Source organism: Lethenteron reissneri, chromosome 33, assembly GCF_015708825.2.
Source record: "Lethenteron reissneri isolate LAM-NWPU_2019-01 chromosome 33, ASM1570882v1, whole genome shotgun sequence".
NCBI lineage: Eukaryota > Metazoa > Chordata > Hyperoartia > Petromyzontiformes > Petromyzontidae > Lethenteron > Lethenteron reissneri.
In genome coordinates this window covers 13,791,479-14,079,836 of record NC_083811.1, presented here as the reverse complement: position 1 = coordinate 14,079,836, position 288,358 = coordinate 13,791,479, and the positions used below count along the sequence as shown (strand labels likewise).

Sequence of the window (288,358 nt, the reverse complement as noted above, 5' to 3'; positions counted from 1 at the left end):
AGTGATAAAGACGACCCAGTGATGAAGACGACCCAGTGATGAAGACGACCCAGTGATGAAGACGACTCAGTGATGAAGACGACTCAGTGATGAAGACGACAGAGTGATGAAGACGACTCAGTGATGAAGACGACTCAGTGATGAAGACGACCCAGTGATGAAGACGACTCAGTGATGAAGACGACTCAGTGATAAAGACGACCCAGTGATGAAGACGACCCAGTGATGAAGACGACCCAGTGATGAAGACGACTCAGTGATGAAGACGACTCAGTGATGAAGACGACAGAGTGATGAAGACGACTCAGTGATGAAGACGACTCAGTGATGAAGACGACCCAGTGATGAAGACGACCCAGTGATGAAGACGACCAGAGTGATGAAGACGACAGCAGTGATGAAGACGACGCAGTGATGAAGACGACCCAGTGATGAAGACGACCCAGTGATGAAGACGACCAGAGTGATGAAGACGACCAGAGTGATGAAGACGACCCAGTGATGAAGACGACCCAGTGATGAAGACGACCCAGTGATGAAGACGACAGAGTGATGAAGACGACCCAGTGATGAAGACGACAGACTGATGAAGACGACAGACTGATGAAGACGACCCAGTGATGAAGACGACTCAGTGATGAAGACGACCCAGTGATGAAGACGACCCAGTGATGAAGACGACCCAGTGATGAAGACGACAGAGTGATGAAGACGACGCAGTGATAAAGACGACCCAGTGATGAAGACGACCCAGTGATGAAGACGACCCAGTGATGAAGACGACCCAGTGATGAAGACGACCCAGTGATGAAGACGACCCAGTGATGAAGACGACATAGTGATGAAGACGACCCAGTGATGAAGACGACCCAGTGATGAAGACGACCCAGTGATGAAGACGACAGAGTGATGAAGACGACCCAGTGATGAAGACGACAGACTGATGAAGACGACAGACTGATGAAGACGACCCAGTGATGAAGACGACCCAGTGATGATGACGACAGAGTGATGAAGACGACCCAGTGATGAAGACGTCCAACCACTGGGCAACGCCGTGGGCGCAACGCGATGACTGCGGCAGCGACCAAATCGCCGCTTTGTAACGATGTGGAGCGCTTTGGGGAGCGACGATCAGCAATGCAACTTTGCGTCCGCGTCAAATGCAAACACCAATGTTTTAGTGGTAATAACGTCCACTCACCTGCATGTATAACGGTGTCATACTAAATGCATCATCATCCCTATTATTATTGGTTAATCGCACATGATGGGATGCAATGTCTGTCTCCTGCCGAATGTCCACGGGACACCGTGCACACACAATAGGCGCAGCACCTGTTTCGTAAGTTGTTTTCAATACGAGTGCTTATCCATGGCGAATGGGTAGAATCGAAGGTCGGCTCGACCACACAGATACAGCACCAGACGCCCGTGATTACGAGAAGGTTCACTTCAGTTCACGACATAATTATGATGCTGAACCTTATGCATGTACTGTGCAGTAAATGTATGAAATTAAACGGTAAAAATCTGTAATGTGTTCACTTAAACAGCACAAGAGAGTCACAAAATCAAAACCTGTTCAGCAACCCAGCACATTAGTGACACATTCGTATGAACATACGAGTATAGATCACAGCTCCGAATGTATTCGCACGAGGCTCCGTAGTACACTAACAGTCGAAATGGAACTACATTCACAGTTCCATGAGGGTATCGAGCCAGTGTGAAATTCGCGACAAATTATTCACGCAGTCGATTTTTGACAATACAAATCACTGACAATTTCCATAAGGACCTCATAAATTTACTGTGACATGATTGGAACAGCAGATGGTTAGGTATGTGATGCCCGCTTGGAATTACTCTCAAAAGGCAAACATTAAAATCTGTATATTAAATTGCCAACAGAAATAAATTGCCAGTGTGCATTTAGAATGTCAACAGAAGGCATGTTTTCAGTGCTGTTAAAATGTGGTTGGAATCTGAGATGCTATATCTAAATTGTGATTACTCTACAGATATATATTTCAGTGCAGTGCTGGTGTGTTGAATTCCGAATATGTACCTGTATTCATATACTTTTTTATTGTTTTAAATGTTTGACATGTCGCAAAAAAAATTAACATCCACATATTCAACAATGATATCACGACAGCATTTGAACCAAAAAAATCGTGTTCACGTCAAGTCTAAAATAATTTTGTGCTAAAAAATAATCAAATATGGGTTTTAATTAGTGTCTGGTGAGTAGTGAGTGTCTGTCGGGGTCAGGTGAGTTGTCTCTGGTGAGTGTCACCAGCCATAGGAAATACTGAGGTTCGTAGTGATGCGAGCCAAGATGTGTAAATTTCACCACCGATGCAATGCAGCTCACTCTCTGCAGGGGCACCTGAGTTGTTTTTTGCATATGCTCAAGTGGTACATGCCCTGCCCTGACATCAATATGTTGAATGGTTATTTTGACAACTGCGTACATTAACTAGTTCCACACTAATAATACACAAAACGTCACCCCCCCCCCCTCCCCGTCTGAAATATATCACAATGTAATCTTTGAATGATTAATGCCAAGATGCAATGTTATAGTTTGTATTACATCCCATGTTGGACCTTAACATATGTTGTTCATTCTTGTGATATGAATTGACACCGAACTCAAATTTCGTGGGCGTGGGCAGGACACGTCCTTGGAAGGAACGATGGCTGATAGTGAGACACATTCCTCCTGCGGAGGGAGCTGGTAGGAACGTTGGGTTGCTCGGTCAATGGCCTGCAGGGTCAACGGCGGCGTGGTGTATTCAGCAAATATGGCCGACTGTGAGGGCGGGCACAAGCCGGCGTGAGTAGGTTACACGTTGAGTTTTATAAGGGCACCACGGGGTGACCAGCCCCTCCCTACCCAGCCCCTCCCCACCCTCCCCTCTCCACCCAGCCCCACCCTCCCCACCCAGCCCCTCCCTACCCTCCCCTCTCCACCAAGCCCCACCCCTCCCATTTTTTGATGCACGACGGACGGACACAATAATCCCCTGTGGGCTGGTGGAACCAGGTGGTTCCTACCAGTACAATACTGACGGTGAACAATTGAGTGGCAGCAGAGGAGTGGGATGCATCCGTGAGAACGTCAACCGTGGAGACATATATCTGAGAGACAGCGACGACCTTGTTGAATCCATCCAGCATTGGATTGAACATGGCTGGTGGTGATGATCATCTTAACTGTATATCCTTAATGATATTGCTCCCTGTCATTTTCATGAAAACTTAACATATAATAGCTTTTTATCAGGCATCATGAAAATATTTCCCTTTTTATGGCGACCAAATAGTTTGGAGAAAAAAAATGTTCATCCTCTGTAAATGTTATGAATGAATGGATTAGTGTCCTTCAGCAGTTCCATCCGCCCTCTGTGTTAAATTTCACATCATATTCTACATGTGGAGTGCAGTTGTGTAGCGCACACTGCACATCGAACACAAACCCGTCGACCTGAGTTCAATTCAGTGGCGAGTGATATCCGAATCGGTGCTGGGGCACTGCCTCTCACCAACACGCAGTGACCAGAGCGGTGAAGTATGGTCAAACAAAACACCCCGTTAACCGATAAAACGTGTGCAGTTCTTCATCTAGCAGTGGACTGACACAGTGCTGAATATAAAATGTCATAATCGGTGTTCTTCAATGCAAGGCCCCGTGGGCCACTAGCGGCTCCTGTTAGCCTTTAGTGTGGCCCATAACATGCGGCTCCAGACATCAATACACAAAGAGTGAAAACATAATCATCATCGCCAGCGTGCTGCTGTCAAACCCCCCAATGGTTTCAAATGTGTTGCAGCCCTCCTCACACTGATGATGTCTCGTCGGCGAAGGTGGACACCCTCCGCAGTAAACACGAGAGTGAAGAACGCCGATTTGCATTCCGCCACTGATATTTGTAATCGGATTTGTGTGCGGGTTCTGTGGACTGTTGCAAACGATGTCCCTGCCGCGTTGGCCCCTGCGCCTCGGTGGTAAGTAATGGGGTCTTCTTCTCTCTCTCTCTCTCCATTGAGCCGTCGCTGTTGTTGACTTTCCACGAATAAACTCGTCGCATATTCTTTGCAAGATTGTCGGAGTCCAAACTCATGAGCTTCCGATTTTTAACGGAGCGGAATATTACAGAGCCATCTGGCCAAATGTATGGCTGAAGTGAGAACACAAATGTAATTGTTTTTAGACAAAAAAATATAGGAATGTCTCTTGTTTATTTCCATTTTTTTCTTTAAATGTATTAACATTTTCCTTGCACCGCTGTATCCTGTCTGTTGTGTTATCTCCCACTTCCCTCTCTGAAAAGCAACATCGTCTCATTGAGATATCTACCCTCTTCTCAATGAAATATTGCACGAGTCAAAATTATTTCGGGATACATCGCACAATAAGGACCCGTTTCTGTGTCGCTGCAGCTGAACGTGGGTGTTCTTTACAGATGCTTAAATTGCTAAGTTACGCGAAAGTGTTTTCTCCTTTGTGGCACCGCTGCACCATTACGAATGGTTAAATGGCACATTCAAGAATGGTGGTGACTGATGCTATTCAAAGCAAGTGCCTTTCGCGATCGTGATGCGCTCGCTACTGACGGTGTGAACTTGGCAGTCGGCTGCCTCGTTCCTCCTCCAATCTGCCCCTGACCATGAATAACGGACGCCCTTTAAATCACAGCGAACATGGCACGCCTAATTAATGCATGTTACGGGGACCAAGTAACCATTGTGGGAGTGTGACCAGCGGTATGTCCACGCGTATGGGAACTGAACCAGACAAATAGCTTTGGTCGCAGCTCACATTTAAGTCGCCCTCCGCTTAGGGCACAAAGGAAACTTTCACCATACAACCCGCCACCATGGAAATATGACACAAAAGTCTGCCTTTAGAGCAACACGTGAATGGACTGCTTTAACAAATAGGAATAAATCTCCAGTCTAATCCCGCGCACAACAGATGGGGTCACGGGGAACCTGAACCTTGCCATTGTGCGAGCTGACAGCTTGACTCCCTAAACAAACGCCGAGCCCTGAGAGGCACCGGGCGAACTCTCCGTGAGAAAGGCGACGGCCCTCGCCGAGACGAGCGAGGCGCGTTGCGACGTTTAACCCGAACGATTCAATTTTGTTCGCAGATTTTTTTTTAAGTCGCAGCGATTGCATTGCCATGCCCACCCCCCCGCCGCCGCCGCCCCCCTTTTTTTCAGCCCAGGTCTTGGACAAGGGCCCTTTCTGTTGCCAGTCAGGAACAATGGCAGTCGTGGTGGTTTTGCACTTGTCCAGCAGCAGCGGGAGGGCTCACAAAAGGTGGGAATAATGGCTCGTCGGGTCCTCAACAGGACACACACTAACAATTTGTTCTGTTTGTTCGGCTCGCTGGAGGGCCGCGCATTCCTCCACGGGACCTGCGCCACTTGCCTTGCCGCGCAGCTGCGACGGGAGAGGGGAATGCCAATAACTCACCGTTACCTTGTGACTTTGTACTGTGCATGTACCTATAATAGCACCGTAATGTTATACGATATCCTTAAAACCAATAGGGTTCTACAAAAACAACATGTTACTGCTGAATACGTTACTGCATAAAGTAAAAGATGTGTGATTATTCTAAATCATATTCTGGTGTAACAGGGTGCAAATTATAAAAAAAGTATCCACATATGTAGTAATCTTGACTTAAAGCTTTCGTGACACATTAATTAATATGCTTTGGGTATTTCGGTAAAGTCACGTAGAACAAAAAAAATTACAAAAAACTACGACGTTTCGATCGCTACACAAGCAATCGTCATCAGGAGGATTGCTTGTGTTGCAATTGAAACGTTGTAGTTGTTTGTTATCTTTTTTTGTTCTACGTGACTTTACCGAAAGACCCAAAGAATATTGTTGGTAATGTATATAATTGAATTCAAACAAGGGTCATTTATGATTATAGTTGGTGTTAGGTCACGTAGTAGTTTCGTGCAAAGTTCTTATCATTAACCCTTGACCACCCGACAATATTTTCACATTTACGTATATATTATTATTATTCATACGTGTCGATGTAGTGACCAAATTTTGACCAATGAAGTTCCATCAACGGTGGTGTGTAGACTTCATTACTGAACTGAACATCAACCCATGACGGTTCGCAAATCGAGTTCGTAATCTGATGAAAAGTGGAACGCCACCAGCGAGGTCTTTGTTGAGCACGACTTAATCTCCACACTAACACATACAAACGGTCTCTTTCTAAACGTGACACTCTTGTTGGATGGTGGAAGGTTAATTGAGATGACTTTTGGCATAAAACTACCACGTGGCCGAACGCAGAAATAAATATGGATCATTGTATGGGCTACGGGAACCTGCATTTTTAGTTAAGAGTAATGCTAAAATTTACATTTGTACGGGCAATATATTATCGATTTCTTATCAACATTTCATAAAAAATTAATCTAAAGCAATTAAATTACCCATGGCAATGTAGAAATCACAATACCGCTGCAAAGTATGTAGCTGGTGAATGCACCCTTACGCTGGATCACATGTGATTGAGGCAGTTATCATGAAACGTATGCAGTACTGTCCCGTAGTTTCATTTCTTGCCTCCACGTTGTGATTAAACTCACGGTACTAGTGATATACTCCATGTCGTGAAGTGGTGCATTAACAGCGATGGTGTAGCATTTTGGTTCAGATGTCAGCTCATATCTCCGATTTAAAATTATGGGGAAATAAAATACCATAATCACTGCCGCACACCATTCCCCAGATTTCCATATTAAAGGTGAATTAATCGAATGAGAGCATGTGATTGAATAAAGTTAAACGATTTCTCATGTTCAACAACTATGTGAGTAAACTTGTGCCAGACATTCAGCCAGACAAACTTGGTCCCTCTAAACCCTAACTCTTTGTAGGTACAATGGCGTGTCTGTTGAGTACCGCTTTGTTAGCCTATAATAGTGACCTCGTGGGCCGTTGTGAATTCGCATTTTTCTTTTATTTTATTATTGTGGAGCAATGCATTACTTCCTGTTCTCACACATTTTTTGTTTTCAAAGTGTCAGTCTTCAGTTCCCATTAGCTGGTGGGCCACAGACGAGGTCAAGAATGAGAGCAACTCCCTTGAGCGGTGCGACGACGATGATGATCAAAAGCGTTATTATCATGCCAGCACCGGAGGGGCAATGAACGGCAGCCACTGACTGAGACCGACGGCGATGAGAGTCTTCTCACCATAACGTGATTCCCTCTCCTTTCTGCTATTCAATCAAGGAGCAAGCCAAATGGCCATGGGCTTTGTTTGGATAGTCCGTTTTTTTTTTAAAGAGAGGGTTTTTTTTAAAGATATATAACAGGATTAAGATACATGTACAATACTATTTAATGCATATAAATTGTAATTTGTCACCAAAGTCAAAGGAGTCTTTGCGCAAATTAAAAATATGGGAGGTGAACATTCTATTGCTTAAGCTGAAGTCTGAAGTGTAAATTGCACACAACGATGGTTTAATCCATTAAAATCTAAATAAACCATTAACAATTCAAACTGTATTCCACAAGCCAATATTTGAGTTGTTATTAGGCCTACTATGTCATATGATTACTTTTATTTATTCTGGTATACCATTTAAAGGCCATGTGGAAAATAGACTTTTTTTCTGGTGATTTTGCATATTGAGTGCAACAATGGACACTGTGACGCTACTGTATATCGGCACATGCCCAACTCTTCCCACTTTCGAAAATACAGAGTAGCTCACGTTTGTGCACATTACATTGCACTTGACTCCACTGTGCAATTCAAAGGTGGTTTATGCGGGGGTATTACGCACATGTATAACATTTTGGAATAATAACTTATATTTTAACCTAATTTTTGGTCTCTCATTTGCACTATATTTTTTTCTCCAAGACATTTCTTCACCCCCTCTGCCTTCACTTTTAAAATGTAAAATGTTCATCCCATTTCAAATCTTCCCCCCTTTAACAAAAAAAGACAATCTGAATTGCTTTCTTTCACTTAACTGTCCACCTGACCACGAAGCAAATGACGTTATTTCCCTGACCCCGTGGCAATCTGGGTTTCGATGCGGACGCTCGACAGAGGCGACCCTTCTCCGCGTCATAAACGACCTCGTGATTTCTTCTGACCGCAGCTTCACGTCCCTCCGGGTATTGCTCGAAATTGTCCGCTGCCTTCGACGATATCGATCACACCACGTTGCCACGCCACCAGCAGCGAGGCTTAGAAATCATGGGGTCTCTCCTCACCTATTGAGCCGATCCTTTTCCGAGACCATACAGCGCTTGGTTTCCTTCCACCATCCACTACTTAATGGATATTACTCAGGGGGCCATGCTTGGTCCGCTTTTGTTTTCTATTCAAATCCTGCCTTTGGGCAGAGGTTTCTACTGTTTTGGTGTTGACTACCATTTTAATGCAAACGATACCGAAGGTGGTAGAAAAAACAGAGGAGATGAGAGAGAAAAGGCTGGTGTGCTTCGGTAATGTGGAGAGACAACAGGGACATTATGTGGGTCAGAAGGTGCAAGTGATGCAAGTGGAGCGAACGAGATCAATGGGAAGGCAGAAGTAGAGGTGGTGGGGGGGGGGGCGATGTGGTGCGAGCAGACATGGTGGCCTTAGGAGCGGACAGAGAAGTGGCGCAAGACAGGGCAGCATGGAGAAGGTTTGGCAAGAATAGCGGGCCCCACATGAGTGAGACAAACGCGTGGAAGAAGACGAAGATACCCAGATGTATATCCGATTGGATCCTGCAAACTCCATTGACCACATCAACTCGGACTATTGCCTATCCAGAGATGTATCTCCTCGAAATGTCTCCAGTTGAAACCTGGAAAAAACAGAGATTGAACGTGCCACCTGTTAAACTGTTTACCTCCTAAATTCCAATACTTGTCTTGCAGAACGAGTCCGCAATCCCAGTGTTCTTACACTCCATGTGTCACGTATCTACTGCACGTGGTCAGGTGGGGGCGCCGCGGTGGCGAGATGTTAACTACCTCGTCTGGTATTCAGGAGGTCGTGAGTTAGATCCCCACCCTGACGCTGTATATTTGGAGTTTGCATGTCTCTCTCCCATGAATATTTTTTTCCAGGTCCTCCAATTTTTCCCTCCTACATTTAGAAAGTATTTGGCTGCTATGTATTTCCACGTGATAAGTAACTGCGTTGAGCTATCATTTGTGGCCAGCTGCGAGACCCAGCTCGCATCCGCCAGTGTTTGTCTCCCACAGATGCCAAGACTCGAGTTCACGCTTTTCTAACATCTCGATTGGACGATTGCACCTCGTTATTTGTCGGACTTCCAACTACTTTGTTACACAGACTTCCAGACTCCTTACGGAATCCCGGCGTCGCAAACACATTGCTCCTGTCCTGAGGTCCCTCTACTGGCTGCTCATGAAATTAAGAATCGGCTACAATATCGCTGTGATTGTCTTTAAAGTTATTCATCCGTTTACTCCTGTTCACCTTAATGACCTCGTCTCCCTATACGCTCCTACTCGACTTCTTCGTTCCAGTGCTGACCTCTTGAAGCCGCGGTTTTATCACCAACTCCATTGGAGGTTGCTCGTTTTTTTTCTGTTGTGGCCCCTGGGGTTCTGGAATTCCCTGCCTTGGGATGTTGATTCCCTGGCTGTATTTACGTCATGGTCTGAAGATGCAGTTGCTTCCCATGCATTCAAGTGAGTCATCGCTCCTTGTGCTACCATCCCATCGTTTGATTTGTCAAATTATCCTGTTGCATATTCGTTGGGTCTTTCGGTAAAGCCACGTAGATAGAAAAATAAATAAAAAATCTAAATCACGACGTTTCGATCGCAACACAAGAAATCGTCTTGTGTTCACCTGAAGACGATTGCTTGTGTGATTTATATTTTTATATTTTTTATTTTTTTTATATCTACGTGGCTTTACCGAAAACCCCAGCGAATATGAATTCATGCAATCACCAAAGCTTTAAGTCAACATTATCTTGTTGCTTTTACAAGAACGCTCTTTTAGTTCTAAGAAAAGTAATGTGCGGCGTCTTGAGCTACGGAGGCATTTCGATGCCGTATGAATTTAAATTACATTGCATTGTAACTGTAGGATGGAAAAAAATCACTTCTGTTTTCTCATAAAATGCTACTTAAAGTGATTACCAAAAACAAAGCAATCCAATTAATCGCAGAACAATAAAAATGTAAATAGCTGGGAAAAATGTTTAAAAGTTAAGCAGAATTCTGTAGCTTTCTACATGTAAATTTAGTAGGAGGAAATATACTGTGATGTAACACTCTTAAAATAAGAATTATTACATTTGATATTGAGTCCGATCGTACAAATTGCATCTCACAATCATTGACCAATCACAGACATACTTAATTAGGAGCTTTCGTAATTGCAGGAATTACTCTTTGGTTCTTTCGGTAATGTCACGTATAAAGATAAAATAATAAATTAAATACTAGCATACGACGTTTCGATTGCAACACAAGCAATCATCATCAGGTATAAATAAAATAGAAACACAAATCTAGTATACTTAGAAATGTAATGTAATACAACAGAGAGTCGGATAATATAACAGTCAACACCCTACCTGGTTGATTACGTTCTTCCTGTCGATATGTCTCTGGTTCTGTGTTTTATCTCTCTCTCAAATTTAGCATTCTCAGGAAGAACGTAATCAACCAGGTAGGGTGTTGACTGTTATGTTATCCGACTCTCTGTTGTATTAAATTACATTTCTAAGCATACTAGATTTGTGTTTCTATTTCATTTATACCTGATGATGATTGCTTGTGTTGCAATCGAAACGTCGTATGCTAGTATTTAATTTATTATTTTGTCTTTATACGTGACATTACCGAAAGAACCAAAGAGCAATCACAGACAAACTGGAGGTTGGCCAGGGGGAAGCTGGTACCAACAATTGGCGAACCACTGTGATTTTCTAAAGATTAAGATGTTATCAGCCAATTAACGAGTGTTAATACCCGTGGGAGGAAACTATGGAACCTGGAGAAACCTCGCACGTGTAAGGGGGAAACACTGTATCCCATACAGAAGGGACATGGAGATTCGTCTACATTCGCTTTACAGGGACTCCTCTGCTTACGAACATTCGACTTACACACTTTGACAGATACGAACAAACCTGTTTGTGTGTCCAGTTGCCTGTTCGGACCGAAAGTCGTAAGTTCAACCACCACGCAATAGATGGCGGTGGTGGCATCTACATCTGCAGAACGTGAAGAACCAGTGCAATATACATCTGCAGGAGATTATATAACTTTGAAAGGCAGACCTCGTGTTTAGTATATATGCCGTACACCTTGCTTGGAATCGACAGGAGTAAAGTTGGATTTACGACCAGACCTCTGGAATCTAACTAGTTGGTAAGTCGAGGAGTCCCACGTGAAGGGTAGTATCGCAAACATGTGTGCGCTGATCCGCTGAACCCTCGCAGCCTCCACAGCGCTGAATTACAGGCGTGCGTAGTCACCACGGCCGTATCAATCGAAGTGAATGTAACAGAATGAAATTGCTGTTACAATCAGTGGTAGACTGGAATTACTGGTGAAGTGAATTGCTTGTGGAATTATGGCAAATGTATTCGCAGAGCATGATTCTGCTGTGTGTTGCGAACAAAATTGCATTTACAGGAGTGTCACTGTGAGAGTGACTTGTTTTTAAATGACATCGGATATTTCATGAAGAGAACAGGTCTCCGGAAGTCTGCAGTACTAGTTGAAGTCTCACAAAATTGTATTAGATTGGGTATCGTCGTATCTGATGTTTAACTGAAATATGTAGTTTGATCGTGTATAAATGAGGACGTTAACAGTTATCTTTACATGGTATAACGTGATGATATACTCTAATCATCTTGCTATGTGCTTGTAAAACTTTTCTTTATTTTCACAATCTAGTTGCGGGTGTTTTATATGATATCATACGCAGGAAGTCACTCACAAATTTCGCGTTTGCCGGTTGTCAATGCATTTGTTTCTTATTTGCCGGTAAAAGGCCCTTTGACCTCAGATGGTCTTTGTCAATGGCGACCCGGCCACAATGACTAATACGGCAGCACGCGTGTTACAAGCATGTTACAAGCATGTTACATTGGTAGGGGAAGGTTTACAAGGGTCGCATAGAAAATCAGGTAAGTTATAAATATATATGTAAAATACGAACAAACAATAATAATACAAAATAAACAATGGAAATCTATTAAGCAATCCAAAATAACTTTGTGAACGACGCTTGTGAGAGGAACTCACGTATGGCATTTAAAGTGGCATTTATAACAGCAGGAATTCGAATTGCATTTCCTACTTGCAATACTCAGCAGCCTTTCCAAAAATGCCATTTTCAAATACAAGTCACGAATAGCTTTACTAATGGCATTCACAAGTGTGGCAGTAGTAGCCATAAAGCAATGGCTTCAATACAGATAAAAATGGTAGTGATGGAAATAATTAGATTTAGTGACCAATTCATTCCAGAATGTAGGCACCCATAATTGAGAGGGTCCTTAACCTATTTTGAGTTCTACATTTTGGAATGGACAACAACGCGATCAGAGGCCGATCTTAAACCTCTCTGGTTTGCTTAAGGAGCCAGTAAGTTCAATAGATTTAGATTTGACTTATTTTAAAACGAATAAAGCCCAATGTATATTTCCCCTTGCCTCCACAGAGTTCAAATTAGCTGTTAGATATAGGTTGCAGTGATGTGTCCTGTAGGGGGCGTTCAGGGCAAAGCTCAAAGCACAGTTTGTTGATGACAGTTTCAGACGCCGACCTGTTGGCTACTCAGTTTAACTACGTAGGCTTTCGCGACCAATGTTATTCATAATCAACGTTTTTGGGTTTAGATCGCGTTATTTATAAATGTGTCATAACCCTCCACCACCCGACACGGCCAATCAGTAAAAAAGTGTCACGTTGACAAAAGACAAATAGTTCACTGCTTTAGCCCACCGGTGTGTTGAAGCCACAACATTTACAATTTGAGTACGACGTTTCGCTGGTAATTGCATCCAGCATCATCGGGCATGGTGAGGCTCTGCTGTGTCTACCGGCCTTATATAGAGCAGCAGCAGGGTGACGTCATCATTAACTGTTGGCTACTATTGAATAATCAAAGAGTGGAAGGATGGAGGTTGCTTCAATCAGATCCAAACGAATTTGTTTTGGGAAGCAATGTTTTGTTTCTGTAGCGTTAACCAAGTTAGCATTGTAATGTTTTGGTGAAAAAGAGTAAGGGATGTTCTCGTGTGACTAAGCTGAAATGAGCGTTATTTTGGTAACTCATGACAATTTGTGGTTCTGAGCCCACTGCTTCATTAGGGTAGGAGTCTCTCTACAGGACAGCCACCTTTCAGTCAGTGTCAAGTGGTTCCATGTTATTAAACCTAGAGCAGGGGTTGGCAACCTGCGGCTCTGGAGCTGCGTGCAGCTCTTCAAGGACCGCAGTATGGCTCTTGAAATGAAAAAAAAAATCTTCTTGTTATATTGGTTTCCGACCCCTGACCATGGGCGTCCAGTTTACCATGGGCGTCTAGTTACCATGTGCGTCTAGTTACCATGTGCGTCCAGTTTACCATGAAATCCAGTCTACCCTGTGCGTCCAGTTTACCATGGAAGTCCAGTTTACCATGGAAGTTCAGTTCACCGTGGAAGCCCATACTGTTTGGTTCTTTCGGTAAAGTTACGTAGGTATAAAATAAAATAAATCAGGACGTTTCGATCGCAACACAAGCGATCTTCCTCAGGCGGAAAACATATTATCTAGCAGGGGAACTGCTGAACCAGCGAGAGAGCAGCTACATCAAGGTTATATATGTGGCGATGGGCAAGCAAGCGGGGTCTGAGCTGGAGAGGAATTCCATCCACGGACGTAAGCACGTCAGTTGTGTTAATGGGGGAGATTAGGGAGAGAGAGATTAGGGAGCGAAATTAGCATAAATGGGCTCTCCGTCTCCGCATAAGAGTATCATGCCCGCATATGCGCACAACAGCAGTGGTAATGAGAGATTAGCACCATGAGAGTGCAATCCAAAGGACGTGAGCATGAGAGTGCAATCCAAAGGACATGTGAGCATGAGAGTGCAATACAAAGGACATGTGAGAGATCTAAGAGAGAGGCATAGGCAGGTAGGATGGAAACATCGCAGTCAGTTAATACTTTATCTGGTTAATAACATCTTTCCAATGATGGCTCGGTTTGTACCCATCTTCTCTGTTGAAGTTGTGTCTGTGTTTATATATCTGGATGGCTTCATGAACAAATCTCTGAAGGTAGGTTTGCAGAGTCTTGAAACAATCTATTTCGTGTGAGCCCACAGCGTTAAAACAATGATCAGCAACGGCAGAGGTATTGGTCCTACCGTGTTTCAGATCTGCCTTGTGTTCACGAACGGAGTCATGTTTGCATTGACCGCCAAAAGGCGCACTTTTGGCGTCATCTGGTTCAACACCATGTGAGACTAGGCTCTAAGAAAAGCTGTCTCGGGTGTGGACCAATCAATTTCAAGGACAGTGTATACATTATCAGAGTTGTCTTTTTTGTTTGCATTCCGACCGCAGGTATTGTGGTCAATGCAAACATGACTCCTTGTAAAAAAGATGTCAGTTTTGTTGCCAGATAAAAGGGTAAAAACCAGTTTACCACGGCAGCCCAGTTTATCGTAGAAGTCCAGTTTACCATGGAAGTCCAGTTTATCGTAGAAGTCCAGTTTACCATGGAAGTCCAGTTTATCGTAGAAGTCCAGTTTACCATGGAAGTCCAGTTTATCGTAGAAGTCCAGTTTACCATGGTAGTCCAGTTTATCATAGAAGTCCAGTTTACCATGGAAGTCCAGTTTATCGTAGAAGTCCAGTTTACCATGGAAGTCCAGTTTATCATAGAAGTCCAGTTTACCATGGAAGTCCAGTTTATCATAGAAGTCCAGTTTACCATGGAAGTCCAGTTTATCGTAGAAGTCCAGTTTACCATGGAAGTCCAGTTTACCATGGGAATCGTGTGTAACGTGAAAGTCCAGTTTACCATGGGAGTCCAGTTTCACATGCGCATGGGTCGGCAACCTGCAGCTCCGGAGCCGCATGCAGGTCATTGACGACTGTTCCGTGACGTTTAATTTCTTAGCACCGTCTCGTTTTCACCACGTGCGCTGTGGCTCTTAAACTATTGAGGTTTTTTTTTGACCGAATTAGAAAAAAATGGTTCTTGTTGCTGTCTTTGGTTGAGTCGCCTTGGTATCACTCTTCTATTGCCGCTATCATGGTTGCCGTTCCCACGAAGTTCACTCATTGATTCCTCCAGCCATGTTGAGGACTCGGTGTGTCAGACTCCTTCACAACGTGTTCAGCCACCACGCTGCAGATTCAAACACATCCTTTCTGAGTGTTTGCTCGCATGGCTTTGGGTTTCAAGCTCACCGTCTTTTTTCCCAAGTTCCTGTATAACCTTGCTCAATTCAAGAACGGAATTGAAATTTATTTCGTGTTACCTGTCACAACTGTAATTAGTGTTGCTGGCCAATTGGCGTGTTTGGGCCCTTTTGGTGGGGGGGGGGGGGGCTTAGAGCAGCAATCGCGCTAAATCCCCTCTCGCCTGGGATTGGAAGTCACGGCACGGCGAGACGACATACGGGGGGGCCCCTCTGCAGCGTCAGCGCCGACCAGCTGCAACAAGATATGACCTGCAAAAGGGTGCTCATGAAACATTTCGAACAGCTTGTTAAGTGTAGGCATGCCATTGCCAAATATTTACATATATATAAATCGTTGAATCATTTATGTACATATATATTTACAAAAAATAATAATGGCATTCATGTGCATATTCTTTGGTTCGTTCGGTAAAGTCACGTAGATAGAAAAATAAAAATAAAATTAAAGTGAATACAAATAAAGTAATACAAATAAAAAAACAAATATTTGTGTGCTACGGTAACTGAAAAATAAACAGACTGTCGTGGCTTTGTGCAATGCCCTTGGTTCTTAAAAAATGTCTTCTGCGCCCATCATGGTTCAGAGAAAAACTGTCTAAGCAACGAATGTAGCAGACACAACGTTAAGTAGTTTTACTTGTGTTTCATATATATACACAGTATATTAAGTATAAGCATATCCACACACTTTAGTATTTATATATGAAAAATAATGCAAGGGGTTGGTGCCTTAGGGGCATTTAACATTAATTTCGCGACTAATTTTTCCAAAATTACCACACAACGTGTGCCTTTCAGAAGAAAAAAAAACCCTGTGATTTAATTGCAATAGGAGGATCAGTTCCTGTACTTTGTTTTGGTTATATTTAGCGCAGGCTCTGGCAAGCTACGTGTACTGGCTATGATTACCGGCGAAAGAATGAAGGCTATATAGTCTTGCAGCCTGCCACTCCCAATTGGTGACTTTATTAGGCTCGGCCGAAACTGATCCTCTGTGTCTGCACACACATCCTTCATTAATTAAGTGATGAGCATTGCTGTTTCCAATCCTGGAACTACTTCAAAACCATTCAAACATTCCTTACCAGAAATTGATTCAAGATATGCCAACACTTAAAAACTGTTTCCTCACTACAGCAATGTGCATGCATTGTTAATAGGCGGGGTACTCGTTCCACATAATGTCAGATGCGTTACGCTTTTCGCAGTGAATGACAATGGTTAAAACTAATTCATGAAAAAAAAACCTCTTGCAATGTTAAAATAAAGCAGCTGTACAAGAGGGAAGAAGGGAACGAGATATTCCATTTAATTACGCATGGCTGAATTGGAACAAGGCAATTATTTCCAGATTTCAACTAAAATAAGTAATAACATGAATAAGAAAAAATCATCATCATATTGTCCACATCTTGTATAAACACAAACGTCGTTTTAGTTCAAATCTAACCTATCAACTGCATCAATGTTATCACTATTAAACTGGTTATAATGCAATGTAATCAGCCTCGAAATCAACATGTTGTGAGTTCAAATCCTGGTTGGGCGTCTGAGTGAGCCCATCATCCCTCATAAAATAGGTACGACTTTGTGGGGAAATCAACAGTGGCTGTCGTGTTGAGAGATGCGTGTGTCCCCGCCAGAGTAATGTGGAATGTCCTACACTGGCTCAGGGTTGTCAATGAGAGGTGAGCACTGCCTCAATGAGCACGTGAGCAGGAAACCACGTGCTCACTGTGTTTTATACAGCACCACGACGTCTGTGCCTAACCGCTTGCAATCATTGTTGAATGCAAGTCTCATTGTATTTGTCTACCCACAGATATATATCCGAAAAATATGATGGGCTTAAAACGTCAAGATCATATCTAATAGTGTAATTTGACATATTTAATAGTGTAATATATTACAATCAAGTGTGATGAATAATTATTTGAAGCTGGATTAATGCTAATCGTATATTAAGGTGCTCATAAGAAAATAGCAATTGATTACATCTAATGAATAATACATGACATGGTGTACGAATAGCCTATTGCTGCCATTCTCTAACCTTTCGCTTAATTGCTAATTGGTGTTAAATTCACCTGAACTCTGCTACATTGTTGGATTCAAACACCGTATCGTATTAACGATTTGTTAAAGGTAATCTCATCGATATGTTAAACGAATGTGGGGAGCGGTGGCGTTGCGGTTAGCACACTACCCTTTGAACCAAGCTACCTAAGTTAGATTCCCTGCCATGGCTACCATGAATGGCGAGTGATATCCAACCAACTCTTGGCCTCCTCTTTCACCAAGCCACTCTGTGCAGACTGATGAAGTATGGTTTCACAACCCTCATGCAGTCATGGCATTACCTTTATCCAACAGTGGATTGATAAGGGGCTATAGTGTCGTTCTTGTTATCTAAATGCACAACGAATGTGTACATATATTATATATCAGAGGTTCTGGAATGAAGAATATATTTTTTTCTCACGAGGATTTGCACAATCATAAATGTCAAGCAAATTAATACTTTACACACGCAAGTTCATTTTCCAAAGAGTGTCTTTACGCTAAGTTGTTGAACTCCGTCAGTGTTGAGGCAGCGTAACTCAAGTCCGTTTCTGTTTAGACACCGATGCCTCTGGCGCAGTGAAACTGCCCAGCAGGGATGAATGAGACGTGGCCGTGTTTACCCTTCCGTCTGTTTTGTAAACACGCCTGCAGTAACTCGGACTCCATTTGGTCATGGGAATGGTGATGCACAGAACGTTGGGGCACCACCTGAAGTGCCGCTCTTGGGTGATTGTTTTGCCACTAGAATGGCTTCTTGCTCCTCTGCCCGAAGCCACACACGTAGACACACGGCAAGCACTCCTTGGCACAGTCCTCAGGCTGCTTCGTAGCAGTGTTCTTTCAAAATTATGTTGCCACATGCGTTTCTCGAGTTACTTTTTCATAATCAAGAACGGCATCTCATGATGAATAATGAAAAAAAGTAGCGTGTGCCTCAAGAATAATGTTTTAATCAGGGGGCACGGGCTGCTATGTCGTGATTATTAAACGTGGCCATTGACACAAACGTGAACATAACTGAAGAGGAAGCGTGCAGAGAGACGAGTGCTCGGAATTACGTTGAAATGCAGACAGTGGATTAGAGAAAACGCGATGGTTAATGATATAACTAAAACTGTCAAGAACAGGGGGCTTGGGCAGGAGAGGTCGCTGGAGGGGTGCAGGAGGTTGGCCGAGCATGATGACGAAGTCGCAGACGTGGATCGGATCGCGTCTCAAAGGGCATCCGCAGAGGAGATGGAGCAATGAAAATCAGCTCATGTGCAGGTGCTGGATAGATTGTTACATTGCAGGCCGTAAGAGATGGCAGCAACTTAGGGAGCCCTTCAGCCACAAGTGGTTTGACCATGGCTGATTACTTACGATTAAATGTCTTTCCAATATTTCTATTTCATGTTGAGCAGCTATTCAGAGTGTGGTCTTTTGGAAGGAGTGCTTGTTATTGCTTGGCAAAGACATCCTTATAATGGAATATTGACGGAAATATTTTGTGTAAAAGTATGACCATCAATGGTTTATGCCCAATTTTCCATTCGGCATTACATTTTCAACCTTGAACCAAATCATTCTGTTAATGCTTGTGGATATTATAATTGCGCCAATTTTCTTGAGAAGATTACATTGGTTGTTATTGTTTTTGTTTGTTTATTAAGAAAATATGAAAACGTCACCATCGCAATTAAACATTTTTTTAAATGTCCCATTTGTAAAGTTTAGCAAAAAACATAGTTTGGTAAAACATTCTATCCTTACCCTCACCATAGCGTTTTATTGTACACAGTGAATCACTTATTGGTGATCATGACTGTCGATGATTCAGAGGCTGACAATGCAGACAGCCATAGTGGCTACTTTAAATGTTTTTCATCATTACACATCACATTTCTTAGAAGAAGAATCTAACGTTTTACATTTTTGGATTCAGATTTTAATGATTTTCATGCTTGTCTTGCACGACGTTTTGTACTGGATTTTATTGTTATTCATTATTGTTGTTACATTTATTTACGTAATAGAGTCCCACTGAGTCTCAATACTCAGAGAAAAACCCTATAGATAAGGGGGAGAACATACAACTCCCTCCACCGAAAGGCACCTGAGCCAGGAATCAAACCCAGGACCTTCTTGTCGTGAGGCACACGTGTTACTAATTTCTACAAGTCTTTACCACTAGTACCACTTGTGCCTCTGACTTACCTGTGCGTTTTCCTTAATCCATGTGTCCCTCTCTTGTTTTTCTTAGTATAACTCCGCGCGTGCATCTCTCCCAATGCTTGTTTGATAGTTTTACAGCTTTCGCTCCATATTCCTTGTCGGTGTCGATGTTTGTGATTCGTGTGATATAGCTGACGTACGATACGACTGATAAACATTATTCCTCAGGCGACGCTTCTCATGATCAAGTTCACGTTGCTAAAAAGGCTCCGTCTGGGTTTTCGCCTAGGATTTATATAGGCTAAGGAAAAGCATTAGACTCCATCGTAAATTGGTGTAGTCCAAGACCAAGCTATAACAAAAAGGCCTGGATAAAAGTAAATATAATAATAGATAATAAAAAACCAATAGCAAAATTGAACAGCCAAACTGAGATTACACGAAGAAAGTATAAAAAAATAATTTTAAAAGGGAACTCAGTCAAGTTGACAAGATTTTGATAAAGCTTTTCACAGCAACATCACATAGCTCTGACCAAAATTGGTTTGGAGAATTACAGGCATAATTATTCATGGACAAAATACTAACCATCTCAGATTTGCTGATGGAATAATCACTGTAATGTCCAGGAAATGTTGGGATAACTTAATATAGAAGGTTGCAAAGTTGGGCTCAGAATAAATATGAGCTAAACAAGTCGCACATCACAAGTTTGCTAAACAATCTAACTTTTGGACATTCGCTGTTGGCGAACGTCTATGAAGGCCAGCATGGCACACAAACAAACTGAAGGCAGCCCAATAGGTGCTCCCTTATCTGCGGTTGTGGCCAACATTTTCATGGAAAAATTTGAGACGGACGCCATCCTGGCATCCACTCTACGCCCGTCCTTGTGGAAGAGGTACGTGGATGACACGTTCGTCATCTGGCCACATGGCCGACCGGCTCTGAAACAATTCCTTAACCACATAAATTCCATACACCCAACAATAAAATTAACCATGGAGGTAGTAAAGGATGGCATGCTACCTTTCTTGGATGTCTTAATCAAAAAGAGACCAGATGGCTCATTGAGCCATACTGACGCCTACCTAAAACCTGATTCCCACCATCATCCATCCCAGAAGAATTCCCTCATCAAAACGCGACACCACAGAGCTCAATGTATCTCCGACCATGAACACCTGACTAGTGAACTCAATCACGTACACCAGGCTCTTAAGGTGAATGGATATTCTGACTACACAACCCGCAAAGCCATCACCCCAACCGTGAGGAAGGAGCCATCTGAAGATCCAATCAAAACCATCACCTTGCCTTACATAGCAGGGATAACCAAAACGATTTAAAAAATCTTGAACAAACACAAGATCCAGGTCCGATTTAACACAGTGCATGAAATTCATGATCTGATCCCATCTGTGAAGGATTCCTGACATGCAATATCCCGGTGTCTACAAACTAAGCTGTATCTGCGGCAGCAGTAACATTGGGGAAACTAAACGGCATGTCTCCGTCCGTGTTCGTGAACATATGGCAGATCTTAAACATGGCAGGACCAATACTTCTGCCGTGGCTGATCATTACTTTAATGCGGCTGGCTCACGTGAAATGTATTTATCTAAGACGATGGTACTTTGCAAGCCGACTGTCTATCAACAAAGATTCATCCACGAAACCATCCATATATACAGACAGACACAATTTCAACCGAGACGACGGTTTTAAACTCAGCAATCATTGTAAAGATGTCATCAACCACTTTTGGTCATGACTTAATTTGTGTTTTCTTGTCAACCTCTACCGTCAGCAGTATGTATGGGTGTAGCGAGGTGCAATGCCCCCCCCCAATCTCTACCACCCCTCTCCCCCTATCCCGAACCCCCCCTCTCTCTCCCCTTTATCTCTACCCCCTTCCTCCCCCCATTGTCTCCTCCTACACTGGCTCTGGCTGACTGGCTGCCCTGCCCGTGCTGTTTGCGCTGTGCAGCTCTCCTCCTCTCGTCCCCGACCACTCACTTTGGAAACCCTTATAAGCAGTTGCATTTGGAGGCTTGACTCCACTTTTCTCTCCGCCTGATGAAGACTGCGTGTGTTGTGATAGAAACGTCGTGGGTTTTTTGCTTTTATTATTTTCAATTTATTATTTTTATTTAAAATGTGTTTTCATTATTATTTTCTATCTACGTGACTTTACCGAAAGAACCAAGAATATGAATACACGAAAGGGTGTTGTGGCTAGCACCACTCCTGACTGCCTTTGTCTTGCCAGTGGTGATCGGAGGGATGAAATGCACAGTGGTATGTGTATAGCTCGAAGAGCTATTGAAAGTGGATTGGAACTAAAATAAAAAAGAGGTGAAAGAGAGCAGGAAGGCTAAACTCGATGATGAAAAGCACCACAGCAATGCGACTAAAGAAGAACGGGAATGCGTGTTACCTGCTATCACACTTAGCAATGAAGGATATGTCACTAAATGTGAAAAGTGCGCAAAGAAGCGTGAAAAATGTGTCCTTGTAATGACGTAGATTTTAAAAAACTATGCAAATTAGGAGACATAAGTAGGTTGGTAGATACATCATTAAAACTACCGAATTAATGGAAGTAAAGTGGGTTTGGCAGGACCGCTATATCAGGAAGCATTCTATTCTATGTTGGATTTGTAAAGCGCCTTTCACTAAGGATGATGAACGATGGGCAAGAATAATTCCGGAGTGCCAGCCAAAGGATAGAATTCATCTGAGAGGAGGATGTGACGAGGAGATGGAGCGATAAATTAAGCCTCTCGTGTGCAGACATTGGTGGATTATTGCATCGCTCGCAGGATCGTGAGAGATGGTGATGGCTTGGGGAGGCCTTCAGATTGATCTTGGCTCATGATGATGATTCTAATTATATTACAAGATATACAAAAGGGCCCCACCCTTTTGCAAATCTTGTAATATGTAAACTTTAAAAAAGTCGCATACCAAATTCGCCTTTTGAGGACATAACACAACGTGCAACGACAAGCAATAGAGCAAATTTAATACTCGTAATACATTACACTGCAAACATGATTGAAGGCAGAGACGGACACACGAAATGGAGCTCTTCTGTAAATGTAGCCACAAAAATGCGTATTTATTTTGCAGACTCAGAAGGGACTTAGTGGCTTGGACACATAATCCCTCATTGCCTCATTCCACGCTGACAGAAGAGTTTCACACTGCGGGGTGTAGAACATTAGTTATTAGCTCTCAGAGTGCAGCGGGGGATTTCCCAGGCACTTCTATTCCTCCTCCTGCAGCTGCACACAACGCCGCGGTGCTTGCAAAGCCACGCTCTTTGCTATTCTACGGAGCTCTTATTCTTGAAGAAACGTAAATAAACTCGTAATGATATTACCTCTCTGGTTGAGCTCAATTGGCCAGGCAAATAGCACACGCTTCAGTCGAATACATCCCCCAGGCTCATTTTAAAGGGGGTGCTGTTAATTTTCGTTATTTTTCCCAAGCCTAATTAGGTTGAAGAAAAAAAATAAGGATCACCAAATTCCAAGGCAGCATCACCGATGTGCATTTGCTGTTTCATTTAAAAATGTTAATACAACTCCTCCTGCCTGTACGTAATTTAGTCGATGAATCTTATTAAAGTGGACACAAAGTGTGATAGTTATAAAGAACCCCACCTATTCACATTATATCTTGCAGAACATTCCAGGCATTACCACGTGTTATACCTGGTCATGTATACGACATATATTGAAACATGTCGCACAGGGCATGCTGTTTCCTGCTCTGCGTAATTAAACATAAATAAGCCAAAAGGGGCAATATTACTCTGTGTAAAGAAACGTTCTCAGTAAGATACAATTCAGACTGCTCTCAGATAATATAAAAACAGATCTCACTGCAATGTATATTTAGCTCGATGTTCACACGCATTCTCTCGTGAAATAACTTGTGTTGCACGATGCAGATTTTTACAAAGTTAATCAATTAATAAAATAAACCTGTAGTTGAATAGTTTCCCCTCTACGTGCAGCTGCATCTCTTGAGAGTAGACAAATGGCCACATCTATTGGCTGCCCGAAGTCACTGATTGTATTCCACATAATCATGACATGGCCGACTACTGTTGACTTCCCACAAAATAGCATTCAATTAGCGAGATGTTAACTACCTCGCCTGGTATACAAGAGGTCGTGGGTTCAATCTCGACCCTGACACTTGCTGTATATTTGGAGTTTGCATGTTCTCTCTCCCTGTGGTCGTGTGAATTTGTCTCTGGGACCCCTGGTTTTCCCCTCCACATTTAGAAACATGCGTTTAGAGTGTTTGGCTGCTAGAAATATCCACATGATAGGCCACTTCGTTGAGCTATCATTTGTGGCCAGGTCACATCTGAAAAAGCTATATAGCTCAGTGGGCCTTATCTGGTAAAATACAATTTTTAGTTTTTATAGTAGGGATAAGTATAGATGTCATGCTGAAGACAAATGTTTTTTTTTATAGTTCCAGTGCACTACTACAAACTACGACTAAACCTTGATGGAATGGATCCATAAAATTCGATCATAATGTCATAAAATTCGAACAGAATGTTACGTGAATGAGTCGTGGAAATAAAGTCGTGGAAATGTGATTGGTGTAATTTGTATTAAAATCGTGAGAGCCTGCAGAGAATAATTATTGTGGTTGCTATTATTTCTCGCCATCTCTCATTAACAATCTCTCATTATCTAACATGGTGATTAAGCTATTATCACCTTTTCACATCATTGACTGAATATTAACATTGACGAAATTGCTAGGAAAATGAAATAAATTACGTGAAAATGCCGGCTTAAGAAAAAAAAGAGCCTAAAACTGAAATAAAACTGAAAACCCGTTTTAATAAACTGAATGGAAAATATAACTGGGAAGATAGAGTGAATCTCCAATCACAACACTGGCATGTTCGAATTTCGTGGCATGAATCTCAGCTAATAGATTCATCAGCATTTTCAGAAACGTGGCAATCATCCCACTAGACTGGAGAGAACTTCCCACCATGTCTCCTCGTACCGCCAGGCTCCAGGGAAGAGGTTCTCAAGTGGAACACTTCTCTATATGAATCGGTTAAGCCTCATTAGCAAAATACAAATTTTATTGTTACATTTATAACCTTAAACTCAACCCCAGTACTATGGGTTGGCGGGTGGCTAAAGACCGCTACTAATATTCTGCCCGTGGTCGATTTTATTACTGCGGTGTCCTTCAGAAGGACTCAAACATCCGTATCTTCCAACACGTATAGTCTTGGGACTTGTGGAGATGCAGCTCCATTCCACTGCTTGAAGTATTCCGAACCCGGTCTTCTTTCGTTTTCCTCTCTTTCGTTTTCCTTCAGTCACTAAAACTAATTTTCATGAGTTATCTCACATTGATTTCGACAAGTAAAAAAAAATATCATTTCAATCACACACACACATCATGTGCTTGCTGTATGGATGGAGCTGAGGACAACCTGAGTGACATGGGTTACTGCGATATAATTCGATGATATAAATAATGCATGTGCGATACAGTGAGTGGCCTATGAGCACATCGCCCAGAAGTCAGCTGATGTCGATAGTTCTCAGAAGCTGAGCTGAATTGAGCCTGGATACGCATTTGGAGAGGTAACCGCCGTGCATGTCAGATTGTCGTAGGGAGCTGTGGGGCTGCGCCTACATGTTGGATCAGCAGAAGGCAGTGCTGAAAATTCCATTATTGTGCTGTACTTCAATTCTCCCCACTGCTATGCTCCCGACCTTCACCAGCATAGTGAAGTACTTTCAAAAGAGTGGGGAGGTCCTTATCCAGCAGTGGATTGAAAAAAGCCCGTACTTTTACTGGTTACGCAATGGGTGAACATATTCCAGAGATTATCTTCGCTGTGCATGTTAAATTCGCCTCTAAAAGCCCTTGCGCTGTGCTGCCTACTGAAAGTCTGAAGGTTGCAAAAAAAAAACACGCGTATTTGGGTAACGATGATTAATCACAGTGCATGGTGTTATAATTGAGTTTACGCCACACATGAGCAACTTCAGATATTTCTTATATTTACCTCTTTGGAGCCGATTCGCAGGACATTAAATGGACAGGTTAATTAACTGTGCAAATTTTGGGAAAATTAAGAGCTGTTTAGCCTGTTTGGCAGCAACAGTCTCGGTACTCCAGAGAGTGCCACGATGAAAGTTCAAGATAAATATCGTAAACACTGACGGCAGCAGCGGAAGAGGCACTTTGGTCAGAACCAGCGATGGTTTCCCGGCCAAATCCAAACACGCATAACTCTCAAATGAAGTGTCCCCCTGAGGTATGCTGATTTGCAACTTAATGCACTTTCCGTTCAACTGTTGACGTTTATGTTGTACATTTCCCCAGCCACGTTAAACTATAATAGATACAAATGCCTATTAATATTACGAGTGGATATGAATGTGGCATTTTATATAAAACTAGCGGGAAGTACCCGGCATTGCCCGGGGGAAACATATTTCAAAACTTTTCTTAAAAACATAACGTATACGTACACAAATACGAAGCTATTGTGAAAGCCCAGCGTTCCGTTTATATGTCCAACAAAATTATAAGAGGCGTACAGAATTCCAAAAAGTTAAAACTAAAGTGGGGGGTAAATAGTTGATCTAAAGGTTTCCGAAAATTGTCGACTCCCCCGTCAAAAAGTATTTTTACCCCCCGCATTGGCATATATACCTACACACCCGGCATGCAATAGATAAGTATATACTGGCTCTACAGTAGTATCTACTGACTCTACAGTAGTATCTACTGGCTCTACAGTAGTATCTACTGGCTCTACAGTAATATCTACTGACACTGCAGTAGTATCTACTGACTCTACAGTAGGATCTACTGACTCTATAGTAGTATCTACTGACACTACAGTAGTATCTACTGACTCTATAGTAGTATCTACCGACTCTACAGTAGTATCTATTGACTCTACAGTAGTATCTACTGGCTCTACAGTAGTATCTATTGACACTACAGTAGTATCTACTGGCTCTACAGTAATATCTACTGACACTACAGTAGTATCTACTGACACTACAGTAGTATCTACTGACTATAGTAGTATCTACTGACTCTACAGTAGTATCTATTGACTCTACAGTAGTATCTACTGACACTACAGTAGTATCTACTGACACTACAGTAGTATCTGGTGACTCTACAGTATTATCTACTGACTCTACAGTAGTATCTACTGACCACAGTAGGATCTATTGACTCTACAGTAGTATCTACTGACTCTATAGTAGTATCTACTGACTCTACAGTAGTATCTACTGACTCTACAGGAGTATCTACTGACACTACAGTAGTATCTACTGACACTACAGTAGTATATACTGACACTACAGTAGTATCTACTGACTCTATAGTAGTATCTACTGACACTACAGTAGTATCTACTAACACTACAGTAGTATCTACTGACTCTACAGTAGTATCTACTGACTCTATAGTATCATCTACTGGCTCTACAGTAGTATCTACTGACACTACAGTAGTATCTACTGACACTACAGTAGTATCTACTGACACTAAAGTAGTATCTACTGGCTCTACAGTAGTATCTACTGACTCTACAGTAGTATCTACTGACTCTACAGTTGTATCTACTGACTCTACAGTTGTATCTACTGACTCTATAGTAGCATTTACTGACTCTACAGTAGTATCTACTGACTCTATAGTAGTATCTACTGACTCTACAGTAGTATTTACTGACTCTACAGTAGTATCTACTCACTCTACAGTTGTATCTACTGACTCTACAGTAGTATCTACTGGCTCTACAGTAGTATCTACTGACTCCATAGTAGTATCTAATGACTCTACAATAGTATCGACTGACACTACAGTAGTATCTACTGACTCTACAGTAGTATCTACTGACACTACAGTAGTATCTACTGACTCTACAGTAGTATCTACTGGCTCTACAGTAGTTTCTAATGACTCTACAGTAGTATCTACTGACACTACAGTAGTATCTACTGACTCTACAGTAGTATCTACTGGCTCTACAGTAGTTTCTAATGACTCTACAGTAGTATCTACTGACACTACAGTAGTATCTACTGACTCTACAGTAGTATCTACTGGCTCTACAGTAGTTTCTAATAACTCTACAGTAGTATCTACTGACACTACAGTAGTATCTACTGACACTAAAGTAGTATCTACTGGCTCTACAGTAGTATCTACTGACTCTACAGTAGTATCTACTGACTCTACAGTTGTATCTACTGACTCTACAGTTGTATCTACTGACTCTATAGTAGCATTTACTGACTCTACAGTAGTATCTACTGACTCTATAGTAGTATCTACTGACTCTACAGTAGTATTTACTGACTCTACAGTAGTATCTACTCACTCTACAGTTGTATCTACTGACTCTACAGTAGTATCTACTGGCTCTACAGTAGTATCTACTGACTCCATAGTAGTATCTGGTGACTCTACAGTAGTATCTACTGACTCTACAGTAGTATCTACTGACTACAGTAGGATCTACTGACTCTACAGTAGTATCTACTGACACTACAGCAGTATCTACTGACTCTACAGTAGTATCTACTGACTCTACAGTAGTATCTACTGACTCTATAGTAGTATCTACTGACTCTACAGTAGTATTTACTGACTCTACAGTAGTATCTACTGACTCTACAGTTGTATCTACTGACTCTACAGTAATATCTACTGGCTCTACAGTAGTATCTACTAACTCCATATTAGTATATAATGACTCTACAGTAGTATCGACTTGCACTACAGTAGTATCTACTGACTCGACAGTAGTATCTACTGGCTCTACAGTATTTCAATTTAAAGCTTTCGTGACTGCAGGGATTCATCTTCTTGGTTATTTCGGTAAAGTCACGTAGAAGGGAAATAATAAAATAATAAAAATAAAACATAATAAAATAATTCTCACGATGTTTCGGCTACAACGCAAGCAGTCGTCCTCAGGTCAAGAATGAAACACCACCAAGCTTGGAGCGTATATTTAAGCTGGGTTGGAGGGGGAAGAAGAGCGCCTTGACAAAATAATTTGCATATCAAGAGGAATTTAGCATATTTATGGAAAATGCATAGGAGGTGGGCGGGGGGTTTCAAAGTCATATTATGCCCGTGCATTATGCAGGATTAGCAGCATCAAAGGGAGGGGATAGGGGTAGCATTAACAAAGGGAAGGAATGTTAATAGTATGTAGCTGCAGTTACTAAACAACCACGTAAAAAACTAAAGTATAAACTACATAGTATCATCAGTATACTAAATATACTCTCCAATAAGCTGAGCTACTAACAGTAAGTAATACATTACAATTTATAGTCGCAAAAAATATAATATGCTTCCAGCTAAACTTTTTTCCCTTACATCACACCGGTCTACCCCGTACTATATGCTACCAAAGACAACCCCAACATTAAATTACATACTGTATTACTATACACACTCTATACCTCCGACTATAATATTACCCTAAGTATTATTCTACGCACCAAGTCATCAATGATTTCTATGGTGTCAGGTACAGGTACCTTGGTGAACAGAAAGACTATATCGAAGCTGACAAGCAAATCATCTGGATACAGTGAAATGTCCTTGATTCGAGAAACCAAGTGAGCTGAATGAAGTGCTCCTGATGTGGTCTTGCCCGTGAATGGATTTAGGGTCTCAGACAGAAATCGGGCCAGTTTGTAGGTAGGTGAGATTATGGTAGAAACGATGGGACAGAGTGGAGTATCTTTTTTATGGATTTTTGGAAGACCATAAATTCTGGGTGGTCTAGCAGCCAAAGGTTTTCGAGAGAGCTGCTTGGTCGATTCGATTAGAAAAGTCGAATTAGTGATGATAATGTTGTTTTTTGTAGCCAGGCGGTTGGTAGGATCTTTGTTGATTTTAGTAGAACTGCCATCATTAAGAAGGTCCTGGATATTGTTGTTGTATGTGGTTTTATCCATGATGACCATGGCATTGCTCTTGTTGGCTGAAAGGATGACAATGGCATCTTTCTTTTTCAATTGAGTGAGTTCAGAGCGCTCGTCCCTGCTGATTCTTAGCGTTTTTGAGGATGGCGGTGATTTCACATCTTGCCACGTCTGCTTGGATGTGACCTAAACCTTTGAGGGCTACGTAAACCTGGGCAATGATATCATCCACTGGGATGTGTTTGGGGGTGACTGCAAAGTTCAGCCCTCTAGCTAGTACCGATATTAGGCTGTAATAAATTGGCTTGTTACTCTGATTTATGACATTCTTGTTAACATCTAACTCCCCCTAATCTCCCTGCCTAATCTCTCCCATCAACATAGTGCTAATCTCCCATTAACACTGCTGTTGTGTGCATATGCGGGGATGATACTCTGATGTGGCGACGGAAGCTAATTTCATGCTATTGTCTCTCCCTAATCTCTCTCTCCCTAATCTCCCCCATTAACATAACTGACGTGCTTTGATCCAGGGATAGAATTCCTTTCCAGCTCAGACCCCGCTTGCTTGCCCATCGCCACGTAAATTCCAAAGAACACAGGATGAGATGTTACTATCCTTTGTGCAAGCACTTCCAAGAGTTCATGAACAGTGAGTCCTGGTGAAATTTGGGGAGCACATCGTCAGTAGTGAACCTTTGGTTCCTAGGGTGTTTCGGCCTTTCATACTATACACCCTCCCCAAAGGCGGCCAGCGACAGGGTGATCAATCCTACGCTTGCGCCCCATTCCCAATTAGTCATAGGAGTTGCCTTGTTGTTGATAGCCAACATCCCATGGGACTATGCATGGCAGGGGTGTCCTCCTCCCTGAGTCAAGCATTGTTGACTGCATACCTCCCGGCCCTCTCACTTTGGGGCCCAGCTGGGGTCTTTCCTCTTCATCCAGAGCCACTGACTGCTGCCTTCTGCTGCCTCCGATACAGCTCTGATTGCCGAACGCTGGCTCTGGCCCTTAATTCCCAGGTCTCTAAGCAGTCTGGTTGTAGATGTTGCCACAAAACCTCTGCAGCCCACCTCCACTGGTCGGACTTCTGTGTTCCAGCCATGATGCCGTGCTTCGGCAGCTAGATCGGCATAGCGCAGATGTTTTCGCTCATAAGCCTCATCTACTGAGTCCTCCCAGGGTACTGTGAGCTCAATGATGAAGACCTTCTTTTGAGCGAACGGGACCAGAGCACCATGTCAGGTCTTAGGGTGGTGGTTGCGATCTCCGGAGGAAACACAAGTTGCCGGCCAATGTCAGCTAGCATATTCCAGTCGCGGGCCAAGCGCAGCTGGTCTCGCTCTATTGGTGTAGATCCGCTCTTCGGTGGTTTAGCCCCTTCGCGGACAAAGGTCGTCCGTAAGGGGTGTAATGCTGCTGGGGGTGGTAGGGAGTTGGTGGCAGCTCGCTTGTCCTCCAGGGCGGACGCAAGGTTTGTAAGGACTTGGTTGTGACGCCAAGTGTAGCGTCCTTGGGTGAGGCTTGTTTTACACCCTGTGAGAATGTGCCTGAGGTTGGCTGGCATGGAACAGAGGGCACAGTCCGGATCTTCACCATACCATTGGTGAAGATTAACTGGTGTTGGAAGGACGTCATATGTTGCTCTGATGGAAAAGCTCAAACGCCTCGCTTCCATGACCCACAGATCCTTCCAGCTGATCTTCCTCTTCTCCACACTGTCCCATCGAGTCCACTGTCCCTGTTTGGCAAGAGAGACTGCCTTGGCCCACCTTGCAGCCTCCTCCTGATGGCGTACTTCCTGCACTACCATCTTCCGCCACTCTGGTGCAGTGGCCTTACTCCAAGCAGCACGGCTAGTTAGCCCAAGGCCTCCTCTCCCTTGCTGAACATGACCCACAATGTCAGCATGTCTGAGGGCTGCTGTTGCCTCCTGGACTGCTTTTCCTGGCCTCCATTTGCGCCCAGTTGCCAAGGTCGGCGCGTTTTTGCTCACCACTGGGTCTCGAGATTCATTCAGTGTCATCTGGAGCCTGGTTTTTGCACACTTGAATTCCTCGGTTAGACTGGTGAGGGGCAGCTTGAGGACACCATCTCCATAGAGGCCTATGGTGGTAAGGCATCGTGGAACTCCGAGCCACTTCTTTAAGTAGCTCGTGACTCCTCTTTCCATCTTCTCCACTGTTGAGATTGGAACCTCATACACTGCTAGGGGCCACAACACCCGGGGTAGGAGACCAAACTGCAGACACCAGGCCTTTAACTTTCCAGGTAGCTGGGTGTTGTCGATGGACTGTAGGCTACTACTGATGTCTTTGCGCAGCTGTTGCACCTGGTCTTTGTCCTTCAGGCTTGCATCATACCACCTTCCAAGGCTTTTTACCGGCTGCTCAGACACTGTTGGGATTTGGTCATCTCCGATGAAGAATTTCAGGTCACAGAGTACTCCCTTCACAATCGAGATGCTGCGTGACTTGGATGGTTTAATCTTCATACGGGCCCAGCTGATGTTCTCCTCGAGTTTTCTGAGCAGTCTCTTGGTGCATGGGACAGTGGTGGTCAATATTGTAATGTCGTCCATGTAGGCTCTGAGTGGAGGGAGGCGAAAACCAGAGTCGACTCGCTGTCCACCAGCAACCCATTTTGAGGATCTGATGATAACCTCCATTGCCATTATGAATGCCAATGGAGAAATGGTACATCCCGCCATTATACCTACATTCAGGCATTGCCATGAGGTGGTGAACTCTGAGGTGGTGAAGCAGAACTGCAGATCCTGAAAGTACGACTTCACCAGGGTTGTGATGGTGTCCGGTATGTGGAAAAATCTGAAGGCAGACCACAGGAGTTCATGGGGCACAGAGCCAAATGCATTGGCGAGGTCGAGGAAGACTACATGGAGGTCTCTTTTCTCCACCTTGGCCATTTGTATCTGGTGCCAGATCATGCTGGAATGTTCCAAGCAGCCAGAAAACCCTGATATTCCTGCCTTCTGTACAGATGTATCGACGTACGCATTCCTTTGCAGGTACTCAGCCATCCTTTGGGCAATGACCCTAAAGAAGATTTTACCCTCGACATTCAGTAAGGAGAATGGGCGGAATTGGCTGATGTTCACTGCATCCTTCTCCTTAGGGATCAGGACCCCGCCTGCCCTACGCCACACTTTGGGTATTATCTTCTTTTGCCAAGCTGTTCTCATAAGCCTCCAGAGGAACCTCAGGACGTCTGGTGCGTTCTTATACACTTTGTACGGGACTCCATTTGGCCCCGGGGCTGATGCCGTTCTTGCCCTTCGAACTGTCTTTTCCACCTCTTTCCATGTCGGAGGGCTGGTCTCAATATGATGTTTCCGGGGGTTCAATGGGTGGGATATCTGATGGGATGGCCAGATGTTCATGTCGCTTTGAGTCAAAGTTTGTTGTTCTCAGGTGCTCTTCTAGGTCTTTCTTTGTTGTTTTTAGAACTCCACTTTTTTCCTTCGTGAAGAGACTTTTAAGGAACTTGAAGGGATCTTTATAGAATCGAGTTCTAGTTTGTTCTTTCTTCCTTCTGCGCTTCCGTAGGTTTTCTGCTCTACGGAGGGATGCCAACCGGGTTTTGATGTCAGCCTGAAGTGCCTCTATGCCCTCCTTTTCCACTTCCGAGGCTTTCTTCCACTGTTTCTTAAGCTGTCTCCTTTCTTGAACGAGGCGCTTGATTTCTTGTTGCCTCCTGGAAACTGGTGGGGTTGGAACCCTGTTGTTTGGCAGTCTCCTGCCGCGAGTAGAGGACTGTCCACCCCTCATGTTGGCAGGAGCCAGTGCCAGTCCACCCAGACCTCCTGAATACCACAGAGATGCAGGCAGTACTGGTCCAGCTCCCGACAGAGGAGTGGCAGCCTCTCCTCTGCAGTGAGCATTCGAACATTCCACATGGCCACACGTAGTGTTTTTTTGTTGTTTCTGGAGGAGCCCCGAGATAAGGATTCAGTCTCCTGGCTCCGCCAAATTGGGTTTGGCCAGGAGACATCATAGATGCCTGTCCCCCCGGGGTCTCCGGCACAAGCTTATGAATTAGATATTTAAACGTGGTTCTAGTGGTAATTAATTGAAGGTGGAGGGGTTACCGCCCTTCACCACAAGGAGGTTGGGGGTTGTTTTTGCCTGGAATAAAGTTGCATCCACACAGACAGAAAAAAAATTACTTTCATAGGTAAGATTAAAATAAAAATAATATTCTTTGGGTCTTTCGATAAAGTCACGTAGATAGGTTCAAATTAATACAAACAAAATAAACAAAAACTATGATGTTTCGATCACAACACAAGCGATCGTCATCAGGAGAAAGAAGGACAAGATTCCTGAGATGCAATATTCCGGCGTCTACAAACTAAGCTGTATCTATGGCAGCAGTTACATTGGGGAAACTAAACGACATGTCTCGGACCGTATTCGTGAACATAAGTCAGATCTGAAACACGGCAGGACCAATACTTCTGCCATGGCTGATCATTACTTTAATGCGGCTGTCTCACTTAAAATTTATTTCTCTGAGACGATGGTACTTTTCAAGCCGACTGGCTATCAACAAAGATTTGTTCATTAAGCTATCCATGTCTACAGATACAGACGCAATTTCAACCGAGATGACGGTTTTAAACTCAGAAATCATTGGAAAGATAACATCAACCACTTTGGGTCATGACTTTATTTGTGTTTTATTGTCAACCTCTACTATCAGCAGTGTGGATGTGTGTAGCGAGGTGCAATGCCCCTCCCCCCATCTCTACCCCCCTCTCCCCCCTATCTCTGCCCCCCTCTCTCTCCCCCTGTCTCTGCCCCCTTCGTCCCCCCATTGTCTGCTCCTACATTAGTGCTGTCTGACTGGCTGCCCCGCCCATGCTGTTTGCACTGCACAAGCTCACCTCCTCCCAGCTCCCCTTTGCTTTTCTCCTGTATTCGTGTGCTGCCTGCGCAGCTCTCGTCCCCCGCCCACTCACTTTGGAACCTTATCAGCAGCTACATTTGGAGGCTTGCCCCCTTTTTTCTCTCTGCCTAATGAAGACCGCTTGTGTTGGGATCGAAACGTCGTGGGTTTTTTGCTTTTATTTTTATTATATATATATTTTACTATTTTTATTGTTTTTTATTGTGGTTTTTTGCTTTTATTATTTTCTATTTATTATGTTAATTTTGTGTTATTTTAATTAACATTTTTTATTATTATTTTATTTTTTAATATTCTTTGGGTCTTTGGTAAAGCCACGTAGAAAAAAAATCAAAATATCACATTTTTTTTTCTATCTACGTGACTTTACCTAACGAACCAATATACTGCTCCACGCAGATTGAGAAATCATCTTCATTTGATTTAACCCCTTTCAAGGACAACGTAAGAAGGCTCAGTATCAATTAAGCCACTTTTCATAGTATACATTCTTGCGTATTGCAGTATGTTGAGGAGCTAAATGCCAATGTTGAGGTCTGCTAGCCACAACGAGAGGGCTTCAGAACAGAGAGTCCATTTAATTGTTTCTGTCCTTCTATTAAAGGGGTACAGACCACAGTGCTTGTTTTACTTAAACACAACTAATTCCATCATCTGGGCAAAATACACTCGGTTCATTCGAACTTTCAATAACAGATTGAGAAGGATGTGGTTACGTATTACGCAATATATCTGAAAGAACAATTTAATTGCCCAACATCAAACTGGTGAATGTCAGAACCATTTTTTTTTTTAATCAAAAAGCGATTGAGCACAGTCCTAATCGCCCAACACATTAAAGTGGCCAGCAACGAATCGCTCTATCGAAGGCGTAATAGGTAAGCATTCATACGCCAGGGTCAGTAAAAAAATATGTATTTGTGCATTGGGCTTGGTAATGATTTAAAATTGGTGTAATTGAAAGCAAGCAATAGATACATTTTGAATGGTTTCTCAGACTGTGGCACCTACAACGCAGTAACGTTTTATTTTCATATAATTTGAATGAAAGAAAGCCAAGGTAAAATGGGTCGTGTACGTTTTGATCACTGTATAATGATCGCACCTTGTGTAGTGTCACTTGCTAATTATTTCATGTTGGTTTACAGTTATTCGCACACGTTTATGTTCACCTGAATAGCAATCCCAGTGCGAATAGGGCATTAATGAACAGATTTAACTACTTCACATGAGCTGTGATCAACAAGCTAACAAAATGGAGTTATTAATTTAGTATATGAAGCTGTAATTATAAACAGTTTTTTTTTATATTACCAGGTAAGGCCCACTGAGCTCTCTAGCTCTTTTTGTGAAGCGGCCAGGGCCCAAATGACAGCTTAACTAAGTGGCTTATCACGTGGGAATTTAAAGCAGGCAAATCCTCCAAACGTATTTTTAAAAAAATTACATGCATTTAAATTCAACACAACGATTAAAATATCAAGAAGAGCTTTAATGACTGGAAGCTAACATTTGACTAATTGGCAGTTAGTGGATACGTAATTTTCCAATTTGCTACAGTAGTTTGGGCAGGATGTTTGGGAATAAAATGTTCTACAGACGACTGTACGATTATTGTCGGCTCGTTCACGATGAAGCGAGCACGTCTCAACTTGCCATGACGACTGTTGATGAAAATTTACAGCAGCAAAACACAAATCTGGTCACTTAGCGCCAGCGAATAGATTTTCTCCGTGCAGATATGGTCATCGATGAATTTGAATCAAACAAAGATTTCATATAATTTCTTCAGGAAGGGCTCAAGTGCGAGAAGTTGCCATGTATCTTTCAAAATAATCGAAAGTGCATCATGCCTAGGTCACTATGGCCTGAATTAGACATACTACAACGTAAAAACACATGCCGTGACACAAAGCATACGTTGAGTTATGCGATTGTGCCCATGGAACCCAAACCGTAGACCATATAATAACCACTGTATTCTGCACTCCTTCAATGGAAGAAGAATAGTAAAACTACACGAACTCTCTTGAGCATATTGTCACATGAAATAATATCACAGCACAGTTATTAATATTAACATTAGAAAAACTGCAATATATATTCATAAGATGTATGTGATATTAATAAATGAATGTCAAACTTTTTTGCATGATGAGTAATAATGTCCAATGTCAATGAATAATTTCATGAATGCAAATGATATTCTAAGCACATGCAAGAAAGGATACCAGTTACCTTGATTTCTGAACATTGTGAATTGAATGTAATTCATATTAATGACTTATGACAATTTAGTTATAGTGTTTAAGTAATATTATTTTGCATTAAACTATCTGGAGTTTTCCCCCAAATTGCTCATGAAAACAATGCACTGTCTCATCGCTTTGTCACCTGACAGTACAGGCAGAGTACGCGTGCTCATGTTTTGACCATTTTCATCATTACAGGAAATTAGTTGCATTCTGGGTGATCGGAGCATAGGTGACACTTAAGTAGATCTAACAAAAACCATGCATGACATTTATTAACCGTGCTTACGAATTATTCACGTTTTTCAATATTGTGTGGGCTTCCAAGTGATATTGTCCAGCCTCATAGCTGGTTATTACTCATAATCTACAGAGAAGGTTGCAGTCTTGGCAGATCACGTTACTGGCAGGTCATTCCACGCATCCTTTTGCACATTACTCATTTGGCAGATTAAAAACATTACCGAAGGGATGGCAACTTTAATTTGCAAGTAATTAGTAACGTTGAAAAACAAGACGACAAACTATTTTTTTTCTTTAACTAGTAAAACGTGTTGTCAACAATACTATTTTCACTTTATGTAAACAAAGGGTTCTATAACCATTGGTTACCAAGGTCCCCCTTTCGAGATCTGTATCTGCCATGTTTCAGTCCCCTACAGGGTGTGTGTGCGTTTGCAATTGAGAATGTATAATAATAACATAATGTTGCATTGATTCATGAAACGAAAACTCATTTCTAAAAAGATTGAAAACAAATATATTAAGAACTGGCTTTTTGCGTTTAGTTTGTCGTCCGATTAGCACGGTTGGCTACGTACAGTGAAAAAGAGGTTCAACATACATAACAGATTTGGAGTGGGGGGGGGGTTTGACCACGTAATGACCTGGCTTAAACGTATTATAAGATCATCCACCACCAGACATCACATCGCCAACCAGGTGAAACTGCCGCGTGCTTAACCAATCGTGTAACACGCCAACGAGTTTTTGTTTCAGGCTCACCGGAAGATTTCAGAACCGATTATCACAACCGAAATATGTCCATTAGATGCACGACGTTTCGCTTGCAACTACGCCAGGCATCTGCGGAACAAGAGCCAGGTAGTTATTCGAATGTAAAAAAAAAACTGGAATAATCGCGTCACCTGACCGGGCCTCTGAAATAGGTGTCATGACATGGCAATGGCAACCGATCAGATTTCAACTCAATATTAACAATTATAAAGATTTTATGATATCAGTTACTTGGATGTTACGGCTGTCTCCAGAAGAGTAGTTTATGATCATGACAGACGAGCAATACAGTTTACATGTTCTGCCCTGTAACTATTCTGGTCATACCGCGGCATGTGAGCGAACATTTGAGAAAACCTCAATGATGATGGTGATGCCTCCCTACAGACTCCCCTCGTTGTGACCTCGTGTATAGGTGGTGAGAGGGTATGCATGGGGTGATGCGTGCATTCTGCTCCAACTCTCACCACTAATGTATTATAAACGGCTGAACATCTGACAATGGCGTTGCATGTTATACCAATTTTTTTTTACTTAAACCCGCAATGATGGGTTTAATTCGTTATCAGCTCACGTATTTTCTCTCAAACGTTGTTGGCAATTAGGGGACATTATTACGAGTTTAAGTAGTCGATCAGTTTCACGTCGTAGGCACACATTGTTCACTATTATTATTGCTTGTGAGTTGCTCAGCCACTTGCTACAAAGCTGTGTTTGTTGTTCCGCGTGGCTCTGACGTGGCGGAGGGACTACTTTGAGCTGCGTAGTAACACAGCGTGACTGTGCGGCGTCATTGATTGTGTATGCCTCCGCCATTCGCATCTCCTCGCATGGCAATGCGAGAAAATAAACCCTCTGTCAATAATGACGTGCCTATGAAACTATAGGCACCTATTACGTATCTTATTTCATTGTTCACATGTCCGTTGCATTGCACTCTCATGCATTTGGATTGCACTCTCATGCTCACATGTCTTTTGGATTGCACTCTCATACTCAGAGGCCCGTTGGATTACACCCGTTGAGTTGCACTCCCTCGTCGAGGAGGCTACTCTACTTATCCTTATTTTCTACAGTTACATGCTAATTTCTCACATTAACATCACTAGCCCCGGCCACTTCTTTATGACTCTTGAGCTTTTTAAAACAGTCTGCCTCAGCAGCAGACCATGCTTTCCCACCTGATGATGGACGCTTGTGTTGCGCCCGAAACGTCGTTATTTCATTGTATTTTATACCTACGTGACTTTACCGAAAGAACCAAAGAGTATGAATTCCTGCAGTGACCAAATCTTCAAATCAAGATTATATATATTTTATTTGCGTGCAACTATATCTTGTACTTGCTTTTCTCTATTATGTAGCGTTATTATTATTCCACGTTAAATCGTATAATTTGTGATTTGTTATGACTTTACATATGGAGTATTGGAGCACTGGAACGTATCTCCTGTATTGTAGTAAATTATTATGGGAAATAGCTGATTGGTTAACGTCGCATCGGTTTAAGTTGTGTTTCCCAGGAACGTAACTGTTCATTCCGAGTAATCATTTAGGATTACTAACGTCTCACATTTTTCACGGAATGCAAACTGCTTGTTATTAACATTTAGTGACTTGTTTACCCTGTTCTGTGTTTTGAAAGCCTTTCGTTTTTTTGCGTACTGTTTGCTGTTGTAACTTGCTGACCCACCCATATTGGGCAGCTCTGACAAACAGCTGCATAGCTCATCAGAATCCTCCTGCAGTCTCAATAAAGATTCTGATTCTGACATTCCCACGCACCTGATGACGCACAATAATACACGTTAAGTAAACGGTAACTGGCTGGGACAGCCAATAAGCAACACACGGAGAGAACACAGCCAGAGTCGAATGAGCAAAGTGACAATAAAGAATGTGACGAGAAACGGATGAGGTTTCACGGTTGTGGCTAATGCAGCTGCTATGGCTACACTTGGGTAACCAATCCAGACCACCGCAGCACCTCTGGCTGATGGGAGGTGTTTTTGTTATGAGACCCGTTATCACATTTACAAAATGTTGTGCCACCCAATGAGGAGGTTAAGAGAGCCATCAAGCACTGCGAGGATGAGTGATAGAGTAGTTGTGGGTTCCTGATATAGAAATTGCGTTGGCAGCCTATGATAAAAAAAAATCACTCTTTGAATACCATAAAATAGCTTTCAGCGCAACTCCTATTATGACGATTTATATGTATGTTGAACTTCTTTCGCACTGCACGTTGCCAACCGTGCAAATCGGAGGTGCGGGGGAAGTTGCGTTTACAACACAGTGAAACCTATCTAGCAAGATAAGAGGAGTTATACATACCCTGGTTTAAAGACATTCACAGACTTGGGTAGGAGCCGGTAGTTACCAGCAAGGAGAGCTGATGTGTTGACAACAGAGGTCGCAACCGGGTACCCGATACCCGTACCCTACCCGATACCCGGCTACCCGTACCCAGCCGGGTACGGGTACAGGTAGCCGTTTGCGACCCTGATGCGGCTGGGTACGGGTACGGGTAGGCCGTGAGTCACTGGTGAGTAACCGTTTGTCACTCATTTCGGGTAGGGTATGGGTACGGGTAGGGAACGGGTACCCGTACCCGGCCGGGTACGGGTACCCATTTGCGACCCTGGTGCGGCCGGGTACGGGTACGGGTAAGGAATCAAAACCCGTTTGCGACCTCTGGTTGACAGACAGCTGATAGAGTTCAACTGTTGAGTGCAAACGGGTTCACGCTGCAGGTTCAGCTATTTAGTATGTAGCGATCCATAGACACATCGATTAAAAGCAATGCATGCATCCAATCATGAGCGTAAGAATATATTATTTGCAATTAGGTTACAATTTCAGATAATTATTGTATGCTGTACAATTTAGGATTCCACCATTCAGCTTTCAGGAAGCTCAATACCTCACAAGCATTGTGTCTGGACTGAGAATATCAGGTGCAGTCACCTTCTCCACAACTTGAAAATAGAAGTACCAAAATGCAACTGTGGCACACGACAACAAACAGTGGAACATATTGTGAACTCATAACTGCTCTGAGTCTATGGATCTCTGTGAAAGTCTCAGGATCTCTATGGATCTATGGGTCTCTGTACAAGTATATGGGTCTCTGTTTGAGTCGATGGGTCTCTCTCTAGGTCTATTGCTCTTTGTGTGTATATGTATCTCTGCGCAAGTCTCTGTGTGAGTTTTTGGGTCTGTGTGTGTGTCTATGGGTCTTTCCGTGAATCTGTGGTTCTCTGTGTGGGTATATGGATAGCTGTGTAAGTCTGTGGGTCTCTGTATGAGTCTATGGGTTTCTCCGCGAGTTTATGGGTCTCTTTGCGAGTGTATGGGTATCTGCGAATGTACAGGTCTCTGCGAGTCTATGGATCTCTGTGCTAGTCTAATAGTCTCTGTGCAAGTCTCATGATCTCTGTGTGAGTATTTGGGTCTCTGTGTGAGTCTATGGGTCTCTGTGTGAGTCTATAGGTATCTGTGTGATTTCGTGTTCACTTTGAGCATTCCCAGAGGACACGAGTGATTCACAGTCGCTGTGCCCAGAAGCCAGCAGCTGTATTCACAATCTCGATATTCATTGAAAGCCTGCTATTCAATTCATATCCGTACTAAAATGAAGAAATACATATGCTTATGTTACATTTAAGTTAATGGAGCCAGAAAAACTGTACAAAGAAGGCTGAAATAAATATTAATCCATAAAGACAATGCAGTGAAAGTGGAAAAGAGATCTTGAATCAAAGCTTTCGTGACTGCAGGAATTCATATTCTTGGATCTTTCGGTAAAGTCACGTAGATAGGTTCAAAGAAAATAACAAAAAATAACAAAAAACTACGACGTTTCGATCGCAACACAAGCAATCGTCATCAGGAGAAAAAATAGCGGGAAAGCTGCTGAGGCAGGATGTTTTAAAGGTTTGAAATGGGTGTAGACCAAGGGTCATAAGCGAAGTGGATGGGGAGAAGTGAGAAATTTGCATGTGAATGTAAGATCGGAGTGCTGAGCTGCCTCCACGAAGCCAAAGCTGCAGAGGCGGCCATTGTATTGTGAGAGATTAGCATGTCAATGTAAGTTCGCAGAGCCACTGCCACATCGAGGAAAACGAGCAACGGTGGCTGTGTTAGTGAGACATTTAACCTGTTAATGTAAAGCCATTTAACCTGTTAATGTAAAACCAGAGAGTCGAAAATAACTATTAACATCGGAAGGTAGGATGGAGACATCACAGCCAGTTATACTAAAACTGGTTAATAACGTACTTCCAATGATTCCTCAGTTTGAACCCATCTTCTCAGTTGAAATTGTGTCTGTGTCTATATATATGGATGGCTTCATGAACGAATCTTTGTTGATAGCCAGTGGGCTTGCAAAGTACCTTCGCCTTAAAGAAATCTATTTCGCGTGAGCCAACCACATTAAAACAATGATCAGCCACGGCCGAGGAATTGTGTTTCAGATCTGCCTTATGTTCACGAACACAGTCCAAGACATGTCGCATAGTTTCCCCAATGTATCTACTGCCGCCGACATGCATGTCAGGGATCACATCCTTTACAGACGGGATCAGATCACTAATTTTATGTACTGTGTTAAATCGAACCTGTATTTTGTGTTTGCTCATGATTTTGGAAATCTTTTTAGTGACCCCTGCTATGTATTGCAAGGTGATGGTTTTGATTGGGTCCTCAGATGGTTCTTTCCCAATGGTTGGGGTGATAGCTTTACGCATTGTGTGGTCTGAATATGCATTCATCTTGAGGGCTTGGTGTATGTGTAGTGGGTTTTATGGAAGTCGGAGACGAATCTTGGAGGCAACACTATTATTCAATTCAAACACTGCAATACAGCCCAGTCTTTACACAGGGCAACGGCCCTTCTAACTACTGCCAGGGGAGGTCCTGCCTCCAGGCTAGTGTGCCCTATCACGGGACTACGGTTCTGAGTCCTCCGGCTATGAGTGGCCTAGGGGAGGCTGCACTGACCCAACCCAGCCGAGGTGCGGGTCCCGACCACTGGCCCACTCGGACCCGGCCCTTACAAGGACGTTGGGCCGGGGGTTCCCAGGGTCTCACTACTGGCCCACCGAGTCCCGGCCCTTATAAGGACAGCGGGGCTAGGGGTCCCAGGATACTAGCTAGCTGATCTTCTAGCTTCTGTCTTTGACTGGCCCCGGACCCTTCCCAGGGTCCGGCTTTTATACACAGCACCGGTGCTTCAGCCCCTGGCCCCGCCTACCTTCCAGAGAGTTCCAGGGGGGGCTCCGAGGGATCCCAGGACACCTCGCAGCCCCCTCCTGCTTTGGGACTAAGGATATAGTGACTGCCCCTGCTGGACCCTGACTGCCCCTGCAGGTAAGTGTACACAGCCCATTGACATCGCTACATACGTGTTCCAGTTCACTCGCTAGATGATGATGGCCGGAAATACATAAAGAAGAGGCACTCCTTCATCCTATCTTCGCTACCATTGACTCACCCACCTACAAACTGGCCCGATTTATGTCTGAGACCTTATAACCATTCACTGGTAAGACTATCTCAGCTGTACTCAACTCAGCTCACTTGGTGTCTTTAAGTAAGGACATCTCACTATCTCCAGGTGATTTGCTCGTTAGTTTCGATGTTGTCTCTTTGTTTTACCAAAGTTCCTGTGATTGACACCATTGCAATCATTGAAGATTTGGTCCAAAAAATACTGAATGCTGATGTACCGGCCCTGGTTAGACACTGCCTCACCAACACTTACTTCACCTGGAATAGAACATTCTACAAACAAGTTGAAGGTACCCCAATGGGTTCTCCCTTATCTCCAGTTATAGCCAATGTTTTCATGGAAATGTTTGAGACAGATGCCATCCAGGCATCCACTCCATATCCATATTTGTAGAAGAGCTACGTAGATGACACGTTTGTCATCTGGCCACATGGCTGACCAGCTTTGAACCAATTCCTCAACCACATCAATGTCATACACCCAGCCATCAAATTCACCATGGAGGTGGAAAAGGATGGCAAATTACCATTCTTGGATGTTTTAATTGAAAAAAGACCAGATGGCTCAATGGGACACTCTGTCTACAGGAAAGCCATCCATACGGATGCCTCCCTAAAACCTGACTCCCGCCACCATCCATCCCAGAATAATTCCCTCACCAAAACTCGACATCATAGAGCTCGATGTATTTCCGACCGTCATCACCTAGCCAGTGAACTGGAACACGTACACCAAGCTCTCAAATGAATGGATTTTCAGATCACACAACCCGCAAAACTATCACCTCTACCATTGAAAAATAACCATCTGAGGACCCAATCAAAACCATCACCTTACATATATAGCAGGGTCCACTAAAAAAAATTCAAAAATCATGAGCAGACACAATATCCAGGTTCGATTTAACACAGTACGTACAATTCGTGATCTTATCCCATCTGTGAAGGATGTGATCCCTGACATGCAATACCCCAGCGTCTACAAACTAAGCTGTGTCTGCGGCAGTAGTTACATTGGGGAAACTAAGTGACATGTCTCGAGAAACATGGAAAAACCAATACCTCAGCCGTGGCTGATCAATGTTTAATGCGGTGGGCTCACGCGAAATTGATTTCTCTAAGACGAAGGTACTTTGCAAGCCCACTGGCTATCAACAAAGATTCGTTCATGAAGCCATCTATATATATATAGACACAGACACAATTTCAGCCGAGAAGATGGATACAAACTCAGCAATCATTGGAAGGATGTTATTAACCAGTTTAAGTCATAACTGGTTGTGATGTTTCCATCCTACCTTCCGATGTTAATAGTTATTTTCGACTCTCTGGTTTTACATTAACAGGTTAAATGTCTTTACATGAAGAGGTTAAATGTCTCACTAACACAGCCACCATTGCTCGTTTTCCTCGATGTGGTGGCGGCTCTGCGATCTTACATTAACATGCTAATCTCTCACAATACAATGACCACCTTGGCAGCTTCGTCGTCGTGGAGGTAGCTCTCCGATCTTACATTCACATGCAAATTTCTCACTTCTCCCCACCCACTTCGCTTATGACCCTTGGGCTATACCCATTGCAAACCTTTAAAACATCCTGCCTCAGCAGCTTTCCTGCTATTTTTTCTCCTGATGACGATTGCTTGTGTTGCGATCGAAACGTCGTAGTTTTTTGTTATTTTTTGTTATTTTCTTTGAACCTATCTACGTGACTTTACCGAAAGACCCAATAATATGAAAAAGAGATCATTATTTTTTTGCAAATCTAGACCCAAAATCAAGGCAATTTATCACGTCAACTGGGTGGTTGGGGACTAAAGGGTACAATATATTCCTGCCTGGTAGATATATATTCATTTCGTAAAATTATTAGACATGTGATATATCTATTAAATAGGATTTTAACACTACACAATTCAGTAAATTTTAGTAAACAAAAGTTCACAACATGCTGGATTGTAGTATAGTTTAAGGATAACGTTTTCATTGATTATACGACCAGAAATCGTATTGTGGAGTAGAAATCTAACGGAATGTTATCGATAGGCACTGCGTTAAAACATCTCTAGTGCACTGGCAAACATTTTAGAGTAGATATCCATCATTACTAATTCACACCAAGATTATTACTTTGCACACGTGTTTACTTTGAATTCTGGATGTGAATACACGTTGTGGTTACACATATATATTATTAGATAATGCTAGGCTCCAGGAAAGTATACATTCATATTTTTTATCAGAACATCCCTTTTGTTTTTTTTATTAATTTCCCCTCCTTGATACATTTAGAAAAAAAAGCCTTTAAAATACCGACAATGATTTCCTCCATGACAGGTTTTTTGGATTAGATCGCATAAATATAAATGTGTCATTAAACCCGCCACCACCCGACACAACCAATAAGTAAGGTTTGTCACGTCAACGGAACATGCCAATTCGTTACTTGTATAGCACACCAGTGTGTTAGATAGCAAATCCACAACATTTAGAATCTGAATACGACGTTTTACCAGTAATTACAACTAGCTTCATCGGGCGACAGCCAGATTTTTGCCTTTTTGAGAAGACGGAAAAGTAGACCATACAAAATGTCCAACACATGGAACATTACGCAGTACACTACCTTGCTTTCATAATTTTTTTGTTTCGCAATGCGTCTTGCACGTTGTAATTGTCAAAGCCAATCAAATCTGACGCTGCACTATCACCAAAGCCGTCCCGTGAACGCAGTTCTCAGCTCCCTTGTACGACGGCGCTGGCGAATTACATAACACATACGGACAAACTGGTACGAAACCAACCAGACGGGTGGGACAGACATGCACTGCGCAGCCAATGGTGAGGTAAACTCAATTTAAACCGAGTCTAGGGTCCACAGAGACATAGTTCTTTTGAATGGAATAAATGGGGATAATGCCCAGAAGAGATAATGGGTTGAAGGACACACAACTCATGAAAAACAAACAAGTGTGGGAAAACCTTATATATATTGCAGTGTATATTAAGACATTCTAATTCAATATGACTATAATACTTTAACATGCAATTACACAATTAATTTGAATAATACGTAAGTCATAAGGATACACAGATGTTGGTTGCAATGCAAAAAGAGCTATGCACGATTAATAGGGAACGGAGGCAATTGTGGCCGGATGCATGTTATCCTTTTCAAACAATTGCAACGTCGCCCGATTGCTTCGACGGGCACCGTGTAAAGACAATGTCACTCAGCAAACTTTTTTTTTATTCTAGATTCATATTGCATTTGAGAATTTTGTAAAACTGCATTAAGATTCTAAGAAGAGAAACGTGCGTCAAAACAATGAAGATATGTCACTTACTCACACACAGGATTTCCTCATTTGCTGCACTGGTATTCAATGGTTTATTTGCATTGTGGTATACGTGACCAAAGGAAAGCAGAATGCTTTGGTGGTCCAGACAGATTGCTCCCAAATGTGGCATTTTCGGCCTTGCCGCACCCTCCCCCCTTTCCCCCCATTTGGTAAAGCGACTCCGCTCGCGCACCCTCTCGCGCGATTAGCAGCAGCCTTCACGGTGGCCCACTTCCTGCGTCAAAGGCGTTTGCAGCCAAGGGGAAAATGAGCGAAAGCCCTCTCACAGTGGTGCCCCCCGCCCCACACACGCGCGCGCGGCCGTCTTTGCAGCAGGCGGTCGCTCTCTGTGTCCTCCGCACGGGCCACTTGATGGAATGCGCGGTTTCGCCAAGTCCCCAAGCGTGGCACGGTAAATGGGCCTCGTGCACAAAAAAATACCCTCCCAGGGTAAACTCCGGAGGGCTTTATTGATAAATAACGAGGCCATTTATATATAAAATGAAAAAACAAGCATGTCGAGAGCCTTTGACTCAACGTCGCTTATTCGTAATGACGAATACCAAAATGGCACGTACACACATTTATAATTTGCATGCGTTACTGTGCCGTGGTCATTTACAGCCATTTGTCTATTCACTGCTGGATAAAACGCTTGCTCTAAACAAGGGGAAGGCAACCTTTCAAAGAAGAACAAGAGCCATAATTTTTGATTTTGTATTTGACCAAAAAGTCATTCGAGAGTCACATCACACGCAGAGCTACTTGCCCACAAACACAGCAGCAGGTATTCAGCAGATGACAAATTCTGACTTAAATAAACAAAATAGGTGATGGAACAAACTGCGTCTATCCCCCCCCCCCCCTCCTTAGTTATTATTTGACAACCCATGCCATAGTTAATCTTTACTTTAATTACCTTTACGATTTACGTTTTTTTTAAACGGCTGCATGCAAATGGACAGCCAAAGAGCCTCAGGGGGGAAGCAAAAGGGCCACCGCATGTGGCTCTGGAGCCACAGGTTGCCGACGCCTGCTCTACACCGTGTTGGTAAGTTTCAAATATGCGTACAAAAACCACATCGCCTCCGTGCATTATTCAAACACCATCAAAGTTTTCCCAAAGAAGTGCATTGTGGTCCTGTTGTCTTAGGTCACCATCAAAGTAAATTTGAACAAAGTGATCGAGAGGCAGCAGTGATACGAGAGTTCAAATCCCAAATGGGAAATTACTCAATCTGTTGTCCTTCAAGGTTCAATAATATATTGGAGAGCCACGATGACGAGATCTTAACTTGCCTCACCTGGTATGCAGGAGGCTGTGGGTTCGACCCCAACCCACACGCCTGTATATTTTGAGTTTGCATGTTTATCTCCCCGTCGTTACGTGGATTATTCTCCGAGTCCTCTGGTTATTCCCTCCACATTTAGAAACACGCTTTTAGAGTATTTGGCTGCTATACATTTCCTACATTTCCGCGTGATAAGCCACTTCGTTGAGCTATCATTTGTGGACAGGTCGCTTCTGAAAAAGAGCTATACAGCTCAGTGCGCCTTACCTGGTAAAATAAAAAAAGTTTTTAAATACAGTCTGTTCTCCTATAACACGTGTTGTTTTCATAACACGAATTCGATATAACGCGATGCATGTATTCGGGAACACATTTTGTATAACGCGGATGCGAATTGAATATAACGCGATTGAGTAAACAAAACTACGTCACGCGAGTAGGATTAAGTGGTCGTATGGCTTGCCTTGGCCTAGTATCACACACGGCGGGATGCTGCTGGATGCTTCGAGATGCCAACCATGCGCCTCAATCTTTGTTCAGCCTGTATATGCATCTCACGTGTTATCCCGGACTCTGCTTTACACTATGTTATATATTATTTATTATAACGCAATTTTTCCGTAACGCAGCGTTCTTCAGGAACGCAACTAGCCGTGTTATAGAGAGCATACTGTTGTTTAGTTTAATACGAGTATCATTTTGTATAAATTCTAAAGCGTACATCCACAGGAAAGTGGAATTTCTACCACCGGCCCAGGGCTCTAAACAAGACGAGAACTCTGCTCCCACGCTTGTGTGGTGGAGCACTTGGCTGAGAGCAGCCTTCGAAGATGGCCGCCATCCCACAGTCGTGAGAGAGGGGAAGGCAGTTTGGCTGTGACTCTTTGACCGTTGAGTGTAAATCACAGCCCTCTTTATTATTATTATTATTGTGAAACGAGGAAGAAACCTCATGTCTATTCATGTTTTTTGTAACAGTGTCCAAAGTGCGTTTTTGTCCTTAGAACTATGTAATGAGCAAATAACGGCGTTACGTTTCAAACGGGATAACGTCGCATGGCACGTGACGTGCGATGGCTCGAGGTGAGGTCACGCGCAATGACGTCGTCCGGATGAGAGCGGAGGGGGGGGGGTATGCATCTTGACTGGCAAGGTGAATCCTTTTAGCACTGGTTTTTTGCCACCAACTTTGAGCAATTCTCTGATCAATGTGGCCAGTTTTCTCTCGGATAAGTCTAAAAAAATCACGTAAACTTAATACTAGAATTTAATTCACATTGAATCATGTCTATCACGGTTGGAGGGATCTAATGGGTTCATACTCACAAACCGTAGTTTTAAAGTGTTAACAAGAGACGCATCCTGCACCTCACAGAAACACTGACATCATTTTGTAGCGTCGGTGTCAGGCATTGTATATAGCATTATGCACACTTACCTTTAGTAGCACACATGTGTCCATAGGGGGTGGTAACCCGGGATAGGCAGGACGAGCCAGGCCGTTGGGACACTTGGCTCTCCCAACCCCAAGAGAGGGGTTGGGGGGGATATTCCAGAGCCCCTTAGAGAGTTCCAGAAGGGGGGCGTGCCAGGGGCGGAGAGACCCTGGACAAGTTCGGCAGTCTTCGTCAAGCTGAAGAAAGAAGACCAGCTAGGCTAGGACCCTGGGAACCCCGAGACCCGCCGTCCTTCTAAGGGCTGGGACCGAGTGGGCCAGTGGTCAGGATCCGAGGACCTTGGCTGGGTCGGGTCAGATAGCCTCCCCCTAGGTCCCCTTAGCCGGAGGAACGTGAGTGTAGTCCCAGTGATTCGGACACGCTAGCCTGGAGGCTATGCCTCCTTGGGCATCAGGTAGAGGGGCCGCTACCCGTCTGTGTTAGGGACCCGTGTATCCCGCAGTTATATTGAATAAACGTGTTGCCTCAAGCGTTCCATTTCCGGTCTCTGTGGAACCTACTACAATTTAAAAACAAAACGCGACTCAAGTGTCAAAAATAAGTTGCATTCTTAATGCTTAAAATTTTGAACACCTCGCTTATATTTCACATATGTGTGTTGCGTTAATAAGGAGAGAAAACTATTTGCCCACAATCACTTTCTGAAGCATTTTCCGGAGAGTTTAGATGAATATATTGAAAATTTGACTTCATTTGTACGTTCTTGTGAGAAGCAAAGCAGGTCTCTGAAATTATAGTCCCATTAGCACCATGTCACTCATTTTAATCGTTAACAAGACTAATGGGCAACTCAATTACAAAGGTTGTGGAAGCCAACCTCCTTTTGTGAGCAAATTGGATTTTTTAAAATGTTTTCTGTCCTTATTAACATGTATTTACACTGACGCATTCTATGAAAAGGCAAATAAATGTCAAATACAATTATTTTTTACTTTTAATTGCCTCGGGGCCACAGTAGATATCCGATAATTCGTGAAGCAGGTGACTGTCGCACATAAGCTCATTTGTGCATGTGAAGTACTCATACAATCTACAAACCATAAACCTATCATCCCAAATTATGTATACAGTATTTGACATTTGGGGCTGGAGGAGTTGTAGTGGCAAGATGTTAACTTCCCTGCCTGGTATACATAAGGACATGAGTTCGATCCCGACCCTGATGCCTGTATTATTTGGAGTTTACATGTTCTCCCCGTTGTTGTGTGAAGTTTTCTCTGGGTCCTCCGGTTTTTCCGTATAACATTTTGAATCAACATCACGCGTTCAGAGAATGTGGCTGCTATACATTTACACGTGGTAAGCTACTTCGTTGAGCTATCATTTGTGGCTAGGTCGTGAAAAGTGCTATACAGCTCAGTGGGCCTTACCTGGTCAAATACAAAAATAGTTTTAAGTAGTAGTGCAGTGATGATCATATTACAGTTTGATTCCACATGGCTAATATCAATGGTAAGTGATATCTGAACCAGTCAAGTCCCCAGCATCCCCATTACCAACCCATACGAACCAGCAAGGAGAAGTATTATTTGCCAGGCTATCCAGAAAAAAAGCTTTCGATGTCGTTTTTTACAGCTTGGCAAATGAGAAACGCTCTTAAAAGCTGCTCTTTCAGGATAGCCATGGCGAGCACTGCTCGTTCCTCCTTTGTCTTACCAGTAATCTCAGACCAAGTTGGCGGAGACTATTAACAGAGAATAATCATCTACACAATCGGAGATGACGAATCGATAATTATCACACATTTTTACCAGCACTTTTATAAGCAGGAGCAGAACCTCAGCTGGATGGATAGATAACACTGCCTGAAGGTACCTCTTAACGTGGAAGGAGTCGAAGCATCGCGAATGAGAAGGGAACAGCACTCGGCCGTGACCATCCCCAAAGAGCAGAGCCCTCAGGAGCATTTCTCCGAAGAGAGTTGGGCTGTGTTGGGCTCCAGAGCCGGAGTGGAGCCGGAGCTCGAGCCTCTGGAGCTGGGGCCACTGGATCCAGGGTCACCACAGCGACATTGGGGAACCTCCCTGCGGACCCTATAACTTTCAGAGGACCGTGACAATAATTTGACAGCATGCCACTAATTACGGGAGTTTTAAGTCACATGACTGCATTAATCCCGCACCTCCAAATAGCACGTGTGGCTACGTACGGCGCGAAAGAAGTTCAACATGCATACAATGCGCAAATATTTAACGAATTATAGGAGCAGCTCGTCACGTGACGAGCGACTCCATAAATCTGCGAACAGAGTCCCGGTGGGGTCAACATGGATCACAGTTTGACAAAACCGTGAGGAGAGTAACCTGTAATGACGAGCCTCCGACAGGGGAATGGCATTGATAATGATGAGACAGGAGATACTGTATGCAACATAGATATTTGAGTTGGTATGAATAATGTTTACCCCATCAACGTGAAGAAGCTCCTCAAGTTGCGATGGTTTAATAACATACCATCGCCTGTATAATTTAAAGAACTTTGATTCACCATGCCACTCATTCCGAATGCTGGTTAGGCACACACTGCACCGTTTTGTGCCAGCACATTCTATGTTGCATTACCATCCCTGCAGTGTTCCCTAATTAAAATTTATTTTGAAACGCTTCGTGTCATGAACACCGACAAAAATGCTTCGGGCAAACCTTTTTTTTCTTTCTCTTTTTCAAAACCTGAGAAGAACATTCGCAATTTCAATCGAAAGAAAAGAGCAGCTTAAGAATGCAGAAGAAGAGCTTTTTGGGGCGAGGCCCGCACCAGAGGCAATGGTTTCCCGCCAAGGCTCAATGCAGAGAGAGAGGGACACCTACCGCACCTTCCACAGTGTAAGCCTCTCCTCGCTCTCACGCAGGATTGCCACCTGTGGGCCATGGGCCGCGCCGCGTGTGATGCTATGTTTATCCGCCGAGCTGCGTAGCAACAGCACATTGCACCCAGGCTTGTGTTGGGTTTTTTTGTTGTTGTCGTCGTTCATATGTTGTGCAAGTTAATTTATGAGTGGAATCAAAACAATCTGGCGGAACAAGAAACAGTAGTCGTGGCGCTACTTGAATTAAAAAAATTATTAAACTTGTGTTCACTCCCGTCTCTGTATATACTCGTCATATAACAATAATGAGTGCGGCGATGGTTTTGTTACAGTGTTAGAATATTCGGTGATGATAACGCTTGAGTTTTCATGAGACAGTTGAATGTTGTGGGTTCGATTCCAACCCTGACGTCTGCTGCTGTATATTTGGAGTTTGCGGTGTCTCTCTCCCCGTGGTCGCGTGGATTTTTCTCCGGGTCCTCCCGTTTTTCCCTCCACGATTAGAAACATGTGCTTACATTATTTGGCTGCTATAAATTTCCACGTGATAAGCCACTTCGTTGAGCTTTCAGTTGTGGCCATGTCGCTTCTGAAAAAGAGTTATATAGCTCAGAGAACCATAGCTGGTCAAATAAAAACTGTTTTTTTTTCGTAGAATATTATTTCGATGTGAAGTTAATTGTGGTGGTAAATATTGATACAATTGTGATTTTGAGAATTATTATGACAAAAGCGATTATGTGATCCTTATAATGACAGTTATGAGGATTATGTTGATAATGATACTATTAAAATTGATTATGCTGTTCATAATAACAATTGATGGTTATCATTTGTGGCTGATAATGGCAACTATGATGGGAAATATATTATTTCCTCTTCCCACAATTCCAATTCAAAACACCTAGATACTTCACATAAGTCACTACTGCGGCAGACATTCCACACATCCCACTGGAACTTAGCTCATTGATAAATACAATAAAACTCTGTTTTACACGTCGGCTTTTGGGTTAAATCGTGTAAATATAAAAATGTCGTTAAACCCGCCACCACCCGACACAGCCAATTAGTAAGGGTTGCAAATTCGTTACTAGCACAGCACACCGGTGTGTTGGAGAGTAAACCCACAACATTTACAATTCGAGTAGGACGTTTTTTGCCAGTAATTACAACCAGCCTCATCAGGCGACATGCAGAGTTGTGGAGAAATCCTCCTGTTTCGCTCCTAAATAGAGGGGTAGATGTGATCTTGTGACTTGCAAGCCAATGAGGTGTACAGGCCGGCGGGGGGGGCGGGGGGGGTTATTGAATGCATTTAAATTATCATGCATATAATTACCGGTTGGGTTATTCATAGGGTATTTAAACTTAAATTATGCTTGAACATTATGCATGCACACCATTGCCAGTACATCCTGCCGTTTTTTTGTTGCAAGATATCGCAATACCATAGCTGTAATTGTCTGCTCACAGTCAATCACCATCGATGTATAGTGACCTTCATAGGCGTGCAGTTAAACAGTGCATTACTTGATCATTCACTTCCAAGCAGCACTAAGCCTGTAGTTACCAGGACGGTTTTTTTTTACTCTCCCTGAAGTTAACACAATTAGTATTATTTGGAGCTGGGATGTGGAGTCAACTTTCTAAATTAATCAACTAAAAATTATGATTGATCACTTTTTGGGGGGGGGGGGGGTCACCTTCACATCCAACCTCTCCGAAGGCAGGTAACCCCCTTACGAGCCACGCCCAGTGGGCTGCAGCTGATAATGCCGGTGACGTCACCAAGCCCCGCCCATCACCTGCCATCCAGGAACAACACAGGCGAGACTTTGCATCCAGCCTTTTTGTCATATTGTGCAATCAGAATAAATGATTCCTTAAAAGATTTTAGCCTGGCACTAGCAGTGTCATTGTTAAATCCACTGCAAGTGTAGACACAAATTGAGTGAGAACCGGATGTCATGTTACACCAGTGACGTATCACGTTGTTTCCATCTTCATCGGGTTCGCCCATAACAGCGATTGCATGCAGCTATTTAGGGAATTTAAACATGAAAGAAAGGGGAGATTACAGGGAAATTAAGGGGAGCGGAGGGTAGAGAGGTCATGTGTGTGGTCAGGGCTGATTTGAGGGCGAGGGGGCAAACAGGGAGGAGCAGTTCCGGTGAGTGGGGGGGAACAAGACCAATAATTATACTAAACGAGACAATTATGACAGTTTAGTTTGGGCGCAGTGAGTTGAAGCGAAATGGGGACCACATCTGATGAAACATTGGGGATCTTCCAGCTGGTTTATTATACCCAGAATTGTTCTACACATGTCGATCAGAAAACGTGTTTAGCATTAATGAAACAAAACGTTATCAGGCTAAACTCAGGGCACTTGATGCGTTTTTCAAAAATGAATTGTCATTATCGGGGCTGCTGTCAAGAAGGTTCTTTGAGAGGCTACTTAAACTAAACGACACGTTTTATTTTACCAAGGAAGGCCCACTGAGCTCTTCAGTTTTTTTTAAGACGAGACCTGGCCATAAATGATAGCTCAACTAAGTGGCTTCTCATCATGTGGACATGTATAGCAACCAAATCATCTGAACGCGCGTTGAGTCTAAATGTGGAGGGGAAAATCGGAGGACCCGAAGAAAAATCCACCTGGCCACGGGGAGAGAGAAACATGCAAACTCCAAATATACAGCAGGCGTCAGGATCGGGATCGAACCCACGACGTCCTGCATACCAGGCGAGGGAGATAACATCTCGCCACCATGGCACACCACGTAATTCCCAATAAACGTGTCTCCATCGTTGGTTTCACTCTAGTGGCATTAAAATCATTGTAATATTGAAGGCTTTTTCCCATGGAATTCCTGAACATCTGAGGTAGAGCATAACACATGTTCATAGGTTTGAGTTAATGATGGAGATCAATAAGGATTCCGACGTACCCATATATTTCTCTCTACCATGATTTGTGAGGTAGGTACGATGAAGCAACAGGAACTGGTTTAGTCGGGATGGTGCTGATCTACATTTATAATATACAACAGACCATGCTGTATTGAATTCCAGTCTTTGTCCGACATCTGGCGTCCCAGCAGATTGATATTCTTTAAACATTGGACACAAATCTGGGTGGGAAACTCACAATTATTCGTGCGGGCCTTGGGCCTGGCATGGGAACGAACCTGAGCCACGAGGCCAGAGGTCCACCCTCCCCTGCCGCCCTTACGGGATGATCTACGCTGAATCTCCAAGTTGATAACCCTCATCCTTCCAAACAAATGATCTCATCCGCTCCATACACATGCATTCAAAGCCCAGGAGCTCATTTCATTTTGCTCCGTTAAAGTTTATCTCTATGACCCTTATGGTAAGAGAACCATTACTCGTGACTCAAAATGCCTCTCTTTTAGCACTAACGTTGGCCTGCCTATACTTCCAAAGTGGCTTGTCTAGTCTGTCAAATACCAGACAACATTAGGGGCCGTCCATAAATGACGTCACGCGATTTTGACCGATTTTTGACCCCCCTCCCCCCCTCGTCACACGGCGTCACAAAAAGTCAAACCCCCCTGAAATATGACGTCACAAAGCTCTGCCCCCCCCCCCCTCAAAAACCATATTTCCATTTTGAAAATAAAACATTTTTCAAATCACTTTAAACTATTGTCATTGTAGTGCTTATTTAATGTGGCGCTGCACTCTGATGTTGTAGGACAAAACATGTATTAAAAAGTAGGCGCTGGAAAGCTTAAATTATATTCAACGTCTAACAGAATATTATGTTGAAGTTCTCTTATAATTACAAAATATTAAAAGTAATTATAACTATAAAAAAATACTTGAAACTTTGCAGTAGAACGAAGCAAAATGGAGGGTACGATTATAACAATCACATTCATTCCACAGAATGAAAAGCCCTGGTAGAATCATTAGAATCAAACAACAATCATTGAAAAAAATTACAAAATGTATATTTCTCCATTCTCCCATGGAGAAGCAAAATGCTCCTTCATGGAATAAATAAAAGGAGACCTTAGTAAATTAAAAATTAAATAGTTAATAATGAAAATTAATCAAAATTAGTGTTATAACAATTCTATTTAATTAATATTTATTTAAAGTTGCGCATTTTGATGTGACGTTACATTTCTCAAACCCCCCCCTCCCCCCCCTCGTCACACATCGTCACAAATGTCTGACCCCCCTCCCCCCCTCGGTGCGTCACGTCATTTATGGACGGCCCTTTACTACATAGTCAAATGGTATGTTGTTTTCTACTTAAATCCATTGCATTGTGCGATATGTGCAGGAGCAATGCTTATTATTATCATCATCATCATCCTTGAAGGAACTGAGAATTTTATGGATTTGGGCGTTAATGGTGCCAGGATTCGTACCACCCAGACGGACACAGGAGGAGGGTGAGATCTGTATGGGCTGTAGCAGGCTTTCACTCTCGATGCTGCCTCTGTAATACATATATGAAAGTACGATCATTACTTTATTATTCACAGTGGATAAGATATTCGTTAGAAGAAAGAAATAGTTTCATCCGCAGCTTATTGAGGACCACGGGATACCCCCCAAAGTCTAACTTTATCATAAAGGCAACAGAGCCGTAGGGAGTCGTTCCCAGGTTCACAGTCACAACTGCTCTTTGCGGTCACACTGATTCATGCCGCTCTTCCTTTTGGCGCTCTGCCAGATGGCTCCCGGCAAAGTATCTGATTGTCTCCCAAAAGCCCTCGACTCCCGCTGTTCCCTCTCTAAGCTCCGACCTAATTGGCTACTCCCTAATGTCACTTAACGTGCACATCCACAGTCCGCACAAATGTATATAAATGCGTGCAATGATGCCACGAAATCCATCAACCTAATATAGCCCGCACTGCATCATTATTCAATGTAAAAACAAAAGATCATCACCATCATTAAAATATGCGAGTGACCGTACATTACTGTAACAAGACAAGCCCAAATGTAAATCTCCTCGCGGGGATTATTATCATAGCTCAGGTTCGCGAGAGGTGACTGAGGCTTGGGGAGGCTTCCATGCAGCAGGGAAAGAACAATACCCGCTGCTGCTGATGATGATGATGGAGTCAAGACAACACAAACTAAACAATGTTATTTATGGTCTTGCCCCAGCCAATGTTGACACTCTTGTATCCTTCTATCGCCCTTATCACCCTCTACGTTCTCAATCGTTGTCGTCTCTCTTTTTTTACGATCAGAGGAAACAAGAAGATGCTCGGTGTAGTTGGCACTTTGCTTCGTTCATCATTTCGGTTTTTTTTTAAACGAAAGATTTCACGAAAGATTTTACGCTCTTCTCTCCTCCTTCTTACCCCTTCCCTCTCTCTCTATGTCTATGTTTTCCCCAGTTTTTTATTTAATATTTGTAAATCTCTCTGCCCCTCCTCCTTGTGCTCAATCGACGCGTTCGCTCTCTCTCTCTCTTCTCGCCCCCCTTCACTCAAACAAACATTAAGCAGCCACCTTTGCTCACTAGTTTCTGCTTCTCCCTCAAAATTAACTTTTTTTCCATGGCTTATCTTACGACCACCTAATCTCCCCCTTCTAACTCTCCACATCATCACTTATAACCCCTAATTTCCCTCTTCTACCCACTACCGTTCCTACTCCCTCTGTACAATCTCTCCCTATGGCTACCACTCATTCCCCAGCCATCCAATCCATTCATCATTATTTCCTCTCGCCAATTTGTCTTGCACTTAATTCACGCATCACAGGTTCGTCCATTAGTTGTACGCGACCACGGGGAGAGTGAGACATGCGAACTCCAAATATACATCAACAGGCCTGAGGGTCGGGATCAAACCCACGATGTCCTGCATACCAGGCGAGGGAGATAACATCTCGCCAACGTGACGCCCCATATTACAAAGGTGTGTATAAGACCATCAAAGTCCGTGAATCACGCGAGGTGACCACATCGCACGTCTGTCACCCACGCTTCGGGAGTACGGGCATGGTCATGGTCTGGGAGGTCCTCTGTGTGACGGCAAGAGGGCCTGCCCCCAGCAGGTGACCCATGATGCTTCCCCGTGCGGGTCACGGCCACTACTGTCATTGCGCAACCTTCCCCAACGTTTCTCGTCATGGACTCTGTTAGAATTTCACGATGATGAATGTAATCAGGGCATGGCCGTCATGATGGCTGCTGCCGATAGCTTGTTTCAGCACATGGCCTCCATAACTCGGCTGCCCACACCGATGAGTCCGTGCTCTGGGAGCCGAGTCCTTCACAATTCTCACCACGATTGCATGTACTGCATTTAGAAATGATAGGGTGTTCTTTTCAAACCTTCCGTTTTGTTAGAGCAGTTCAATTGTTCTACGGAAACTTTGCAAACAAACTTTTGTAATCATTACAACATTACCACAAATAAAAAAAAGTAACTTAGCTTTTGTGTTAGATGCAAGCATGAATACTTAATTGCGGCCCTTACCCAAGTGAGTGTGTGTGCAATGAGAATGTATAGAAACGTCTGACCTCCTGTCCCCAGCTGCCCCGTTTAAGTGTGGTGACTGATGGGCACCGGCTTAGGGTTGCAACCTTTTCCACAGACCGAACCGCGGACATAGCCCTGTTGGCCTGGGTCTATCGAATCCGTGCAGTATCCTCAAATAAGTTCTGCACAGTCAACGATACCAAATCCTTGTAGAAATCGATTCGTGCCACCCGATACAGATGACAATTCCCGGATAGGTGGCAACTCTGCTCCGGCTAGAAGGGACGAGGCCACTCTGCTCAGCACGGCTATGACAGGAGCCAGGCCCCAGCGTGGTGGTTCTGGTCCGCATTGTAACTGGTCGTGGAAACGTGGGACAGAGGAACAAGGCTACGCCCTTCACGTGGGGTTGTGACTCTGTCGAGCTTAGCCAGTCAGGAGTCAGGCACGCATTTAAAGTGCTGTAAGATATTGCCCGAAGATGGACACCACCGGGCAAAGGTAAACCTGGGAGACCCAAGGCCACATGGCGCAAGACCGTGAAAGACGAGCTGACAGCGATCGACCTCTCTTGGGGCGAGGCTCAGCACGTTGCCAAGGACAGGAAGAAGTGGAGGGAACTCATCGCGGCCTCATGTCCCGCAGGGGATGAAGAGGATTAACTTGACTAAGATATGTGGGACTGACGGCCACCATTGGGTATCTCGCGTTTCAGCGTGATTACCTTGAACGTTTCTGGCATGAGCCAAGAACTGTGCGCAACTCTTTGATCGATCGAGCAGTTGGCTGACAGTGTCATATGTGGCTGCATTCAGAAACGCCCCAAAAAATGTATAAGTTTAAGTTGTGGTGTAATTGAATCTCTCGTTGTATTAAGTTCATTGTTCGCAAGCGAAACCATGTTGCCGATTTAATGCAATTGCAGGGAGTTGATTTAACGTAGACTGGGCAGTGGCTGTAGGGTACATCTGGGACCGTGGGAGAGAGATCTGGACATACCGAGTTCTCTGAGTGATGCGTCGGTCTGTTTGATGGCCACCGATATACGCCGCTGGGCCACCCGATCAGACCACGAAATGATGCCCCAATGTCAACAGGATATGAGCTGATATCTTTCACAAGGAACACGGGTGTCGATTTCAAGTAAACCTCTTGTGTAAAAAGCAGCAGCTGTCTATCATAATCGCGTATTATTAACGTATGGTGAAAATCTCGCGTGCCCCAGCCAAAATTGCACCCAGCTTATAATTGTGGGAGACAGATGTTCAGCCACTAGGCGGCACTAGACACCTGCATTTGCTTAACAAAGCATATCGGCACATTGAAAAATGTATGTGTGGATGACTTTTTTTCGTGACAAAAAGGGGGTTCTTCAGGAACTGCTGGTGGTGTTTGCATAATTCTGGACAGTTCTTTTTTTGATACGTTTGTCTGTGTTGTTTGGTAAAGTTATACACACACCAATTCAAGAGGACAGGGTATCCCACAAAGGTCTCCCCACAATGGGCGCCGCGGTGGCGAGATGTTAACTCCCTCGCCTGGTATACATGAGGTCCGTGAGTTCGATCCCGACCCTGACGCTTGCTGCATATTTGGAGATTGCATGTCTCTCTCCCCGTGGTCGCGTGAATTGTTCTCCTTGTCGTCCGGTTTTCCCCTCCACATTCAGAAACAACACGCATTTAGAGTATTTGGGTGCTATACATTTCCACACTATAAGCCACTTCGTTGGGGTATCATTTATGGCAAGGTCGCTTCTGAAAAAGAGCTATAGAGCTCAGTGAGCCTTACCTGGTAAAATGAAAAAACAGCGTTTAGTTTAGAATTAAGCTCTAATTGCCCCAGTCGAATTAACCATTGATAGATACGCTCGTCAATGCTACATTGACGAACGCACGTGTCTTGGATTTCAATGAACGGGGACGACCTGTAGGCCTATTTTGAGTTGCACTTTCAACTGTAATTAATCCGCAAGCCACTTGCACATGCACAACGCCTGTATCGGGAACAGTGTTTGAACTTTGACCGTGCCTCTGCACATTTTGTTTTGGAGTTGTGCGATGACGTGGCGCGTGATTCGATGTGAATTTTTTGAAGGGGCTAATTTAATCGCAGCTGTAGCATCGTAGAAACAAGGATATGTGATGTAAATATAGTCACAGGACTGTATACAAACTCGACGAACACAGACAACGATCCCCAGTATAGCCTTCATCAAACTGTTGGGGCAAATGCTCTTAGTGAGCACCTATGAAGGCCAATACAGCACACCAGGGAGTGGGTGGCCAGAAGAACGCCCGGCCGTCTTTGTCTCCCTAGTGGGGATCGAGGGCTTGTCCAACCACTCCCCATATGCACTTGACACACACACACACAAAGGCACTGGCGGTGTCGTTTCAAGGTCTAATTGGTGCATTAAAACCACCGGGCGAGTAACCTTTAAAATGTCACTCGTGCGGGCCGCATTCGGCGCGGCGTAATGTGGTTAAGAGGCCGCCTAATGGAAGCGCGAATGTTCACTCCGCAGATGCAAGGCACCGACTGGGGCTGCAGCTGCGAGCACTTGGGTTTCTTGGACGGATGAAATAAAAGACGCGTCGTCACAGGGGCCTATATAAAACAAACGAAAACGTTCGAGACTCCTTAGATTCATAACGTTGTTCTCTCTCTCCCCTCTCTCTCATTTGCCGAATCGCTGTGTCCGCTGCTGTGGTTATTTATTTGTAACCTCGCCTCTTCATTCGCATGCAGCGTGTAGCAGCAGCAAGCGGGCCGTGCTGCCCGTGCCGCGTAACACGCCGTGATGATGAACCATGGGCAAATTCGGCCTTTCCCGACATCTGCGTGCGCGCGAGCATCCATCAGTGGTCGCGCTCAGTCGTCCTCGCCGCCGCGTGACCTGGCTTGGTGAGGCACTTCGAATCGGACAGCCCGGGACAGCCCGGAGAACGCGCGGAGGGCAGGCATTCGCAATGTTAAAAAATGTTTGTCCTGCTGAAAAGTTCACGATGTCACCGTGGCAAAAGCCGCTTGCTGTCACCTTCACAACCACCAACCAATCATCGCCAACGCGTTCTGCCCCACGGCCAGAATCCGTAACGACCTCCAAAGGGTCTGCCCTGACAATTTGTCACTATCTGGCCTTTCTAGGTCTTCGTTCTTGATCCCTGGATATCGTGAAGACGACTCCCACGACTTTTACTGTTGAAGCAACGCACATATATGTAACGTGTAGAAATAGTCGCGTGCGTTCGGTATTTTCGTGGGTGTTTGGTGGGTAACGGGCATCACCGTGTATTTATTCACCAGTAGTATAGTGATACAGTGGTTGGTAATGGTACACATATTCCATGGATGCCGGTAGAGTCACACTATATTATTTTCTGTGTTAACAACGTGGCTCATTTAATTATCTCTCTATACACAGGTATATACGTTACTTGAATCCTGTAACGAGTGGTGGAACCCACGATATGCGTACATGTCCTGTGTTTTCGATAATAAAAACAACGACGACGTAGCCTCGCGCCCAACTCTTGAGACCATCTCAAGGTGTTGAGAGACAGCGGTGGTCGCGGCAGCGTGCGGAATTGCCAAGTCGAATGGTGACACTTTTTTATTTTCAGAATACATTTTCCTCGACGCTAGGAGGGTGCTGGGTTGCAGAGCCGTGTTCTGCCAAATGTATGTGTGTTAATCGTCTTTCGCACCGTATGTAGCCAACCGTGCTAATTGTCGGTGCGGGGGGAAGAAAAACAAACTAAACACAAAAATCAGTTCTAGAGAAATGAGTTTTCAATTTAGACTTGAAAGTGCATTGCTCCAGTGGCTTCCCAATATCAGAAGGAAGAGCGTTCCAGACGGCCGCAGAAGCGCATCTGAAATCGCGCGATGTGGTGACCGTCTTTGTTGCATGGCCAGCTAAAATGATGTCCACGTGGCCCGCCCCAGTTCACGCTTCTCTAGCGATACATCACCGCTACATTGGCCCCCCACACACGAACTTTACTGACCCCCTCCCCCCTCCATTCGAGAGGAACTGGAGCCGGACTAGCATGGGATTTGGAGAACAGGTGGTGGTTTAATACACAACGCCGTACTGCAATACAGCACTCTATTAATACAAATGTGTAGTGTAGCTTATTTTATTATAATATGAATGACTAACTCGACAGTGGCTGTACAATATAGAAGGCGAATTGTACTCTTTGTACTTTCATATATTACAAGCAATGTGCACGTCCTCAGTACGTAACCGTCCGACCAGCTAGGCAGCTAGCAAAACTTGTAGTTTTTTTTTATTATAATCTAATACGACTGGAAGTATACATCATATTCTTGGTTATTTCGGTAAAGTCACGTAGAAGAGAAACAATATCATCATGCTTGGCATTTGCAGTGTTCGTGTTTTACATTTATTTTGTCAATCCACTGCTGGATGACTTAAGGCCTTGCCGTTCCAAGTTCGTCATGGATGGTTCCTTCATTCGTTCGTTTCTCAAGGTGTTGTCTAAAAATGTTCCATGCGCCAGCCTACCAATGGTGATGCTAAATAAGGAGTGTATTTGCTTGAACGATCACACGCTTAAAGGTCGGGGGAGAAAATACCCCGAGGATATGGAATAGGGCAGATGAAAAAGCAACAGCAGACCATCATGACCTATAACACTAAACACACCACCGTGTTCGAAGCCTGTAATCAATTCTTAGAAAGTGAAATATGAAATTATTGTAATAAAAACAACAGGTCACCGGTAACCCCCCCCCATGTATCATGTAGTGAAAAATACATCGAGTAGATGTCCTGTACAAAATGTGTACGAGATGCCACAAGCATACTCCTTAGCCCCAAAAGTTTGACTTTGGAAATGAGTCAACCAGCACAAAGGAGACGTAATATATCACACGAAAGCATTCTCCTAACTCTCCAGCACGAACCGATACACATAACTTTTTTTCCATGGCAGGAGTGTTATTGTTTTTTTTCTCAGAACCGCAGACTCAACCGTGACATCAACAGGATCTCTGCACCAGCCAAAAAAACATCTCCCACCCGATGGGAATCTGCATCGGTTGCCTTTACATGTGAAGAACCTCGGGTAAAAACTAAGAAGATTAGAGCAGCTTTACTCCTTCCATACGAGAACCAGGGATCCATTTGTGGCTAATGCTGTATTTACCCCTCATCAAAACAATTGATTTGTCGACTAACACCACTCGCCTGTTAACGCCGCATGCAATATCTTGCTGGGTACGTTGTATTAGTCTATGGGGCCAGCGAATTCCACGAATTATAGCCTCATAGACTGTTGGCTGATAGCGTTGTTAGCGAGCACCTGTTAAGACCGGCATGGCCAGAATCACGCCCGGCTGTCTTTATCTCCCCAGGATGGATGTTCCCACACCGCGCAATGCATTCATTTTCAGGCTGAATCGACGAAGGGAAGACGTTCATAATCACTCGCCACTGATGTTAGCCGTGGCCTGGACTCAAACCCACGTGGCATGCGTAGCGGGGTAACCACTGTGCTAGCGCACAATAACATCCATTATCCTGCTGCCGCAGCGACCTTACACTGCCCCATTGAAAACCAAACGGTATTGCTTCCTTCGCTTCGAGTGTAATTAATACCCAACGTTTGTATTCACGAGTGCATATCTCCCAATGCGATAAGACGTGCAAGCAGTTGGAAACTAAAATGTATAATACAAGTCCCCTCTGTCTGTGCAAGCCCAATGACGATTATCTGAACCGGTCCTGGGCTTCCCCTAGATCGACTCAGCCTCAAATGAGTACCTGGTACGGTGTAAACATCGCCACTTGGGAGACAAAGGCGGCCGGGCGTGGTGTGGGCCACCTACCCCCTCGTGTGCCGTGCCGGCATAATAGGTGCTCGCTAACAGCACTTGCCCCAACAGTCTGTTCAGGCGATACGGGGGATCTTCGTGTAGAGAGTATGTGTATACATTCAAATTCACGGAGTTGTGCAAGTGTTCAGTTGGACTGAGAGTCCCGGGAAGCGAGCGTTGAGAGTTGTTAGCATAGCCTACACACAAATACACTTGCTAAACATACAACCCCTCTCTACAGGAGTAGTAGAATGTTCTGATTAACCGCGGGGGGGGGGGGGGGGTGTGGAAAGTCGTGTCGCCAAACACGTAATGCCCAAACGCGCCCAAAGTTGTAAAACGGCAATCACACTTGCAAGCTCGATCTCCATCTTCGTGGCACACCGCTTGTCCGATTCGCGACCCTGGGAGTTGAGAGGGCCCCGTGGGGGTGCTGACGGCTGTCTGCTGCTGCCGTGCTGCGCGGGGACGACCAATGGGAGGGTGCGAGGTGGTGGTGTGGTGGCTGCTGGATCGGCAACTGAGCGGCACGGAGGAGTTTCGTCTGTCCGAGTTTTTGTAATCAGTGCGAGTATTTCATTTTCCTACACTTAAATTTCGATTTAAAGCTTTCGTGACTGCAGGGATTCATCTTCTTGGTTCTTTCGGTAAAGTCATCACGTAGAAGGGAAGTAATAAAATAATAAAAATAAAATATTATTTTATTATATTATTATATTATTATTTTATTGTGTTTTATTTTTATTCTTTTATTACTTCCCTTCTACGTGACTTTACCGAAAGAACCAAGAAGATGATTTCCTACACTTCTTAAAATACCACGACCACATCTGCGACTCTGTCGCTGCACGCCGGTTGCGAAGCACCGCAGTCAGGCATTGCGTTGCTTTTTCTTTTCTTTTTGTAAACGGAAATAATAAACTTTGCGTGTAGTTCGTGGATGTGCACATATGGTCTCCGTGTGAAGGAGGTTGCGGTTGACGGAGTGGCTGGTTGAGAAGAGGCTCGCTTAAGAGACGCTGAACTTCGCGGCTCAGGCAACAACAGCAGCAACAACAGCAGCAGCAGCCCCGATTAAGATCGCACACCTTGGCACTCTGACAAATCAAACCTTCAAAGTTAAAAATACGTTGAGTTCGTGTTCCCCCAATCCCCCGCTGCATTAATGAAGTAAAAGATTAATAGACGCGCGAGTTACTCGAGACTGCTTAAATGGAACAACAACACCAGCAACAACAAAACAACATTTCGAAATCGTTCAGCCTTCGCAGGTGGCGACGATTCCATCGTTTCAGGCGCTCTCCTCGACACCCCCTGCCCTTTGCGCAAAGCAGAGCTCGCTCAAGAATTCGCAAGCAGCGAGACACCTCGCTGCTTGCGAAGTGGATTGTGTCGCGTTCGCATTGCGTGTATTCCAACTTGCCGAGAATGCAGGTTTTCGTGGAAGTCCAATTCGAAATCGGAATCTCTATTTATACCGGAGGAATCCGATGAGCTGCAAAGCTCTTTTTTTGCAGATGTTCAGTAGGGGCGGGTCAGAATGTTACAAAACAACAAACAAACAATACAAAACAAACCACGATAGGAGTGCAAAGTATAGAAAGAGGTAAGTAAATCACTAAAACATAACTATGTTTATTTTACCAGGTGATAAAGCCCACTGAGCTCGTCGCTTCTCATTCAGAAGTGCTCTGGCCACAAATGATAGGTCAACAAAGTGGCTCATCACGTGGAATAATGCGTCGTACGTACGAACACATCTACGGATTGTGTTCGTTAAAGCGCGTGCTAGAAACAAACAACAACACGAATTGCGATCGGCTGATGCGTCGAGGCTGTAACACTGCGTCAACAAGTGGTTGTGCAACTGTCAGGTGTTCCCGTTTCTTATCATGAATCTGAACATCTGTGTTACATTCAAGTCTAATACCAATCATTGCGTTGTATAATCATAGTCACGTGATTATCTTCAACGGCCCTAATACCACGCTTACTTGTGAAGCGTAATTAATCGACGCGAGGCACATTTCGCCGACGCAAACGCAGCGGCAGAATGATTAATTAATGCTACTGCCCGAACACGTCAAACAATAAGCCTCCCTGTCTATTGTTCGTTCTTCCCTTAAACTCACTTCCCCTTGATTACCCAAAGTCCTCTTCCCCTTCCCTTCCCCACCATTAACTCCATCCCTCTTTCCCGCTTCTCTAACCCATTCGTCACACTCATTATTATCAACCACTCATTGTCACTCTCATCAGCGTTTATTTCACGCATCGTCATCATCACATTCACCATCCTCATCAACTCATCATGTCATATCATCACAGAGTACCGCTGGACAAATTGCTAACTCTCCATTCAGCACCTTGAATCAGGCGCGATATAAATTAAATTAGGATTGCGATTGAAGTCGACGTGATGCCAAGAACAATCCCGTGATGTTTGCCTGTCGTGAGTGGCCCTGTGGGACGATCCATCCACGCGGGGAGCGAGGTCACACGACGTGCCCAACTCTTCTCCGTGCGCCGCTAGAGCCACGCACGACCAGTCGCCGTCAAGCCGTGCGGCTCTGCCCGCCGCATTGCTGACGACTGGAATCCAGCCGTCTGGCGCTCCCCTCTACTCCCTCCTTCCTCTGTGGTGGAGTTCCCTTCTCTTCTATGTATACATTCTTTTTGATGCAGGTATTTAAAAAAAAACGCGGACGTTCCAGTATAAGCACCTCGTTCGAGACCAGGGGACGGCAACCTACGGCTCTTTAAGGAACTGCTTCGCGACGTTATTCACATTGCATTGCGGCTCTTGAAATATTGAGTTTTGTTTTTTTACCGAATTATAAAAAAAATGTTTCTTCTTGTTATTCTGGTTGCCGGCCCCTGTTCGAGAATCCGAACATAACGCCTCCTGGCCTTGACCCTCCTCGCAGACACTGGTGGGAACATCGGCAGGCCGATGTGCACATCTCCTTCATACATGCAAACATCAAAGACAAGCCACGGTTCAGTACTGTAGTGCGCAACCCAAACTACGGACCGTGCAGTAAACCACTGTCGTCAGAAGCTTATTCAACCTGAACGACACGAACTATCTCTCTCTCTCCTGAAGCCGTCGTGGCAAGCAGAACTCGATATTGGAATTTATCTCACGAACAAATTTCTGCCACCATGCCCGAGAAAACAATATACGCAGTGAACTCATTTTTATATGGAGCCTCGGTCACCGCCCGCTGTGTCCACGTGTACGCATTCAGGAGCCATTACATCGTTCATCGACAGCCCATGCTCACGACGTCTGCTTTTGTCATTGCCACTCAACGTGTTCACCCGTTTCCTGCTCGTGCCTCGCAGCGTTCATTGGTGAGCTGGGGGGGGGAGGGGGTGGTTAATGCGAGAACTCAAAACGCATCATAACCCCACGCCGAACGGCAACGATGGGCCTCCATGAGTCATGTAATGTTGCTTGAAGGAAATTAAATCTAATTACGAGGATTCAATACGTTGCATGAACAATACGTTCGCTGCAAGAAAAGAAAATGACCACACATTTGACGCATTCCCTTCCAGGGCACGTGCACGACTCTTCTCGGCAGGTGCGGCACCATGCCGCGTTGAATCAGCTCGTGCGCACGCGTTAGTGGAGCATTGCATCGCGCACTCATTGAGAGATGGCGGCGGCTTAGCGACGAATGCAGTGGATTGTTGATGATGACGACGACGACAACGACGTACTGCGGACGTGGTCACGCGCGCGCTCAAGTGCCACTTTTTAAACGGATTTGTTCATGGCACCCGGCTCCGTGCAGGCAACTCCTCGTGTGCGCCGCGAACCATCTGCGCTTCTAGCTTCAGTGGCGGCGCCAGTCGTGTTGTTGCAGAGGGGGGGGGGGGGGGATCGTATCTGGGGCGACAAACGGAGCGAAATAGTTGCTGAAGTGAGACGCGGCGGCCACGGCGGCGGTTGTGGCGGTGGTGGCGACGGTGGTGGCGGTTGTGGTGGCGGTGGCTGTGGTGGTGGTGGTGGTTGTGGCGATGTTGGTGGGGGTGGTGGCGGTGGTGACGGTGGCGGTGGTGGTGGCGGCGGCGGCGGTGGTAGCGGTGGTGGTGGTGGCGGTAGTGGTGGCGAGTTTCCCGCCCCTTAACGCACCACTCCCGAGACGACAAATCAACACGTCCACGGAGCCAGATTGCTCTTGCAGATTAAATCAACTAAAATTTTGCTCTGCGTGTGAATGTGCAGCGGGGGTCTAACACTTGGAAGATTGTGGTTTTGTTCTTTCGATCGGACGAATATTTAAGCAGCATTCATTAACACCACCAACTCGGTTTCTTTAAATATTGCCAACAAATCCACGTCCGTTGTGACCTCTCCACCAAACCGTCAGCGCATTCGGTAATTATCGGGTTTTTTCCCCTCTGACTCCAGGATATCTGCCATTAAGTTTTAAAAATAGTCGGTAGTTTACATGACGCGCGGTGCCTGCCATTTTCGCCCAAACAATAATCCCCATTCATTATGAAAGATTAGGGCTACGTGTAAAATTTTTAGTTTTGACTGGAAGTCCCCTCCGACTCGGCGATAGGATCAAAAGCTGTCAACAATTCGTATTCACCTCCAAACATACACCCGGCAGAGCCATCTCTGTCGCCTTGGATGATAAACTCAGATAATTATCGCGGGTCGCGTGTACATGCAAGTCTACGTACACGTGCAGAGTCTATAGTGGTGGTGGTGCACAGGGGAGTCTATAGTGGTGGTGGTGGTGCTCAGGGGAGTCTATAGTGGTGGTGGTGCACAAGGGAGTCTATAGTGGTGGTGGTGGTGCTCAGGGGAGTCTATAGTAGTGGTGGTGGTGCACATGGGAGTCTATAGTGGTGGTGCCCAGGGGAGTCTATAGTAGTGGTGGTGGTGGTGCCCAGGGGAGTCTATAGTAGTGGTGGTGGTGGTGCACAGGGGAGTCTATAGTGGTGGTGGTGGTGGTGCACAGGGGAGTCTATAGTGGTGGTGGTGGTGGTGCACAGGGGAGTCTATAGTGGTGGTGGTGGTGGTGCACATGGGAGTCTATAGTGGTGGTGCCCAGGGGAGTCTATAGTGGTGGTGGTGGTGGTGCACATGGGAGTCTACAGTGGTGGTGCACAGGGGAGTCTATAGTGGTGGTGGTGGTGCACAGGGGAGTCTATAGTGGTGGTGGTGGTGGTGCACATGGGAGTCTATAGTGGTGGTGGTGGTGCCCAGGGGAGTCTATAGTGGTGGTGCACAGGGGAGTCTATAGTAGTGGTGGTGGTGGTGCCCAGGGGAGTCTATAGTAGTGGTGGTGGTGGTGCACAGGGGAGTCTATAGTGGTGGTGGTGCCCAGGGGAGTCTATAGTAGTGGTGGTGGTGGTGCCCAGGGGAGTCTATAGTAGTGGTGGTGGTGGTGCACAGGGGAGTCTATAGTGGTGGTGGTGGTGGTACACAGGGGAGTCTATAGTGGTGGTGGTGGTGCACATGGGAGTCTATAGTGGTGGTGCCCAGGGGAGTCTATAGTAGTGGTGGTGGTGGTGCCCAGGGGAGTCTATAGTGGTGGTGGTGGTGGTGCACAGGGGAGTCTACAGTGGTGGTGCACATGGGAGTCTATAGTGGTGGTGCACAGGGGAGTCTATAGTGGTGGTGGTGGTGCACAGGGGAGTCTATAGTGGTGGTGCCCAGGGGAGTCTATAGTAGTGGTGGTGGTGGTGGTGCACAGGGGAGTCTATAGTAGTGGTGGTGGTGGTGGTGCACAGGGGAGTCTACAGTGGTGGTGGTGCTCTCCTGGTCTCTGCGTGCGCGAGAGCGGTTCGTGGGCTTGAGTTGGTGCGCGGATTTCATTTCGTACGCTACACACAAGCCACAATTACATTTACGTATAGCTTCATGATACAATACCCTCCCCCTCTCCGCCTAGAATCACTGCACCATATTGAATTAAATGATGACATCACCCTGCTGCTGCTCTATTTCAGACCGGGAGCAACAGGGAAGCTTCACCATTCTTGCCCGATGAAGCTGATTGTAATTACCAGCGAAACGTCGTACTACTCAAATTGTAAATGATGTCGATTCGCTCTTCAACACACCGGTGAATTATTTGTCCTTTTGTAAACGTGACACATTGTTTACTGTTTGGCCGTGTCGGGTGGTGGAGGGTTACGACACATACATAAATAACGCGATCTAACCCAAAATACTTTATTATGAATAATATTTGTCGCGAAAGCCTACGTTGTTAAACTGACATATAGCTTATATGTAACATTCAAATATGCACCGGTCGAGAGGATATGTTATTTTCCATCCAGCGGGTTTTTCAAGTGTCGTCTGTTCAAGAAGTTGACAACCAGGCTAGAATATTTGGGTTGTCCAAGCAACGAGTGAAACTTTAACTTTTCACGCGCACGTGTCACTCCGTGATCGCACACCGCGTGGGATCTTTCGTGGCCGTCTGTGTGTGTGTGTATGAGTATATATATACACTCACGTGCACACGTGCGTACGTGCGTTACTCGTGTGTACGTGCGTGGGGAGCGGTGGCGCAACGGTTGACGCGCTGCGCTACGGACTCGTGCGACCCGAGTTCGATTCTCGCTCACGGCCAACACCGGTGGCGATTATCTGAACCGGTCCTGGGCCTCCCCTAGGTCGACTCAGCCTCAAATAAGTACCTGGTGCGGCGTGTAAACAGCGTACTACGGGAGACAAAGGCGGCCGGGCGTGGTGCTGGTCATCCGCAGCCCCTCGTGTGCTGTGCCGGCCTTCATAGGTGCTACTCGCTAACAGCACTTGCCCCAACAGTCTGTGAAATACATGACGGCATCTTTGTCTTTGTCAAATGGACACACGGGGAGCCGCGGTGCAGTTTTGTTGCATTGCGCTACGAAGCTGGCGACCCGAGTTCGATTCCCGCACACGGCCAACAAACACCAACAGTCTGTAAAGGCTATACGGGGGATCTTTGTCTCTGTTTTTTTTTGTGTATGTAGGTGCGTGATATGGGCTTTTCGTTCACTTGCTTACGTGTACATTACTTACGGTATTCCTTGTACTCCGTCGTATGGCGTTTGGGAACGAACAAAAAGCAGCATTTTATTATTGTATTATTTCCCTTCTACGTGACTTTACCAAAAGAACCAAGAATATGAATATAAAAAGCAGCGTGCTACAATTAATTGTTATTTTATATTCCGAAGCTGAATAGAGTCCGCTTGTTCCACGGCGGCGGTGCCGTTAACGCGTTAACGCGTTAACGCGTGCCGTGTTGTGCACGCGTGCCGTGTTGTGCACGCGTGCCGTGTTGTGCAGGCGTGCCGTGTTGCGCACGCGTGTTGCACAGGCGCATTGCGTGTGCGCGTGTCTCTCTCTCTCTCTCTGGAGGCACGATCCAACACACCAGGCGAAGCCACGACCCCTTGTTGCCGCTTGTATCTCGAGGCCGCACGCAGGACACTTGTGTGCTCGTGAACAATACTTGCCCCAACACTCTCTTTAGACTGTACAGGGGATCTTTGTTTTTTTGTGGGGAGCGGTAGTGCAGTGGTTAGCGCGCTGCGCTACGAACCCGGCGAGCCGAGTTCCATTCCCGCTCACGACCAATAACAGTGGCGAATACTCGAACCGATCCTGGGGCTCCCCTAGGTCGACTCAGCCTTATTAAACGAGAGCCTGGTTGCGGGCGCGTTAACATCACCCGTCCCCTCGTGTGTGCCGTGACGTGCTTTATGGGTGCTGGTAAACAGCAAAGAATCTATAGATTTGAAGTTTTTCGTGACTACAGGGAATCCACACTGTGGTTCTTTTCGGCAAAGTCACGTGGCTTTACAATTAATTGTAGCACGCTGCAAGAACCAAAGAGTGTGGGAGTCTGCCAAAGGCTCCTACGGGCGGGATCTCTGTCGCTGTGTGCGTGTGAAAGAGAGAGAGATGCGTCTCTTCTGAGTGCCGGAAAGAAGAAGATGAAGAAGCAGAGAGAATGGCACATCGGCACATCGGCCCCCGCGGCATCCCGCGTGCTTGCGAGTGTCGGAGCGCGAGAGCCAATGGAGAGCAGCCTTGCACCGCGCCGATCTGCCCGCGTGTGTGTGCGGGGTGTGTGTGTGTATATATAGGGGCGTGGGGCCAATCGTGCGACGATGCGCAATGTTCCACTTTGCGCTCCTATAAAGTAAAGTGCAGGGCGAGCGGCGAACACGAGTCTCAGCTGTAAGCACGCTGCTGCTGCGTGTGTACACCACACGTGCGTGTGTGTGTAGGGCACACGTGTGCGCGTGTGTGTGTGTAGGGCACACGTGTGCGCGCGTGTGTGTGTAGGGCACACGGCCATAGGTACACGAGTGGACGCGCTTCATTCTTGACGCCCGACGTAATCTCCCTCCCTCTCGCGCGTGTGTCAACCAGCGACTCGGTTTACCCAGTGCGACTCCGCGTCTCGAGCGCACAACACGCGTGCGACACGTCGCTTCTTCTCGCAAGCTGCCTCTCTCTCTCTCTCTCCCACCGAGAGGCGCGGGTTGTTAGCAACAGGTAACAAACTCGCCGACAGCCACAGCCAAGGGCAAGCAGCTGGAGAGGCAGATACATAGAGAGACACATACGCAACGGAGAGCCATGCCAGTCTCGCCGCGGAAGCCGGTGATGTCCCTGCTGCTGCTGCTGCTGCTGGTGCTGTGTGGGACGAGCTGCGGGGCTCGCCCGGGTGAAGGGGGCCGCTGCCCCCCGCGATGCCGCTGCCAGGAGGAGCCCCGCGTCCTCAGAGTCGACTGCTCCGAGCTGGGGCTCACGTGCCTCCCCGCGGGCATCAGCCCGCTCACCACCTTCCTGTGAGTACGCGGTCCCCTCTGCGCCCCTGGCTCGCTCAGTCTGCGCCTCTCTCCGTCTCTGCCCCTCTCCGTGTGTGTCTCTGTGTGTCTCTGTCTGCCCCTCTGGGTGTGTCTCTGTCTGCTGCAGTGTATCTCTGTCTGCCCCTGTGTCTGTATGTCTTCCCCCTGTGACAGTCTCTGTCTGCCCCTGCATCTTTCTGTCTCCGTCTCTCTATCTCTGCCTTGTGTTTCGTGTGGTGTCCTTCCCCCGCACCTCCGATTAGCACGGTTGGCTACGTACGGTGCGAAAGAAGTTCAACATTCATACATCGCTATGTCTCTGCATTGCCAGCTGCGATGGGAAATGCGCGCAATAGCCGGCAGCCCCGTGTGAGGGCCCACACGAGGGGACCGCGTGATCAGTGCCTCTATATCAGAATCTGAATATTTATGTATACTGACGAATCCGATTAGCTATAAAGCTCTTTAACATAGATATCCAGTCGGGGCGAGTCAGAACTTGAAAGCAACAATACAAAAACCCGATCGGTGTACAAATTATAGGAAAGGTAAACACAAATCCGAGACCCTCTTGAAGATTGGGTGGACGATTCGGTAAATGATGTTCACTGACAGTATCATAACGAAACCAAACGTGATCGATCACCTTTTATGGATGTACAACTTTTCCTGTTGACGTATGTGCCACATTCGCTTTGGTGAATTATAATAAAGATAGAAATCGATTCTCTCGTATGTGTTCTGTAAGTAAAGGTGAGTTTTATGGAAATCAATTGACTTCACGTTGGCAATTCCATGGCGATTGCTGACGATTCACGAAGGATAACAGCGGATACTGCTCACAACTAAGCGCTGATTGCCATCACGCGTGTGTTTCCAAGGCGGGTTTCACAAAGTAAAGATCAGCCGCCTTTACAGAGATGAGTGGCGGTCACGTGCGGCATTGTAATTCGCGCTGTTAATTGTTGATTGACTTATTCACCAAGTCTTACACCCACCCATGGGCTTCGATGAATCTGCACATGCAATTGATTCAATTGCCACAACATTGAGTTGATGGCGGCGAATGTAAGCGCATGCTTATAGATCATCAAAAGCTACTGTGTAGGCTCCCACTAACTACAGATCAAGTATCCAATAACTCCTGTATATGGCAGGCATGATAGAGCACTCGAGTCGATATAACACGGGCATACAACAAACGTAGTCAATAAACTGTCATAAGCGTGGCTTAGCGCTGTGAAGATAACCGGGTTGTGTAATAAATCGGGCGTTGAGAGAACAATCCATTGACATTTCACTCGGGGCTGTGTTCACTGGGGGCAGTGTAATCCAGGGCGTAGTAGTCATTAAGAGAGGGGGGCCTAAAGCCATAAACCTGGCGATTGATTGCTGCGCTCCGTGCCCGTGCACAGAGAGCAGCGCAGCAAGCCACGCGTTTGCATCGGGGCAATGGTGACCTATGGATCACGATCGTTGACTCCGTGAGCCCTGGGTGCCAACTTGGCGTCGTGCCACTGCCTTCGGTGTGGTGGACAGGTGGCTGCGTGGGACTCGCAGGGGGACGCCAGTTGCAATGGGGCCGGTAGCACCGTGCGTATTTACTGCACGGCGCACTTTTGCGGCCAAATATGACCACGGGGGACAGGGCGCGTTGGCGTTGTGCGGTGCGCCTCGACAGCAGGAGCGCTCGTAGGGATCATCACGTTATCGTTGCAAATGGTCGCACGTTCAGACGCCATGTAGGTGTGAGCAGAACACATTGGGAAAATGGTACAACTGGAACACGAAAGAGAGGCAATAATCATCATCCAGTGATCGATACACTGCTGGGAGAAGGCCTCCGTAATGCGTCCGCTCGTGTCTCGTGGAGCTGCGCTCTGTTCATCCCAGCAATTGGGGAGAATGGAACAGCGCCATGGAACTCACGGCGACTCGTGACATTGACACGCGGTGACTTTGCCGTGAATGACGGTCCGGGTGAGAGGGGAGGAGGGCTCTGGAAAGAACGCGCGCGGCGCGGGCAGTGACATCGTACCCCCATCCCCCCCACACACGCGCGCGGGCAGGGGGGGGGTGTACCCCTCTGCCCCCCTGCCCCCCCTGCCCCCCCTCCCGCACGCGCGTGGGACAGAGATGGGGGGGGGGGCATACCCCCACAACGCGACCGGCGCTGTGGCCCCGAGCCGTGAGGCGCTGCGGGGTTGGGGAGCCGCTCTGTGATGGGCCGATAGGAGAGAGAGAGAGAGCGAGTGAGCGAGCGAGGGGGAGAGACGTCCTGGGGACCGCTGGCGGCGAGAGGAGCTCGCCCTTGACTCTGCGAGGTTCCATCCCTGTTCCTCGTTCTTCTCTAAATGTCAACAACATTTCGAGCGCACTCTGTACAATCGTTGGTCAAAACGGGACAATTCGTGTTTTTTGTTTTGTTTACAAAATTACCGTAAAATTTGTACGAAACAATCTACATTTGAGGCTTTCGTGATTGCAGGAATCCAAACTCTTTGGTTCTTTCGGTAAAGTCACGTAGGTATCAAATAAAATAAATCACGACGTTTCGATTGCAACACAAGCAATCATCATCAGGTGGGAAAACCACAGCAAGATTTTTTTTTGCTGAAGTGGGAACAGCAATAAATAAGGGTGCCCATAAGATTACTAACCGAGTCAGAATATGTACTTATACTGGATGAATCCGATGAGCTATACAACTCGTTGTCACACATGTACAGAACTTGCTTATAATTAGATAAAGAATACAACTAAAACAAAGACCGTTTGGGTCAATAGTAAAGTTTGTGATATAATTATTCTCAGGAAGAAAAAAATATACAATTCGGGCCGGACTTCACTGACATTTGGACAAGTGTGTAATGGATAGAGGAAGTGTGCGTGAATGAAGGTCATGGATTCAGCAGCGCTAGCGAAATAGGCCAAGCGGGAATCTAATTAAAGCGTTGGCTGGGGAAGGGTGCCGGGGACTTTCCTAGGGACGCATTGCAGAGTGTGCAGGCACCAAGGTGAGCCAGTGGATGTGAAATCATTTATTTATTAAGTTCTGCGCATTACACACCGCTGCCACACACGCACGTATTATTACCAGGGACGACTCGTATTACCGTAGGAATACAAGCCAGCAGGACGGGTCCAATAGCACGTTTATACCGCAGTTAAACAGCCCTAAAGGCAGATGAACTCTGCAGAGGCGTGCGTGACGTGGGCATTTGGCCCGGAGGACCTGCATCTGTCCATGCGTATGATGCCCTTTGAAACCGTTTTGTTGCAAACAAGCTGCCACGACAAAGGAAGTCGTAATAGATTTTAGGCTTTCTTACGACCAAGCCCAAGACGTCAAAGTGTCCACATGTTGTGGTTGTCAGTTATGCGGAAAGGTAAGGGTTATGTCAGAGATCACAGTCGATGGGGAACAGGTTATAGAGCACTGCCTGGCCACCCCCTTTGCATGATATTTGCATACTGTAAGTACAAGGTGAGACACACACCAAGTGATGAGCTTTGGGCTCAAAGGGTGTGGACGCTAAATCCACAATTGTATTGAATATGAAACCTGAATGCAGCATCAGTGGCGGGTATGCATAAACACACTTCAATGCACACATAGGTGCATCACATCGGCCTGATTATGTTACGCGTCAACAACAACTGCCCTCATTCCACACTAATTAGCAGTGACTTCACCACATCGCTTGTACCCGGCTGGGTGCACTTTGAGGCTACGTGAATCATGGAAAGCTCGCGGCTGACAGGAGGTCACGGGACAGACCCCAGGTGTTATGGGTTGACTGACGGAGATGACTGGCAGATGCAACACCTATGTTCCCTACTGTGCCAACTTGCAACGTTCCGCCCGGCGTTCTGCACATTGTTGTGAGCGTCGCTCCTCTGCCCACCGTTGTTGCTGGAGAGGACGACTTCCTCCAACTGTTGAGTAGCGTCCTTCACGAACCTCCTCTACAGAGGCAGATCTTGACACCTCTGGCACCAATCACTGGCAAGTCCACTCAGCTCCACATCCTCCTGTACCGCATGTGATGTGTGCACACACGCACACACATCACGAGGTGGGGTAACTGACCGACTGGGTTGGGATACGTTGGCAATGCCACATTTTTGGCCGTGTGTACACTCGCTCACGTGTCGAACCGCTTCGCGCACGGGCACGCAACAACGCACGCAATGCACTCATTAGCACGCACGTTGGAAGTGACGCACACGCAGACGAATACACTCGCGCGCAATGCCACGCATACACGCGCACACGTTCACGGATACAAGCCACATGGTAGTACAGCAGTTGAGCGCGCTGTGATCTGAACACGTAAACCCAAGTTCGATTCCCGCTCAAGGCCAGCACAAGTTACGATTAACTGAACCGGTCCTGGGCCTCCCGTAGGTCGACTCAGCCTCAAACGAGTGCATGGTGTGGTGTGTAAACATCACCACTAGGGAGACAAAGGCGGCCGGGGCGTGGTGCTGGACACCCACCCCCTCGTGTCCCGTGCCGGCCTTCATAGGTGTTCGCGAACAGCACTTGCCCCAACAGTCTGTTCAGGCTATACGGAGGTTCTTTGTCTGTGTGCACCCAGTTTTGATGAGACACCACACCAAGTACAATCTATTCATTTTTAGCTTCTCCTTGGGTTGCCCACTACGATACATATTTGCACAATCTAAATTCTTAATTGTAAGCCCTGTGCTATATCTGCAGCCCACTCTTTCTGTGCCCTATGTCTCCTGCAGAGCATCATGAGAAAGGATGCATTTTTTGTTATCTTTTGTCTTTGCATCCACGCATTTTTGCAACTTGATGAATATTCTCATGGACGAGAGAGGATGATTATATCTTGCTACGAAACATAACTTGGGCAAAGGTGGAATTCCTTCCATTGAAATCTTGAGAAATGAATTACATTTTATTTAAATATCCCCATCAATGCATCGAGTTGAATTTACATACCAGTGATACAAACAACACTTTTATTTAATTATTTATTTGAGGGTGCTTTTGCACGTTGTTCTAAATGCATTACGAAAGAATATGTTGCGAAGCGTAAACTTCCTTGCGAAAATAAATATTGATCGTTCCTATTACAACGCGAAATCGTTGCCACGTGGTGCAATGCAGCTGAATGCAAACACCGTTGGCCACAATTATATCCGTGACATATTTGTGACACCATTATGAGCTGGAGGCTGATTGCGTTGGAAAGAGACGCACTCTATATCACACAACCTATACCAGTATGCGGTTTGTGATGAATAACATGCAGACTTGTTGTATGCCTACCCTATTTATGATTAGTACGGATCTACCGATAACAATCATTAAAACATTTAATGTTTAGTTTAATATATCGTCGTCGGCCATGCGGATTGCATCTCGCAATCGCCGAGCAGGAACCGCAGAAAATAATTGGAAGGCTGCCAGGCGGGCAGTCAGCGCTACCAACAATTGCTCAGCACTTCTCTTCGTATTTAGACGCTTTCAGACAATTAGTGGATGTTTATGCACAGTGCAGTATTACGTTTCACATCCCACACTCGTAATAATGATTTTCAATTCGGGATATTGTGCCGCACGAGGCAAGCAGTCTGGGGGTTCTTGGGCCCGAGCGAGGAGCTGCGATAAGGTCAGAGACCTGCGGCACTTTAAGCGAGAGCGCGTCGCTGTTACTTCCGTGGCTTCACAGATGAAAAATTATTGACACAAATTTTCCATTAACACCACGCGCATGCCTCCCTGAGCCTTTTTTTATTGCAGCCACGTGCGTTGCCATTAGTGACACCAACCCTCTGGGTAGTTTCATTAATACCGCACGTGCCTCTTACCAACAATGCCCATGCGAGCCGCTATGCAATTGATTTCGCTATCACAGCGGGAAACAATAGATCCCATTTTTTTTACGAGGAGCCCTTGAAGGTCAACACGTGCCTTTCTCCAGTGCCTCCGTTACAGGCTACATCGTGTCGCTCCATAAAGAGTGGATCCCCTACGGTTATACTTGCGAGCCAGCACACTGGGTACTCGCCATCACTGATCTCGGGGATGTCTGTAGGACTTTCTCCTTTTGTTTTGGGGCGGGGGGGCTTTATGTGTGTGTATGAGCTTAAATGAGGAGCGGTAGTGCAGTGGTTAGCGCTACGTTGCACTACGAACCTGGCGACTCGAGTTCGATTCCCGCTCACGGCCAATACCAGTGACGATTATCTGAACCGGTCATGGGCCTCCCCTAGGTCGATTCAGTCTCAAATGAGTGCTTGGTGCGGTGTGTAACCATCGCCACTGGGGATAAAAAGGCGGCCGGGCGTGCATGCTGGCCACCCACCCCCTCGTGTGCTGTATCAGCCTTCATAGGTGCTCACTAACAGCACTTGCCCCACGTAAAAACACATTTACGGGGGATCTTTGTCTTTGTGAGTTTAAATCACGGTCAGGTCAACCATTGCCCTTGGGGGTCAATAGAATAAGCACCAATTTGTGGGAGGTCAAAGGTGGTTGTTCAATGAACACACTGGCTCCCGCCATAGGAATGTGGAATTGTATACTGCTTGTGCTGGCATGTTATCAGAAATGAGCATCACCCAGGTAAATTTTTTGGCGTTTTAATCCACCTCACATGTTCTGATAACGATGCCTTCACAAGCCTTCTCTGCCACACTCTTAACGTGCATGGCAAAGTACGAAATAAATTGTGACTCACTCTTTGCTCGGTTCATTATTGATTGCAATTATAATTTCTAACAATTAATCACGCCGCCATACATCGTGATGTTAAATCACTCCCTTACCGTTCAATGCCGAAGGTTGGTAATTGCCTTGGCCAACAATGATATAATTTTATAATCGAATCACGTGAGGGAGCAATTGTTGTGAAATCTTTGACATCAATAGCCACAATATTTTCCTCTTGTGAACAATGAAATTAAATAAATAAATGTTTTCCAACGATATTTTTTCTTCCATGCGACAATACTCGCAGTGTACTCAGTTTTTAATAAGCGCTCATTATGTAGGATATTACAATTAAAAAGCTTCATTACACAATCATAGCATTTAAAATACGTAGAAACACATTTACAATAAACGTGGACACCGAAAGTACACTCTTGGTTGCTTACAGGATTAGATAATTTGTTCAAGCCAATGTAACCATAAGATATTGCTATTTAAACCCAAATTCGTGAACTCATTTAACTATGTTTCAGTGTTCCGTCTGCAGTGGTAGAATTCTAAATGGAGACGGATGAGTAACACAACACACCGTCGCAATAGAGATTAAATAATGTTATGCTCAAGACGGTGAACATGAGGGCATAAGAAAGGTGGGGGGAAGTTGGGGGTTTGGAGGGGGGCTGGAGGGATTGGGTGGTTGGGGTGCACAATGTAGTGGAATTCAGTGAGGCTCATGGCCACGGCAATGTCCTGCTCGCTAAAGGTCCTTGCTATTGCCTGGGGGTGTGAGCACTAATCCATATTTTATTGGCATTGCTTAGCACCGCATGCGCCCACCTATCACGTGCTTTGTCATCTCTCTTGCCCCAAACACTCTACGAGGCTAATGATGCCATAATAGGAGTTGGTCGTCTACGCATAATGATGTCATCGCCACAGACTTTTGAAAATCTCGATTAAAAACGCATTTCTTTACAACAGCTTTTTTGTGTTTAGTTTGTTGTCCTTCCCCCGCACCTCCGATTAGCACGGTTGGCTGTGTACGGTGTGAAAGAAGTTCAACATACATGCATGCATAAATTAAACTAGCCATCGTAACAAATTGCAATTTGAGAGTGCTTCTAAAGGCAGAGGATCCGAATGCTTCCACTGAACACATTTACCATTGCAGAATGCATAATTGCAGAATCCAGATACAGTCTGTTCTCCTTTAACGCGGTAGTTGCGTTAACACGTGAGATGCGTATGCAGGCTGAACAAAGACTGAAGATTGAGGTGCGTGGGTATTATCGAGAAGCATCCAGCAGCATCCCGCCTTGTGTGATGCTACACCGAGGAAGCCGTGCAACCGCTTATTGCTACTCACGCGATGTCGTTCTTATCACTCAATCGCGTTACATCCAATTCGTATTCTTAGTTTTTTTTCGGTAAAGTCACGTAGGTAAAACATCAAAATTAATAAAAAATAAAATAAAACAAAAATCACGACGTTTCGGAGGGAACACAAGTCTCCGTCATCCTTTGCCTCCGAAACGTCGTGATTTTTGTTTTATTTTATTTTTATTAATTTTGATGTTTTACCTACGTGACTTTACCGAAAAAACCTAAGAATATGAATTCTTGCAGTCACGAAAGCTTCAAATCTAGAATACATCCAATTCGCATCCGCGTTATAAAAAACTGCGTTCCCTAATACATTCATTGCATTATATCCAATTCGCATTATGAACGCAACACGCGGCGTTATCGGAGAACAATACAGCCTGCTGGTATTCTCACTCAACTCTGAACGGTAACCCCTTTGCTCGCACCTTCCTTTGCATCCACTCGCTCGCCCATCGACTCGTGCACGAACGATCCATCGTTTTGAAGAAAAAAACCTGATCCTTGCCACTCACGGATGTCGCCCCCCACCTGCGTTCCCTCCCACGCGCTCTACGTTCAGCTTCACTGCTTTCTGTCTCAACCTCCCATCGATTGCTGTAGGAGATTAGTCCTATGCACCTCCGAACATGTTTTAATGACTTTCCCTTGGCTCTATCTATTTGTTCTCACTACGAAGGGTTCGAGAATACATGACGCATACATTGTTACATTTCATGAAATTGGCTGATCCTTTCCATTTATCTTGCTACCTTGTCGTGTTGTTAAATGTGTTGCCACACCACGATGTTGAGCACGGAGACATTGAAGTCCCAATTTCAGTCGTGCTGGAATGGTTGAAACACACCGTTTAATTAATTTGCCCCATTGCTGGTTATTGATACATGTTCAGGTTTTCATTGCCATGTTTTCAGGATAAAACTGACAGACCATTGGATTTTTGTCCAAATGAGAATCAGGCGTTTTGACCAGTGTGGTGAATCCAGCGGTGACTGCGAATATTCACACGACGTTAGCTCGATGGTACTTTGTTCCAACTGCATCGTCACTGTGACTACTGCAGTCTGGCATGGGGGCACTACCACCGCTGTTTATTAAAAACACAAGATAAGCGAGCATTGGGGTGTTGTATATACACGGTGAGTGAGTATTATACACAATGTCTGTGCGTGCCTCTGGCTTACAGAGCAGTACATTTTCTGTTGGTTTATAACTTTTCCTGATTGCTCATGCCGCAGGGATGGTGCCAGTGAGTCTCGAGAAAATGGCTTCTTGTGCAAATCAAATGTTTGCATGTACGTACTTTTGCTGTGTTTTTGTGCTTCTGATGTTTAAATATTCTTTGTAAAAACATCTGTAACGTGATTAGCATCATGCATGGAGACAAGTGCATGGCTGCACTTTGAATCAAAGCAGACCGCAAGTGACACGATGTAGGATTTCGGTGACAGGCTGGGCCCTGTTGGCACAGCGCATTTGGGGGCATCGCTTGCGAAACTGACAGTTGACGGGTGAAAAACTCTGGCCTCTGAAGCCGTTTTACGTAGAGTATCGCACTGCACCTCATAAGAAAGCTACGGCACACGCGGCAACATTGGGAGAAAGCGATTCGTTAATGATGCAGGGACAGAATCCGTGGGCTCGCAGAAGTGTTGACCGCCCAACGCTTGCGTATACACCTGCAAGCGCTCCGCATTGCGCCGACAGCCATTATAAATAGGGCTTCAACTCGTGACAAAACACGCACTCATTTTGAGTTATGGCCTGTGCTGTGAAGTGCGAGTGCAGGACAGAGTGTTTAGCACAAACGACCTCCGGGATCACCACATGGGATGCCCCCGCAGCCCACTGAGTGATGTAGCTATTGTTCAGAGGCGACCTGGCCACAAATGATAGCTCAACGTTATGGGTTACCATCATGTGAAAATTGATAGCCAAAGCCAAATACTGTGAATGCACGTTGATTCTAAATGTGGAGGGAAAGACGGAAGGTTCCAGAGGAAAAATCCACGTGACCACGGGGAGAGAGAGAACATGCAAACTATAAATATACAACAGCAGGCGTCAGGGTCGGGATCAAACCCACGATGTCCTGCACACCAGGCGAGGGAGTCAACAGCTCGCCCCTTCGTGACTCGTCTGGGTTGGGAGTAAGTTGTCGTGCCCCAACCCTTGAGCCCGCGACTTTACTCACGGCGCCTGCAGCCAGTGAACACATTCAGAGAGGGCCTCGCGCGGTTCGGATGATCCAAGTGCGACGGCACAAAACGGCCGTGTTTGATGCACGGCGTAAGCTTCGCGTGGCATGAAAGAAAAAAAACTAAACAATTTACGAAGCCTCTTTGTCAGGGTTGCACAAATATCCCAAACCCAAGGCCATTGCCTCAAATGTCACCAATTATATATGGGTTTTTTTCCGTTTTGGGCAGCGCTATTGACAATCGTATTGAGTTTTTGTTAAAAGATAATGATGTACGTGAGGGATGTGTGGAGTGATTGAAACCCGCTGCAACCTTCCTAACAGCCCCTCCCCCCTCTCCCTCCAAAAACACCTCAAGCAATTATTTGTAAAAATTCAGGGTTGTGATTTTCTTCAAAAATCTTGTTTTTTCACATTGCAGGCAATGGCAGCGCTACTCGTGTCTCCAAGGGGTGATGCGAATTGATTGCGTGCAATGTATATAAATCGTACAAACATCCATACCGGTGCACCTGGTTTGATGCATGTATCGCGAGTTTGAGAATGTATGTTCATCGATTTATGGATAATAAATTATGTCTATTTGTGCTGCGCCACGCAGTATTTGCTCATCTCGTAGAGCGAGAACAACTCAGAGGTGAGAAGAGCCACAGACCAGCGGAAAGGTAGAAGCCAGGCAGTAATGCGGTGCCAATAATTTGCCAAGCTCTGCGGTTCTCGATATGGAGGTGTTCTCGGGCAATTAACGAGTGTTTATGTTTTGGAGGAAAGTGGAGCAACTGGAGAAAACCCAGCATTTCACACCATTACATGCATTACACCTGCATTTGCCCTTCTCTGCCCCATGTTTCCGACTCAATTACATCATAGGGAAAATTTGGCGACGGTTTAATATCTGTGAGGTTTTGTAAACATAACCATGTGGACACTTTATGCTAACATAGCCAAATTAAAAAGAAAGGTAACATGGATATGGAAATAAGACTTAAATAAAGACCCCTTGGCTTCAGACGATTGGCCACCCAGTTATACCTTTTGGATGTTTACAGTGAATACACTGATCATCTAATTTTTGCTTAATTTTCATAACACTATAATTGCTAAAATGTTACTGAAGTAGGCAATTGTAACATTACACACCAATTGTGCACTGGTACACAAATATGAAGATATTTAACATAATTTCAATTGAAACTGCAACTGATTCCTTCCGTAACATTTTATTTTCTTAGCCAAAGACAACGACCCCCAAGCAGCCTGAACAGACTGTTGGGGAAAATGCTGTTAGCAAGCGCCTATGAAGGCCAGCACAGCAAACGACGGGGTGGGTAGCCAGCACAGCATACCCAGCAAGCCTTTGTCTCCCTAGTGGTGGTGTTTACACGCCACACCAGATACTCAATTAAGGCTGAGTCGACCTAGGGGAAATCCAGGCACAATTCAGTTAATCGTCAATGGTGGTGTCCGTGAGCAGGGACTCGACCTCGGGTTGCCGGGTTAGTAGTGCAGGGCATTGATGGCTATACAACCGCTCCACCCATAAAAAAAAAACTGTTCATGTAAACCATACACGTCTGCACTCATCACAGCCATAATATGCCTTACTATCTCTTCCCATACACATGTTTACCTATGCTTGCGACTTCACGTTTACCAAAGCAGGAAAGCAATAACTGCCCCCCATACAAACGTTATGATATGGATGCGTACACACACATTGGTGCAGGTCCATATTCTCATTATCATTCGATTGAAAAATATGTTGTGATACTCGTAAAATAACGGCTCATTCTAAAGATAATTGGTTGACACATGCTATATTTCCTTTCGCCCTTGTCAAGTGCAAATATATAGCAAATATAACTTTCCAATTGAAACATTTGTGCCAATTGTTTTTAATAAAATGATGGCATGTTTCATCAGTGGCCTGGTCAGCACCCGTCTTTTTGTTTAAGCAAGAAAACCATCCACTGGTTTAAAAGTTATGATTCTCATCAGCAAAGTCACGGAGGTTAAACAAACGTTGCCGTATTGTCAGACGTGTCTGGCAAAAGGCACCCATTGAACCAACAGCTAAAATAATCCCCTGAGACGCATCCACACGTGTACGTGTGCGAATGTATATCAGACAGATTAGGGCTGCGATTCGCTGCCAAGATTTAAACCTTGGCATCACTGCCGCCACTCCTGCGTTCTGCAGAGCATACTTGGGCGCGGTGCATTGGACCCACTGGCACGGCGTGCAAGTGGTCTGAGCGGAATGGGGGGGGGGGGGGGGGTTTCTGCCATCAGGATTTTCCGGCATGAAATATACCTACGTGACTTTACCGAAAGAACCAAAGAGTATGGATTCCTGCAGTCACGAAAGCTTCAAATCAAGATTGTACCACCCTATTCATTATTATAATCCACACTCACGTAGTACTAAATGCCACATTGACGTCGGTACCTAATTATGTTAAGTGTTTGCAGCACAGCTGGTGATATAACAACGGTGCTTTTCCAAATGACGATCACGGCGATTTAACGGGAGACGGACTAGCATGTTACACGTCCTCACATTTCTCTATGGGGTCAATCGGGTGGCTTTGCTTGCTTATCTATTTCATTTTTAAAGTGACTCGATCCGGATTCACCCTGGGATTGCACTTAAGCACAGCAACATGTGTATCGTGATTCTCAACACCGTCCCAGATCACACGCTATGCCAATATCTCGTCATAATCATGACAACTTGGGTTCTGCAAGTGTGCACGTGCACATGTGTGTGCATGTGCACATGAGTGTGCGTGTGTTTCGGTAAAGTGTGCGTGCTCCCGCCTCTTTGCAGGACGTTTGGTGAACATGGAAGAGTAGGCCAAATACCCTCCTAAAGGGGCTCTCAAGAGCTTACCAGATTAAAGAAATTTCCTCCAACAGTGGCACAAGCAAGTACATTGCAGGGCTTCACCTTTTGGCCAAGATTTGACGGACCCATGACTCCAGCTATATCAGAATGTACCGTTTAGATATAGGATTAATTTGGATGAAATATTGGTTTCAGAGGGAGACGTTGATAATGTTACAGCGAGGCAATACCAGAGGTGGGACAAAGTCATTGTTATGCAAGTCCAAGTCGAGTCTGAAGTCTTCAAATTCATGACTCGAGTCTGACTCGAGTCTGAAGTCATCAAATTCATGACTCGAGTCTGACTCGAGTCCAAGTCACATGACTCGAGTCCACACCTCAGAGGTGGGACAAAGTCATTGTTATGCAAGTCCAAGTCGAGTCTGAAGTCATCAAATTCATGACTCGAGTCTGACTCGAGTCCAAGTCACATGACTCGAGTCCACACCTCAGAGGTGGGACAAAGTCATTGTTATGCAAGTCCAAGTCGAGTCTGAAGTCATCAAATTCATGACTCGAGTCTGACTCGAGTCCAAGTCACATGACTCGAGTCCACACCTCAGAGGTGGGACAAAGTCATTGTTATGCAAGTCCAAGTCGAGTCTGAAGTCATCAAATTCATGACTCGAGTCTGACTCGAGTCCAAGTCACATGACTCGAGTCCACACCTCAGAGGTGGGACAAAGTCATTGTTATGCAAGTCCAAGTCGAGTCTGAAGTCATCAAATTCATGACTCGAGTCTGACTCGAGTCCAAGTCACATGACTCGAGTCCACACCTCAGAGGTGGGACAAAGTCATTGTTATGCAAGTCCAAGTCGAGTCTGAAGTCATCAAATTCATGACTCGAGTCTGACTCGAGTCCAAGTCACATGACTCGAGTCCACACCTCAGAGGTGGGACAAAGTCATTGTTATGCAAGTCCAAGTCGAGTCTGAAGTCATCAAATTCATGACTCGAGTCTGACTCGAGTCCAAGTCACATGACTCGAGTCCACACCTCTGGGCAATACAGTGTAGTAATTCTTACACATCATAATGGTAGATAACACAGAAACTAAAATATATATTTTTCAGATAAGACATGAGAACATTTAAAGATGGATCCAATGATGAAAGCTATTCATTGCTGTTTGAGACTTGAGAAAGCTCACAGAAAAAAAATAAGCATGCATCTGGCATGTAGTGAGGTGGAGAGGGTGGTGCTTTACTGGAGGGAGTAGCAGGGAAATTGTGAGGATGAAAAGCAAAATAATACGTTGGCCTTACTTTCATTGTACATTGAAGTACATATTTAACATATTTATGCAAATAAAATAAACGAGACGAGGACTGCTCATCAATGGAATTTCCTACATCACAAATACATATTGTATATTAGTTTCAACACAGTGTACAAGACTGGTTTTGAGTACGTAACTATATTTCATTTCATTTTAAGAAAGACTGGTCCAATAGTTTTTTTTTCTACTTTATGAAAAGAAATCTGCTTAAAATTGTGCAAAGAAATTTACGTCCTTCAAATGATTGCCATATAATGAAATATACTTGCACCATGGTGTTCCAGTTTCACCAAATAATATAGTTAATCAAGAAATCGTTATTGAATTATGTGGTGATTAAATGTGGACCAATGAAATAAAGAGGTGTGACTATGAGCAGCTTGGAGTGATTTTGTAAAATTAAATTTGACAATTAAAAGTAGCATGCCAATGTTCCTAAAGACACGATTTTCGCTCGGTGCACGCTACCTGTCACGACATGTTGATTGGAGACATGGAACTCTGACGACAGTGAATTCGTAATAATAGATAGAAGAGTATAGAAAGACTTGCGGAGAGACAATTGCTGGGAATCACACCGAGAGACAGAAAAAAGAACACGTGGATCAAACAAACAAAAAAGCATCGTGTTGAACTCTTATCGCTGTAAGGGAATGAACGCCGGTGTGGCCGAGACTAAAACACGGAGTGGTAACCAAGGGAGGCAACCTATCTGAGAGGATGACCCCTCAAGAGATTGATTAACGAGGTCAGCTGATGTGCAGGAATGAGATGGATTGTGCCATTGCAGGACTGTTGATGGATGGCAGTGATGGTGGGGGTGGGGGAGTCATTCCGCAATGGATAGAAAAGGCGGATTATTATTGCGATGATCAAGAAGAGATGGCACATCAGTTGGATGGAGATAATCAAACAAACAAAGATCTTTCCTGCTCGCAGTATTTTCCTCGCTTGCTTTTGTGGGCTTGTGAATGGCTCTTGGGTTCAGGGCTATCTCTTTAAGATCAATAATCACGGCAAATGTGGCTTTACAATTTCTATACATTCCACTAAATATATACATCACACTGAAATCCACAAAGTGTGCCACGTAAAAAACGCATTACGTACATTTTACCTCCAACTATTGCCCAAGCCTATACATTACCTGCATTACGTGTACATTTTTAGATATTATCATAGAAACTGTGAAAATATAACACTACATTTTTTATATTGCTGTGGTAATGTAGTTTACAAAAACATATTAATGATGTTACTTTTCATGTAAAATAGAAAGTACTAACATAAATTCGTCAACAATGTTGAAGGCAAATTCTTAGATTATACCCTGTGACTGCATGAACAACACGTGTGCATCACCATGACCCGAAATATCACAGTTCACAGTCCCCTAATGCGGAATACGTTTCACCTCATCCTCTATCACCTCAAAACTCCTTCCGCTTATCCCTCATATTGGTCATATACCACAACACTCTCTGGCCCCTATCTTCCCCAGACTGAATTTTATTTGCCCCACATCTCACCTCACATCCTCCAAAAATTATATTTTAAACATACCTGGCGGATTTTGGATGTACGTTTTGCCACGGTGCACAGACGTTGGTTGCTGATATTGCTTGCAAGCAGGTTTCTAATTCAGTTTTCAGTCCATTCGCACGTTGCGTGCCTTGCATGTTTTGACCCAATTTGCCGGCCTCTATTTCCATTGCGAATTTCCTGGCAGAAACAAAGGCTCGGTAGCCTTGTGATTAGTGTGCTTGCCACTAAGTTAGTTCTTGTTGAGGATTGATAGGTTATGTTTCTGCTGCTGATGCCGCTGCGGCCCAGTAATCTGTTCAGCAGTAAAACGTGGCACATGTGTAGAGCCACGGGCTTTGCATTATACACATAGGGCACACCATGACCCCAGTTTTGTGCAGTTTTAAAATAGTTTGCATGCAATCCTTTATTGTATGCAGTGAAAGCCCCATTGCGTTAATACGTCTCCATCGAAAGTGACACCTACCCAAGAATACATTTAGAAAGCAAAGTAGATTAGGGTGCAAAAATTAAGTTAAATAATAAACCGTGCAGCTAGAATCCAACCTCCTCAATGGAGTGTGTATTTACACGATGGTGATAACACTCATATTCAGAGTTTTACTTGAGGACACAAACTGAATCATGAGAAGTTTAATATTTTTAAATCCTTTATATTAAGTTCGCGTGCTTGCTTGCTTGCGTGCTTGCTTGCTTGCTTGCTTAGGACCGTGCACATCTTTCGGTCGTTTTTTAACCCACTTCCCGTGATCCAATCGAGCTGACATTTTCCACACAGACTCGTTGTGCCTGACAATTATTGTTCGTGAAAAAAAAATTCCCAAAATGTTACACTTTTTAGGCAAAAATTTTTTATTTTGCATATATTCAAATAGAACGCATTTATGGCTTTGGCTGAACGTCAGAGTGTAAGAGCCCAGAGCGTAACCCCTCCACAGGCCGTGGTGGAGTAGCGCAGTTGGTAGCGCCCTCGCTTCCCATGCCAAAGGTCGCGGGATCGATCCCCGCGTCCTCCACAGGCGAATATATTTTTAAATCCTTTATATTAAGTTCGCTTGCTTGCTTAGGACCGTGCAAATCTTTCGGTTTTTTTTTAACCCACTTCCCGTGATCCAATCGAGCTGACATTTTCCACACACACTCGTTGTGTGTGACAATTAATTTTCGTGAAATTTTTTTTCCAAAATTTTACACTGTTTAGGGAAAACAAATTAAATATTTAATTACCAATTGCTTAATACTGGCAGACAATCATCTGACCCATAGATTGCAGCCATCTCAAGCCAGAGGACGAGAGAACTCTAGCCGCCACGCATATAAAGGATTTAGAGTGAAAAACTTTGTTTTTACGGGTTTACTTGTTAATGAGTGGGCCTGCCAGCGAGATTACGTTTAGTAAGCAAACATGATTTCCCATCTGGATACTTTAAAAACACAATCATTTGCGATTTTAGCAGAGCGAAAGTCTCAAGTGGTAAAATTGTTTGAATCCGAATTGTGACAACTAGTAACACTGCAATATGTGCTCTATGATAACCCTGCAGGTTATCCAATTTCCCCTTACTCATTGTATTTTGACGTGATTAATGGGATCCGATGTTATTGAATAAGGCATCAAAACACACATTTATATGTGTGTGACCTCAATGTGTTTGCTCTAAATGTAAGACATCTACAATTATGATACATGTTTGCTTGGTAAAGGTGCGTTCCGGAAACATTGGCGTGTGGAGTCACTTCATTATAACGGAACCATAAGACATTGTGAGTGTATACACATTGTTCTCAGCTGTTGGCCAGTACTATATGATAGCGTTCGTTGTTACACACACACAAAATGTTATGCACGTACCCCACAAAGCTTACGAACTGATTTTAATCGGCGAATAATTGCATGCCTTGTGCTAGCTGCCAGGTGTGCGGGTGTGCTTAAATAGTGTGACGGGCCTTGGACTTTTCCACACGTGGCACTTATGTGTATGTCAGCGACCGATTGCTGGGATGCCGACAAATATGTATGAAATGTGAATAGCATATGGTTGTGAGCAATAATCGTATCGGTGAGTTAGTTTCGAACAATGTTTTAAAAAGTTCTGGAAATTAAATAAAAAAATCCACACAAAGCCCCTGAAAATGAAATGTAAAAAAAAAATCAATCTCAAATGGGTGCCTAAGGAAATCAGAAGGTTTCGCCTTGGACAATTGTGTGACCTTCCGAATGGTTCCTGAAATCACAGGGTGTGATGAAACGTGGCACCCGTCTGTTGACTTGTGAATCTACGAGATTGAGTACGCAATGATTCCAGACCGGTCCCCCTCACCAACGTTCTATTCAGCACCAACAAAATTGTGCTGTGAAATTTGATTTCCCGATAACAGTTGCGAACAACAGACTCAGACAGCCTTGTTTTGCACATGGCCAGTCAAGCGCATTGCTTTTTCAATGGAAGACTTAAATAATGGGAGGAGTTTCACGTGCTTTGCACTGTGTACAGATGGATGGCAGACGTTCTTTTTTAATCCAACATATTAGACCAACATGCAGATACGATCTTCCTATTTATGTGCATACATAATTCATGTTTATGTAAAATAATATTTTTTAAAATATATATTTACAGCCCTTCTTCAGTCTCCTGCTGAATGAAAACCTGCCCGTGCCATGTCAGTCACATGGGTTGTGTGAACATACTTCACCTCGTTGATCGGTAAAGGGGGTGGCGAGGGAGGCCCGCCACTGATGTTAGCGGTGTCTGGGGATTGAACTCATGTTTGCCGAGTTCATGGTGCTTTGCATTGCTAACCAGCATGCAATCAATCCACATAACACGTACTGTACACCCGTCGTGTATTTATACCCACACGCACCCAGGCGCATGTTAATGAATAAACACCCGCGCTGTTCTTCAGCGATATTAAGATTCGCAGTGTTATAATTCATAAGCAGTGTGTTGTTAATTTCATTCTTTTTTCTTTGCACAGAGGACATAGTGTAAGCAATCCACGCGTAGCTCAGGCACGCTGCACGGTGTAAATTTCCTAATAAAATCGACTGAATACCTGTGCCGGCGATGAACTCTCTGCCCTCGTGATGTCTTGCGGCACAGTGATATGCGGGGATTTAGCCCACCAGACTAATCATCCCCTTTGCTCTAGTATATTTCAAGATCGTTTTCTTTTCTTCAATATAATTACGTAGCTCCGCTGTGGGTATTTCAGATGCAGTTCATGCTTGTAGTTTTCCATTCCGTGAGCCATTTCATTTTCCACTTCAGTTAATGCAATGGAAATTAATGTGTAAAAAGTGTTAATGTAATCAGGGCCAGCAATGATCTTATGTGTTCAGGGTGCCAAAGGTGCAATTAAACAACAACAACAACAAAACGTGAAAAAACACAATGGCCGACTTATAAAAAAGTTAATCTTAGAATTTTTCGATTTAAAGCTTTCGTGACTGCAGGGATTCATCTTCTTGGTTCTTTCGGTAAAGTCACGTAGAAGGGAAGTAATACAATAATAAAAATAAAACATAATAAAATAATTCTCACGACGTTTCGGCTACAACGCAAGCAGCCGTCCTCAGGCGAAAACCAGGTCTGTCGAGGCGACAGCGTCTGAATGAAACAGCACACGTGCTTGGAGCATATATATAAGCTGGGTTGGAAGGGGGGGAAAAGGGCGCCTTGACAAAAGAATTTGCATATCAAGAGGAATTTAGCATATTTATGGGAAATGCAGGTATGTGATTAGTACTACTTATTACATACCTGCATAATGCACGGGCATAAGTAGTGACTAATTACATACCTGCATTTCCCATATCCCCTTCCTTTGATGCTGCTAATCCTGCATAATGCACGGGCATAAGTAGTACTAATCACATAGCTGCATTTCCCATAAATATGCTAAATTCCTCTTGATATGCAAATTCTTTTGTCAACGCGCCCTTTTCCCCCCCTTCCAACCCAGCTTATATATATATGCTCCAAGCACGTGTGCTGTTTCATTCAGACGCTGTCGCCTCGACAGACCTGGTTTTCACCTGAGGACGGCTGCTTGCGTTGTGGCCGAAACGTCGTGAGAATTATTTTATTATGTTTTATTTTTATTATTTTATTACTTCCCTTCTACGTGACTTTACCGAAAGAACCAAGAAGATAAATCTCAGAAATCATAGTTTTCTGCGATTAAACACTTTAATGAGTCGTTATCTTATATAATCTCGGTTATTGAAATCGTGCCACGAAGTGCGATAATTAGAGGTGAGTGTGCGAATGCGCTGTGCAAACCGGAGTGCCACTCTATTGTGTAAGCGGAGTGGTGGTCCGAGCGGTTCCCACACTGCACCGTGACCCCCGTGACCTGAGTTTGATACCTGATCACGGTGAACATCAGTGACGGGTAACAACTTAACCGGTTCTGGCTCCCTCCTCCACCCCACCTGCACTGACCAGTGTGGTGAAGTATGGCCAAAACACCCTCGTGATTGACATGGCATGGGGGAAGCCTTCATCCAGCAGTGGAATTGACGCAGCGCTGTACATTTGATGAAGAAGATTAACCCTTTAAAGACTCGGTATGTGAATTGAGCAGTAATTCAGTGGTTGAGTTCACACATTTGACACAAAAACCATAAATGCACGATGGAAATAGTGTCATTACCATCACGTTTACAACCTGCAATGTTTGCCACCCTCGTGTTTGACAAATCGGTGACAACGACGGCTTTCATTTGACCAACATTACATCTTGATTGACGACAGCATCATCAACGATAAGAAACTGCGCATCTCCCCACAAGCTGTATTAAATATGTATTTATTGCAGTTTTATCGGTGAGGTTTGGGGAACAAAACGTAATCATCGACGCATATTTCCACGTTTAAATATGCACTGTTAGAGTGCAAGCACACAATTCAATTACATAATTGCATCGGTTTCCCGTTGCCACTGCTGCTCACGGCAGCACTAATGCGAGGATGGCTGGATGCTGGATGAAAGCCCAGTGAGGTGTCCGCTAAACCTGACAGCGTAGCAGGGTGTGCTGCCACTTCCAATAATGTTCGTGTGGGCATTGAACACATTACATAGCAGATGGTAAAACAATATTGAGGCAGCTTCAGTCGTGGCACATGCAGTCTGTTTCGAGAAGCGTTAACCACTGCAAACTACGAATCCAAAACGCGTGCACTCTCTCTCTCTGCTCACACAGACCATGACCATAACTTCCACGTGTAAGACCCCATCTGGCTATTCAATGACGCAGGGAAATGACATGTCTACTCGTGGCATCCACCAGCTATTCATATCGATCCATATTAATCACAGAGATTGTTTTAGGCACCAACACAACGGAGGAATACCAACTATGTTAGTACTGAGTACGAACAGTTTTATAATCACTTCTGTGCATACTGCATCTGAAATATTCTAATAGAAGAGGAATGGACGTCTGTGTTGTGAGATGAAAGCAGAACGTGTACGCACATCTTTATAACTCATCATCATTGTACTATTGTAAAGTGGAGAGAGAACAGTTTGAAAGTAAGGTGACTGTGATTTATGATGATGGTACACGTGAACTGGTGATCGCTCTTTCATGAATAATGATTATGCTCGTCCATGTTCTGCTCATTGCACAGAGAGCAATGACTTGTACAAAACAACACAATAGGAGAAAGCAAAGAGGCACACATAGTGATCTTGATAAAGATGCGTTGTCTGAAGGTATGGCCCATATGTTTAAATTGTTACGCTACTGTGAGCTTAGTAACGGTACTATATTAAACGAAACTTAATAAACTTTGTTTTTACTAGGTAAGGCCACGGAGCTATGTAGCTCTTTTTCACAAGTGAATTGGCCACAAATGATAGCTAAATGAAGTGGCTTATGATGGGGAGAAAAATACACCTGACCACGAGGAGAGAGAGACACCCCAAACTCCAAATATACAACAGGTGTGAGGGTCGGGGTCGAACCCACGGGCTCCTGTATACCGGGCGAGGTAGTTAACATCTCGCCACCGATTTGGCTATACTTCCGATTTGGCTATACTGTACTTACATGAGTGTGGGAGACACATAGATTAATAAACTAGGCAGCCAAGACCAAACGGTTATGTTAACGAGTTCACCTCCAACAATCGCATACGTAAGTATTATTGTAGATGCTGCGTTGGTTGCTCTTGAAATGGAGCTGAATAGCTCAATGGGCACTCCTCAGGTAATCAACTTCTGATTCTGATGACGGAATCGGCACAACATTAAAAACGTGGCGTCATGTAAATACCCATAAATAACGTACGACAAATCGCCATGAGAAAAGAAGTGCATTGGTAAAATGAAATAAAGCTGAAACTTGTTAAACTATACATGACTGGCATCTACAAAAAATACACAATCAGTCCCTGGTAACAAACACGTAATGAATTGTAAAGTAATTCTATTTTGTTCAGTTTAAGTTAGAAACAAAATCCCAGTCTCCCCATTAGTAAATTGCCTGTAAACCCCACTCAGATGTTGAACATTATTAACACGTCGCTACAGCGGTCAGTGTTTGCATTTAATAGTTGTAAAATAGTGAATATCTGTACTCTATCCATCACTATACCAAACATGCGTCGTGTGAAAACAATGCCTGTCATTGGCAATACGTTGTACTCTACCATAATTAGTGGTGCTGTAGAGCCCAATACGTGCATTTTGTGCACTAGAATTGTGTGTGTGTGTATGTCAATGCTAGGGAACCATATAGTCAACTACCGTAGTCTGCCCTCCGTCGGAGGAATAGCAGAAGTAAACTAAATCTCTCCCGAAGCCATCTCGTGGCTAGCAGGCCGCGACATTGACGTTTAGCTGCTGAGCGTATTGCCATACGCAAAAACAATGGAATAGAGTGCCAGTGAAGAGAAGGCGCCATCCTGTAAACAGTTTTATGAAGATGACATTGCAGTGGCCAACCACACATGCTCACGAGTTATGTGCGTGTTCCAACTGCAAACTGTGTAATCTCAGTATATCAATCCAGTGCTTTTCACCCTTAGGTTATTATCGCGCAAGATGTGACATCCAGGTATGTCACCTAAAGCATTCAGGTGCAACTTTGGGTTAACCCGCGCTCTGTTTCTTACGATTCACACTTCTATGGGATCGTAATTATAAGCAAGCACCACCATGCTGTCTCTTCGTGTAATCGTTCAACATATCGATGATAAGACATTTTGTAAATATTTATTTCATTTAGCCACTGAATTGATACTCACCTGCTGCATGCGTTAACTAGCAAGGATCTCAATACACACATCTAGGCAGACATTATGCACACTTATTCTAAGGTCGAATGTTCAGTAAAGAAATGCAGAACTGCACACAGATTAAAAAATAAAGGCAAAAGTGTCGTCGTGAAAATATTTTCTCACACCACTTTTGGCGGAAGAGACTCCACTCGAGAGAGTTCTAGACATCCTCTCCAGATGGTATTGGGCCTACTCTTCCACACTGAGCAGATATCTTGTAAGAGGTGTGAGTACCCACACTTTACCCCATCACACGTGACTAGTTGATACACTGTGGTGCTGGGCTGTCAGAGGCAGGAGGGTTGAAGACACTTGTTCCGTCATTTCAACTTCCACTCTGGGAGTTTGCATTCAACGAGTACGCTAACCATTGCACAATGCCAGCGCTCCTTTAGGATGTATGGAATAGTAAACATGAATAGAGGACACAGAGATATTTTCTTGACCAGGAGAGAGCCCGTTGAGACCTCTTTTTCATATTGATTACCTTTGAGATCTCCTCAGTTTAGCCTGAATGAGTTCAAGAGACCAAAGTATCTATGAAGTATGAAATGCGACACGAACGGCAATGTTTCCTGATGCGTAGACACCAACGCGTGGGACTCCTTGAGTTCAGCACTGCCAATGTGATTCATGATTTCAGGAGAGGTTAAGTGGTTAAGTCCATCGTGCAAACATGCCGTGTGCATTATATAATGTCCTCTCGGCTGTAGTTTGTAAAGCGTTGAGACGAGGGGGGGGGGGGGGATACCGCACTTTTTCATTTCTTAATTGAAACATTTTTTGTTTAATGTACAAAGTGAAACATACATTTCTCGAGCCTATAATGAGTGCGGAAGCAACGGGGGTGCTTTCTCTGCCCTCTCATTAACATCGTCGCTGCTGAATAGCCAACACATGGTGGGAGCGGCACAACAAAGGCAGCGGCGGCGTAGGCAGCAACAACGACGACGCCACCAACTCCACGCCACCGCCACCACCACCAGCAGCAGCAGCAAGCAGCATCAGCAGCAGCGGCCTGGTCCCACAGCTCCAGTGACAATGTCGGCGTCCTCCCCTTGTTGGCTGGCTCGGCTCCAGCTTTGTCCAGAGAGAGAGAGAGAGCTCCGAAAATAAATAAATGAAAAGGGAACAATTGTTAATCTGCTTTAACGGATGGTTGAGCCGCCTCCTCTTTGCGTCGCCAAGTGTGCGAAGCTGCGACGGCCTCGCCTTGACGTTCCGCCTCTGTGCCGTTGTGCAGTTTGGGTTGTGGCAAGGGGGTTTCGTTCTGAGCGCATTTAAAAACGAAACTACAATTTTTTTTTTAATTATTCTACCAGGTAAAGACTCTGCTGAGCGAAATAGCTCTTTTTCAGGAGCGATCCGGCGATCACAACTGAAAGCTAAACGAAGTGGCTCCATCGTTTATTTATAGGACTGCTTTTTGTATTTTAGTTTGTTGTCCTTTCCCCCCCGCACCTCCAATTCACACGGATGGCTGAATATGGTGCGAAAGAAGTTCAACACACTTCACGTGGCCATTTATTTATAATTGTGGAGGGGGATACCGGGGGACACGGAAACAAATCCACGCGAACACGGGGAGAGAGACACGCAAACTCCAAATATGCAGCAGGCGTCAAGGTCTGGATTGAACCCACGCACTCCTTGCATACCGGGCGAGAGAATTAACATCTCACCACCGTGACGGATTCGAAATCATTCTGTGTTAGCTTTTGCACCAGTGTTCCATGCTAATCAGGAAATTACCAGTTGCTGGTACCACTAAATCAGAAGAAACAGTGTGTATGTCAGCACATGCCAGTATGTATAGCAGCTATAAACGGACACGTAGGCACACATTTTTTTGTATATGTTATAAAGGGCAATTGCTCATGGCGTCACCTATAACATTTTCTCCCTTTTTAAGAGCACAGTGCTATTGGCGAATGTCCCGAGTCTTATGTTAATTGTGCTTGTTCACGACTTCCAGCGCAGCAGCACCACCAAATCATTGGTTTATGTTGTGTGCACACACACTATTTTCGTATTCAAAAGTGGAAAGCGCATAAATGCATTCTCGCATTAAAAGTAATAGCAGCAGCAACAATAATGTACTTCATACAAATTGTGCAAACATCTCTTCAATATATGATTCGGCTCTTGACTGATGCGCATCGGATATCATCATCAGCATGTGGATTGCGAATAACGGGCGAAGAACGGTCACAGCAACAACGAGCAGCCCTGGGCCACGGGACCCGTTTGAGCCTTCCCCCCATCACCCCACCCCGAATTAAATCAGAAATCTCCGCGAGGTTTTTGGGTCCCGGTTTAACGACGCTGCTCCGTTGTGAACTCAGGCGTTTATAAGATTAAGCGGCGCGCAGAGCCGAGCAGAGCCGAGCCAGCGAGTGCAAAGCGGGCCGGGCGCAAGCTTTGGCGGTGCCTCCATTGTGCGCTGTGACGGCAACAGCTGCATGGATAAATGTCGCACGAGCCAGGGCCCCGGGGGCCCCCTTGGCCGTGGGAAAGCGGCGGCACGCAGGGCCCTCTGCTCGGGCTTGGCACCACCTGAATAGGGCCCTTTGTGAGCGCGTCGCCTGCATTGTCAGCCCTCCTCACCTTCTCGCCGCATAGCCCCCCCCCCCCCCCCCGCCGCCCCCCCCCGGCCCTTCCCCTGCTCTTCTCGTTGAAAGATTAATTGTCCAACTTAGCCCTTAATGATGCAATTAAAAACAGTTTAGCGCAACAGTTTTTCTTGCGGGGGGTTTGGGGTGAGGTGGAGTGGGGGGTGGTGGTGGCCAGGGCTGCGAGTGGGCTCTTGTGTGAATGAAAGTGCCCGGGTCTGACGCTGCTGCTGCTGCTGCTGCGGCTACTGGAAGGAGCAGATCAAAGTGTGGCGAGTCCCACAATCGGTGTTTGTTCGTGGAGTGGCTCTACCCCCCCCCCCCCCAGACTCCCCTTCCTGCAAGTGACAGGGAAAAGGCATTTTTTGTGAAAGCTTCATTTTTGGTGGACAATTACAGGATTTAGAGGAATAAAAAATAAACCCTTCCACTGTTTATGATTAAAGGCTCTATCTTTTAACCCTTTGAGCCTCTGATGACCACTTTCAATGCAATGCATAAGAAGGAATTATTGTACTTTGATTCGTGGGTTAAATGGCTTTAAATAACTGCATTCTTGAGTGTCGCATTGCTACAATTGCATTCTGTCTCTTTCACTGCATTGCATCGCTGACTCGGACAAGCACGGGCCGTGTGCTCCTGGATCCACTGAAATATATATATACTCTATATCAATTCATGCCAGCGACACTTTTGAAGTTTGCAATTGATTTATTATTGACATTGCATTTATCTTCACATAATGTCAACGCGGTCTCGGCGCTCTGAGAGGTGAACTCATTCTGTAGTTAGTTTTGTGTTGTTGCACGCGAGTGCTGCATCCTGCTACAATAGGCTTTACTAAATATTCTAACACGGTTTTTGCACTAGGTAACAAAACAATATACCAGCTAACCTGAGACCCACTTCAAAGGCACATGCGTATACCAGAGCATGAATTTGATGCATACAGTGCATCGTTTTAAAGTTTATTGTAGTGTTATACATTTTCAAGTTTATGTGTGCCTTTCACGCTGCCATGTGTTATTTTCCGAAGTGCTTAACCGTGGATGGTACTTTTGCGAATGAACATTGAGTATTTGCATTTGCAGGGAAACGCTGATAATTATATAAAAAAGCAAACAACTTGTGGACACACGGTACATCCAAAAGATGATGTATTCTAATATATAAACGCATTCATCGTGGTGCAGCATGGTCAAACAACCCTATGGATTATTTAGCTTCGGGAGGCCTGGATTTACAAACAGCTCGAATATTCTTTGGATCTTTCGGTAAAGCCACGTCTTCAGGCGTAGACGATTGCTCGTGTTGCGATCGAAACGTCGTGATTTTAATTGTATTTATTTTTTCTATCTATGTGGCTTTACCGAAAGACCCAAAGAATATGTATTCCTGCAGTCACGAAAGCTTTAAGTCAAGAGGTAGCATATTATTAAAATGTAAATTTAAAATGGATAAATTGCTTAAGTAAATGTTGACAAATCGTTCACATATTTACAACACATAAGCAACGACATTTCTATAATTTGCTTGATAAAACATGGTTCAATGCACGTGCAATACACTATGCATCAATATAAATATTTACTGACATGTAGGGATTTGTCACAATTTCTGACATTAAATTGGTAAAGCATGAACATATTGCTCTGTCACAAACACCCTCTTCTGCGATGGCAGAAGAAACAACATTTATTTAACTCTTCTTTTATGTTTGCCATGAAACAGAAGTTGTATCAAACAGTGCTCTCATCAACGGTGGATACTAGTAGCAAATTCACAATACCACGAATAGGCTAATCAGAAAACAAATACCATAACTATGGTTTTATGGCTTCTAGGTGTATATAGTGGTCTGTCAATGGTCGTAAATGCTGTAGAACCACAAACTTACTAAAGTGAGATTGTTCCACCCTGCTGCAGTGATTGTGGACTAGTCGATTGCTCTTTTTTATTCATAGCCCTGAGCCAGCGGTGGAAATTCCACAATAAGATGATGTGGGCTAAATTTGCACGATTAGTTATAAACGTGATCACTTCCTGCAACATTGTGACCGGTGTACCTACGTGTGTACATTTGGATCGCATCGATAAATCCTACCGCCGGCGTTAACCCGTGGGATGAGGAACTCATTGAGTGTCTCTAGAAAGCCAGCAGAAAAAAAACAACAACACAAGAAACCGTGCAAAAAGAGACCACACAACTATTTACGGCGTCTCCTAAACAGTTCTGTTTTACCCATTACTTCAAGACGGTACTAATTCACAGTGTGTACAGATTTGATGACCATGTATATATGAGCCAAAACGAATGACGTCTTCGGAGCTGGTGTAAAGGGGATTAAGTTAAAAATACAAGTTCCATCGGTGGGCTTTCTTTCGTGCGATAAACAGTTACCAGGCTCGCTGGGTTCATGCTGTCTGGGAGCTTTTATATGTGAACCCAGGATCACCGTGGCGCTGCTTTGGCACTGAGACAGGCACACGGTTGCACACATCATGTTGATGTACGCATTTGTGTGATACAGGGCAACATTGTATTATGCACATTCATGCTATAGTTTGTGTATTTCGCAGAACTAATAGAATAAGAAAAGAGAGGATTTCTTTCCGTCGCTAGGAGTACAAATGATCTCGTTTCAGCCACATGGTTAAATCATTGTCACAACATTATCATTGTAAACAAAGGGTAAAGGCAAAGCCCTGCTGGCATAATGGCATGCCCCCACCCCGAGAAAATACTTGGCCTCCTCTTCCTTGATAGCCAGACACTTTGGAAGAAGTGGGAATGCCCACAACATTTTACCCCAACACGTGAGAACTCCCGATTGACTCACTGTGGTGAACCCATACATCAGCCGTGGGTAGCGGAGGGGATTTCAGAAATTTGCCCAATGGTTTATCTGCCAAGCTGGGACCTCTGTAGAGTCTGTATCATGCACTGTGTATTCTCTGCACCGCGTGTCCATATTCCCGATATAAGATGCACAGTATAGTTACTGCAGTTTACTATGAACAGAATGTGCGTACAGACAATGCAATTCCTTTTGCCAGTGGGCACACGCATGTTTATTGATTAAAAAATTATAAAAACGGGAATAGTTGCTGCTCTTGTTGAGAAGACTCAGGTTTTTCCTGTTTATCTGCTATAAGAATACAGTACGCATTTAACATATGAAAGTAAAATTTGTCAATACGAAACAGAATATTAAATGACTCACAGCCCAACGCACGCTGCTAATAATTTAGGTTCCAAGGCTGAGGTACAGCCCTGGAATTGCTTGCTGGCAGAAGCACCATGAGAGAGTCGCTCTATAAGATGCGTTTTCCCTCCTCTTCCACATTGACCGCACGTCTTGGATGAGGTGGCAGTACCCACACTTTTCTCCACGATACCCGGCCTGCCGATTGACTGACTTTGGTGAATCAATTTAAGAAACTTGCCCCATTGTTTCAACTGTAACTGCCGGGAGATTGAACCAGTAATCTCTGGATTGCAAGTGCAGGTTTTTTTTTTGCATAACACGACAACATCCCTAGTTTCCAAGATTTCAGAGTAATGCCTTACTTCAGCACACATCCTGTGAAAGTAGATACATACGAACGTACATATGGGGTTTCAAATTAGCTTAAGTCTTAGGTTTGTAATTTGTAAAATAAATCACGAACCTTTTGCACATTTACATGGCATGCGGCCATGTGCAACGCATTTCAAAGTGATTGTAAAAGGTAATTAATGTACTGTAAGGGTAAATTAGTAAAGGGAATGCAAAATGTCCTAAGGCATCCTACGCCGATTGGCTATTTGTCGCCAGAAAAAGTAATCCATGTGAATTTTGCTCCAGGAAATGTTCGTCATATCCATATCCAAACCGTAAGACACAGAATTATCACTTGTTTCCAACCCAGGCAATCATACCGTGCTTGCTTGATAAAAAAAAAAACATTGCATTATGGCAACCCAACACAGATTGTTAGATAGAAATGCCCATGCCATGGGAATGTGGAATTTCCACCACTAACGTCTCATGGCTCATAATGGAATTGAGTGGTGTTTGAGTAGTTTGAATGTCCAATACAGCAATAGGTAACGTGGTGAGCTTAATTGCCACTGCATTTGTATTCATATAAAACTATTTACCACGTGAATTTTGCTCCAGAAAATGTTTGTCATTTCCATATTCACACGGTGAAACGCCGTATTACCACTTGTTATTATATATTATTATATAAGCCCCGAGAATGGCTTTAAATGTTGACTTAAAGCTTTCGTGACTACAGGAATTCATATTATGTGGGTCTTTCGGTAAAGTCACGTAGATAGGTTCAAAGAAAATAACAAAAAAATAACAAAAAAACTACGACGTTTCGATCACAACACAAGCGATCGTCTGTTTTCCTTCTGTGTTGTGGTTTTTTTGTTATTTTTCTTTGAACCTATCTACGTGACTTTATCGAAAGACCCAGATAATGACTTTGGCTGTCGTATAACATGATTATTTTACAAACGATATTACACCATTAAGTTTAGCTATAAAATGTAAATCCGTTGGTAATTTGGTTTAAAAAAATTACTTCGCCGATCGGAACGTATCGGCGTTGCATTTCCAAGAAGGCACATGCGCTCTGCAATAACATGACCACAAAGACTCGTGCATGAAACCGTGCGAGAATTTAAAGAGGAAAAAAATTCCCGCTTGCACGTCCGTCCCGCTAGCATAACCTCAACAAAAATTTTGCCCTCCATGCAATTCACAGAGCCCCCACCTACCCCCTTCCCTAACGAAGCCGGTTCGTGTGCGATCCCGTCACTGTGCGCCGTGATCGCTGCCTAACCGTCACGAGCACTTGTTAAGTCGGTAATGTGCTTCGTTTTATGCGCGAGTGAAGCAAAGTGGATACACTGCGCCGAGCCTCGCCCGGTGGCAAACAAAAGTGAGAACTCGCATGCCCCCCCCGCCCCCCTTTTGCTTTTGGCGGCGGCGGCGCCTTTGAAGTGGCTGTCTCTCTGCCCCTTCAGGCAACGTTCAAACCGGATAGGCTGGAATCCAACCATCCGGACACACTATTTATAAAGCCTCATTGCCATCAAATTCAAAGAGATGCTCGGCATTGAACGAGGGAGCAACATGTTCCGCGCGTTGCTTCATAACATTGAAAATGCGACATTTCAAGTTTTGACTTGTCACTTTTTAAAGCCGAGCTTGCAGTCACCGACACGTGACGTGTGTAAACAGACGTTGCTTTCAGTGTTCGACTGTTACGACTGTTTTGATATTCACCTATGGGCATCCTAAATTAGTCTTTCGCAAGAGGAATAGGGAGGGATGGTGCTCACCGCTGTTGGCGGCACAGAGCCAGTGGTCACACATTCCACGTTCCTATGACAGGGGACAGTCTGTCCACAAGACAACAAGTGTTACGTTCCGAGAAATGTACGGATATGTACTGCTTTTTCAGAGGTATATACACTTTGCAGTGTGTTTCAGTATGGACACTGCACTCTCAATCCAGAGAAACCAGAATTCATAGACAACTTGCTCCATTCACTCTTTTAGCTGCTCCCACCCAACAATCGAAGAACGTGCGCTTCATACTGCGACTGCAATTGATTGATCTCTTGTAGTGGGGGTACATTTAAAACATATTTGACCAGTCTAGATTACGATACAAGCAGGGTCCCCCATTGAAATGAGATACGCTGCTTGCAATGTCTTAAACCCGAGGTGCAAGTCATTCACTCAACCACAGTACAGTATCTTTCCAAGAAACAGGTAACATGCGTGTCTTTCAAAGTTACGGCATTCAAACTTTTAAAAACAAGCGCGGCCAACGGCTGTCGCCTCGCTGACATCTTGAGTTATAGCATCGTAATTTAGAGAAACCACAAACCACTTAAATTATCTTAACTTTAGTTAAGAAAGGGTCGTATAGCTTGCACAAGTGTTAACTGTTCGTTGTCACGACAGTGCCATGAGTCTTATCGCCTCTGTAAGCGCAACTGTGTAATTGTGGAGATTGCTACATGTGTGAGAATGACCATAACTTGAATGGCTTTTGTTGTTATGGTGGCACATTTCTTTGTGTACATTTAATGACGTTAATGTCAAGATCATTCGACGATTTGACGTAGTAAATCCCAACATTGTCTCTCCAGCAAAACAGCTGCTGCCTGTTTATCGATGTTAAAAGTTAATAAACTGTGAAAATTCCACTTTTTTTAAGATAATGAAAACTTCCAGTCGTAAATCAATCAACATAATGGGGTTAAACAAACACCCTCACGTAACCAAAAGGTGTGTGAAAGGGTTTTACCAGCTTCCTAAACGCTGTGATTTATTGCTCAGGAGCTGGCGTTGCTTGTACTGACCATAGCTAAAGTTTGCTGAGCAAACAATGTTCACCTTGAAAGAGGTGGAAGGAAGAAATTAAGACACCCCCAATGTAATCCCAGGCAAGGGGAACATTTTCCATTATGTATATAAAAAACAAAACATTAGCATTGCATTTTGAAACTTGCGTGAAATGAATGAGCGTGAAAAAAAAGTATCAGCTCTGAAAATGTCCTCAAATCTTCTGCCTTGGTTCTCGGTTAGCCCAGTCGGCATCGTATGTTGCGAATGAAGTTCAACACACAGCAATTCAATCAAACTGTGTCATAAATACTGCACTGCCTATGCCACACTAGTCTGACCCAGGGTAGATTGTAACAGATAACTCTCCGTCAATCTAGATTATAGCTCATGATTTAACGCTCGAATAGTGCATATCCTTATCTAATGTCCTTTTTAATAGGTACTTTTTGGTGGGTGAAACTGGCTACCTACTCACAGAACATGAGTGGGCAATGGATCAGAAAACAATCCACCTTTGTGGTTTGACGGCTGATGTTGGCAAGCGAATATTTCCAGGCACTGATTTTCGGCTGCGTTATAGAGTATTACGGGTTTCTAGACTCAAACTCTGGTACGCTTTGCTACTGACGTGCATTTCCAGTGGCTACGTTTTGATCGATGGTATTACGATGCAACGTGCTCATAAAGCGGTCAAGTTTTACCCACCCCCACCAACAAAGAATATTTGATTTCTACACCAATCAGAACACGTCGAGCAATCCACGTAATTACATTTGAGCATATACAATAAAAGCAAATTGTTCATTTTGCTAAACTCTTATGGTATATATAATGACACAAAGAACAATGTTGATTGTGAAATTATAACATAATTAAACAGAGCTCTGGACTTGAAAACGTCGACAGGATGGCACGTATATTACAGGAGTTCATTGCTCATAATTGGACATCTCCTGTCAGACAACCTGCTGAATTGCATTGCTTCAGTAAGTGTGGCACCTACCATGCATTTCGCTTGAAAGTGTAGAATGCTGAACTGAGAGGTGTGCAATCTGCCTTTGCTGCCATGCCGTTTCCCTGTAAGATGTAAAGTTGCATACATATACTCGTAGTAGAATGTCACATTTGCTATACAATAATTCCTATTTAGGATTTGTAAAACAACGTGTTATTGAGGTTTTGTTGGTAGTTTCACGACACATTGTACATTCATTTGGCATTATACCATTACCTATCCAATGAGTTTGTAAGCATGGACACGTATTACTAATCGATTACAGTCATGAGAACTAAATCTGCTGTGCTTCTTGTCCCTTTGCAGAGACCTGAGCATGAACAACCTGACGTCACTGAAGCCGTTTGCATTCAGCCACCTGCCGCTACTGCAAGAACTGTAAGTCACACGTCTAATAGCTTTGGTTGAAGCCACAGGGTTAGAGAAACGCGTGGCATTTAACCTCATGTGAGCTAACCGTGACCCAAGGGGCTACGCGGTGACATCAGTGGAGTGCAAAAGGAGCATTGGGATGTTGAAATGAACAAAGCTGGGTGGAAGCAACAATTGGCTTCGTGTCATTAGCAGTCATCAGGGATGCACATAGGCCCCTGGAGGGCTCGGGCAGGATGCCACGTGGGGCCGCCTTATTCCACCAGCCACAAGGTTGTTATTGAGGCCCTCTTTTGTGTGAGGCCCACGGCAAAATTCCCCGCACAGGTCCGCACCTCTCCCCCTCCCCTCTCGACAGCTCTGGTAATAAATCAGTTCGAGGACTGGGCCTATCTATTTTAGAACCACTCACTGGTCACCTGGGATTTGTATTCACAACCTTGCTGCCAGCGAGTCGGCCACTCTGCCACAGTGCCATCAAGGTCAAGGGGTCATCATGGCTAATGCCATTAATGTACGCATCATCGAGGCTTTTCTTGGGGGACACTGAGAAATATGTTCCCAACGTTGGATTGAGAAATTAAGGCATTAAAGAAATGGCCAAAGCGTTGACCATCTCAAATTTGCTAGTGTTCCCTATGAGAACCAGCGGTAATGAATTACAGTAAACAATTGAAGGTCTTAAAAGAAGAGGCTACAAAGTGAGGCTGAAAATAAATGTGAGCAAAACAAATAGTGCACACATTCGCTGGACAAAATAACACAATGGTTGTAGTGATGCAATCGAAGATGATTGATTAGCCTTCTAGGTATGGATCGGCCTGCTGGGTATGGATCGCATTCCTGGCTATGGTTAATATGGGTAATATGACAAAAACACTTGAGTTCCACAATTGACTCAGGCTGATTGCTTGCAAATTGTATTGCAATTCATTGCTGGGTTTTCTGTGGTTTCCCATATCCAAAGCATATGCACAAGCAAAAGATTGATATTGCTTTCACACACGACACAGTACCGGTTTAAATTACTTGTTGGCTTTACTTTGTGTGGATAATAAGTGAAGTCCCTCGACATCTTCTCTGCACCAGCGGCTGTAGAAAAATCGAGAATATGGGCAGAGGGCAGTGCAGATTCGACCATGGCAGTTGCACAAATACATTGATTACTAGCATTATAACGTGGCGTTCCCTTTATCATGGATATTTAACCTTTCCAAAGTCGTATATCAGCACGCATCCCTACTTTGCAGCCTATTTCTTATAATGTCAATGTATTTTACTGTGGAAATTGTTCCATTTCTTGGTAAAAGGAAGCATTTTCGCAATGCCATAATATTGCAGTGTGACAATTTATCCACAAATAATTTGTTTTCTTTGTTGCGTACAACATACTTTGTTGCATTCAAGTTTTATGTGTGTTGCATGCAACGTGGCACTTGAGACTGACATGCCATGGCATATACCGTCTTGGAAAACGACTCTGAGGAGATCACAGACACCCAGGGGACGTGCGGAGATGTTGTTATACGCCTCTTGTACATATCTGCCTTAAGGGTTGCTTTGATTGCACGGTCGTTTTTTTAGATGCTCACAGTTTGCTATTCACAAGTTCCATTTCTCTTATAGTAGTAGGGCTGCTCTTCCTACATGCCTCGTTAGTTTAGATAGCATACAATTAGTTGTTTGGTTTGAAAATGTTTACATTGTAATGTCTTCCATTACACGTTGCGCTGCATAAGCACTGTTTACATGATCATAAACGTTCAGGTAAGGTGTCGTTAAGAGGGATGGGGTAGTGGTGGGTGGTGGCTGAGCGGTGACACAGCGGCGGTTAACGCACATCACTATCAACAAAGTTACCCGAGTTCGATCTCCGATCGAGGATAACATCAGTGGCGAGTGACATCTGAACCAGTTCTGACCCCCCCCCCCCCCACCTCACCAATCCACACTGAGCAGCGTGGTGAAGTGTGGCTAAAGTCACCGCATAACTGGCACAATATGGGGAGGGCCTCATCCAGCAATGGCTTGACAAAGGCTGTAAATCATTATTCTTGTATTGCTGCGGTTGTGACGTGCGTGGTTGCTGCACTTGACATTTGGAAGGTTGTAAGTTCAAACACGGGTCTAGGATTGCAGCATACCCCCATTGTACCTTGCACCTCTGGGTACCTGAAGCGAGCACCACTCTTGGCCTGCACGAGGGTAAATGTGACATTTCCACCAATGGGTTAGGGTTGAGCAGCATGTTAAAGGAAAACACTGAATATGCAATGGGTCTATGCTTGTAAAAGTCACCTACTACAGAATATGTGGTATACCTAGAACGAGTTTGGAGAACAAATCGGGATCAAATAATGAAGTAGAAAGGCAGACAAAAGCAGGACAGAGTACTCTTCCAAAATCAAATGCAAGAAAGACAAGCCGTAAAAAATGTTTTCCTAAAGAAGACATTTAAGTCGCACGCTCGATCATTCAACAACTCATTTGTTAAACTAAATTGAAATCGGAACTTGTTCTGTGAAATGATCCAGTGAAGAGTATTTGTAATGAAGAGTTTCATCAATTGATGGAAAGCCGTATTCAACAACATTAACGGAACGTCTACACAACAGTTATTTTCATATTGGGCATGTCGACTGCCATGCAATAAATATCACCATGGCAATGATGTTGTTACGATACTTGGGGAGCACCCTTCTTGTAACCTTTATTATTTTTTAACAAAGTTAGTTTTCAAAAATATATATTTTACTTTTCCTTCCATTTTAAGAACATTCTTTAAAAATGTGTGGAGGGAGTTGGTGGGGAGGGGAGTGACCCCACGGGCACGGATCTGGGCCATGCTGCTGAACCAGGCAACACGAGTGACAACACGAGTGGCCCATTTCCTGGGCTGCCAAGCCAGCCCAGTGGCCTGTGTGCTGGAATCTCTGGGTCCTCTTCGGGTCAAATTCTCATGAAACTAACGATGTTCACAGACTACAAACGGCGACCTAAATTTACACCACTACCGTCGTATATTGTACGTATGCATGTTGAACATCTTTCGTATGTAGCCAACCGCGCTGTACGTACTTTTCATCACTTGGTACAAAGCACAGGTTATTCCTTAAATTTATGTGTTGTGTTTGATTTAACCAACAGCCAGCCCATTATTCCTTTGTCTTGTCAAATTGGATTTGTAATTTTACAATGTATAATTTGATTTCTATGTACCAATACATTATTGCCAAATCGTGCATATTATTACGAGTAGTTACGTATTTTTTATCCTGGGTGCCAATTTTAAAATATGTATCATTTAAATCGGATGTCATTTCATGAGATGTAAATGGGTTGATACGATTGCATTCATCGTATTCATTGGTTTACTGACTCAACAGCACCTTGGCAATCTGCTGCGAGATGAACACTTCCCCAATACAAGCTTACATTTCGCATACAACAATTGCATCATCACAGACTATACATGCATGCGCTATAGAGTGATGTCTGACTGGCATTAAATACACATTTCTTGTACAATTATTCATTTAAATATTTTTTTAATTGTATTATTTGTATTATTTTATTATTTCCCTTCTACGTCACTTTACCGAAAGAACCAAGAATATAAATCCCTGCAGTCACGAAAACTTTAAATCAAATTTTTATTTTGTGAAAAGTTAAACAATGCAGTGATTTTTTACGAGCAAATATCAATTATTCCCACATAGTGGTTTCTAATTAATCCTGACCCTCCATCATAGAATATATACCACCACCACGACCACCACAATGTGGCCATGTAGACAAACATCTATATAATATCTAAACCAGCTCAAGCCGCCCGTAAACCACGTGACTTCTGTGTGACCATCCTCACTGTGAAACCTTCTTCCCGCCCCCTTTGAAAACGGACGTTGCTACGTGCAGCATCGCCAAGTTCCTTATGTGGTCCCTTCCTCCCTATCCTCACCTTTCCTGACCCTTTGCTCCCACGTTTCCATTCATTTTCCATCCCTTTCCTTTTAGTTACCATCCTTTATCTTCTACCCACCCTTTCCCATTCCTCTCTTTTGTTCGATACATGACATCCTTGACTCGAGTCCCCTTCTCGTGCTTTACCATGGGTCAAACATTGCTTGCAACGATATGGAATTCAAAAACACCTTGTCCTATGATTGTCCCCTGGCCCGATGAGAGGGGTGCCGATCTTTCTTCTCTACGAGGCTCTAAAGCTGAAATTGCATGTGCCAGATTAATAGCCATCAAAACGAGAGAATTCATGATTGCCTTAACACTCTGGAATGATGGATGTGAAGATGTCCACCCTAACATGCATGGCGTGTATGTGACGTGTGTGGGTGTGTAGTGTAATGAAGCGTCGAATGTATACAACGCAGCTGTTGATTTTCGAATATATCCAACAAATTGTTGACAGTACCAGATTATTGTATGCTATGTGAATTTCGAATATATGTCATTGAGCATTTCATAGGTCTGCGATGATGCATATACTCGGTTTACATGCATCAACTCATGGTTCTGAGAATCAATTGTTTGCAAATTATATGGCAATGTTACATTTTGGATAGTGGAGTAAACAAACTGTGTAAAAAGAGATAAAACACCATTAAACAATACAAATGAGATGGCAATTTAAATGAGGCAAAATGGAACTGCTTCTTGTATTGAATCGCAAACCACCGTCATGACAATCCATCAGATCCCAGGGGGGTGAATTGTTACAAGCCTCACAATTGCTTTGTACACACATGTACAACGTATACACCAAGACCGAATGACATCAGTTCAATACACACACGAGCATAGCTGAACATAATCAAACATAACAGCAATTTGTAAATAACCGTTTTGTTCTAGTCCCCATAGCTTGAGCATGATTCTCGCACAGGCAGTTGGCACCTCCTATACGATGCTGAATTCATGTTAGAATCATAGGAATGCAATTTATGTCGATCATCTGAACTACTCCTCGATAAATACGAATATCTCCCAGACACTGCCAGAACGGACACCAAAAGCATGCAATGGGGTGTGAGAGGGAGGAGGGTGAGAGAGAGAGAAGTTGGGGGGGGGCGGCATAGCACGGGCTGTGTGATGTTAAAATAGCAGCGTCGCGACAAGACCACTCAGAGAATCTGCCGCGTAACCTTTGCTTACCAGAAGTCTACAATCACTTCGACGTTTCATGGAGACTTGGCATGTACCGGCGACAAACAAGTACTGCTGCTTCCACACTTGCATGGACTTGGCAATAAAACGTGCCTAGCTGTTTGTAAAGCAGCAGGGAAATTAACAATGTGCTTTGTGACAACTCAGATGGTTGGTTGTTTCCTGGCCGGCTTGGGAGTTCCATCGTCAGCGATAATTATCGTGCACTGAGCGTGAATAGCAGCCTCTTGGCAGACAGAGGTGCCAGCTGCATTGCCCCCGTTATCTGTGTCTATGAAGCTGTATAAAAAGCATTACGAACCACTGAAAAAAGATATAATTTGTCTTTACAACGTTTCAGCCCCACTGTGGTTATTGCACTGTGCAATAGGCACCAATCAGCCATTAACATTGCTCCCAATGTATTCATTCCGCTCCTTGAATTGTGATTGATTGATTTGTTGCTGGCACTGGTAGCAGGGTGCAATACGCAGTGTAATTCCTGGGAATAAATGAGCCTATGCCGGATTGTTTGACTGAGTGAATATAAAAAAAAAGTTTCCATATTCTTACGATACGTAGAATGTTAGAAAATAAATTATGGAATGTAATTATTTTATTTGTCATTATTATTTCATTTCTCTTTGTTCAAGATGATGCTCGTGCACATCCACTAAATTACTATTGTTAGACCATGTTCTTGTATTTAAATGGATACTCCCGAATTGATTTTAATATGGAAGCCACCGAATCAGTTTTCCACATTTCAAATATAACATTGTGAGACATAACAAGATATTTAGTGATACAGCAGGCTTTTCTAAATGGACTAAGTAAGATCCCATGCAAGGAGAAGTACATTGCTGCTCATCAGAGATCAGCCCCAGGAAACGATGTGAATATAACTACTTGTGAGGTCACTTCAATAGGCCCTCGTTAATCCACAACAGGGGCACACCTTTTAATGTCTTGTTTAGATAGTTAATCGCACATGAATCAATATTACATTTTTAAACATGAAAGTTGGGATAAGCAAAATTAATTAGAATTGTTTTGTTTGTTGGCAGTCATTGCCGACTTGGTTGACACCCTATAACTCATGAAAACTTCAAAACCCAGTTTAATCATCGGTGTCTGCCCAGATTCAAACCCAAGATGCCAGCAGAGCCAGCTTACCATTCTGAACCTTAAGCCACCTCATTATATATACACACACACACACAGAAAGGGAGCGTAACATTTGTTGAGAAGCTCACGGGATGATGAGATGGGACTGGGAAGATTTCCCATGGGGATGGGATTGGGATGAAATTCTAATTTCATCCCCTTGTCCCTCTGTGGCTTAGGCATGAGCTAATATGATCTGATAGGAGGATCATGATCCCCAGAAGGGAGGTGAGATGTCCCATAGAGAGGCTGTAAGCCCCAAATGGAGAGGATAGAACATCCCTATCAAGATTCTAGATTTGAAGCTTTCGTGACTGCAAGGATTCATACTCTTAGGTTTTTTCGGTAAAGTCACGTAGGTAAAAAATTTAAATTAATAAAAGTAAAATAAAACAAATTAAAAAATTCACGACGTTTCGGAAGCAACACAAGCCTACGTCTTCAGGTGGAACCGTCACAGCCACGACAGCTGTATCAAGTAAATGAGAGATCACAAGAAATACTACCCCGTATATATAATGGTTGAGGGGGGAAGGGCCAGGAACGGCACACTTTTTTATTAATATGGTAAGGTGAGGCTTAAGACCAAGAGTAGACTGCATAACAAAGGACTGAGCCTTTGTTATGGAGAGGTGCGGTTTGTGACTAAAATATCCCTATCAGGATATTTAAGCACCTTGGAGCTATGGAGATCAAAAGACTTGACATGGACACTGGGAGTCCTGGGATAGCAATCAATTCCCTCCTTTACCTCCAAATAGATCAATTGTTATAATTTGTTGATTGAAATCTGTAGTTTAGCTCGAGGATTTTTTCCACCCTGAAGGATTGTCGACCACAGCTTCCTGTCGAATCCAGGTCCGCCCCCGTGGGTCACAAACGAAGATTCCGAATGCCTAAAGCTGACCTCAGGTTAAACAAAAAAAAAGAGAAAACAAAAAAATGGACCATCCCATGTGTTTCTGGCGCTCCCAGCAGCAATCGCTTACGGGAATCCCTACCCACGTGTGTTGTAGGGACAGACCGCCCCCCCTCTCCACAAATTTAAATCGCAATTCTGTAAGCTCTGTTCTTTCTGTGAGGGATTATTTTACATATTTCATCAAATATAATTGGACTTTAACGAGTGAACACATGCACACTTTGTCCGAAGAAAACCGGCCCCATGATTAATCAGGAACTGCGCGTTTGAGGTCCGAGGGTGCATTGTTTTACTTGTTTGTAAGCATACTTTAAAGTTGAAATTAGCTAATTGCAGCTCTCAAAACAGTACTTCTTAAGATTACATGATGATTACATGATGATTACATGTTTGGTTGAGTGAACGTACGGCATCTTGTTCGTGAACCAAATATCATGGCCAACCCTACACTGTCTGAGCATATTACCGATTTGACTCGGCTTATCCGGTTATGGTTACACATACCCTACTTACCTTGTCATCGTTTTCTGCAATGAAATCAAGTTCATGAGGTCGCCACGTCACATTCGCACGTCTACTTACTGTGCACATTGTTGTTACGTCCCGCACTGCGCTCCGTATAAAACTTCCTGAAGCTTGGTCCGCAACAATGTTTCCTTCTCGTCACGTCTCACGAATATATCACTCGTGATGTGATCCACGGCACGTGTGGGTTGTCGCGTTTGTCGGCCGCGGTCGATCCACTGCTGGATGAAGGTCCTCCCCAGTGATGCCACCATCCAGCTCCCTCCTGTGCGTCGAATCAATTCGTCGCTCCATCTCCACACTTGCCCTCCTGTTGGACGCGTCCTCTTCTTTGGCGGAAATTCTTAGCACGCACCTTCGATCGGCACGATTGGCTATGTACGTTGCAAAAGAAGTTCAAAGTACATACATACAACACACGCAATTAATATGATTGTGCAGAGAAAAACTTGACAGCTGTCATGCCTCGACATTTATCCAGGGCTATGATTTGCAATGTGATTATCTCTCTTTTTTACCCCATAGCCAACCGTGCTAATCGGAGGTGCATCTTTTCGTGATGATGTTACAAAAGCCAAATTGGTTTGAGCTCTTGCTGGGGCTTCGTGACCTTTTTTGAAAATTGTATTTCATGTTTAAGGGCTTATTTATTTAATAAACAAGAGCCCGGTGCAGAGCACAAGCGACAGGAACAGCGGGTAACAGATGATCCGCGGACGACAAGGAGAAAGGGAAGGTGGTTGGGTTCACTGCCCCACTACTCACGCAGGGGCAACGATCAGGGTATTGTGATGTCTTGATGGGTTATTTTTTCCTTGTTGATAATGTCAATTTAATACATTATCGTGGCATGAAAAGTATTCAATCAATAAAACTTGATATCACAACACGCCGTTCACAATAACATTGCCACGGAGCGTTTTTCGTGCAAATGTAAAACAATTGCATCAATACAATTTGAGATACGCAAAATACTAAAACGAACTCACAGTTCAAAATACGGCATACAAAGGAGATTATACAATTCAGGAAAAAAAAATGTTGAGGTTTTGTTCTTTGTAAGCACCCATTGGGTGTTTGTTGTGTGAGTCAATTGTCTATGGTTAGCCAATGGACTGTGGGCCCAGCTGGTCATCTTCATCCAATACGCAGTGATTTGGAACCGTATTTAGTGGAGGCTTAATGATGCATCGGTTAATCGATGATTTTATACCGTAAAAGGTCCACGTGAGCTGCTCCAGCCATTAGTGGCCGCTACATTCACCACATGACAATGATATGGTTTCTAGGATCAAAAGCTAACCCTTGACCAGCACAAATCGGGGGGAGAGTGGGGGGAATCGTCAGACCTCTCAGGTTAAAAAACAAATCTGTGCAACCAGAAATATAACATGTACGATATAATATACTCGAACCTGGAAAAAAAGAAACATTGCGTTAAATGCAAGTATGAAACACATTTTCAGGTGAAATTTGTTTTGCAAAGGCTCACACAGAATACCAATGGCCACTTTTGTGTGTTAGCAGAAACTGCTCTTATAAAATAAAAAAATAAAATTACCCAAACTTCCAGAAATCAGTGGAAATTTTACTCTTTTTCTGCTATAAATTATACAGAAATCATTGTAGCAATTGAAGTACATGGTTTAACTTTTTTATATTGACCTTCTGGAGTGGCCAATCAGCTACAGAACCTGAACTATGCTGAGTGATGCCTGATATTTGCAGACTGCCGTTTATTGGTTGAACGGTAGGTACATTAAGCACTGAACCCTAAGCCCTTCTCGTCTTTGTGTCTTTATGAGGCTAGGCAGGTAACTCATTAATCGTCTGACTATAGCCACTGCATTCAATTAATGCATGAGATGTGACCAATCAGTTGTAATGTCTTTTCGCAACTGGAGATACTGTTAATGGGTCGTATAATGAGTGACCACGTGATCTACTAATAAGAATCATTTACATTTGTAACGCAAATTTAATCCGTAGATCCCAATGCGCCCTGTATGGAAAGCAGGAGATAAACAAAACTAAGGGGTTGTAGATAGGCCGATTCAAAGACATGAGTTTTGAAGACAGACAAATATATCCAAGAACTCTGATCGTCTTATTATCACCCCAGGAAATGAGCCTTGACCTTGGGGTACTGAGGAGAAAGCGATCTGAAGATAACAGGGACCTCGTTGGAGTTTACACATGAATTCGTTCGTGCAAATATCGTAGCGCCAACCCCTTTGAGTTTGCAGAACCGTGTGGGAAACTGGACACATTTATTAATTTTTTCTCATTTTCAGAGAAGGCTGCATAATGTGTGATGTGACAATTAGGGGTATCTCAAATTTTGTTTTCCAAAATTGGCTCTGCTGAAATGTTGACATTGCATTGCACGTATAAAATACAACATAAGCATTGCATAAAAAAATCTCGTTTGAATTTGATTCAATGAATTGACTTATCTTATAGAGCCGTGCAAACATCTGGGGGCCAACTACGTTCCTTTCCACTCCTGCTAAATCTGATGCAGGAACGGAAAAATGGAGGGCCAATTAATCATACACCCAGGAATATATAGCCTTGGACTATGCTCACCACCTGCTAATTCCTTAACAGAATTACCAAGCAGTAACATTGAGTGTCAAATAGACAAGTCTCTGTTCCTGGGGTGGATCGGGCTTTTGCAAGTGCAGCTCCAAGACTAGGAAACGTTTCCCCTTTGGTAAATAAAAGACAATCAGAGTCGTTAGAGCTATTTAAGTTGTGTCTTGAAAACTCACCTCTGTAAACTGGCCTTCAGCCCAACTCGTTCTGGCCATTTCCCTTGCAGGTTTATTTCGTGCTTTCCATATGCAGGGCATTGGGATCTATGAAGTAAATGTGGCTTAAGATTGTAAAGTATTATTCGTAAATTCGCCACAGTGGCGAGATGTATTCGACCTTGTCTGATATATAGGAGGTCCTTGGTTCGATCTCGACCCTGATGCTTGCTGTATAATTGGAGTTTTTTCATGTCTCTCTCCCCATGGTCGCATAGATTTTCTCCAGGTCCTCTGGTTTTTCCTTCCACATTTATAATCAACATGCGTTTAAAGTATTTGGCTGCTATAAACGTCCACGTGATAAGCCACTTCGTTGGGCTATCATTTGCGGCCAAGTTGCTTCTGAAAAAAAGCTACATAGCTCAGTGGGCCTTGCCTGGCAAAATTAAAATAATTAATAGTTAGGCCAATGTGTCTGTTCTGCAGCACACAATGGCCCGAGTACAACTAAGTTGTTAACACAAAAATTATTCCCCCACCTTTCATTACTGAAGTGGAGTTTTTGTTGTTGTTGTTGTTGTTGCTGGGAATGATGATAATTAACTACAGCAGTTTTTTAGCTATTTTAGATTGTTGAATACAAGGTGTGTTTAACAGAGTGTATGATCCATGATGTTGAAATTACATGGGCAAACACCAACACAGCTCAACCAATTTAAACACGATTGTGGGATAATAAGTATTATTATTATTGTTGTATAGGCAAAGGTGATTCGGAGCAAAGTCATGCCCCATTTACGTGTGCCAAAATTATATGGGGATCTGTGAGGCTGTGATGACCGTTCTATCAGTTACCTTCAAACAACATGTAGATAATGAGCTGGCACATTATACACTGACAAGGAACGTGCACGGAGTGTTAGGCTCCAATTTCAACCAACACAATTGCATTAACCCTTTCCCATTCCGAGACATCTGCAAGTTTCAGGCTGGGTCCCATTCACCACGGAATCTCGGAATGCGCAAGCGGTCAGCATTAATTTAATGTTTGTGCTCACCGCCGAGAACCCTAGCGACATGACCGCACTAATTAATAGTTGGCGCCAATCTGTACCACACGCCCTCCCGCATGCCCTTGTGGGAGCCTCGGAATGTATTTTGACCTGAATATGTACCGATAAAGCTATTTTATTTTTGTTTTTCTTCTGATTCCGTTCCAATGACTTACACGGCATTGGAAGAAAAACGGATGACGTACACATGTCATCGGAATTGGAAAGGGCTAAGTGCATGACCATAGAACAGGACTGGCGAGATTTCACGTGGCCCTCATTGCCTCTTGGGGCACCACGGCGGCAAGACGTTAACTTCCTCGTCTGGCATACAGGAGGTCGTGGGTTCGACCCCGACCCTGATGCCTGCTGCTGTATATTTAGAGTTTGCAGGTTCTCCCCATGGTCGTGTGTATTTTTCTCCAGGTCCTCCGGGTTTACCTTCCACGTTTAGAATCACCATGCGTTTAGAGTGTTTGGCTGCTATACATTTCCACGTCATAACCCACTTCGTTGAGCTATTATTTGTGGCAGGTCGCTTCTGAAAAATAGCTATACAGCTCAATTGGCTTTACCTGGTCAAATAAAAAAAATAGTTTATAGTTTTCAGTGTTCGCCAACAACATTACAACATAGATGACAAAGTATGTATTGTCGGATGTGTAGCAATAATCTGCCGCCTACTATGTGTCTCATCTATTCTTTCCTCTGCCCCTTGCACTCGTCACAGAACGTGCCTTCGTGGATATTAATGAGGGCCCACGCTATTTCTGGCTTGCACTCATGAGATAATCGCAGGCCACTATTGCCCGTGACATTGGCACACCTCACTATTGTGATGGGCTCCTTGCTACATCTTAACATGGCTTAGATTGTTTGTGTCTGTTGGCAGCCAATCTATGTATGTAGGTATGTTGAACTTCTTTCACACCGCACGTAGCCAACTGTGCTAACTGGACGTGCGGGAAATGTTTCAGAAGGCATTGCTCTTTAGAGGGGGAAAATCCTGTGCTACTCACAATGTAGATCTTACAGGATGTCCCACGACCCTAAAGCGTTTTGTAGGCAGCCGCAATATCCACATATTTCACGTGATGTCTTCTCCATTCTCCTGGAGCCGTGGATTTGTCATTGTCATGCAAGTGTTCGCTTGAGAACATTTTTACATCCACAATGCTGTAGAGTTAATATCTAAAACACTCAGCTTTTGCATTAAATATATATCGCTGTATTTTCTTGTTGTGCCTTATGTCGGTACGGTGAATGGGCACAGGCCGTTTGTCTTTTTTGACAGCAGGAAATACATTTTTTCCAAAAAGTGAGCTCATTTATGACAAAAGCCAACCACGTCTCTGTTGAAATCACAAACACAGACGGGCGCGCGCGTTGCGCGAGCGTGTACGTTCACACAGACACACCTTACCGTGCGACTAGGAGCGCAGTGTGGAGAATACGCCTGCAATCTCTGTGACACATCGTGCACGCGACCTGCAGGCACGACTGAAATTGCATCAATGTGCCCCGGAGAAGGGCATGAAATTTTGCTTATTTTGCATCGGTCCCTTTCCCTGTCATATTTGTTGTCAATCTTTCTCGTCTTTGAGTTCACTCCGAAGTTCCATTTGCCTGTTTTTCCCTCGTAAGTTTAATTGACGAAAAGTTGTTACGTTCTTTTCTGTCGTTGAGATTTTTGCCACAAGGAAGGCGTTTGGGTTGAGCAAGCTGGAGGACAACGATTAAAGCCCAAACCTCATTGGCATATACAGTATGTCGATGTATGGTGGAAAACATCTGGCAACATCGTCTGTGACGGAAGCCACAATATGTGAGAATACCATATATGCAGTTTGGACAAAATTGTGAGATTAAAGTATTTCGGTCACACGGCGTTGAAATAAAATCCCCACAATGGAATGCAAATCTCAGAGCATCGTTTAAGCGCCAGCAAAAAAGAAAAACAGCTGAGAGGAGCAAAAGAGCATGGTGGCTGCACGGCATTTCTATCTTTATTAAATATCATAAAAAGGACGTTTAACATAACCTCAAACTATCTTTCATCTTGCCCGCTTTCTTGTCTGCTTCTCAACTCCACCAGGTTCCAAGGTGGGGCACTGCTATTGACTTTTAACTAAGACACAAAAGTCCCGAGGCTACCTCTAGTGTGCAGTATTTGTTTTTGAAAGCCCAGAATCAAAGTTTTTTTTCATCCCAAAGAAAATGTCACGGACAATGCTTGTAATGCCCTTGAGTCTGAAAATAAATATGCCCTCTGGTAACGCACTGTGAGAAACGCTCGGCCTGGACCTTTGGTGCGAGCGGCAGAATGTCGCAGTGACGCACGCGAAGAGACACTGCCAGCAGATTGGTGACATGCGTCCTGGTCAATAAACTTGCACCGGCGAGCTCACTATTCCTGTCGCGTGAACTATTCGGTCACGTGAACATCAGTCGCTCTGTTAATCACCTGACAGTGCAATATGTTGCATGTCTCGCCGATTCAAAGGACGCAGCAAAAATGAGCAGGCGTCAGCGATTCAGAGATCAATATACCAGGTGACCAAGTTGCTCGATCCTGATCTAAAAGTGAGCAAAATTGTATTTGAAAGAGATTCGGTTTTCCTAAAAAAATAACAGCAGTGGTTAACTTGCCTCAACAAAAAGTAAGAACTAAAAAATAAATCATATGACACTTTTAAAAGTTATCAGCCACAAGCGCCCCCTTGCATTACCCTTTGAACAACATGATACAGAGCCACTGCGGAGCCTGAAAAATTAAGCACATTAGCATCTTGATTATTGCCTTTTCCAATGAGATACAAGATGCTTTTTATATATTTCAATGACTTCCCTGACTTGTTTGATGGAATAACATTGGCCGATTGCATTTAGTCTTAAAAATCCCATTGACTAATCTTGCTTTTTTACATTTGTGAAAGCTATACACGTTGAACGTGATAATGCGAGTGTATTTGTTTAGCGAGGTGAGACCCCAAGAGACCAGGATAGCGTAATTTGCAAAAGAGACCTTTGGACAATAATTTACAATTGACAAAACTCTCGCATGATCGGCCAAGAAAATATAGCGTAGTGAACATTACCATGATAATTTACATGGAAAAAACTTGTCATAGGTATCAAGAGCTATTGTATGCTACATATTTCTCGTATCTTTCTGTACGGGTTAAGTAATACTGCAGTGGGCGATTTCTGTATGAAACGATTTACCTTTGGGACATTCCACGCTGGAAATCGATATCATAGACAACATGTATGTAAATGTGTTGATTAAAAACCATCATATTTCTTGAATACAAATTTCGGTCACACTGCAATTAACAAACAAACATCAACACACGTGTCAACAACATTGCCTTGGAAAAGGAAAAATAAATATATAATCAGATATCACAAAGGGCCTTTGCCTGAAACCTCGCTGATGATATGTGAAAGAGAAAAAAAATGAAGGCAAGTGCTGCTGATGAATTTGTTTAATTTATCTTGCATCGTGGCCTCCCAGCTTGTTAATTTGTGGCACCTTCGTTGGAACGAACATTTCCATCGCAGCAAGAAGTGACAAGCAGTGTACACAGCCAACGTGAAGCCACCTCGACCCCTCCTGCATCACAGACACCCTTTTGAAGCTGCACATTTCATCTTCCCTTGAAATGGCCGTACTCTCCCGACGCGTAAGAGCCTGCGGGGAAAGTTACGTCTCTGCCCTGTCAATGAAACCCCAAATAACAAATATCATAGAAAATCCTTCACGCTTCTGAAGTGACTTGCACATCCACCTGCGTTGCAGACTGTGCAGAATAATTTACATGTCAGCATGTCACACTGTCACCAACATAGTGAGAGGCACGTAGCATTTGAAGGGCCTTAGGTCATCAGTGTTTGCGTGCATATATATGCGTTTTTTTTAATGACCAGGTACTACAAACTGATCTGACTAAGCTGCAGCATTTGACATATGATGATTGATGACAGTAATAACACACTCGCAAACACACGTATTCATTACACATTGTTCACAATATACGTTATCAGCACTTAGTCGCATGTCTGCGTCCTTGATACATTAAAGAGCATTATGAGAGTCAGAACCCAATTTTTCATGTTGCTGCATGCACACTAAACCGAGTGAAATCCAGTCAAAGCATGCGTCGAGAAATTGCTTAATTACTGAAATAAATCGTGATACATATATTATTTTTTAAGAATTGATAATTAGAATAACCCCTTTTGTGAAAATCAAAGAGGGTCACTGGCTGAAATGATCAATTGTATAAATGATTGCAGCCCCACTGCTGAGCATGCGTTGCCATTTGTTAGAGGAATGGATATTGTTTGCAAAAGAAACACGGGTGGTAACAAACAAAAAATAAATTTGCGACAACATTTATGATAAGAAATACCAAGGCTCTATATTATACCTTGTTGAAATGGGGCAGGAACCATAAGATATGGGCATGGTTTTGGATTAACCATAAAGAAAAGAAAAATGTTTAAAAATTGAGGGTTTTTTTCACGTCAGTTAATGAATACTTCATATCATTATTAATTATGTATCCATATTACATGTTAGTAAGGTTTGTCATGTAAACAGAACATGCCAATTTGTTACTAGTACAGCACACCTGTGTGTTGGAGAGCAAATCGACAACATGGACAATCTGAGTGCATCTTCTTGGTTCTTTCGGTAAAGTCACGTAGAAGGGAAATAATAAAATAATAAAAAATAAAACATAATAAAATAATTCTCACGACGTTTCGGCCACAACGCAAGCAGCCGTCCTCAGGTGAAGACCAGGTCTGTCGGGGAGATAGCGTCTGAATGGCTTTAAATCGAAATTTAATCTGAGTACATTTACAACCTTCTGATAGCATTTACAACCTTCTGATAGCGATTCATTTACAATCTGAGTACTCTGAGTACTCAGATTGTAAATATTAACATTTACTCAGATTGTAAATGTAAATGTTTGTTAAACCTACAGTCAGACCTTAACATTATGTGTGGAGTGTTGTTCGTGAGAGTGCTTTCAATGTACACGTTGTCCAAGCTCACTTGTACCGCTTTCCAATTACAGAATTCCTGTATTTAATGGGGGGGGGGGGGGGTGTTAACACGACACTCGAGACATTTGCACTGTCTTTGCTCTTTTAATTGCCATCTTTGAATAAAAAGAAGCGATTGGACAAACCGCACTTTATATAATTTTCTGTTGATGGTGAATGACAGACACATCCAATACACCCAAACGTAACTGGATATGGGGCACCGTGTATATATTGAGTGTTCGCCAAGACATGCTGCCGCTCACTCGGTAACTTGATCGCATGTGTGTATTTTCTCGTCGCAGGCGATTGGCTGGCAATGACTTGGCCCATGTACCCAAGAGCTCCTTTGCAGGACTGGGCAGCTTAAGAGTGCTGTGAGTATACGTACCCATGCTGCTTTGTGCACACACTGCACAGCTGATTATGCATTTAAACCCGTGTAGATATGTATGCATTGTCACGTGCACTTATATCTGTACATTTTAAGCTGTTGGCTGAATCTGGTGCATTAATTTAATGATTGCTAATCAGGCAATATGTTTAATGAGCATTTGCACAAGCAAGTGATTTCTTGAAATGGCCTCAACTACACTGAGTCTCATCAGCAACATGTGGGCTGTTAAACCATTAACGAATAAATGCTTTGACATTGAACAGGAGACTTGAACAGCTGCAGTTTCAATTGCCTGCTCATTTATTTAATGAGTGTACTCTGCATGAGACTAAATTTTATCTGCCTAAATCAGAATATTAACTGCTGGCAATGGATTTCAGGGCTTGACTGAGTAGAACTTACGTGGCTTTTGAGTGTCAAAGTGATTTCTTGCTGCAATGAGCATCGAGGCAGTGTGCATCTCCTGTTTACAGCCCTGAGGCAGTGGTGGGAATTCTTAAATCATATGGCAGGGGTACGTCTATCCATAGGACAACCACTATTGAAAAAGTGGTACTTATTTTCTCAACCCTAGTGGTATGATGGGCTGGGTCAACCCCCAAACAGGATTAAACTTGGTCAAGAGACAGGCAAGCAGGTTGGGATACAGAGAACGGTGACGACAACCGCATTGGTGGAGGAGTGGTGATGTGACGTTGTAAAATAAACACGTATTGATATAGATTTGTTTGTATTTCAAAGAAAAAAAGAGCTCTATAACACTGCACGATTGCTAAAATATGTAAATACCACTGGTGTAATCACCAACTAATTGATAGTTTTTACCGGCTGAGGCAGAATACAATTGTTTCCACATAATGTGCTCTTAAACGGAATGCAACTTGATTAAAAAGAAAATAAAAATCCATTGCTACATTTTGCTATAAAATAAACTTTTTTTTAAACACATGCAAATACGTATTAGCGTTATATATTGCCCCAATTATGGCTGGCACATTTCATTTTAATATTTTCCTGAAAAGGAATATTTATTATTTCTGTTAATTAAGTTCTCCCGATACCAGCAGATTTTTTTTCTTTCTATCCTGCATTTCACCGTGGCCAATGGCAATATTTATTTGAATTTAATCGCCGCGTGCGATGAAATGGCCGCTGGAAAATCATGGCAGAATAATTGAAAAGCAATGTTCGAGGGCTCGTGTTCTCAAGGGTGCAGTGGAAAGAGTGAATGTTACAGTGAGCCCTTAAATTACTTAAACAAACAGGTTCGAGCCACGAAGGCCACCATTTCACCCAGTAATTATGAAGCAATCCCATAGCATATGTCACATACCCATAGGCTTTAACCAGACTCTTTCGTTTATCAGATTTCTCATGTGGAATTGTACTACGAATGAATACATATTGTTACTGGATAACAGCTTTACATGGTAAAATGGCAACACTTTTAATTGATTAAAACGTTTGAAAGCAACAAGTCCTCATATAGTGGCATACACACAGTCACACACAGTGTTTCTCTCAGAAATTTGTTTCTATGAAAAATGTATATTGAAGAACAGTATAGCAATTGAAACTAGCTACTACCACTAGCTAGAAGTATTATTGTGCTATCAAATTAACGACCCACGGTGTATAACTATATAATTAGCACGTTTGGCTCCAATTAGCAGGGTTGGCTACGTATGGTGCGAAAGAAGTTCAACATACATAAATACGTACTCGTGTCAGTGTTCTTTGCTTAACAAAGTGATATGATTGTGATATTTTCTATCTCCTTATGAACAGTAATCATTTACATTGTGTTATTATTGTAAAATTATGATTCATTATGACATTTTGGGATTTGCGATAGTGACACCATAACACAGTGACCTACTTTTTAAATGGTTCCACAGTCATATCCATACTATCTTCATAAGATAGAGCAAATGCTTTAAAATTTCCGCCTAAAGTTATGCAGTCTGGATAATGGAATACAGTTTTCTCTGTAATCAATGGCGATCACACAATTAACACTGTAGCCCGTGCATTTGCAACAACACCCAAACATGTAGCACATCGCGAAGACAACTTCACACCACGCGGTTAAAATATCACCAATCGACTCGCGCTAAATATTGTTTTGCCCATCTTCAAATTGATCCCCGTGAGCGATGGCGATGATTGCATGAGGGAAGGATCACACCCCTTGCATTGCACCTCGTGGTGTCATGTGTAAACATCCTTAAATAACTTGCGTGACTGTTGTGACTTTGCTTAAAAACTGATGTATGTAAATTGACTGCGCGCCACGTGTGTGTGTGCTGTCCATAACAAGGGCCCGATGAAAACAAATGCTGCCAAAAATAGAAAAATACAACTGCGTGTGCATCTTCATGGCCTTCCAGTAAATATTGAGAAGTATTAGTCAGTTATTCTTTGGGTCTTTCGGTAAATTCACGTAGATAGGTTCAAAGAAAATAACAAAAAAAACTAGGACGTTTCGATCGCAACACAGGCAGTGGTCATCAGAAAAAGGGGGGTTAGCTTCTAAAGACAACTTCTTATAAAGGTTTAAAATGGGCATAGCCCAAATGTCAGCAGCCAATGCCAATGCAAGTAGTGGGCAGCGACCATGGCAGTGGTGGGCTTTCCACCAAAGGGCTGCCAGGCAAAAATTAGCATGTCAATGCAAGATCGCCGAGCATCCTTCCCGGCGAGTGCGCCAAGGTGGGTCTCACAGTATCATAGCCACCTTGCATTTGCGTGGTATATAATTTCATCACGCCCTCCTTGGCCACGTGCGCACTGCAATCAGTGCAATGACGTCCTAACGATGTCATTCAGTCCTGTCCGTGTGACATCACCGCGGGACGACAACGTCATACAGAAGCAGTATGAATGCAAGTCAATGGGGAAGCCAACTTCCGGACGATTGTACTGATAAAATGCGAGTCACTCTTTAGGAATATGTTGGCTTCCATCACTTTGTATTGGACGTTATTTGTTTTCGTTCGAATTTTCAGGGACAAAATTGGGAAAGGCGCCAATCTTTCAGGAATGTCTTCGCCAAGAGAAACGTTTTTGCTTAATCAATGTTTTTCCTACAACGTACCGTTTGCTAGATGCAGAGCGTGACGGACAAACAAGTGCGCATTGTACAGATAGATGCCTCGAGGGGTGTCCGTGGCTTCCCTGGTGACATCGCAAACCCTAACTACGTGGCTCAGAAAACCCATTGGGGTGTTCACCCTCCTCGCGGGGGGGGCGGGGGCAATACCCTGCCTGAGCTGGGGCTGCTCGAGTTGATCCCAAGTTGTGGCTGGGAAGCTTCAGCCTCCTCTGTTATGCATCACGCTTTTAATGAGAGCGTCACTTATTGGTGAGAAAGTACTCCGTCCGTGGGGCGAGCATCCCATGGGTACAGCAAGAGAGAAAGAGAGAGATGAGAAAGAATACAAGATGGAGAAAAGGGAATGAACAATGAGCTCGCTTTCTTACGAAAAGCCCACCAGATCACGCGATGTTAAAGGTTTAAATATGTGGACACTTGACTATTCATTTCCACCGTTTCTACATTAAAAGTTGACTTTGCAGAAAAATTATTCCATACATAAATAAAATTATGGATGTGTGAGAAATTAAACATCAAACAGGTCAAAGTCAAATTATTCGAACATTTTTTATTTGTAGTAAAGTCTGTAGATTGTTTGGTGTGTGTGTTGCGATGATTCAAGTGGTTAGCGCACTGCGCTACAAACCTGGCTACTCGGGTTCAATACCCGCTCAAAGAAAACGGCAGTGACGATTATTTGAACCGGTCCTGGGCCTTCCCAGGTCGACTCAGCCTAAAATGGGTACCGGGTGCGGTGTCTAAATGTCGCCACTCGGGAGACAAAGGCGGCTGGGCGTGCTGTTGACCACCCAGGTGCTCGCTAACTGCACTTGCCCCAACAGTCTGTTGAGGCTATACAGGGGGAGGGGGGTCTTTGTCTTTTGCAGTGGTTAACGCACTGCGCTATGGACCTAGCGACCTGCTCACGACCAATACGTACTTTAGTAGGATACACCACATTGGTGAACACCAGGCACAGTTGTACCTACAACATTCCTGCTCCTGGCAGTCTGATACAACCACAGCAACAATGGCAATACGTCCGAGATGTTCACATATACACGCAGATTATGACAGACGGGAAAGTATGTTTGCTACATGTCTACCTTTCATCATCATCTATTCCTACATCTTCTGTTCATTGAACCCTTCTTCAACAAAGATGTGTATAACATGCACACTACGGTATGTGTTGGTGAGAAATACTGTATATATTTATTTATTCGTGGTTATCTGTAGGGCCAGTTTGTGATGTCTGGTGTTTTTACACCCATTCTTTGGGGGGAATAATTGGAGCAACTGAGATGTAAAATGTTTAAAATAGATTAAAATGTTCCCTTGACATGGCTACAGTAATTAAAAAATCAAGGAGTAATTTATATTCATGTTGGGATCATATATCACTTGCAATCTACATACATTGTTAACATTCTGTATTTATATGCTATATTTAATGCAAACGTTATGCATAATCTTTATATATAGTGCACATCAGCAAAGGAATCTGACAGCTCTGGAAAATGAAATAAAATTCGTATAAATCTTTCACAGTTCCAATTCATGGTATATAAAATACGAGACATTAGTTGCAAATAACAAATGAATGTGCCCTAAGCAAAGCAACGTGAAACCATGATTTGTTTATTATTATAATTGAGCCAATTACGTAATGCACATTACTGTATACGCATTCTACACTGCCATGTGTGGTTTTTTTATGGTCAGTACAATGTTTACGACAATTATGACATTTATAATACTCGATTCTTGTTCGGTTGGAAGGGCCACGACAGAAGCCCTGGCCGTACGTACGTTCGTCACGTTCTGCGAGGTAACGAACCCCCGTGCATCATTTGCCGGGTTGCCAGTGAAGTCCACTAAAGTCAGAAACTCGGTGACGTCGTGGCTGTTGTAGCTTTGCCCTCCGCGAGCACTGCGACTCCTCGGGCCTGAGCGAGAAGCGGGTTACACCGCAGCAGATCACCGCATGCACATGGGGAGGGTACATTGCACTCATTTCATATTTTGGCTGGCCATCGAACAAATGCGGTCGCTGTGTCGCACGCTTTCGGATTCGCCTCTGCCGGCCGTCTGGAACGCTCTTCCTTCCAGTAAAAGGAATCCACTGGAGCTATGCACTTTTAAATCATCATCTAGATTGAAAACTCATTCCTATAGAACTGCCTTTTGTGTTTAGTTTGTTGGCCTTTGCTCCGCAGCTCCGGTTAGAGCGGTTGGCTACGCACGGTGCGAAAGAAGTTAAACATTCCTCACATACATTTCAGGAGTAACATATTGCGGTACCATATCCTCGATGTATCAAACCCTGTAAAGGGTTGCTATGGCAGCTGGGCGCACAGTATTGCGTCATCTCTTGGTGGCCTTTCAGCTCTTGCTGTCCACCGTTTATTTTCCCGGTCTAACATTTGCCACCATTCGTGTGCTCAGGCTCGTAATTTCGATTGCTGGACTTTTCCATTCATCTCTGAGTAAACGTCTCGGCTGCACACTCAAACTCCCAGTTGTCTTTGAGGATTTATAAACTGAACAAGTGAACTGACCGCAAACAAATTGTGATCTTTACCAAGTCGGTGATTGCCTAAGCAGCCAAGATATTAATTGTATATATATTAAAAAAACTTCACATAATAAGCAACAAACATAAAATATTCAGCTGACCAGCATTGGTACAGGTTAATTATTCCACAACCTTGGCTTTCCTCTATGTAGTTCAGTGTTAAGAGTTTGCTGTTTTTCCACCGAAGGCCTTCATGGGTAGCACATTTGTGTGCCATACGTGCCGTGTGCAAAGTGCAGAGTCTACCGGCACGCACCAACGAACTGCTACCAAAGCCAAAGAAAATTTACATTTTACTCTTGTCAGAAGAAGCCAGATAACTTGAAGTGATGGCACACGTGAGATGGGAATGGCGCAAAACAAATGTGTGCAGATAGGTAAGCAACCTGACCACTGCGTTTCTGCACAGTATTCTGCACGTGCGTTATCTCTCAATTAAGTTACAGCATTGAATTATCCTTTGCCTGGCTGAAATGGGCCTATTTCAAACAGTTAGATTGTATTACAATGGAAGTCATGGTTTTGACAGAATTTTCAAACAAACTTGAAATCTATGGCGTTTTAAAATAACCATTTAGCATTTTTAGAAACGTGTATGCATGTATGTTGAACATATTTCGCACCGTACGTAGCGTGTGCACGGGATTAATTGCACTTGTGGAAAGTGCTTTGTTGGGCAGACAGGACGAATGATCAGCACGAGACTAAAAAAACACCAAATAAATATTAAATACTTCCAAATACAACTGTCGGCAGTGCCAGAACACGTGTGCCAACACGGACACTCAATTTACTTTGATAACGTTGTGCAAAACTAGGTACTACTAGCCAAGACTAATTAGATAATCTATATAAATTGAGAGAGAGAAAAAACATTTTAGCCGTTCGGATAGCTACAGGCTTAGTGCTGCTTGGAAGCGAATCATCAAATAATACATTGTTTAAATGCATGCCTGTACATGTCACCATACATCAATGGGGATTACGTGTACGCAGACAGTAACAGGTACTGCTATTTTATTTCACGGAAACGACAGGAGTTAAAAAAACAATGTGCATACTTAATGTGCCTTGATTACCAAATGAATAACCCAACCGGCAATGAATATCCATTGTCATTTATATGCATTAATTAATCCCCTCCTTCACGTGAAGAGCTCACAAGTGACGTCACACATCTATCCCTCTTTTTAAGGAACGAAACAGGAGGGTTTCTCCACAAATCTGCCTGTCACCTGATGAAGCTAGTTGTAATTACTAGTGAAACGTTGTACTCAGATTGTAAATATTGTGGATTTGCTCTCCAACACACCAGTGTGATGTACTAGTAACGAATTGGCATGTTCTGTTGTGTGACAAACCTTATTAATTGGCTGTGTCGTTTGGTGGCAAGTTTAACGACACATTTATATGTACGCGATCTAACCCATAAACCTATCTTCTTGGTTCTCTCGGTAAAGTCACGTAGAATGGAAATAATAAAATAATAAAAATAAAACATAATAAAATAATTCTCACGACGTTTCGGCCACAACGCAAGCAGCCGTCCTCAGGTGAAGAACAGGTCTGTCGATAAGACCAAGAAGATGAATCCCTGCAGTCACGAAAGCTTTAAGCCATAAACCTATATTGTAGAGTATATAGAGACAGCCGTGAGAAAGCACAGCAATCCACCTACGGACATAGCATTACCACCCAGCCAATGGTATATGGGCATTGCCATAGTGGTTATGAGAAATACGTATTTGAAAACTGTCAAGTAAGTTCCTATGACAGTGGTGAGTATATAGGATTAACACTGTTGCCTTCCCCACAAAGTGGCACTTGTACTCGTGATTACCGTCCAGATGACAGACACCCAGTATCTTTATGGTAAAGTCCTTAATAACTGGCCATGAACACAACGTGACAGCCTCAACATTCATCTGCAACGAAGGGGACATGACAAACTCTTCTGAAGATGATCCAATGCGAGCAACGCTTTATTATTAGGTTGCATTGCTATTAGGGACCCGCCCTTGCAACAAAAACTGGCCACATTGATCAAGGGATTTCTTGCGCCTTTCGTGGGAAAAACCCCGCTGAGCCCTATTGTCTCATCACGGCCTATAGGTGTGCCACTTCCTGCACGCCCGGCACGAGAGCGGCCATTGTCATCGCTAATTTAAGACGTTCGATGGCCGATTGGAAAGCATGATGAGAATCCGTGCGTATTCATGATTTTTCTCCCTTGTTAAATCAGCCTTAACAGCATCTTCTTCTCTCTCTCATTCCCCAGAATGCTGCAGAACAACCAGCTGAGGGAGGTGCCCAGAGAGGCCCTGCGAGACACCACGGGGCTCCATTCTCTGTGAGTACCTTCTGGCCAAGCCCACATTATGCACGAACTGGATCGCAATCCAGGGCAATATCGTGGGCATTCGATGTTTATTGCGTGAGCTTATCCCGTGGTTGAGCCAGCATAGGCCAAAAGGCCAAGGAGTCACAATGATTTATTGCCGAAATGTACGCATGCATGTGTCGTGACTCTCGGACAACTTGAACTGTAGATGTTTATTTATGTATTATTTAGGGCGCTTCACGCAGATAACTTGGGCCAGGATCTCGCACAGATAACTTGGGCCAGGGATAGTACGCAAGTAGCGACGACACGAAGATAGTGACGATGTGAAGACAGCGACGGCCCAAAGACGGCGACGGCATGAAGACAGTCGACCCCGATCCCGTGGCAGCCCCGAACCTTGCCTCTCGCCTCCTTTTATTCCCGGTGTAGCCCTCACTCCGCGCCCGAACTCTCTAACCCGTTCCCGAACTTCCCAGATGGTTCCCATTCAATAATTACCCCTCCTGACCATTGGGCCACAAACTGTTCCTGTACCCGCACTGTCTCTACACATGTATGTTGAACTTCTTTCGCACCGCACATAGCCAACCATGCTCAATAAGCATTGAGGCAGTGCTCATCGCACATGTATAGCCCTGAGCTCGTGGTTACATTTCCACATACCTTTTACAGAAGCGGGACTCTCCATACGACAACCAGCACTGACTTCCCCAGAAAGCGGTACTTTATTTGTATCGACCTCAAGAGGAATGATGGGCTGAGTTAAACCCGCAACGTTTCCAAGCCGCTCAATCTACCGCTGAGCCACCTCGTCGGTGTGACTCACGATAGTTTTACTCCGATCATTGGGGCACCCTGACAGGCGGCGGCATTACATGGGGATGTTACGTGAAGTAATGGATAACCCAGGCCCACTGGAAATCTGACCATTAACTCGATGGCCATTTGAACAATATACATACAGCCAATCCACCCACGCAGCGGCCCAACTGAACTTTGAAACTGGAAGTATCATCATGGTGGAATGTTGTTTTTGGTATGCCGCTCGACTTGCCAGCTGTTTAATTTGCTTCAGTGTTTGTGGTTTAACATGAATCCTTTCAAATGTAAATTATAAACACTGCTTTCGTGACGGCAATACTAGTTAGACAATCAGTGGCTTGACTTTAGTTGAGTTTATTTTGAAGTACCCTGTGAGTTAAAAAGCTCTTAAGTCGGGTTTCATCAATAACAACAACACACGGTTATTGTGACAGACATAACACATCAGATAAAAAATTAATGAATAACACAAATTAATACATAAATAAAACGTAATAAATCATGTAATTTTAAATATTAAATGTACCTTTTAAAAGTTTTAGCCGATTAAGGAATCAAACAAAAAAGTGCAAGATTCAAGCATAAAAAGTGGATGTCACACACATCACAGCAGCCCTTTTGCTGACAAGTACGTGCGTGGAATTAGGCGTGGATTCTCAGAGCAGTGCTTCTGCCAGCGAGTCCTTGACCGTAACCTCCTTCCCCTCGACACGACGGTTGAAATTTCCGCGGCAACTTCATTCCTTTCCCGTTCTGGTTATGAGAAATTGAGTTGAGGTCGACTGTTCTGGGGGGTGGGGGGCGTGTGATCGATCGGACTTCTTGTCAGTCCATTATCAAGTCAGTATCACTTTGTTGGGAAATGGTGCTTACATGTGTTGTAATGAAGAGTACTTGTTGAAGTTAGCTTTCAGAGAGCGCGATCCAGCTGCCAGATTAAAAGCATTCAGCAAAGCAGCCGACCGCTCACTCGAACATGTTCAGTTTATCTCAGTGCTGATATTGTTCTGATTTAATACACATGCCATATTGATGGCATCATGTCATCCCATTTATATTTTATTTTAAAAATATATATCACTTTGGGGATTGTTGCTTTTTGTTAGAAATTGGCGTAAACGCTTCTATAGGGTCGGGGATCTTCATGGCGGCACATAGTGTGTGTAGATGAACTCCACTCACAATGGAAACCTGGTCACTCCATGAAAAACCAAACACGAGAGCACAAAGACTGCTCCCAGGTAGTGCTGATGCAATCGCTATGATTGCATTGACCACAAATGAGCATTGCCTTACAGGTTGGGATGGTGGGAATGCCAATAGTTATTGTAGCATTAATTCCCCACAAACCGCAGTTTAATCGCGCGGTGCCGTAACTGCCGTTCTAGAAAAATCCTTGCTCGGGTGGTCTAAAACCTTTCCACTCGTTGTTTTAAACAGAGGCTAATTCTACGCGGATCCAGCGTGCACAGGAACAGTTTGGGAGCTTGTTTTATATGAAATAAAAAAAACGATGCCCAACGCAGGCGCAAAGCAGAGCTCTATTTAGACGCACCAGAGTGATTTGCAAACGTTTTTTTTTTAATTCCTCGTGACAGCTGTGGTCAGTCGCACATGTTGTGAGCACACCAGTGCACCCAGTCCCCTCTCTACAATTACCTCTGCTGGCCACGCCTGGCGCATGGGAAGGTTAAATAGCTTTACAGCTGATTCGATCTGGCCATTCGATCTTAATGGAATCTCAGAGAGCGGCTCTGACCTAGGGGGCTGTTGTTTTCTTTTCTTTTTAAAGTTCCCACGACAGGTGCGGACCGCGGTCATCGTCATATCCCACCGCTGCGTGCATGCGCACACGACTCGCTCGGGCCAGGGTGGGGCTGCCGTAGGAGCTTCTGGAGTGTCTATTTGGTTCTTTCGGTAAAGTCACGTCGAAATAAATGTAACTAAATAATAATGCAATACGAAGTTTCGATTGCAACACAAGCAACCATCATCAGGTACAAATGAATGAGAAAACAAACATAGTAAACTTGAAAATATAATGCAATACAACACAGAGAGTCGGCCAACACAAGAGTCAACAGCCCACCTGGTTGATTACGTTCTTCCAAAGATTGCTAGATTTGAGAGAGAGACAAAACATAGACACGGAGACACACAGACAGACACACAAGCAGAGAGAGACACACAGAGACACACAGAGAGAGAGACACACACAGAGACACAGAGAGAGACAACACAGAGACACACAGAGAGAGACACACAGAGACACACAGAGAGAGACACACACAGAGACACACAGACAGACACACAAGCAGAGAGAGAGACACACACAGAGACACAGAGAGAGACACACAGAGAGAGACACACACATAGGCACACAGAGAAACAACGACTCTGTGATGGGGCATTATATAGAGGAGGGGGGGGGGGCAGATAAATTAGCATGTCAATGAGAGCGGCCAGAGGAGAGAAATTGGAACTTGACAAATCTGGTAAAAAAAAATTAGAGAGAGAAATAGTAAGTTTGAGAAAACAAACATAGTATACTTAGAAATGTAATGCAATGCAACACAGAGAATCGGTTAACACAACAGTTAACACTTTACCTGATTGATTACGTTCTTCCAAAGATTGCTACATTTTAAGTTAAGAGTGAGTTGTGTGGAAATCCTCCCCGTGGAGGTGGTTCAAACTTGATTTGAAGCTTGGGGAGATTTAAGAAAAATGGTCCATTGCTCAACTGCCGTGCTAGGAGATCAAACGCGCGACCTCTGGATTGCAAGTCCAGCGTGCTGACCAATAAAACCACGGCAGCATCCCGAGCAGTGCATATTGCCTGGAGAATGTGTTGCGCCTTTGCAGCTGCACGGCTGCAAAGGTACAACAACTGAGAAGTGCACGAAGCTGTATGGAGAGATGCGTGCTTGGTGAAAGGAATCACTCAAACTGTTGAGGAAATTAAGTGGGCTTGGGCAGGACACGTCACTCGAACGGACGATGATCGAGAACACTGACCCTGAGTGGCAGGTCAAGGGTGGGTAGGTCGCCGAGAGGGTGACGTCCACCACGGAGATGGAGCAATGGAATCAGCCGATGTGGCCGTGCGAGGCGGCTTATCACGACGGCGGCAGTTGATTGATCGTGGCCGATGATAGTGACGAGGTTATGAGGGCATACGTGTCTCTCTTCGTTTCGTATGCACACTGATTTAGTATTATTAATAATGTGTGTAGTATTTTGGATGCTGTATGAAGTTATATTTATCTGCTGGCACTGTCCCTGTTCCTTAAACCACAGTCTGTGGGCAGGTTTAAGCTCAGCCGTCTAAATCGTGCATCAGCCTAGAACACTGATGATTGATGGCCAGGTGAGGTACATTGCAATTTGGCTCTCTTTTTTTAAAAGCCAAGATCACAATCTATCCAGAGTAACTAATCACAGTCCATGAGTGACAGCACTTATTGCCCTCCACACTTCCCCCAGACCCCATACTTCTGCTTTGTGTATCACTCTTCTTGTGCATGCTGAGCAAGCTTTAGTCTACTAGTCTGTGTATGTGTCTCTTATCTCCCTTTGTCGATATATATATACACACATATCTGTGTTACTCTGCGTCTCTCTCTCTCTCTCTTCCTCTCATCCGCACATTTTTGACATCCCTCATAGATTGTTGGTGCTCCGTGCGGCTTCTTGTCCCGGGCACCCACTCTATCGGCCAAGCCTAAAAGGCTGCGCCTGTGTGCACGTGTAGTGCGTTCACCGTTTCAGTTTACACGTAAGACATCGCATTTCACACCAAGTATTAACGGTTCAACCAAGCTGCGGAAATGTGAGTGTTGCTGCGTAATTTGAGGATTTTTTTGTACGCCACGGATCATCAGATAAGCACAGAGCGAGAGAGAGAGAAAAAGTTATAATCCACGCAGCTAAAGAGTAGAATACATGACGCTGTGGCAAGGTGACGGTTTAAGTTATCTCTTGAGTCACGTCCCAATGCGACTGCTGTCACAGGGAGTGCCAAAGAGACACGCGCGTGTTGATCCTCGCCCTACATGCTCATTGCACAGGTGTAGAGATCATTTGTGAAGACTGCACAGACTCGAGGTCATTTAGTTAATTTAATTACCTCGAGTCTGGGGCGCCGCGGTGGCGAGATGTTAACTCCCTCGTGGGTTCGATCCCGACCATGACGCCTGCTGTATATTTGGAGTTTGAATGTTCTTCCCGTGGTCACATGGATTTTTATCCAGGTCCTACGGTGTTTACTTCGACATTTAGAAACATGCGGTTACTATACATTTCCATGATAATCCACTTAGTTGAGCTATCATTTCTGGCCAAATCGCTTCTGAAAAAGAGCTGTATGGCTCAGTGGCCTTATCTGGTAAAAGAAAATAAAAATGCATAGTTTAGTTTTATTTTACATGCTGTCTTTCAACAAAGTGAAAATGCACATGACGTATAATCTTAACATCAATCGGTAGCAAACTACGAACGGCAATTATACTATCACAAGGCACTCACTCCGAACGGGCATTCATCTTCAAATACTCAGAGCCGTGTGCAACGCTAAGTTTTTGCACAACTGGAAACCAACGCAGTGGCAAGTTTTTTTTATCCCCATTCCAATTACCTGATTGGCCACACCTGCGTATTTAAAAAAAATGTTCGCTCAAAATTAGCGGCTCACTTCAGCGCAATCCAGTTGGCTGCCTTCGGAGCATCGGTGAAGTATTTGTTGACAATCACGGATCATGGTTACAGGACACACGGCAAGTTGCACAAGTGCATGTTTAGCTCGTGTTTTTTTTTTGTTAAGATTAGTCTTGTCGCTCCCGTGTGCAGTTGAGCCGCGGCTAGTTACGCCATTCACTTCCGCAATCACAAATGTGTCACAGTTGTCATTTGTGAAAGGCTTTATGGGCATTTAATGTGAAGTGAGTGTTTCTCAGAGAGTGGATTCATATACATGGTGTTGTGGTTCCACACAAACACTTCTTGACTGGTATTACCTGTTCTCTTTGTACGGCAATAAAGACTGCAAGGGATTTATCGTAAATCTTGTGTAGAGACACCTCCGCCCGCCCATGAATGATGACATACGTGAACGTTAGCAGAAAAGTATGCACGACTGTGTACAGATACACTATTGTCTTGTGAATCAATTGAATACGCGTGTGTATAATTACGAATATTTCAAAATAACCAGAAGTAAAAAATAATATCAAGGAGTGGCTCATTTCCGAAATCTCAACAGAACATTTTAACTGGTTCCAACGTTTGCATTTGATGGGAAATCAGCTGATGAGTGTAGCGAAGCAGCACCCCCTCGTTTTTCACGAACTTGCTTACCGCTATTTTGCCTAACCGTGAATTGGGTCTTAAACTCGACACGACCGCATCGAGAGAGGGAGAATAAGATGAGATAAATTGACGGGGTAAAATTACGAGATAAAGTGATGAGAGAGAGAATGTGATGATGATGCTCCTGTGCAGCAGCATCACATTTTAAGTTAAGTTCATTTATAAACTAGTATTTAATACTTTTATATTTATTCGTATTTACTTTATGTTAATTATAACCAATACATGTTGTTGTGGTATTATGATACTGTTCATGTACTTCATAGCTTATTTAAGCATTTAGTTAAGAGAGAGCTTTTCATAGCCCAATATCGTTAAATTTGCTCCGGAACGTGTCCCTCGCGAATACCAAGGGAATGATGTGCACACAAAAAAAACAGATTCAGTACAGCGACATATCAGTGATCGACGTTGAGTAATTTAATAATGCTCACGAATGCCGGTGTAAGCGTCGTCAGGTCTGTGCAGCCTTCAAACGCGAAAACTCGTTGCGCCCTTCAAATGTTGTGCAACATCCTGTGGCAGACACTGCAGAGGTGTGGCAGCGCAGTTGTTCATTGCCAACCCATTGCAATGTTCCATGACGGCGATTATTTCTTGAAGCGTTTCACGGAAATATCTGTGAAACGAGAAGAGCACTGAGATGAGTGCGTATCAGTGTTATTGGTAAACATATCCATGGCCTCAGATCAAAAATAGTCCACGAAGTAGAATTGTGTTTACCGGTTCTCATGATAAGCCAAATTAAAGATGTCATGCAATCAATCACCGAGATGTGCAGTGTGCAACAAGAACAATATTAAAGTGACGTTCAACAAAGTTGCATTTTGCAGACCCATGTGTTTCCTCGGTGGTGCAACTCACGATTTATGGAACAACACTGACCAATACATTGTTGGGAGCAACATTACTCCATGATCGTTGCATCGTTTAATTTACAGATGAAGGCACTTGCAAGCCACGATCCAGAGATAGTGGGCCGCATCATGGAGAGTTTGGTTTCACGCTTTTGTGGATATTCCAGCTGTAGCAGGAAATTCCGCAGACGGTATTCCACCTGCAATCCAGCACGCAGAAACGTACGAAACTTCAAAACCTTCTGTGCCACAAGGTGGCCAGGAGAAGGCAGTACAGAAAGTAGATTCGTGAATATATCTGTGTGGATGTTACATGTTCTACTTTTTAAGCATGGGGTTTCTCTTGATACTGTGCACTGCATTTTCATTCCACATGCAAATGCTCTTAAAGGTAATTTAAGGGTATTCCAGGAGTACTACTTGCCCTGCATCTTTGGTATCACTATTGCCATCAGCAGCAGAATCAACATCATCACATCATTTATCTTCATCACCATCATCCTCTTCTGGTGCACACATGGTCCCATTCCAGTGCTTGCCGCAACGTTTGAGAGAGACACAAAAAAGAATCTGCCGTAAACATTGCGCGCGGAAATTCTGCGACAACAGAAAGTCGTGGAAGAGGGGTTCGCCAAATACGCACACGTGTGTTTATTTGTTTGTTGTGCGCCGAGCCCTCTCAGCACTGCCCACCCGAGCCTCACCCCCAGAGCGTGATTAACATTCTTCACATGATGACGGAAAGTGTCCTCGTATTCACAGAATCTTTCCGCCACCGTCGTTGGCAGCACAGAATCCATTCTCTGTGACGTTCCGCAATCGTGGCACGAGTCGCGGCCGAACAGGTGTGCCTTTGTGCAGGGTCAGTTGCGAGTGTTTTGTTAAATGCTGAGTGTGGGTCCGATTAAATTTGATTGTCGCTGTCATGCCACAATAAAACCTTGGAGTGATGGCCAAACATAATCACGTTAATTGGGTCCGTTGAGTTTGACCTCATGACAAAACTGCTGTAACTTTTTGGCAAGTTTTTTGTGGTAATTTTATATTAACCAGTGTCTATTTTCCATGAGTGGTAAAAAATTATGATTAAGTCAATGCTTGAAGTAGGGAGTCTCTGTGTCCTCTGCCAGCGGGGCCAAATTAACCATGAACCAAGGTGAAATTGCCATGTAAGGCCCACTGAGCTATAATGCACTTTTTCATAAACGACCTGGCCACAAAGGATAACTCAACGAAGTGGCTTAGCATGTGGAAATTTATAGCAGCCCAATAATCTAAGCGTATATTTCTTAATGTAGAGGGAAAAACCGGAGGACCCGGAGAAAAAATCCACGTGACCACGGGGAGAGAGAGAGAACACGCAAACTCCAAAAATACAATAGACGTCAGCGTCAGGATCGAACCCACGACCTCCTGTATACCAGGCGAGGTAGTTAACATGTAGCCACCGTGGCACCCTTAAATAGTGGAGCTGCTGGGGCCATCGGGATCTTGGAGCTCGTTGATCCTCAAGGGGAAACTCCGGCGCATTCTGCACCATGCCGGAAAAACGTTGCGCCGAGACAACCGACGACAGCACTCCTCCACCAAAGCCTCAACACCAGGCCCATAATATAAATATGTCATATCCTGTACGTGCCACTGGTCTTAGCGGTCTCAGGGGGCAAGGAATATTTGAGCCACGGAGGGCACAACGTTTTGAGTGCCACGTGTACAATCAATGGTAGACGTGTGGGCAATCCTACTGTTGCGTAACCACTGATGCAATCACACTGCTATGGAAATGTACATTTACATCTCCTTTTTAGTACTCTCAATAAAATAATTTCCCGGAATCGCATGATTTTTTTTTTATATAATGCCGAGTACATTTTTTTTTCTTCCTAAATCAGTAACAATGGCATAAAAAAGTGAAACAGGTTTCATATTGTTCTACATTTATAAATAAAAATAAATTAATTTTCCTTTTCAAGTAAGCGATACCAATATATTTTGAGCAACCGTCCAATTAAAAACACAACTCTTATTCTCTTTACCTCTGCCTTATAACACAAAACGATCAAATAAGTTAGACTATAAAATATGGTAGTTATTTGAGAAATAGCCTTTGGTTGAGAAATTGCGCTGCGTTTTTACAGCCAAAAACAAGAACCCTATAAAAGCGATTGAATTGTAAAAGCCATCTCAGCAAGGCTTGATGTCCGATGTGAACCTCTCGGCATTGAACATCATCTACAAGCACGGGCAATTAACAGCACATTGCCAATGCTTTTCACATTCCAGATTATTCCATGAGCGATTGTGATATACATATTTCCTGGGATATTCATGTTGATGTAGTGACCGGCTCCCACTGACCAATTTGAAGATTAATCGACACTTGCCTCTGCTAAATTTCAGATAAATATTTTCCGTGGTATTAGCTTTGGCGCTGACGCACAGCGGCAATGCATTTTCCCTGACGACAGGCAGGTGATGCATTGTGCATCAAGGGCACTCTTCACACTGCCATCCAGAGGTGGGGGCCTCCTGGAATGTGTTCACACGCCGGCACTTTGCGTGAATTTGAGCTTGCCTTGTTTATGCACCACTTGGCATCAGACAGGAGGCATTTGAGCCATGCCAACCCGCTCGTGCAGGGACACGCGACCCGTGATGGAGTGCTGGGTTCTCGTTAGGAAAGCGAGCGTCGGCTGTTTTGCATTTCGTCCATTATTTACGCCATGTGCGGCACTGGTTACCACGGGCAAACATCATTAATGAATGTAACTACATTACTACAACAACAAAAACACCCATATTATGCTCTCCTATTGTTTTAAAATAAAACAAAACATCCAGCCTCACAATGCCATGCAACAAACAATATTCAACGCTCGCTGCTGCACCTGAACAATTGCTGGCAATTTATTCGGCGATGCTGCTTAGACAGTGGTTTACAAGCGTGTGTTGTAAACACGTTGCCTATTATATATATACAAATATGCATTTAATGCAATTGTTGCATTTTCATGCAATTCACGTTTGATTATTGCTCATTTAGAGTATATATTATTGCACTTCACTTTACAATGTCCACAGTTGGAACTGCGGTAAATCAATACTGGAGATAACGTAGGAGTTTGGTTTTCACCTTTTCATGAGGACGAAATTTTGAATGACTTTGTGTGCAGTGCATACTATGGTTTCATATCCGATGAGGTTTTATGACAAGGTAGTGGGCACACGTGGTCCATGTGCCGTGAGTTCAAATCCCGGTCGATGATAACCACGGTCGCTTTCCACAACAACAACAACGAAAAACAATTCTGTGAGATAGGCAGCGCCTCGTTGGTCGGCTGAGTCTCTTGGTTCAGGGGGCGAGCGTGCTGATGCCATTACCAATCGCCCCAATTCCCACCGTCAACTGCTCCCTGCCGCCCCCCCCACCCCCGATACGCATTGAATGAAAAACTGCGACATGAATTTGGTGCACCCAATTTCCACGAAAAAAATCAAACTAGCTCAACATGCCCAGTGGTTCTGGGACTGTCAGGAGACAACTGCTCTGCTCGTGGGTTGTAAAAGCACCCACCGTGCAAACAAAATTAAGCGTCGCACCCTTGAAGTGGATTTCACTACTCTTGCAGCATTTTTTCTTGGTGCATATGGATACCCTCTTGGCGATGGACACACCGAGGGAGGATGAGTTGCTGGAATGGGCACGTCCGTACGTAAAGTCAAGCCAAACAATGGGACTGCTGAGGCAACCCGTGCATCCACCAAGAGTGTTGGCTATTGAAACTCCGATTCATAGTCTCCTCTCAACTCAAAGCCATAATGTAAGCCTGTATGGCGACCTGGGCACATAGAGGCATGACTGCTTCACCCTCTATTATTGAATAGCGGGTACCTTGACAAATGTTCCCACTGTACATGTGGTATGTATAAGGTATATATACTTTTTTAATGTCTATTTTGCTTAAGGGATTATGCAGTGGTGAATAGAGAAATACAAGCTGGCGTTTCAGTGCATTAACAAGTGTGGATCCACTTGTGTTTTTGCCATCTCAAAATAAAGTGTTTGGTAGTCTGCCGTGTCCACAAACCTCAAGCATATTATGTGATATCCCAGGAATAATAAGGGCACTTTAACTTTTTCAACATTTGACTGCATGTGTGGCACCCTTCCAGGGAGTGCACCGATGTTTTTTCTGGCTTCGGAACTTCGATCAACATCCTGGAGGCAGATGTGTCAGGAAACCAAAAATGTGGATGCCAAGCTGCATTGTGTTAAGGTAGTAGCAAAGCCATGCTTGGTGGCTGTGATTTTGCAGTGAGATCAAATCAGATTTAACGGTCATTAAAAAACCTCTACATTTCTCTCTCACTGCCCGATATCTGGCCCAAAATCTCTTTCTTGAAGGAACCTGCCAATGTTTTTATTACATTCGCAAAGTAGCAAATATGAGCAGTGGCCAATGTTGAAAATATCCTTGGTCTTTAACCTTTGCGGACACAGTATGGATTTGATTTGATTACATTGGCTTTCGAAGGAGCTCTTAATGGCGCGCTCCCTGCTGTTTGACAAAACAACATCCAGCCTGCTGCGTTTAATATGACCTTAAAATATAACAATAGCAATAGAATTGTGGTGTGAGCCACTGTGGGATAATAAACAAAGTCAACACTTGCATGACACACGCCTTGTCCTTCCCCGTACCTCTGATTATAACGGTTGGCTACGTTTGGTGCAAAAGAAGTTCAACATACGTACATCTCCAAAAACACCATGTGCAGTGAAAGATAATCTGAGGATTTAAAATTCATGACATGTTTGCAAGAACCAGGTTTAGCAATGTTTAGGGTTGATAATTGAAGTCCTTCATTTATAGCCAGTTGAGAACATACAATCATGCTCCAATATTTATTTAGCGATAGAGAACTGGAACAAAAATATGATCAAATGTAACCAAATTACTGACATAAAGCTTGTAAAATACAATAATGTTTCATCATAAGCGTGGTCGGCTGGTTCAGTTGTTGAGCGAGCGGCTCGAAATCAGAGGTTTGCGAGTTCAGATTCTGGTTGGGGGTTTGACACAAACCTTCTGTGGTCGTACATTCAGTACCACTTTTGTGGGGAAGTCAACGCTGGGTGTCTCTTATGTATAGACTGCAAAGCAGCAAATGTGCACCACTCGTTTCAGCAGGCAATCACTGAGACTTGGCCACGTAGAGTAATCGGAGTTGCAGCTAAACACTCTCAAGGGCAAATTTCAAACGCCTCGATCAAAAATGTAAAATATGTACAGTTAAAACACTAATACACCTTTAAAATGTATTCAATCCTTAATTACATCTTAGGAATGCATGTTTGCGTAAAAAAATGTGTGTGGAAACAACTGGGTATGGCTGTGTAAGTATACATTTCTAAAATCGTTTTTTTCTTTGGTGTATGACAGGGGTCAGCTACCAAAATAACAAGAAGATCCATTTTCTTCGAAATCGGTCAAAAAAACCTCAAAATTTAATAACCAACGTCAAGAAGCATTCCTTAAAGAGCCAGCGCACGCGGCTCCGGAGCCGCAGGGAGCCGACCCCTGGTGTAGGACAATGACATTTCCTCAAGAGAGCAAAGATAACGAAATGCGTTGCGGGAAGCAACGGAGGCGATCAGATCACGCCACAGAGATTTACAGCCAAATGCGTGTTTACTCTTGGGATGTCACGTGAGAAGATTTAAACCATTTCTCAGATTTCAGGGGTTTGCTCGTGGCCTAAGCAGGGTAAGTGTTTGCACAAGCTTTCTAAGCAAAATCTTATGCAGTTTTTTTTGCCAAGCATAGATGGCAGCCAGGCTGAAGCGCCCATAGGATTTTCGGATGTCCACATTAATAACCGAATCTTAGTCACGGACAAAAATAGCCTTGGTATTTTTATATTTTTATCTTTAACCACTGAGAACCAGAGAGCCAGATGAAACAATTTTCGACATCTATGGGTTCATTGTCATTAACTCAGGCTGAGTGAAACAGTCTAAGGCACATTTAAGAATATTAGGTCAGAATGAATGATTTAATCATCTCATTAATGTATTACATTCAGAGGCACTGAGCACAGCAGTGTGTGATTAAGTTAAGTTGTTTACAGTTTTGCCAAATTAATCAAATCCTTAATGAATTTGTAGCGAAATTTGTCACGAAGACTGTTGTATACATAATGCATCGCACACAAGACAAAGATCCCCCATATAGCCTTAACAGACTGTTGGGGCCAGTGCTGTTGGCAAGCACCTATTAGGCCGGCACGGCATATGAGGGGGTGGGTGGCCAACCCTGCACCTGGCCGCCTTTGTCTCTCCAGTGGTGATGTTTACACACCACACCAGGTACTCATTTGAGGCTGAGTCGACCTAGGGGAGGCCCATGACCGGTTCAGATATTCGTCACTGGTGTTGGCCAGGTTCGTAGCGCTCCCCGCATCTACAATGCATGTACACACAAGCCGAGTACACGCGGCGATCGGAGATGGGAGCGGTTAAAATCAGCTCGTGTTCAAGTGCTGGAGGTGGATTGTTGGACTACAAGATCATAAACGATGATAACAGTTTGGCAGACCTTTCATCCAGCAGTTGATTCGCCATGGCTGACGACGATGATAATGACTGTGTACACAAGAATACATAAATACACAAGCGCCAATATCTATATGCACATTATACTTAAAATATATATAACAGAACAATGTAATTCCATAAGTTGGAAAGTAATGTCTGACAATAATGTAATTCCTAAAACAATAAATGTTACTAATGTGGAATAAATATGCAAATATTATAATACAGCCCCTCTAATCTTCTCCAATTACTCGCATCGCCGAGGCAGAAAGGAAACATTACACCACCTCAAAGGGTTTCCCAGAAGACGTGGTAGGTGTTGGTAGTTGTTCGAGTATGTTCCATACATGCGACACCTTTGCAACACTCACTCATCTGCTTTCAACATTCATTGTACTACAACAACGACGACTATGACAACAATTTGCCAGCAGACTGTAGGAGAGTTATCAAACTTAACTTTAATTGCCCTATTCACGAGGCAAGTGACGGAACGTCATCGTGCTCAAATAATTATCGGAATGTAGCTCTGCTGCTGGCATCTGTTTGCTGAAGGATGCCGCCTTTCTGGGTGTGTGCGTTACCAGAGCGCAAGAACCCTGACTTTGATGCATCTTTCAAAAAGATTCCTCGCGGGCGGTTGCTATGGCAGTGGCCATGGTTTGTATGCAAAGTCCCCCGGCAGAATATTTTCTCGCTGGCACAATTTACGTGGGCACTCCAAAGGGCTTGCTCTGCTAAGTCTTCCGCGGTTTGCAGAAGGGATGGAGGGGGTGGGTGGGGGTGAGAAAGAACGCGCGTGTGTTTTTGTAGTTTGAGGTTTTTTTGTTTGTTCTTAATGTGGCTTGGTAGCAAGCTCCATCACATTGTTTCCTTTCGCCACCCAACCGAATGACAAATGTAGCCCATCCTTGCCAAAAACACCTTTCGCTGCACATCTCCCAGCGAAGCAGCAGCCAGCCTCTCCGCTCACACGTGTGCTGGCTCCGTGCAGTTGAGAACGCTCCCAAATGCCGCATTACGCAACGCGCGGCATGATGACCGCGGCAGGAATTGCATCGCAATTTGATTTCAGACGGAGAGTGCGCATATATCCGGCAAGGGACATCATGTCTCGGTGTTCCGTCACTCAATTACGAAAGTATGCGGCAACTTGGGTGTGCAGGTACTTTTTCAGCAATTTAAACACGCGGCAGTACTAAAATAGTCACGGAGAAAATTTATTCAATGTACGGCAACTAGGAGCATGTTTTTGCAGCCCGCGGGCCCTAAGGGTTGTTTTACATTAGCAACTGTGCTTCTGCGAGCTCCTCGCCCCCGTCCCGAGTTCATTTGTTGGTTTGTACAAGCCGCCAGCCTCCACCACAGCAGCCGCATTAAAGAAGGAAGGCAGTGGCGTGACCGCTGCACGGCACGTGATACAGCGACGGGCATTGCAGTCGTTGCAAATCCACGTGCCGTGAACTCTTTCCCAATACACGCGGCCCCCCTCGCATGCCCTCTCGCCGCACGCATCGAACGAGTGGAGAGATTCTAAACCACCCCCCTTGGTGCATTCGCTGGGAATCGTGACTGCCGGCGGTCGAGAATAATGTCGAAGGCGGCATCCAAGGAATGGAAAGGTTCCTGAGAGGAAGGGCCCCCACCAATGCGATGGAGCGAGTGGTGCAGGCTGCTTCGGTGGTTTATTTTGCATCGCGGTGCCGTGAACGATGGCAACGGCTTGCGGAGGCCTGAATCTAGCGGTGGATTTATCGCGAATGTTGATGATGATATCCCGAAAGATATAACATTGCAGCGATTGCAAGGAATACATTAAATTCCTGAAATATGACCCTCTTCATCGGAGGCACTCACCACTGTTTTCTGTGCAGTTTAGCACTGCGTCGCTTTTATGAAAATGTGCAATACAATGTCACTTGTTCATTGCTTGAGTGTGCGAAATATGTACTATGAAGGATATTGTGAATGGACACTTTAAAACATTGATAGATTTGTTTATACTTTGGTGTGACCTCTGGTAATATTTCTACATCTATAGTTCATCTCATGCAATGGCCTAAGACTTGTGCAGTGGCACAAAGTGGCTCTGCACGCCCGCAGTTTAACAGGGCGTGAACGGATTTAGCGAATCTCCATCCTTGGTTTTTAAATCACTTCGGCAAACTAAGGGACAAAAGTGGTTCACTTACGGTCTTTGGGCAGGGGGGGAGGTGTGGAAAAGATTAGTGTGAACACACAAGCCAGACAGACGCAGCTGTTTAAATCCCCGAGGTTTGTTTGTGAAAAGTCACTGCAGTGCTGGGTTATGGGCCCCCCGCGCTTTTGGGAACATCGCGGTGCGTTGGCACGCTTTGGATTTTCTATGGTTAACGGGTAAAATTTGCAGTCCTCAAATTGCTAGCTCACACCACCGCTCATGTGATGGCCCCCCGCTAGAGGAAGCTCTAGAGAGCCCCTCGGGAGCGTGTTTTTGGCCTACTCTTCCACGCCGGCCAGACATCTTGCAGGAGGTGGGAGTGCCCACACGTGACCCGCCGATAAACGAACTGAGGTGTCCCATTTGCATGCTGCTGGTTTGACGGTGGCATTCAAGAACAACCCGCACTGCCGTTTCAATGTCCGCTGCCGGGAGGTGTAACTGGCGGCAACATCTGGCGTGCACGCGCGGTGTTGCAACCATTGCACCGCGGCAGAAATCCGGGTTTTTTTTTACGACACGTTGAAATATTCGCTGATATATATTTTTTTATCTGAAGGTTTACTTCACCAGTCATATGCAGAGGGCACCTCCGCCAATACGAGCACTGGAGCAGCGCTCCTCTCTCCTTTCGAATCCTGAGTCAGTGCTGAAAATGAAAGATTCCTGTGGTGGGGGCAGTCATGTCACGTGACAAGCACTGTTGGCGTTACAAAGAGTGGTCCTAATTTCGTCAACCACAAAGATATTATATGGCCTGTCACCCCCAACCAGGAATTTAACTATATGAACTTTTTTTATTGTTAGTCGGGCATTCTAACGGAAGCACGGCTCGGTGTTGCGAGTATTGCCGTCCATGGTCGGACAGCTATTAAGCAAGACGTGCAGGAACACATCCAAGCGCGCGTGTGTTTTATACCCGTTGGTGTTAAACAGCTGTCCCATGTTGTTGCCTGGAATGAAGGTGTCCCACGTTGTTGTGCTTAGTGTCCACCTGTACACTGCCAACATTCAAGGTAATTCACTCACATGTCCTCATTCCTTCTGTTTATTCAACCTTCAGTCACCCTTCCATCACATTCCCTCAACTATTTCATCACAATTCTTCATCGGTTTCCATCCTATTGAGTTAAGCGTATTTCCCTCCCCCGTTGTTCTATATCTCAGCTAGCCTGCCACTGCATTTTCACGTGGAAAAATCAGCATTCACCTCTCTTCTTTGTGAAAATTTAAAACCACCTCTGTGGGTTTTTGGGGACTTTGTGTCCTGATTGTTATGGATTAGTTGGCAAGAACTATCGTATCCGCAGAGTAGATCTGGTACTTTGACTGGAATGTGTGGTGACCAAAGTGGAGTCTTCGACCTTCAAACACATCCTCACGTAACACAAATGTAGCGAATACATTGTCCAGCTCATAGTGGCTATCTGTGAAAGGCATATATGTGTTTGTCTGTGAAAATGTGACACATGCATTGATGGTACAGGTAGTGAATGTATAAAAGCAGGTGTGGTCTAATTTGTAGTGTTCTATTTATTGGCCGGGTATCGTTATCCCAGGTTTCAACTCCTTGGCATTTGTGCATTGTGTTCTATTTATGTTTTGGGGTGTTGGTGCGTGTCAACCTGTGTAGACACCGTGGCAATACATCCAGGCTATTAGAGAGGGCATTTGTATACTGTGTGTATATAGTGGTTGTTTTAGTAGTACGAACCTCCTGGTTACACCAGCCCACAGGGGATTATTGTGTCCGTCGTGCAGGGAGGGGCTAGGTGGGGAGGGTGGGGAGAGGCTGGGTGAGGAGGGTGGGGCTGGGTGGGGGGTGGGAGGGGTGGGGCTGGGTGGGGAGGGGCTGGTCACCCCGTGGTGCCCTTATAAAACTCAACGTGTAACCTACTCACGCCGGCTTGTGCCCGCCCTCACAGTCGGGCATATTTGCTGAATACACCACGCCGCCGTTGACCCTGGCCATTGACCGAGCAACCCAACGTTCCTACCAGCTCCCTCCGCAGGAATGTGTTTGTTAGGTGTGCATGTTTACAGAGTGCCAATCAGCTTATGTGGAGCGAGTGTGGTAGGGATTGCAATTAGTTTCTCATAAGGCTGTAACCATCTGTCTAAATCGCACTACCAGTATCTGACCCGTTAACTCACGTCAGGGGACGTTGTGGCTTATGCTTGGCGCAGGCATTGTAGGAGCGTCACCACCGCTTAGTGGTAAGTGCGAGCTGGCACCGCGGCTGCGGTGATATCATTGCCACTTAGGGGTAAATGACCAATATAGTTGTCGTCGTTGTTGTTGTGTGAAGAGGACGTGCCCATGATGTCATCCCAAAGACAAATGTTTCCTTGTGGCAGTTTATCCCATTGGGGGTGTGTAACAGTCAGCTCAGGAAACTGGCAAATATTCAAAACTGGAAACTAACTCATACTTTAAATACACACACATGTGCACACCCACACAAGACAAATATCCCCCCTGTAGCCTTTAATAGGCTGTTGGAGTAAGTGCGGTTAGCAAGCGCCTATCAAGTGCAGCACTGCATACGAGCTGCTGCTGTTGTGGTCAGCAATACGCCTGGCCGCCTTTATCTCCCCAGTGCCGATGTTTACACTCCACACCAGGTGCTCATATAAGGCTGGGGGCTCCTGCGGAGACTCAGGATCGGTTCAGATATTTCCCACTGATGTTATCTTTGACCCGGAATCGAACTCGGATCACCTATTTGGTGGCACAATGTGCCCCTCCGCCACAGCTCACACACACATTTACAACAACAGCCGCCATTCAGTGGCGGTGACGTCACCAGGGCACTTGTGCCAGGCCAGGTCCACTCTGAAGCCACATGCAGTGTGGAAGGCTCCCTGACAGGACGTCACAAGACATACCCAGGTTATACACACACATTCATACACATACACATCGTGTCCACATTTTGACTTTTGGCATTACACTGCTCCAGTGCATTTTTTTACACCTGTAAGCAAGCACATATGTGCATCATTCCAGATATATGCCTGCAGTTCATCATACAAGTTGTGTCTACATAGTAGAATTTCAGATTTTTTTTAATGGCTCATGCATATTGCTCTGGGTTTGGAAAGTAATCTGCGATAGAGATATAGAGATAGATAAACCCTCAAGACAATGGCATTCAAAAGTCGACACACCATCATCGTCAGTAGTGTGGGGAATGTCCACTGACTGAATTGTGGGCCTCATTTTATTGAAGGCCTTTCCTTCAAGCCACATTTTAAGTAAAATTAATTATACCACATGGGCAAATTTATCTCATGCCAAGCCACTTTAAAAGTTTCGAATAGTTTGAGATTGAGTATACAACTCCTCTGCCAATCGTTCTTTTTTTGACGTAATATATTTTGGCTACCTTTACATCGGTGGAATTGTGGCTCAAACCCAACGACGTTAATCAGCCACACAATTTGTTATTTCCTTCGAGTGTGAGTGCTGCACATCAGCTTCACAGAGTCTCTTAACACGTTTTAAAAAATACGACATGTATCGGTCAAATGCTTTCCCTTAGCTACCCTGCTGAGAGTGTGACTCATTCCACATCTGATCCACATAACTGAACATAGTCATACCATGCCAATGGGGAATGTGTCACTTACTTGTGTGTAATTATTTACACTTTATTAAAGCCTCTGCTGTTTCTGTGGCAGTACAGTTGAGCATCATCCCTATATCGCACACACAATCGTGCATGTAATATTCATAGGGAATGTATCGGTAATGTATTATGCTATCTTGCTATGTTACACGGCTATATATGGAAGCATTTAACACTCACATTAATTACCGTTATCCATGTTGGTTCAAAGACATAATACACCAAGTAGTTTTTTTATATGTATAAAATAGCCAGCACTAAAAGGTAGCACTGTAATAATGTTTAATAGTTATAGAATGAAACTCGAGTTTAGATAGTTATGGCATTTACATATATTATCGTTTCGTAACGATTCATTGTAAAATGTATTACTTACAAAGCATGTAGCACAAGCTTGTTTAGGCATGAGTAGATCAGCACATAATTTGTATTTGTATAGACCTGTGCTTAATCTTTTATTATTCCTGAGTGAAGGCGTTTAGGCTGTTGCAACTGCAGTGGTATTTACTATCTGTGGTCAGGTCCAGATTACCTCACGTGAAGGAAATGCGACTGTGCAAGGTACGCCTGAACTACAGAGGCCCCAGAGATGTTATTGATGTCCACTTACAAACTAGCAGTTATATAACCCAATCCTGTTATTACGGCCCATTCACTCATCTGACCCACTAATGGGAAATGAAGGAGCCAGCTCTCATTAAGAAGCTGTGTGATTGCACACCGCCAGCATGTCCACTCATGGGCCCCTTACCCTGCCCCATTAAGCTGCCTTTGCTTTCCCGCTTGTCTCTCAGCTGGACATGGCCACCAACTCATCAACTCACCCTCGCGTCACGCCAATTATGGTTAGAGACCATTCAGATGCATTGCCTAGTATGGCAGTGAGCATTTGCCCTGTAGCGATGTCAGTTAAAGAGCTACTTTTATACCATTTTGTTTTATTATTTCTTCATTTTCTTTCATGATTCTAAGAATAGGAGTTAACTTATTTATCCAGGAAAGAAACACTAAGTCGTATTACTTTTTTTAGGAGGATCCTGCATTTGGTTTTTATTTTAATATGTTTTCAGCCAATTAATGGGTGTTTATGGGCTGTGAAACTCAAATCTAACTGCCCACCCCTGAAAATATATTCAGTGTCTGTAATGTGCACAAGATATTGCGCTTTCACAAGCTTCAAAGGAAATTCCTGTGCAGTGAGAATCCAGGAGTCTACCGTTCTCGCAAAATCACGATCTTCATCATCATCACAGCTTTCGTCTCGTTTGCTGCGAGAGGAACTTTTTACAAAAACCATAGCCCACATAACCTTAATCTTGTCCCGGGTTATGATACTAAAGCAAACAGCAGTCACTTTATTTTAAGAATGAAAGACTAAAATCAGAACATATATAAGAATAAATTTTGCATCATTTTTATGTCAGGGTTCGTATATATACGTATATAAACGAAAGTAATATTTGTTAATCTACTTTATGTGTTCATTTATTATATTAGTCCTTATTAATTTTTGACTCGGCTTGCAATAACTCACTTGCTTCTCTTGATTTGACAACTGTTGCAAAGTTAATGACTGGCAACCAAGGTCTGCTTCTACAACATCCCATCATTCTACTTGAGGCTTTTTCCTTGGGTATATTCTTACAAAGTAGTTCATGCATCCCATCAAACACATACCATGCCTTCTCACAACCCACTCTATTGAATGCATTGATCACTGATTGTGCACAAATCCTCAACGATCTGCATGTTCTCACCTTCCACTGAGGCCTGTGATAAGATGATGCAAGAGGCCAACCTCAGGACACCTTTGCCAATTGAGTTGATGAACCTACATTATGTAGCGACTCCACGTCTCTTGGGTGGAAAATCAACCGATTGCAATGATGCGTTGTGATGGCTTCTGTAGTACCACTCTGTGAGAACTACACCTGATGGACACTGAACAAATATACGAAAATTAAAATTCAAATATAGCAAATATAACGCGAAGCGGAACGTAACTAAAAACTAAATCTACGATAAAATTGTAGCTAAGAGGGGGAGGGGGGGGGCAGGGGGTGGAATTCAAGGTACATGAAGGCACGAGTGGATGGCAGCTACAGGTGGCTTAAGAGGGTAGGCTCAGACAAAAGGAGGCCATCATCAGGCAGGGAATAGGGAATAGTTTACGGTGGTGAATGTGCACATTGAAAACGTGTATAACTGAATATTGTCGAGGCCTATCCCAACACTGTCAAGAGCTGCAATTGAGCGCTGTGTGGCATCATATAAAATATCGCCACAATTCATCATCAGAAACCTGTTAGATTACACTGAACTCACCACAACTCGTTGCTGTGTACTTTTTACAAAATAATCCAGACCCAAGGGGGCAATTAGTTATTTTTAACGGTTATTGAAATGCCATTTCTCTGTTCCTGTTTATATATTTGTCACATTAACTAGTCTCGATTCTTTCCGTGTCTACATTATAAATTGTTTAACAGTATTGAGCAACATCGCTTCAGGAAGGGCATGTGCTCAATAATAAATTAATACGTTTTACACTGCACTTCATAGGCTCTAATGAGACTGTAATCCAATATTTGTGGTTAGAGTAAATTGCTATGGTGGCTTATTTGATTAAAGCCTTTCGCGCCGGAATACTTGCTAATCCAGTCCACCAAGTCATCTTGCTGAGACGGGTAATATTAGATCTTTGCCGACACATCTCTTGCCAGATAGGTGACGTTCGCACAAAGGTGACGTGCAAGTGTCGATGTGCCTTCCCATCGCCACGCGGCCTGAGAAAACCTGGGAGAAAATGCGCGGCCCCATGTTTCCCTGCACGGTCCATAAAGGGAATTGCTCAGCTGTGGGTTATGTTGGCAATGGACCACCTGGCTCCCTTTCCCCTGCCCCGAGACACACTCGTGATTAAAATTATGTGGGAAGGCTGGAAAAATCAGGCATTGCTCCAATAAATCAATCCTGTCTCTGAGTATGAGACGGAAGATGTTACAACCCACCCACCTCACCTCCCCCATCCCATTCCCTCTTTCGAACACCACAGCTTTTTCATTAAAATAAGCAGTGCCCCCTTGTGTGTAATGACGTTTATGTTACAATTTTTAAGATGTCCAATGCTGCAGCACAGGTTTAGCCGGTGCTACGTTGTGCGACTGCCTTCGTAGCAGCAAGGCAATTGGCATGCAGCCACGGTCATGTACAGGTCTGACCGCGGTGTCATATTCAGTTGGGCATTGAATTAATCCATCGCTTCTCAATAGTCAACATTGGTCAAATTATAGAATGTTCTTTGCCAAAATAACCATAGGAATGTGGAAATTCAAAAACTGGCTCAGGAATGAGAGTTGAGCAAAGCACTGCCTGGTACACATTTGACCATTGGGACAATTTGGATTTGTTTTAAATTTGGTACAATATAGCACAAAGCATTAAATACACTCGAAACAATAAGTACCTTCAGAGCTGCATTTCTCACACTTGCGGTACGTGATCACAGGGTTTAAAAATTATAATTCTATAAATGCAAGTGCTGGCACTTTTCCTTTCCATGTTGATTTGGCCATAACCCCCATACCCAATATAGTGAAGGGCTTTCCAAGAAAGTCCGGTCAAAGGGGGTGACAAGGCTCCTGCGTTGGAAGCTGCCACGATGGTCTACACAGACATTGCACTTGCAGTGTTGAAAGCAACTAGGAAAATATAACCGGTTTCTTTAGAAATATATTGAATGATGTTCAGAGATGGCCAAACGTTTGTCAAGTTATCCCGTGGTCTGCGTAATGCCATTGTTTGTGCAAATGACTGCATTTGAGCATTAATAATATCGTGGATGGACAGACGTAAGCATTAAAACACGTTGGAAGAGGGCCAGTTGCAAATGAGAGCTTGCCTAATTGTGCATATTGGATAAATGAATCTAGTTCACAAATGACAGGTAAACTCTCTAGGCCCTCGTTAGCAAACCTGCATCTGAGCCACTTACTATCACCTTGAAGCAAAGTTGGAAGGCTGCATAGGTGTTTTTGTTTATGTATAAAATAATGCGAATCACATAAAATGCATATATGGAATGGCCTTATCTAATTCATAATTAGCTTAGAGCTACACCACGTGTGGATTGACTGCAGAACGTTGTATCCCAACTCAGCATCCCATCGGCAATTTGGTCTGGGATTCTTTTCATTCACTGTATTTTTTAATGTGTTTTCATTGATTTATTTTGGTACCCCTTTTCAGCTTGCTGATAATTCTGGCTTACTGGAGTCTGGATTAGGGAGGTTTTCCTGTGCATACAACTTCACACGCTCATACAAACATACCAGGTGTAGGGATGCAGTTACGTTTTGAATTACGTGAACACACACTGTAAATATGACATGCAGACTAATCGCATCAATTGGTTTCAGAAAGCACTTATTAAGGCTGGTATGGTGCATGAGGCAGTAGTGTGGCCAGCACCGTACCGAGCCACGTTTGTATCCCCAGCGCTGATGTTCACACACTGCACCAGGCACTTAATTAATCCTGAGATGACGAAGGGAAAGCCGAGGAGAAGTTCCAATGCCATTTGACACATTTGTTTTCAATGTAAATTGAAAACAAACAGGAAAGTCCCACTGAGCTATACATCTCTTTTTCAGAAGCGATGTGGCCACAAATGATAGCTTAACGAAGTGGCCTATCACGTGAATATGTATAGCAACCAAAAACTCTAAAAGTCTAAACCAGTGGTTCTTAACTTTTACTGCACCTTGCAGCCCTTTGGTTCTCAATCGTAAAAAAAAATGTATCATGTTAATAAGTACATAGGGGTTTGATGAAACAAAGTAGTTGTACTTACGTGCCCGTGCTTAATTTGTGTTTTCAATTATTTACCTTCTAAAAAAATCTGACCACGCCTCGGACCCCCAGAAAGGGCATCTTACACCCCCAGGTGGTGCGTGCACCCCAGGTTAAGAACTACTGCTCTAAACGAACGGGGAGAACATGCACACTCAAAAGATACATGTGTAGTGTTTTAAAGGACGGACTTCTAAACTTCTTTATGGCACACACTGTTTATTATCTTAACACACAGTCTCCTGACCCTGCACAGCTCACACTCACTCTTCGTTCCTATTCTCCGAAGGTGCAGCCTTCGGACTTGCTGTCTATCTAATCTTCCCGCTAGCCTAGCGTCCTCCGGCTGGGACCTAGGGGAGGCACACTGACCCGTCGCTGGCCCGGCGGGTCCCCGACCTCTGGTCGCTCAGGACCTTCGCCCTCACAAGGGCGGGAAGGCTGGGAGCCAGGGCCCTATCCAGGATCTATCTCCCCTGACCACTGGTTACACTGAGCCCCAGCCCTGACAAGGGCTGGAAGGCTTGGTCCAGGGTCCTAGCTGTCTTCAGCTGACTTGGGTCTTCGTGTAGCAGAACTAACCAAGAGCTCTCAGCGCTCCAGCTTTTATACCTGTTCGTGGCCGGGTTGACCAATCCCCGGCTACCTCGTGGACCCCTCCGATTGGTCCTTCCCAATCTGGCGTTTGGATCCTACCTCACCCCATTTGACCCTAACTGTTTGATTGAGCGGGAAAACCTTGTTTACTAACTGCTCTCTCACAGCTTGCGAACAGCGAGTAGTTATCACCACTACACATGCATCAGGGTCGGGATCGAACCCACGACCGCATGTATACCAGGCGAGGAAGTTAACATCTCGCCACCATGGTGCCCAATCATACTCGGGCTACTGGGATTGTAGCGCTACGCTGTTACAAATACACACACAGTCCCAAAAAAATGTAACAAGCTTATATATTTTATAAACCGTCGTTATGTGGGTGGCGGACGGTAGGCGCATTCTCTCAAAGAATGTGAGCTCGTGTGGTAGATATGCCAAAGGTTAATGCTGAGTAAGATTGGAGGCCGAAACGCTTCATTACTATTCAAGGCAGTCGGGGCCAGTGGGATCCCCAGATGCATAAAACCATTGGATGTGGATGTCAGTGTGGAGACGTTTAAAACCGAACGACAACATCCTACGGAATTTCTGATAACATGGATTATTTTCCAAATGTCTCAGACTTTTTACGAGATGTCAGAATGCATTAACTCGGGAAATTCCTACAGGTAGCTGACTTATCGGAGAGAAGCATGCTGCGCCAGCCCTCAAAAGCCGGTTTCAGCGTGCCTGATTTCAATGTAATACACGTCAGCGTGATCCGTATTACACGTATACTGAACGCACAGAGCTCACTGCACTGAATGTGTGGGTGGCAGCTCACGGCACATTAATGTCAGTGATATCATGTGCTAGCCCAACGTAAGGCTGCCTCATGTTAATGCGCTGGCTTAGTTAAGGCTCACATCTGAATGTCGCCACTGTGAGCACATGTATGTATGTTTAACTTCTATCCCACCGTACGTAGCCAATTATACTAATTGGCGGTAGAGAGGAAGAACAACAAGTTTGCCACAAAAAGCAGTTAGAAAAAAAAGTTATGTTTCAATCTAAATTTAAAAGTGCATAGCTCCAGTGGATTCCTAATATCGGAAGGAAGAGCGTTCCGGACAGCCACAGAAGCACATCCGAATACGTGCGATGCAGTGACCGCCTTTGTTCGACGGCTAGCTAAAAGCCGCTGCGAGGATGACCGGAGTTCACGTGATGGTTTATGTTCCTTGACGAGATCAGCAAGGTATTGTGGTTCATTTATGGCAAGCACCATGCTTGCTACCAGGTTTGACTCTGAGGAGAAAACATTTGCACAGACACTTCATTTAATTCACTTAATGCATTTCCATTGGTTGCCAATTATAACATTGTGAACATTGAATTCCATATTATCAATCAAACTATGAGCTCCTGATATAGGAGAAGGTGTTCACGGGCACATTTGGCAAATTTACTCGAAAATGTACCTGGTTGAGTAAAACCACATCACAACATCGTCACCTACTGCAAAACTACTGCAGACTATGCTCATCCGTGAAAGATAGCACCTTCAATGGTGGCAACCTTTTCGCTATTTGGAATGGCACGGAAGATGCCAAAATTCGCAAACGATTAGAGTCGATCGTGAACGGAATCCCACGCCCCCTTCCCCCGTTTGACCTGGGATCGCCTTCCTCCTTCAGACGCCTGGACGCCAACCACCTGACGCGCTTGCCGGCGGGCAGCCTGCGCGGCGTGGCCGGCCTGCGCCACCTGTGGCTGGACGACAACGCGCTGACGGAGGTGCCCGTGGGCCCGCTCAACGAGCTGCCAGCCCTTCAGGCCCTCACGCTCGCCCTCAACCGCATCGCGCACATCCCCAACGGCGCCTTCCGCAACCTCTCCGGCCTCGTCGTGCTGTGAGTGGCGTCGCGTTGGTTCGCTCGCTCGCTCGCTCGCGCACACGGACGGCGACCGCACTCTTGCCAGCGGGCCCGTAGGTGTGAGTTTGTCTTCTCCCGCGTTGCCGTGAGACAGGTTAGTTTTACGCCAACCGATGCTATGTCGTCGCAGTGATAATTCTGCTCAGTACGAGAGGAACCACAGGCTCAGGCATTTGGCGCGTGCCCTCGGCTGAGAAGGCAAGGGTGCGACGCTAGCACGGTTGGCTACATGTGGTGCAAAAGAAGTTCAACATATATACATCGATCGTTTCAATGGCGAAAGCTTCCCAGGTTGTGTAATGTATGTATGCATGTTGAACTTCTTTTGCACCGTACGTAGCCAACCGTACCATCTCATTGGCTCGTATTCAAAGCTTTTGCTTCAGTCGTTCCTCTCATGGTGTGAGGGTACAGGTGCAGCCCTGAAAGTGCTCGCTCATGCCACTGCTGTCAGAAGGATCTTCACGAGGAAGAGGTTAATTTTCCCCGACATCTTCAGAATCAGAATATGTATTTACATTGGAGGAATCCTATGAGCTATGAAGCTATTTTTCACAAATGTCTTGGAGGAGGTGGGAATACCCACCCTTTACCCCACCATATGCAACCTGCAGATCGATTGTGGTGCACTCTTGTATACTGTTGGGTGGACAGAGGCTGGCGTGGGGGGGGGGGTTAAGTTAAACAGCTAAATATGTTACGATTGTTGCTAGAGCTTTGTTTATGGGCATCAAGTCGGTTACTCGTGTTTTACAATTTATTTCCACGTGGTTGTTGGTCATACAAAGCAAAAAAAGCAAAAAACATGTTAACAACTGTAGTTTATTATTACTTTTTCCCATCTGTACGTATATTGGATTATGTGTTCACATTTTCCTTATTTTTTGAATTGCTTGTTAATAGTAATTTTTGTTTATTAGAAACGATTTGGCAGCTGTTTTTGTCCAAATTTCAGTTCAAATCGCCATTCCGCAAAAGTTGCATACTCGTTCACACGCAGTTATATTTTCCCACTATAAAACACAAATTCCTGAAACATGAAGTTAATGTAATTATACGCCACACATATTGATATTTATAATGCTAGTATTTATTCGTCATGGTGGCCTCAGAGTTGTTTCTGCACAATAAAATAAACAAGCGCTCGGAGTAAATACAGCAAATGAACGTAAAAAATGTATCTTGAAGCGTCACACTCACGCTGCTTTGAGTGCAGCAGTGATGCACGTAAACGAATCAACGCAGGTAACTGAATTCCTCTTCAGCCAGGACGTCGTGTTTTGGACTCCACTCGGTGATCGCGTCCAAATCTAAACATTTCACTGCCGTTGCTCTCCAACGTAATAAAATATTTTAGTTTTAGTGGTGCATAATATAACGTTCAGTCTTATATAGCAGCGTTCATGCAAATTGCATCTCAGACTTGCTGAGCAACCACAGACAAGTTGGAAGATAGCCCGAGCTTTGCAGTCCTTAAAATATATTCAGCCAATTAATGGTTTATGTCACCATAATAGCTTCATTTAAATGTAATTACAGTAAGCTTTTTTTTATTATATTCTTGAATAAGCAACACTTTTGCTTATTTAAGTGTGAGCAAATGCTGCGATCGAGGTTTGATACGAGATGTCTGATATTAAAACAACAACATAAACCATTTCCATGAACATCTATTTTTCCCATTATGGCGCCTCCAATGCCATAACTTGTCCTAAACTTGAAGAGGACGTGTAAACAACACAAACGCACATTCCCTGAATTTACCACTTTCACTCTATGTGCGTCTAGTAATGGCATTAAACTTGATTGAACGGCTGAACATGATTTCGTCAGGGTCAAATGTGAAAACAAACACTGTCTCCAAATGTGAGCAGACAGACACATTTCTACAGATCTATGGCAGGTAATTAATATCAACGAAAAAGATCAACATCGGCCTGATATACGTTCCAGGGGAACTCGAAAAGATGCCCTTTGAGGCTTACCTTCAATTATTCAAACACATGAAACCATCCCGTTCAATAAGTCATAAACTAATCCAATCATTTTAACCATCCTCCCTGGGGCTGTAAAAGTCGTATATGGCCTTAAGCGACGCCGCTGTGGTGGAATGAAAGCGTGCCCGAATCCTGGAAAATGCATAAATACGCGTGTGCTTGATAGTCATCTGTCACTTGTGCATTTACACACTTCTCTCGAGCTTTGGATCGAGAATTAATGAGGCCGGTTGGAAATCGCAGTGCTCCATGTGGTGGAGTATTTTTTTTTTCATTGCCTGCTTGTGAATTGGGACAGTGTTTGATTTGTCGCAGCAAGCCGGGAAGGCTGGAGGACGACAAAGAAGAATATAACAGCAGGACGAGAGGGGCTCCTAAAACCGCTGCAGCAAAACTGATAAGATTTGCATCAATGCAATTTAGTCCAGTTTATTTATCTACTTCAATTCTCCTGCAACCTCCTAAGTGGCGATAAAATTGTATTAAACTTCATGTCTATTGAAATCCACGCGATATATATTCTGCGCACATAACGGATACACATATATGCGGCATGGTTCTAAACGTGCAGACTTTACGTGTGCATGCGTTACATGCTCGCTCAATACACATGTAGTGGGTTCTACGGAGGCACATAAAAAACGACATCATATGCACAAACGTAGTGTACATTTCTACACACTTAAATACTGAAAACATGTAAGTTAAAAAGAGACCAAACATTTAGACACTTGACAATTCTAATTCACATGCAAGCTGTGTGTATAAACAAACCAGTGGACTACAAACATTCAGAGTGACTGCTTGCTCGCGAATGAGCAATGCGACATCCTCGCAGCGGCTTTTGGCGAGCCATCGAACAGAGACGGCCACGACATCGCGCGCGTTCAGATGCGCTTCCGGTATTGGGAAGCCACTGGAGCTATGCACTTTTAAATCATCTAGATTGGCAAACTAATTTCTTTAGCACCGCTCTTCATGTTTCGTTTGTTGTCCTCTCTCCTTACCTCTAATTAGCACGGTTAGCTATGTACGATTCCGAAGAAGTTTGACACATACAGACAGTACTCATCTTCACTGATGCCTCGAGTCAGAGCTGAACATTCAACATTCCCATGGAAAGGACCGTACGGCAACAACTTCTGTATTCCCTCAATAGACTATTCATTTATCGACCCATGAAAGATTAAGGCAGCCGAGTAAATATATTTAATCACAAATCCACGCATCTGGAAAATCCCATGATAGAGAAAGGTTCAGCCCAGCAATCCTTGCTCACGCCACTGATGGCAAAAGGCCCTCCAAACGGTCGAGCATTGAATACAATTGTGTGATGTGTATATTTTATGCTTTTCTTGTTGAGCAAAAAAAATACTTTAGGACGTATTTTCTAAATTTGTTTACCTTAATAAGCATTATCCAGTATTTAAAAACATAGGATTAGCACAGCACCATTGCAGGACCACGATTAGTTGATGCTCTCAAGTGCAGTTCTGGACCCTAATCAAGAGCATTTGCTCTGATGTAACTGCTTTAAATTTCGCTCCACACATGCGGCCAATATAGCAATGGCAAGAAAGCCTTTAGTGCAGCAGCTCCAATGTAGTATGAAGCATCTGCTCTTCTTGATTGAACATGTATTACATATATTTTAGTTTGGCTACAGTTTGGTTTGGCTACACGGTGTGGAGGTTGGGCATGTTGCTCTCTGGGTCCAGATTTTGCTGTCGTCTAATCCCTCAGACTTTTCACTCATGATGATGTTATGAGGGTGGACGCTTTATTCACGTTTGTGCAGATTTTTTCACTCTTTCAGCGACTGAATGTGACCCGATGTTTATCCGTGCTCATAGCTACCCAAATATATCATGGGGCTACGTGAAAAAACGTTTACTTTCAAGCATTCTGAACAAATCCCTGGCTTAATATCGCCCTGTCATTTTGAATAAATAATGCACAACATGTGAATAGGCTGCACTAACTGATGTTGTTTTGAGACCTAAACATTGGACTCAGAAATTATTGTTATTGGGTTTAAGACATGGCCAAGATATAGGCAACCAGTGCCAGGCCTCTCCATCTGCCTGTGCAAGCCATAATAGCAGCCATGTACTTACCATGGAAAGCCGCAATGCCTCAATGACTCTTTAGACTTTTAAGGAGGGCCCTGCATTTAAATTGTTAGCCAATTCTGTTTTGAGTATTTTTCATTTTGTGGATGGAAAATCGAGTGCATGTAAAATACCCGTAGATTGTATTCTTATTAAAGGGATTTGTCATACTTTATAGCTACTTCTTGGTTCTTTCGGTAAAGTCACGTAGTAGAGAAGTAATAAAATAATAAAAATAAAACATAAGAAAATAATTATCACGACGTTTCGGCCACAACGCAAGCAGCCGTCCTCAGGTGAAGAACAGGTCTGTCGATAAGACAGACTCTGTCTTATTTTATTATGTTTTATTTTTATTATTTTATTACTTCCCTACTACGTGACTTTACCGAAAGAACCAAGAAGATGAATCCCTGCAGTCAGGAAAGCTTTAAATCGAAATTTATAGCTACTATTAGGTATCTATTCAAATGCCAATTTGAAAATCCGGTCATCAGAATTTTGTTTATACTTAATTCTCATCAGGCCCTGTGGTGTTAAAGTGCAGTATCTCACTCTGATCCACTATCTGTCTAGCCTATCTATGTATGTGCTATGAAGAAGGGCCACTGTGCGAAACATTACCTGTTATATACTTTGTTTTATATTCTATTTTATGTCAGCAGGAATCTCGACGAATGTGTTGATTTTTTCATATCCATGAGGCAGTGACGCTCAAAATTCTGCACACATGGTTCAAAAACCAACTCACCACCGGGCATTGCTCAGCCATCAAGATGGGAGTCTCACACGTGATGAGCTTCGAGTAATCGTAGGCGTCTATGCACGCATCTACCCACTCATAATGTAGAAGTGAACTGCAGAAAGCTGACTGGTGAGATTCGTTTAAGTGGAGGAACATTGTGGTTAAGCTCATAACATACAATTTATCTTGTCAGCATGCAAGGGTAGACAAAAATGCCACTGCATTAGCAGTTGCATGAGCAATGTTTGCATGGCTGACTTGTATTCTTTAAATGTTACTAGAATGCCATTGCTTTCTTAGCCTGAATGCTAATTCTTCAAAATAGCCTGAGGGCACTGGGAACCGAAAATCCATCTTCCGGACCATTAACTCTCTCCTCTTCAAATGCAGCCACCGCAATTATGCCAACAAGTGATAGGATTGCACGTTTGCCTCTTGTTGCCTTACTCTTTTATCAAAGCATAAAAAAGTAACTCAGGCTTAGCAATGGTAAACAACGAATTTATCTGAGTTTATTTTTATATACATAGTGATTACTACACCATAAAGTGCATAGGCTCTCTTGCAGAGGTCGCAACCGGGTACCCGATACCCGTACCCTACCCGATACCTGGCTACCCGTACCCGGCCGGGTACGGGTACGGGTACCCGTTTGCGACCCTGGTGCGGCCGGGTACGGGTACAGGTAGACCGTGAGTCACTGATGAGTAACTGTTTGTCACTCATTTCCCAACGTCTTGTCTCTTCTCACAATTCAAGTTCCTAGAATCAACCCACCCGCGCCTGCAACATGGCTTCATCCCAGAGGTCGCAATCAGGTACCCGATACCCGTACCCTACCCGTACCCGGCCGGGTACGGGTAGGGTACGGGTACGGCCGGGTACGGGTACCCGTTTGCGACCTCTGCTCTCTTGTCATCGTTTTAGTTAAGCTACCTGTACACGTTTTAATGTGATAGTAATATTACATAGTGTTTGAAATTTTTGCACTGTAAACACCAACTCATGCGCTTCATACTGCTGGCAAATTATAATTGCAACTATCATCAAAACGTATCTCAATGGAGTCACTGTGCATAGTAAGGTAATTATCCCAGAGGCATGAAAGGAATTACCATTCCTCACTACTTTCGTTTCTCAGTCTGCTTGTCTTGGTGAGGGTCACGGCGGCAGCATGTTGAGTAGGGCAGTCCAAACCTCCCTTTCCTTGGCGACAGACTATCTCTTCCTGGGGAGTTCCCAGGCATTCCCAGGCATTCCCAGGCCAGCTGAGCAACATAGTCCTGCCAGTGTGTCCTGGGCCAGCCCCGGGGTTTTCGCCCAGTGGGACATGCGGCCCGATAGAGTTCCAAAGGAATCTATGAGGGGGCATCCTTACCAGGTGCCCGAACCACCTCAACTGGCTCCTCTCGATCCAGAGGAGCAGCAGCTCGATTCTGCGGCTCTCCCGGATTACCGAGCTCCTCACCCGATCACGGAGAGTGAGCCCGGCAACCCTGCGGGGAAACTTCATTTCGGGCCCTTGTACCCGCGATCCCATCCTTTCATTCATTACTCAAAGCTCATGGCCATAGGTGAGGCTGGGAATGTAGATCGACCTGTAAACCGAGAGCTTTGTTTGAGAACTGAGCTCCCGCTTTACTACCACGGAATGGTACGGCACCCACAACACTGCGCACGCCGCACCGATCTGCCAACTAATCTCCCGCTCCCACTTACCATCACTCGTGAAAGATGCCTCGAAGTACATAAACTCCTCCACTAAGGGCAGCTGTATCGCCCTCACCTGGAGAGAACAATCCACGATCTGCCGGGAGTGAACCATGACCTCAGATCCTCATCCCAGCGACTTCACACTCGGCATCAAACCGTTCAAGTGCATGCTGGAGATCAGACTGATGAGGCACAGAGGATAACGTCACCTGCAAAAATAAGTGACACCACCTCCATGCCCTCTTCCTAGATACTGTCCATACCTAGGCTGCGCCTTGAAACTCTGTCCATGAAAATCACAAACACGAGTGGAGACAAGACGCACCCTTGGCGGAGTTCAACACCCACAGTGAACGACTTTGATTTAACACCAATAATACGAACACAGCTCTCACTCCAGGAATCGAGGGACCAGATAGCGCACAAAAGTGGCACCGGTACATCATACTCCAGCAGCACCTCCCACAAGACATTGTGAGGAACAGGGTCATATGCTTTATCCACGTCTACAAAGCAGAGGTAGACTGGAGAAGCATACTCCCATGACCCCTCCAATATCTGTCAGAGAGAAAAGAGCTGGTCCATTGTTCCATGCCCATTATGGAAACCACATTGTTCCTCCTGAATCAGAGCCTCCTCTCCAGCACTCTGGCATCGGCTTTACCTGGAATCGCTGAGGAGTGTGATTCCTCGATTGTTGGCGCACACCCTCTGGTCCCCTTTTTAAAAAATTGGAACCACGACCACAGTTTGCCAATCCAGAAGTACTGTACCGACCTTCCATGCAACATTGAAGCAGAAAATTAACTACGACACTCCTACACTGTCCAGCGCTTTCAGCAACTCTGGGCGAATCTCGTCCACTCCAGCAGCTTGTCCGCTATGAAGGCCCTCAACCGCCTTAGCAACTTCAGCAGCTGTGATGTATCTAACCCCCCCCCCCCCCCCAGCTATTTCCAGGGCTGCCTCCTGAGATGAGGGCATGTCCACCGGGTTGAGGAGCTCCTCCAAGTGTTCCTTCCACCTCTCGACTGTCTCCTTAGTTGAGGTCAATATTACGCCACTCTTACTGAAAACAGCATTGGGCCTCTTAAAACCACTACAACTAATCTGATAAGCTTTGCATCAATGCCATTTAGTCCAGTTTATTTATATACAGTACTTCAATTATCCTGCACCCTCCTAAGCGGTGATAATATTTAATTGAACTTCATTGCTATTGAAATCCACACTATATATTCTGCTCACATAATGGATACATATATATGTGACATGGTTATAAACACGCAGACCCCTCCTAAGGCGTCGGATGGTTTGCCAGAGCATCTTTGAGGCTGCCCGGTAGTCCCTCTTCATGAACTCTCTAAACTCCTCCCATGCCCGGACTTTTACTTCAGTGACTGCTGCAGCTGCTGCCCACTTGGTAAGCCGGTACCGCTTAAATCGAGTCAGGTGGCCTTTTTCCGAGCATTGCTCGGAAAGCCTCTTTTTTTAGCTGTCTACCGACTCCATAGTCTTACTATAGTCTTACTATGGAGTAGTAATTAGCCTGCACCCACCTACAGCACTCTGTTGACCACTACCCCCACCGTCTCCAAAAAGGACTAATACTCTGAACTGCTTTGTACGTGCATAAGCACAGACAACAGTTAGAGTTTTACTTTTTGAGACCTGAAGTCTCATTGAGGCGACCTTCTCATCTACTGCAAAAAACTCCAACTGAACAGCACCTATCCAGGAGCTTGTGAGTATCCCCAAACCTGCCCAGGGCCTCTCACCAGGGGTTACTCCGGAATAGGAGAGAGACCATCCCCGATCGAGAAGTTTGGTTCCAGCACCAATGTTGTGTGTGGAGGTGACACGGACTATATCTAGTCGGTACCTTTCCAGCTCCTCCACCAGCTCTGGCTCCTTCCCCCCCGGTGACGTGACATTCTACGTCCCAATAGCTCGTGTCCATCGCCAAGGTCCAGTTCATCTGAGACCATCCCTCTCCCTGCCATACTGACATCGCACACCCACCTCGCACCCTTTGCCCTGCGGATGGTGGGCCCACAGGACGGTGCCACGTAGCCATTTCGGGCTGGGCCCGACCGGTTACGTGGGTTACCCGAGCAACAGGCAGTTGCTGGCGAACACCACCCCCAGGCCTGGCTCCAGGGGTATCCCTTGTCCGGGCAAGGTTCTCAGATTTTTGTATTTATTAACCATTCATGAGGGCCTTTTTACCGTTATTTGTCTGGAATCACCTCCCTCAGACCTGTTCCCCAAGGGCGACCCTACCAGCAGTACAGGACTCCAGTTGACATAGCTCTGAGGGTCATTGGAACCACACAAACCCCTCCACCACGATAATGCTACAATGTATTGGTGGGGCATTCCTCACTACGGATTCTGCTATTGTAACTTTGATTACTCTTGACTGTTGCTGATATTTACTTCGCAGCGTGTGCCTACAACGCACAGCTGAATGTGACACGAGTATGGTGAGCACTTTGAGAATCATCTTTCCAATGACGAGGAATCTCTTAACACCAGTATTTAAATCACATAGCATTGAATAGGACTAGGCCTTAAATGCTTCCATGCAAATAATTAAGCAACCTAGGTAATAAGTAAATAGATACACCTCTGTGTACATTATATTATTAATAACATTGACATGCACCGACATCAGCTGCTCTCTACTTTTCACTTCAAGAAGGTCTCCCCGTGTAGACACAACTTCCTCTCATTCAGCACGGCCGTATTTATGACTTCATTCCCTCATCTTACTCACAAAATGTACCACGGCGGCAATGCCTTCCATTGTGTTTCCCTTGTAGGCAGCCACTGATTCAGAATGTTGGTTACAACACTTGTCACATTTTGATTACATAGCACACCCAGGTACATTGGCTAGTTTAGTTCACACAATGGTACTATTCATGATGAATGCCTCAAATATGTTTCTTGTTCTTTTTTGTGAAATCTTGTGCAATGCAGTATTGCTGACCGACTCCCACTAATAAATAATACATAATCTGTGCCCTCCAGCATCCATCCAACCGCACAAACCTCCACTCAACTTGGTCCCCAATACATCTTGATGTCTGACGTTAGATTCCTTGAGCTTATTTAGCAATCTAAGTTGTGTTGGTGAAAATCACCCGTTTTATTAATTCACTCACCGTCAATGTTACTGTTTGATATGGAGCAAGTCTCTGTTGTTCAAAATCACATCAGCCTCTTATTTATTTAAGAAAAAAATAATCAAATTATTTTGCAGAGTTTCAAGTTCATCAAGATATTGTGGTGGATTATACGAATTTGGATGAAAAAATAGGCTTCACTGTACAGCATTAGCGATAAACGGCATGGGTTTATTCAGTCTGTTTTCCAGCCAAAAATTTCCCTAAGGGTTGGCTCAACTGCAGGTTTAACAAGTTATTCACTTATTGAATCTATGGCAGCTTCTCTCCAAGAGAGTAGAATACGTACATAAATACAATGGAACCACTGTGACATAGGGGCTAGCATACTGGACTCACAAGCCAGAAGGACAAGGAGCTTAACACATTGATTAAGGTCTTTTGGGGGAGTTTGTGGGTAGTTTGGATTACATTTCCTTGCAGATGGCATGGATCGAGATGTTCTAAGGCTAAGTCACGCTTTACTTTACGACAAGCGATCCATATACTGCTCGTAAAGCTATTCAAATCTGGGTAGGAAAAGATAACTCCTGAAAAAATATATAAATTTTAAATTCATTGATCAATGTAACCAGCAAGGAAAAGTACAAAAAAACGGAGGTGCTTTCATGAGTGATCACTGTGCAGTCACTATGTGCAGAGAAGTCCTTGTTTACATGCGCCACAGTGGTGAGATATTAACTCCCTCACCTGGTATGCAGGACGTCGTCGGTTCGATGCCGACTCTGACGCCTGTATATTTGGAATTTACATATCTCTCTCCCCGTGGTCGCGTGGATTTTTCTCTCCGGGTCTGCCGGTTTTTCCCTCCACATTTGTGATAGCCAGGTCGCTTCTGAAAGAAAGCACCCACGGCAGCAGCCATGATGTACAATCGTGATCCCCAGACAGCCGCCAGACGCTGCAGAAACGTCGACAACAAGCACGTCCCCAATAATATCGGTGGCACTGGGGAAGCCACCTGCCAGTCGTCAGCTTGGTTGTCGAGAGCAAGGTGACATGTTTCAATGCGTGCCATTTGAAAACAAAGAGTTTGTTCCAGGAAATTCATTCTCGAGTTGTAATGTGACGGTCACGTTTAATATATTGCCTAGCAGCTATGCTTAGGAAGGTAAAAATATATAAATTGCCCACCCAACGAGCACCATCAGGAATAACATTAAAGTATAATTTTGTTTGTCTGGGAAAACCACAGCATGGATTACTTGAGCTTGGTGCAAGTCATTATAATTCAGATAAATGGAGCTCTGAAGATGACACCTGTAATAACCTGCTGTCTCTGACCCAAGACAGGATGTCATCACGAAGTGCAACTTCATATCGCTTGCTGTGAGAGAGCCCCAGGCAAAGCTATGATGTCAGATGCACCCTGCAAACACTGGGACATATAATGAGCCCGAGTTCATCATACTTATCGGCCAATGATCACCATGCCTCTGTGGCAACAACACTGATCACTAAATCCAGCAAACCTCGCCACATGAAGGCTGCTTGATCTGCTATTGAGTGAGCCAGATCAGTATTTTTTTTGTCAAAAAGCTGCAGGTAGTGTTACTTTCTGCAGAGATTACAAATGTAAACATGTTTTTATGTATACAGGGTAGCACACGTAGGGTTATGATCATCCTTATTTTAACAAATCGCAGAATTGCCTTCTTTATTGTACGTAAAATGAATTGAACTCGTTCGTCTGGAGACAATTTCCATTCCAGTTTTAAATGTCATTTGAAAAGGAAGAAGAATAAAAAATAGATAATAATAATGATAAGAGATCAAATATGAACTTAAAGAATAACCAATTAAAATGTTTTAATGCCAGTGTTAAAATACATGTAATAACCCTATGTGCCCGGACTTTGGGACCACTCTGTATATATGTGTATTAACACGATTAGAGCCCGTTGACAGCAAAAAGTATATTTTTCAAAGGATACAAGAGGCACGCCATCTGGTGTAAAGTGTAGTGTGTAACACAATTGTTAATAATAATAATCGGTCATCATGCGCTTACTTGTGCCATTGCCCAAATATCTAAATTTTAATTCCCGAGTCTCCATAAAACAAGGGAACCACTGTGAGTGTTCATCTGTTTACATGAGGACTTATGATTGTATAACTGCATGTGTCGAGCAGGTCATTCAAACAAACTTAATGAAAAGTTTAATAACAAACATTTGAACAACGAATTTTTTACCTAACGTGTTTTATTTTTAAGTTCACATGTTGTACAGGGGTATTTAAATTTTTTTTTATTTTCATTGGCTTAAACGTTGTGTTTTTTTCTTTAAGTCGGCCAAAAAGTCTCAATAATATGCGTGCACGTTGTCTTGCCCTGGCAAATACGGAACAGGGTTTTGTTTTTTCCATAATAAGGCTCTCGCCCACTGCTCAGCATGAATCTCTTATGCTCACCACGCAATCATCTCGCACGCACTCGCCATCCCCACATCACCATTGACTCCTAGCCATCTGAGAGCGCATTCCTTACCCTCACGCCTCTGTCCCTGCGATAGTTCTCCTGTGATGTCTGGAAGCTATTGTGTCTTTTTGTTCAAGTGCAGACAAGCACATGCTTCATTTTGTATTTGTTTTTAGGCATGACGCCGTATCCCAACAGTGTGCCAGCACTGTTATGTGTCTGAGTGGGAAGCACACTATGAGCATTACACATCATTCCTGAATATTAACACAACACAAATGCATGTCATCGAGAACCTTTGAAGGCATCGTGAACCTGTCTGTCTAAAATGTTACACCCCGAGGAAATAAAAATGCTGCAGGTTTCGGAATATGATCAGTTTTAAATGTCAGCAGACCTTTGTGGAAGGGACGGCCCATTTTTTTTTTGTAAATGGCCGAAGGTTAACTGACACCATTTGTAAATGGATGGTAATCAGCTTGGAGTGACTTTGAATAGGCTCGCAATTGCCATTCACGTCTGACCTGTATAAAAAATGTACACCAATTTTGACTCAATATTCTGTCAAGACCTAGTTAATAGTGCATTCATTCTACACAATTAAGTAACGTGTTACCCTGTCCTTTTATTATTTTGATGGAAAGTCATCATTCCCCCATCATCCCAGTGGGCTTAAGTAGCCACCAGCAAGGTCCACGGTTGTGCATACAGCCCCATCTGCGTTCTGACCGTCGGCAAATATGCACGTTAATCAAATTTCTTGATAAACACCCCGCCCAACCTGAGTTTGGTGAATACATGTGAATTCACACGCATGTATGCTTGTATGTTTGTATGTTGAACTTATTTCGCACCATACGTAGACAACCATGCTCATTGGAGGAGCACGGGAAGGACAAAATACAAGAAACATGTCGCCTCTGCGTACACAGACGTGGTGGTGAGATGTTAACTACCTGGCCTGGTATACAGGAGGTGGTGGGTTCGATCCCAATCCCGACCCCGACGCCTGCATATATATGTAGTGTGCATGTCTCTCCCTGTGGTAGCGTGAATTGTTGTCTGGGTCCTTTCGGATTTTCCCTCCACATTTAGAAACACGCGCTTAGAGTAATTGGCTGCTATAAATTTCCGCAGGGCAAGCCACTTCGTTGAGCTGTCATTTTTGGCCAGCTCGCTTCTCAAAGAGAGCTCTACAGCTCAGTTGGCCTTACCTGGTAAAAATAAAAATAAAAGCTTTAGTTTATAGTTTTAGAAACTCCCCCTGCCCTTCCCCCACCATTGTGACCCACGATTACTGCAATCTTCTGCCTCCAGTCAACATATCTCACTCGTCGAGGCAATGGCTGGTGTGTGTCATACGTGACATAATTGTAGGGGTGGTATTTTTTGAATGGATATTGCGAAGCTTTTAAGACACTTCATTTAACCTCTTCAAATGCCTTTACTGACATGCCAATAGACATTATAAATGCATTTATAACTCGCATTATGTTTACAGCTTGGTCAGCACATGGGGGAAGGGTGGAGGGTTATTTCGAGGACACGTGTCAAGGGGCAGAGTGAACTGCTAATGTGGTACGCTTTGTTGAGATTTCTCACAAATGTGAAATTGTAAATACATCTGCGTTCCATGTTCTGTCTTTAAAAAACGTTGGTGATCATGGCCATTCTTCCATTTAGCTCCATCTATGATATCACTCAAGAAACTTAGCATTAGTTCAACATACGTACATACATTAGATGGTTGCATCCAATTGTTTCGAGTTGCTTTTGTAACTTAATGTGCTGCCTTCCCCACCTTCTTTTGCCGATAATTTTCCCATTCAACACATAATATTCAGTCTCTTGTTCTGTCATCACGTCCAAGAAGTATAGCTCACCTTTTCCCCATGTTTATGAACGGTGAATACTTATTCACGTGTACTGAAGTTCCTTTTAGCTAAATGGGATAGCATATGATGGCACAGGACAGGGCAGCATGGCGAAGGTTGACAAGGGCAGCGTGGAAGAAGAAGGATATCATATGATGATACCCTAACGCGAGTGAAATAAATATTGTGTCTACACTATGGGGACCTCATTTGCCAGTAAAAATATGATAATTGGTTCTTTACCCTTCTATCTGGCAACAAAACTGACACCTTTTTGCAAGGAGTCATGTTTGCATAGACCGCAATACCTGCAGTCATAATACAAACAAAAGAACATAACTCTGATAATGTGCACTGTCCTTGAAGTTGATTGGTCCACACCCAAGACAGCTTTCCTTAGAGCCTAGTCTCATATGGGTTGGACCAGATGACGCCTTTTGGCGTATTATGACTGCAGGTATTGCGGTCTATGCAAACATGACTCCTTGCAAAAAGGTGTCAGTTTTGTTGCCAGATAGAAGGGTAAAGAACCAATTATCATAAATATTGTGTTTCCCAAAATGAGTGGCTATTATTATATTGGGGAAAACCATTTATTACAAATGTTCTAGAGCCCATCAAAACAGTTCACGTAATCCGATTGTCATGTTAGAGGAAATGGATACATTGTTGCTTTTTAACTTACTTCGTTTTTCTACCCCCTGACCTTTTTACCCAGCATGCCACTGAATTGGCTTCGGGTAAAAATGAAACCATCCGACGACAATAATTCTCAGTTTGCCCCGCACTGTAACAATATTTCATGCCTGTAACCTCTCATAAGTACATACTTGGCGAGTTGAGCGAGTGTTTGGAACGATGGCAGATCTGTGTCACTGGCATTTCCATTGCCGTGATGTCAGAAGAGATGGGTGCTTATTAAATGCACACTTTGGCCAGTCCACGCTGCTGGCCCACTGAATTGTCTCAATGCGAGCGCTCTCGTGGCAGCGGCCCTGATTGTGATTGCGTTTGAGGCCCCCCCTCCTTTTACCAGCTTGGAAGCATCTCCTACCCCCCTCCCCTTCATCTGTCTCAAAGCAAACCCCTAGGTCTGCAGTATTTCTCTCAAATGCTACGTTGCGCACGTTATCGCCGCACGTAAACAGAACAGTAGGGAGAATTCATTCGTCTTCATCGTGCTTGGGAAAGTCGAGCGTGATTAATATTACGCATTTCTTTTTTTGATGAATTTCAAGGGGCTCGGCGCAGCCTCCAGTGTTTTTGCCGAAACTCGGCGCTCGCGCAGTGGAAGGTAGGCGGCGTTGACATCGCGCGCCACCTCTGCCCTCCTGCCTGCCGTGGGAGGAGGACCCTTCGCGGCAGATTAAAAGCAACAACAACAAAAGGGGGGCTAATAAATGAAAAGGCATGAACTAACGGGGGATTTGTCGCTCGTTTAATAGGTCAGAGGGAGACAAAGTTTCTCGCGTACCCTGGCCGATCGCCGTGGTGCAGGCCTGCGTCACAGTGGGGGGTGCGGTGGTTGAGGGGGGAGGCTGAGAAGGGTGAGCTGGGAGGTTAGGAACTCTGCTTCATTTGTCAGGCTAATGTGGAGCTGTTTGCTAACCAGTGCTCCCCCTGTGCCCTCCCACCCCTTACTCCAGGCACCTGCACAATAACCAGATCCAGAGCCTTGGTGATCGCTGCTTCAATGGCCTGCACAACCTTGAGACTCTGTGAGTGCGCTTTATAATTAACTTTTTGATCGTATACACCCCGTATTTCTTGGTAATGACGCGGCGCTTAAATGCCAAGAGCCTGTTATATTCCAGGGCATCATTCTGCCTGATACTACTCTCAGGCCTGGGCTTCTTCACCATGTTGTAACACAAGTATGCCGTAACCCAAGGACAATGGTACGGCTGCTGCGCTCAGTACTTGACATTTGGACAGCATTTACTCATATATTATGCCACCATACGACCCTATGCCCATCCAGGTATGAGGCTATTAGTTCAGCCAGCGAATGAGTGTGTGCTCTAAAGTCATACTGTGAGTCGAATACATCTGGAACATAACACCAGTGATTTAACTTACCCTGCAGATGGCATTCATAATGGAATCTGAACCGTGGCATACTTTGGAGACATTTAACAAAGGGGCACACAAAGGACGTTGCACTTGCTTTTGTATGGAGCCGTCGACTCTGCCTTGATTTAACTCCTTTCAATCCTTGACAAGTTTAACGGCCGATGGCAATATTCATTATTGCGCTATTAAAATTAATGCACAGCCAATGTAACAGCAACCGATTCAACGAGGAAACGTGATCATTTTAAATCGGGCCAGTAAGTAATTCTAAGAAGGAGTTGGCGATTGTCAACAGTAAGATACGTATACAGTCTTCCCTGTTATTGTCCTTCCCCCGCACCTCCGATAAGCACGGTAGACTACATTTGGTGTGATACAAGTTCAATATATGTACGTTATTCAAGGACTTGCTACGCGCGATTTTCGCTTCCTGGGAATCGCATCTGGTACCTCTACACGACTGCATCGAGATAGTGAGATAAACTGATGAGATAAAGTGATGAGATAATTGTCATGTATTTCATCGTTTATTAATGTATTTATCGAAGTAAATTTTGGAGCCCAATTGTCATTATCTGCAAAATGCGCTATTCTCGAGCATCGCCGGAACATATCCCTCGCGAATAGCGAGGTACTACTCAATGTCGAAATATGGGGCTTATGATAATGTAGAAATTTTGTTTTAAAACGTGGCACACACGTGCAACTTGTTTTTGGTTTAGGTGTCACGCCCATCACGATGCTCACGGTAACATTTGAAACGTTTCACACCCGACTTGAGCGGCTACAGCAATTCCCGTCCAGAGATGACACCGCGAGGTCAGATGCAAGAGCTCAAAGTGAATTCAAAACTGGTTGTGTGAATACACACGGCATCTTGGATCATTCGGCTTTGAGTCATATTCCTATACAGAGCAGCGGTTCCAGATTATTTGAATTCATGTGACTGCTTCTCAAAACACGGCACGCAGAAGGTGCATATCAGAGCTCGGGAAAGAGGGGGGGGGAATAGTAGTGTAGCGGTTCTGTCAGTTTCCACCATGGAAGTGGAAGCGGACAGAACTCTAACATTTCTGGATATTCTGCTCGAACGGGGTAGAAATGGTCAAATAACACACAGTGTTTACTGGAAGAAAACGCATACTGACGCCTATCTGAATGCAGAGTCACACCATCACCCCGCACAGAAATCTTCTCTTATCAAGACGCTCATTCATTGAGCTAAGAAAATGTCAGATGGTGACAATCTGAGAAGTGAAATTCAACATGTTAAAGAAGCGCTGCAAAGGAATCGTTAAAATGATACACAAATCAACAGAGCATTAAATACCAAAACCAAATCAAATAACAAGAGCATTGAAACTGCCCAAGTAATTAAAACAATCAAAATACCGTACATTGCGAGAGTAACTGATAAACTAGCCAGATGTTTGGAAAAACAAAACATCCGAGTCAGATTTGACACGGTACATAAAATACTAAATTTTATATCTGGTACAAAAGATGTATTACCGAAGCTATCAACAGAAGATGTGTACAGGATTAACTGCACGTGTGGCAAATGCTATGTTGGGCAAACAGGACGAATGATCAGCACGAGACTAAAATAACATCAGAGAAATATTAAATTCTCCCAAATACAACTGTCAGCAGTAGCAGAACACGCGTGCCAACAAGGACACTCAATTGATTTCCATAATGTTGAAATTTTGTGCAAAACTATCTACTACTGGCCAAGACTAATTAGAGAATCTATCGGAATTCAAATAAATCAAAAAAACTTTAACCGTTCGGATAGCTACGGTCTTAGTGCTGCGTGGAAGCTAATCATCAAATAATACATGAATTAAATGCATGCCTACAAAGGTCAGCGTACTTCAATAGGGATTACCGTTGGTAGGGCTATTTTAATAAACACAATAGACAGGAAGGACAAGTTCAAAGGGCTCGCATAATGCACATGCATCATGTACATTGCCTCAGTAATCCCCCCCCTCCCTACATTGTGCAAGAGCGCAGAAGGGTTGTCAACACATCTACACCTCTATATAAGGAACTAAACAGTAAGACTTCTCCACAAATCTGGCTGTTGCCTGATGAAGCTAGTTGTAAGTACTGGCGAAACGTCGTACTCAGTTCGTAAATGTTGTGGCTTGGCTCTCCAACACACCGGTGTGCTATACTAGTGACGAATTGGCATGTTCTGTTTACGTGACAACTCTTACTAGTTGGCAGTGTCGGGTGGTGGGGGGTTTTAACGACACATTTATATTTCGATTTAAAGCTTTCGTGACTGCAGGGATTCATCTTCTTGGTTCTTTCGGTAAAGTCACGTAGAAGGGAAATAATAAAATAATAAAAATAAAACAATAAAATAATTCTCACGACGTTTCGGCCACAACGCAAGCAGCCGTCCTCAGGTGGAGAGCAGGTCTGTCGAGAAGACAGAGTCTGACTGACAAGCCCCAGGCTTGGAGCGACTATTTAAGCTGGGATGGAGGGGCGAAGAGCTTAAATAGTCGCTCCAAGCCTGGGGCTTGTCATTCAGACTCTGTCTTCTCGACAGACCTGCTCTCCACCTGAGGACGGCTGCTTGCGTTGTGGCCGAAATGTCGTGAGAATTATTTTATTATGTTTAATTTTTATTATTGTATTATTTCCATTCTACGTGACTTTATCGAAAGAACCAAGAAGATGAATCCCTGCAGTCACGAAAGCTTTAAATCGAAATCTAGCGAAACATCGTACACAAAACCCTTAAAATATTGCCCGCTTTTCAACAATTCTGGTTTTTAATTTTAAAAAATCACTTGGAATTTTTGTCCAATTGACAACTTGATTCGATTGGCTCTGTCGGGTGCTGGAAGGTTCTCGTGAAAATGTTTCATCATGCCTACACAATGTAAACCAAAATAAGCCAATTATTAATTTCGCAACCACTTTGTCCTCATTCCAGGACGATATGCAGATGTTTGTTGTGCCGAACTCAAATGCTCTAATATACACGCCTTTGAAATTCCACTTTTGACACAATTAGCAATTATTTCAGAGAAAACAACGCATATATATTTTAAGGTAGGACATAAAATCGTACATTCTTAAGTCTAATACTTGGCATGTAAATCGAATGTTTCCCTACATCTGTTTCACATTATAGCGTTTAAATGTTTAGGTTTTCACAGTCTTGCTCGAATTAAAACGACCAATGGGTGTGTTTCCATGAAAATGACAGGTAACTTTCGATATGAGATTGTTATAAGCCACTTAAACAATTATTCGACGAAAAAATATCATACAAACAAAAGACAGCTGGCTTAGTATGCACATGGAGGATGACATGACAGTTCCACAATGCCATGCTGTACATAGTTTGACATTAAAAGTAATCAACTATCAGCATTTAAAGTGTTTATCACTTCTGTTCTCTCCGTGGTCGCGTGGATTTTATCTGGGTCCGCTGGTTTTTCCCTCCACATTTAGACTCAACATGGCTGCGATACGTTTTCTACGTGATAAGCCACTTCGTGGAGCTATCATTTGTGGCCAGGTCGCTTCTGACAAAGAGCTACATAGCTCTGTGGGCCTTACTTGGTAAAATTAAAAAAAACGCTTGAAATAGTTTAATATTTATTTAGTTGATTTGCTTACTTCGCTCACATAGTTAAGATGGACAAATGGATTTTTTTCTCAACCTTCTTATTTTTGGCAACATCACCGGGACAAGGACTAGAGAGGATGTGTGAGAGAGAAAAAAATGGCCCAGCAACATCAAAGAAGATTGGTCTGGAACTGGGACTTGCACTCCCAGAAGCAGACGGGGCTTTCGCCAGACAACAGCTGGAATGTGGCCACGAGTAGGCTGCCAGCACATGCCGACCCTGTCGGTGTCACCTAGGCATAGAGTCGTGTACACCGAAAGTACACATGTTGTTCTATTTCAGTTTTAGTGAATAATTTATATTCCGATTGTCTTAGAGTACAACACGATTGCAGCTTCAGAATACCGTACCGTAAAAATGTCAGTAAAATTGCGTTGGTTGAAATGGCGTTACACTGCAGCGTATTTACTTAATATTCTTTGGGTCTTTCGTATTTACTAAATTCAAAAGGAACACGCAAATGAACAGGAGACAGAATCAGAATCTGTATTCATCTGATGAGCTCTGAAGGAATCTGATGAGCTATGAAGCTCTTTTTCATAGGTGTCAGAAAGTTACAACAGCAAGAAATAATACAAGAGCAAGACGGAGATATATTTAACATATGGAAGTACAAATTGCGATCGTACAGCAATTCCTGCATATTTTTCAAGACCAAATTCAAGCGTGTGCAAGGCAACAAAACAACGACAATCCAAGACCACACCAGGTCTATCTCAGTCGCTGTGGCTCTGAAGGCACACAACTCCCCATCGCGGACACATCACTCCTCCAGATGAGGTTGTGTCACGTGCACTGAATGAAAACTTCTTTAAGATGCGCAAAACAGTGGTCAATTTGCTTCACATCTCATATCGCAGTTCAGGGATGTGCCCGGCTGTTACCTGTGCTCCCAAAAGGTCCAGAGTGGATATCCCCTTGAGCCTCATCCTCGGCGCGGCGAATGAACGGCCAGGTCCTACGCTGCGCCGTGAGCTGGCAACACGAAAGGGACAAAGGGCATGGGGATAATGTGAGAAGGAACCCCTTGTTTTTAAGAGGGGACCAACTTCTTGTGACAGATATTGAAGAATGGGTATAGTCTGCGTATCTGTTACTTGTATTCTCCATTACTGAAGGACCCATTTCAAACAAACAGGATCATTGCCAATCAACATCATTTAATCATAATCAACGATTTTTGGGTTTAGATCGCGTTTATTTATAAATGTGTCGTAACCCTCCACCACCCGACACGGCCAATCAGTAAAAATGTGTCACGTTGATGAGTTAATGAGTTAATGATGACGTCACCCTGCTGCTGCTCTATATAAGAACGGGAGACACAGGAGAGCCTCACCATTCTGGCGAATTGCCCGATGATGCTGGTTGCAATTACCAGCGAAACGTCGTACTCAAATTGTAAATGTTGTTGCTTCAACACACCGGTGGGCTAAAGCAGTGAACTATTTGTCTTTGTCAACGTGACACATTTTTACTGATTGGCCGTGTCGGGTGGTGGAGGGTTACGACACATTTATAAATAAACGCGATCTAAACCCAAAAGTCGTTGATTATGAATAACATTGGTCGCGAAAGCCTACGTGTTAAACTAACATCATTTAAACCATCATGCAAACTCTGATCATACTCGCAGTGGCTTTTGGCGAGCCATTGAACAAAGGCAGTCACTGCATCGCGTGCTTTCAGATGCGCTTCTGCGGCTGTCTGGAATGCTCTTCTGTCTAATATTAGGAAGCCACTGAAGCTATGCACTTTTCAATCTAGATTGAAAACTGATTTCTATAGACCTGCTTTTTGTCTTTAGCTTTTTATCCTTCCCCTGCACCTCCGATTAGCACGGTTGGCTACGTATGGTATGAAAGTAGTTCAATATACATGCATACATCTGGCAGTTCAACAGCATTGGTTGAAGCAAGTCAGACCCTGCTGATGAGCCATTGCATGTTGAAACTAGCCAAGAGTTGTATTGTGTTGAGCCAATTATGCTGAATTTATGCATTCCCAAGAGACCCAGTGGCTGATGGGATGTACAAAAATATATTCTTACTATTCACGTGGAGGGACAGATCTGCAAGGAATATTATCCGCTTACTTTGATACTTATGGAGAACCGAATTGCACATATTTGTAAATTTGAATAAGGTGTTAGACAGGTTTCAATTATCGGTCATGCGTTTTGCAGGAAGACACAACATTTGGACATTTTGTAATGACTAATTTTCCTGCTGTGAGATTGTTCAAGTTTACTGCTGTTAAATTTCGATTTAAAGCTTTCGTGACTGCAGGGATTCATCTTCTTGGTTCTTTCGGTAAAGTCACGTAGAAGGGAAGTAATAAAATAATAAAAATAAAACATAATAAAATAATTCTCACGACGTTTCGGCCACAACGCAAGCAGCCGTCCTCAGGTGAAACCAGGTCTGTCGAGGCGACAGCGTCTGAATGAAACAGCACACGTGCTTGGAGCATATATATAAGCTGGGTTGGAAGGGGGGGGGGGGAAAGGGCGCCTTGACAAAAGCATTTGCATATCAAGAAGAATGCAGGTATGTGATTAGTACTACTTGTGTCCGTGCATTATGCAGGATTAGCAGCATCCAAGGGAGGGGATATGGGAAATGCAAGTATGTGATTAGTGCTACTTTGCCCGTGCATGATGCAGGATTAGCAGCATCACAGGGAGGGGATAGGGGTAGCATTAATAAAGGGAAGAAGTGTTAATAGTATGTAGCTGCAGTAGTATAAACTACATAGTATCATCATTATACTAAATATACTCTACAATAAGCTGAGTTACTAACAGTAAGTAATACTATACAATTCTACGTCGTAAAAAATATACTGCTGTTATCGAGTTGAAGGTTTGTTTCTTATAACCTAGATTGAAAATATGATGCTAAAGAACCTGTGATAAAATTCACAAGCATAGATAGTGTAACAAATAAACTATTGTACATTGGTACTCATATACATGCCGCAATTACCCCTTGAAATGTATATGTTTATGCTGCATGGAAAGTGTTACTTTTCTGTTCGCCTGGATAAACGTTCATTAAGCATGCATCTTGCTGTAGCCAAGGTTTCCTTTGCAAAAGACCCAATTTATCACGTCTCAATGGGCCTATATTTCAGCATGCTGCTGCTGCTACGACCTTCAATCATTACGATATTTTTATTCGAATGTGACGAATCTTAATGACCGTCATCTGTTTTATTAAGAACGTTGAGTTGGTGGAATTGTATTGTAAACGGATGCAGTAGTTTGTTGGGCTGCTAGCTGGGTAGAACACGCGTTCACTTCAAAGTCCCTGTGCAATCTTTTTGAATTCCTAACTCCATCAATTAGGATGAGTGCAATGGTGAAAGATTGCGGAAACCTTGGTGACTCGAGCAGTCGTTGCGTGGACTGTGTACGATCGCGGTGTGACTGAGAGCCGCTTGAGGCTGTAAAGGGAAGACGTGTACACACACACGAACATTAAATAGGGCTTGTAAGTCACAAAAACTTCAGGAATAATGTTATTAACTAAATTATTCATCCACGATAGCGGGCAGCAAAACCTTAACCTAACAAAATAACTTTGCACACGCCATGTATTTATTCATCACTTTGAAGTCTTGAATGTGGAAGAGCAACCATAACAGATCAAAGAGCCAAGGAGTCCAAGCAGCCTAAACGTTGTCCTAAAACGATTGGGGAAGAGTTTAAATTTAGCTGCGAGCAGTTTGGCTTAAAATGCTTGAAGCTGAGGCATGTGAAGCTATTTGTTCTGTGTCCTTTCAATAGCATTCGCTTCATCAAAACAAAAGCAAATCAGCCAGGCGAGGGATATACAGAGATTCTGGAATGCTTGCTCGATCTCATCTCCGCTATGCGCACAACAAACACAGATAGACTTTCACTTTTGTTTAAAGGGTGTGGGATGTTCAAAACAGTATTGCCTTTACAAATTTGATGTTCTCTTCTGTAATGGCTACAAAGAGCTTTCCGCACATATAAGTAGACACACCACATCAGATCGTTCAATTAAGTTGGCTTTAATTTTATTTTTATAGCCACATCTTAATTGGATTTAGCCAATAGTTTTTGTATCACATCCCGCTAAATTGACTTTGTTTGGATATAATGCACTTAATTTAATTTGGCCAGTGCATTGAAAAAATCCGTGAAGATTTTGAATGTTATAAGCAATGAAGTAAAAAATCACAAATTTCAATAATTTAAAATCGCACTGTTAGGCGACCACTGACAAATATACGTTTACATTTATTTTCCACTAGCAATCTTCACACTATTTAGTATTCAACTGGTTACTGGATCTCTCTACACTAAACGTAATATCATACAGACATTTATGAATCAACTGGAAGATGAAGGCCTCGCCTTGACAATTCAGGCAATGTGGGTGGTTTGACCATACTTCACCACGCTGGTTCGTGTGGGTTGGTGAAGTTGGGGGATGGGGAAGGGACCAGTTCAAATATCACTCGCCACTGATGTGAGCCGTAATCCAGAAAAAACAACTCAATGTCACGTGATGGTTATCATGGTACATTACCACTGCGCCACCACCTCCCCTCTAATGCACATCCACAATGCCAATTTAAATAAATAAATGCTATTTGTTAATATTGCTTCAATAAATCTCAACATTACAAAAAAATTACCCTGTAAAATGTAAATGTGAATGATCGACATGCCCCCCCCCCCCCCCCCCATTAGCTTTGAAGTCACCCTTAAGTAAACATAAATATTTGCAATCCTTCGTTGCTTTCTTACATCTCTCACCTCTGGTAGCCGGGGGTGAAGGTCAATCTTGGGGAGACGTTGCACGTGCCTGATGACGTCACGCACGTGCCTGGTGACGTCACGCACGTGCTGTGGCACTGACACCACCAGGATGATATCGGTGCATTCCCAGTCACAAGACGGACATCCATAAGCGGCAAATGTCTGTGCATCCTGTGGGCACGCGTGCATTCGTTGGAACTGTGTGCATTGAGTACGGACCGTTCGAGTGTTGAGCACTGATGGTCAGGGGCATGCGAGTGCAGTGTTGTGTGTATGTACGATGTTAAACTTATTTCGCACCCCACGTAGCCAACCGTGCGAATGAGAACTCTGTGCAGAACTCTCGACGCGGAAGAAACTCGTTGTTGTGCTGGCTTAATGAGAAGTGCATTAACCATTAACGAGAACATTAATAAATTGGGCAACGCAGCTTGTTGAAAGGGGAACTTCAACATCAACGCAATCACTGCTATTTCTAGTTTTCGCACAATCACTGCCACTTCTAACACCAGCAGAATCTTTCTTAACGACGAGAGCAAGCAAACGGTTTTCCATTCATGGCTCTCTTTCAATATACAATTACTGTCACCTCGGACGTCTCCAATCCTCTGCCACTCCGAACGCCTGCAAAGTATGCTCGTTTTATTGTGCAGAGCACGTGCATTCTAAGTCAATCAGAGTCGATCACAACGTTGAAAACTCGTGCGAATAGTTAATTAATAATATAATCAGCGTCTCCGATTGGACCGGGATCGCCTTCTGATTAGCTGGTGCCTATCCCCAGGCCCGTTCCTTACCATGCTCAGTGCTGACCCGACTTACAGCAGTTCCCTTCCGGATACAGCTGTATGGGGTACTACACGGGTGTAAAACGTCTGGCAAGGTTGGCCATCTCAGCGCCTCGACTCGCTACAAAAAGAGGGCCAGTCTGTGAAAACAAGCACGATCTCTTGAAAGTGAAAATGCTTCAGCACAATTGCAATCTCAAAAAGAGCCACGATCTGGTGTTGCAAGTAGGAGGTGATGGCGGATGAGCGCATTGTACGACTGCTCCATATCCGGGGACCAGAGTTCAATTCCCCTACAAGACAAAAAACAGTGGTGTATATTTTAACCAGTCTCGGGCCTCACGTAGATTTAACTTAACCTTCAATGAGTACCTGATCCCGTGTGTAAACATCACCGCTCGGGAGACAAAGGCGGATAAATGCAGCCGGGCGTGGTGTTGGCCTCCCACCCTCTGGTGTCCCGTGCCAGCCTTCATAGTTGCTTGCTAACAATACTTGTGTGACATCACACAACAGTGATGGGATGTTATGATGAGCAATGATCTGTTTGGTAATACTAACAATGACTAACATTGAAAAATAGGGGAAATATTCCATCCAAATAACCAAACTTGTGTCCAAAGGATTTATGGATTCCACACCAATTTCTCTGCCAGTATTGGAGGTTAATAAACTTTTCTGCAGAAACAGAAAAGGTCTCTCGCCTGCACACTAACAAGGGAATGGACTGTTGAGAGGAGTCGACATTGGGTGAGTTGGGCCTGTAGAGAAGCGACCTGGCCACAAATTATAGCTCAACGAAGAGGCTTATCACGTGGAGGTTTCTAACATCCAAATACTCTCGCATGTTTTCAATGTGGAGGGAAAAACACGAAGGACCCGGAGAAAAATCCACGCAACCACAGGGAGAGAGAGAGACATGCAAACTCCAAATATACAACAGGCATCAGGGTCCAGATCGAACGCACAAACTCGTGCACACCAGGCGAGGTCATTCACATCTCGATTATGCTGTGGTATGGAGGATACGTTATTACAATAGGACATGAGGCTAAGTTTGTGTGTGTTATCAGTTGTTTCCTTTATGTAAGGAGGAACCTGTTTTCCCCAATGGTATCAACACAGCCAGGTTTTTAACAGCAGGTTTTCTTAACTTCGAGTTTATGTTTGAAAATCTAGACGCAGATCTTATTTTTTTTACACTAAAAGCAAACTTCCAAAGAAATGGAAACCTTTGTTTGAAACAACAATTAAATATTTATCCAGGGATGATGTTTTAGTCTGATTACTATTAAATATCAATAGTTGATGCCAATAAAATGTGTATGCTGTGCTTGCTTTGTTGATAGTGGCCATCGACACATTTATCAACAATATCAATGATGTTTCAAAAACAGCTTCATCATCATTTCTATTCATTATTCTTTTCAATTAAATAATTTGCAAAATACCAGAACGAGAGAAAATTCCTTTTGCCAACTTTGTGTAAATAGACGCTGCTGTGGTGTAATCGTTGGCGACCGCTGGATTGCAATCCAGGGGTCGCCGGTTCTATTCCATCTCATGGCGCGGCGGTTGTCGAAACAACGAGTGAAAGTTTCTTAAATCTTTACTGCCTCTGTCCACCCAACCCATTTCTAGATGGGTTCACCACAGTTAGTCGTTCGGCGGATCACACCTGTGGTGGGGTAAAGTGTGAGCACTCCCACCTGTTCCCAGACGTCTGACGAACGTGGAAGAGTCAGCCGAACACCGTTTATATATAGTGCACTTCTTTCACACCGTACGGAGTCAACCGCGCACATTGGAGGTGTATGGAGTGGGCGTGAGCGACCAATTACGGGACTGCGCGTTTACCTTTTCCTGTTTGAGAGCGCGTTAAGGACCTCTTTAACGACGGTTTATCGTCGCCACCACCTCCCGCGTGCACGCGCGAGTTTCCCCGCGTGGATTGTGATCGGTGACAGAGGCGGCTTTACTCTGCTTTGCTCAATAGCGTGATTCTTTATGTGCTGAGTTTAGACTCTTTACAGAGATCTTCCGTTGAGCCACTTCTGGCAATCTCAAGCCACCTTGTGACAGCGTGAAGGTCAGCACCAAGATCCACGTGAAGCGAACCCCATTGTCCCCACAACCCGAGGCAATACAAATATTGCCAGCACATATTTCCTCTTTCTGCACCTGAATGGACGGCTTTGCCGTAAGCCCATCCTGTCCAAACGACGTAAGCCCCCCCCCCCCCCCCCACGTTGCCCCCGCTGTACAAACACACGTTCCCCGAAGTTATTACAGGATCTGATGGAGGTGTGCACGTGTGGGCTTACTGTTTTCACAGGGATCTTAACTACAATCAGCTCTCTCAGTTCCCAAAGGCCATCAAAGACCTGCCTAACCTTAGGGAGCTGTAAGTATTCGAGAGAGAAAACACCGTATATTCACCACGCTCGTGTAGAAATATCACAGAAACAAAGTTATTGCTTAAAGTAAAAACGTAAAGTGGTAAATGTGTTAATTAAGTCGTTTTGTTAAACAAATACTGTGTTGTTTGATGTACATTATTTATATGTTTACTACACACACATAGCCTGCTGGAGCTCGGGCTTTTAACCAGCACATGTTCAGGTCAGCACTGCAAACGAGGGGGCTGTGAAGCCAGCACCATGCCCACTCACCTTTGTCTCCCTTCGTGCCACTGTTTACACACCACAGCAGGCAGTCAACCGAGGATAGATTAGTCTTGGGGAAATCCCAGAACCGGTTCAAATATCACTCACTAGCTGATGTTAGCCATGGCCAGGCATTTAACTCAGGTCACCGGACTAATTGTGCAGTTGCTGTATCCACTGTGTTACAAACTGGATGATTTCAATGTTTGTAGAGTATAGTAGACGGTCGCATGGAACATCTGTATCACGTGATTTAATCGTGAAGTCCAGCATAGCAGTCATTTGTTGTTACAGAGAGATCAAGGGATGCATTTGGAAAACGTACTATTATAGGACTTTCCGATTTTCTCAAGTTATATATTCATCATCTGTACTATAGCACATCACTGCATTTAGAGTGTTTAATGTGCCATAAAACATATATAGTGTCAGATTAAATTAACTGAAAGTGCGCGTTTTTCTACGTAAGCACATTTAATTAACAGAATTTGTCAGAAGCAAGCATTTAATCCACGTGTTAACTGATACCGATCTTAAGCTGGTACTTAAAATTATGTTCGTCAAATTTAAAAAGTTAACAGGTTTGTTTATTCAACTTGTGATTAACAGGTTATCTGAACTAGGCCAATCAGATAGGACAAATAAGTGCTCAGAAGGCTGGTTCCCTACTGAGCCAGTTGGCGCACAAGTTGAAATTTCAACCACTGGCCTCTGAGTATTTTCCTAATTAATCTCAATGTAGACATTTCTTCCCTTTCAATAACATGCAATTATTAAGTCATCACTGGTTGATTTTTCATACCGCGTGACTGTTTACAGAGGCGTATTGCCAGCATTGAAAAGTATTCTGTCGTGTTGTTTTCAGAGCATTTCACAGCAACAGAATCGAGATGATTCCTGAGCATGCATTTCGGAGCAACCCACTCCTCAAAACCATGTGCGTACGCGCCTGCCTCTCACCCTGCGAGCACTCACAACATACGCAGACTCGCGTGTATCCGCTATACAGGAGCAGCGTTACTCTGGCACGGGACACGGTGGTCAGCACACTTGGCAATAAGCCACTTTGCACATATTTCCCAGTTCAATTCATGGTGCTGTCTATTCATGATTAAGGACACTACACACACAAGACAAAACACCGTGATTGGTCGAAGTGTTCACGTGTGATGTTGTAGTCACTGTCCGGCGCGTTTTCGGGTTGTGCCATGTTTTTTCGGCACAACGTCCGAAGTTTCAATGCATGTGCTGGAAGCTTCTTCAGCAATCAAGCAATTACTGAAGAAGCCCCGAGCATGTTGAGCAAAACGTCGGACATTATCCCGGACAGCACGCAGCAGAACTGTGGAATCCTACGCAGTAGTATAATAGTGTTCTGCTATGGGTCTTACAGAATTACACTGATTGGCACATTTAGAGTGTGAATGTTCTTAAAAGAAACATACATACTTACTTTAAGCTTTTACTTCATGCTTATATCAGAAAATGTATAGGCGCACTGTGGAATTTGTTTTACAGTTTAATATTTGATCTTTGAATTGTTGTTGGCTGTGAAATGTACCTATTCTCATATATTGAACATACCTAATGCGTACCATGGTGATGTATGAACCATATTAAATATGGCAGGCAGATCTGTTCCATTTTTCTGTAGAAAATATTACCCGACTGTTCACATGGGACAATGTGTTATAGCATATCTAATATTCTCAAAAGTTTCAAGTGCGCGCACAAATCACTTTTAACATGTTTTTCATTTAAAATGAAAAGAGCTTGAGTTTTATGAGAAAATTGATAAATGTATTTTGGATGTAGTCTTGCACATTGTCAAAAATATATATGTAAATATATATCTTTCTAAACTTTTACAGCCATTTCTATGACAATCCCATCCGAGTTGTGGGGAAGACTGCGTTCCAGAACCTGGCGGAGCTGCAGACTCTGTAAGTGCTCTCAGAGAGGCACAGTGTGCCAGCAGACACGGGCTCACATTCTGTCTCACAACCACGCTGCATACACACACACCACACACATACTAAAACCCCCGTATAGCCTTCACGGACTTTTGGGGTAAGAGCCATTTGCGAGCACCTATGAAAAACGGTACGTCACACGAGAGGGTGGGTAGCCAGCACCACGCCCGGCCGTCTTTGTCTCCTGAGTGGCGATGTTTACACACCACACCAGTTACTCATTTGAGGCTGACTCGACCTAGGGGAGGCCCAGAACCAGTTCAGATATTTGTCATCGAATTCGGGCTACCGGATTCGTAGCGCAGCCCTCTAACCACGATACATACCCACATTTACATACGTGTGCATTCAGTACATCTAAACATGTCTCTCTCTCAAGTCTGCAGATGGTAAACCTCTTTGGAAAGCCAAGTAGTGAGCTATTAATGACAAAACGTACATTTTTATTTCTGATGTTTCAAGGGGAGGGGGGGGGGTTCAATCGGGAGCATTCTAAAACACATGTTTAGTGATTTTGGTTATTATTAAATGGTGAACACGCTGCCGTGGTGCGATGGTAATTATCAGAGTGGACCTGCAATGCAGAGGTCGCCAGTTCTACCTGCTGGCACGGCAGAGTGAACCAGATGGGGCACGTTTCTTAAATCTCCCCTTCCAACATTTGTCCACCCAGCGGTGTAAATGGGTGAAACCAGAGTTAGACACTGGTCACATGTGGTGGGTGAAATGCTAACGCTCCCACCTCTTCCCAGATCATCTCACCATTGTGGAAGAGTAGGCCAAAATACCCTCTATAGGGGCTCTCGAAAGCTCCTTTTAGTGGAGTCCCTTCTGCCAACATTAGCATGAGTAATCCATTGCAGGGCTGAACATTTACCTGGGTTTGTTATTAAAATGTAATGATCTAAAGCAAAGCAGCTCGTTACAGTATATGGCACTGAGTGGTTTTTCGAGACAAGTAAAGTACGCATACCCTTCCACCACACTTGCACCACACCAGCACCACACACCTGCACCACACGTGTACCACTCCTGTACCACACGTGCACCACACTTATACCACACCTACAACATACCTGCACCACACCTGCATTACACACCTGTACCACACCTGCACCACACACCTGCACCACACACCTGTACCACTCTGGCACCACACCTGCACCACACACCTGTACCACACCGGAACCACTACCTGCACCACACACCTACACCACACACCTGCACCACCCCTGCACCACACGTGCACCACACCTGCACCACACACCTGTACCACATCGGAACCACACCGGCACCACACCTGCACCACACGTGCACCACACCGGAACCACACCAACACCACACACCTACACCACACACCTACACCACACACCTGCACCACACGTGCACCACACCTGCACCACACACCTACACCACCCACCTACACCACACACCTGCACACACCTGCACCACACCTGCACCACACCTGCTCCACACCTGTACCACACACCTGTACCACACACCTGCACCACGCCTGCACCACGCCTGCACCACGCCTGCAAACCGCTGGCAGATCGAGGCATGCACGGCTCATGCCCACTGAGATGCCGGCTTGCTCACTCATGCCGCACAGCTTCGCTGCAGGCTCCGCTGTCGGCACGTCCATCCCTAATGATGCGGAAACACCAGGAAGCACTGCATCAGCAAACAGTCAGCTAATGCTTCCTGGAAGCACAACCGGAGTTGTTGTCATGCGTGAGAAAGCGTGACAGGGCATAATCTGAATAATTAGAATGTAGATGCGTTTGCTATGAGGTGTCTGCCTCGTGATTGGTTGCTGAATATGTGATGAATTAAAGGCTTTGGAGCAGTTGTCAAATTTAAACTGGGTGCATTCCACAGGCCCACATGAATGGTTTATTTCGTGAATAAATTTGACTTTTTAGCTGTTCTGCATCAGCAGTTTTTGTATTATTCACAATTCGGAGTGGCTCCCTGCTCCAACAAACAGGGGCATAGCATCCATTTCCACAAATACCACTAAGCCAAATGTATACATTCCACATTACCATGGCAGGGACCGGTCTATACGTAAGAACAGCCCTGTTGACGTCCAACAATGTGGCACTCATTTTTAACAACTCGTAAAAATATATCTCATTGTCGTACGACACATTCAAACACATTCACGTTTTGTCAAACGCACATGCATATTTAATCTATCAACAACAAAATTATTATAGAGTTGCTGCATTTTTCCCATCCACAAGATCTTAAATGTTTTGTTTTATATGGCATGTGGTAAGTGGACACGATGAGCTGGTATCGGTTTTGACCAGGGTGCATCCTAGCAGTGAAGCCCTCAACTAGGAAACAACAATAACAGGGATGTTTAAAATGGTTATCTCTGATGAGGAAGCTTTAAAACGTTTCTAAGGTGTATTTCATTCCGTAGATGTCAATGCCCTATGTATGAAAAGCAGGAAATAAATAGAACCAGGGTGAACGGCCAGAACTAGGGGGTTAGACGTCCAGTTTAAAGAGGTGGGTTTTCCAGACAGACTTACATATATCTAACGATTCTGAAGCGTTTCAAATCTTTGGAGCTACACTGGCAAACGCCCGATCACAAGCCCTAAATGTTACCTATTTATTTAAACATATTGCTATAAATTGTGTTTAACCACCACCAAAAATGTCTATAAACACATTTAGAAAAACACATGCAGGGGCAATTTAAATGTCTCCATTCTGAGAAATTTGCTCTGTTATTTATGCATTCATTCATTCATGTAGAGTATTCCATTTATTTATTGACTGCATGCACATGTATTCCCGAGTACATGGTTCACATTCACGCAGTTAACTCATTCATGTGGTCACGAGAAAGCACTGCTCAAGGTCATTTGTCTCCGAATGTCAGACTGCTCCGTGGGGCTGCTGAAGTCGACTTTCTGCCGATCCTGAATGGCACGACGAACCTGGAAAGCCTGTGAGTAGCCCCTTGCAAGCGTTCATCTCTTAGCAGTGCTAGCAGGCCATACCCAGCAAACATGGAACGTGGGGCCAACGTTGGTCCACCAGTTCCATCCAAATGCCAACGTTGACCCAACGTTTGCATGTTTGCCGGGAACGCAATCATGCAAAAAAAACACCTATGCATCATCATAATTGCCTCTGTGGCTGTTTATACATTATTCAAAAGTATGTTGATGTTGTTTGCTGCAACACAAATGTAACGTGCGTTATTACGTTTGCAAGCAAAACACATTCAGAAATTGCATAAACACCCTGTAAATAATCAGAGATCCTCATATCAACATGTATACAATGCAAACCTGTTCGTGTACCTGTGATTGCTTACCAGGCTTGTGCAGTACACAGTCGTTTTTTCGTGATGCCCTATTATCTGAGTGAGTGACTATTGGTAGTCTTTTTTTTAAGTGAAACGCCAGTCTGGCAACAAAGTATATTTTGCGTCATGGAAATAACACATTAGTAATGGACAGTACTACAGATGAAACATTGATATATGAGCTAATATTGAACAGAGTAAACTGTTTTGTGAAAGTCTTTGTGGAGATGCAAACTTTACCGGAAAGTTGTTAAACGAATAAAAAAAGCTGTTTGTAAATGAATAACATAAATACATTATTCTTTACTGTTTAAAATGACTGGGTCTCGGACTGCAGAGGTATGGGTTACCCATGCATTGGTGAAATGTTATTGTTTGAAATATGATTGCATGATGTTATCATAATGATAGTAATAATAAGTATTACGTGGAATGCCATTTATTATAAAAACACAGTATTTATTCAAAACATTGCCTGTGCTTTGTGTCAACTAGCACTCTAACTGGGACCAACATTTCTTCACTTCCCCAAGACTTCTGCAAGCAAATGCACAAGCTGCAAGTGCTGTGAGTGACAGTACACCTCTCTCCAGCTGCACACATCAAAGCTCTCTGTAACGTGCGTCCCACAATAGGAACAATGCATCCAATAACGAGCAGTAAATCGTATAAATATATTTTAGATTTGGGCTCTGTGCCCACGTCGCTGGATGATGAATGAAGCAGCTCTTGGCCATATTTAAATGTAACTAGAATCATATTTATACTTTAGTTTTTTATGTAGTTTATACTTTAGTTTCTACGTGGTGGTTGAGTAACTGCAGCTACATATCATTAACATTCCTTTCCTTTGTTACTGCTAATCCCTGCACCCCCCCTTGGTGCTGTTGATCCTGCATAATGCATGGGCATAATATGACTTTGAAACCCCCCCCGCCCACCTCCTACGCATTTGCCATGAATATGCTAAATTCCTCTTCATATGCACATTCTTTTGTTAAGGCGCTCTTTCTTCCACCTCCAACGCAGCTTATATATAAGCTCCTAGCTTGGCATTGTCTCATTCTTCACCTGAAGACGGCTGCTTGCGTTGTAGCCGAAACGTCGTGAGAATTATTTTATTTTATTATGTTTTATTTTTATTATTTTATTACTTCCCTTCTACGTGACTTTACCGAAAGAACCAAGAAGATAGAATCGTTTGGTTGATTCTTACATGTGGTATTCATTTACACAACCAAAATGGATTAAAAATGCAGTACTATTTCAAAGATAGAATGGGCTGCAGCCAAAATTCCGGATGCAAGTGGTCCACATCAATGAACTGCAGTCAATCCGTTTGGTGCCCATCACAGCCCAGATTTTTATACCTCCTGACAAACAAGTACACTCAACATAAACATATATATATATACCTAATATGTAAATAACACCTGGACTGCATGGTAATGGAAAATACTGGCAATGAGAAAATGAATTAATACAATCACACTGAAGAAGTTTCAGATGATGGTGATGTATTTTCTCTTTGGTTTAGCATGCCAGCTAATGTGCATTCAAATTTTGAACATGTGTATCTATGTATGTGGAACTTCTTGCGTACTGTATGTAGCCAACCGTGCTAATAGGAGGTGTGGGGGAAGGACAACAAACTAAAACAGTTTGAAAGTGATGAGTTTAACATCAATAACGAAGAAAGTTATTATTTCTTAATTAAATGGACCCACAGCTATTGCTGCAAGCAGAGCAAGATGCTGTCCATGTACTGTGTCCACAGGTGCCCTGGGTTCCAGAAAAGATATATCTCCAAATGCAACACTCTTTAAGTTCTTCTTGGTTCTTTCGGTAAAGTCACGTAGAAGGGAAATAATAAAATAATAAAAATTAAATGTTAAAAATGTTATGTTTTATTTTTAATACTTTATTATTTCCCTTCTACTGTGACTTTACGGAAAGAACCAAGAAGATGAATCCCTGCAGTCACGAAAGCTTTAAATCGAAACTCTTTAAGTTGTTATAAAACGGCTCTGTTTTAAGAATGAATCCACTTGGCACGAGGCCACCGAGCCAAGACCTGCACAGCCCTACGGAGCCCTTGAGATTATCATTAATAATCCCTGAATATTGTGTTGCCTCTTTTTGTCTTTCTTCCAGAGACCTGTCTAATAACCACATCCAGACTCTTACAGCCTCCAGGGATGCCTGGCTCTCGAGGAGATGTAAGGAGCTTCCTTGCTTTAACCCACATGTCGACCTTTTGTCCACATCCATACTCTGTGTGTGTGTGTGTACATATATACTTATATGTGGAAGTTGAGCCGAGGCTGGTGTAATTATTTCCATGCTGGTGAAAGTTATGTTTTTCTTCCAAAGACAGTGTACTTTATACATCGTAAACAGATTGTTTGTCTTTGTACTTGTTGGCGAGGGATATTATTTTAATGACACGAAAGCCTAATTTTATACGAAGTCTGTCACCATCTTTTATTATTATTATTCATAATTGGTTCATTTTGGGTGATGTAAATTTGTTAAAAATGTTCCTCCCTTTTCAACATTACTCTTGTTTTTGCTAAAATAAAAACAAATCAATTGGCATATTTGCTCACGTGCCAAACTTAATTTGATTGGCTTTGTCCATTGATGGAGGGTTATAATAAAAAATATATATGTTGCCATCATGCCTACATGATCTAAACAAAAAAAGAAACGCATTATCATACGAAAGCATGTTTGTAACTAAGTGGGAGCCCATTGCAGCATGTGCCAAGAACAAACCCTTTTTGTCACACTGAGTGCAAGTTAGCATGCTGATAAATTAGAAAATTGTTTAAAATAGATACGGAATATTCAACATTGCAATGGTCAACTCCTATCTCCATCAACTTGGCCCATCCGTTTGTTGCCAAGCAAATACTGCTTGATCTCAGATGATTTTAAAAAAAGGACGTCTAAAAAAATATTTCCTACGCATTTGAAAGAGTAACAAATATATATTTTACGCCATAATAGGGGTGTTTTGGGTTAGATCGCGTAAATATATAAATGTGTCGTTAAACTCGCCACCACCCAACACAGCGAACTAGTAAGGGTTGTCACGTAAACAGAACATGCCAATTCGTCACTATTACAGCACACCAGTGTGTTGGAGAGCATTTGAAAAAGTAACAAAATATATATTTTACGACTGTGTGTTGAGTTTGTACAGCCTTAATATTATTTGAGTGAATGGTATAACTGACTTATCTTTCAGGGCTAAATATAAACATGAACGGGTTATTGGTTGATTCAGAATTTATATTTTTGGGTCAGATCATATAAATAAAATGTGTGGCGTGAATCCCTCCTCCATCCGACACATCCTATGAATAAAGTAGTCACGTGAATGAATGTGCCAATGTATCACTGCTTCAGCATCACCACTCGTGTGTTGGAGAGCAATGTCACAACATTTAAATGGGTTCAGACGTTTCGCTGATAGTTACAACCAGCATCATCAGGCAGTTTCCCGAATTGTGAAAATGCCCTCCAGTCTTGGGCCTTAAACAGGGGGTGTGATGTCATCAGTCTGCGCTGGGAGCAGAGAGTGGCAGAAGTGATACTACTCGATTATTGTATTGGCTTAAATTATGTAACTTTTTTTTATCTTACAATGCGTACAAAACTATACTCTTTGGTTCTTTCGGTAAGTCACGTAGGTAGAAATGAAACAAAATAAATTACGACGTTTCGATAGCAACACAAGCCATCGTCTTCAATGGCTTGTGTTGCTATCCAAACGTCGTAATTTATTTTGTTTCATTTCTACCTACGTGACTTACCGAAAGAACCAAAGAGTATCGATTCCTGCAGTCATGAAAGCTTCAAATCAAGATCATACAAAACTAGTTTATGAATCAGAATATTGGCGGCGAAAGCCTACGTAAATAATTGATCGTATGAAATGTGACTGGTTCCTCGGTGCAAAGTATGACACGTGTGTTAAAACTCAAGGTGACAGCTACTTATATAACATTATTATTATTATTATTGGGAGAGTGTGATGGATGGAGATTGTAATGAAGAAACAGACGTACTAATTGCATTTGTGCTTATTTTTAGATCTCTGCAGAACAACGAATTGAAAGAAATTGGGGAAGACACTTTTCAATACCTCGCCTTTTTGAAATCACTGTAAGTCTTTCAAATGATGTTATTACAGGTGCATATGAACATCTACTTTTTGAGCACGTGTTGGGATCACGCATCATATTTTTCTATCTCTAAAATTGGTCAAATGAGTTGCAGAGAAAGACATAACAATTATGAATTACTTATGGTGAGGGACTCATCTCAGAGGACTGTTGCTATCGTCTGCTGCCCTTGTTTAGTAATTGTGACACAATTTACACTGATAGCATTGAGGTGGGACTTTGTTCAGTGACATTTGTTTCAATTAAACACCACTTTCAAGATTACTCACAAGGCAGCTTAAACGTTCGAATAGTGAGAAGTATGAAACGTTAAATGACTGTGACAGTTGGGGTATTTTTCAACCATGCAGTGCAGTAGCAATTGTAACAAATGCAGCTGACAGATTAATGAAAATAGCCTCATATTCCGAAAACCGTTGAAGCATAACTTATTTTTCTCCCGAGTTTTTCCAAAAAATCTTACTTAATTTAAGTGACGCATTCAGGATCTCAATGTTTGCTCAGGGGAGGTGATAGAATAAAGCCCACCAAACAGCAATAACAATTTCCAGCAGCAGCAGCAGTGGGCACAATATTTGTGTTCTGTGGCCACTTTATGAACAATGTAGACGTGGCACATTGCTGAACGTTTCGTACTTTTTGTGATTTAGAAACAAAAAACACGTGGGCATCTCCCTCCCACGCCCCCCTCCAGCCAATGTATCATGGTTCCCATGGTCATTGATGGCCCAGGAGCCAGGCGCATCACTTCTGTGTGGCAGGAGGAAGTTATCGTATTCCATGGCAGGAGCCAGTTATTCAAAAGGTGGGGGTGGGGGGGGGTGCGCAGTGAGGAATTATGACTCGTGATTTGTCAATGGAACGAATGACACCGTAGGACAGGAAAAACTGACAGTGAGGACTGAGGAATGGGGCTCAGGGTGAGCTTGAACAAAGCAAAGCGAGGCATGTGCAAATAATTTCTCTGAACGATTGGAGACATCGGTCAGAACGACGCAACTGGAAAGTGCATCAGAAGAATATATATTTATATAGGGTGGTTAATCTCAGAGGGATCACGATCAAAATGATAAAATAAGTGGTAGACAATAGAGGGTTGAAATGCTTTTTAAAAAACTGAACTCAACAATGGAAAGCCACGTAGTGATGTGACTGAAGAAGTGTTTATCAGCTCATAATGCCTGCTATGACATGTGGATCAGAAACACAGACATTAACCTAGAACTTGGACTCAAAGCTAAAGAGTGCTCAAAGAAGCATGAACGGGGTTTTCATTCATTTTATACAGAGAGAAATTAAAGTTATACTGACAGACACAATGGATGTTTTACTGAGAGACAAAATGAAGCTATACTGAGAGTCAGAAATTAAAGTTATACTGAGGGACAAAATGTTCGATTTTACTGAGCCCACTTGTTAGACTGAGAGACAGAAATGGGAACACAAGGTCGAGACTAACATTGGAGTGTCAACCATAGAAGGGAATGTGCCCGAAAGGACGTCAACTATGGAGATGGAGTGATGAAATCAGCTGGTATGCAAGGAGCTAGATGGTTTGTGTGATTTCAACCACGTGTTCGATCGTGATTGCTTGGGGAGGCCTTCAACCAGCAGTGGATAGATCATGGATTGCGCTGATTATGATTTTTTTTAGTTTCACCCAAACTCACCAAACACAACTTGCTGTTTATCCTTCATATAGACAGCAAATATACAGATGAGGGAAAATCTAAACAATTTGAAAATGTATATTACAAGTTTACAACATTTAAATAATACATTAAATAATCAAAATACATAACTGGAACATGAGACTTTTTTGCGTGGGTGAGGTTTTTTATTGTCTACCTCCCAATTTTAGGAAGTGTGCCCCTTAGATGTGAAATTAGAGGGGTTTTTTTTATTTCCATATGGTCAGTAATGGGATGCATTCATTTGACCTGAGGGAATCAAATACGTATTGCAGATTACGTCAAATACAAAAAATAAAGTATTTTAAAACTTGTTAAGAAGGCATCAAACAAACCTCGTGACGTTCCAATACACTCTCAGAATTTCCACATGTAGTTTTCAGAAATATATTGTTCTTTTGAATATAATAATAATGATGATTATGGCAATTCACTTCCATCTGCAAGAATGGACAATGAATCACATCTGACAATTATTTGGCTAGCATATAAGCAATATGTCAGTTTCGATGTAACAGAAACAGTGATGTGTTTGTTTTTATTATTGGATTTCACTTCAGAAGACGCCTTAGAGACTGTGATTAAAGAAAGGGTCCTTTGCTGCAGGCCAAGGGTGCCATGCCAAGAATGCCGTGTTGTTTGTAACTCAGGGATCTGAGCGAGAACAACATCCAAGAGGTCCACCCACACGCCTTCCTCACCCTGCGCGGCCTCGGAAAACTGTGAGCAGCTGCACCTCCCTCCTCCTCCATCACCTCCTCCTCCTTCCCCACCGCCGCTTGCCCATTCTCTTCGCTCGGGCCCCTCTCTACCCCCTGCCCCCCTTGGCCAGCGAGCCCGTCACAGGGGGGGCGAGGGGGGCGCTACACATTCCCCTCGTGCTGTGCCGGCTTGTTTAACCTTCACTATTTGGTGCCCTCCCGAGCCAAGTTCGCCGAGACGCGTTTCCAATTTGATTAATCAAGCGTTTGTACGTTCGTGCATGACTGGAGATAAGAATGTACTTACTCTTTGGTTCTTTCGGTAAAGTCACGTAGAAAGAAAATAAATTAAATCATAGAATACGACGTTTCAATTGTAACACATTTAATCGTCATCAGGTAGAAAACAAACCTAGTGAACTTAGAAATACAATGCAATCCAACACAGAGAGTCGGCTAACACAACAGTCAGTAGTCAGGACCTTATCTGGTGGTGACGTTCTTCCAAAGATTGCAAAATTTGAGAGAGACAAAACACAGACACGGGGACACACACACAGACACACACAGAGAGACAACATAGACTCGCTGTGTGTCTCTGTGTTGTCTCTCTCTGCTTGTGTGTCTGTCTGTGTGTCCCCGTGTCTGTGTTTTGTCTTTCTCTCAAATTTTGCAATCTTTGGAAGAACGTCACCACCAGATAAGGTCCTGACTACTGACTGTTGTGTTAGCCGACTCTCTGTGTGGGATTGCATTGTATTTCTAAGTTCACTAGGTTTGTGTTCTACCTGATGATGATTGCTTGTGTTGCAATAGAAACGTCGTATTCTATGATTTAATTTATTTTCTTTCTATGTGACTTTACCGAAAGAACCAGAGAGTAATTCCTGCAGTCACGAAAGCTTCAAATCAAGAATATGCTTGTTGCCTTTAAGGTTGTGTAGCTAAAATTAAAGACACTAAAAAAGTGTGTAAAGACAAAAATTAGTCGATATATTTTTTCAGAGATTGTGATCAACCTTTGCAGCATTGCATAACTGCTTTCATGTTATTCCATTGAGCCACCGTGTCTTGATGAAAATGAGCTCACCACTGTGCCTGGATCCTTCTGATTCCCTCTACTCATTGATCTCACTACATCCCTTTACACCGCTTCATACACTATCTTGTTTGACCATTTATGCGTCTGTGCATCTGCGGGAGTGGATTACTTCCATGGCAAGCCACCCTTTACAGCTGTGAAATAAATCATTATCATTCAAATCTTCACGGTTAACTCTGTACTCCATTTATATATGGTTTTTTTAAGATTCTATATTACTCAAAGGAAATCATAACATTTAGTATGTTAGAACTCTGCAATTTGATGATAGAAATGTCCCAATCACAGAAAAGTACATTTTCCCAATTGGCAACAAACTTGTGTAAGCAGTTTAAAACCCCCTTTGTAGAATCAGCCCGAATAGTGCATTGATCGACGTCTTTCAAGATAACATTCTTGTGCATACTTACTGCCTGCCTAAAATAAAATCACAAAGCAATTGAAGAATCTAGGATTGCACTTGATCTAGTACTGTCTCCTAATTCCACACATAAACCAAATTAATTCAGATTTAAATACACTAAAAAAACTTGAGTGTTTGGCAAAGGTGTTAGTCTGGAAATACTGGCAAGCGCCATTTGTTATCGTTTTGGTTTTGCGAGTGATGATTGCGAGACGTATGTCATCCCCCTCTGCAGAGACTTGAGTTCCAACGGACTATCGTGGGTGCCAACGGAAGGGCTGGAGGGACTGGTGCACCTCAAGCTGGGGGGAAACCCCGCACTCATCCACCTCAACCCCACTCAGCACTTCCCTCACCTCCGGTGTGTGTTGTCTCAAATACGTGTGGGGAGTAGTCGTGCCGTGGTGGTTAGCGCACTGTGCTCCAGATCCGGTGACTCAAGTTATGTTCCCACTCACGATCAACATCGGTGACGAATATCTAAACTGGTCCTTGGGGCCTCCCCTTAGCTCACTCAGCCTTGAATGAGTACCTAATGCGAGATGTAAAAACTAGCATTGGGGAGACTTGCCACCCACCCCGTCACGTGCCGTGCCGGCCTTCATAGGCGCCTGCGAACAGCACTTGCGCCAACAGTCTGTTCAGGCTATACGGGGGGGTTCTTTATATTTGGCTTAGAGACTCAATGCATGCATGCATGCAGGATAGAACCACTCAGATGCAGGCCAGCACCAACGAAAAACAAAACTTGGAACAAAACCCAGATGCACCGTGAAGCATCCAGTTTACATCTTGCACTGCAGATTAAAGGAGTTGAAGAAAAAAAAGGAAGCTTGCCGTTACAGAAAAGCAGCGTTTTCCCCCACTGCCATCGAGCAAGACGTTAACAGGATTAACCCCTGCTAAGAAAGTGGCTCGGAAGCACCTTTTGACAAGCCTCTGTTTTGCCAACCAAGTTGACTTGCTCTAGCATGTCACATGGGCTCACACGTGTTCTCACTTATGTCATCTATCAGCGTTAAATGTGAATTCCAGGAAAGCATTTCCAACTGCTTGTTCAGTGGTCACGTGTAAACATTAAACCAAAGGACTTTTCAAAAAATGAGCTGCGTAAATGGTAGGAATATTTATTATCTCACGAAGATTGCCCCAGTTTCATTTCAAGCAATCAACCGTCACGAATTCAGACGTCGAGGAAAATAAAACCTCGTCAATTTGTATATTCACGTAATATACCATGGCCGATGTCTGTTGTTATCCCACATTTTGGAACGTGAGCGCAATTGTATTTGAGGTAGTGCATTATAGCTCTAACGTTTATGAAGCTTTAACATAATGGAAAATCCTTAGGAAGGCTATATATTTGCATATATTGAATCAGACCTATACTTTGTCTGTGTTTAGTTTGTTGTCCTTCCCCCGCACCTTCGATTAGCGCTGTTGGCTACGTACGGTACGAAATAAGTTCAACATACACGTAAAAAAATACTTCATTATTCATATATATATAAACAACTAAAGTTTACAAAAAAATATGATGCATTGCAAAAGGTTTAGTCTCATTGCTTCTCATTAAGGATTCATACTCTTTGGTTTTTTCGGTAAAGTCACATAGGTAGAAATTTATAATAAATTAAATCACGACGTTTCGGAGGCAACACAAGCTTCCGTCTTCAGGTGGAACCGTCACCGTTGCAGTCACGAAAACTTCAAATCTAGAATCTCATTAAGGAGTTCGCTTTCAACAGGGCCATGCAAACTGCACATATTTAGATGTAAATAGATTTGTAAAACAAAAAAAAACAAGTACAGCCAGATGTGTGCTGAGAATTACACGAAGAAAGAAGAATGCTTCGATCGGAGACAGGTAATCGATGACGGCCGATGAACGAGACTGGTGATGGAATAGCAGTCAAGAAATGAGAGAAACGTGACGGAAAGAAGAGACGCACCACCATCAGCTAATATGTAGGAGCGAGATGCACAGCGGCATCACGAAGCTGGAAGGGCTATCAGCGACGCAGGAGGTATTGATCATGTATGTTGCTTGACAATGATGACGTAAGCTAGCTCTGTGAGTTAAATGTTGTCAATGATGACAATAAACTTATGTGAATTTTATCACGTTAAATATGAAGACATCGAACGAAGCTTTCCTTTGCAGAAAATTGTTTTTAAGTCAAAGAGGTCAGGTGCAGATAGGTTGTCATTATTATTTTTGTTGTTTTAAAACACGCATTCATTGGCTGAAAGCACCTTAGTGTATAGAGGATGGCAGAACTTGGGCAAGTATTTTGTGCCATCTCATCATATGGCTGCCTTCACCCTGGTCTGTGGTTCCTGCTTGCGCCTCTTGAATCTGCGAAAAATAGATTCATGGCTCATCGGATTCCTCCAATATGAATACATATTCCGATTCTGAATAATGTGCAGCGCGTTCCAATTTTTTACATGATTAATATAACATTATTATTGTGTCAGTCGTGACACTGATAACCTGTAACTTTGTGCACTTTTTTTAACCTTCTGCAGGACACTGGAGGTGCCCTTTGCATACCAATGCTGCGCTTATGGCTACTGTGACACGCCTGTCTCTGCACAAAACCAGTGGCTCTCAGACGGAGAGGATATCCACAAGAGAGATGTTCAAACGTACCTTGGCCAACCGGACATCTGTGAGTTTCTATGCAAAGCGACATCTGTGTCGTGCACAAAAGAGCGGCAGAAAATCAGTTTTCTGTGCACCACATTGCGGGGGCATGCATGCTCATTTTAAAAATAAAATCTAATGTTTGTAGAACAGATAGACTATTTTATGTATCTTACCAGGTAAGGCCCACTGAGCTATATATCTCTTTTTCATAAGCGACCTGGCCACAAACGATAACTCAGCAAAGTGGCTTACAATGTGGAAATGTATAGCAGCAGCCAAATACTCTAAACGCACGTTTCTAAATGTCGAGGGAAAAACCGGAGCACCCGGAGAAAAATCCGTGCATCCACCGGGAGAGAGACATGCAAACTCCAAATATAGAGGCATCAGTGTCGTAGTCAAACCCACGACCTCCTGTATACCAGGCGAGGTAGTTAACATCTCGCTCCCATGGCGCCCATCAACAACAGTGGATAAGCTATGACGTGCACGTTTGAAGACCATTGTTTTCATCACCCATGCAGTGTTGTCAGAGCAAATATATTCCCATCATCATCAAAGCTATGAACAGTAAGTGTAAAACGTTAAATGTCTCATATACTTTTCATTTGAAGCATTAAATCAGGTTTTACAAGAGCTTTAAAACTACTCACCAAGGGTGCTGCATGCAGTTTTTTTACGTGGGGGCAGGGGCAAAAAGAGAACCAGGAATTTGATTTACTCATGGAACATGTTTATCAAGGAATGTGCTCTTTAGACAATTTAACATCGAGTTTACAAGGGTGGCCTGGTGCAGCAAATCAAGCAGTAAACACAACTAAACTCGTTACGAGCACAAAAATGCACAATTGCCCAGAAAGCATGCACTACAAAACAAACTCCTATCAGTAAAATATTTTAATTGTGATGAATATGTGCATGGTATTACAAACATAAAAAACGTCTCCATTTCACATATCCAGTGACGAATAACCACCGTCAATAAAACCTTCGCTACATTACACTTTAATAGCTGCAGCTGTCTTTTATGGACTCGCATATCGTTACATCGATATATGAGCTGCATATGATACATACATCTATTCACAGCTTGTTCGCTCATTAAATTGAAAACAAATTTATCGAGATTCAAAACTAATTTATCGAGAACTGTTTTTTGTTTTTAGTTGGTTGTCCTTACACTGCACTGCCGATTAGCATGGTTTGGCTAAGTATGGTGTCAACGAAGTTCAACAAGCATACACACTAAACAGAGCATTACACCAATTTTCAAGGAACTCCATTACTTTCTCTAGTTATCGAGAACATCATGTATGCTCTCTCTCTCTCCTTCTAACTCCGAATCCACTGTCACCTTATTTCAATTCCACTCCGTTTTTGATGTTTCTTCTGTCTCGTACAGACACCATCGCACTGCCCTTATGTCCGACCAAGCATTGGTTTCTCTCTGATGTCCAGTCTCCTGAGTGTTGGCTGCGACACACCAACACCTCACTTATAATTCTTACATAGAAACAAATGCACACGTTTTACATATAGAGAGAGAGAGTATATAGACTGCTTTGAGGTACAGAACTAAGGTAGGCGTCGGCAACCTGCGGCTCTTTCAGGAACTGCTTCGTGACCGTTATTTATTAAGGACCACCACCATCTCGTATTCACCCACAGTGCACTGCGGCCCTTGAAATATTGAGGGTTTTTTTTTTTACCTAATTCGGTAACAATCGCTCATCTTGTTACTTTGATTGCCGACGCCTGAACTTAAGGTTTTCTCCTTTCGTCATTTGAATTTTGTCTTTGAATCCATGGGGAAAGATACACAGGCTCCCTGGCCTCATGAATGCAGAACATAGTTTGAATTTAACACGTAGGCTTTCAAGGCCAATATCATCTATAATACGGGGTTGTTTTGGGGTTGGATCACGTAAATATGCGATCTAACCCAAAAATGTACGCGATCTAACTCAAACATTTTTTTATTATGGTAGTTTGAATTGTCTGTGAATCCATGGGGGAAGGGCAACACAGACCCTGCTGGCCTAGTAGTCTTATTCAAAGGAGAAGATGCACAAAATATAGAAACAAAAATACATCCGTTAATTGATCGAAATCGATACTACGCCCACAATACATGCAATCGAAGAATACGTCATTACTTAATCGCGCCAATTATATGCAAGTGATCATGTTAATGTTACTTGAAGACTTTTAACGGCTTGGAACAAAATGAGGCAAAAAAGTGAAGAAACAATTCTAAACAAAAACGGATTTTTGAACTGGGGGTGAGGGGACAGCTGGGGGAGAAAATTGCGAGGTACAAAGTATCCAAAGTAGCTAGAGATACCCCGTTGTATTACTGTGATGCTATACAACACCAAATTGTATACATGTGCAGGTTCACATTACACGTGGACGGAGTTGCAGTGACTTTAAGCCACGTGGACTGAAGCTCTGGGTTGCACACTAATCCCTGTTGACATGTACCCCCATATTGTGAATGCCCGTCCGTGCATCTCTGCATATGTTGTCCACACCTGGTATTATTCTCCATAATACCCCTATTGCTGTAGACTCAATGCCACCAAACCAGTAGCAAAACACTGCGATTACATATTTTCTAGGTTGATTTGTGAAGGATAGTTTTTTTTCCCCTCCGTCTATTGGGGAAGTCTTGCACAACCATAATCTGGACAATTTTATTCAACTGAAGCCTCGTTTCCTTTTGTAGAGAATCGCTTTTATGTTGGCTCCAACATAAACATGCACAGGGGCTCAGCTTGGTGGTCGTCTCACTGATGCAAGGCTTAGCATTCTTGGGAAAGGCTCGATAATGTATACACCACTCAAGTAGCTATTCACCCTCCCGAGCGATCTAAATGTAGTCATGTGAGTTTAACACGTAGGCTTTCACGACCAATATGATCCATAATAGAGGTTATTTTGGGTTATATCGCGCAAATTAAAATTGTCGTCAAACCCGCCACCACCCAACACAGCCAACTAGTAAGGTTTGTCACGCAAACAGAACGTGCTAATCCGTCACCAGTACAGCACACCGGTGTGTTGGGGAGCAAATCCGCAACATTTACAATCTGAGTATGACCCTTTGCAAGCAATTACAACTAGCATCATCAGGCGGTGTGCTGTACTGGTAACATATTGGCATGTTCTGTTTGCGTGACAAACCTTACTAGTTGGCTGTGTAGGGTGGTGGCGGGTTTAACAACACATTTAAATTTGTGCAATCAAACCCCAAAAAAACCTCTCATGTGGTTTGTGGTTTTTAATTCGGTTCAATTATCGACTAAATCCTGGGTCACATTTTCAGTATTTTGATTGCACTGTTTATTTTTGTTGTTGTTGATCTCTTCTGTCCAGTTCTCTATCTTCTTCACTATCTTTTGCCTAAATGCTACATTCGCATGAAATGTTTAAATCATGTAAATAAGCAGTAATTTATCGTTCACGTGCTACTCTCTGCGCGTCTTGTGAGCGTAAGCATCTACGTTAATCGATGAACGAATGGACGGATGCGTCATTGCAAGCCGACCGCGCGTTACACGGTGCGGACTGTACTCTGCTCATTGAGCGCAAACGACTCTCCGATGATCCACAGGCCTCGTGATCTGGGTCCGCAAAGGCAACACGGTGCAAAGTCCAACAAGGGTTGAAAACTATGACTCCAAAGCCACGCTGTTAAAACCACGGGGAAGCAACCATTGGCTTAGCCTCTAAACGCTATTTGTTTTTTGGCAAACGCCCCTACAAGTGCTTCTACACACAGTGATCTACATCCTACGTTTTAAGTTTACCGCGACATCACTACTTAGAGGAATGACATGTTTGAGAACAAGGAGCTGTATAAATATAAGGAGCTATACAAGACATTGCTGTTCGTTGTTTTCGCTATTTTTAAATGTATCTTTGAATATCAAAGTAAACACACTGATAGATGTTAACCAGTACAGCAGTAGAAGTTACAAAATGTTCAAAACTGTCAAATTATAAATGATTATACACAGCCAAATGCCTCTCTCACATCATTTCCTTTGAATATAACTACACTCTGAGGCCAGGGGGTCTGTGTGTCCTTCTCCATGGATTCACGGATAATATAATTCAAGTGATGCTTGAGAAAACCTTAGTTTAATATCGCAACACAGCGTCATGGATGTAAATGGGCTTTTTTGCAGAATATCACCCATAACAGGCTGGGCATTTCCTGTTAACTCTTGTTACCTTTTGTCAAAGTGCTTAATGCCAAATGTTCACTTAATTTTGTTTCGAGTACATTGACTCGTATTATTCATTCGCATTTGATGTGGGAATTAAACTCCACCACAACCACACATTCCCTATACTTGCCGATGTTGTCTCGTGATGGACCACCACCGAACGGCCGATTCAAAAGTCCGCGGTGACCTTCGGCTCCGCGTTTTCCAACTGCTGTCCTGGGGTCATGACGACCGCCAATTTCTGTCCCTCGGTGGTGTAAGTGGCAGGCAACATATTGCAAAGGGATTTCGTGACCCGACAAGAGACCTGGTCATAAAAATAAAGTTTTTAGACTCTCAGCTAAACGAAAAACAAATCTTCAGAAATAACATTTTTGTAAGGCTTTTTTTTTACAAAAATGTACAAAAGTTTTTTATATATATAAATAAAAATTAAATACAACATTACATTGCTGGTATATTTATCTCTCTTAAACTACAAAAATAATAATGTTTTTGATATAGAGGGCCCTATATTTCAAGGGATCTTGGAGCCCTCTACATCAACATCTCATCTCATTACATTTGAAAAGCCACCCCCAGTGGCAGTTGTCCCTGTAGGCACGTAGCGACTCGGCACCCAGCCTGCAAATGAATATTAGTCTACCAGTCGGTGGTGACGATGGAGATTGCTACGTGGTATTCTGATTGAGTAATTTGCGGTGTAATTGTCGAATTTGAAAAATTTGGACACTGATGCCGACACACGTCGGCGGACCTTTAACGTCCACTGTGAGTGAAGCGGACGGCGCATAGTATGACTACGGTCATTACACAGACAGTAAAAATCAGGGCGGCCGCTGGATTCCAACCATGAACCTCAACCCACACGTCTGATCAGCACGGTTGGCTACTTACCGTGCGAATGAAAATGTAGCAATCCCACACCAATGACCTGCTGTGGATAGCAGGCTCTGGGAATATAATTACTCGAGTATCTTAGTTGACATTTTATTCGATGTTTAATGCCGATGCTGTGCTCAAAATTTAAATACCATTTTCAAATATTCTGTACATGTACTGCAATAATAACACATTATACAAAAATATATGTATTTAAATACATACATCTATACGTGTGATGGGAATTTCATGACAGAAAATACGGCAAACAACTTGGAATTTAGCATTATAATCTGGTGCGAAAAGCATTGTCGATGCAATCAGGAAGACGCTGTGGCAAGATGAGTGGGACACACGTGCAGGAGGATGGAGGGGGGGGCAGGGTCCTGAGACAGCCACCCAAAGATGAGATCGTGACCAAGGGAAACACTTGAGTCCAGATGATGGGAAACTATGAGAGCAGACTGTGGAGGTTGAATGTGGACTGTGCAACATTTGGAGGATTTGTGAGAGCGATGATGGTAAAGTATGTGCGTATGTTGAACTTCTTTCACACCGTAAACGGCCAACCGTGGTAATCGGAGGCTACTGAGGTGTGGTGGCATTAACATCGTTGGCCGTGACGGTGCTCTGCTCGTGATTTGTGCTTGCAAATGTCACATATTAACAATAATCCGTTGTTGTGGCAGACGATCTGGATTCTGATGAGTTCTTCTTGGAGCTGGAGGATGATCTCAAATTACAGCATACTGTGCATTGCACACCAACGCCAGGTACTTCACCTCGACTCACATTATGCTCTGGATACAGCACACTACATCTCGAGCACAAACGGCATGGCCACCGAAGCTAAACCTACGTCCAAAATTGTATGGTATTGAGCGTGAATTTGACGCAATCGATTTGTCAAAGTTCACCATTGGACTGGAAAGCACACAGTACAAAGTGGTCCAGATGTCTTGTGTCCCCCCCAAATAAAATTCTCTGAAACTCAGTGTTTTATTGTAAGGTTTATTGAAAACATACTTAAATATGCAAATGAAAAAATGTGTTATGGGGTCAATTCATGGGAGGAGGGGGGGGTCACAAGACATCTACAATAACCTCAGTGGCATCACAAAACGTGGTCCTTCTCAACAACCTCGTTACCATCACAATTCCAAAGACATCACAATAGAGCACAACGGGTTTATCGCCAGGCACTCAACTACACCCCTCATTATATTTTAGCTTCGCAGAGAACAGCAGACTGACCCACAATAAAGGTTTTTTTGGGTTAGATCGCGTAAATATAAATGTGTCGTTAAACCCACCACCACCCGACGCAGCCAATTAGAAAGTTTTTTTACGTCAACGAACATGCCAATTAGTTACTACTTCAGCACCACGTGTGTATTGGCGTGTAAACCCACGATGTTTATTATTATTATGGATAATGTTGGACGCGAGAGCCCGCGTCTTAAACAGCAGAACGACGTTGTGAACTTACATTTGGAGTGAATGGCTTTGACAGGGGCCTTCAAGCCATGCGAGTACCTGCTGGGCAGCTGGATGGTGCGCCTGGGCGTGTGGTTCATCTTCCTGCTCGCCATCTCGACCAACGCCATGGTGGCGCTTGCCACGTTCTGCTCGTGCCAGCGGCTCACCTCCCTGCGCCTGCTGCTGGGCCTCCTGTCGCTCGCCAACCTGCTGACGGGCGTTTACAGCGGCGCGATGGCCGGCCTCGACGCCGCGACCTACGGCCGTTTCGCCGAGTTCGGCGCGCGCTGGGAGACGGGAGTCGGCTGCCGGGCACTGGGATTCACGGCCGTGTTCGCCTCCGAGTCGTCCATCTTCCTGCTGGCGGCGGCCGCGCTGGAGCGGGCCCTGAGCGTAGGGCGGCTGTCCAGGCACGGCAAGGCCCCGTCGATGCTGCCGGCTTGGGTCATGGCCGGCATCGTTCTGGCGCTAGCGGTGGCCTTGGCCGCGTTGCCTCTGTTCCACGTCGGCAACTACGGGCAGTCTCCGCTCTGCCTGCCACTTCCCAACGGAGACAGCTCGTCCCTGGCTTACCTTGCCACGTTGGTGTTGCTCAATTCGCTCGCATTCCTCAGCATGGCCATCACCTACACCTGGCTCTACTGCTCACTGGAGAAGGAAGATCCACTAGATCCCAGCGAAGGGGCCATGGTGAAGCACGTGGCCTGGCTGATCTTCATCGACTGCGTACTTTACTGTCCTGTGGCCTTCTTTTCCTTTGCAGGACTGCTACGTTTAGTCCTCGTGGAGCCTGAGGTGCCCAGGACCCTACTTTTACTGCTGTCCCCTCTCCCTGCCTGCCTCAACCCTCTGCTCTACCTGCTCTTCACCCCGCTCGCACGACAGGACCTCAGCCACCTGTGGAAGCGGCTGGTGTGGCGGCACTACCGCGGCCCTGACGACGCCGGCTGCGATAGCTCCTCCACCATTTCTGCCGAAGCGACGCAGCTCTCGTCCGACCCGCTGGTGCAGGAGGTCTGGAAGCCCCTGTGGTCACCGGGGGTGCGGCTGGTGCCTTGCCAGCAGAGCAGGCGAGGGGGAGGGAGGGGTTCGTGTGACTCGGCCTACACAGACGAAGAGGGCTCGGTTATCTCCGACGCCTCGTCCGAGCAGCTGCAAGCCTGCACCCGGGCCTGCTTCTACCAGCCACGGGGGAAGCTGCTGCCCTAAGTGGTGCCGGCAAATGGACATGTGCACAACACACGAAAAGCAGGCAGGCAGTGATGCTACTGCCACTGCCAGACAAGAGCTTCTGACCATTCATTCGAGTCATCTCGTGTTATGGGAAGCACCAAGAACCGTACATGCTCGCATAAGGCACTCTTATAAAGAATGCAGATGTTTTTCCATCCATCCTTCCCGACTCCATTACCACACTTTACCCACCTCCCCTTGCCCATGTTACCGTCTTGACTAAGTAGACACTTTTACAGATGTAACCTGATGTATAATCTGCTTGCAAGTATTTAGTTGAATGCTAACAGCATGGGTTATGTCCATCCAGTCCAGTGACCGTTGTTATCTACGACTCACTCATGAAGGAGAATCACAATGGCGATAGAGATGAACCGTCTGTGATTAACAAACATCATAACCATACAAACTAGTGTTGATGGTGTTTTGTGGAAAAGTTCCAGGTGTTGTATCTTTTTGTGAATTTGTGAACTTCAGAAATCCCGCATCTATGTCCACAACTCCCACACTTCTGCTCTACTCTCCCAACTCCACTGGCTCCTTGTCCACTATTTCTGTTTTTTTAAATTTCGCACTCTCATTTATAAATCCTTCCACGGTCTTGCCCCATCATATCTTGCTTCTCTCATCTCTCACTACCCTGTCCCATCCCGTCCTCCACTCTCCCAATATCTACCGTCCTTCTCTGTGCCACCCTCGCCCTGTGCCCAGTCTCGTTGTCCCGTTGCTTTTCCCGTCTTGCTCCCCTACCCTGGAACCAGCACCCACTGCAGCACACGGAGCAAGCATCCTCACTAACCTGCTTCCACTTTTCCCTTAAAACAACCCCCATTTCTTCTCCCTTGCCTATCCTACTGCTACTCCCTGCCCTGGCCCCCCAGCTACGACCAGGCCTACCCCGACCGCTGTCACAATCCCTATTCCTACCACAACCCCTATCACTACCCCTATCACTACCCCTATTACTACCCCTATCACTACCCCTATTACTACCCCTATCACTACCCCTACCACTATTCCTGTCACTACCCTGACCGCTGTCACTACTCCTTAAACACTCCCACCTGTCCTCCTCACTATCACCCAAACTACACCACCACTTTTAATAACCCCACTCTTTTTTACCACTATCATCTAATCTACAACTTTGAATAAGTGTAAAGCGCCTTGGACTAAGGCGCTATATGAATCTATTTACATGTTAACACCTCTCGCCCACAAAACCTTGTTATTGAGACCCCAGTGATATTTGCCTTCATAAAAGATTAAAATAATGGTATTCGCGGTCTGACTGCAATCAGCTAGCAGTGTAATCGAAGGTCACGCTTTGACCTGAAATTTTTTTTTTCGTGAAAGAATTGATAATAGGGTTGAAAAACTAACTGCAATACTACCCTTTCATTTTAATCAAAGAAAACATATTCTGCTTTGAATAAATAATGATAAAAACCCAAGATTTTTTCTTCAACAGTTATTCGAAAGAGCAGGGGGAAAGAAAGGTGGCATAATATGGAAAACGACAGATTGCAACGTTGACATTCAACAGTGCAGTGAAGCAAAACGTTCATAATTTGACATTAATCACTTTTCATCTGGCAGATATTACTTGATAAATATACCGTTCAAAAACAAGCCAAATTAATTCTGAATAAAGTATGTAAAGAAGATTCATGCAATACACATTTCACATTTTAGTTGGTATGTCAATTTGCTTAACACGACATTGTTCTTATGTTGGCAATCTGTTACTGCTGCGTCTGCTGCTCTAAAACCACGTTGATACGAACGTTTGGGCAAACCTTTTGCAATCACCCATTTCCAACACCGATATGTGGTGTATAAACAACAGTTCATAATTTTAATATCCTCACTCTGCTGCGTTCAATTCACAATGTTCAAATGATTATTTAAGGACACATTTGATAAACAATGCAAGTTTAACCGTGGTATTTTTAAAATATATATTTTGTTATCATATACTGATACTTGGTCGAGTAAGCAGCCGGATATAACCTTTGTTTAAAAAATACCACTGTAAAAGCATTGTATGGGGATGATCATAAACTCACCAACAATAGTTAGGTTAACATCTATAAAGAGTGAGGAGGGGACTGTTTGAAAACCTTTCTGACAGCCGTGGCTAACAATACAAGCAATCGGAGTGTACGTTAGAGATAACAGCATGCTTAAAATGTTTGTATCTGTGCCTGTCCACTTGAGACTCAATAGGTGTTGTATTGTGGGATGAATGCAGATCCAGACATGACCATTTGTCCACGCCTCATTACCTAATCACGTTATTCACCAACATCACTGGAAAACCTTCAAGAGGAAACATGACTGCAACTGACACCACAGGCTTACACATATTGGCCGAATACACATTTGCAAATAACTCGCACTCGTTTTTACGAATTGGGTGAACACTATCTCCAGTAACCTGGACATTCTGTGTATTAGACCACCACAATATGTAGAATTGGAGCTTAGTTGTTGTCTAGAATGTATAGCAAATTAACCTAATTTATTTTAGCTTCGGAAGCACGAGATAAAGGCTACTCTTCTGAAGTCCAGCGGGCTGAATAGTACCATCGTGGAAGAAGGCATTCTTCCTTGGAAACACTAAATGTCATGTAAAGTGAACGCTTTTAGCCATGTTTCTTATCAGACAAGCTTCTTTGCTGTGAGAAGCACATTTTTGCTGGAGTGGATCAGATATCGGGAAGTTTGGAAAATTGCTAAAACTTGTGCAACGGTAAGACCAGTTAAACAGCCATATTTTGGGGGGAATGGTTTATCTCTGGCTTAATTGCTAAATACGTTATATTATCCCCAGTGCTATCTTGGCTGGAGTGCATTCCACAAACAACTGGTTATTTAAACAGAACAGTTATCAATTGTGCAATACATTGCCGAATTATGAAAAAAATAATCATAAGTGATTCTCAGCAAGGTCTTAACTGACATACAAGGAGTTATGAAGGCAGCATAGTAACAACAGAACGCTCTTACCAGTATACTTTTAATGGATTTAAAATTAAACTATATTTTAGGAAGTGCATATCTCCAGGAAAATGTAAGCAAAGTCTATATGGGTACAGTATATTTTTTATATACATATTGAAATTTAACTGTACTAACTTGTATTTATTTTCATGGTTGAGTGAGTATACCCATTGTTACAATTGTGGGGTATAGTGCAACAGAGTGCTTTACAGTTACCATATTACATACACAGTAAAGTCTATATTAAATGTAAATCACAGATTGATTTAAAAGCATGCAATATAAAGGGAACTGCTGTGATGTTTTTTTTGTTTTATTTTGTTTAAAAAAAACATGCTGGCTATATCTACTCTTTGCCCGTTATGATAGCGTGTATATACCGTGTATTTATTCAAATGTAGAGACTCCTAAGATTGTTGATAATTTGAGGGATGTACAGACTCAGTCCTCTGCTAGCCTTTGTGCTGTGATTGCTAAAGGATGCTGTAGATGACTACATTAAAAAAGAGATGATCTATTGTCTATATATTAATATTCAGTGAACCGTATCCTATTTTGTTTTCAGAAATCGTTTCTGGCATTTTGTATTTTGTTGAAGTGACATGGGCCTTTATATTACATTGAAAATAAACTTTTAAAAAATCCTCAGCAATCAATGTTTGCCATTTTTATTGAGTGAAATATTAAAATATCTTATTTTACAATGGGAATTATTACAAGGGTAATCATTCCAACTTGTGACATGCTGCACAGTAACTAACTTTTTTTATTTTAATAGGTAAGGCCCACTGAGCTATTTAGCTGTCTTTCAGAAGTGACCTGGCCACAAAATGAACGAAGTGGCTTATCACGTGGACATTTATAGCAGCCAGATACTTTTCGATTTAAAGCTTTCGTGACTGCAGGGATTCATCTTCTTGGTTCTTTCGGTAAAGTCACGTAGAATGGAAATAATACAATAAAAATAAAAAAACATAATAAAATAATTATCACGACGTTTCGGCCACAACGCAAGCAGCCGTCGTCAGGTGAAGAACAGGTCTGTCGAGAAGACAGAGTCTGAATGACACACCGCAGGCTTGGAGCGTCTATTTAAGCTGGGTTGGAGGGAGAAGAGCGCCTTGACAAAATAATTTGCATATCAACAGGAATTTAGCATATTTATGAAAAATGCAGATATGCGATTAGTACTACTTGTGAAATGCGTAGGAGGTGGGCGGGGGGTTTAAAGTCATATTATGCCCGTGCATTATGCAGGATTAGCAGCATCAAAGGGAGGGGATAGGGATAGCATTAATAAAGGGACAGAATGTTAATAGTATGTAGCTGCAGTAACTAAACAACCACGTAAAAAACTAAAGTATAAACTACATAGTATCATCAGTATACTAACTATACTCTCCAATAAGCTGAGCTACTAGTAGTAAGTAATACATTACAATTCTATGTCGCAAAAAATATAATATGCTTCCAACTAAACCTTATTCTCTTACATCACACGGGTCTACCCCGTACTATATACTGCCATAGACAAACCCAACATTAAATTATATACTGTATTACTATACCTAGAAGACAGCCAGATACTCTCAACACATATTTCTAAATGTGGAGAGGGAAACGGGAGGACCCAGAGAAAAATCCACGCGACCACGGAGAGACACTGCAAACTCCAAATATACTGCAGGCGTCAGGCTCGGGATCGAACCAACGATCCTTGTATGCCATGCGAGGTCGTTAACATATTGCCACTGTGCCCCGCCCTACCCGCCTAGTCTTGGCTCAATCTCAGAGAGAACGACTCCGAGGCATGACGAGTAAAGATGGATGAGAGGGAATGTTGCCAGGTGGTGAGCACTCAGTTCTGAGACCACTAACTACACTACATACGTTATTTTTTACTTCAGATGGGAAGGGCTCTTTTTACTGTTGCTCACCAGGCCGGGATATCTTGGTTGGACATTCGGCCATCGATTTGATGCCATTCGTTTCAGAACAAAGACGATCGCTGCATCGCGTGCTTTCAGATGCACTTCTGCGGCCGTCTGGAACGCTCTTCCTTCCGACATTAGGACGCCACTGTAGCTATGCACTCTTAAATCTCAATTGAATTCTCATAACTTCAGAACTACTTGTTGTGTTTAGTTTGTAGTCCGATTAGCACGGTTGTCTATGTACGATGCACAAGTAGTTAAACTTACCACTCATCCGTTGTCCTTTATGCACGGAGCAGGGGATACTGCTCGAGTTTTATCATATCCTCCCCCAATCGTGGGCGGTTGTGGACGTAGTGCAAACACAAACTTTGCTGAGGCCACGACTGTGGCAGTCCAGGGCTTGTCTCTCCCACGACAACGATGGAGCTCGCTGTACCGCGCTCGATCCACCGTGGGAGATGCAACAGCCACCTTCCACAAATTGAAGATCAAAGAATTGCCGAACCGTCACTGTGGTCCTCACGATCGAATGAATCACCGACAAATGCGCCATCCGTGCAACATCATGGCGGTGTTGCTGCGATTTGTTGAAAAAAGATTTAGCATTCAACTGTAACACGTTTGAGCAATGTTGCTTTGCAATCCTGCCGTCCGAAAGAATAAGAAGAGAAATCTCAGATGGCAGTCTGGAACTTGAACTTAGCATCTCATCAGTGTTGGTTCATTACTCTGCACGAGCATTAACATTAACGCTCGTGCTTAAGAGCTTTCAAATCCTGCGATGGAACATTAAGGGATACGTTTCATGAGGCTTGACATTTATAGACTTCATAGACACGGGCTGGATTTCAATTATTTTATCGCACGGTTCTTTTAATTACAATTTAATGTCAGTAAATTAGAATGAGGAAACATTACTTTACACTTAAGAGAGCATGTTAAAGGTGATATAAAACTGATACATTAATAAGCCAGATCTATCAATGCCCTTTATTTAACTAGCTCTTTATCATTCGTGATATGTTTTTAAACCAAAAACATCGTGAATAGAATGCTTGGTAGTGACATATAAACGTAAGATTGAAAAGACAATGCATAATCATTCACACTGCCTTGTAGCTGAAGAGCATTTACTATAACAAATCCACTTTCTCTGATGCCGATGCCATGCTTGTTTAAAGGGAGTGTTATACGATGACCCTGGGGTGGCACAACACAAATTAATATTAAATAAACATTACAACAAATACAAACGCTCAATATAAGAGACTATATGATCTGCATTTGTTTATCATGCCTTCTGCCACTCACGTATATGATGAAGCTTGAGTAAAACTCACTACCCGGAGTACATATTTTACAAAAAGGTTTTGACTTGATGATAATCATTTAGGGAGGGGGGTGAGTCAGCCTTCAGCAGGGAGGAGGCTCAGCCCCCTCCAGCCCCCGCCCATGCCTCATGAATGACCCTGACTAAGCCAATGTAGTTTGTTACCACGACAAAAATGTCTTCTAATAAATGTGGTTCCATTCCCTCCAAAAACCCCCTCCTCGTATCGCATACACACCAACAAAGTGGTCAAAGCGTTTTTTCTGACAATTTTACAAGCGTGAGAAGCCATACACAGGGACCTATTCGACACATACACATGAACTATAGATTGACAACTCAGTTCTTCTTAGATTGAAAACATTTATTTCGAACTACTTTTTGCGTGTAGTTTATTGTCCTTCCCCCGCACCTCCGATTATCACGGTTGGCTACATTGGTGCGAATGAAGTTCAACATAATACATATACACAAGCACGCTTGCACAGTGGCCTTTTATAATTATTGGTGTTTTTTGTGCGAACAATCAAAATCCCCTCAAAAAGTTTAATTTCACTGAATGTGGCTCCCTCCACCAGTGACTTTGATCAATTAATTACATTATTTCCCTCGCGTATCTGGTTGCTTCGTGTTTAATCTCATACGTGGCTTGAGGTGTTTGCTAATAAGCTTATGCATCTGTTCGCATGGCCTGGGTATAATCCTGCCCCTCTTGTTAATGGCTACGCGCACGCCTGTAATCCACCACTGTAGAGGCAGCGAGGGTTGGTGGGTCGCACAGATGTTGTGAAACTCCATTCCCCTGGGCATCGACGAGATGCCATATTCTGGCTTTCCAGGAGAAGGTGGGACAGAAAATGTTGCTGCTGTTCCATCTGCATGGGATAGAGTGTTGCCCCTCCCCCCACCCTGTTTCCTAATGATTAACTAGGCTGAAAACATCTTAATATATAGATGACCACGGAGCTTGGGAAAGTGTTGGCACTGACTATTCGCCTGGCTCTCTGTCCGGATTGGCTGTGTTTTTCACCGCACCTCTGTGCGTTACTAATTGTAAAAACGTTGTCAGGTGCAAGTTGTATAAAGAGCGATATATAAAACGAATCGTTAATTATAAATGACCACATTCTCTGAATTATACGATGCTCCTAAAAATAATGTGCACCCCAAACTTGTGTCCAGTGTCAGTAAAGCCATACAAATCTGGTCGCAAGCACCCCCGACTTTTCCCAAAGCACACAGTGAACACACAGTGTGCTTATGGCGTATCGTGCAGTAGCCCAACTTCGTATCGTGCTGTTTGTTTCATGCAACAAAAATGTTGGCATGTACAATGATGAGTTAAAAAAAATAGACACAATGTGCTATGTGTCTAATTCTTTCAATAGAATGTCACTTACCTGATAACTTCACGTGTACGCACAGCTCCTAAGAGACTTCCCCGCCCCCCCGTCCACCGAAATTCATATCACCCATTTAATCGTAAATCACCTTTTTAAACGTTTGTACTCACCTGCAAGGAATGCGATCACGGTGCCCTTTCTAAAAGGACCGAGTGACACAATTATCCCGAAATACTGACTGGTGTCACGTACAAAATGTTAAAGCTCAACAGTACTCTGTTACGTTGACATTTGTGTATCTGATTTACTGCCAGCTTGATACAAGAAACACTCTTTGTTGGACATTTTTTTTCAAAAATACTTATGTTATATAAAGATTCCTTATCTTGAAAAACTATCACCTGGGGACAAATGTCTTAAAATGCCCGACTGCCCACATCTCCTGATTACAACCGCAGAAATAAACATTTTATGGCAACGCGTCCGCCAAGCAGTGCTCAATTCCATCCTGGTGCACAATGGCCCAGTTATACCTCAACGTATTTACAAAATGTAGGAAAAAAATCCATAATAGAGGTTTTTTGGGGTTAGATCGCGTCAATATAAATGTGTTGTTAAACCCGCCACCACCCGACACAGCCAGTTAGCAAGGTTTGTCACGTGAACAAAACATGCCAATTCGTTACTAGTTCAGCACAACCGTGTGTTAGAGAGTAAACCTACAACATTTGCAATTCGATGTGCTGAACTAGTAACGAATCGACACCTTTTGTTCACGTAACAAATCGTGAAAATTGGCTGTGTCGGCGGGTGGCAAGTTTGACGACACATTTATATTTACGAGATCTAACCCAAAAACTTACATTATGTATAATATTGGTCACGAAAGCCTGTGTTAAAGTGAAAATTTTCTTTTTTACATTTTAGCGTTATTATTTAAACGTATTATTATTACTGCTACTACTACAAGTTTTTCAGATAATACACATTTTTGTGAAAAGGTTTGATGTAGCATTAGACATTGAGTTTTTTTTTCTTAAACAAGATTACACACTTCAGTGGCGGTGTTTGCGTTGAACATGGAATGCAGTACTTTTATTGGTTATTGTTTTGGCAAGCATCCACTGCAGCCTGGGCCGTTGCTCTTTCAGCTGTATGGGCTAAAAGAGCTCCATCATGATGTCACCAATAAGGGATTACTGAGAAAGTCAGTGGCGGCATGTCTCAGTAAGGGCTTGCACCCACCACCAATGCGCCTTCACTTGCCCTGCTCCTGGCTTTAGGTCCTTAGCACGGCAGGTCAGGACTGGGTCCTTGCTGGCTATAATGTGTCAAGCAGAGCCATCCCTGCAGGTTCTAATGTGTCCCGTTGGTTATGATTGGCACAGCTGTCAAATCCAAACACGTTTTTATGCTCCCCAGTGACTTGAACAACATTATGCATCCCATTGCAGATTTCTGCTTGGAACTTGGCGATAGTACGGTAATGGATGTTTTGGAAAACATCCATCTGTCTCGTCCCAAAATAGAGAGCTACAGTAAATAAGGGATTTAGTTTATCAAGAAACGTTTTGCATACAATTAGAATTTCTGTATGTTATGCTGGGAAGAAAGAAACCATTTTAAGAGGCAGTCGTTTGCTTGGCTGTACAGTAATAGAAAAACAAATAAGAATTCCTTTTTATTTTATATATGTAATCTAAAAATGTATTTTTTTCACAATAAACACATCTATTCTGCAATAAAACAAACTTTCGTCATTCACGTAACCAATGTTGCGTTGCCTATTTGCCATCCTGTTCATAGTTTGCAAATGCATTGGACTATATTAATGAATATACTGTATATATCATCTCAAACACTGCGCAAGACACTCCATATATGTACCTCCTTTTGGACCATCCGGAGCACAGTAAATGTCCTATTCTGTGGAAAAATGTCAACAGTCATTCAAAAGAACCAATGGCCTCTTGCAACGAGCCACTCAATAACCTGGGGCAATTATGGAAAATCCCAATTGATTTAATGAACTGATTGCAATGAGTATAGCCCACAAGAGTCATCCACGTCAAGAGTTCTCCCACAGCCAAGAAGGAGGTGAGCTCACAAGCCTCTGGAACAACGCCTCTTGTTATTGTGAAGCATCCGGTGCATGTGAGTTTAACCATGCGGGTTTAACCATGTGAGTTTAACCATGTGAGTTTAGCCATGTGAGTTTAGCCATGTGAGTTTAACCATGTGAGTTTAGCCATGTGAGTTTAGCCATGTGAGTTTAACCATGTGAGTTTAGCCATGTGAGTTCAACCATGCGAGTTTAGCCATGCGAGTTTAACCATGCGAGTTTAACCATGTGAGTTTAACCATGTGAGTTTAACCATGCGAGTTTAACCATGCGAGTTTAACCATGTGAGTTTAACCATGTGAGTTTAGCCATGTGAGTTTAACCATGTGAATTTTACCATGTGAGTTTAACCATGTGAGTTTAGCCATGTGAGTTCAACCATGCGAGTTTAGCCATGCGAGTTTAACCATGCGAGTTTAACCATGTGAGTTTAACCATGTGAGTTTAACCATGCGAGTTTAACCATGTGAGTTTAACCATGTGAGTTTAACCATGCGAGTTTAACCATGTGAGTTTAACCATGTGAGTTTAACCATGTGAGTTTAACCATGTGAGTTTAGCCTTGTGAGTTCAACCATGCGAGTTTAACCATGTGAGTTTAACCATGTGAGCTTAACCATGTGAGTTTAGCCATGTGAGTTTAGCCATGCGAGTTTAACCATATGAGTTTAACCATGTGAGTTTAACCATGTGAGTTTAACCATGTGAGTTTAGCCATGTGAGTTTAGCCATGTGAGTTTAGCCATGCGAGTTTAACCATGCGAGTTTAACCATATGAGTTTAACCATGTGAGTTTAACCATGTGAGTTTAACCATGTGAGTTTAGCCATGTGAGTTCAACCATGCGAGTTTAACCATGCGAGTTTAACCATGCGAGTTTAACCATGCGAGTTTAACCATATGAGTTTAACCATGCGAGTTTAACCATGCGAGTTTAGCCATGTGAGTTTAGCCATGTGAGTTTAGCCATGCGAGTTTAACCATGTGAGTTTAACCATGTGAGTTTAACCATGTGAGTTTAACCAACAACAAATAATGTAACATTCGGCACCCTGCCTTTAATATTTAAAACTGAAACGTATCTGAATTACGTTATATTTCGCCATCATCATCATCGGCCACAATCAATTCACTGCTGAATAAATGGCTCCCCAAGCCTCTATCTATTTATCTACTTTCATCCATAATACAGGTTTTTGGGAGGGTTAGATCGCGTAATTTTTTACAGGTTGATAGATGATATTGATTGCGACAGCCTACGTGTTAAACTTATCTTCTATGCATTTTAGCAAATATTGTATTACAATTTGTGTCCCTTGTGGTCATACCTGAAATAAGAATGTGATACTTTATAAAATGTTGCATTGTTTAAAATAATATTTACATCTTTAAGGCTTCGGTTAATACCGGGATCGAGTCTTAAACATGCTTGCAGTTTAGGGATTATGGTCTCCAGATAGGCCTTGAACAATTGTAATCTTATGTGAATCATACAATATTAAAACCATTTTTATTTATGGATTTATACTACTTCCAATTGTGTGAGATAACTAATGACATACACAATGCAATTTTTTTTGGTAAATGTTATTTTGGTTCACGTGAAAAAGCTTACCTTTGTACATTGCCGGCCCATTACATTTTCCACTTCAATTGTTCAGGTGGCACCCTGCATGGATAAAACAGAATATATTTCTGGCTCTACCAGATGGCTAAGTTACTGGGACATAAAGGTCACACATTTTCTGAAGTGTCCACTGATGATTCACAGAAGTTCATGATTCATCACGTTGTAAAATATGTATGACAAGCACATACTAATTCAAAGATTTTTCATTTTTACCAATCTTAAAAGTGAGAGATGTACCCACCTGTTGCTAACAGTAAATCAATTTGCATTGGTTGTATAACTGCTGTAACATATCATCATTATCAAAAGCAGCATTAGTCAGCAATTATATAATTATTCCATTATATTGAGTCATATAAACGGCCATTGTGTCCTATGGATGCTGCAAACACAGCGCAAAGTAGCACACTGGCGCTCATTTAAACATCCTTCCTTTCACAGCTGCGATCCAAAAAAGCATCTCGCTCTAGAATTACCTCACCGGAACATTTGCTGAATAGACCGGCAGGTCTGCGCGACGTTCCAGTCCTACTTTAGCACATTGCAAGTAATTTACAAGTGGAAACGCAGTCACTGGAGCCTGAGTACCCACGAAATGTCACTCAATTGCTCTATCGCACAATAGCCTTGGTGTATGGAGACACATTACGGCCATTTGGATCACAATATTTCTGCTCTTTTGCTAAGCAACCTGCTGCTGATAGAATCACCAGAAAAACAGGGTAGGTAGTTTTTTTTTGTAGCAAAGCCATTTTGTGTGTTGCGTGTGTGCTCTGTATCAGATGTAAAGGTAACAGGCATTCTCATCTGTCTGCGTGTCGCCTGATAATGTACACATGGCACAGTGGCTATCACCTTCATCTGCCACAAACGGCAATGTTAAGCGATTGGTACCCGATAACATTTAGGAAACCCCGGATAAAAAGAACAACTGTTGCGTTCATTGGCATGTCTGAGCGGCACCGAGTGGGGATTTTTGTAAACTTTATCAAAACTCATTTTGACGTAAGTGGAAATGTGGGAAATACCAAAGGCAGAATACAATGCTGCTTTTGTACCTGCGAATTTCAAAACAGGGCATGCACACAGACGTGTGTAGGCACACCGATAAGCACACAGGAAGCATTGAGATTGGCTTATTACCTTCATATAACAGAACTCCTGTCATCCGCCACCCTATGACATATAACTCCTATTATCTGCTGGAGTTCAATGGTCTGCAACAGCTCATGATATGTGTGGCCCTATGCTTCATATTACCCATTGTTATCAGCGGTTTGTCCTGTCCTGCTTTTCAGGATGGCTTCCTCTCATCCTCAAAACGTTTGGTGGGTGAGACGAAGCCTCCACGCAGCAAATTGATGCCATTAACCTCGGACTATTCAACATACATTTCCCCGCGCATTTTGAACGATACCAAAATCAATATCTGTATGCCGCAGGTACAAAATAAAATAACTCTCCATCCACGAACCGCGGATGGAGAGGCACGAAGGCATGGGAGAAAGCGGCCACGTTGGTGGCAGACGACGTGCGGCTCACTCGCACGGCCCCTGCAAGCTGCCCGCACATGCCGCAATAGAGGCACAAAGAAACGATAAACACAAAGACAAAGATCGCCCGTATAACCTTGAACAGACTGTTGGGGCAAAAGCTGTTAGCAAACGCCGATGAAAGCCGGCACGGAACGCGCAGCGGGTGGGTACCAATGCTGATGTTTACACAAGGCGCCAGGTAATTATTTAAGGCTGAGTCGACCTAGATGAGGCCCAGGACCAACTTAGTTATTTGTCACTGTTAATGGTGGTGAGCGAAAATCGCACTGCTCCCCACACACAGGCAAGACGCATACACCGGCACACAATCACACCAGCTGTGCTTTAAACACTGCGCGTGCCCCAGCATCTCCGTGTCTTTATGCTTGTGTGTGTTACATCATAACTTGTATATTATCTGCACCTCCGATTAGCGTGGTGGGCTACGTACGGTGCGAAAGAAGTTCCACATATCAAACAATTAGAATAGGTTTTAGCCTTTCTGGCAAAACAACAGGTGTTAATATTTTAATTTAAAGCTTTCGTGACTGCAGGGATTCATCTTCTTGGTTCTTTCGGTAAGGTCACGTAGAAGGGAAGTAATAAAATAATAAAAATAAAACATAATAAAATTAAAATTATTATGTTTTATTTTTATTATTTTGCTTGGTGGGTAAAACTTAAAGCAGGAAACCAGCGTGTGAAAAGAAGCTAAACATGATAAAAACAAACTGGCTGTCTATCAGTAAACTGTACAGTAACTAAAGAATAGTTGTCTGTCAAATAAGATGGTCCAAATATGTGTAGTTAAATCTTTCTTGCATGGTTAATAACATCTTTCCAATGATTACTCAGTTTGTACCCATCATCACGGTTGAAATTATGTCTGTGTTTGTACATTTGTATGGCTTCGTGTACAAACCTTTGATGGTAGCCAGGAGGTTTGCAGAGCACCTTGGTCTCGGAAAAGACAATTTCATGAGAGCCCACATCGTTGTAGCAATGATCGGCAACGGCGGAAAAATAAGTTCAGCCGTGTTTCAGATCTGACTTGTGCTCGCGGACACGATCAGAGACATGACGTTTCGTTTCTCCAATGTAGCAATCACCACAACTGCAACTCAGTTTGTAGACTCCAGGGTACTGTAAGTCAGGAACGACATCCTTCACAGATGGAATCAGATCACGGATTTTATGCACTGTACTGAATCGGACTTGGATCTTATGTTTGTTTAGAATTTTGGAGATCTTTTTGGTCACGCCTGCTATGTATGACAACGTGATAGTTTTGATTGGAGTTTCATGTGGCTGTTTCTGTATGGTGGGAGAAACAGCTTGGCGGATGGTGCGGTCAGAGTATCCAGTTCATCCTGAGGGCCCGATGTACATGTCTTAATTCACTGGCCAGGTGGTGTTGGTCAGAAATGCCATGAGCTCTGTGGTATAGCGTTTTGATGAGAAAATTATTTTGAGATGGGTGGTGGTGGGAATCAGGTTTCAAGTAGGAATCTGTGTGGGTGGCTTTCCTGTAGACAGAATGTCCCAAGGATCCGTCAGGTCTCCTCTCAAACAGAATATCTAACAATGGTAGTTTACCATCTTTCTCCACTTCCATGGTGAATCTGATGGATGGGTGTCTGGAATTGATGTGGTCCAAGAAGTGGTTCAATGCTGGGAGGCCATGTGGCCAAATCACTTTCACGAATCAGCCCCAAAATGTAGTCTCCCATCATGTTCTCGTTAGACTGTCCTTGGTAGCAGCCGTCAAAGTCCAGTATATCCTGGTGGAAGCGCTCGCCTTGCTCCTCCGAATATGCTCCCATGTTTTCCTTGAATTTATCAAGATGAGCATCAAGGATATGGACTTTGAGGGATATCCTACAGCCCATTGTGCCGTAGTTCTTCACCAGAGTCTCGCCCAGCTCTATATAGTTTTCGACCTTGTGATTGCTCAGGAAGCCACAAACCACTGCGACAAAGCTGTTCCAAGCCACTTACTCCTTACTAGTGAGCTTCTTGGGGAATTCATTGCACTCCAGGATATTCTTTATCTGTGGTCTGATGAAGACACCGGCTTTGACCTTTTCTTCAGATAGCTTAGGGAAGAAGTCTTGAAGGTACTTGAGGCTGCCGACTCCTTATCTACAGCTCTGACAAATTGTTTCATAAGGCCCAATTTGATGTACAGTGGTGGCATCAGCACCTTCCGCGGGTCCACAAGTAGCTCCCACTTGACATTGGTCCTCCTCACAGATAACTCGGTCGACTGTGGCCAGTCCTGCCTGTGGTAATGAGCCTTGGTATTGCTGCTGTCCCAAAGGCAAAGATAGCAGGGAAACTTGGTAACCCTGCCTTAGAGACCCATCTGGAATGCCACCATTTAGAAGTCTCCGATGACGTCCCAGCCATACTCATCATACTTCAAGTCGTCCAGCAAGGTGTTGATGCTGTTGTAATCCTCTTTGAGGTGCACTGAGTGAGCCAGGGGAAGAAACGGGTACTTGTTACCATTATGGAGTAGCACGGCTTTGAGGCTCCTGGATGAGCTGTCAATGAAGAGGTGCCACTCATTCTGGTTACAGGCGATTCTGGTTGGGGTAGTATGGGTTTTCCTCCTCAGCTCCACCTCTGAAATTGTCATCTGGATCTACCTCTTCCTCGCTCTCTGACTTGCTGCTCTCTTCTAAAAACGGCTGCTCTCTCTCCAGAGGAGTGGGTATGGGGAGCTCATGGCAGTGTGGCGCTGGGGTGATGGATGAGGGAAGGTCCGGATACGTCATAGTAGATGCATTCTTGGCATGTCCGACATTAGGAAGGGTCCACCATGCAGAAGTAGCAGTTGCTTGAGTGGTCAGTGGGTTCCCGCCAAATTCTTGAGATACCGAACTTCATGGCTCTCTTTTCCCCTCTGTACCATCCTACAAAAAGACATTTATTTCACCCATGACTAATGTGTCAGAGATTCTCGCAACATTTTTCATATGTGATATATTTTTTCAATAACGTTGAAAATTGTAAAACATTTTAAAATTAAAAACTTTTACAATTTTTCTTTTTTTTAAACAAATTCTATAACATAAAATTCCGAGAAACAATTGCCCATCTTACCTTCCACAGTTTTTTGCATTGCTCGCAGGTGAAATGACGTGCCCAGGGTTTGTCTTGATCCCCGACAGGTATGCCGAAATATGCATTGTAGGCCTCACACATCTTAGCAGATGCTTCCACAGAGTACTTTTTCGCTCTTGTCTTGATAAATTGGCCGCAGACATAGCAACATGCGTCTGCCGTATGCTTGCAGCCTCTTGATGCCATCTCAGAAAAATGCAGATGTGTATCCACTTAGGCAGCTGAAACTAAACTCAACTGGTGGGCTTAAGGCCCCTGTATTTAAACTACTATTTATGTTATTGGAAATTTCTAGAATGTTCTACAAATTACTCCAAGTATTACTCAGCACTGAATCTATCTGGAATGTTCTGGAAAATAGGTAAATTTCAAAATATCACTGTCCTGGTCACAAAAGCAAAGTGTGTGGGGAATAATATACATGTTCTGTACTCTTGAGGCATAATCAATTAGGAAATAACACTTACTATCCTAGGAACAAAAAATAATTGTTACACAGTGTAATATATGCGCTGTCTTTTAAACTGATTGGCCTACACCAGAGACAGTCCTCCTTTAGGGCCTAGTCTCACCAGTGCCGAATGAAGCTAGTGCGGAGTCTGCACCATATGTTATAAAGGGGCCCTAAATAAAATTAAAAACGTAAATATTAAAAACATTATATTTTTTACTTGCATAGCAAAGTAATTAGATTTTTTTCATTTGCTATACGGCCAGATAATACGACAAAGTCGCTAACCTTAAACACCCAGTTGTTCATAAAAGTTGAAGGCGGTATAGTACTACAGTAATAGAGCAAGTGCAGAATCACTGAACCGGAATTGATAGCTTGAAAGCATTTAGCGCAGCGCCATTGAATGTGCGGGGAACCCTAGCATACGATATTTTTGCTACGAGGATAATCCCGCACTGAGTATCACCAATGTCAGACCAGAGAACGCCAAGAGGCGAACAGTTCAACATACATGCATGCCCACAATACAGTGGCAGCCAAAGGCGGAAAGACACCCAAGAGCACTACCGCTGATATAGGACAACAAGATCAGCTGATGCACAGGAGGGGCACGATGGATTGTGGCCATCGCCGAACCATGATCTATCCAGAAGTGGATAGATCATGACTGCAGACGACGATACATTTTTATCCTCAGCATAGAGCATAATAGGTTGCAGAGAAGATGCATTTTCATCACAGACAGGAAGTTTCCAAAAATAAATGTACCCCCCCCCCCCCCACCTTGTGGTCAAAATGACTGCATCCACCAATTGTGGGTTTGGCCAGGGGGCATTGTGTATGCCTGTCGCCTCAGGGTCCCTTAAAATATGCTTCCTTCGTCTCTCTGTGGTGCACGTGATTTTGGCAGAGGTGAATGCCCCAAGAGGGCAATCAGCTGACTAATTTATAATCAGCCTCTCCCCCAAAGGCACAACAACAATGATTCACCCGTATAGCCTGAACAGACTTTTGGGGCAAATGCTGTTAGCGAGCACCTATGAAGGCCGGCACGGTACACGAGGGGGTAGGTGGCCAGCACCATGCCCGGCCGCCTTTGTCTCTCCAGTGGCGATGTTTAAACACCGCACTAGTTACTCATCTTAGGCTGAGTCGACCTAGGGAAGACCTAGGACCGGTTCAGATTAAACGTCACTGATGTTGATCGTGAGCGGGTTCGTAGCACAGCGCACTAACCGCTATACTACTGCTCCCCCAATGGCACACACATAGATTCACGTGCATACATTACAATTATACACTTCAGTGCCCTTACACATAAGGCTGCATGTTGTTAGTGCTGCAGCGATACAGAGTACTGCATACGAATGCATTTATCTTTAATAACATGCTCGTTTAAGTGTTAAATTGCATAAACCTTTTCAATAGACTGACTTACATTGCTGATAAATGCTCTAAGCAACAGCGATTCAAACATATAAACTTATTTGAATCTTACCTTTAAATTATACGCAATTATTTTTACACTTTTTTCACTTTTGTAAATAGTATCGCATACCAAAGTAAAATGTTATTTCCTTGTCGATGGCACAGGTTTAAATTACCCATGAAAGTGCCAATGACCTATGTCAGCATTATGAGCTCGAGAGCCAAAGGCTTTGTTAAAATGGGGGTGAAACGCATTTCCAGGATGAAATGCCACTTCAACAAAATTGTCAAAAACGTAAAATGTCCATGACTACGATGAAACGGCACGTGTTTTTAGACAGGGGTGACACTGAACCACCTTGCACACGTTTTCATCGAGTTCGCTGCTGGTAAACCATCCCGTGCAGGCGATTCTCGGAAAGATTGCATCTACGTATGTCGGCCGTGTTACTCGGTTAGTGCGCAAACCAAAAAGCCCAGTGGAACCCAGCTCAGTGCCCCGAGTTAGGACCACAATGCCGTTGTTTTCTTACTGGAATGAGACGAAAAATCAGTTATTCGGTCATGCAGATATGGACTTAAATTCGTTACTGAAAAAAAAACGTCTGCGTAACCCAAGTGATAAGTGATAACATTAAATGCATCTATCATAATTAAATGGTGGTTGAGATACTCTCTACATGTATGTACATCGCTCAAAATATCAGCAAGCCCCAGATATACTTTAGTTTTATCGACCGAACATTGACACAGAAAGTGGATAACTATGCAACATTAGTCATGAACTCACGTGTTAACCTTACTCTATCGATAAAAAAAAATCACAAAGAAATCCGAGGCCCAAAAATTCACTTCACAGCCAGCAAAATGACCACCCCACATGATGGCAACGAACTATTTTCAACTCCAGTTGATTCAACCGATGCATTTTTTTCTTAACAGACATGGACGATGAAAAATATTTTGTCTAATTCACATATCAATTGGCACCCGATACAGGTGATATGCATTTGTTTACAAATGATTATCTAGCGGTGAAAGCTGGGCAATGAGGGTAGGGGAGGCCTTGGGGATTGTAGCTACTTTGCCATGGGCGCCTTCTCAACGCGTCGACTTGAAGGCGCACGCACGGCGCGTTGCTCAGCTGAAAAACAACTACATTTCTCCGACGATAGAGCGTTTTAGAAAACGGTTCTTTAATCGTCAGTGATGCAGAGAAATCACGTGAATAAGTGGAATCTGCAATAACAGTAATGATAATGGTGAACAGAGGTCCACAATTTCTTATACTTCCTCATTAGCCTTCCGCGTTTGTGCGTTTTGGTTTTACGTAATGCACACAACGACATATGCTACCATTTATGAAAATATTTTATTTTATAAGGCTCTTTTACACCTGCATTTCATCTCTGCGTGGCATCTATGTCTAGTCGGTGTAATTATACAACAAAGCCAAAATGCAAGGCACAGCATTTTACAATTCCAATGTCTGAGATAACTTTCTGACTCCATTGGAGGTCTTGTAAGAATGAATTAAGATTAAATGGCTTGGATGAAAAGTCCAAATGGATCACCCGGCAAGAATAAAAAAAAATCCACAATGTGTTGTAAGTGTCCGTGTGTGGTGCTAATCAATTCAGCACTAGCCTGTTCGAAAAAAATGTAGGTGTGTGTGTGTGTTTTTATTTATCTTATAAAAGTTCTAATTCTTCCAGGTTGTACTTTTCTTCTGCTAAAGGGGGAAATACAAGTGTTAGTGGCCACTGGAATAATAATATTTTTAGCACACCCCCAACTCTCAAATATTATTGCTGTGCCTATCCAACATTAATAAACGATTGAAGTCTGACGTCTTAATACGCCTGGAATGTCCTTGTAAATGTTAAAACAACATCTTAACTGGCTCGAATAATCATTTAATAATGATGTATTATTCAGCCTAGTCTTCTTCAAAAGGTTTTTTTTACACTTCATGAAATCTAGAAGAGGGCGACATCACACTCAACGCCTTTGAAGCTGCCACATATCACCATCACTTCCTTCCTTCTGCCAAATCCTATAAAATGTTCACAGTCCACATCCAATCACCAAGGTACGCTCTCACAGTACCCCCCCCGCCACCATCTGGCTTTCGGTCTCCTTCGCAAAAACGCCGAATTCTGGGTGCCACATCAATAAACGTTCCGGAAACTTACTCATCACCTTATGCCGCATGTCTTCCATGCTCATCGCAACCTAATTTGTCCGAGCAACGGCCAAACTTGCTTCTTTAAGAATGTGTCCTTATGTTGCGTATTTACATGAAACTCTGTAAGTCTCGTGTTCCCTGCAATGGGATAAATCATCAGGTAATTTGCATCAACCATTCGGTCAAGTTGTGCATCTTGCCCTTTGGCAACAATACATTTCATCTGCATTCTGTTCCAAATTTATAATCTGCTAACCCTGCCCTGCTGCGTCATTATTAGCACGTGATGAGGTACTTCAGCCCATTTAACATTTACAAGTTGTGAACTGCTGACAGATGCTTGTTATGGCAGAACATCAAGTCATTCCAAATAATAACAGAAACTTCTACAAAACCATGCTACGGTGGGCCTAATAACTAAAAAACATGACCTGTGGTTTTGCTCAAATAGTCTTACTATGAATTTGAAGAGATGTTACCAGCAATTATTTTACATTTTAAACATTGGTTAAAGCTTCATTAAAACATCATCCTTACAATTGTAAGAATGAAATGAATATAATTATAGCAATAGTAAGACGATATTATTAAATGTCTTCCATTTTACGGGGAAGTCAACAGGGGCTGTGTTACGGATATAATCACCCCCATCATAGGAACATGGAATTTCTACCGCTGGCTGAGGCCTGCAAGTGGGAAATGACTTTTGTATGGTGAGGCTGGGGGGTAAAGCAGGTCGGAGTGTTTTTGTAAAATAGAATTTGATCATATAAAGCAATGCGCCTCAAAAGTATATTTTCAATCAGTGCATATTACCTGCTATTGCATGGATTGGAAACATCATGACTGACAAAGATAATGGAACATGAGCTGCAAAGTGTCCAAAGCATTGAGATATGCATGTTGAGGATTATAATGAGAGAAAGGGGAACATGTGAAATACAAAATAAATATTAATTAGAAATGTGACATTGACTAATAATGAAAGTAAGTGGGCTTGTGGAGATTAGCAGTGGCATTGCAACACCAGGGAGGATAGAATACGGCGTGGAGAGGTGATGTCATTCTAAACTGGGGCAGTAGTTTTAAAATAATTACAAAGGAAGTAAATAGTACTTTTTAAAAATATATTTTGTAACAATGAACTGCGCAATAGCAATTCAAAGTGGGTTTCAATCTCATTATGGGTGCTTTCAGCCCTCAGCTTGTAATGTAAAACTTAAAACGGTGCTCATTTTAATAATCATGGCGAAAAGAAGGCCTGATTCAAGCCAGTACTAAAACTTGACCACACCATTTCCAATTTTCCTATGCAGGCTTCATAAACCTGCCCTCGTATTTAGTCTACCTTTATATCAATCAGCAACCTGTACAACGGCTTTAACAATCGCTGGCGCTTGTACCCCACGTGGATTCTAAACCCCAAGTAGCAAAGTGTTATGCTTTATATATGGGCATGCTCTCTTTCATAAATAGCAACGAACTGCGCATTCGCAGTAAATGGAGAAACATCATCATTATCAACCATTGTCAATCCGATGCGTGATGAAGTCCTCCTTAATCTACCACCATCCCAAGGAAAGCTGTACTGTCTTCCCTGAATATACGGTACAGCTATTATTGCAAACACTGCGAGGACATGAACGTAATGCAGATGAGGTGCGGAACTACCTCAATGTAACAGGTTAAATGGAAAGACAGTAATGGATTCGCAGATATGTAACAAACTTACGAAGGAAATTTAAAATATTCGCCAAGGTCGAGTTTAAAGTTGATCATCAATAGAGCTCAGTAATCAGCACAATGTCGTGTCTTTCCAGCAAGAAATATTTTGCTTGGATGATGAGTATTCAGTCGAACAATGTCAGAGTGTTTTAGCTTGTGTCTGATTAGACTTTATTGCTTGACTCATACAGGGGGACAAGCCCTGCCACAATGTACTGATTTAATTTAATACCTTAAGTCAGGCGCGTGGAAACTTCAGACTGCATGAATTTGTAAATGATGGCTTCCTGTATAATCTGTAAGTGAATGGTGCAACATGGTTCATGGAAGAATATGAATATAGTGCATACAGAACTTCGAAACTTGGAGTGCATACTCATTCAATGTCATTTAGTCGTAAAGAATGTGGCAGCATGTGGCCTGGCCAGCCGAGTGGAACCATCATTGGCCGACGAGTATCGACCCCGTTTCCAGCCAGGCCAAGATTGAACAAAATTTAATATGGCATTGGCACTTTCACTGGGACTGCCACTGAGACCATTGGGATCACTAGACAACAATTCTCACCACCAGCTCTACCCCTAGGGTTGCCTCCTGTCTGGGCTTGAGCCAGACGGTCAAATAGTTGGTTATCTGTGTTTGGGTGGTTGGAATTCATTTGTTTCGAGATCTGGTACTGGTATTATGTTGAACATTATGACGGTTGTAACTCCACCGTTTGGACAGATCTCGGCTGACGAATACATGTTCTGGGAAGAGGCCGGCAACCCTAACTACCACTCAGATCAATGGGACTAGAGGGACTACTTACGGAACAACCAAAACTACCAACAGGACCAATATATTGGTTGTGTGACATCACTATGTGATGTGTGCTGTGTGTGTAACTTGAATTTTTTTGTCATCATCCTCTTCATTGTCATATGTTTTGGTTTTTTCACCATAGTCAGTACGGTAGTTCTAATGGTCCCGATAGTCTTAAGTGATAAGAAGGGTCGTGCAGGCATCAGTGGCAGTGGTGCTGGTGGTCTCGGTGATAGATCTGGTGGTTCAGGTATTCCAAGTGGTAGTCTGGGAGGTCTCAGTGGTGGTCAGTGATCGGCTCTGATACCAGCTGACCAATATAAATCAGAAACGCCATTGAATAATGTATGGCTGACACCTAGTGCATGAAATTGGCGCAATTTTACCTTGAATCCAGTCTGTGTGCTGCTATAATGTGCCATTTGGGAAAGTGCACTCCAGCTAGTGGTCTCATTAACCCATATGTGCAGACATTAACGTTGTCATTACCTTATATGTGTTAGTTTTCTCCCGATCATATTTTGGACATTTTTTTATTTGTTTATTCATTTTTTATTTTGCTTGGTTGTGAGGTTTTCACTTGCTCGGTATTTGTGTGTTGGGTTTCTTTAAAGCCGTGTGTAGCCAACCGCGTATATGGGATTTGATCCTGATATATAATTAATTAACAGCTTTGTGGAATTCGGTTGGCATTAATACTAATATATAAACACCCAGCTCTGTCATTCTGTGACTCTGTGATTCTGTGATTAACGCGGCATGGATTGGTTGAAGTGCGTCACGTGACCGCAAGCAAGAGACGGGTGAGTAACTTACAGTATCACCTTCTTCTTTTGCATCTCCTTCACTGCATCTGGCCATAACGAAAGGATGTTCTGAATTTGGGGTGGCATGGGGGGAATATGGGTCAAAAAGGTAGCACACAAATAAAGCACAATATCTTGACATGCCCTCTCAGCGTTCGCTAAGCAGGTCACGACCACACAAAGTTATTGACAAAATTCAAGCCAAGGCAAAATAATGGCCCAAACACTTGAACCGGATGCAACAGTTGTGAAATATGACAGTTAAAGGAAGTGATGGTGTGGTGTTTTGAGTAACATCATCTGTGAACGAGTGTTCACCATGATTAACACAATTTATGGAAATTACAATATTTCCTATATGTATCTTGACGAAACTTTCAGGGGCTTCATGGTTATCTGGTTTGCACACAGCTTGGCACGCCAAAGAATTGGCATTCGTGGCAATAAAAATGGCAAATGCATACCGCCTTCCTTTAAATGAAGTCCAAGGTTACATTTATTCGTGGAAAAACCTTTCATTCCATAAGACCTAGGATTAATGTCACGACATCCAATTACACCACTGTCATGACATGATGAGAAAAGGGGATTTGTTTACACACAGATCATGATTCATTACAATGTAAATTAGGTTAATGTTGACTCTGTGCCAGGATGGCCTTTAATTGTAATAATTATTCATGTTTCCTGTGCACAAATTAGTCTCTTGAAGACTGTGAATTTGTGCATGGCTTGGGGGGGCTTGGGTTTAAAATATCGCCCTTGATAAGCTGCACAGTGAAAAGGATTTTCAGGCTCACTAAGGCACACCAATGCATTAATGAACCTGTCCTCATTATTAATTGTAAATGAGACAACAATGCACAGATTCCCAGCAGCCCCACAGAGTCCATACTCAAGACCTCGCTCAAAGTGATTCCTGCCGCTCCAATGAACATCGAGGCAGCGCTCAACCCCATTTTACAGCCCTGAGCCAGTGGTGGAAATTCCACATTCCCATTGCGGGTGAGAAGCTGTCCGCGAGACAAAGACGCTTTGACTTCCCTACAAAATGGTCCCAATTTTATCGACCCCTAGAAGGATGATGGGCTGAGTGAACCCCGACAAACAAGAGTTGAACTCGCCGACCTCTGATTGCGAGCCGCTCGCTCTACCACTGAGCCAGTTGGCTGGATCCACCTCTGACTGGCGACTTTTCCTGTCGCGTTCCTGCCGCGACCTCCTGACTCTTCCTCTACCATCAACCCAGCTGCTCCCAGCACGATTCTCGAACTTTTTCAGATCATCTCGAGATGCGATGTCGTTTAAAACTCTCAATGCATCGAAATATGTTGTGCGTAGTCGAACGAGCAGTTCTCAACCATCTTATATGTGAATGTGAGGGCCAGACAATTCTTTGTGTTTTATATATATACCCAAAAATTCGCAGATAAGATGGCTGTAGGACATTCTTCCTGGCCATAATGCTACAGACACAATGCCGTATCTGCTGTGCGGATTAGCGTTGCCAGATTTTCTGTTATGACTCACGCCCCACATCGTTGGCGTGATCGACCCAGGGCAAGTATCCATCCATACGAAAACATTTAAAGTGAGGACTGCCTTTGTCAGTGCGCAGGCACAGAATAGCCAAGACATGATCATGTCAATTCATCGCATATGACTTGCATTCATCTGTGAGCAAGAAAAAAGACGAGTGCAAAATATTTACAGCAGCGTTGCTCACCGGCAAGCTGCTCCTGGGATTGTGCGCTGGCGTTATTGCTAAACAGTGGTATCCTCGTGTTAACTCTAACCGTGCGCAAACGCTGTTGTGGCGTGTGCACATGCAAATTCGCATGAAGTAAACGATGGAAAAGTTCATGACGACCTCACTTGTAGGAAATTGATGTCAAGGGGAATGGACCGCGACATCGTCTGGTGGTGACCGTCACCTGAGATCTGCGCGATGAAGCAGAATGCCATGGAGAGGAGCAGATGTTAGGAAGTTGTGAGGTGGAGCTTATGGAGCAAGGAGGAGATAGGTTGGTGCTGAAAGTGTAAAGAGAGAGACTCAAGTGATATATAAGGGCAGGTGAAGAGGGCAGGTGAAGAGGGCAGGTGAAGAGGGCAGGTGAAGAGGGCAGGTGAAGAGGGCAGGTGAAGAGGGCAGGTGAAGAGGGCAGGTGAAGAGGGCAGGTGAAGAGGGCAGGTGAAGAGGGCAGGTGAAGAGGGCAGGTGAAGAGGGCAGGTGAAGAGGACAGGTGAAAAGGGCAGGTGAAGAGGGCAGGTGAAGAGGGCAGGTGAAGAGGGCCGGTGAAGAGGGCAGGTGAAGAGGGCAGGTGAGGGCTGGGCGGGACTTCCTGGTGTTGCTGCTGGGTGGGGGCTGGAGGTGTCCTCGCACAGTCACAGCTACGTGCAAAAGCATTCGCTAAATAAATAAATAAAACTAATTGACCAGAGTCACTCATTGGCCACGGTCACTAATTGCAGCTTCTACCGGAGCTGGGAGTAAATGCAACTTGGCATGAGAGGAGTCAAAGGGCAGGCTGAACACAGAGCAAGGGGTTGTGTTAGAGTAGTGGCTCTGCACGCAAAGCGACCAGACCAGGCGGTCAGGGAATAGCACGCTCTGGCTTTCAGGAGTAGAACTCACACACACACACTGTGCTGTTATGTGCCGCATCACCATATACCTGGCAGTGCAGACCGATGGCGAGGTTGGAAAATGGGCGCGCTAAACGATATTTTGGGTGTCAGCTCTTCCACGTAATTATTTTAGAAAATATATAATTAAGAAGAGAATCATGCTCATGGCGTGCCACGTTCTTTTTTATATGAATTTTTACGTACATTTACTATGGAATTGTTTTTTGCATTTCTGTACACAATCACTTGAATACATATACACGTGGCAAAAACCATTGGGGATTGCTTAGAAATACTCCTTGTTATGTCACAGAATGCGCGAGATATATACAAAAAGGTTTAGTTATTCAAATTGTAGCCAGCTGTACTTTATTATTTTTTTCCAAAGATGAGACATTCTTGAAACCGTTATCTGCAGTACAACTGATAATAGGGTTACAAACTCTAACCAAAACTCTTGTTATCCAAAGATGTGTTGTTGTTGCTTCTCTTTATTTTCCAAACCACAACAGCCAGGGAATGTATCAATAGAGATAAGAGACGTCTATCACACGTACACTACGTTCCATGTTTTACATCAACAATAGGCAAATTTAATTATAATAAATGGCTTTTAGTGTCTGTGTGTGCCTGACAATAACGAATGTGGCTTCATTATTTACATTTTACCAATGCATTGTAAAACAGCCTTCAATTCTTTGGTCTTTCATCGTTGGTACGGATAAGCGTCCTAACCTGCGACACTTCTAATGTAAGTCTTCTCTGTGTTGTGCAACCTTCTATCCATTCATGAGTTCTTGTCCACAAATAATCAGAATTGGAGAAACATACTTTAGCATTTGCTCATGGAGAATAAACGTTTTTTTGTGGTTGTAGCAACTGCGTGAAAAGGCGCGAGAGTGGAGGGGCTGAGTGCTTATCCAAGGTTACCTGACAAAATAAAAATTGTCCGCTGCGTGTACAGAGCACATCAATTAGGAAGCATTGTCAGGCCTTTCAAGATCTCTCAAGCACAACCATCTGTTGCATTCACCGCGTAAGCTATTCATGTACGTATCCAATGAAGCTCCGAGCAAGTGGAGCGAAGTGTCCGGGACGTTATGCTGAAGAACACGCGACGCACCGCAAAAAAACAACACCGGGGGAGCATTTCCTTGCACATCGCCGCATTTTCTTTTCAACTTTAATCCCCCCGATGTTCCCCATATTTGCAGTCGAGCAAACTCATCTTGCCACGCAACCGCCCTGCAACTGACCAACTGAGCGTGCATTGCAGCTTCGTTCAATGGTCAACATCCACGGCTCTGTTTAGTAGGGAACAGGGAGGCGATTTGGGATGGAGAAGAGGGGCAGGGAGGTGGTGGGGTGTTGATCTGGTGACTTGACATGATGTACGAATCTCAACAGTTGCATTCCGCAGACGTGCCGCCACAGTAAATCATAGGGGCTTTATCATCGCAATTCTAAGAGCAAGGAGGGGACAAAGCTCTGCCTTGTTTCACTTTGGAACATCTTCCATTAGTGTCCCCACCCACATCTGGATTATAAATATTTTGACTATAGTAGATAGCAACTCATCTTTATTAAAAAAAAACTATAGACTTAGCGATGAGACCAGGCTTCACACAATAATGTTGCGTGGGAGAGAGAAAAATGTTTTATACCTTCAACAGGAAGATTACTGTGTCGGGCTTCGGATCCAAGGCAGCTCACATGGAGATATTCGTTCCAATGATGGCTCTTTTATGGTAAATGATTACTCTTTCCCAAAATAGTGCAACACGTTTGGTATGAGTGCCTGTGAATTGCAGCATTTGTCAACACACGTGACATTTTACACGTACAAATCTGCACAGAGTGGTGGAGCAGTGGTTGTCGCACTGCGCTGTGAACCCAGCAAACTGAGTTTGGTTCTGACGCACGGCCTAACATCAGTGGCGGAATGATATAAGGACCAGTTCTGGGTCCTCTTGCCTTTACCCACTCACACTTACCAGCGTGGTGAAGTATGGTCACACAACCCCCACTTCGACACAGCATGAAGAGGCCATTATCCCACAGTGGATTGACAAAGGCTGTAAATTATTGTTGTTGCCTTCACAATAAATCTTTAACCTACTGTGTAACGTGCTTTGTTTAACCTAAACGATATCTCGTGTGAATTCTAAACAATATGTAGTACAATACAGAAGAAAAAGTGTGCACAAGAATGTATGTATGTTTTTTTAACTTATTTCGCACCGTACGAGCTAACCATGCGAATCGGAGATGCGGGGTAAGGACAATAAACTAAACAAAAAAATATGAGTTTGTTAATCTAGATTATCTAAAAGTGCATATCCCCAGTTGCTTCCTAATATCGGAAGGAAGAGCGTTCCAGGCGGCCGCAGAAGTGCATCTGAAAGCGCGCGACCGCCTGTGTTCGGTGGCCAGCCAAAGATCGCTGCGAGAGTAACAGGCTCTTATATTGTTGTGTTCAATTTGAGTTCACCGTAGCGTGACGGAGCGCCTCTGAATCTATGGTGCCACGACGATGGAAAATATTGCAGAGAGGGGAGGTGAAAAATCGTGGAAATATTGATTACCGTGAATCGTTTAGTTTTTGTTCCAAATTAAACGGCACTTAAATTGTGCGGAAAATCCCATTCTTTCCACAGCAAGTGCCGCAGTGTCCCCTCAGCGGCTGTCACAAGAGGCCCCTCAGCCGTTGAAGTCCGGCCCAGTCCACACAGCCACTTCACGCGCGGCACGAGTCAGCTAGGAGCCGGGATGATGATGCAGCCAACCCCCCCCCCTCCCCTCCTCCGGAGCCCTCGTGAGGGCCACGACCGTCCGCGACGCGTAATTGCCATCGTGAGAAGAGCACGAGAGTTCATCGCACTTGAAGGTGGAACACATTTAGAACGCTGTTACATTTGAAAAAAGCGACGAGTGGCATCGGCGCAAGTTGCTTGTCGAACGTTTTCAAGAAAATTGCCTGTAAATTTAAACACAATGTTGTTGATTACCTGTTACTTTCAGCATGCAGTGAGCCCAGACAAAGATTCACCATGTATCCTCAGCAAATGTTTGGAGAAAGTGCTGTTAGCGAGCGCTTATTAAGGCTGGCAGGGTGCACGAGGGGGTGGGTGGCCAGCACTACACAAGTGGAAATGTTTACACAAAACTCCAGGTGCTCATTTTAAGCCGAGTCGATCTATTAGAGGCCCAGGACCGGTTCAGATAATCGTCGCTGATTTTGGCGGCCGAAAGCGGGAATTGAACTCAGGTGGCCGGGTTTGTTGCACAGTACACTAACCGCTACACTATCGCTCCCACGCCAGAAAACACACGAACACACACAACACGAGCCATGTGCCTGCAACGGGCAATGGCCACTTTATCTGCGGTCAAAGTCACCCTGGCACTGGCGTAGGTTCAAGTCGTAATAGCTGTGCAGCTCGAAAGGTCAGACAAGGTGTGATCCATAAACTTTCCGTGATCTGCAATGTAATGGGCCAAGGAAGGACCGCCAAACTTGTGAATACGCTCGTACGTGTCCTGGGAAAGCAGCGTCATACAAGCGTCCTGCCTGCCACCCCGTGGAGGGTGAACACCTTCTGCTGCGTTGTCTGAATACAGATTAGTTCACCAATGGCAGATGTTATAGAATCTTCCAGTTTAATGCAAATGTTACAACAAGCATCTCAAGTCGAAAGTCAGAGCGTTCTCCTGCTGAAATGAGCATGGAAGCAGCAGTACTCATCTTCTGTTTACATCCCTAAGCCAGTGGTGGAAATTCCGCATTTCTATGGCGTGGACGAGCCTACCTATAGGGCGACCACTGTTGACTTCCGTAGGGATGATGGATTGAGTCAACCACCAATCAGAATTTTAACTTGCGACCTTCCAACTGTGAATCACTTGCTCTGCTGCTGAGCCACCTAGCAGGTCTGAGCCAACGTAACATTTGTTTACGTAATGTTTACTCTCTTCAATGCCTTTTACAAACACTATCACCAGACAGAGGAGTTAAATTAGGAATCAAAATATTTATTTGTACTGAAGAAATCCGATAAGCTATAAAGCTTATTTTTCACACATGTCCAGTCGGGGGGGGGGGGGGGGAGAACGTTACGACAACAAACATTACAAAACACGATAGGTGTGCAAAGTACAAAAAAGGTAAACACATCTCCCAAAAACATATAACTAAAATAGTTCAGGCACTTGGCATGAAATGGATATAAACCGACATTTACAATTGGTTACGCTAGTGAAGCAAGGCACTGTCGATCTTTGCAGAAACTCCTTCCCGAGCGCGTCAAACATGCCACACACTGGCTCACCAGGAGAAGTTCACTAATTGCCATTTGTTTCCATCTGTAGGGGGATAGAGCGTTGCCTCTTTGCTTTGGCGGGTTTCCTCCGGGTGCTCCGTTTTCCTCCCACACATATAAGCACTCATCACTAATTGTCTGAAAGCATCTTAAATATCTAAACCTAATGCAGGACCCAATGGAAAAATAATCATTGGGCTCAGCATGACTTTGATGAATAAATAAGGATTAATTGTATTTTTATAATACCAAAACTGATCATGCTGAGACTGTGTATATGATTTACACTTCTGCCTCAAACATTATGGCTGTATCTCGTACATACAGTATTTGGTATGTGTTTAACTCATTACACATTCATATCGTATTTGATGATGACCCCACTAGAGGTGGGGAAGGTGTGGGGTGGGGTGGGGTGATGGGGAGGGGGGGAGGGGCAATGGAGCACTGAACCTCTCGCCCTTATTCCTGAAATGAACTCTCCAACTGAACAGGTCAAACAAAAAACAACTTAACTATTTTTTTATTTTACCACGTAAAGCCCACTGAGCTATAAGCTCTTTTTCTCTAATCTGGCCACAAATAATACCTCGACGAAGTGGCTCATGATGTGGACATTGACAGCGGCCAAATACTCTAAACGCACGTTGATTTTAAATGTGGAGAAGAAAACTGGAGGGTCCCCAAAAGAAATACACGCGACCACGGAGAGAACCCGCACACTCCAGATATACAGCAGCAGGCGTCAGGGTCGGGATCGGGATTGAACCCACGACCTTCTGTATACCTGGCGAGGCAGGTAACATCTCCCATTAGCAGCTGCCGGCAGCTTGGTTGCCTGGAGCCGGTCACAGGGGATTGTCTTACTCCGCACACAGAGCGTCTTGTGCTGCACGCACGGTGCCTCGGGGGATGAATATGCGAGCCGAGGTTTTCTCCATCCACTCGTTGACTTTGGGAAGCGATCGGCTCCCTTCAAGCACTCATCCACGTGGCTGTTTATTCACGTGTTGCTTGTAATGTGACCGGCAAAATGGCATTTTATTTTTGGTTTGGCAATTTTATTTCATTCCCATATCTTGCATGGAAATATATACGAATGTAAACAACTTTACTGTTGTTATTGGTGTCCTCTGAAAAGTGTACAATCTCTTGCCGGGGCGTAATTTGAAAGATAATACTCTCCAATTATAATTAGTGCTCAGCCATAACTGTGATAATGTGATACAAAAAAAGTGTTCAAACCCAAACAAAGCTGCACTGACCTCTGTTTAAAGCTGATATTCTTAATGTCAAACGCTCTGAGAACGAGGCCAAGGCATCGCAACCCAAACAGCATCGATCTACATTGCGATCGAACTCACAACCATTAGGCTCTGCAGTTAAATTACTTAATGTTGCATAATTGTGATTTTGCTTATAACTAAAAATTATCAGGTGACTTAATAATAATCCGCATGAGGATACAATAAGACAATGAAGGAAAACAGTGACTAATGCTCGTAATGTATGTCACTTATAATCGTAGTAAAACATTCAAAGTGTTATTTCTTTTCTTAAAAGGTGTGTTATTATCATGGGACCTTTAATTGCCGGTATCAAAGTTTGAAAAATAAGAATAGGTTTTACACTTTCTGGCAAAAAAAAACAGTTGTTAAGATGTTTAAACGCCAAATAGAAATCTTTTTCAAGGAATCAAGTCTGCATTGACCACACGTGCTTGTGGTGAACATGCAAACAAGCATGCTCTGATGATATATGCATTCTTTGAAACTGATTAGCCTGCACTAGAGACAGCTTTCTCCTTGACAGACAATGCATCTTCTTTTTTTTTTTATATAAAAGTCTCCGCGCGCTCGCGCTTACGGGGGATTTGGCTCTTGGACGGTGGGGTTTAAGACCGAAATAATTTGCCGGGCGGCACGCCCTAAGCCCCGTGGTGGGAATAGGCTATTCCGTTTTCCCGCCCGTAAACTTTAAAGTAGTTTAATTAACAGATTTGTGACGTTTCTATTATTCATTATTTACTTATTGCACGACATCGACCGTACCAAGTGACGCCAATTGCGTGGGGGGGCGGACCCTACCAAGTCATGCGCCTTCGCTCCAGCTCACGGTGGACATTTTCTTTTACGCGTTTTACAGCCAACACATACACACATCACGCTGCGGATATTTATTCACAGTGTCATGTCCTCTTCGCGCCCCCCCCCCCCCCCAACACGATGCGTCCAGTTTATACTACAGACTCCGTAGATAATAATATTTTACTGCTTACATAGCATTGTTCTTGCACGGGCAGGGGATGCTGGGGAGGGGGGGGGTAGCGGCCCAACCCCTAGCCTGGCAACGTGCCAACTCCGCCGCCTCGCCAATGTAGGCCAGGACGGGGGCTACGCATGGCACAAGGCCTCAACACGCCTATGGTAAGTACAAAGTTCCTTGCTTCTTACGCTAACAACTCAAGTCAATTGTTTACTATTGTTAAACACATTAGTTCACAAACATTACAATCATAATGTTTGTGCGCAGATCAAAACTCAGCTTCATTGTTCAACATTATGAAACAAGTTCACAGATGTTACAATAATTATCTTTTTGTGAAGATAACTCAGGTTCATTGTTTACCATTATGAAACAAGTTGACATGTTACAATAATTATGTTTGTGTACACGAAACTCTTTTTGGATTTTTGGGTTGCTCAATTTCCCCTTTTTTGCTGCGCTTTTATAATGCTGCCACGGTCTACTGGCAGTCTGTGATTTCTGCTTATTTCTTCAATGCATTTCTATTGTTTCAATCGCTCACGTCACGCTATTTACTCATACGTAGTACTGCGATACTGATAGCTGTGCCATCATCGAGGATTGCTGTGCCCGTCGATGTGTGTTTGTGAGTCCATGTGTGTGTCTTTGAGTCCATGTGTGTCTTTGAGTCCATATGTGTGTGAGTCCATGTGTGTCTTTGAGTCCATGTGTGTGTGCGTGTAGAGCCATGCGTGTCTTTCAGTCCATATGTGTGTGAGTCCATGTGTGTCTTTGAGTCCATATGTGTGTGAGTCCATGTGTGTCTTTGAGTCCATATGTGTGTGAGTCCATGTGTGTGTGCGTGTAGAGCCATGCGTGTCTTTAACTCCATGTGGGTGTCTTTTTCGAACGGACAACGTCAAAGTGTTTATGTGTGTGTGTTAGTCCATGTGTGTGTGTCAGTCGATCTGTGTGCGTGTACGTCGATGTGTATGTCAGTCCATATGTGTGTGTGTTAGTCCACATGTGTGTGTAAGTCTATACATGTGTGTGTCACTCGATGTATGTGTGTAAGTCAATGCGTCTGTGTGTGAGTCCATATGTGTGTTAATCCATGTCTGTGTATCTAAAGTAGATATCTGTGTCACAGTCCATATGTGTATGTGTGTGTAGGGCTATGTGTGTGTCAGTCTATGTATGTGAAGTATGGGAATTGACGGCAGGAACTTCTTGACGGGAACACACTTTTTATTAAATCTTTACGTGTCAAAATACAACGTGTAGTCTCCTTTTATCCGACTTCACACTCCACTACTCTCGTGTAAACTCTAGGCCTCTGGCTACACACGATACCCTTCACTCGTGTAGACCCTACGCCTCTGGCTACACAATACACTCGACTCGTGTAGACCCTATGTCCCTGGCTACACAATACACTCGACTCGTGTAGACCCTATGTCCCTGGCTACACACACTGCATTCGGCTCGTGTAGACCTTATGCCTATGGCTACACACACTACACTCGCCTCTGGGTTACACAGAGTCCCGGTCCCGTTAGGACAGCGGGACTAGGTACCGCAGGGCCCTAGGTCTTCATCCCCGTCTTCATTCTTCGCTGGTTACACACAGCCCTCACGCCTGTGTGCATCCCCTTTTATAGCCCCTGCTCACGAGAGGCGGAGCTGATGCGTACTTCAGCGTGAGCATCGCTCCTTAATGAACCAATCACGACGCACTCTCTCTACGATCCGTTTTCCCCAGCGCGTGTTAACACTCCTCCACCAATCACACCGCGCTGCCACCCGATCACTCCCTCTCAGCACGTCACCGGTCCACAGCCAATCAGTACCCCGTAACCCACGACCCCGCGCTGACCCCTGATCCTCCACCGTCAGCGCACGTCACCACCTACACAGCCAATCATTACGCGCTGGCATACGATCTCTAATTCCAGCGCGTATCACCTCTACATCACCCCCTCCCACATAGCTTGCAGCCGGCCCGGCTGTTAACCAACAACACAACCTAACGTCAATGCAGCAACAAAGAAACTCCACCTCTCAGTGTGCCCCGTAACGCAACAACAACAACACAACACTTAAATATGAAGCAATATACAGCCCGACGAACAACACAATAAAAGCGAACACTGGAAAACGAACACAATAAAAGCGAACACCGGAAAACGAACGCGCCAAGTGTCTCTGTGACTAAACGCAGTGCCGAGGCGCTCCGGCTGTCTCGACTCCTCACGTGGCAGGTCACACAAAGTAGCGCGACCTAGCGCGAGTCCGTCTGGCCGGTCCGTCGTATGGGACGGGACGTTGGCGACCGTCCGGTGGCTCCGGCCGCTCAAGATCCGGCCGCCGGTGGTCGGCAGCTGTCAGTTCCGAGACACCTGGGAGCGGATCAGGCGGAGACATGTGAGGAGCAGGCAAAGACAATTCCCCCTCAGGGTCGCTGGTCACGTCACATGCTCGGCCCTCATGACACAAGGGGAGGCCATACGGAGGCGAGAACGGTTTCAGTCGGGAGGGGTGGACGTACCAACGGCGTTTTCCCCATTTTATCTGAACGCACTGGGGGCGTGCAACCCGCACGACCTCCACGGGTCCCCGCCACGGCTTCAACAATTTAGGCGACGTAGCCAAAGGTGCCTGCGGGCAATGCAGCCAGGCCCTGTCACCTGGTTCCCAATTGTGCACGGACACCTTCCGTGCCCGCAACCGCTCGTTTGCAATTTGGCGAGCCCGTGAATTAAGCCGTGCGGCCTCCCTTGCCTCTGTCAGCTTATGAATATTAAATTTAATATGCTCTGCCAATTTCGAATTTGCTCGTGGTGCGGACAGACCCAGCTGCGTTGCCATGGGCGGGTCGGCTTCCCGACCGTACATCAGATAAAACGGGGAAAATCCCGTAGCTGCATGGGGGGCCATTCTATACGCGGCGAGGACCCCAGGGACCTGCAGGTCCCAATCAACATGCGCCTCACACACCTGCTGGCACAACATAGAAGTCAATGTCCTGTTAAGCCTCTCCACCATCCCGTCCGTCTGCGGGTGGTACGGGGAGGTACGCACCTTCTTGGTACCCAACAGGTCGCACACCTCTTGCAGTAATTTACTCGAAAAATTCTTCCCTTGGTCAGTCAGCAAGCGTTCGGGAGCCCCCTTGTCCAGGACGTAGCCCTGGACAAAGGCGTCCGTCACAGCCGCCGCCGACTGGTTGGCGAGTGGCCACGCCATAGGCCACCGGGTAAAATATTCGACCCCCACCAACAGGTACTTATTACCCCTAGGCGTGACCGGAAAAGGCCCCAGAATATCGAGTGCAACGAGCTCGTTAGTGCGCGAGACCTGGATGGATTGCAGCGGTGGATTAGCTGGCACAGGCGGTGGTTTCCGTCTGGCGCACTCAACACAACCCTTCAGAATATTCACCACGTCACCCCCCATTCCCGGCCAATAATAGTCACGCTGAAGCAGGGCAAGCGTTTTGTTAACTCCCAAATGCAAGAGGCGTTCGTGTGCGGCCAAGACAACCTTCCCCCTCACAGCAGCAGGCACCACAATCGCATGCCGCCGGGACAAACTGTCCCATCTCATCAATAGGCCTTGCTTAAGCTCGTAGGAGCCAGTTCGGTCGTGGTTACCTTCGGAACCCCCCGTCTTGCGGCGCAATGCCAGCAGGGAGCTGTCCGCCATTTGGAGACGGCCCCACTCAATCAATGACATTGAGAGCAGCGAGTCCTGACCCCCAGGGGTAGCGGGACCATCCCCAATTGGTGTGCTCGCGGCCGCAACCAACGCCTCCCTACCTTCCGTAACCGGCGGTTTACAGCGCGCCGATCCCGATAAGCACGCACATTTGTGACAAGGCAACAACCGCGACAGGGCATCGGCATTTGTGTGTCGCAAGCCTTTACGGTACGTAGTCGTGAACTGATAGTCCTGGAGGACTTCCAACCACCGCGACAATTGGCCCGAGGGCTGGGCGACCCGCAATGAATACTGGAGCGCCGCGTGGTCCGTCCGGACCGTGAAATGACGGCCATAGAGATATGGCCTGAATTGTTGTACAAAAAAAACAATGGCAAGCAGTTCGCGACGGGTGACGCAGTAGCGCTGCTCTGCCGGCGACAACACCCTGCTACCATAGGCGACCACCCGTTCGACCCGTCCAACGACTTGGGACAGCACTCCCCCAATGCCCGTGTTGCTAGCGTCCGTGTCTAGCAAGAAGGGACTCGCGAAGTCCGGATAGCGCAAGGGTGGGGCCCTAACCAAGGCGTCCCGGAGGGAGCAGAATGCAGCCTCCTCCTCCGGTCCCCAACGGAACTTCACTCCTTTCGCCGTTAGAGCGTGCAAGGGTTTTGCAATGGTGGCAAAGTGCTCAACGAATCGGCGATAATACGAAGCAAAACCGATGAAACTGCGTACGTCTGACACTGACGTGGGCGTTGGCCACGAACTGACACAGTCCGTCTTCGCAGGATCGGTAGAAATCCCCGAAGAGTCGACAATGTGACCCAAGTACCTCACGGATTTACGAAAAAGGTGGCATTTGGCCGGTTTAAACTTTAATTTAGCCGATCGCATTCGCAAGAACACCCCCCTCAATCGCTGGAGGTGTTCTTCAAACGTTTTACCGAAAACAATGACATCGTCAAGGTAAATGAGGCACGTATCCCACTGCAAGCCCGACAAAACCAATTCCATAAGACGCTGAAACGTCGCCGGAGAGGAGTGAAGTCCCATGGGTAACCGGTTAAACTGAAACAGGCCCCCTGGAGTCCGAAATGCGGTCTTAGGCTTAGACTCTTCGTCGAGTGGCAACTGCCAGAATCCGGATAATAAATCAAGAGTCGAAAAGTATCGCGCACCAGACAATGCGTCGAGAGACTCGTCCATCCTGGGGAGCGGATACGCGTCGGCCACAGAGATCTTATTCAGGCGACGGAAATCGACGCAAAATCGCAGGGACCCATCCTGCTTTTTAACGAGCACAATAGGCGCTCCCCAAGGACTGGAGGAAGGCGAAATAATGTCGGCTTCTAGCATATCGTTAACTGCCGACTGAACATGTTCCTTCTCAGCAGGACTCAGTCGGAAGGGATTTTGCCTGACCGGTGCCGCATCGCCCGTTTCAATGTGGTGGCGTAGCAGGTCCGTGCATCCAATGTCATACTTATGTTTACTGAAGACATCCGAAAATTCAATGAGCAACCCGCGCAGCGCACCCAACTGTACCGCTGATAAATCGTCAGAGTCCGCGCACAGCGAATCAACCCAATCGAGGTCCTCCTTCAATGTAACGTTTTTCGTGGGACTCGGATCCGCCTGCGCAACCAGCCTCTCCTCCGCAGGGACCCGCGCCGCGTGAGCTAGCACGGTGCCCTGCTGAATGACGGCCGGCCGCGCCCCAGCGTTCAAAACCATCACAAACGGATCCCTGTCAGCCCCCACCAAAGTGTGAGCCACCGACAAATCGAGACCTCCAACAGCCCTATTAGAAGGACCCAAAAGCATGCCCTGTTCCGAGGCCTCCTTCACCCATGGCTTCCGCAACCGGAGGGGAATTAACATTTGTGAACCCGGAGGCACGTGCACGGTCTGTGTCGCTAACGCCTGTATGGTAGCGCACGCCGTCCGAATTTCATTAGGGCTCGTCAAAAATGAAATACGGCGACCCGATGGTAGTTCAATGCAACGCTGATCAATGAGAATTTTGATGGGCATTTTTGCCAAAAAATCAGTGCCCAATAGACAAGGGACCGCCAGGGAGGACGAAACAAAAACGGGTCCCGACAATTTGATATCACCAATGCAAATGGATGCCCTAATCTGACCGATAATGCCCAACGATCCCCCGTTAGCGGCGTAAAATGGCACATCCACCGGAAGAAGCGGACGACATTGTACAGGGAGAATATTATAAATGAGATCCGATATAATAGTCGCCGATGCCCCCATGTCCACTAACACCCTGACCTCGACCCCATCAATAGATCCGGTAACTACGGATGAACCCGCTGAGGCAGCCACTATTCTGTGCCCCAACTCCGACCATTTAATGTCTCCCCGGTCTCGGCCGAATCGCCCTCTCTGAACCGAATCCCCGAACTCTACTCGGCTCTCCCCCGCCGCAACGCGACGACCCATATGTGCCGAGTATGCGGGCCGAGCATGTGAGGTGCCGCGACTTGCCGGGGTTTGCAGGGACGACTTGGGGCCTTGGTCGTCGTCCAGCCGAGGTCCCATGGCGCGCTGACGTGGGGCGCGGCAACCGGAGGCCACGTGGCCCCGGAGGCCGCAGTTATAGCAGGTGATGACAGTCGTCGGAGATCTCGGTTGCTCCAGCTTGCGGGCCGCTCGCAGAGGCGAACGACCCCCCGATCTCCAGTCCCCCGGTCGTCCCGCGATGAACGCCTCCTCTCGTGGGCTGACGACTTGGGGCACGGTGACAACTGGGCCCGGAGTTGAGGCCACGGCAGCGTTGCAGACGACTCCCTGTTTACGTTGAAGGACCTCGTGCGCTTGTATGCTTGTGGCGACCCGTAAGGATGAAATATCGGTCTCATCGGCCGTGTTGATGGGGACCCCCAGGTCCTGCGCCAACTTGAGCAGCTGCTCCAAAACCATGGCATCTTGGCCCTCCTCGTCCATACGAGGGAACGCGGCGTCGGCGAGAGCAAGCAACGCCGTGCGGTAGGCGAGCACGGTCTCCGTGTCCGCCTTCCGTCTTGCATAAAAATGATGGCGGCACGCGGAGGGAGGACCATAGACCTTGGCCAAGAGAGCCAGCGCATCTTTGAGCGTGGAGCGGTCCGACCTGCGTGCGGACGTGAAGGCCGCGAGCGCGTTGTCATCCAGCATGGCAGGCAGTGCCCGCAATGCCGTAGCGTCGGACCAGGCGGACATCTCCTGATGCGCCAAAAATCTGCGCTGAAATTGGCTCCAATCCCCGCCTTCCGCCTTGAAGGCTGACAACGTGGGAAGGCGCTGCTGAAAAATGAAGTCGTCCTCCTCCTCGTGCTTCCTCTCTGCCGCCCCGCCGGTGTGTAAGATGGCGGCCCCATCGGCGGGTGTGTGATGGCGGTCCGCCGCGCGCGTTGGTGACGTCAGCGGGCGCGCATGGAGAACCGCTGCCACGTGGTGATGGCCGTTCCCGCCAAAAGTCGGTGCAGATGAAATGGCGGCCATCGCCAAATCGTTTTGGCGGGAATCTGCAGGGCGACCCTGCAGAACGTCGGCCGCCGTTCCCGCTCCTCCCGACGAGCTGATCTCCGCCAAGATGGACGCGGCGGCGAGCAGCAGCTCCGCCAGACGGGAGTGCGCTTCGCGAAGCACGGCGTCAGTCCCCCGTGGCTCGTCCGGCGCCGTCGGCGGATCCTGCCCCGTGGGCAACTCCTCTTCCTCACCCCCCGATGCCAGTTTACCCGCGTCGTCGAGGTTGTCCCCGTGGTCAATCCCGTGGGTCCGACGGTTCCTCCTTGTATCCATGCTTGGAAGACCGTTTCACTTCTGACGCCAGTTGAAGTATGGGAATTGACGGCAGGAACTTCTTGACGGGAACACACTTTTTATTAAATCTTTACGTGTCAAAATACAACGTGTAGTCTCCTTTTATCCGACTTCACACTCCACTACTCTCGTGTAAACTCTAGGCCTCTGGCTACACACGATACCCTTCACTCGTGTAGACCCTACGCCTCTGGCTACACAATACACTCGACTCGTGTAGACCCTATGTCCCTGGCTACACAATACACTCGACTCGTGTAGACCCTATGTCCCTGGCTACACACACTGCATTCGGCTCGTGTAGACCTTATGCCTATGGCTACACACACTACACTCGCCTCTGGGTTACACAGAGTCCCGGTCCCGTTAGGACAGCGGGACTAGGTACCGCAGGGCCCTAGGTCTTCATCCCCGTCTTCATTCTTCGCTGGTTACACACAGCCCTCACGCCTGTGTGCATCCCCTTTTATAGCCCCTGCTCACGAGAGGCGGAGCTGATGCGTACTTCAGCGTGAGCATCGCTCCTTAATGAACCAATCACGACGCACTCTCTCTACGATCCGTTTTCCCCAGCGCGTGTTAACACTCCTCCACCAATCACACCGCGCTGCCACCCGATCACTCCCTCTCAGCACGTCACCGGTCCACAGCCAATCAGTACCCCGTAACCCACGACCCCGCGCTGACCCCTGATCCTCCACCGTCAGCGCACGTCACCACCTACACAGCCAATCATTACGCGCTGGCATACGATCTCTAATTCCAGCGCGTATCACCTCTACATATGTGTAAGTTCATGTGTGTGTGTCTTAGTTCATATGTGTGTGTGTAAGTACATATGTGTGTTTCCTTCAATGTGTGTTTTAGTTCACGTATTGCTGTGTGCGAGTCGGTGTGTGTGTGAGTCGCTGTATGTGTGTACGTCCATATATGCGTGTGCAACTCCATGTGTGTATATCTCAAGTGGATGTCTGTGTGACAGTTCACATGTGTATGTGTGTACGGCAATGTGTGTATCACTCTATGTATGTGTCGCTGTATGTGTGTACGTCGATATGTGTGTGTAACTCCATGTGTGCGTATCTCAAGTGCATCTATGTGTGTGTCAGTCCATATGTGTGTGTGTATCAGTCCATGTGCGTGTGTGTTAGTCGCTGTGTGTGCATGCCTCCATGTTAGTCAGTGTAACTCCATTTCTTTGCGTGTCTGTAGGTCCATGTGTGTATCTTAGTCCATGCGTGTGCTTTATTGACCTGCTCAAGGCCTATGATACCATCAGTAGGCCTGGCCTCTGGGTTGCTCTTCGTGCTTTCCGAGTCCCGAACACACTCATCACCATCCTTAAGGATCTTCATGATGGTGAGCGGCCTCGCGTCAGAGCCATTCCCTTTACACCTTTGGGTGCAACAGGGATGTCCTCTGGCTCCCACATTGAATGTAGTTCGTCGAGCCTTCAATGCCTGTACCGGAAGAATTCCCATCTGCTACAGATACAATGGGAGGCTGATCGATGCCCGGGTGCAGTCAAGGGATGGCTCCTTATTGCTCAACCACGTTATGTATGCCGATGATCTGCTAATGGCTGCTCACTCGGAGGAGGAGTACGAGGTGCTGCTGCTGGAGCGTGCCACCAACAGGTGGGGCCTTACCATCAGCCCAACCAAAGCTAAGTACCTGCCTGGCTATTTTGTACCATCCGACACTCCACCCCCACAACTCCCAATTGGTGATGGGGCAGTTGTGGAGACAGTGGAGAGTTTCCCTGGGCAGTGTGCTAATGACCGGCTCCGGTTTAACAGCAGAGGTCTCACTCCGAATCAGTCGAGCTGCAGTATCTTTTAAATGGCTGCGTAACGCTGTGTGGAAGCTACCTGGTCTATCACTCCGTACGAAGCTTCAGGTCTTCTCGGGCACGGTCATTCCCTCCCTTCTCTACGCTTGCGAAACTTGGACACCCCTAATGGAACATCTTCGCCGGTTAGAAACATTTAGGCTGGCCTGCCTACGATCCATCCTGGGTTTAACCAGGCTGCATTGTGTGAGGAGCTCACAAATCCTTGAAAGATGTGGACAAAGTCCCATCGGTGACCTCCGGCAGGCAAGGCTGCGTTGCCTGAGTCATGTAGCCCGCATGGCCAGCCACCGCATGCCTAAACAGCTTTTGTTCCGCCGGATCTAGGGGGCTAAACGGGCGCGGCACGGGCTGGAGAAGACATGGAGTGATGTGCTACAGGAGGACTTGGAGCTGAGTCCACTTGCGGATGACTGGTACCAGCCGTGTCAAGATCGGCCACTGTGGAGGAGGCTCCTGAAGGACGCTACTGGACAGTTGGAGGCAGTCACCCTCCAACAACAACGGAGGGCGGAGGAGCGACGCTCACAACAACGAGTGGGGCGCCGGGTGGCTAAAGCACAGAAAGTTGCCACAGTAGGGGCCACAGGTGGTGCATCAGCCAGTCGTCTCAGTCAGTCGACCCTGTACATCTGCGTTTGCCCCGTGACCTCCTGCCAGCGGGCGTTCGACACTTCACGTGGCCTCAAGGTGCACATAGCCTGGCACAAGCATTGTTGTGACGTCACCGCCACTTAGTGGCGAATGGCGGTTGTTATTGTTCAGTCTATGTATGTATGTGTGAGTCCATTTGTGCGTGTAACTCTATGTGTGTGTATCAATGGATTTGCGTGTGTAACTACATGTGTCTGCCTTTTTCGCTCGGGCAACGCCGGGTACTAACCGCTAGTATATTATAATCAGAGGACGTTTGTGTTTCACTTTCACCACAAGCACGTGTGGTTAATGCAGATTGAATTCCTTGAAAAAGTTTCTATCTGGCGTTTGAACATCTTAACGCCTGTTTTATTGCCAGAAAGGATAAAACCTATTCTTATTTTTTCATACGTCGAACTTCTTTCGCACCGTACGTAGCCCACCACGCTAATCGTAGGGGCAGATAACATATGAGTTATGATGCGACACACACACGCGCAGAGAGACACGGAGATTCTGGGGCACTCGCTGTGTTTAAAGCACAGCTGTGTTGCGATCAAAACGTTGCAGTTTTTTTAATTATTATTTTTTGTTATTTTCTTTGAACCTATCTACGTGACTTTACCAAAATACTCAAATAATATTTATTCCTGCAGTCACGAAAGCTTTAAGTCAAGATTGTGTTATTTCTGTTTCCTTGTGCCCATTTGAAGACACCCCAAAAAAGACACTGTGCTTGGTCAAACGTTACGTGATAGCCCGATGCTGAACGCCAATCCGTAAAGGTGTTCAGATCGATGCTTTCATTGCACATAGTTGCTGCGCTCCTCACCGTAGCCATGATAGCCTTGAGGCTCAACATACGAGGTGACGTTACTTCAAAATGTTGTCGGACACAATGAGCCGACGAACTCCGTTGTGTGCGTTCTGCGCGATGCCGTGCAGCGTGCAGGAATGTTCCGCGTGCGCGGCAGTGCAGGAGCTACTCGCGCGGTAGCCTCCACTTTGCTCTACCATTTTAGGCGACTCAACAAGGTGTCACCATGAGTTTGGACTTAGAGGGGAAACACACAGCGCTGTGTTATTGGCTCGCGGTCTGGATGCAGTCTGTTCAATTCAACAGCGAACTCCCTCTGACTCCCATTCCCTCCGAGTAGAATGATCTCGACTCGTTCTTCCTTACTCAGATATATCTTGGGCCTGCAGAAACAAAACATATATATTGCCTAGTTATTTTTCCCTGTGATTCCAGACCTATGGGCCACCCTGTAGTTTGATATCGTGCCACCCACATCAAGTGAACAAAGGGGGGAGTCCCCATGCTTGACGAGTTGTGGGGCAGTGCTCGTCTCGTTTGGCGGCCGTGACCTCTCAATGGGAATGCCACAGTGCCATTGCACAACTCAGCTCGACCATTGAATATTTTATTGTATTGATCATGGGGCGCCACGGTGGCGAGATTTTAACTACCTCGCCTGGTATACAGGTGGTGTGGGTGGATCCCGACCCTGACGCCTGCTGTATATTTGGAGTCTGCATCTCTCTCCCCATGGTCTCCGTGTCCTCAGGTTTTTTCCCTCCACATTTAGAGTCAACATCACGCGTTTAGAGGATATACATTTCAACATGATAAGCCGCTTCGTTGAGCTATACAGCTCGGTGAGCCTTACCTGGTAAAATAAAATAAAAAATGTAGTTTAGTTAAAAATTGATGGGCTCAGTTAATCTCCAGTGTGGTTACAGGAAAAGGTAAATGTGCAGCCCTGAAATTTCCTGCTCGTGCCAATGCTGACAGAAGGGCTTCAATGAGTGGGAGCGCTGGAGAGAAACTCAAAATGGTACTTTAGCCTAACTTTTTCATGCTGGTCAGACATATATATTAAAAAATCAAAAATTGTGGGTTTGTGGCTTTGCGGGTTTGTTTGTGGTCGCTCGATTGGCTTTCCAACGGTGGGGTTTATGTGGAAAAAAAATAGCCAGACACTACGCCCTAAGCCTCGCGGTCAGCAAGCGGTCGGTATGCACTGCTGTAATCATAGCAGGTACCACCACAGTATGCACTGCTATCATCCTAGCAAGTACCACCACAGTCAGTACGCACTGCTGTTACATTTTTAAGAGTAGCTTTGAAACATTTTTAATACCCGGGCAACGCCAGGTACTTCCTGCTAGTTTTGTAATCAATCGAAATACCCACAGTTTACCCCACCACATGTGAACTGCCAATCAAATAAATGTGGTGTACCCATTTATATTGCTGGGTAGAATTAAGAAACTTACCAACAGTTTCCACTGCCGTGCTGTGAAATCTAACCCGTGATCAGTGCGCGAACCACTACAACATGGCAACATGGAGCCCTCAACACAACCAAGTGAAAATTGTGGCCAAATATTCACAACTTTCATTCGAACTAATGTGGATTTGTTTTTGTATTCATGTGTCCTGTTGTAAATCTTAAAAGGGCGAAAAAAACTCACCACACCGCTTCATCATTGGAAAATATGACATAATGTCCCAAATTTCAAAACATTTGTCTCTGTGCACTATTGCCAATAGTCCAATAATTTTACTAGATTTATATTCGTTTATAAGTTTAACCTTGTTACTGTAAAACTCAGACCATCATCTCTCTGAGGTGAATAACGTAAGTACTGCTATTAGTAGTCAAGAGTGATCCGATGGATAGACTGGTCCCCGTCATATTATCGTGGAATTTACACCACTTTCTCATGCCGCTTAGTGGAGCATTGACACACTGGCTCTTTGACTTTACTAGCGAAGTGAAGACATCCCAATGTGTGCAGCTGTTGCCACTTTTATCTTCTCATGAGGACACTCAGATGCACTCAGATACAAATGATTGATGTGACCAAGGAACAACTGAATAGAAATGGAAACATTGCTTTTTTTTCTGGAAAATTTGCTGCCTCGCTGTTGTAATTGCACATTCTTACTGCTCAGGGAGACATCCTGTAGGACTCGCCGCTTCTCATGCATCTTCAAAACTAAAGTGTACACCCGAGGGGATTTCATCAGAGCTATGCAACTAGCTTCAGCGCTTCAGCGATGTGCCTGAACCTGAGAGTGCGAGATCTCAACAATGCACAGCATGGTCCACGACTGCGTGTGTGTGCGTGTTTGAAGGTTTCCTATTCCATGGGCTGATCATAGTGGCTCAATTTAAGCCCTTGCTGCCCACAACGCCAAAGCAGACTTCGTGTGGCAAGGAAAACCTGGGATTTTTTATTTTAGTATTTATGACCGCTGTGGAAGAGTAGGCCAAATACCCTCTTAAAAGGGGCTCTATGGAAATCTCTCGAGTGGACGCGCTTTTGTCAGCAGTGCCTTGGGTTGCACCATTACTTTCATTTGATTTGAAACCTCACTGAAGCACCAATGGCTTATTTCAACCCATTGACCACTCTGAGTGCTTTGGTATGGAACAATTACCGACATTAAAAAAAAAATCTTAATTCCAGTGAATAGTGAGATTTGATCTGGTCTCTATTTTTTTAACCAGGCTGAAGTAACAGACTTGTAAGTTATTAGCGTGTAAAAGTTCCACGTGATCGTAGAAGAGCTGACACCTTAGACACGTCACAACTAAAAATACAACTGAATACATGCTCCTTTGATCTCTTTGAAGCCTTGATTTTGCGTTGTTTGTTCGTTAAATAGGGGCTAGTGACAATACACGATATAAACCACAAAAAACTTGCCATCTAACAAACACTGAATTACATAAGAGGCAAGAGGAAGCCAGTCAGCCTGCTTACACTAGACAGCCCTATGTATAGTGTTGCCGGATAGTATTACAGCACCAAGGAAAACATGTGTCAGCAAGCCCCAGTCGTTGTGGTTTGTGAATCACATGGCCCAGAGTCATTGCTTATGGTAGAGACTCAGATTAGTAAACAATTTCTTCGTCAATTGAGCTCATTGTGCATCTCTCTAGCTTCCAAAACAATTAAGGTCTCTACTTACTCAGCATAGGAACACGGCATATGTAGGGACAGTCCCTATAATACGTGCCAATGCACAGTGTCATACATTTTAGCCGCTTGAGGAACTATATACAAATGCATCCTTGCAGTAGGTGTGATTTGTGGCCCATGCTGGAATCACGTGTGAGATAGGCGCGTGCATGCAAGTGCAAATGGGGTTCTTGTAGCAGTATATAGTGCAGTAAGTAGGCTCATGACCCATCTGTAGAGTTGGAGATTCTTTCCTCGTATGCATGGAGTCATGGAGGTCAATTTCCTCCCAAACGAAAAATAATCCCGAACAGGATCTTCCTGAAAAACAAATCTTGAGACTCCGTCAGATGTTCATGAGTAAACATGCTTATAATATTGCAAATCTTAGAAAAGTTAATATTGCAAAAATATAACCAAGCTCTTTAACAGGTAGGCTTCCTGCTAACACTCTCCCAGTACGTGTCTTTGCTTCCTCTTAGTACCTTTCACGGGCAATGGTATGGTGTACAGCAGATTGTATAATAATAAATAATATGAATTCCTGCAGTCACGAAAGCTGTAAGTCAATGTTGTATGCTTTACAGCAGTGCAAATATATAAAATATTGCACTCATTTGAAACATACAAAGTAATGCGACATATTAACACGATTCAAATGTTATTTTTTTTATTTTAGAATATTACTTATATAGGGCACAATACACATCTGGCCAGGGAACAGCATACCAAACAAAAAATGTGTCCAATGCTGTGCTTGCTGTCTGCACCACGGTACAGATCCTCAAAACACAGCAGCCAGTATCGCAAATTGATCTTCCTCGAATTACCCAGCAGCCAATCACGTGCCGGGAGCTGTGCCCAACACGTGTCCCATCGGTGAGATGCCATCGGAGTCAAAGTGTCGAGATATCGTGATGTGTGTGCAGCACCCCAGATGGCAGCATCTTGATGTGGCTCAGCAAGGCCACAGACACGGGCAGCTGAAGCAGCGACGTTGATCCACGGGGGTACCCGGCAGGACAGAGGGCAGGGCGGGCAAAGAGCTGGCCAGGCAGATCTAAGAGTGGCTGCCTCTATGGAGCACACGGAGGATTTGTTGCCCGCAACGTGTGTGCCGCCCTTTTGCTCCCTTGCTGTCACTCCCTGGCACAACTTCGAGTGGCGTTTAAACTCGCATCGCCAATTGCTGCGCGTTACCCCGACCGAGCCCACTTTAGCAGCAGCGCCGCTTACTGCATCAGCTGATTATTACGAGGCACATACTGAATTTCTCGAGTAATTTTTTGTTATGCAAAACTCTCAGCTAATATTACCATTGCTGTTAGTCGTCTCCAAAAACATCCATACATTCCCCCAGCAAGTAATGATGTGTTCCTTCAGTGTATTATTACATTCGAGTCTTCATGGCGAAATAAACATGTCTTTATGGCCTGTTATATGGTTTGAACAATTCGTTTACACGTTTGTTCCGGACTGCATGGTGGTGGCTGTTTGCCCTCTATAGCAGCTGCCTACTGCTACTGCACGAGTAGATTGTGTGTGCCGAGGGTTCCCATGAGGACATATTTTTATACCTTTAGACACCGTAACCTAATTTCAAAGTTGGCTACTCTCGCTGCTATACGGCTAACGATTGGCGACTGGTTACATTGAGAGATATTAGAACCTGGTGTGTATTCGTTATTTCATTTTGGTAAACCCATAATACACTTAGTGCACTTGATCTTTTTTATTATAATGGTTGATTTATTTTGATTTAAAGCTTTCGTGACTGCAGGGATTCATCTTCTTGGTTCTTTCGGTAAAGTCACGTAGAAGGGAAGTAATAAAATAATAAAAATAAAACATAATAAAATTATTTTAACATAATAAAATAATTTTATTATGTTTTATTTTTATTATTTTATTACTTCCCTTCTACGTGACTTTACCGAAAGAACCAAGAAGATGGTTGATTTATCTTGAATAAACTAAAGCTCACTGTCTGATCTAAATTCTAGAAGTGTTGTGTGATTATTGTATGATAATTTCAGATCGTGTGCATATTGTATGTATGTTTATTGGACTTCTTTCGCATCGCACGTTGCCAGCTGTGCTTTTGTGTGTGCATTTTATCGTCTTTCCCCGCACCTCCGATTCGCACGGTTAGCTACGTACGGTGCGAAAGAAGTTCAACATACGCACATAAATTTAAATCTGAGGTAAGGGGGAAGGACAACATTTTACACAACAGTAGCATATGTAGATTATATCTGTGGAACAAACCTTCGACCACATATGATGCAGTACAAAACATCTAATGCCTGACCTTGTTATTGCTAACGGCAAAGTCATAACACCATTAAATAATCACGCGCCGTGAAAAAAACGTGGATCACCTGAGATCTGTCGGAGGTCATCCGAGCGTCTGTAGTCGGTTTTTTTTTTGGGGGGGGGTGGTATTTTATGACATATCTGCGAAATCAAAAAGTCTGCGCCTACTGATTTGTTTTGTTGGATGGGTGTGAAAGATTTGTTTTTCTGTTGCCTTTAATTTTGACAACATTATCGGTGCTGGGATCTGCCTTGAAGAGATGGGGAAGGGTTGAGCTTGTGTTCGCGAGAGTGAAAATGCGGTCCTGCCCAGCGGGGACAGATCAGCATCTCTTCTTTGAAACAGAAACCCCACCTTGTGCTTGTTTTAATATACAGTCAAGGTGAGAAGAATCATCGAGGTTTTGGATTCGTTTTTTGCTCTCGCATACTTGTGTTGTTTCCATAGTGCTCAAACACACACATTGCCAAACGTAATGTCACGCGCACATAATGCACTCTTGGAAAATATGTACTTTACGGGTAACATTTGCAAAATTCTCTTTTGTGTGTTTATCAATTCTAAAAAAAAAACAGACAACACCTTTTGTTGCTGTACCTTTCGATTAAAACACGCACGGGTATGCAGTGAAAAAAAAACCACCGTGGTCACAATGTATGAAATATGTTTCCCATCGCTTAAATTTCCTCTTGAAAATGTAATATGTACAACTATTTCGTTTTCCATGATACGTGAATGTACAGCTGCAGAGTTTCATTGTCAGAAAGCAGTGATATTCTCTTGAGATGATCTTCTTAATGGATAAAAATGCTTGATAAGCATTATCCTCAGGCATGCTATCTTCTCGGTATGCCCTCGTAGTTTTTAATTTTTGCTTTATGAAGTGTTTTAAGAGCAGAGTGTGATCACGAAATTTACTTTTGTGAACGATGAGCATTGATGGCCAATCTAAAGTTAAATATTTTATGTTACGCTGTGAATGAGGGCCATTGCCCAAAATGTCATCTCTTATTTTTGAGGGCAGTGTTATGCTTGATTTGTGTACTACTGCCAAAAAACCATCAAAAGAAAACTTTAAAATGTAGACTTTGGTTCTAAAATGTTTTATTTTCTTCATATTTTTACAATCAACAGGTTGACAATAAATTTGGATTTCTCGCATGAATATGCATAACAGTTCTACGATGTATTACAATTGTATGGTGGCATGGCGTGATGATAACACTCATTCTGCACAGCAAGAAGGTCCTAGGTTCGAATCCCGACTCAGGCACCTTTCTGCTTCGAATTTGTATGTTCTCCCCATGTTCTGCGTGCGTTTCCTGTGGATTCTCTGGATTCCTCCCACAGCTAAAAATACGTATAATCGTAACTTGTATTGGCCAAAAAAAATCCTCCTGAAAAAGAGTTGTGAGACTCAGTGAGGCGAATAAATTAATATAAATGGCCATTTTCATAGAACAATACTTATGCCTTGTACTGCCAATGTCGACATGGTTACACATGTATGCAGTGTATCTAACAGGTATTGACTACAACATGAAAAACACAGCCAGGCTAGAAACACGACGTTCTGCCAAATGAAGTTGATATTATACATTACCAAGTTAATCGTGAAAACCTGCAAGCCTTTTTTAAAAGTTGGTGCAATGTTTAAACGTCACTGCTATGTTCTGCATCTTGTTAGCGTTTTCATGTAAAAGTGTAAAGTCTCAAATGGTTCATGTAACACAGGCTTTCTCTGGGCTCTCCTTCGGATACTTGTCCCTTCGTCAGAGCAATTTCCTTGGCCATTGTGAAACGCGGTGCAGTTGACCATATTTATACAAACAGTATTCTACAAAACCAGTCGTTATAAATGACGTGCAAGGAGTGTTGCGGCTTGTCAATATATCATTTGCATATGTGTATCAGGCATGTCTTGACGGATTGACACGTGTATCTAAAGAGCTAAACTCACATGGGGCGAGATTCGCAATGCTTACATAAGGGCCTTGACATGAATACAGCTCTGTGTGCATGCGCTGGGTGTAGGCTGTGGCCAGGTATAACCGTAATTATTTATAGGTTTGCTCTGCCCGCACGCACAATGGCATGCTCTCAGTGCCACATTGTATGCAGTGGGACAACACCCCAAGCTTGCTGTATTTTTCTCAGACGTGTTTACCTTTAAAGATTGATGGATTTTTTTTTCTATTTTCCCGGGGAGAGGGAGTCATTGGGAGAAGGACTGAGATGAGAAATAAGGAGAAGAGGGTGAGAGGGAGAGATTTTTTTTTGTTTGCACACAGTTGTGATGTATAAATCTGTCATCCTCAGCCTGGACCCGTGGGCTAAATGGATCAGGTTTACCAAGGTGATACAAAGAGGCCACACGGGAAACTCACGTGGCCGTGTGAGCGACCGATCCGTGGACTCCCGCCCCCGCGGGCTTCGCTTTGGCGGCACTTCCCACGAAATGGGTTGTTAAAGTAATTTCAAAATAAACTTTGCGGCAGTCAGTCCATCAGAGTCCGCCACGGGTCTCGCGCCGATTGTAAGATACAACATCCATTAATTTCTGGGACGTACACGAATGCCTTCGTTTGGCGGTGAAGAAGGTAACAACATTATTGTTGTGTTCTTTGTTAGGAGGATTTAAAAAAAAACAATTGTTGGTGTGGACTTTGTTGATCGTGTTTTGCCCCAGGATATGCCATTCATATGCGACCACTGGGGTCATTGTCCAACAGCGGTTCAATGAAAGGGAAATGTTATTTTTTTCAGTCAACATTTATTTGCATCGACGTGATAGACTATATTTCTCAACTTAACTCTTCCAAAAGCCACACTTGCCACAGCAGTCTACAGGCGCATTAATGCCATCGACACAGAAACCTTGTAAGTTGGTCCTGAAGCAACGACTGCACCAATGGTTGCATAACCTCGTCATTGTCAAACTCCCTTTCACGTACAGCTTCTCTCAGAGCTCAGCGCAGATGGGAGACTAAAAGGGGGATAGGAGGTATGGGCCGCGTGATGGACGTTCGCAAAACTTCTGTGTTACATGCAGAGTGTAGACGTGTAATGTCGTGTTGAGACACCCTTTCTTAACAGAACACGGCATTTGCAACTCACCTGAGGTTTCATTTGGTCTCCAACAACACGCAGCAGGAGGGAGCACTGGTGACTGACTCTGTCTATTTTCTTGAAAGGCAACTTGTTATCAGATCCTGCATCCCCCGCCCACCCTGCCCCGCCAAAAAAAGATATCTTCAATACTTTTCCAGAAGAAGTTTGAGACTCGCTTTTTTTTTCTTAACTTAAAGAGACTGGGCGTAATGGTGAATTCAAGTTTCGTTGGCGGTGATCATTCGAGACGAAAACGTATTTCCTTGATATAGGTTCCTGGCTGATAAGGCACTACAAACACAGTCCACATTATATTCTTTGTTCTTTCGGTAAAGTCACTTTACCGAAAGAACCAAGAATATGAATCCCTGCAGTAACGAAATTATTAAATCGACAGTTCACATTTTTGGCACTCAATGAGCGTACAATTTTTCTAAATGCATCATGTCAGGAATTTACTGAATAAACTGTTCCTACACTTATTCTTATGACTGCCAAATTGTGCCTTAATTTGTACTGGCTGGTCATGCAAACATTGGCTGGAGTTGAATCATCAACGTATTATTTACATCACAATTGTTGTCCTTGACCGCAATATCTAAACATTGCCATGATTAAGAATATTTGAGTTTGATGATTTAATCAATTTCACTTGCCTTTCGCATTCTCTGAGGACAAATCAAATAGCTCCCTTCTTTTCTAATGTGCAGTTGTACAAGCACACCGCCATCTTTTATTACGTGACATGTCCACTGGCTCTAAACTGTGGGTAAAGTTGTGTTACCGGTATCATGCTTTGGCATGTAGTTTTTTAATATCGAAATCACACGAACATATTCTGCATATTATCTATATCTTAAATTATTGAAATTTCCTTTTTACATATAAACACGATGTGCCATCATCCATAATGTATGTATGTTGAATTTATTTCCCACAGCATGTAGCTAACCATGCTAATCGGAGGTATAGGGGAAGGACCATAAACTAAACACAAAAATCAGTTACCAAGAGTTTTCACTCTAGATTTAAAAGTGTATAGCCTCAATGTCTTCCTAACATTGCAAGGAAGAGCACTCCAGATGGCCGTAGATGCGCATCTGACAAGCGCGTGATGCAGTGACTGTCTTTGTTCGATGGCTAGCCAATGAATCCACTGCTGGGTGAAGACCTCCCGAAGATGTCACCATCACTCATGCCGTGATGTAACTGTCGGCACACTGGACTTGCAAATTTAGAGGTCCACGGTTCGATTCGAGCTCCCGAGGCAGCGGTTGAAACAACGATGCGAGTTTCTTCAATCCCCCGCAGTTGTCCACCCAGCAGTATCAACGGGTACGACCACAATGAGTCGATCGGTTAAAATGTGAGTGCGCCCACCTCTTCCAAGACGTCTGGCCCCACCCATTACACACACAAAGTGCTTGCCACAAATGGATCACAACGCCTTGCTGATCTCGTCAAGGAACATAAACCATCACGCGAACTCCGGTCATCCTCGCAGCGGCTTTTGGCGAGCCAACGAACACGATGGTTGCTGCATTGCGCGATTTCGGAAGCGTTTCTGCGGCCGTCTGGAATCATCTTCATTCACATATTAGGAGGCCACTGGAGCTATGCACTGTTAAATAAAAATTAAAAACTAACTTCTTTAAAGCTACTTTTTTGTGTTTAGTTGTTCTTCCACCGGACCTCCGAATAGCACTGTTGGCTACGTACGGTGCAAAAGAAGTTCAACAACGTTCAACAACGTTCAACAACATGGAAGAGTAGGCCAAGAACCCAGCAGAGAGGCTCTCTGGAGCTCCCTCTAGCGGAGGCCCTTCCGCCAGCAGTGGCGTGAGCGAGATATTGCAGGGCTGCACCTTTACTTTTTTAACCATATGTACATATCACGTAAAGTATCGGTGAGAGCATATATGCCATATGCCTGTAAAGGAAACCACACATTGATTGATCTGTGGGTGGACCCCCCCCCCACCATAGGAACGTGTCATTTCCACCATTAGCTCGAGGGCACAAACGAAGCGCGAGAGACAACGTTGACTTGAATTGTGTACAATGAGATGACAGCTCACACCGTTTGTCATTGAGATATAATTGGCAACAATCGAGTCGCAACAAGAACAACAAAAAAGGCCGCATTGATCGAGCGAAGACGAGTCCATCGCCCATCTGGAGAAAGATGCTGGCGCTGGTCTCCGCTCATCGTACGTTGCTCAGAGCGGCGCACCCCACCGCTAAGACGACCTTAAAACAAATGTTGCATTCCGCGGATAATTAAAATCCCATGTCTGACTTAATAACGACTACGTTCGTGAACGAGTGGAAGCGTGCGCTTGCGAACATCTGGGAGGTACCATTTGTAGCAGTCAGAAGCAGTGTTCGACTTTTACGGGCTGCATCCCTGTGTGCAGTAGCACAGCTGCGAAAATCCTACGCGGTAGCGTAATCATAAAATTTGCATTTTACATGGCAATATTCAACGTGAAAGCTCAGTCAATGTGCCGGGTTTTTTTCTTCACAGCCGCTTGTAATTCAAGTTCCGTGGTCTGGGTCGGGCTGTGTGTTTAAGCGTCCCTTCTCACAAGGTTTCGCCTCACACTAGCGCAGGGCATCTTCGGGACAGATTGAAATATTTGGCCAAATTTCAGGAATGAGAGTGTTGGAATGAAATCAAACCCCAAATCCGAGCCTGCGTGAAGCGTTATTTTAAACGTACCTTTTTGTTTTGTTTTGGAAGATCGCTTTCCACTGGGTTGCAGAGGGCGGGGCAGGAGGGGAGTCGAAAGGGGAATTGAAACGGGAGGACCTGGGCACTGACAGCGCGGCCCTGTTGCTGGCCCTTTCATGGCCCAGGGCCATACCTAGGCGGCCAGGACTGGTTCCCAGTGGGTATGAGGACGTAGCAACAATGGCTTTGTGTACTCTGGTCGTGTGACCAACACGACTGAACTGGCCCACTGGGTGACCAGGTGTTACCTGGTAAGCCAGGATGGTGTTACACTGACTCACTTCGCAGAGATGTTTGCCAGCCAAATGCCAAATTGCCTCGTGATAAACATCTAAACGTTTAAAACTTATGGATAAAGTACACCTGTATCGGGCTATGTTGATAGATTATTCGCTACGATCTTAGCAAATAAACGCAAAAATAACTTAAAGTTGCCCATGGCTGAATGTACCTACGTACGATTACATTGATATGATTTTCGTGGAATATAAAAATAAAATTCTACGTGTAAATACACATTCATAATATTCAGACATAGTGATATGGCTTTGTCGTGAGAGTTTTAAGCATTGTAGCAAACGACTTCATCAACTCTGAGAGTTTTCCATTTGCTTCAGCCGTCCAACCAAATACACCAAAGACCGACCTCCACCAAGTGTGTCCAGAACCGACTCCTGTTCATTCAGTGCGGTATAACAAATGTTTGTACAAGATGTAATGGCAAAAGTTAAAATAACACTCAAAGAAGGCACAGGTAAACCCATTCTTTTTTTTTGCACAAATAAAAGGTGAATAGAAGTAAACAGACCGGTAACAATACGCAAGCAAATAGCCTTTTTCTTGTCACTGGTGCCTTTTTGGCTTTGACACTGCTGCTGCTGCTGAAGCCATGCACTCTCAATCGATAAATGGGCGTCCGTTCTCATTGCCGTTTGTTACAAAACCATCGCTTGTGTGCACTTAAATCCGTTGTCGAAATGTGCATAAAGACTGCGCGGGCAGGTGAATCAACAGATGACGACTCTCCGTGGCTTCAAATTCCAAGCGCAACAACAATAACAGAGAGACTTGCATAACGACCCATGGGATGATGCACACACGTGTTACACACACACATGCACGCTCTGTGCACTGCGCACACAAACACTGGACCCGTCAATCGCCCTTTGTAGTTCTGCATGCGACACACTGATGGATTTTTTTTGTATCTGGAGCAGTTGTGTTTATAAAATAAAAGCTGTACTCTAAAGCGGTCTCATATTTCTGCCCAAAAAACTCGTGTCGTTATTTCACGACCTTTGTTGCATGTATCTGCGAGAGCGGTGTTATTCTGAGTAAATTCATCTTGGGGCTGCGCAGGCAATGTGTGAAGCGTATATGTTCAGTGGTGCAGCTGTCACCAATGGAATTGTGCATCACTCCTGGTTAGACTACTACTCTTTTTATTTTACCAGGTAAGGCCCACTGAGCTATTTAGTTATTTTTCAGAAGCGATCTGGCCACAAGTGATAGCTCAACGGAATGGTGTATCACGTGGAAATATATAGCGGGCAAATACTCTAAATGCATGTCGATTCCAAATGTGGAGGGGAAAAACTGGAGCACCTGGAAAAAAATCCACGTGACCACAGGGATAACATACAAACTCAAAATATACAGCAGGCATCAGGGCTGGGATCGAACTCTCGACCTCCTGCATACCAGGCGAGGTAGTTAACATCTCATCACCGTGGCGCCCCATAGTACGTATATACATAGGTACTTTGCAACTATACCAGTTTCATTACGATGTGGGACAGAGGCACCTGACAGGCTCTTAAGCATTGTTTCTCGTGATTCTGGGCTCGAATTTCAAATGCAACAGACAATAAATGAGATTTAATTAGCAATCATTTCCTTCTGGTGTTTGGAAGATCTTATGGGGTTTTTTCTTTCGTCACCAATTATTGCACCATAAATGTTTGCAAATGTGGTGTTTGTACCAGCTCAAACATAATTGCATAATGAGTGTCCTTGTTCTAGTCATCTAGTGTGAGACATGAAAAGAGATGATAAGCCTTAGATGTTTAAAACGCCAACCGTTAAACACTATTTTACTCCCAAATGAGCACGGGAAGGTGCTTATCTCCTGTTTAGAGCTCAGCACCAGTGTGCTTAAACTCTACATTTATATGGCAGGACTGAGTCAATCCATAGCATTGCTTTCTTTTGTTCTAATGCCAACAAGATAAAAGACTTACTCAACTGCTGACCTGCAAATCACTGTGCAAGAATTAATCACTGTGCTGCCTGACCATACCATATAATCAAAATTGAGACTAAAGATTACATTAAATAGTACAACGTTTAGCCATGCCGTTAACCTTAATCTAATTTAGGACACAACACTGAGAGAAATAAGTTGTATATGGATATGCAGTGTAACTTTCTTTTCAAAACAATATGAATGAATGAGGTCATATGGTTCAATATGGAAGTGACAATTATGGGATGACATGGATATGTTTCAATAAAAGACTGGGATTGATCTCCCTTCATAAATGTAAATAATATACATTTTTATTTTACAATTTTTATTTTAGAGTTTACTAAATGTTACTAATGAACTAAGCAGGTTGTATGTTCTTGTGTACATTCCTGCTGCCTTTGTGTGATCTCACTGCGCTGGGCCATCGAGGCAACAGTGGAGAGATGACACTTGTGCCTCAGATCTTCATAGGTTGTACTGGGCCAAGAATAAGGCTCCAAGTTTGGCACGCTATTTTTTTGTGAAATATGTGTCTAAGGTGCAGGAAAAAACACAATAATGCATATAAATATCAAAGAATGTTGTGCAGCGGTGCACCACCTAAAAGTTTAGCTATTTTCCGGTAATTTAGTGTGTTAGCAATTGTTTCTAATTAAATAACGTTAAAAAGCTAAGTGGATCATTTGTAATTTTCATTTGTATTATTATGACATTTTGAACACATTTATTTGAATAGAATAAATTACAGAAATATTTTAAATATGGGGGTGCCCTGTGTGGTTTTGTGAAAGTCCGTATGTGCTGTGCAGTACATCAATGCACGTGTGTACACCAGCGTGTGATAACTGAGTTGGGCCTGTGGGTGGCTGGAAGGGTTATTGATTAACCCCACTTGTACACCAGTCACGTGGTTAATGGCGACTCGGTTGAGGATTGCTGTGTGTGACACCACGTGCTGTTACATCTTACAGGTAAAGGACCCAAAGGTTGTTTTTGATCGTTATAGAAATGTTCTAGACTTGTTTTACACTTCAAACTTGGCTTTGAATTGTTAGTTTGTGATATATCTAATAGGGGGATTTTAGCAATGTGCACTGTAAAGGATGATGTACTGCAATTACGTACTATAATTATAATTTTCTAACCCTAATACTGTTTATTCTATAACCATGCCCATGCACCCAGAGTATGACTACTTGCAATACTATTGAGAATAGAACACATGTACAGTCGTAAGTTGTACAATGGTGACAATTACAGTACTATATTGTACACATACAGTACAGATAATGGGTGTAAGATACCGATATAGGTCGATGGTATAGATAGACATACAGCTTAGGATTAAAGTAATATGCGAATAGTGAAGTGCAAACGTTACTCTCAAAGACAAAGATGGTTTATCAGTAGTAGAATTGGGTTTAAGAGAAACTGTGATTGATTAACCGTACTTGTACACCAGTCACGTGGTTAATGGCGATTCGGTTGAAGATTGTGTGACACACGTGCTGTTGCATTTTACAGATTAACCACAATAAATGTGTTTGCCCTCGATTTGGAGCACCTGCCCACGTCCTTCATGTCAAGTGTGCAACACCTGTTATCCGTAGGTACAGCCCTATGGGCCTTCCCCCTAATCAGGCCAGTCTGGCTATTGTAGCAACGCGGGCTCAGCCCACACATCGAGCCAGAACGCTCCCACATTGGTCTTGGTAACACTCTCTCATGACTGAAAAAATAGACGTTCATGGAAGCACCTGTTGCACTGTGTGAAGTTTATTTTCTGTGGTTATTGAACGTCACGCTACGAATACAGAAGCAGCCGTGGATTACCGTGTAAGGTTATCGAATTACCGTAAGTGGGCGAAGGGTGATTATAACGTAACCTGTTCAGGTAAGGGACCATCCATTTAGTATGTACGCATGGACGGGAGAGGGGGGGGGTAACCCAAATGTGTACGCTTGCGTATGGGGGGCCTACTGAGAATGTACGTACGCATAGGAAACGGGGGGGGGGGGTGAAGCCTCAATAATCTGGAAAAATATTTACTGTTTTTTGGACCAATGTTTCCTGGTGCATCGTCACAATTTAATGTGAACACGTCGACTGAATTCACAATGAGCAGTGCCCATTGATGTTTACATTTTAATTGTATAGCCAATAACCATTAGCATCCTGCAAGCTCTCAGCTTAGACCACACAGCTAGAGATGGCCTGTGACAAGGATTTTCCAAAGCCACCTCTCATTCCTTTTGTGTTGTCATTCCAAAGCTTTGAGCCCTGAACAAGGACAGATTACACTGCCTCACCCTGCCTTCATGCACAATTGGTCGACAAAAAGCCAAATACTTGCGATTAGAACAGGTTACCTAATGTTTAAACCCATTAATGTATTATTTGAGCAATCTAAAACATTGAGAACACTGCTTGTGATGTTTTTGGTTTGTGTAGCTTTACATTGCAAATTACAACGAGAAGCCTTACGTAAAATATGTAGTAAATATTACACTTATATTAAATGTTGTGGGGGTAATCATTTCAAAAGCGATTTTAATCAACACGTTCTGAAATAGAGCTACAAATAGTGCAGTCTGTAAAACTTAGCTTTGTTAGATAACACTTTAAGTTTACTTCATAATTGTTCTTAATGTCTATCAATTGTCCAAAAATATACTCGCATGTGGCCAAAGGAAAATAAAATTGGGCCTTATTTATTGCAAAAAAATCTATACATTTTAGTTAAACTGTAGCTTAACAGCTTCTTGAAAGCTATAAATAAATAAAAAATCAAGTAAATAAAATAGTGGTCACATTCAACTGTCCCCTCAATACAGACCTGTGCTCATCATGTTTGGTTGATGTCTTGCAGCATTGTGGAAAGGCCCAAAAGTCTGAGAAAATTATTCTGTTCGCGACATCGCTTGTGTAAAACACACGACACTGAAATAGCCACGTCACAACATGTACTCGATCTGATAAATGCTGTTTCTCAGATCTCAAATATATATTTATTTATACAGCACTTGGTTTGAAAATGTCAGAGGAAATAAGATAGTTCACCTTGCCAGCCATAGTATCGTTAGTATTGAAGGCCGGCATATGACCTATGAAGACCGGATGTCACATCCATAATTGTATTTAAATATATATAATTTACATTACAGCATTCTTTTGTCTGCATTTGTTAATAGATCAGCAAATAAAAAGGGCATTTGTTTGTATAGTATAACAATGTGCAGCTCTACTATGCTGGTTTTCATCAGACTATTAGGGGCATCATGTTTTGAGGTGCCATTTTTTTAGACGAGGGGACCAATTCATGAATGGGATTGTTGAAATATCCGCGATCATACTAACTTCCTGAAAAAAATCCACTCCATCATTATCATGAACTAACGTTGACACCATAGGCCCCTGGAATGGATAGGGTGCTTATCTGCTATATTAATGCATTAGTAAGATGTGATAGCATCAACAGCTTTGGCCACGATGACATCTTGAGCTTGAAATTTACGTTCGGGGCAGGGCGAGGGACTATCATGTTACGGCACGATCCCCACCCTACTGCCAGAAGCCAACAGACTGGGCTCCGATTCTGATTTGTTCTGATGAGCACACCGATACGTGCAGGTAAGTTGTTTGCAAGTGGAGATAAATGGAGCTCCATGAATTGCAAACTGTAACATTTTACGAAGTTTTCACAAAAATTGCCATTTTTCCAGCAAACGCTGGTCGAATAATGGTTAAAAACTCGTAATGAATTGGATGCTCGAAGTGAAATCTGAAGTTTGTTGAGTGAGAAATGCTTAAAACAACTTTGCCTTCCCACTTGTCTGCGATTCCTCCTCGTGTCTATGAGTCATTGTATCTCTTTGAGAGCGAGTCAACACTGTATGGAGCATTACAAGTTTAAAATGAAATTATTCCAATGAGTACCACTTTGTATAGTGGCAGCCTTAGAGGTTGGCCGCCATATGTGGGTTCTTCGTGCAGAACACTTCAAGGGGTAGGATACTCCACACCAGTTCTGACTGGGAGAAGTCAAAAGTGCCTGTCATCTGAATACCCTCTCCCTAGCCATAGGAATATAGAATTTCCACGAATATGACTCAAGTTGCCAATAGAAGATATTTTTGGAGAATAATAAATATTGAGACGTTTTGTTTATTACCCAAATATAACTTAAAACAAAGTTTGTTTCTCGTCAAAACTGAGATTTGTTTTCTCAATCTGCAGCTTAACTCACTCTGCCTTGATAGGCTATATCATACAAATCTTCCGCTAATGCCCTTAAAATCCAGGTGATGCATAACAAATTATAGTATCTAATGCACAAATGTACGTCTTATTATGACCACATTTTTACATATTTTCTACATTTGATCTCACCAACTGCGATCGAAATAGTACTGTGTGTTATAATAAATGACTCATGCAATCAAATGGGTAAACAACCAGGAAAAGCCATCACTCATGGAGATGACCTCATTGTCCACACCCCCCCCCCCCCCCCCAGTAGTTTTTGGCATAAGTCTTATCTGAGGTTACTTCTGAAGTCAGCGATTGCGTGCTCGGCTTTGGGTTTGAAATCATTCCACACCAGATATCAACACTTGCTTTTGTAAGTGGCCGTAGAGTCATCTTCATTGGCAGTGCTCTGTCTGATACCATCTCTCGTGATAGCAAGTGCAAAGGCTTCACAAGGACAATACTGTTTATATGATTACAAAATCTACGTTTTTTTTGTCTTGATGACGGATGGACCATTTCTTGGCATGAATACGGACTGACGTACTGTTTGTTTCGCATTGTGTCAATGTTTAAAAAAGTGGATCTTTAAACCAAGACATTTTCTTAGAGTGTGTGAAATTCTAATAGGAAGTGGTAAGAACACATCCATAAATTGAAAACTACACGGCTTACACCATTTGCCTAAGAGAACACTCTTAGTACATTTGTTATTTAGTTTACATAGCCTAGAGGAATTGAGTCATATTTTAAAGTATGTAAAAAATTGTTCGCTCAACGGTGATCACCTAACATGGTCTCCATACAACTTGTACAGGTGTTTACAACGGTAGTCTTAATGTTTAAACCGAGCTTGAATCATATACAGGGCAGCCTGAACGTTTCAAGCTGGTGCAGATGTTCCTATGGGAGGGGTCCGTGTTTCACAAGCGCAAAGAAGATGGCGCATGATGGTAACTGAATGGGACTTCAAGTGTAGCGACAGGCGAGACAGCTTCCAAGTGGCATTACATAGCCAATGAAATTACACTTTATTGATTCAGAGGGAGACATCTGCTTGCAAGTAATCCGAGGGCCCACACACGCACACACATAGAAAGGGCGACCTGATAACGGTTTTCACAATGGATATTTATCCCTTCCGAGATAACACCGGGAGCAACGCCCTCCACGAGCTTCACGTTTATTATTCTGATAAGTGTGGCCACCCGTGCATGCAGCCCAGGTGGATGTGAATTTAACTTAGCCAATCTTGATTATTTAAGCTTCCTTGTCACATATTTCTCTCTCTCTCTCACCCAAGCCTTCTTTGAATTTTATCCGCACCCTCTCGCCCCTTTACGGCCTCCCCTCCCCCTCTGTATAATGTCTCGTCACAGAGGCATGTTTCTCTTTTTCACCTGAGGACGATCGCTTGTTGTTGCGATCGAAACGGCGTTATCTATTATTTATTTATTTTCCTATCTACATGACTTTACTGAAATAACCTAAGAGTATGTTTGACTTGGCCAGTTTTGGCAGAATGGTATCGTACATTTGTTTGTGGGAGAAAAAAAATCAAACGATCAACATTGCGTTGCTTTGGCAACAAGCACACAACTCGAGATGATACTCGTATTGCAATTCTGCTTAGGAAGCGTTGTGCAATAATCTGCAGCATGCAATTAAATGTAGGCGCATGTCATCTTTTTTAGTTCGAGGTTTTATGTTGCACGTGTCTTCATGCCGCATCATGGACACCATGTGCCAGGAAGCATGTCAACTAACTCCCCACTGCGCGCTGATGCTTCGTAGCGAAAGTGAAGCTTTGGCTTATCTGTGAATTATCTGTGGTACCGGAGACCAAAGAAATATGTGGCTTGTGTTTGGCCCATCCTTGCAAGGTCAATTAAATGAGTACTGCTTTGAGGAAAGTCAACATAAGTTGTCCTATCCGAGCGGTGACCATTGCCAGAAAAAGGCACGCTTGCCGCAGCCCATCTAATTTAAGCTGAAAACTGCCGAAATTTTATTTGGCCACGTCCCCGATTTTCAAAGCTAATCATACCGCTTTTTTATATATACAACTTTTTGAACGAAAATGTTTTTTACGATTAATAGTTTTCTGTGAAAATGTGATGTGCAGTTAAAAAAAATTTCTAAAATTGGCAGTGAACCACTTAACTCGGTCGAGTTGGCATGTCTGAAAATGTGGCTTGGAGTTGTGTGTTTCCAGTTGAGTCGTTTTTGGAAAGGGGATACTGATTCGAGTGCAGTAACAGCGTCATGTTTAAAAGTATAACTCAGCAAAGTTATGTTTTCCATGAGAGCACAAATTTGATTTATAATATATACGACCTTGAGACAGAGAATAATAACAAACTGTGCCATTAACAAGTAGTTTTGACATTACAATGGAATCTGCACCAAGCTTGAATTAGCTTAGAATAATACTTATACACACAAACGTACACTTCACGGGGAGTGTTGATATGGTGGTTCGACCAGCGTACTGATCCTAGTAACCTGCACACTCGAAATCAGTTCCCGATCTGAGACTTGGCCTAACCAAGATAAACCTCGCCCTCAATTTTACCCATACCACATTTAAATATGTGGGCGATTGATAACATAATTGCTCCAAACATGCATGAGGTTAACTGCGTCTGATGCAGAAATACAAACTTCACACACAATCACAATAACAAGCATCTTTCACCATGACACTAGGTGTGACAGGTTAATGTATTCAAAGAATTATAGCGCGGGCACTAGCAACAACAGCATTCATCATTATGTGCTGGTTGCCTTCTCTACATCTTGTGTGCCAGAGTTCATGCAGAGCAAGGCCAAGTAGAGTGAGGGCCATTTTTGATTGCAATCCAAGGAATAGACTTCACATGGGAGGTGGTTACAAAAGATTTCCCATACCAAAGTACTGAGCTTCATCATCATGGTCGTCATCAGCAGCCATAATCAATATACTGCTGGATAGGTCACCACAATCCCTCTTGTTCTGACGATGTAATAATCCACCGAGCACGTGCACACAAGTTGGATTAAATGCTCCTCTGTGATGCGTTCCATGCCTTGGCAGTCACTCCATCATTATTCTTGACAATTGGCCATCATCCCCTCGAGCGATGACCTGTCCTACTCAAGACTGCTTGCTTTTCAAACTAGGCAGCCAACGACGATTAAACCAGGTCTTTAAGTGTAGCACATAGATTACATTGAGAGAGAAAACGTAATTAATCATTTTCAACTAATACTGCATGTTTCAGCTTTCATAACATTTTAGTTGGTTGTGTGACAAATATTTTACAGGGCAGAAAATTAGAGCTATTTGGTAGCAGATATGGGAAAAATAGTGAAGTAATTTCCGAAGTAGTTTTGTAATATTATCTTCTGGTGGCCATTCACTGACATGATATGTATTTACTTCTCACTGTGGGCAATCCAGAAGAGCATTTCTCCATATCAGCATATGTAACCAACGGACAAGTTTGGAAGAATAATTATATTTTTTTATTCAAATAAAACTTTTTTAAATAGCCAGAACAAAGCATCATGGGACCTCCTTTGGCAGTACCAAATAATGATAATAGGTTTTTCCCCATTTTCTGGCAACAAAACAGGTGTTGGGATGTTAAAACACCAAACTAAAACCTTTTTACAAGAAATCATGTCGGCATCCTCTGGTCTAACACCGTTTGAGACAAGGCTCAAAAGAAAGCTGTCTCTGGTGTGGACCAATCAGTTTCAAGGATAATGCATATAGTATCAGAGTATGTTATTTTGTTTGCATTCTGACCACACGCATTGTGGATAGGGGCCGTCCATAAATGACATCACGCTCCTGGGGGGGGGGGGGGGGGGCAGACATTTGTGACGATGTGTGACGGGGGGGGTTTGAGAAATGTGACGTCACATCAAAATACGCAACTTTAAATAAATATAGACAACAAGTTCTACTTAATTAAATAGACTTTTTAATACATGTTTTCTCCTACAACATCAGACTGCAGCGGCACATTAAATACCCACTACATAGACAATAGTTAAAAGCGATTTGAAGCATGTTTTATTTATTTGGGGGGGGGGCAGAGCTTTGTGACGTCATATTTGAGGGGGGGGTCTGACTTGTGACGCCGTGTGACGATGGCCAGGGGGGGGGGGGGGGGTCGAAAATCGTCCAAAATCGCGTGACATCATTTATGGACGGCCCCTTAATGCCGACATGATTCCTTGTAAAAAGGTTTCAGTTTGGTGTTTCAACATCTTAACACCTGTTTTGTTGCCAAAATAAACTCCTTAAAAAAAGGTTTTTTTTTTAAATAACGGTTTTATTTTAAAGTGCAATAAAAAGTAAATAACTCGATTGGACAACGGGAAGTGGACGACATCTTGATGGCAAGAGACACGTGGCGTCTGCTTGTTGGGCGAGGCGATTCCAGAGTTTAGGGACCGTGGCGTTTTTGACCTACCCAAATAAATATTAAATTAATAAGCCGTCTATACAAAATGTTATTTGCTTTAAAATAGCCAATTAATTGATCTATTGATGCCAATTTTGATACATGCATGCAGTGTCACCGAATCTGAGCACGTGTGCAAATTTTGGAATTCATTGGACAACAGGAAATTTTGATTACAAGATTTGACCACGACAAACATAGGAGTCAAGTAAAACCATTGAAAAAGGGGAAAACCATATTAACAGAACAAAGCAGTTATAGGTGATTGACAGTAATCTGAACCGATGTGCCAAGTTTTGTGTTTATTATGAGACCAAGCAGCTTCCTCAAAGTCATATGTCGTCAATGAAATTAGGTCCCAGAATATCCTGCATAATCAGAATCATAATTTTTATTTAGATTGGAGGAATCAAATGAGCCATGAAGGTTTGTTTCACGTATGTCTTGTATGGGCGGGTCAGCACGTTACAACAACAATAAATGTAACGCTACGCAACGATCCTTACGTCGGACACCAAGTAAGCTACCCAGCTGCTATACAACTTTATAATTTCTCTGAGTAAGTTTTCCTGATAGCAAAGGCAGCTAGAGTGGTGGGCCCATTGGTGCAACATACTCGGGCAGGTGCAGCTTTATGGAGAATTTGACGGGAAGCAGATATCTTCATTATCAGCGGCACAAGGGAGCAGCTGTTTCCTTACAAGTGTTTGACCGGAGAAGATTTAATTCTCTGGCAAAATGTGACATTTGGTCAAAACCAGTCAATAACTCGGCGGTAGAGCAAGTGGCTCGAAATCGGAAGGCTACAATTTCAAATCCTGGTGTAGGGTTGGCTCAGCCTGCCATCGTTCTGGGGTCGATTAAACGACTACCATGTTGTGAGGAATTCAATAGCGGTTGTCCCATATGTATACTCGTCCCGTCATAGGAACGTGGAACTTCCACCACTGGCTCAGCAAGAGCTGTAACAGGAGTTGAGAAGAAAATCACTTTCATGACATGGCTGCTGAAAACCAGAGCCAATTGAGGCAGAGCACATACTGTTGTACTTTTCTCACACATTGAGTGAGGGAACTGGTTACATTTTTGTTTAAACTTAAGTTAAAATTAATACAATTGTTCTGGCATTAATTTTGACGTGAGTATTCCTAATAAAAACAATTGAAAGATGAGTGTGATGGGAGGGAAGGGATATATGGTTTGAAACGATGTTGCATATATTCAAATTTCCACGACTGAATGTGCTGCTGACAGGGTCTCTTGGGTGATAATACAATATTTGATTCGCATCACAAGCTATAATCGGAGGGAAGTAAATGAATCCATCTCATTTCAATTGAATGTCTAATTTAGTTTGTTATCCTTCCCCTGCACCTCCGATTAGCGTGCTTGGCTACACACTGCGAAATAAGTATGGCTTGTTGGATTTTTTTTACAAATTTTGAGATCCAAAGTGGAAGTAAGTAGGGAAGGTAAGTCCAGGGAAGCTAGGGAAAGAGCGGCTCAGATGCTTCTTGTCGCTATCTACGGCAAGCAGAACACACTGTTTTCATTCCCCAAATGAAACTGAACTTATACGGCAACTGAAATCCAGTGTCGAGCCCACTCATGTCGGCATGGCATATGAACACATGCTGCCACTCGGCAAGCCTTGCGTGACGTCAAGCCTGACCTGGTGTTGACATGGCATTCAGCCACGTGTGTCCTCAGTATAGGCTGGCACTACTGCCAGCTTTCATTTTGATACGATTCCAGATATATATTGGAAGTACAATAGCACCTCTTTATACGTTATCGTAAACCTAGGCTGTGCTGAGGCAAAAGGTTATCTCCATTAAGATTTCCCTGTAATTGGGTACGGAATTGTTATGTAACAATAACCGCATATAAAACCCCGTTTGTTTTCAAAGGGCATTGATTTAAATGCCTCATATAAGTGCAATGGCAGAGAAAATGGTCCCCTTCTATAACCTGAACAGATTGTTGGTGCAAGTCCTGTCTAGCGAGCACTTATGAAGGCCCGCATAGCACGCGTGGGGTCGGGTGGACGCAAACAACACGTGGCCATCTTTGTCTCCAACAGTGCTCATGTTTGCACACGGCACCAGGTACTCATTTAATATACGTGCAGCAGTGCCTTAAAAAACACATAAAAGTTGAGGGAGAGTTATTGTTATTAATAGTTAAGGTATATGTTGCATAGTTTAACTGATTAATGTTGCATGTGACATGTAGTTTGTGGAGTTGTAGTGTGATCTTTCACTGCACAAAAAATGTGCTGAAGACCGCACAGACTTAACGCTTGCTGATACTTTATATGAGGCTGTAGATTACAATGAATTGTCATGAATGCCTATGAATTTAGGGTGGCTGAATCAAAACCTTTATTGAATCAGCTCTCCTTAAGGTTACGTTCGTTTTAGGTTTATTTGATGTATTAAACGAATTATATTATTCCGATCGGCTAGTTTCCCAGATATTTTACACGGGAGATCCGTGGTGCTGCTTGAGCACAGCAGCAACTACAAAAACAGTTCAGGACGAGTTCAGGCTTCTTCAGGAATATTGCACATTGAACAAAGAAGGTGTTTGATGACCGTAAAAGAAACACCCGCGAATCATTAACAGTGCACTCCGCAGAATATTATTACCTCTGGATAAAGAATAAATGGCTTTACTATCTTAGAAACAATCATTGGTATGTTATGCTTATTGCAGCAGAAGATGTATTATACTAAGGGCTGTTCAATTCAGAATTATTTTGTAGAGTATATTTATTGTGTGCATATTTACGATCAATCATTAACAAGTTTGCCCCAGAAGACTAAGTTCTTCTAAATTTCCTGATCATAGCAGATAGTTACGCATTAGAATTTTTTATCATTTTTTACACATCTCATTGATATGGAGTGGCAGATATGGGTTGGAGGTGGATTGTCTGATTATGGTTTTTGTTAATTAAAGTCTCCACCAAGATGGAAATACTTTATTGTGTCATGTGTTATATAACTAAGAGCATGTTCAGATAAATTAGTACGTTTCACTGATGAGCATAGTGAAGAATGCACCAAACATTGCCACCATTTTGAAGTCTCCGATGACCTCCCAGCCATACTCATCATACTTCAAGGCATCCAGCAAGGCCTTGAAGCTGTTGTCATCCTCTTTGAGGTGCACCGAGTGAGCCCGGGCAAGAGACGGGTATTTGTTACCATTATGGAGCAGCACGGCTTTGAGGCTCCTGGCTGAGCTGTCAATGAGGAGGAGCCACTCATTCTGGTTACAGGCGATTTCGATTGCCTCGAACAGACTGGTCACATTGTGGCAGAAGCAGAGCCAATCTTGACGGGTTAAGAAGCTGCAAAAAGGTTGGTGAAGCTTCCTCTGATCTGCGACTTGCACACTTTTATCCAACAAGTTCCACTGCTTGAGCCTAAAGGTCAAAAGCTCGGCATTGGACTTGGTGAGACCAAGATCTCTGATCAAGGCGTTGAGGTATTTTTGGTTGGGATAGTATGGGTGTCTCCCCTCGGCTCCACCTCTGAAATTATCATCTAGATCTACAACGTCTTCCTCACTCTCTGACTTGCTGCTCTCTTCTAAAGATGGGTGCTCTTTCTCCAGAGGAGTGGGTATGGGGAGCTCATGGCAGTGTGGCACCGGGGCGATGGATGACGGAAGGTGAAAGCAGGTGCATTCTTGCCAGTCCGACGTTTGGAATGGTCCACCATGGAGAAGTAGCAGTTGCTTGAGTGGTCAGTGGGTTCCCTCCAAATTCTTGGGATAGTGAACTTCATGGCTCTCTTTTCGCCTCTGTACCATCCTACAAAAATACATTTATTTCACCCATAACTAATGTGTAAGAGATTCTCGCAACATTTTTCATATATTATATATTTTTTTCAATACATTGAAAATTGTAAAACATATTAAAATAAAAAAACTTTTCCAATTTTTTAAATTGTAACAAATTTTATAACATAAAATTCCAAACAAAAATTGTCCATCTTACCTTCCAGAGTTTTTTTGCATTGCTCGCAGGTGAAATGACGTGCCCAGGGTTTGTCTTCATCCCTGACAGGCATGCCGAAATATGCTTTGTAGGCGTCGCACATTCTTAGTAGATGCTTCCACAGAGTACTTTTTCGCTCTTGTCTTGATAAATTGGCCGCAGACATAGCAAAATGCATCTGCCGGATTCTTGCAGCCTCTTGATGCCATCTCAGAAAAATGCAGATATGTATCCACTTAGGCAGCTGTAACTAAACTGAACTGGTTGGCTTAAGGCCCCTGTATTTATACTACTATCTATGTTACTGGAAAGTTCTAAAATGTTCTAGAAGTTACTGCAAGTTTACTCAGCACTGAATCTATCTGGAATGCTCTTGAAAATAAGTAAATTTCTAAATATCACTGTCCTGGTCACCAAAGCAAAGTTTGTGTACTTTTGAGGCACAGGCAATTAGGAAATAACACTTACTACCCAGGACCAAAAAAAGAAAAAAAAGTTACACAATGTATAATTAACGAACGCACAAAGAAAATCACAGTGAAAATAAGCTTAATTTGTATACGCAATTGCAGGTGCCCAATATAGTCGTAGAAATTGCTTAATACCGTGTGCTCCTCCCCTAATGGGCCACACAGGGCAAGAAACGTGAGCCGTGAAAAAAAAGTGACCCGTTGGGTTAATGCCCACTTCCGCCCCCCGTGCTGCCGTGAAGTGAAAGGACGGAGTCTCCGGTTTTCTCAGCCCACGGGGTAGGGCAGCGCTCACACAATCGCAGCGCGTGGAACCCGAGAAGATCTGCGATAACAAGTTTCTTTTAAAAAAAGCTAAGAAAAAAGGAGCTCCGCAAGAATGCCTATATCCTACGGCCAACCCTTTCAGAAAAACAACAAATGAAAGAGAACAGAAAGTACATTCACAATAACTGTGTTAAGCGTATGTAACTGGGCCCTCACTTTGTCTCTGTTTTCAATGACCTGCGTGTTTCCTTTCCGATGACCATTATCCTGGCGGGGCATTCTCTTTTTTTGTACGCACGGCATTTCGGTTACTCTGTAGCAGTTATGCATTGCGCGCAACTTAAGGTTTGACATGCAATGCGATCCAGGTCATTATTTGCTCCTTCCTTACCAAGAGGGGTCACAGATTTAAGTTGTTTTTTTTTAGTTTATTGCTGTGGGAATGGGGTGCTGATCCGTCGTGGTTCATCTGTAAGTGCGATCAGACCCCAGCTCCATGGAGATCCAGGGCCAGGGTCCCCCGTGTGAAGTCCATTGTCCGGGCCACCCTGAACCCACAATCCTCTCCTCCCACCCACCCACCTCATAACCTTTATGAACCTAACCCCCCCCCCCCCAGCTCGTCTTGCACCTGAAAAGGTTAGAGTGTGAGAGTTGCTTAACATTTGTATTGAACAGCTTGCAAGCCTGTGCATGGATGGGGTTTGTGGAGCCTTTGCTGATCGTTGGACACAGAACAAGACGCTTTTCACCGAACACCAAACACCTGTGTAGCTCCATAGAAAGTGGTGGTGATGGCAGCACAGGTGTGGAATATTTGATTTGGAGTGACCCTTCTTTGTACATCACTGACAAGGGTGGGGGGGGGGCAAAACTTGTCTCACTACGAGTCTGGTTTGCTGTTCTTCTCCATTGTCAACGTATTTTCCGTTGGCTGTATAAACTAGGTGGCGGGGATGAGGGGGGGATATATATTTATTTACTCACTTCATATTTACTTTATGTTTGTTGGAATTGCTTCAATGATGCATTCATGAATGACCCTGACTAAGCCAATGTGGTTCGGGGAAAAAATTCAATAAATGTGGTTCCATTCCCTCCAAAAACACCCTTCTTATATCGCATACACACCAACAAGAATATTACAAACATGGGAAGCCATACACACAAACCTATTTTACACGTACACGTGAACTCTAGATTGAAAACTAATTTCTTCTTAGACTGAAAACTAATTTCTTTCGAACTGCGTGTTGTGTTCAGTTTGCTGCCCTTCCACCCGCACCTCTAATTAGCAAGGTTGCCTACGTATGGATGTGAAAGAAGTTCAACATACATGTTCCTGTAGAGTCATACCAAATGTTTGACCATCGTGGAATGCGAAGAGGTGTATGAAACATTAATGCGGTTGATGACAATGCAGCGTCACACCATTATCAGCAACGTTAATGTGTTGTGACCTTGATAGTAAGCAAATGAGTGTGCAGGGTGCTTCAAAAATGTTAACACTTCTGAGAATTTGCAACAATATCACAAACAATGTTCCTCCGGGCTCTGGAGACCACCTGGAGAAGATTCCAGGCATGTGTTGACAATGATGGTGAACAAGTGGAGACTTTTTGAAGCTATTAACATACATTTGTTTTCATTAAAAACGATAGTTCCATTTAGGTGTTCGAATTTTTTTAAAGCACGTTGTATTTCTACCAAAATAGTTTATTACTCTGCTTGCAACATGAACACACCATTTACACAAGCACACACGCATTAGAAAAACAACCACGCACGTAAGTCTCGCACTTAAATGTCAATAATGTGGAGTGCCCATTAAGCCTTTTTTTTTACTTGAGAAGACTTTTTTTTGCCATGAAATGTTTGACATTTTGGAAGCATTCGATGTGAGCCTTCTGAGCTGCAGTAGAAATGTAGAGCATTCATGTCGTTTATTTTTCAAAGCCCATTGGAGTCAGAAGATTGGAGTTGCCACTAACTCAGGTGGTTGCAGATGACATACATTCTGTTACTTTTCAAACAGTTCCCTGAGCCAGCTTTAGTAAGAAGGCAAAGTAGGCAGCCTGCAAGATCAGAAGTCGAATAGCGGCAGTCAGGCCAGGTCGACAGATTTAATGGAGAATCCAAAGGGCAGAAAGGTAAAATGTCTGTTATATATAATTGTTTTTTATTCAACAAACTCATTATATAGATTTGAGCATAAAGATACTTTGTAAGTCTTTCATAGAATGTCAAAATCACTCAAGAGGAAAGTCCTTTTGTGAACATGTCCAGACTGTATAATTTCCAATATACACACACTTGTTGCACCAAGGCATTCGCAAAAGTAAATATCACCCAATAATTCCCATGTAACTTTGAAACGTCAAAGAATTTCTATCTTTCAACTTGCAGTTGCAATGCAAAGGAATGTCACCGTTTTCAGCCATTGTATGAGTCAACTGCGCGTATGTACATGTTGCGATGCTTCCTTTTACGGTGGAATTGTGGCCAACAGAAGTTTTGACTGTGCAGAGGCGTGGATAGGACACACCACACAAATGTTAGAAAGCATGCATGATGTATAGGAGGCCATATTCTGTATTAGCAATATAACATTAAAAGTGGCAGTCAAGTTTCAAGTGAACTGTTACTCACTTGCCACACAATTCAAAGTTGAAAATGTCAGTGCACAACGTACTGTCTTGACTCGTACTCAATAAAGTCAGTCATCAGGGTGCATTTTTTGACAATAAATGCTTGTCCAAACTCATGAGAGTTCAATTGACATGGGACTCATAAAGTCTTTACTCAAACAAACAAAAACATTCCCCACCGCTACAAGGGCTGTGTGACCGGGCAAATGAATATCGCTAAAGTAGCCCCCATATAAGTCTCAAAGCGACCGCAGCCCATTCCAAACAAAAAAATAACAACACCAAAGAGACCTCAGATAATACACAAAACGAAATAAATACAATGCATTTAAGATTAATAACCCCACCCGCCCGCATGCCGGCTTCCCCGATTATCCCTTCGGAATTTAAAGTTCCATTCCATCCTCTCCCCGACGTGATGTCCCCACTTGGTTTGAGCACCTCTCTCCCCCCACCTCTTATCCCACGCACCTATTTTATATGGTTCAGTACAGTCGCGACTGTCCTACGGTGGTACTGTGACATCTGTACCATGCTCACGTTTTGTTACAACAAACTAAAAATATGTTTTTTTTTTTACACGATTAGGTTCCATATCGTTCACTACGTGCAAGCTCACACAACCTGGCGCAAAGCAACATAATGGTGAATTAGAATTCTCATTTATTAGTGCTTTGTCTTCATCCGTATACCTGTATATAAGCAGGTGCTGTACACAATATGCTGTTAGGCTGATCTCGATTATAACTTTATATCACATGCTCTTGGTTTCACTGGGGATGCCTTGAGGTGAAGTCGTCAAATACTGAAGTGATCAGTGCTGTTCCTTAACATGCACACACAGAAAGTGTTATATAGCATTTATTATTGAAAAAATCTGCTTAAAAAACACCCTCAACTAAATTAGTTGTTTCAAATCAGTGGTTTGATATCTCTACCAATGTTTTCATTCATTTTGTGTGATGATATTTTAATGCTGCCGTGGTGCAATGGTTATCACACTGTATAAATGGGGATACACTAGTTTATCTATAGATAGGTCATCTTTGGTGGGGAAAAGTGTGGGTATATATGTATGTTGAACTTCTTTCGCACCGTGCATAGCCGACAGCGCTAATCAGAAGTGGGGGAGGGGGGGGGGGTGCACAACAAAGGTAACACGAAAGGCAGGGTACTCCCACTTCTTCTAAGACGTCTGGCCGGCATGGAAGTCTCAGCCAAAGTCCCCTCTAGAATGGTTGTCGAGAGCTCCGTTCCACCAGCAGCGGAGTGAGCAAGCCTTTGCGGGGCTGCGCCTTTACCTTGAATGAAAATGCCATGAGCACTTTACTCTAAAATACTTCGTACCAAATCTGCATATCTGTAGTCAGTGTTATGCAGAAACACGAATGTGCAGTTACGTTATTTTATAATCACGAAAAAATGACGTTCTTATTCGCATTCTATTCAACGTCCATAAATACATTTAATATATAGCCCATGGCTTATTATAAAACAGGGCAATGCATTGTTTATGCAATATTTGCACTCCACGCATACTGGCAGTTATGGTTTCAGTGTGACATTTACAAGTGCATTCAAATGTAGTTTCATTACTCCTTGGTTACAATTGTGGGAAATTGAAGGGTCTGAGCACACTATGACATTCATATATCTGTGGCCACTCATCGAAAGAAGGCATCTCATTTAACATTTGAAGTTATGGCATTATTGAATAATATGTAATATTTCTCATGCTTTGTAATACACTCGTTAAATGTCATGCTAAATTGTTTAGGTATTTCAAGGTCAAGGTTAGGTCAGAAGTGTCAATACATGAAACTGTATCGCAATTTCACATGAGTCCATGACGTTTGGTTTGGTTCAGTAATTAAAAAAGAGTAATAATTCATGGAAAGATCAATGCCTGGCTTGACACGGGAGACTCGCGCAGAGTGATTCATTGGCATGGGTTCTGTATGAAGCAGTCTTGGGTACTGTAGATTATGACACTAATGCAATTCAGTCAAAAGTGAATTTCCACGGTAATTTAACGTGGCTTAAATGCCCTCTACTTGGGCATGATCTCACCGTGGCCAGCCTCGCTAGACCTCAATCAGGGCAGCTTCCTCCACCTGGAAGCAATTTCAAGACTTGAGTTTTGTGGCGCCCAGACTACCCGTCCCTGGCTGCATTGTCTGCCACGTTGACTCCGCAATGTCGGTTCCCCCCGCATCGACTCCGCAATGTTGCCAGCAAAGTAAATGGGGCATCTCCATTTACCCTTAATTGACAGCATTCACAGACTAGAGTCATTATAAGAGGAGGAGGGCAGGGGAGAGGGAGTCAAATGCACCGCGAGTCCCAAACAGCACTGGATTTACACAGAGCAGCCACCTATGAACTACGAACGATGTGAAATATCTCGCCGTCTGTGCTTCTTTGTATTCTGCATTTCACGAATTAACATGTGACGTTGCCAGTGCAGCATTAATGCAAGCAGGTCATCGTAAAAAAGTGCATTCCTTTGCTATGGTTTATAATCACGTAGACGCATACAAAATACACGCGAAACTTGGACAGTGGGCTCAACTCATGATGCACGCTGAGCTGTCATTGTGCCTCTGTTTGGTGGAATGACGATTGTGTTTTCTGGAATGTCGGCTCCATTACGCAATTTGCAATGAAAATGCGGCCCATTCCACTATGCGGGAGGGGGGGCCTTTCCATTGCGTCCCCTGAGGAACGGGGACAGAGTGGCCGCCGCGAAGGTTCAGGAGCCACAAATGTGCAGCATACGACAACTCTGGGACGTGTGGTAACTATAGCATTGCAATGTGTGTGTACGTATACTGAGCTTCTTTCGCGCCGTACGTAGCCAAGCGTGCTAATCAGATTGTGCTATCCAGGGTTGTAGAGGTCACAGGTTGTCCCTTTCAGAGTTGGGGAATTGGTGCAGCAGTCACCATGGCTGAAGTGTCAATCTCACATTCGCCCTTGCTTCTGTGTCTCCTTCTCCGAGTCCCTTGGCCTTTTGGGACATTGATGCGTGACCACGTCCTCCACTTCTCTCTGTCACCGCATCGTTCAAATGAGACGGCTTTCATTACCCTCCAATGTTTTATGTTTGACGTCCACTCAGATCGCGGTCTTCCTCCTACCTTCATATCTTTGCGGTGTGCCCTCCCTTTCCATTCCTTGCAGCCGGTTACCATGCTGGTCACGGGTCTGAAATCACATCGCATTTTCCTGCATTTGACGTCACTTGGCAGCCTTAATTGATTTGTCGACGTCTCTCGTCTTTTCAAAACGTTTTTGTTCGTTGCATTGCTCATAAGACATTTTCAGAAATACCCAGAAGGCTTTCATTTTGAAGGCCAGTGATTCTCCTTCCTTTCTTTCTTTGCAAGCCCCAGTTTCACAGAAAGGCATTTCGACTGTCGGCAGCTGGGTAAATGGAGGAGGTTTTATGGGGGGGGGGGGGGAGGTGCACAATGCAGCTTGTGGAATGGAAAGCGCTAGAGCAGAGGGCTCTTAACTCGTACATTTCACGATTACATTCAATTGTAACGGTCCTTTATCTATCGTGCTACGGGAAAAATGCTTTGTGTTTAATCACAAAAAACATTTTCCCTGCACTGCGCAAACAAAAAGGTAATTTTCCCCCTGCATTTATATTTAAAAATATCAAAATCCGGAAAGATTTAGCAAAGCCATCAGCAGTTATTTGAAAAATAATTCAACATTTTATAGTGCTGGAGAGTCTACATTATATAAATGTGATTTCTCCAGTGAAAAGCTATTTCCCAGACAAATCTGTAAAAATAGTTGCAAAGTTTCATAATCAAGCATAAGTCTGAATGTTTACCAATATATAAATAAGTAAAAGGAAGATACATTGTATTTATACACATATAAAGGCAACACAAACTATTAAACTTCCAGCTTTTAAATGTCCTTTCAATGGTTGGTCAATGCCACTTTGGCAAATCATTAAATAAATAACAATTGTATCATTGTCCTTTGTCCCCACTCCGTGTTAATCGTGTCAGCTTACTAACTAAACTCGCCCCAAGTTGGCTTTGTCAATTTTCTTAATTACAAATTGACCGACAAACAGAAAGATACTTGTGAGTGAAAAATAACAAACTTCGCTACGTTTTTATTTTTTAGTCTATTTTTCAAATAGATGAACTTAAAATACTTTATTTTATACGTGGAGGGATTTCTGCTTATATATTTTGTTACTTATGTTCTCCACAATAATGCTAATGATTATTTTATGCATGATCCAAGCACCATCCACCTTCAAGCAGAATCTCAC

At 43.9% G+C, this 288,358-nt stretch overlaps 1 protein-coding gene across 1 annotated transcript; it reads left to right on the top strand.

The window, feature by feature from the left end:
- Positions 1–72,800: 72,800 nt before the first annotated feature.
- LOC133350365 (leucine-rich repeat-containing G-protein coupled receptor 5-like) lies at positions 72,801–214,574 on the top strand. The gene is given in 19 exon segments (XM_061564671.1): positions 72,801–73,472; positions 107,047–107,118; positions 124,058–124,129; positions 132,103–132,174; positions 158,775–158,990; positions 174,711–174,782; positions 186,715–186,783; positions 187,911–187,982; positions 188,917–188,988; positions 191,921–191,989; positions 192,848–192,919; positions 194,507–194,535; positions 194,538–194,571; positions 196,454–196,525; positions 198,887–198,958; positions 200,678–200,803; positions 202,975–203,117; positions 208,902–208,985; positions 209,726–214,574. Coding segments are annotated over 19 exon segments (2,805 nt in total). The 5' UTR covers positions 72,801–73,260; the 3' UTR covers positions 210,901–214,574.
- The last annotated feature ends 73,784 nt before the right edge of the window (positions 214,575–288,358 follow it).